The following is a 288,358-nucleotide window of genomic DNA, read 5'->3' on the forward strand; positions in this document are numbered from 1 at the left end:
AGGCATCTGCCTGCTGTGGTGTGGGTTTCCTCTACAGGATACAGATGGATCTCTGCACCTTTGTGTTTGTGCATGGGCTGCAGGGGCACAGCTGCCTCATCACTGGCTGCAGCACAGACTGGAGAGGAATCTCATCTCCAGCACCTCCTTGCCCTCCTTCTCCACTGACCTTGGTGCCTGCAGAGTTGTTCCTCTCACATGTTCTGACTCCCCACCTATCTAGCTACAATTCTATCTGCACAATAACTTTTTTTCCCCTCTTAAATATGCTAACACAGGGGTGTTTCCATTTCTAATTGGCCCAGCCTTGGTCAGCAGCATGTCTGTCTTGGAGCCGGCTGGCATTGGCTCTGCCGAACATAGAGAAAGCTTCTGACGGCTTCTCACAGAAGCCACCCTTGCTGCTCCCCTTCTACCAAAACTTGGCCACACAAACTAAATGCAAAAACATAGCAGGCAAGTACAGAAATTGAGACAGAACTATTAAAAAAATTAAAATAAATATTTATATTTGGCATGTAAAATTGAGTTATTTGTATCTCCATGGTAACTAATTGCTACCCTCTATTTGATTGATGACAGGTTTAGTGTCATAGATATTTTTTAGTTTACTTGTAACTAATTTTCCGAAACATAAGTATTGCATTCAGACCTCTAATCACTTATTATGAATTTGTAGAGATATAATTTGAAAACAAGCCTTTAAGAGTTTTCCCCTCATTTTAAATGCAGTTAATATAGCAGATCTGAAAAACTGTTTTTTCTGCATTTGTACTGTTGATTGCAGTAATAATAAAACTAATTGCCTGTAATCCAGTATTACGCCTTGCTTGATTTGGACAAAGATGTAGATATTTCATAATTAGATCACATGAAGCATTATATGAATAATTCATAAGAAAATATGATTAATGAGATCATTTTGTAGACTTAGTTTAAACAAATATTCCAACTGAGTTATGGGCACACTCTGTGAGATTCACATTATCTGACTTTACCTGTCTAACAAATATTAATCTAGGTCTAAGTTAGTGTCTTAAGAGAGTCTCCATCACTAATGAAGAGTAGTCAACAATACATGAAGCAAGGGAAAATACTGGTCCAGTCTCTTATTCAGTTTAAGATAGCATTAATTAGCACATGAAAACATCTACATGGTAAAAGCATTCAGTCAATAACTGGCACCAGCATTAAACAACATTCTCCAGAGCCTTGGAATTGTTCATCAAGAACCTGAAAAGTATTACTTGACTGGTCTATAAAATCATAAGATATTTTAGATTCATCTGTTCTGTATTTAATAAGTGCTTACTATCACAATTAAAATTAAGTAAAGAATCATCCATTATATACTCAATTTGAATTTGGTAACTGATATTAGTGATCATAATGTAGGGTCAAAAGAAGGAGCTATTTTAAAAGGAGCTTTTACTTTTAAGATAAGATGCTTTAAATTAGATATGTAATATAAGATACTTTGCTATAAAACTTGTAAAACTCAAGTGTTTAAGCACCTTTTAATATGAAGTTTTCCTGTTTGTGTCTAAAGAAATAATGTGTTTGCTTGCTTCTGAGTTCTAAATGAAAATAATTGGAGGTGTGGGGTTTTTTTAAATTTTATTTTCTAAATAATGTAGATGACACTAACATTATTTTAAAGGCAACTAATTTTAAATTTTTTGATCCCTTGATTACATATTGAATTAGTTTCTAAGGATGTTAGAAAAATGACAGAAGATATGTGACTATGCTAAGTCTGTGGAAGCCTAATAAACATAAATTTAGGCACAGATAAGGTAGGGATAACTTCTTATATACACAAAGGAGACAGCTGCAGTATTTTGGCTGGAAATTTTGCTTTTAAAATGTATGTCTATAATTTCTTTTCTCTATGGCTGTAAAAATCAAATCCCTCTTTCTCCCCCACAATACATTTTTAATTCCTTTACTCTTTATTGAATAATTTCTTTTTATATTTTGCTTCATTTAAAAAACCAAATCAATTAATGCATTTGATAAAAAAGGGGGCTTTTTTTTCAAATCTTGATGAAAACACCTAGGGGGGATGATTTGCACTTCTTAGAGGAAGAGAATACAAGGTTTTCTGCTTTTGTTGTTAGCTATAGATAATCATAAAATCATTCAGTTTAGAAATTTTTCTGGTTTATTTTGCATGGACATTCAGCTGTATAGAAAGTCTGAGCAAAAGTAGGTCTGTAATATTCAAATGCAGGGAAAGTGAAGAAAATCTGTTATTACCATTACTGAGCAGGAGGGCGAGGGAAGAAGCCTGTAACCTCTTTATAAGCAGCCCTAGAGCTGTAATGGATGAGAGCTTTGAGATGGAATTTGGCTTGGAAATAATTCTCATTTAAAAGTACCTTGCTTTCAGACAAAATTGGTTTTGACTTTACCAAGGTATAAGCTTTTGAATAATGAATAATGACTACAGTAATAAGGTTTTAAGCCTTTCTTTCACTTTCTCTCTTCCTTCCCTCAGTACATAAAATTTTCCTTCCATGCGACCATTGAAAGTGCAAAAAATTTTTACAGCAAACAGTGAAATATATATTGCTTCAGATTGGCAGTATCTCCTAGATATTAAATTGCCAAAAACAGTTTTGATATTTCTGGTGGTTTGGTTTATTGTTTGTTATAACACTCACAATTTACACTCTTTTCACCTCTTTACTGTCATCAAGGAATAACTCTCCTTTATCCAAAATGCCTCTTTAGTTCCAAAACCTGTCAATTCTGTATCACATGCGTCTAATTTGCAGGAGTGTGAACATTCACAAAATTGAAGCTCATACTGGTATTAAATGATCTCAACTGCAAGACCTCTTTTCTCCAGAGACTTATTTCTTTCACATAATCCTAGATTGGCTTCCAATTATCCTTCTAAATCAATATAGCTGTTGCAGCAAACTCTGGTAGCCTTGGTTAACTCTCAGTCATTAAGAGTAAAGCACTCCTATTAAGTGATTTCATAACTGATAACATTCTTGCTATACAACAGGGAGATAGGTTAGATTCAAATTACAGTTTCAGAGGGCTGAAAAAAGTGGCCTTTCCTGTTCATTCTTTATTCTGTCAGGACTCCTCTGTGTGAATCAGTTAGGACAAGATAGCATTTACAAAGTTTCCCTTGCATGAGAAACTTTAAAAGTGTGAATGTCTTTCCAATTTGAGGACCCAAGATTACCTCATATTGACTGGGCTTGTCATTTTCCTCTTAATCAGATTTACCATTTGTCAAGAACTTTGAGAACTTTTACTTTCATTGATTACTTCATTTAAAGTCCTCTAGCATAACTTTTTGGGAATGCAGTATTGTAGCTGCTGCAGCCACTAAATTATACATCTTTTACACATTTTGCAGAGTATTTGCTCTTTTTCCTCTAAGTGTGCATTTTCCTTTAAATAAATACAAATTTAGTTGATTTTAATTAATTAGCACACTATGCATAAAGATTCAAGTGAAGACTTTCAAATAGAGACTAAATTAGATGGACAAAATCACAAGAGAGAAGTTATAATCAGAATTTCTGTCAATATATAGGAATTTTTAAATTAAATACAAAATATAAGGTCAAACTGACTTTATTTTTTTTGAAAACTAATCAAATTTTAAATAAATGTATATATTTATTTATTAATTTTTATAGGTTTTAAACAAATTTTATTTATTCAGATTATTTTTTTCAAATAATCAAATGTCAATAAAGTCTGAGGCTGAACTCTAGAGTCTTCCAGACAAGTAGATGACTATGGATGATTTAAATTTTTTCCAAGTTTCCCTTCTGTGGTGATTGTTCAAGATGTGTTCATTGAACTGCAAGGCAATTAGTGTAGGCAATAACTTGCTAGAGAGCTTTTCTCTAAAAGGCATATGTACAGATGGTTAAGAAAAAAACTGTAGCTGGACATCCCTCACACCATTGATTTATGACATTAGACTAAAGATTTGGTTCCCTCAGTTCACTACAAAATACTGAGGAAGAGAAAAGCAGTCCCACATCTACCCCTTTCTTTGTCTCAGTCATCAGGGTAAACTGGTCCTGCTTCTCTAGGAAGCATAGTCCACAAGGAATTTCCAGTCCACAAAGAATTCAGGGAGCAGCACAGAAAAACTAAGAAATATTTGCCTACTTTTGCTCAGAAGCATCAAGATTCACACAAGTCTTGGTTACTTTTTTAAACTAGATTTGCTTGACATTAGAGTCTAGTGAATATTCTCCAGGCTAACAGAATTTTCATTGCAACTTCCCTCTCTGCTTCCTTGGTAACATGTGCTTTTTGTTATTCTTTTTAAATACAACAATCTCTTAAGAACGAGATTTTCAAAAGCATGCAGTGGCTTAATTCAATTTGTTGGTTAAAAGAGACAGCTAAATATGCCTGAAGGATCTGATTGAATGTTTGCTTCTTTTAACTTATTCCTACTCTGTATTGTATGCTGTCATTCCAAAACCTTATCCTTGGGGTGAAATTGTAGACATAACTGATACAAAAAATAATAGTTAGATTTTTACATTTAATAGTTAGATTTTTACATTGAAAATTCCCAGAATGGCTTCTATTCTGACATTAATAATGATTATTGACTTAAATAATTTAGTGGGAAAAGGCAATACCGTTTTTAAGACTCTCATAGTTAAAAGAAACAAACTTACTGTTAAAATTAATGGGCCTATTTTGGCTCAGAAAACAAAACTTGTTTAAGTTTTAATGGTGTCGAGAACTCTAATGAGTCATTACCTCCACAATATGTCCTACTTAAATACCACGTCTTTCATAATCATCAAAGATATGAATTTGACTAGCTCAGAGGCTTCTGAAAGAACTCTGTAACTATTTTTATAAATTTTCCTCTCTGCTAAGAGTGTATTCCATAAAGTACAGACAGGAAGACTGAAAATAATTGATAGATTTGTGCTGCTAATGCATTAACTAACAGCTGAGTACAGCAGAAAGTCATTTTGGAGAAGGACTCAAATTTCAAGGGTTTTTTTTTTTAAGTTTTCTTTACTTAGTATAGCACCTTGTACTAAAAAGTTATTCCTTTGTCTCAGTGCAGTACCAACTGGTGTGCTTAAAATAGCTCTGTCTAAATCTATCTTTCATTCCACTTGAACACAAACCACATATAATACACATATATATATGTATACATAAAGTATACACCTTCTAGTCACTCATTTTAGCAGACATAAAATGAATTAAAGTGTGTTAGGGTGTTGTCAGTACATTTATTGACAAGGACTTTTTTTTTTTAATTATTATTTCTATTGTAATATCTCCCTCCCCTTGTTCTCAGTTACTTCTATTTTGTAAGAAATGCCATACTTACAAGACACTTATCATACTTCAAGCCATCTGTCTGGGGTGATATGCTTTCACTTCATGATGATGAATTTCATGTTACATTAAAGTATTCATTAAAAAATAAAATAAATTATAAAAAATAAATGGAAGGAGGATAATCAACATTTCCTACTTTTTATGCGATTATCCTTGAGAGTAGCACTTTCTTTCTAAATGACAATACAAATATTTCAGACAAAGAGGGGTAGCTGAGTCTAGAAGAATTCACAAATGTCTCTTCCATATGCAAGTATCTGTTTCTGGATATAAGCACCAAGGATGGTATCCAGGTGCCATGATGTGACCCTGGCCCAATGCCAGGCACCCACAAGAATCATTCGCTCACCCTCCCCTGCCACAGCTGGGCAGCGAAGAGAAAAGAAATTTAACAAAGGTTTTATTAGTGAGATAAAGACCAGAAGAAACTCTTCAAGGGCAAAACAGGCTCAAATTTAAGGTTGCAAAGTGAATGTATTACTAACAGAATCAGAGGAGGATAATGAGAAGCAAAATAAAACACCTTTCCCCCGCAGACCTTCCTTCCTTCCCACTTACAGCACAGGGAGACAGGGTGTGAGGGTTTTGGTCATCAGCAAGACATTCTTCTGCTTCTCTAGGAGGGGAGTCCTTCCTCTGTGAGACTGTGGGGTCCCTCCCACAGGAGACAGTTCTCCATGATCTTCTTCGGTGTGGGTCTACTCACAAGTGGTAGCCATACCACACCTGCTGCAAATGTGAGTCCCTCCCACGGGCACACAGTCCTCCCAAAACTGCTGCAGTGTGGGTCACTCTTCCACAGGCTGCAGTCTTCCAAGAGCAGGCTGCTCCAGCCTGGGATAGCACCCCTCTCTCCACTGGGTCTCCCACTGGACCACAGCCTCCTCCAGGCATCCACCTGCTTCAGCCTGGGCACCTCCCCAGAAGCTGGGGGTGGATCTCTGCATCCCCCATGGATCCCCACGGGCTGCAGGGGCACAGCTATTTCACATCCTGCAGAGGAATCTCAGCTCCAGCACCTGGAGCACCTCCTCACCCAGCTTCTTCACTGACCTTGATATCACTATGTTGTTTCCCTCACATGTTCTCACCTCCTCCTCTTCTCTGACCAGAAAAAAAAGTGTGTCTTTTGTTACAATTTTTTTCTTAAATATGTCATCATCTCATTAGCCCATTTTTGGCCAGCAGCATGTCCATCTTCAGAGCCATCAGGGATTGGCACTGCTGGACATGGTGGAAGCTTCCAGCAGCTTTTCACAGGAGCCACTTCTGTGCCTCCCCTGTAACCAAAAAACAGGCCATGCAAAACCAATACATCAGGACAAGCAAAAGTTTTAAATCTCTTGTGGACAGCAGAGTATAGGTGGGTTTTGCCCCTCACAAAAAGTTGTGAAGTCTGCCTCTTGCTGTGCACAGAGTTATTTTGTTTTGTGCAATTGTATCAGCTGGATTTTCCATAAAATCTTCTGTAATAAAGAAGGAAAAGTGGCACAAAATTTTCTGAAAGCAATACAAAAAAGGAGGCATATAGAGAAGTAAAATTATGATGCCTAAAAGAGGGAAAAACCTTAAAGGATAAGTGGGAGCTATCCTTGGAAGTATAAAGTTGTGGCATGATCAAAAGATCACTGTAGGTAATGGAAAGATTTCTATTGACTTCATTGGCCTTTGAATGCAGTAAAGTTTAGAGGAAAACAACAAAGTTTTCTCTTTTTTCCCATCAGCTCCTTAGCTGAGCTGGTTTCAGTCATAGTGAACAAAAAATATAGAGTCAGGAATGGAATTAGAAATAATTGACTTCACTTGAAAAAAATGGGTAAAAGTAATTAATTTATTTTAAAACCAAAAAGCATAATTTTAAAAGGAATTTAAATAATTTAAATATTCTGTATATTATCCCAAATATCCAGATATTAATAATTCACTATAGATTTTCTGGGAGAAAAAATAGAAAAATATTTGCATATTTTTTGCATTTTTTCTGTAAGACTTTGTAAAGATTTTTATAACATACCTTTTTAAAAATAATTTTCTTTTCTTTTAAGATGTATTGGCTCTTTCTTCCTTCTCAAACTTTTTTGTAAGATACAAAGTATACTTATTGAATTTAATGTCATAAGGAAAATAAATATTTTAGGTTCATTTTCCTGACAGAGTTTCAGCCTGGGATGACTCCTCCCATTTATTTCTCAGACCACTTTTTCAATTAATTTACAGAAACATTCTGGACGAGGCCTTTTAAAGATAACTTATAGCCATAATACCGTTGTGCTCTTTACAAATATTTAAAGTTTTAAAGAAAGTTCTTGTTCAAAGAATTTTTTAATAGAAATACTTGTTCCAGAACCCACAGTTGCCGTTTAACACTTACATGGTCCTTCCTCTTGGCTTTGCTATTATGAAAGTGTTTGAACAAGGCCCTAGATTTGGTCAGTTTTTAAGGTTCATCATTGTTGCCATTACCAATAGCTAGACAAGAATAATCTTGAGATAATTATTTTCATAATCTTCCATTTTAGATATTAGCATAAGTTTAGTTTATTTGTTTATAATTACTTTCTTACAAGCAAGAGGATACTTACACATCTGCACCTCTACTGTGTATGACTATGGTTGTCAAGTGTGAGTTTTTCCTGATTTTTTTTTTATGGATATTATGTATTGTATAGTCAATATTTTTAGACTACAAAATGAAGCAATTCTATCTTTGCTCTTTTAAAAAAATCTTTTTTTAAGATTTTTCATATCATAGAGATATGAAAAAAATCTGAGATTAAACAAATTATTCAACCTGCTAGTCATGAAAAATGAACAATCACCATATTTGGGATCAGCCCAGCCAAAATGAGTCTATTGTTTAGGCTTAGCAACATTTAGTCCATCACTATGCAATTCTGCTAAACTATCCATTCACTCTAGCCTGAATGACGGAATGGGGTAATATGTCCTACCTACAAATGACTTTGTGTTTTTTTAATAGGACTGGACTTCTCTTTTATTTGTCCTGCTTTAATTTAATTTATATTCCAACGCCTTTAAAATTCCTCCAAGTGCTCCAATTTTGAAGCCATATATACAGTTGCAGAAAGAATAAATGCAAATTTTTCAGTCTGTAAACTTTCCAGAGCTTCAAGTTTGAAATATGTGCTTTTTTGTGCACTATTTTTTTCATACCTAAACACAACATAACAAACCATCTTCTCCTCTCCCTCCTTTTATCTTCCATTCCATGGAAATATGACTCACTCATCAAGTTGCTTTTAGCTGGTAAATTTCTTGTGCTGTCTTCAGTACTCCATTAGATCATTGAATATTTAAATAAGACAGCTGGTTGAGGTTTCTTTGTGTTTGTTTTGCAAGATATTTTGTATTAGAATTATGTAGTCAGAGGGGAGACAACAAAAACTGATTGGACAAAATTAAAATCTTAGTCCTGAATTTATACCGTGATAGTCAGCAGATAACTCAAAGGAAAGAAAAATCTTTTAGATGTCTCAATCATGAGGAAAACAGTTTCATTCAGATATTATATTTCTTCTAAAGCAGAGAATACAAGGGAAAGTAAAATAAAAATGTGTAGCAAGAATCACTTGGGGTTTCTGAAGCATGAAGCATCAAACATGGCAGCTGTCAGTCCATGTCAGGTCCAGGCAATTGAGCTGCAGTTAGTTGTCTGACAAGAGTCAGTCAGGAGACAAAGAACCAGCCTGTTAGCCTGACTGGTGGTTTATTCTTTGTATATAAAATCCATCACTTTTTGACTTGCTGGTGGTTTTCCTTTTCTTTGTGCCACTTGATGGCAGTTGTGCTTCTAAGGGAATTTGGTTTATTTGTTTGTATTACCTCCCCCTTGCAGACGTAATACATACTTTCTGACTCTTGTATTTGATTTTTTTCCTTACCCTAGTCCTCCTTGCTCCTTGTCTTCATTGATACCTTCTTATTCCTTATTCCAGGAACAGGGACAGTCACTCCAACAGTGCTGCCTTGCCCTTCAGTTCAGCAAGCTTTTGTTTCTAGAATCTTACAACAATATACTTGTTAAGTATAGTTAATAATAAGTAGTGTTGAACTGACCAAATAATTTGATTTAATAACTTGCTTTACTTTCTACACTTCTTGTATATTTTTGGGGGAGGGCAGTTTGTTTGGGTTTGTTTTGGGGTTTTTTTTGTTTGTTTTGTTGGGTTTTTTGGGGGGAAGTTGTTCTTTTATTTGTTATGTTGTTCATGTTGTTGGGTTTTTGGTGGTTTTATTTTTCCTTTAGGATTTTATTTATTTTCCTCTAGGAGTTTTTTGGAGTCTGCTTTTGATGCTCTGAATTATTAAAGATCCCATGTCAACAGTTTTCCTAATATTATTTTCTTGTTCCTTGAAAGGTTTTCTCACAGTTCTTTTTCATCACTCTCAGGCAAAACTACCCACTTTTGGCATAGTAGAGATGGGCGTTGGCTCCTCGGTACGAAGTTGGCCAAGTATTGTGGAATCAGGAGTCTGCAGTGGGTTTATGGACAGAAAGCGGTTTATGTTTCTCCTGAATCCTAAGGTCAGTAGTATCAATGTTCAAAGTAGAGAAAAACTGTCTCTGACAGTCTTAAGCATCCTTAGTTTGCAGGAAGCAGTTTTGGTGCTCACACCAGTTTTCTCCTACTTGTTCTTGGGGCATAAAATGTATTTCCTGATAAAGAGTTGCATACTAAAACACACAAAATCTGTTCTTTGTTATAGCAAGCTGCTCTTTATTATGCAGTTGCTTAGGTTTATCACACTGTACAAAGTTTTTCTGACCTTAAGGTCGAATAGGCTGGGTAGCAGTCACTTGGCTACTAAACCATTACTAGGTAAAACTGTTTCAATCAATGTAAGTCCACATAAATTCCAAGATCTTGCAGCTTCAGACTGGTATAAGAGGCCTATAGCCTTTTAACCATAATGGCAAAAAAGCTCTTGGACTGGATTAAGATCAAGAGATTTAGTATGTTTGTCATTTCCTCCTCTTATATTTCTATTCACTTATTGGCAACAGAATCTAACAACTATTTGTCTTTTGTCCTTTCTTCTACATATCTAAAATTTTCATAAAGTAGGAAAAACATAATAAAAATACAAGGGAAAGTAAATGAGTTTGAAGAATTGAAGAAGTTAAATCATACTACTAAATTTTATTCAGATGTTTTTCTTACTGTACACAACAAGAATGAAAAAATGAATGGTGAGTTAAGAGAAGTTACTTATGGTAAGCAAAAATATTTTAATATAAAATTAAATAATGTATTTACAGCAAGTGTGCTTTAAATGCATTAATTTAAATACATTATTTTTAAAAATTTAGTTTAATTGGCTTCATATATAACTTGTAGTATCTGCATGCACAAACAAATTCTAAAGCACATGGATATGATATAAACAGCTCAAAGATGGAAAATTTTGCTCTGTGAAGTAGAACATGAACTTGTTTAATTCAGACAGGATGTGATAACATGATAATCAATCATATCCAGGCAAAGACCAAGTACCTTCTTAACATTTAGCCTTCAGTGCTTATACATAAATGTCACTGCATAATAGATATTTTCTGCTACAATTCTGAATTCTAGTCAGATATTAATAACATTATTATGATTAAATATTTAATAGCAAATCTAGAGTGATCATTGTAGGGGAAGATAGAGCTAATAGAACAAATGGAACTAAACAAAGCTTGTTGTGGACTGTTTAAAACCTGAAATGGTAGTCTCAAATGAATTATCATTGTAAGTGACAGGTTTCCTTTTAAGGGTAAGCCTTTGATGGTTGAGGGAAAATATATATTTCTAAGTGAGTTTATTTGTGGGCTGGAATGGTGAAATTAATGTTATTCATTCCAACATAAAAATAACTATCATAAAAATAAATGTAGAGTTGTTCCACAGATTGCAATACATAATAAATACAACATTCTCATGTTTTCAACTTCTCTATTATTTATCTCATAAATGTATTATGTGATTACAGGATGTACATGTTAAACAAAATTTGAGTATGGTCTAAGGAAATCTGTTTTGATTTATATGATGAGGAGCAGAGGAGGACTTTGGGCTTGTCTAGTTAGCACAGGCTGAGGGGTGATCTCAGTGCTCTCTGCAGCTTCCTGAGGAGGGGAAGTGAAGAGGGAGGTGCTGAGCTCTTCTCCCAGGGATCCAGGGAGAGGACACATAGAAATGACTCAAAGTTGCACCAGAGGAGGTTTAGGCTGCATGTTAAGAAGCATTTCTTTACAGAGAGGGTGCTCATGCCCTGGAACAGGCTTCCTAAATATCTGGTCATGTCCCAAACCTGTCAGTGTTTAAGAGGCATTTGAGTAAGGCTTCATCTTTTGGTCAGCCCTGAATGGGTCAGGCAACTAGACTGGATGATCACTCCATTCTGTTCTATTTTCTGTGTACAAAGAAAGAATCCATTTTTATCCATATTATTTTTTTTTCATTCCTCCCATGTATTTGTGTTTCATTTCCCAAATGGAATAAATTAGCTATTTTAAAAAAATTTGTAAGATATTCTTAATATTGATTATTTCTCTGGCATTGAATAAGAGTTACAAATGCCTGAATAAGAAAGTAGCATTTTCAAAGTTGAAACAAATTCATATTCACTGTTCAGTCAAGTCCTTGAAATACTTCTGTGTCCATAATCTACTTGATCTAAATGGAGAATTCTATCTGTAAATTATTGCCGTGCTATTTCTAGTATTTATTTATTCATTTAACTTTTTAATCTTAGTCTTTATCTGAAAGAGCAGTTCTAACTTGTGAGAGCATCATGCTTAAAACATTCCTACCCTTCACTTTCTGATAGACCAGAATCTTGCGTGGAATTTGCCTGGATTTTCCAGGAAAAAGGAAACAAGCATGTTTCTTCCTTAATATTTTCTTGTTCCCATTGGTTTCTTTGCTTTTATTTCACTGCATTTTTTCCCTCTTAGCTAAAATATCTAGTAGGAACAAAAGCAGTGTCAAGATTCTGGCATACTGGAAGAAATGTGCCTGCTTAATCAAATATAATTGATTCAGTAATAAATCTTCCAGGGAGATTGGCACTCTCACTCTAAGGGCTTCAGAAGACAATCCTCTAGAAACACAGAAAGATTCGACAACAGTTAAGACTAAGAAACGGAAAGAAAGCAGTTTCTATGCTCATCTTTTGAAAAGACCACCTTAAAATACTCTAATATTTAACAATACATTTAATTTTGGTCCTCTCAAAAACATCACTTAATTAATTACTTGACCACCTTTGGTTTTTTTTCTCCTAGCAAAGGACATTTTACAGAAGGTTTTATTTCCCTCTGTAAAGCAGTAATCTCATGCAATCAGTTTTTATAGTCCTATTTTTTAGCTAAAATGATCTGGGTAAAGATTAATTCCTTTTATTGCATTGTGTTAGCACCATTTAGTCTCAGAAACGATGTATTTATATCTGTTTAGTAGGATAGCCTTTCTGCAATACATCAATGGCAGACACTGCTGCTGCTGAGAATGTAAGCTCTGCAAATACAGCATTGGCGGTGCGAGTGACAGAGCTACACACAGCACAAAAGCCCCTGTGGTTTGCAGTGCCACAGCTAATTTCCTTTCCCATTTTAATTCACTTTCACAGTAGCTTCCCTTTTTATCCTTTTTACTGCTTTCACTAATTTGTCCCAAAAGCTAATTTACATGCTACTTTTAGACATTTTTCTAATAAAAGACTGCTTTGCTAATGAAGATACAGAATCTTAAATGATATTTCTTTAAATGTTGTCCTATCAGGTGACTTATATAACTGAATTTTTTTATTCCTGTTAGTTTTGTGAATGAAAATTTTTACAGTTATAAAAAAAAGACTTGAATATGCATTTTCAAAACCAAATAAACACATGACATATTTACTTTTATGATATATAACTGACAACTTCAGTGGTAAATGTTGAATTCTGAATACGTTAGCAAATTTCTTGTCTTACACAATTTTTCTTTTACTTTCTTCCTTTAGAGGAATAATGAAATAAATTCAGCTGGACTGATATTTGATTGTTTGTATTAAACCCCACACTATGGCATTTAACTCTGCTTAATTTTGTCCCTTGTAGGCACAACTGTGAGGTCTACCTATGGCCACTACAGAGTTAGAGTCTTTATTGTCTAATTCTGTATTGTTCTTGGCCAAGATAATCAGCTATTTATCATTATTCTTTATTCATGAAATAGGTTAAGATAGATCTGGCGGTCAGACATGAATTTAGCAGAAAAGCAAAACTGAAATCTCCATGTGCTACCCAGCTCCGGAGGAAAAAAATGGAAACTGGCCTCCAGTGGTAAGGCAAAGAAAGCCAAAGAACAATAAGCTGCAAAAACCTACCCTGCTAACATTTCATCTGTCCACAGTAAAAGCCTGAGGAGGGTTTTAATTTCTAATATTGCAATGTTATATAAATACCTGATGTACTACAATTACATATTGGTGACATATTAAAGTAAAACTATTAAATTAGTACCTTAAATAAATTAAGGGCATATCATATTTATTTTTTTTCCTATGGCTTTGAGAAAGAATTTTATTATCTTTTTTTAGCTCATTTTAAAATTTGTCACCTTAAGGCAACCTAGTAATTCACTTGTCTTCTCTTTTCACAAGCTCCTTCATGAAGTAATTTACCTTATTCTAAAAGATGTTTCTGATCAGTGAGATGAGGATGGTCTTTAGTGTCTGTGGAGTCAATGTAGTTGAGGTGAGATCTTTAATTTTTAGATACCTAATGTTAAGTGAAATGAATCTCAGCTTCAAATATCGCATTCAATGTTTTTTCACTATTTTACAATGTTTTTTTCACTTCCAATATTTTTTCAGTGTTTCTAATGTAATATAACTAGCTCAAGCCAAATACATATTAAAACCCATACGAATCTATTCCACCATCTGTAACTCTATGAATGAGTTCAAGTAATATCCAGTGTGATTTTGAAATTGTAAAAAAAAGTCTTCTGATAATGATATATTTTTTTTTATATATAAGTAATTTTAAGTATTATGTGGTATTTATTTTCCTGGCTATATTCATGACCAGCAGCTTTATCTGCTAACAATATCCTGTTATCTTCTCCTAACATATCAGAAACCAGTAAAAGAAGTTTTATGATGTACCATACACAAAACTTCAAATTTATTTGCTTTGAAACTTTGTCACATTACTTAATTGAACAGATCTACTTTCTATATATTATTAATGATTATTAAGGTTAAATATTGATTTTTATATGTTTCATATTTTAAATACTATATTGGTCTCAGAACTGCAAAATAGGTATCCAAAAAGCTGTCAAATTTAAATACATAATCAATTGCAATTTGCTGTATTGTTCTCAATTCAAGGTTTTTGTGTCAAGAACAGCAGCAAATCTTTATACTGATGTAAACAATAAATGAGCTGCAGACACTTCATAAAACTGAAGAATTCAACATATCATGCTAAGAACTGATCTGAAGTTTTAAAAAATTCTTTAGAGGCTGTGGATCATGCTGACAGTTAGACATCAGTCATGAAGTACAGTAATAGAAAAGGTTTTGGAATAGCTCCAGTTCTAAAGACCCAGGGATGACTGCATATAAGATGATAAATAATCACTAGAAAAGCTTGTCTTGAAAAATAAGTATTTCAATCCTAAAGAGGGGGTACAAGAAAAAAGGCCTGTTCCCATCATGGATTATCATGAAACTGGTAGATTTATTCAAAAACCAGTTGAAGACAGAGAAATCATTCTAAAGGCATATAAATTTTAATTACATATAAGCTATATAATCTTTACTTATATATAACCATATATTATTTTTAAAAAACCAAAACTTGTAGGGTGGTCAGGCTTTGGAATAGGTTACCCAGGGAGATTGTGGATTCACCACCCCTGGAGGTGTTTAAGAGGCATCTGGGTCTGGTGCTGGTGATATGTTTTACTGGTTTAGGAGTTACAGTGGTAGTGCTCAGCTTGATGGTAGGATTGATGATCTTAAAGGTCTCTTTCAACCTTGAGGATTCTATGATATTAACCCCAAATTGCTACAAAATTATTAGAAGATATTGTGTGCGCTGGCCTAGAACCCAAAAATTATATCAAGTTATGAAGCTAACTGCGTTAACTGCCAACAAATAGACAAGTAATAAAATTACAGTCTGGGAAAAGAGAAAAAATGCCTTTCATCAGATACCAGCTATTAGAACCCAATGTTGTTACCTTCTTTGCAGAAAACTTTCAGGTCCAAAAAATTACTGGGGAAAATATAATAAATAAAATCCATGTTTCTTATCTTTGGTTTCTTATCTTCTGTGAAACCTGGGCATTTACAAATAGAAAGAGACAACCTAATATGTCTTTGATTTGAACGAAACTATAATCAGTAAGTAAAAATGATTCCTAGATTGGGTCTAAAAGATATCTGAGTTATTAGTTAAGATGAAATATGAAACCCTTCAGAGGGTTTTTACTGGTGAAGCCATATGGTAATGGTGAAAGAAAACAGACCAAAAACATTTCTTAGATACAATTTCCATTTGTTGCTGGCCTGACTGAAGGGCAAAATGAAGCACTATACCTACAAGGACTGATAGCAAAGTTTTAAGATTACCTGCACTGAAAATTATCCATCACAGGAAGAGGAGTGCTAGAGTCACCAATGACATCTACAGTTACAAAGACAAACATAGCAGATTATAATTTCACTGGGAGAACCTGAATTCAATTGCAGTATTTTTTTAGATCTATTTTTGTGGCTAAACTGTGAAAATGTAACTCTTAGCCCATAACCTAAACCCTAGAAAAAATAGGAGTATGTTCTCATGAAAATGACCCAATATGAATTCCAAATCTTGGTACTATGTAGAAGTCAGATATGTCAGCTAGAATTATTGTAGAAGTAACTGATATGTGGAAACTAGAACTTGTGTTTTATATTTACAGAGCTACATTCCATAACTCTTTAATTTCTACTCTCTAATACCTCACTCTAGTTTTAAAGTGACTCAGGTACTAATACCTGAATATCTAGCTAATAGTTATTGTTTATTTATTTATATTTCACTACTCTACTGGACTATTTAAATTTTCAGTAAAAGAACTTTAAATATTTGTGAGACTTTCCATTAAAATTTAGATATATATTAAATAAAAATAAGGAAATTCAGCTATGCATAAACAAAGAACAAAAAACAATCATTATTATATTATATTATATTATATTATATTATATTATATTATATTATATTTTACCTTTTGTTTATATCCAAAGCGGAGTTTGGAAATAATAAGAATATGGGGAAAAGTAAAAGCAGGTGGTAACAAACAAGTTATTGTATTGTATATGCTTTTTCTTCTATTCTTAGAAAACATCATTGGAACCTCTACTGATCAACCTGCAAGTGCATAAAACAGAAATGTGGAAACCTCAGAACCCCACTGAATTATTTCCTTGGCAAATAGCACTATTATTTCTTGAAAATCGCATACATCTAAATTCTTAATTATTGCAAAATAATCGTAGAACTCTAGAATAAAACAGGTTGCAATGGATGTTTATATGTAATCTTGTCCATCTACAGCTCAAAGATGGGCTGGTATCGATCAGGCTGCTCACAGCTCTGTTCAGCTGAGTTGTGAGGATCTTCAAGGGTCGAGGTTCCACATCTACAGTAGCCTCTTATGCTGTCTCATGAGCCTCGCAGTAAAACAAATCCAGATGCAACTGGAATTTTCCATATGGCAACTTGTGTGTCCATTGCCTCTTGTCCTACCACTGTGCACCTGCAAGATGGATCTTTCTCCCTAACTTTACTATAGCTTTTCAACTAATCTTTATTAAATATTATAATTCTTGCAGCTAGCTTGCATGCTTCTTTAATGGAGCCAGTAGTCATGCAGTGCAGCACTCCAACCATTTGTGCTATCTCGTGAAAACTCTCTAACCCCACAGATATCATAACTCTGCACAATTTATGAATTTTTAATTCCTTTTCTCTTTTCCACACTGATGCATCTCTGCTGCAATACTTGAAATGAACCCCCGGTCATTCTGTTTTCACATGAGGAGTGTGAGGATCACTTCTTCACTCTGTTTCTGTACCTTCTTTTCTCTTTATCCACTTTCCTTCATCTAGTACCGTTAAAAGCTTTGCTGTTTGAACAAGAGAATTTGTTATCAGAGATGATATCTCCTCACTTTGTCAAATGAACTGTTGTCCAGCCATTCCCTTTTCTTCGGGAGGGTTCCCTGGGTGCAACACAACGTTTATAACCTTGAAAGAAGTGTCTTCTCTTTCATCAGCAATGTAGGAAAGCGTCGCCTATGTTCCTATTCCTTTCAGCATTACCTCACCCCTAGAGTCCTGTTCATTTGCTGCTGTGGCAGAGGACAGTCCTACAGTTTTCAGACTTATGGTCATATTTCTCCACTGCTTTCTTGGCATGGAGTTCTTTCATCATCTTCCAAGTATCATGTCTCCAGTAGGCACAATTTGAATTCCAAATTCTAATAGAATTTTGAGTTATGTGAGTCTTGATTTCAAGCAAGGCTATTTCTATACTGTTGATTGAAAAAAAAAAATAGAAAGGACAAAGACGTTCAATAAGAAAAAGATAATAAGCAACCTAATCCTAAATAATCAGACCAAATTGTTAAACAATGTTACAGCTACAATTGAAAGGAGTTACATTGTATGAAGGCATTTTACTTCTCATTTAAAAATGAGTCTCTTGTCTGGTTTTTGTTTGGTTTGGGGTTTTTTTATTGCTTATTTTTCAATGAGACCTCAGGAGCTTCTTAACTCATAACACATATGTGCTTTTGTTTATTTGCTGTTGAAAATCTGGTTATGCCCTTGAGTGCATACATATTATTATCAAGAAAAATGTCATCTGGAGGTCCCTTTTGAGACAGTCCTTAAAGTCAAATTATTAATTGCCTTATAAAGGTATTGACAATGATACCTTAAAAAAAAAGTCCCTGTACATACTACCTAGTGAGGCTGTGACCCTTCCATTGTGTCTTCACTGTGAGTCACAGCACCCTCTCAGACCACTGATTACCAGAAACCTCCTCTCTAGAGATAAATGCATAAACATGAATTGAAACAGACACAGCTGTAAAAGGAAAGGGCCCTAAGGAAATGTGTCCATTGTATTCAACACTTCACATGCCTGTTAGGTGCATACTCTTTCCATGGTGAATAATATGGGCATTATTAATGTTTCAATGTTCTTTCTTGATTTAGAGTTGAGAGCAAACAAATTATTATTATGTAAAGAAAATAAAGAGAATTTGAATGTTTGGTTTATACACTCCAAGCTATCGTACATTCTAGGATTTAAGCAATCTGTAACCTGAAGGACTGTAGACAAACTGAAATGAACAAATAAAACAAATATACTGAGGCTTAACACTCAGAGTATATTTGCCTTGTTAGATATGACATGATGCTTTGATATTCAAAATTGTTTTATTTAAAGAGTGACAGTGTGTAACAGTTCAGGTCAAGATCTTTCCTTCACTAGTTTTTAAAATACTAGAAAAAAAGAAAAAATCCTCATTCTTATATTTTATAGGAACTGATGCATTTCTGATCTGTAAATGAAATAATTAATAAAAGGCTGTACATAATATGAAAAGTCCTACAGAGAAGTTTTCAACATATTTCAATTTTCTGCTGGACTTTTTCAGGGATTGGATGATCTCTCAAAGTCCCTTGTGTCCTTTTTTTTGTCTTAATTGCACTTTATTTCCGTGCCCCACAGTCTGGAAAATCTATATGAATTTACACCTTGAATCAAAGATTTGGAAATAGTTTCAACTTAAAATATTAATGAATATATTTATGTACTGGTTTACAAGAACTGCTCTTTTCAAAAAGAAAAGTACAGGCTCTTGTTCTGTTCATAAAAGGTCTGATTTGATAAGGAAGACTGCACTCTTTTCTGAAACCTGGAAACTTTCAAAAATATTTAACCTTGAGCATCCAATACTTAAGTTACTTAATATTCACCCATAGATAATGTTATCTTCACTTGAAAAATGCTGATTATTAGCAATATTTTCCCTCTACCAATTTTAGAAAGATTATAGCAAAAAAAAAAAGCAAACCATAAGAAATTTAAATTCAACTCATAGCCATAATTTAATGAGTAGTCCAGAACAAGATGACAAGATGTTTCACTGTGACCTAATTACAACAAAATGCTTATGCAGTACTACTGGACAAACACTTATGCTTGAGTTTTATTCATCACTATACAGGTCTCTACACATTTACTATCTCATAAGAAACTAATTGAGAAAGAGTGCAAAAAACTACCCAAGTATGACTGCAACCCCAGACACCTTGTCAGACACTACTTTCAGTTAGGCTTTCTCTTTGGGTGACAGCTGCTCTCTAAACTAGATTGACCCAGGCTCATAGTAAAATGTTGTTGCGCTACTCTAGAATGTCTAATCTCTCTTGTTTATTTGTTACTTAAGCCCTGAACTTCAAGAAGGATCTGACACAACTGACCACAGAAACATGAAAATAACTTCTGTAACTATACATTAATATTATGCCTTTCAATACTTGGAGAGGGCCTTCGAGAAACCTGGAAAGGGACTTTTTACAAGGCTAGAAAGTGATAGGAAAAGGGGTAATGGCTTCAAACTGAAAGAGGGCAAGGGTAGAGGAACTATTGGGCAGAAATCCTTTTCTGTGAGGGTCATGAGGCAGGGGAAAAGGTTTTCCTGAGAAGCTATAGACTCCCCTGCCATGGAAATATTCAGGGCCAGGTTGGACGCTTCTTTGACCAAGCTGGCCTAGTGGAAGGGGTCCCTGCCTATGGCAAGGGGATGTGGACTAGATGACCCTTAAAGTCTGTTATTCTATGATTCTCTGTGAGTTATCTCAGAGCTGGTTGGCTATGTTTGGGCAGGGTATATAATGGTGAATTCTCACCCCACTCTTGTTTGAAAGACATTGTTAATAACGGATACAAAGGAGCAACAATCAAATCACAAAGGTGCTCTAGATTGGCTCTGAAGTTGGAAAGAACTCACTGAGAAGGTGAAAGAAAATGTAATGTTAGGAAATTATGAAGTTCATAAATGAAGGGAAGGGAAGAGAAGGGAAGGGAAGGGAAGGGAAGGGAAGGGAAGGGAAGGGAAGGGAAGGGAAGGGAAGGGAAAGCATAATAAAACCTTGATATTTTTAAGAATGTTGAGTTATCTTTGGTTTTGAGAGTGTTAGAAAAATACAGGTAAAAACCCACCATTTTTACACAGAGTAGATGACCTTTGAGTTTCTTTCTAGTCTTATTTGAATATCCGTAGAATTTATGACTTGTGCAAAGAAACAGTACAGCCTCAATTAGTAGTCATATGGAGGATGTTACTTTCAGACAATGAGGTTTTGCAAGTTAAAATCAGTGACTCCAGTCACTGGAAATGGCCACATACTTTTTCTGAGGGTTTTGTCCTGAGAGTAGAATATATACTTCATCATTCCAAACAAGCAGGCAGATATTTAATTTTTTAAATAATTTTGCATAATGCTTTTTAGGCTTAAAATTCCCTGGTTTTTTGGCACTTCTGCATAACTCTATTAACTAGAGATAGAGCTGTTTAAAGGATATAAATAATTTGATCACATTTCATCCAGGAATACTATATCTGAAAGCTGGTTTTTCAGTTACAGCAAGAAAAAGGATATAGTGTTCAAATCTGTTCTCTGAGGTGGAGGCTTCCACATCAAGTTAGAACTATTAACATTATTGCTTGCTGTTTTACAAAAATATGTTCTTACACTTCTGTATGACTGGCTCTACAAAATAAATTTCAGAAAAGCACAATGAGGTTTATAGACTTTTAATCCTGTTTGTAGTGCACAGTTTGCAAAGCTTTCCCAAGAGATCCCAAACTTTACTGGTTAATAGTGCACAGTGTACTTACTCTGAGCTGATTACATTCTGGTTTATAGTTACCAATTAGAGAAACCAATTACAGTTCCAAACTGTGTCAACAGTGTTTGACCTAATTTGATGCCAGTTAATCAGTTACATAAACAAATTCTCTTTATAGGACAAATTGAATTTGAGTTAAAGAATATACAGTATAAACTCTATATCATATTTTAGATATAAAAAATGTAATCAAGTACATTATTTAGAATGAATTTATTGAAATGTACAGGAGACCCTTGGAAAGAAAGCATTCTTGGAGAAGCAAATAGCTCATCACAGTAGCTACTTTCTTGTAATCTGCTGAGAATCTTTACCATTGAGATTTTTTGTAAAAAAAAGTTTATTTCCCCTTCCGCTCTTTCAGTTTTTATTCTTATAGATTTAATATTAGTATTCCAAAAGCTGACTGTAGCCTTAGAACAAGGAGGTGTATGGGCACCCATCTGACAAATATGTGAGGTATTAGACAAATTCTTAATTTTTTTTATTTTAGGACCATGATGTTGTGGTTGACCTAATTACGCTTTGAAATTCATGGTAGCTGAGGAATTTCACAAATACCTGAAGTTTTGAGAAGCACGGAAAAGGTAAAAAGTCCGCATACATTTGTTTCTCTTGGATAGCAAATATTAGATATCAACTCACAGAAAACTGAAATCAGAGAAGGCAAAAAAAGGTGCATAGGTTTTGTACATGGGTTTTTTTTTCTCTTGGTTACCAAATATTAGATATCAACTCACAGAAAACTGAAATCAGAGAAGGCAAAAAATATGGCATAGGTTTGGTACATGGGTTTTTAGTGTAACTGCTACATATATTTCCTGAATTCTAGATGTTCAGTCTTTGCTGATGAATATATTTTATACTTCAATGCTCTCTTTTTATCTCTTACCCAATGTTTTTTTTTTCCAAATGTTATGCCTTTCTAAAAGAATGAAGGATATTGTTGTGATATATGCATGCACACAGACACACACACACACACATTTAAAAGCAAACAAATAAACAAATAAACAAACCTCAGTCTCTTTTCTAAGGCCTGAGATAAAACTCATTGCATTTCATGGAAAACTCCTATGAGACTTAAAGGATTTCATTCCAGTGTCAAGTGGGATCTTAGCTGCCTGCTTAGAACAAGTACTCTCTGAGCCATTTAATAATGTTTCATCATCCTGCTCACTTACTCAGCATAAAGTTAGTAATCATATTCTTCATGTGGTGACAAAACTATCTTTTTGAAGTGATTCAAGAGGATGAGATGCCATGACATTTAAACAAGGAGTTTCCTGTATTATAGTACCAATGCCATTCCCTTCTGTTGACAACAAAAGTATTTCCACTTGTTTCAAGGACTTTGCAATGAACTCTGCCTTTCTTTATTCTTTTCAAGTTCCACTAACTGTGATATATTACTTTTTATTGCCATCAGTGAGAATCATGAGTTCATTTGTCATAAGCATAACATCAGTAAACAAAGGCAAGTTAGTAAAGGATGGTTCTGATTTGGTTTTCTTTCAGCCAACTCAGGAGAAAACAATGATATATTTTCATGAAAATTTAAGGTTTACATGCGTACTGACATTTCAATTGATAGCCTGGCTGAATGCAACAAAATATGGCATGTGGAGGATCTTCTTACTCATCTAGAACTTTATGCTGGTTTTGACGATGATAGAATTAATGGTAACTGTTATGGAGCTGTGTTTTGGATGCACGCTGGAAATAGTGCTAGTAACACAGGGTTGTTCTCATTATTGCTGAGCAGTGTTCACATAAATCTGTCTTTTCTGCCTCCCACTTCACCCTACCTGTGCAGGGACTGGGGTGCACGAGTTCAGATGAGACACATCCAGACTGCTGATCTCAACTGGTAAAAGGAACTTCCCAGAATGCATCACATCATGCTCAGCATATAACACTGGATGAAGCAGGAGTGATGGTTCTTGTCTTCCTAAGCACTGCTAGCATGATGGACCCTCACTTTTGTTGAAATGGCTAAACACCTGCCTGCCCACAGGAAGTGGTGAATGAATTCCTTGTTTTTCTTGGCTTTCATGTGTGGATTTTGCCTTGCTATTAAACTTCATCTCAGTGCACAAGTTTCCTCATGTTTAACCTTCCAATTCTCTCCTCCATCCCACTGTTGGGGAATGATTGAGCAATTGGGTGGGGCTTAGTTGCTGGCTGAGGTTAAATTGCAACAAATTGAAAAGGATGCTGCAAGGAAAACCAGTGTAACAAGGTGATCTCTACTACAGAATTAGGCTAATCTCTGAGTGCAAACAAGTTGTTTAGACAAATAGCATTAGATCAGAGTCAAAATAAAGTGAATAAGCCAAAAATCTATACAAATGGAAAATGGAAAAAGATAGGTGGAATTCAGGTCAGAGATTTTAATAGTTGTTGCCAATGCTACCCTTTACTTTCATAGTAAGTTTCTAGAACAATGTTTCTTACTACTCTCTTTCCCAACTGTCCTGCTTTTATCTTCTCTCTGACCACCATAACTGGACAGTTCACAAAAGCCCTTGAGAGACTTTGAGTCATTGCAGCCGTGATTAAGCTTGGCTTCAGGGATTTCAAATATGTACAAAATACCAAAATACCTTCTGCTATGTTTGTATTCCTACATTATATGTGTAGAATTTACTTAATGTAAATGCATCTTATGACAAAGCTACTACATATGGTATGTAGATACCCTCCTGAAACAACATGTGTCGGGTTCGGCTGTCTGTCTCTGCCCCGACACGGGTAGGGTGGTTCTTGGGTGGCACGCGTTTCAAAGGATGAGTCTGGACTCTTCAGCTTTTCGATCTTCAGATTGTTTATTGTTTCTAATCTACAAAATTTTCTGTCTGCCCAACAGAGGTCTGACCTGCAAGGCAGCCAAGGGCACTCTGACCACCCACGGGGCAGTCATGTCTTTTTATACTAAGATCTACGTACATAATATTTACCTTTATTTTCCAATACTTTTCACCCATGTTGGCAAGTGCACCTTCACCATAAACCAATCCCCAAGTGCCAAAATCACCACAGAAGATGGAAGACAAGAAGAAGAAAGAAGAAGGACGAGACACGCCTTGATCCCTCCATCTTGTCTCCATAACCCCCCTGTACCAAAAACCTTAAAGTTTATATTTCACCCTATAAATGTGTCCCTTTTACACCCTTCACTCTAAAGTGATTCTCATGTCCTCAGACTGCTGTCACTTCTGTGGATGGATCAAAATCAAGCCACCAAACACTCCTGGCAACATTCCAGGATTTCCGAGACCCCCAAGGGTTCTCTCGGTAACTCTGGACATCCGGAGTGATGTGCTGAGTTCCCACAAACATGAAACTCTAAAGGACTGTGACTCAATCATAGATTTTTACCCTAAGACTACAGGTAATCCCCTCTGAAGGTAAAAGGAAATTCTGCTTCCTGTGTTGCCTCATGGTTCAAGAAAGATGTGTGAACTCCAACATTCTAATCATTCTAAACTTAACTACAAATTTTGTTTCAGCATAGAAAGAGAGGCTTTCATCTGAATAAATGTTTCCTATCATTTTGAGAATCACTGATGTGGCTTGAGGCAAACCTTGTACATCTTAAAATAATAAGATATATAAACTATCAGTGTTTCATCTGTTGCAGTTGAAAAATATCAATATAAGAAACAAATCTTCTAGATAATATACCAAATGTTCATAATCTTCTCTCATAATAATGTTTATTTCATTATAATATCTTATTAAGTGCATTAAATTATTACATAGGTGAAAAAAAGACATGCCTTCAGCAGTTTTCCTGGAGATAGCACAGCTGAGTTTTCCCAAGATGCAATTATCTCCTCTTAGCTTCTTCCTACTTTACAGATAAAGTATACACTACATTCTATTTTTCTGGGTCATTAATAATTCAAGGAATTTTACATTGCATTTTATATAATATAACTTTTGTTAACAAAAGCTGTGAAAGAGCAAATATTTTATGTGTGGATACCATTTAATCCTTTGGTGGACATAATCTTGAATTCTGGAGTTAGGTACTGCATGGTGTCTACAAGATTGAGCCAACTCCAGCAATCAAGGCTGTGTCCATCAAAGGGGGAAAATATGGACACAATTGGAAAAAAAAAACAGATTAAACAGTTTCTCTTTTTTTCCATTTCATATACTTGAAGCATTTTAAATACATAACCAAACTGTTTTCCTAAATATGTTCATAGAAAAACAAATAATTGTTTTCCACTTAAAATTATGTAAAGTCATTTTCCTTAAAAAGATTATTTATAGTTGAATGGAAAAGGGGTACTCCTTACTGTGTTACTGTTATATCCCCATTTCTCAATATAATAACATTTCCTATTACAACATTTATTCTCTCCAGTTTCAGATCTTTCATACCAAGGAATAGAGATGCACAGCTTTAGGAATATTTTCATATTGAAGCAGAAATTAAGGTTCTACTATTTATCACTTCCCATCTCTCCCTTTTTCTAATATGCACTCTGGTCACTAGTAACTGTTCTTTTAAACCTGGAAAAATATTTGTATATATCTATACAAGTAATATATAAATATATATTAATCTATATAAAGAAATTTATACTAATTTAGGTTTCTTACAAGAAAATCACCTTATCATCTGACCTAAAATCACCATTATTCTAATAAGTATTTAACATTGGTGATTTTTGAAATTATTAAAAATCATCTATTCTATTCCACTTAAATTTTTAAAAGAGCTTTTACATATGTATAACAGAGCTTGATCCCTGAAACTGAAATCATAGTAATTTTGACATATTCAGTCTGGACATAATCAAAATACATACCTGAAAAATAATACCAATAATAATAATATAAATCTGCTAATTTCCTTAAATATTGTCTACCATTGTACTTTTTTATTGTTCTATAATTCTCATTACTGATAGTTGGAAGAATGTTGTTACAAACTGAAGACTGTATTTATCTAACTCAATTTATTTATCTATTTATTTATCTTGTGCTGACTACAGGATTGTAATAAATGGGGGTTTTGGTTGCCAAAAACCATGTCCAATGGTGATATTTACATATGTAATGATATCTCTCTTAATGGGATAGCACATCCATTTTTTTTATGCTCAATCTATCCACACTACAGAGGTTGGATCCTATTTTCACATTTAAGTTACTGAAACTCAATAAAGGCAGGGTGAGTGAAATCACTGAAAAAAATCACACAACATATAAACAATGAAAAGTTTTGCTGTAGTCCCCTAAGTATTATTATCCTGAGCAACAGCAACATTCACTTTGCCAGTATTGATCAAATTAGCTCAACTCTGAAGGATCCCTCAAGCTAAACAGGGGATTTCAGTATGTGGATTGAAGCAACAATAAAAACAAAATATACAGTAAAGCCAAACCCTCAATTGCAACATTTTATAGTTATTTGGAAAGAGGCCAGTAAGGATTCATGGTAAGAATTAGAGTCATCTTGATTTATTTGGCTTAGTTTTCTATAAGTGTCTCTAGACAGTAAAACTCAGTTTTGAGAGTATAAGGCAGTTAAGAGCAACAGCTTGTAAATGTTAAAGATTTTATACTGCTTTCTCTCTGCTAGGGAGAATGCTGAGCCTGGTTTCTATGCCAACCTATGATTGAATTGCATATTGTACACCAGATGATTTATTAACAGATATTTTTCTTAGAGATGTGTCTCGTAAATTTGTGCCTCAATATATTTTAGAACAAGGATTTATCTAGTACATCTGCAACTTTAAATTTTAGAATTAAATTATAAATTTTCAATGATCTTAAATTTCAAAGGAGTTCAACCAAATACAAATTTGCATACATGGCAAATGTATGTAATTTATTTATATATTCATTTAACTAACTTAGGAATGTAGTTGATACACACAACATTTCATGAAGCAGCTATCCCTGGAAGCCATTTTCAGACATATGAACACAAGAAAACCATCAAGCATAGTCAGCATGAATTCACTAAGGGAGAGTCATGCTTGACTGATTTGATAAAATTCTGTAAGGAAATGACTGCTTTGATAGATGACATGTCACAGAAACAGCACTAGATAACTTTCCCAACCTGAAAGTTTTCACATAATCATATAATCATATGATCATATAATTTTAGAATATGTTAGATTGAAGTGGTCATGTGGAGAACATCTGGTCCATCCACCTGCTCAGAAAGGGGCCAGCATAGATCAGGTTGCTTGCAGCTCTGACCAGCTGAGTTATAAGCATCTTCAAGGACGAAGGTTCCACAATTTCTTCAGCAGCCTGTCATGATGTTAGACCACCCTAATGGAAAAAACATTTCCAGATCTAATTGAAATTTCCTATATGGCATCCATATGTGTCTCCATTGCCCCTTGTCTGATCACTGTGCAACTTCAGGAGGACTCTGCACCTGCAAGTCTTTCCCCCCTCCGCTTTATCACTGAGCAGCTGAAGCACAATTGTATCTCCTCTTTAGACCCAGCGCTCAGCCTCTCCTCATACATCATGTATTCCAGCTCCTGAGCATCTTGACAATCCTTGGTTGGATTTGCCCCAGTACATAAATATTCTTATTGTATTGGGGAGCCCAAAACTACTCTCTGAAGTGCTGAATGGAGGGGAGAAATCACCACCCTGAACCTGATGGCATTACTCCAACTGGTTCATCTTGTGATGCTCAGCAGAGTTTCTCCTCTACAAAGCTACACCAGAGAGTCATGTTTAACTTGTCCACCGGGATTCCAGGTCCTTTTCTGCAAAGAACAAAACAGGTAAGGAAGAATCATCTTGGCTTCATACATTCTTGTACACACATTCTTCATACATTCTTCATACATTCTTGGCTTCATCTTGGCTAAACACAACTATTTGAGTTCTGCAACCTATCCAATTTTTCAACTCACTAAGTTTCTTTAAAAAAATAGATTTTTATTTTGATTTTAGGGATGGGGTAAAATCTCATAATGATTTTTGCACCATTAACAAAAGTACTATTAATTTCAGTAGGATGATCTGTATTATTACATACTATTTATTATGAGCAGCAAAGAGAAATTAGAAACTTACAGTAGCATTGGAGCTACCCAGAATTATGAAGATATTCACAAAGATGTGTCAGTAAGACTCAGAGGAAGAGGGCAATAGTTGCATTCACATCTTGGTGATTGTCCACCATAGTGCCCTTCACAGGAATTTAAACATCTGAATTATCTCAGGCTCATCTTTCTTCAGCAGGAAGTTGTTGAGAATCATAACAACATAAGCATTTTTTCCAACAGTGAAGAGCTGAATTATATATATTAAACTTATATACTTCATCTGTGCTAGGGCTACAGCAAGAAGTGAAAATATTCCCTGCTGTCTTTACACATTTTCAAGGTCTGGATTATGCTGTCATCTGAATAATTTTGCCCTACTTGAGTAATAGAAACCATTGTACCAGCCATTAGAATAAGTCCTCAGAACACCTTATGAAGTTTTTTTCTTTGTCTGGATCTTAATTGTCATTATTGCAGAGAAAGAGAAGGGAATGGATCCCCTGACACTTGAATAGTGTCAGATGGCAATACATAGAACACCAGTCTCAGCATACACTGTGGATAAACCCATTACTCAAGCTCAGGATTGCAAAGTGGTTTTGTATGCCCATCCCTGTACTGAGTGCTCTTAAGTGATGGCAAAGGATGTAGAAATTTGCCATGTACAAAAAGAATAAATGAGCCCTAAATACAGCCTTTACTCCCTTTGATGACTGTGTAGCTCTCTTTGATGCTGATAACAATCACCTGCATACATGAAAACCATCTCCATATCTAGGAAGATTTTAGCCAGGCTTTGTGAATAAGCATTGTGAATGCAAAAGAGAACTAGAAAACTGAACCTGAGAGCACACTAACACAGAATTGGCAACAGCTGTATTTGTAAAATGGACTTCTGATTCTACATTTGGTTCCTCCTTTGCCTCTCCCTTCCCTTCCCTTCCCTTCCCTTCCCTTCCCTTCCCTTCCCTTCCCTTCCCTTCCCTTCCCTTCCCTTCCCTTCCCTTCCCTTCCCTTCCCTTCCCTTCCCTTCCCTTCCCTTCCCTTCCCTTCCCTTCCCTTCCCTTCCCTTCCCTTCCCTTCCCCTCCCTAGTATGATGTTCTGTTGTGTTAATAAATGTGGATACAGGTTGAAAATTACAATGGAAACATTTCTTTTCAAGCAAAAGAAGTCAGCAATCGCAGTTCATTAAATATTGATGTAGGTGGTATTTTCAGACCTTGTATGTCACTTTGTGGCTACTGTCAGAGAAAAAATAAAAGTTACCGTAGGAAGAAGTCTCCATTATCATAAGTTTTCACCTAAATGTTTGTTTTTCTGACAATGAAGAAGATTTACAGCAAAGCTAGGAGGACTTTAGGTTAGATATACAGCTTTAATTCCGTTACTATATTGACATATACAGATTTTTTAAAGTGAATTTATATATGAAAGCAGGGAACTGTTCATACATTTTTAAAATATGTTCCTGATTTATTTGACAACTTACTGAATGTACTTTATGAAAGTTTTACATTTAGAAGCTTATAAAATATGCATAATTTTTATTCTACGAAAGAAACTGAAACAAATAATATGGCATAAGGAAAATTTAGTGTGCTTTGCACACATCTGGCATTGTATAAGCAGTGATATTATGCAAGCTCAGAATAGCTCACCTTTTCCTTTTATTATCACTATTAAGTGGCTCTGCTTAGGACACAGACTGCAGTCACCTGCCTGTCTGTCCAATCCTACTTCCAAAATGTTGACAAGAAAAGGGGAGCTAAAGGAATTGATAATGTATGAGAATCAGTGTTTAAATTGTTGTAAAACTGTTCGGACTCTGGATTTTAGTATGGAGTTGGTTTGAAACCTTTACACACATAGACTTGTCTTGACAAGATATAAAATTATTGTCTCTTCCACTTCATAATATTCGAATAACAGTATGATTGGGAAAAGTGAGAACTTCACCCAAGTGTTGGTGAATGGAGTTAAATTCAGTTAGTGGTCAGTCACAAATATATTCCCCAGGACCCAGCCAGCCACATTAAATATCTTTATCAACTTCCTGAGTGAGGAGGTAGAAGGCATCCACAGTCATTTTGCACATAACATCAAGCTGGCTGAAAGTGTCAACCTGAGGAGGGCAGGAAGGCTCTGCAGAGGTTTCTGGACAGGCTGGATTAATGGGCTGAGATCAATTGCGTGGGGTTCCACAAGGCCAAGTGCCAGGTCCTGCACTTGGGTCCTAACAACCCCATGCAGACTGGGGGCAGAGTGGTTAGAAAGTGGCCCAGCAGAAAAGGACCTGGGGGTGCTGGCTGACAGCCAGCTGAACACGAGCAGCTGAACATGAGGCAGAATGTGCCCAGGTAGCCAAGAAGGCCATTGGCAGCTGGCTTGTACCAGCAATTGTGCAACCAGAAGACAAGGGCAGGGATCATCCCCCCGTATTTGGTGAGGTCATATCTCAAATGCTTTGTACTGGTTTTGGGCCCCTCACTGCAAGAAAGACATTGAAATGGATTGTATTGAAAGAAAGAACAGCAACAAAGTAAGAAATCTCCAGAGATCAGGTCTTATGAAGAGCAGCTGAGGCCTCTGGGGTTATTCAGCCTGGAGAAAAGCAGGCTCAGGGGAGATTGTATCACTCTCTGCCACTGCCTAAAAAGATGAAGTAGTGAACTGAATATCAGCCTATTCTCCCAGGTAAAAAGTGACAGGATTAGAGGAAATGTCCTCAATCTGTACCAGGATAGGTTTTGATCAGATATTAGGAAAAGTTTTTTTTCATTGAAAGGTTGATTAAGCTTTCTAGTTGGACACCAAGGAAGGTGGTCACCTTTCCTAGAAGTATTCAAGATACAACAGCACGGTGTGCTTAGAGCTATGGTTTACTTGACAAGGGGATGCTCAGTGAAAGCTTACATTCTATGATCTTACTTTTCCAATCTTTCCAAAGATTCAATAATTGTATATGATTCAATGATTCTGCATGAAATATGGCTGATTTGTTTTTGAAAACTGCGTCAAAATCCCTGAAATCTAAGCGGCTTTATGGCAACAACAGAAGACAGTTTATTCAAAGCAAACTTAAATCACATTATCACAAGAAACACTAAAATTTGAAGAAACAATTATTGGATTATTCAAAAATTCACTTCCAGTTAAGAGATCCCTTAATTGATTTTAATAAGAACACCCATATAATTCCTATTGAAAAAGAAAGAACCAACTCAAATCTATTTTGTTACAATAAAACAAATCCTGGCAAAAGTCCCTTTTGAAACTTACAAAGACTGTGCTGCAGAATGCAATATTTTAATAGAGATATTCATTCTCATTGGCTCAAGCAATCATTTCTCCATGGTGAAGCATAAGACCCAGCATGTTTTTATGATTCAGTCCCAGTAACACTGTATCCCTGTTAGCATGATTAATCAGCCCAAACAGAATACAGCTTGGGTTTAACTCTCCTGCTGCTTGCTGCTGAGCTGAATCAGTCAGCACCAGTTAAGGAAGTCTGCACTTCCCTCTGTTGCACAGTATGGGCATGACCTGTGACTCTCTGCTGTGATAATATAATATTATTTCCAAGCCACTATCTAATTATCTTTCACACATGCCATTTATTTGTTCACAGTGGAGGGCATTTCCCTGTAAGGAATGATCAGGAACTTCGCTCTGTTGTAGTTTTTTCAGCAACAGATACCTGTTGGTTAAGGAATAAAAAACCCCACATATTATCTTGTGGATTTATCTCTTAATATTTTGATTTCCATTAAACCAGGGAAAGAGAAAGTTCAAAATTCTTAACATATAATTTTGGAAACTATTGAATGGAAGGTTGCTGTTTCCTGCTTAAGTGTAATGTGTTTGTTATTGCTCCAGATCACCAGCTGAGATCTCAGTGCTTTTGATGATAATTGTTTTCTTTCTTCTGACTTTTCAGACAAGCAACAGGAGTAAATAGGCAGAGTTTTGGTTTTTTTTGGCACTGCCTAACTTCTGAGAGCAATTGCTTTTAAATGCAATAGTTAGAGATATTACTCTAGGCCTGACCCAATAAAGGGCTTTGTCTTGTTGGCTTTGTTTTCTTATTAATAGGGTAAATCAAAAAGGAATAAACATGGGAACAATTCAGGAAAATGAAACTTACAATTTGCACTCTACCCAATGATTAAGAGTGATGCCCCCATTTTAATCAACAGAAACAATTAAATACCTCTGGATGGTTATCCATTTAATCCTAAAATAGGCAAACAAGATAAAGTATGTATCAGTCACTGCAGGTACTGGAGCTGCTTATGACAGACTTCTACATCACCTGACTAAACAGAAAAGCGTTGTTCAACTGTGATGTCTGGGAGCAATGTGAGATGCCCAATACATAGAATCTTAGAATCATAAAATGGTTTGGGTTAGAAAGGATCCTGAAGATCATTTAGTTCAAAATCCCATGCCACAGGCAGGGATATGTTCTAATAGATCAGGCTGCTCAAAGCCCCATCCAACCTGGCCTTGAACAATTCCAGGGATGGGATATCCACAACTCCTCTGGGCAACCTGTTCTAGTGCCTCATGGCCCTCACAGTTAAGACTTTATTCCTAACAGCTAATTCAAATTTGCCCTTTGTCAGATTAAAGCCATTAACCCTTACAGGTCCTTGTGAAAAGTCCCTCTCCAGCTCTCGTAGCCCCCTTGAGGTACTGGAAGGTGCTATAAGGTCTCCCCAGAGCCTTCTCTTCTCCAGGCTGAACAACCCAACTCTCTCAACCTGTCTTCACAGAAGGGGTCGTTCAGACCTCTGATCATCTTTGTGGCCCTCCTCTCAACTTGCTCCAACAGGTTTACATTTTTCTTGTGTTGAGGATCCCAAAGCTGAAATAAAGGGACGGAATCACCACCTTTGATCTTCTGGCACACTGCTTTTGAAGCGGCTCTGAATAAGGTTGTCATTCTAGGCTACAAGTGCACATCGCCAGGTCATGTTGACCTTCTTGTTAACCAAGACCCCCAAATTTTTCTCTTCAGAACTGCTTTCAGTCCATTCTCTGCCCAGTTTGTGTTTGTGCTTGGATTGTGCAAACCCACGTGCAGGATCTTGCACTTGGCCTTTTCAAACTCACCTCTCAAGCCTGTCCAGGTCCCTCTGGATACCAACCCTTCTGTCCAGTGTGTCAACCTCACCATACAGCTGTCAATAAACCACTGAAATTTAAAATTAAACTAGTGCTGAAGGTGCACTCAATCCCACTATCCAGATTTCTAACAAAGATGTTCAACAGTGCTGATCCCAATGCTCCGTCCTGAGGAGCACCACTCCTGCACAACAACCCCACTCAGCTTTTGCCTAAGATGAGTCTATTTTAAACATGACCATATTTCATGTCTGATCTCTCCATCTTTATCTTGACCCATGAGCTTTTTTCATCTTATTTTCTCCCTCTGTCTTGTTGGGGGGTGGGACTGAGAGAGCAGTTGGGTAGATTTTGGCACTTAGGCAAGGTACCCATCACATTTATGCATAAGGACATATGTTAGCATTATTAATTATGTGAATTTCAGCACGTCTCATGGACACAGATAGCTTCATGTACATTTTGTGCTGTTAATCATTTGCAGAGAGAATACACTACCAGTGTAAGAATTATGCTATCTGATGTAATCTACAAATTACTGTTGTCAAGGGATGACACAGAAAAATAGCAAGAGTATTATGTATTTAATTATTTGGGGGTTTCATCTTCATCTTTATTTACATTGTTTACTGAATTTGTGCAAGCACAGATGGATTAAAAGCAAATGGCAAAATGACAAAAAAAAAAGTAAAAAAATAATTATGTAAATAACATGCTTACAATTTTTAAGCTTCAGGCAGTTTGTTTAGTGCAGTTTTGTAAAACTGAGCTCTCAGAAGTAAAGACGTGGGAAACCCTGCTCTGACTGACAGAGCAAGTCTGTCAGGAAAGCCCAGGAGATCAAAAGTGGTGTCTGAGGTTTTAGTAGTACAACACTCATAAAATTCTAATCATACTCAAGACAAAAAACAAAGACTGACTCTGTTTCTCTTCCTGAGGATACTATAGATGTTTTGTTAAGATCTAGAGGTATCAGTAAGAACAGGAAACCTATCACCAAATACATAAGGAGCTGTTGAGACAATTCCAGACAACCCCTTGATCCTGAAGAATATAAGAATGTAAGAAGAGAAAAAAAAATTACAAACCCACAGATTTTCTTTTTTTAGATCAGACTTTAAACAAAATAATATATTTTTATATCAAATATTTGGAATTCATCTGCTAAAGAAACTTTTATGTTTAATCATGAAAATTCAAGCAAATGAAATTTTCTTATGAGCCGAAAGAGTTATTTTCTATGCCAAAAATTTATGTAACTGTAGAAATATTCCCTTCCTTACAAAAGCATGCAAAAATTGGAATCAAACTATGTGGCTGTGCTCAGTGTGATATATTGTGAAAAATATCCATGTTGAGCACAATATGCTGAAAATGTGACTTCTTTTTAACTACAGATCACAATGGAATTCCCTTAAATATTAGTCCTCTGCTGCTGCACAAAATTCATGATCAGCTCAGCTGTAGTTTGGTTCTGATTAGCCATCACCAAGAAGTTATCACCTGAGTTTTCTCAGTCATAGACCCGTGAAAAAGAAAGAACTGAAACATCATTTTGTGATGAGCTGGGAAACTGCTGAAATCTAGGAAATTAAATTCTCATTTTAAAAGGCAGAAAAAAACCAAAAATACACATGGAGTAGCTTTCAATCTTTTCCTGGTCGGAACTGTATAAAGAACTAAAACAAAGTAAATGCTAAAAAGGATAAGAAACTGTTAATATGTAGAGCTGACATTTTCAACTTGGCAGCAAAACAGGAGTTCTACTTCGTCCATTCAAGTACTTTTGATAGGCCTATGTTATAACAGCTAAACACAGAGCTAAATAGACTCTTACATAAAACCTTAAAGTCTCTGTCAAATTTATGAATTCTTCCTTTCAGACCTCCCTCCTTTTACTGGATTTAAGAAGACAAAGCTCTAGGCCACTACATGTTATATTTATTCTCCTGCTAGGAGATTGCTCTACCAGACTACATCAGAAGACATTCTGTGTAGTAAAAGTCAATACTCAGGAGAAATCTCAAAAATGAATATCTTGATTCAGCATCAAATATATTAATAACATAGAGCATTTGGATCAGATTTTTCTTAAGGCTTGGGAGATGACCACCAGTCTGGGTGGTCATCTCCCAAGCCTTTAGAAAAACTCATCCCCTGTGCAGTAGTGTATTTAAAGAAAGAATACTTTGCATCAACTGTGACCATACAAGAAACCCAACAGGTTCTTAGCTTGTTGAACCAGGTGGATCAGAACCAAAGTATGTGCTCTTTTAAGAGTTGTCTTTTTTTGTTTCAGGACAACTATATCAACAGCATCCTCTGTACATAATATGCAGTATATTGTAATTGTGAAATTAATGTTTATTCAGCTTGTGATTTCAGGCTATCTGGGGTTATGTTCCATGGAACTGAGGGAAGTAGTTCCCCTCAAAGGGACTAGAGCCACAACAAAAAATTGCAGAGGCAGTGGGATGTCCCCAGATGTACTGCACAGGTTAATCTTAGGAGGAATGATGTGATTTTGTTTAGACAGTTGTTTCATTACAATAAATATTATCAGGATATTTTTGATATGCAGAACAAAGGGGAAAGGTATGCCTGAATTTCTTCTAAACTTTATAGCCATAGGCTTTCCTAATTAAGTTGCTTAAACAAACTTCTTTTTTTGTGTATTTATGTGTTTTTCAGTGGCTCATAGTTGTTTAACTTTGCTCCCAAATGGTACAACAGTGCCTTTCTGTAAATTAAGAATTCCCTGAGTGCAGCCGCAGTGGAGATGTAGTCTTCTTTCTACAGGAAAGACTTTCTGATGATGAATTGTAAAACTTACTGAATTGGATCAGTGGGCTTGTCTAGTCTTTTCCTATTTGAATTTCTATTATTGAATATCAGAGCTTATTTAGAAGTTATATATAAATTTTAATATAATTTTCATTGATTATACTCTATAGTACAGACCATTCTACTTCACAGTCTCTCTCTGAACCCTCTCCAAACATAAAGTGACTCTGAGACGGGAAAACAGACTGTTTAATTTACATTAGATATAGTCTTCTTCTGATTTAATATAAATTCTCTGTGTTTCATGCAGGGAATTAAAGGAGTGAAAGCAGTATGTGATGTATAATACATGATTTTTTTGGTATTTCTTCCATAAAGCATTTTTAAGTACTCTGTAAATCACCTTGCTTTAGAATTTCCCAGATATCACAGAGGCAAAAATATTTTGATTAGAGTATATTAGGAAATGTGTCTTCACAAACATTTTTCAAGCGGAGTACAAGTTGTAAGGCTGCATTTACATAGTAAGGACATCACAAGTCGTGACATAATATAATTTAAAATGTCAGCCAAAGGTCTGCTGCTGATAACAATTTTATTTAAAATACAAAATGATTATATCTTCTGCCCCCATTTTAAACCCCTCTGTTCCACATCCTCATCTCCTCATCAAATGTGTAAATGACTTGCTCTCCCAATATTTATTTGAAGATTTTTTAAAAGCCTGTTGATCCTTTTTTGCTCATCTACTTCTAACTTCATAAAATCACTATTTTCTGTTTGTCATTTGTGCTGATTTTGGTTGGGGTAGAGTTAATTTTCTTCATAGTAGCTGGTATAGCGTTGGGTTTGGATTGTGCTGAACAAAGTGTGAACAGGGTTGATAATATAGAGATGTTTTTGTTATTGCTGAACAGGATTTACACAGACACAAGACCTTTTTTTCTTTTCTTACAGCCACACTGTCAAGGAGGCTGTGAGTGCATAGGAAATTGGGAGGAGACTGAGCCAGGACAGGTGACTCAAACAGACCAAAAATGTACTCGAGACTCTATGACATCATGCTCAGTAAATAAAGTGGGGAGAAGAGGAGGAAGTAGGGGGATGTTTGGAGTGGTGACATTTGTCTTCCCCAGTCACTGTTACATGCAATGGGCACTCCTGAGATGGCTGAACATCTGCCTGCCCATTGGAAGCAGTGAATTAATTCTTCGCTTTTCTTTGCTTGTGTGCACCACTTTTGCTTTTCCAATTAAAATGTCTTTGTCTCAATGTGCATGTTCTCTTATCCTTGCAATACTCTCTATGATCCTGCTGGTGGGGGAGTGAGTGAGTGGCTGTGTGGTGCTCAGTTGCCAGCTGGGATGAAGCCATGTCAGCCTATTCATAGCAAGTAAAATTGCCAGGGTTATTCACTTCAGGAACTTTCTGTCCACAGACAGGTCCATGAGGTCTCACAGCACATAATTTACAAATTATACCATTACACAGGTATTTATATTCACTGAGGATAACGCTTTCAAAAGCTTTCTGGAGTGCTCATGAAAGGCACAATTTACATCCAAACACTTATGTGTCATTAGTATTTTCTGACAAATAATCCCATTCGCGCCAGAGGACGTGGGAGGGAAGGATTCAGTTTAGCTGACAAATTCCCAGAACCAGCAGTCTAAAATGTAAGGAAAAATGAAAGTTGGCAAAACAGATTGGGATGTTACCAACTTGTTTCATGGCTAAAGCACTGCTTGCTGATTGTCTGCAGAACAGTATACACACCCCATGTATAGCACATTCTGGACTAACATTATTCAGTCAAGGGTAAAAAAAAAAAAAAAATCTGTTCTGTCCTTAAGACATGGTCAGATATTAGGTGTGGGACCAAAAATCTGAGTCAACCACTATTACCACGCCAAACTTCTTGGAAATTCAAAAGCAACACTGTTGTAAAAGACAGAAGATATTTAGCTCAAACCTGCAAGCAAAAGAGAAGGGAAGGGAAGATAAGTTTGAGCTCATTATGATGAAAAAGTGATACTGGAACTATGATTGCTTTTAAATGTTGCCTTTTCAAAGAACAGGAAACAACAGTATAAGAATTAGAGAAATTGGAAATTCGAACAAAATATTGTAGTCCATGTATATAAAGTTTAAGACAATTTAAGACAATTAAAATTATTTCTGTCCTAAGTAAATTTATAAAAGAGTAGACTTTGCACCAATTTAAAATAAGGACCTTAATGATCTTATGGAGAATGCAATATCTAACAACAAATGCAGTGATGAAGTAGAAAAGACTTTTAGCTAATTAAATTCACAATACTAGAAGAAAATACATATAGATAATTTTATACCAAGATAGGTGTTTTTGAGTGACCAATAGATGTGGTTTTCCTTTAAAAAAAAATCAAAAAGCCCCATAAAATTCTAGAATTTTATAAGGAATTAAGATTTTTTTATATTTATTATCATCATTCTCCAGAGATTGTAAGTTGCTGAAATATAATGCAGTTGAACCAAAGGCTTTTACCCCATTTTGAATCAAGACATCATCATTTAGAATGAAGGAATGAAGATATGAAAAATCTATTTTCTGTATATAACCTACAGATCAAAGTCTGAAAAAAGAGTATCTTTTACACAAGATTAAAACACTGCTCTTGAAAAAAAATAAATTAAAAACAAATACTGAAAAAAACACACCCAAATTCTTCCAAAATGTTAAAAACCACCAACTCAAAAATCACACCCCCAAACCCTTCCAAACACCTCTCAGTATCATTGTCTGTACCTACTTCTGTTCATTTAGAAGCTCAAAGCCTAAAGGTTTTGCTTTCCAAATGTCCTGCCCAAAGCTTTTCTCAAGGTATGGTTAAAGCCATAATGGAGTTGAATTAAGCTTCCTATTTTAACAGAAAAGTATGTTGTTGTTCTACTGAAATTGCAATAAAAGTAAAAACCAGAACTACTATATATTTTTTATTTTCTGTGCTAAAGGTAGATCCTTATAAGTAAATAAAATAACTCTTGAAACTTTAGATACTTATGCGCTATATATGTATGTATATTTATAGATAGACAATCATATTTCCATGTGATATAACAAACCGGAGAAGATTTCAGTAAAAAAAACCTGTGAAAAATGGACATATATCAAACTTCTCTTGAGAGGTGAATTCCAACACATTATTTAAATATTCATTGCCTAGTTGTGTGTAGTTAAAATAGCTTTCAAACTGTAACTTCCACTACGGAATTTGCTCTTTAATGCCACCAAAGGTCCATCTTTTCTGTTTACCTGTTTAAAGTGAACATCAATCTAATTCAGGTCAGCAAATGATAGTTATAGCAGAATGTTTCATGTTTATGTGAATGTATTTGTTTCTAGAGTAGGATCTACTGGATACCACGATATGCTTCTATTCACTGTCTCTCTATACTCATTTTTCAGCTGAGAAATTGAACTGTACTAATTAGGCTGCATAGGTTTCTCTTTGTCTCTTTGTTCCGTTTAGCCCTTGTAGGGAAGTTAGAAGCTCTTTTACTTGTTCTTAAAACTTTAGAGGCAACATTATGAATTACATCAAAACATGTACAAAAGTCATGTTGCCTGAAAGTTATTGAAAGATTTTCTTAATAAACTGAACATATACTACATTACAAAAATAAGAAAGATTTTCTTAATAAACTGAACATATACTACATTACAATTTCAAGAATTACTCCACTTTAAATCACTGCTTTTTGTATCTAATAAAAGAATAATCCTATTTTACAGCTCTCACTAAAACCAAACAACTCCTCAAGAAAAATAAAAAAGATCAAACTGCACTCATTTAGAAAGTGAAATTTTGAAATAATGAGTTAAATAATCTTTGAAAAACAACAATCATCTTAATAAAAAGTTTATCAACAGTTTATAACTTAGCTGTAAAAGGTCTAATGAACAGAGAAAATAGCATAGCATTTAAAATCTATACAGGAGAATGTTGTTCCAAACAAATAACTCATCGATATATTACCAGTGCCAATAAATATATTACCATTTGAATAGGAAGCACAACTGATTGAATGGCTTTCAGTGCAAAGTGTAGCAGAAGAAGAATGTTTACATACATATCTTTTTGGCCCGTTTAGTGATTATTTTTAGCTTGAGGACAAAATTAGTTAAAAAGCTAAATATGACAGTTTTAAGAGTTCATGTAATAAATTAATGGATTCTCTTCAGAACAAAGAAAAACAATTTACATGCCCCAGGAATTATTTCTAACCCATTTTCAAGGACCTGTGATAAGTAATGAACATCGCACTAGTTCTTAAAAAAAAAAAAAAATTTGAATATTTCTTTAAAGTATTAAGGAAATAACTGTCAGGTCATTTCCAGCTTTCCCACACTAATAGGCAGCTGTTCTATATATTTTCTAAATATAGGAAGTGTATGCTGGTATGAGAGAGAGACAACCCTCTACTTGTTCTGACAGGTAAATTGGACTATGTGACTGAAGGGAGAACACAATTCCCATTGCTCGCTCATGTTTCAATAATATGGATGCATAATAACTCATATCTCATATCTTCTACTAAAGTAAAAATGTAAAAAATCTGGAGAAGAGTGATAAGACATAGATTTAATGAAGGGATTGACTGAATGAATTTTCTCCAAAGAAAAAACCAGGTCATTATTGGTGGGAATCTGAGATACTCATGGAGCCGATCATACCAGAAAATTGATAGAAAGTGATTGTTTAACACTTATTTCTGTAGTAGTAGTGTAAATATCACAAGAAATAATAACAAGAAGAAAATAATTTCAAAACATGCGCATGAAAATGACGTTTCATGCAATATGCAGTTGATTGCTGTGGAATGCTGTGAACACTAAACACTGGCATAAATTCAGAAGAGGACAGAAAAAATTCATAGTTATTGAACTAGTTCAGAAAATTCTTGAGGTGTAGATTGCCAAACAGTAAGGGAATACAGTGGGATACTGTTTTTAGTATTGTTCTTCTCTGTAAATTTTCTCTGAGCTTTCACTATTAACTACTATTTAAGTCAAGATACTCATTAGATCTTTGGTACATTTTATACTTCCTTTCCCTTGGACTAATTGTAATCAATTTGGATTTACTTCTTAGTTTGGATAAAGTTCAGATAATTTCCATGATCAGTGAATAATAACTTTGTCTTTTTAATAGTTATTAATTTTCTCTACATGTGGGCACAAAATTAATATGAAATTCATTCTGTGAATGTATGATCCCACTGATAAATTGCCTTCAACTATCTTCCTGCATTTAATGTTATAAATATTATAAATTAACAGAAAAAGGTCCAGATGCTATACTGTTTTCATGCTGTTGATGTCCTACTAAAGTATATCATATATTTGCTGTCAGTCCTTTGACCAATTTCTCATGCTAGAAAATTTTGTTCCTTTTACATTTATAAATTAAGGCCATTAACATTTGCTTTTATGTGTACATGTTCTAAAGGAATTTATGCTTAAATTCCAGATACACTGAGAAATATTTTTAAATTCGATCATGCCAGGCATGGACCAAGACTTAAGACTGTGGAATAAGAGACAGAAGGAAATACATGAAAACACAAAACCTAGCACTTGATCTCAAATACAAGAAAATAAAATTTTGGAGATAAAAGGAAAATTAAATAAAATGCATTTTTTTTTTCAAAGATAGATCACAACTGGGCAACTCATATGTTATTAGATAATTACTTTTGCACAAAGAAGAAGTATTAAAGGTTTTAGGACTTCTATGAATTCTTGTAGGTTGCCTCCATCTAGCAACTAAGCACCCACACAGAGCATGCCCTCAGTCACTCACTTTACCTCTTCCCTCAGTGGGAAGGGGGAGAAACAGAAAGCTCAAAAGTGAAAAAAAAGCACTCCTGATTTGAGATTATATAGTTTAGTAAGTGAAGGATATAGTTTAATAAGTGAAGGAAATGGGAGGTGGGGGGAAGTTGTGCAAAGGCAATCACTAAACACCTCCTGCATGAAAATCAATGCCCAGCCTGGCTGAGTAATGGCTAACTTGGAAGAAAGCCTCAACTCTCTCTCACTTGTTGCTCAGCAAGTTCAGGTTAGCTCTGTTGGGTCAGCTATCCTGTGTGTGTTGCCTCTCAGCTTCTCACCTGCTCACCCTAGGGGGCAGGCAGAGAGAGCCACAGAAAGCCATGACCAGGTGCTAGCACTGCACAACATTAGATGAAACATGGGAGCATTACCCACATTCTGTCAAAAGTCCAAATCACAGTATCCTAAAAGTTTATATGAAAAACAGTTAACTTCATACCAGCCAAACTCCAGCCAGGCCCAGTACAGCCATGGTTCATAAAAAAACATAATTTAAACCAGAAATGTGTAGGAACTAAGATTGAAGAAATACTTTTCTCTGAGGGAGGGGAAATGAATTACACTGAAGGTGTCGGTGTCATCTTGAAAGGCGATGAGTGATAGGCAGGCTTTCAGGTGTAAGTATGGTGACTCATGGCTGAGTAGGCTAGTAATGATCTGGAAACACTAATGAAGATGTGGGAAACACCTTTGAAACAGAGAATATTCCCTCAGAGAGGAGAAAGCAAAGCAAAGCAAAGCAGAGCAAGGCAAAGGGATCCAGATTATATTGCTGATTCAGGGTAATAAAAATAGATGTAATGTGAGCTCTGTCACATTAAGCAACTAAAATACCTCAGTCATTTTAATCAAGCAAACTGGATTTCTGTCCATAAATGTAACAGCAAGATAAACACAAGGAAGGATAGAATCCCTTTGTCTGATTTTCTGTCCTTAGGTTATCTGCGCTAAGAAGTTATCACCAGAACATGCATAAAAACTAATGATAGTCATAATAGTCTGTCCATAATATATATATACTCACCTATAAAGCTCTGGGACAATCTTTCAGGACAATGGTTATGAAACACAAAGAAAACCAACTCATTTTAAGAAGGATTCTATGAATTACAATGAAAACTACATAAAAACAACTAAAAAAAATAGTTTCAACTGGGGAATACAATTAGAATGCTTCTTCCAGAGCCCTATTCTCAGCTATTAAAAATAAATATATTTTTGATAATGTTAACTAATATGTGTAAATTGCTGTGTGAATCAAAAGAATTACTTACAGTGCCTACTTCAACAATTTCCCCTGAAAACAGCTTTTTTAATGAAAAGAAGACTAAATAGCTAAATAATTATTTTCGCACACATCTGCACTCCTTTTTGCTTATGCAAATTGAAACAGTGATTATTCCTTCCTGTCTAGCCTCTCACTGAACTAACATCACTAAAACTTTTAATTCATAATACAATTTAATTATCTATTTTTTCTCTGAAAACAACAACCACAGTGTTCACATTACCTAATGTACCAACAAATTTATTGGATTTTTTTTTTTTAGGCAGCAAGTACATATTCTTTCAATGGCATATGCAATACTATAGCCAAATAGGAGGACCTTCATATTGTAAACCAGTAGCTCTTTTAGGTTAGTTTGTTTTTCATAATTTCTACCTAAGTTTGTGTTCCTTAGTTCAGAGAGATCACTTTGTTTATTTGCTGATGTAATAATATCATAACTGCTAGATGTGATGAAATAGATCGGATACATTTTATGGAATTTGCAATGAAGAAGTCATTAAGATGTATTTCTGCTAAAAAAAAACCAACCAAAACCAACCAGTGAGTATTAACATAGAAGAAAGAGTGGGTCTTCCTTTTGATTAAACCTCTTTCTCATTTCAATACAAAATATCCCAATTTATTTAAAATTAGTTCTGTCAGAATTGTTGTTACTATTTGTGACTGACAAAAATTCATCTGTTGAGATTAAATAAATGCTTAAAGGTGGAATTTTCCCTCAACCTGGTTCAGTACCTTATATGGTTCTTTAATGTCTCTCAAAGCTGCAGAGATCTTAAGACTGAAATAAACCTTCTTCTGTTTTGCTACAAAGCCCAGTAACACCATAATGGAGATTGTGTTTGACAAATTATGAGGTATTTTCTCTGAATTCAATATATTCCAACATATTTGTTTATTATGCTATTAGATGTAACCCTTGCAATCACACATGCATTTAAAAATTTTTCAATTTTTCAATGAAAAAAAAGTATGTGAACCTGTGCCTGAATGTATTTTGTACAATATGATGCAAAAAATAAAGAGAAATTTTCCATACCTGACACTAGATCAAGCTTCTTTCTAGGTGAATGACTTCAAGCTTTAATGAAAAATGAGATGAACAATACCTGATGATGAGCAAAGATGAGCAATCTTTCAGTATTGGTGTTTTCAGTTCCAGAGGGCTTTTTTTATGATAAAGGCTGTCCTCAAGATAAAAACCTATTTTTAGTTGTTCAAGCTGAAATTTCACGTGCAGCCATTGCAAACAACCAGGCAACATCCAGAGTGAAATACAATTCTCAAATAGTACTTAGTAATATATAAAATTAATCTTCCACATAGATCTCCTATTACCATAATTTCATTATTTACTCTACAAATAACTCTGCTTTAAATTTGTACAATTGATCTGCACGTGCTCCTGAGAGTCATGAAGAAAAAATATACATTTTAGGAAACCAGTGATCAATATGGGGCTAACAATGAGAAAGGTAATCAATATTTTCTTTGAATTTTTCAATTTTGTACTTACAGAATGTTTATGATAAATAATATATACAAATATTAAATATTACTGAAAAAGAAAATGTGCAATTCAGCATAAGTGACTGAGCTCTTTGGTTACTGTGAACTAACTCAGTAGTTTGAATGTAGTCAGATGACAATTTTCTTGAACAGGGAATCTGTAAGTTAAGAGCATTTTATTTTATTGTCCTTTTAAGAAAAAAGAGAAGAAACTTGTTTCCACGAGAAAAAGAATCTGATAAACAGAATAACATTACAGTAACAAGACTTCTGATTTACACTGATGTGTTCACAAAACCAAAATAAATTATAAATTATTCAGTAATTTCTTGGAATGAATTGGTGAAAAAAAAAATGATACAGACAGTAGAGAGCAACAGACTCTCCATTTGATTCTGACAAGAGGGAAGATTTCCACTGAGTCAGAGGTGACGTATATGACTATAAATGTAGAATAAAAGAATTCACTCAGGAAGGGAAAGAAGACCTATAGTAGCTGTAGATTTGGACAACACATTTATCAGTAGACTAAAAGTAACAAAGAAACTATATGAAACATTTTGGGAATAAAAAAATATAGAAAACAGTAATTTAAATGACATCTTTTGAAATAATGTTGTTACTAATTGTGCAATTGTTGCTTAGAGAAGCTGAAGAGAAGGCAGAGAAGTGCAGGAAAAGGACAACAGATAATTCATGTGCTCTCAATTGACCTGAGACTTGACATAGAGAGATATAAAATGTGAGAATGATTTCATATTATTAGAGTTTACTATATAAGACTTCCTATAATGTGTAGAAGTTAGAAGGACAAGACTCAAGGAGTTACAATGAATGGAATGTAAGGCAGTAAAGGGAAAATATTCTTCAAGTACAGTTTTATGAGTGGAAGACATAACATGCTTAACAGGTACTAAAAGCTAAAAATGGCCCATAGGAAGTTTACAATGTTATTTAGCATCAGTATTCACTGTAAAATAAATGGCCACAGAACAGAAAAAGCTTGTTATTATCCAAGTAGAAAAATTGTTTGTCTGAAATGTTTACATGTGGTTAACCTAGAATGAGAAAAATAATTTCTAAAAATTGTTAGGTACATTTCTTCATTAAAGTAACTCTAATAAAGATCATTCTTGTGTAATGAGAAACCTGTCTAAAGCAAATTAGAGCCACTTGACTTTTAAGTTTAGGGATCCATAGAAACCAGCTGGGTTATGTAAAGCATGAAAATACTGTCCAGCTTCAAATGAAGGTAAAATGGGGCCAAAGGAAACGCAGAGCAGGCATTTGAATTTCCTATACATGTCAAATTAAGAAACACACATTCCTCAAGAGACAATTTTTAAAATCCAAGTTAAATAATTATAGAATTTAGAAATTTCAAGAAAAAAGGATATTTAAGTAAGTTTATTTACCTACCTTATTTACTAAGATAATTTACTTATTTACGACACATACAATTTAATATAATATTCATATATCTAACAAAGGGAATCTCAGACTATATAAAATTATGGAAGGCATAATGAAGATCTCATTAAAATATTCCCAAAAAGGAACATTTTACAAAGATCCATATTCTATATTCTATAAAAAATCCATATTTAGTGAGTACCTTTGGGAGTTCTTTTGGACCTCTTACTATTTAATGTTCTGTTTAATAGCTTGATGCAGTACAGAGTACCCATATTCAAAGTTGGTGATGATCCTCTGGAAAATGAATAGGGGAAGAGGAAGGGAGAATATGACAGCCGCAAGTACTCTTATTACTAAAATAATTTTGTCAAGCAAGTAAAATTTCTAAACAAATATCAAAACTCCTGCTAAGGATTGGTGCACAGCCTGAAGTTGCTGTTGATAGCAAAAATGCCCCATAGGGAAAAGACTGGATAAGCATCAGCATCACACAAGGTCTTGTGCCTATACAGAAGTGTAGGTTGAATACCAATTACCAATTAACATTGTTCTTAAGAAAAAAGTTAAGAAAAAAGACAAAAAAAAGGCTAAGGAATAGTTCTTTCAGACTTTCAAAGGAATGTTCTACTCTGCCCCAAAAAGATCTTCAGTGGAGTACTTACCTATTCAGTACAACACGTCAACAAAGATACAGGTCAGCTGAAAAAATATAAAGTAGTTCAACAAATGTGATTAGAAATCAAGAAGAAAGGTCTGCTAAACAGAGAGACTTGTCACTTAACTTTGAAAAAAGAAGGCTGAAGAAAGAAAATAATGTAGTCTTTAAATATGGTAACATTTGCCAGAAAAGAAGGCCACAATTTTTTGGCTGTGCTTTTTGAAACCAGGATAAGAAACAAAGACTTCAGGAAAGGAGAGTTTGGACAGAATTATGTAGTGCATTGTTTAAAAAAGCTTTAGTACCTATCTTCTACATTTTTAAAGAAAGTGTATATATTGTTCTCACTAAGAATATGGAACTGAGTGAGTTTCTGCTGTGTTTCCTCTCCAACTGCCTATAATAATATAATGATATGCAATCACAAATGTAGAAGCAGAGGGAAAAGAAATGCCTACTTAAAAAACAGTAAATATTTTGTGCCAGTAAAAATTTTATCAAATCAATTTCGGAAAGTGTGGACCCTTTTCAGTTCACAGGGGCTTACTTCAGAGTAAGGCTGCTTGGGCTAGAAGCCTAAGGAGAGCATGAACCAATCTTCCTGTTAACTTGGATTAAGTATTAATGCACAAGTTAATAAAGATATTACTCTTTACTCACTTTTAGACTGCTAATCCATGCATCTTTATCCTTTACCATATAATATTTACCAAAAAAAAAGGTCTGTAAAGAAAAGTTTCCATTCTTTTCAATTCTAAATAAGATTTTTTTAACAGTGATATTCTATCTATTATAAAAAATATTAACACAGTAAAAATTCCTTTGAAATAAAATTTTAGTGAATTCACTTTATAGTATCCAATCAGAGTAGGACATTAACCTTGAATTAAATTACAACTTTAAAATTTGTGAAACTTTACATTTTAAGAAATATTTAGTGTGGGGTTTTTTTTGCTTAAATTTGTTCTTTATAGAATCCAGTGTTATGGGATAATAATTATCCAAAGCCAGAAAACTATGAAAAGACATTTGTCTTTCATGAAAAAAAGAAAAACATCCTCATGATATGTTCAAAAATTGAATACAATTAAATGAAGTGTGCTTTTTCCTGTGCTGTAAAGCAGCAGCACATGATTAGGGATTCATAATTTACTTTGCTTCTAAATGAATGCAGCACTCACTTTGTTCTACTAGTTAAATAAAATTGCATTAGACCTGAAAACTATAGGACAAGACATTAATTAACTTATTTAATCATTCAAATGTTATTCAAGATACTCCTTTTTTGCTTAATTTTTTTCCAATGGTAAGTATGAAGACTTTCTCACTTATAGGAAATATTTGCAGAACCTACTTTATTCTTTTTTTCAAATTTACACCCAAACACCTGAGGCCCTTCCAGACTGTAGGGGGATACAGTATGGGTAAGTTAAGGTAGTATAGAATGTAATTTTATCCCCTAAAGAGTTGCAGCTGAGCCAATTGCTAAAGTTTAGGAGCAGGCCTGATGTTAACAGGCCACACCTGCAGCAAATAAGAAAAGTGTTATAAAAGAGTGGATTGGTGGGAACTGGAGTCAGATGACTAGTGCAAGGACCAGGAAGAGTTGGTGCTTAGAAGAGCAGTCTGTGAGAAACGTTGAGGAGGTATGAAGCTCTGGCAATATAGAATCCTTGTACTGTAATGATAATAGAACTCTTGATATATAAGAGAACACCAGACCATCCTCTATTTCTAACTCCCTTTTAATTTCTTGCAAAAGCAAGACAAAGGAAAGCAAAAGGAATGAAGGTATTCCAAGAGCCAGAGCAAGAAGGTAGTATGGTTTTAAAGTAACATACCTGAAATTAAAGTCAACATTATGGCTGTATCTCTGAAATAGAATTCTGAGAAGAGATACTTGTGAAAATAGCTAATCAAAAAGGCTGTGCATGAAAAACATACCTACACCAAAAGCACTTACTAGCTTCAGCAATGACATTTTTCTTAATTGAATTATGCAGATCACTTTTCAAAATTAAATTAAATTGTGGTGTACTTTAAAATGATATTTCCAAATTTATGGAGAATGTGGTTTTGTTTTCTGTATTTTCTAATTCTCAAGGACTTCTTTAATTTTGCAAGCAAAATACTATCCTCCTACACAGTACAGCTACACATACTTACATCTTAGAAATGAAAAGAAGCTGTGCTTCTTTGATGATCATTTAAATTTAGCCTGTCCTGAGACTCAGCTTTATTCAGCAACAGAATGCTAGAGGATAAATTTATCCTCTGACAAAATTTCACAAATACACCAAATAAGACACAAAATTATAGTAGCTATAAATGATATTAATTGCTTTGAGTATTATGTTGTCACAATTTGAGTATTATGTTGTCACATACTATTTAATATTATAAAAACATGAGCATATGCATGACTATGTATATAGGCATACCTACATATATATGCCCACATAACTTTTATGTCTGTTTTGGTACTGTGTCTGCCTCTTCCTGAATGCCTGATCTTATTATCCCCCATTAATTCTTAATTATTGTTATTCTATGATTTGGTTTAGTTTATTTTTAGTCTATCTTTTTTTCTTCAAGCAGCTCACTGAAGAACTACTGCAGTTCCAGAATAATTGTGTACCTTGTAAAGAAAAATAATCCTTGTTTTTGAAAAAAAACTCTCATCAATACTATAGAATGCTTTCTTGTGTGCACTGCTCCTTGAAATGGTCCTATCATGAAATCATAACTTCTGTCGTGATATATTTTCTTAATGAAATTGCTTTTGTTTTCTTTTGTGCTGTATGCTTTATCATATGTCTTAGCATGAAAAATATGACTTCTTTGCTGATGTAAAATCTCATACACTGAGTATGGAGTCTGAAAAATTTTTTTCACAGTTTTCAGCAATTCATCTCATGTTTTCTATTTTATCAGGAGATGTGGTATGTTTCAGTGTTTCCCTGATCCAGGTTAGAATGTCAGAGGAAATAATGTATTGTAGATGCTAAATCTAGATGGAGGGAGTATGACTCTTTTTTCTAGTATTGCAGTAATCTGGACCGATGCTGAAGCCAGCTATTGGAAACTTAGCATATACAGCTTCTCCTTAGAGGATGTCATGTATTTTCATGCAAGAACATAAGCAAAATTCATTTTACATCTGCTTTTTTCGTAGGGAATATCAGCACAGGGATAAGAATTAAGATAATTATTTTAAGTGAAACAAATAATTTCTGTTTATCTGATCTGAAACAGTTTCATGTCAAATACATGATGATAGTAAATTTGCTCACAAATGACTCAGCAACCAAGATGCAGGTACATTTTCTTTAGCATGCAGCACCTCAATTAAGATCAGTGTGGCATGCTTAGTTTTAATTTAAAAGGTTTCAGAGCTTCTACACATTTCAAATTGCATCTATCTCATGGATAGATGTTCCCTATCAAAATCTGAAGAAAGTGAAATTTCAGGAATGTCCTATGCAAGCCTTTTAATCTGTTATACACATAATTGGTGTTTCAGCATCCAACAGGAGAAGGATTCCTTTTGTGAGGGAATAAAAGATGCTTTATTTTTCGTCAAAACCTCTTTATTTCCTGTAAAAATGTTAAATCCTGGGAAAGTTTGGTTAATTTCAGAGCACTCAGCAAAGCCTAAGTGCTTTTACTTCTGGTATGTGTTACAGAAAAGGAAAATTTAATATTTAATTAAACATAAAACAGATCTCAATAAAAATTTTGTTTATGCATCCAGTATACCTAGGAAGATTAAAACCATGTGGTTTTATTCATCAGTTATCTGATGAAGAGTCTAAGTTAAGAAGACTATGATAGGAGTTAAACAGAGTATTACTCCAACCCAGGCGAAGAAGCAACTGGGGATCATTTTAACTGCATCTATTTCCCCATTGCAGCCTCTCAAGAGAAAACTGTAGAGATGCTGAAGACCCCTGCATGAAGGCCAGCATGAAGCAACACAGGGCAATTTCATATTCCCATTCTGAGTGACTCTCGTCCTAAGCATTCATGACATGTAATTTCTTTTCCCAATGCTACATGTAAACAAAGGAAAAAGGAAATCCTTCATAAAAATGCCATTTTACATTTTTGTCAGCACACTTTAAAATATAATTCTTCTCACTATGAGTCACAAGATTCTATGAGTCAGTAATTAATATATGAACTTTCTGGTCTTATTATATAATTTTATATTAAGCTGTATTATGATATGTATAAGGTAATACCAGAAATAGGATTTTCTTTGCTGTTCCTAAAATTACTTAAATTCAAGGTTAAACCCCCAGAGATTAGCAAATCCGAAAATAACATACATATACTCTTCAGTGTTTTCTCAGGTTTTTATTCCAATAGTGTAGTGGTAGCAATTGTTACACTGTGTATGTTTTCCTTCCTTTTTTTACACTGTACTTTTCATAAATGGAAAAAAAAAATATTGCCACTCAAAAATCTAGAGGCTTGGAGATCACATTTATAAAGGGACAGGATAGAGTGATTTTCCTGGATCTTGCTGCTTTTATTTTAAAATATCACTGCTGTTTTTAAGTTACAGTTGCACAATTGAACTACATTGTAGGCTCCCTGGTCAAACAAATTGAAAGGAGGACATGTTACCATAGAAACAGCATCAGGACAAACCTGTGATATTGTTAAAAGAAAGCAATGGTTGGCAAAATGAGCAGTGCTTGAATCACAAAACCAGATGAAATGTTGAAGAATCCCTTCACTTGAGAAAGGGCAAGTGTTTAAGGATCAGTCAGTGAGCTGCTCATCAGAGATTCACAATGTGGCAAATAAAGTCCCTTCAGTGTGACTGTGGTCACAAGGGTTTTCAGGATGAAGAAGAGACGAGAATGTTGACTCCATGATCAGAAGGCTTGATTTATTGTTTTATGATATATGTTACATTAAGACTATACTAAAAAGCAATAGAAAGGAAAAGGTTTCTTGAGAAGCTAGCTAAGCTAAGAATAGAAAAGAATGAATAACTAGGATCTGTGTCTCAGACAGAGCAAGAGCCAGCTCTGCCATGAGTGGTCAAGAAATCTAAACACCCACAGGAGACCAATCACCTGTTGCATTCCACAGCAGCAGATAACCATTGTTTACTTTGGTTGCTGAACTGCAGCTTGTCACAAGGAAAAATCCTAAGAAAGGATTTTTCATGAAAGATGTCTGCGACACTTCAGAGTCTCTCACAAAGCTTCCAAGCACAGGCCAAAATTTATTTGTAAAGTACAAAATTTATTTGTATAGAAGTCTAGACTGAAAAGGAAAAAAAATAACATTTTTCAAGGTATTGAGTCTGAATAGTAGAGCCAGTTAATCAATGAGGAAAAGAAAACTCACACAATCCCCTGAGTTGTGACTGAAAAATATTTAAAAATGGGGCATAAAAAGAGAAAAAAGGAACAGTGAGACTGATGAAATGTAACAGAAGAATAAAACTGAATATATTTAAAGGAAATAAAGAAGAAAATGAAGCAAGAATGCTGGCCAAATATTTAATAGCATTCCTGCTGCAGAAGATTTTGAGTAGAAATGGAATTGTCTTCTCCATAGAGTATGACCTAAGAAGAGCAAATGAGTAGTAAGGTAAAATGAAGCCTAGCACAGGCTAGTTCAGATGTACTACCCTAAGCCTATCTTTCAATAAAAAAATTTCCATCATGTCATAAGCTGTACAGACAATAAGGTTCAGTATGTGCCGAGTGCAGTCGTGGTCGCAGTTTTGGCAGTATCATATGTCACTCTTTTGGCCTTGATGTATCCAGAGTCCACAGAGGTTACAGATGTTCCTTGGGTGAGCTGTTGTGATTACTCTTGACGTGAAAAATTGTTCTAGGTTTTATATTGGAAGGGGTTACTATTACTTACAAAGGAAGTAACAAACTGCGCAGTGAGGATAAAGGTTTGGATTGATTATATGACTGCACTGTTAACATCTCTTTGTATTTTCCCTAATTTTTGCTTTAAAATACATAGCTGAATTGCTAACATCATTTTAATATCAATAACATGGGTATTTAGTTGCTAGAAGATGTGCGAAAGATCTGTTTGGATCACGTAATTTAAATTCCCCCGAAAATTGAAAAGCGACTTATTTTGTCAATGAATAGTGAAGCTTCCAGGATACCTTTAAATATTTCTGATTATTTTAAAATATTTTCTAAAAGCCCTATTTCAGAAATCAAAAGAAGTTTTTTCCTACTGCATCTGATAACTAACAAATGTGACAAGAAACATAGTCTGGCACACCTACTAAGACCAAAGGATAGCAATGTCGTTTCATCAGACTTCATTCTTAAAATTAGTCAACCAGCTATCTTCAATAAGCATTAAAATGGTATAATGTTTTTAAAAGTTAAGTTTTGTTTCTCAGTGATGAGATTTCAAGAATCATTAGTCCTGTACATTCAGGTTCTCATTTTATCCTGGACAAGGCATCTGTCATGAGTTTAAGATGTGGTACAACAATAAGTCTGATTTTTTTTTCTATTTTTAATGCCAGTAACTTTGCTTTTACAATAGATTATGTAGTATTTTGTTTGTTTGATTTCAGAAATGTCTAGCTTTACTGACTCTTTTTGGCATATAAAAATTTTAGGGAAAATAAAAAATCATAAGTTACATGATGCATATTCCATAACACTGGGGTAAGATGGTGTTCTGAGAACTTTGTGAGAGGAGAAACAGAGGCTGCTCCTTTCTGTTACTGAGCTAGGTGATAGCTGCATTGGCTCTAAATTGGTGAGGAATGGCCTAGATGATGGAGAGAGCAAAGAAAGCTTGCTGAAGGAAGCTGCTTCAGCCTCCACGCCAGTCTGAAAAAGGAGGTTTTGAGGAAACACATTTTCTGACTTGTGAATATGCCTCAAAAAAACCTTCCAACTTAAAGCTCCCATTTTCAAATAGAAGGTTCCATGCTGCTAGAACAGACAAAATAGGTATATGCAAGAATTCTGCATTGTTTTATTATGCTGTTAATTTTTACCTAGTTAATTATTTTTTCTCCTTACCTTGTTAACAGTTTTCTACTAAATCTAAAAGGCAGGAGATTAGATGAGTTAGTTACATCATGATGCTAATAACACCAAGGTTTTTGAGTTCAATCCCCATACAGGCCATTTATTTAACAGTTGCATTTTCTGATCCTTGTTGGGTCCCTTCCAACTCAGAAGATTTTGTAATGTATGTAATGAAGCTGGGGAAAAGAAGCAAAGAAGATATATGGAGAAATATTAATTTGGATAAATGTTCTATATTTCAGTGCACTAAAGTCATATGTATGACCTTTTAGAGTTATGCTTTCATGTTATGAAAAGAAATCTCATGCAGCACCCACCACAGACAGGTATATGCATATTAGAGCCTTTACCCCTTGTGTTCCTGGAAATCTCTGAAGAGGACAAAAACACTTGGAAAACAGCTGACCATCTCACTCCTGGGCATGAACATAGTGAAAAGGGACAATACTGAAAAAAACCCAAAAACAAACAAACCACCCCCTCAAACAAAACAACAGAAAAAAAAAACAGACCTCAAAAACCCTCTTGTGTTGGGGTAGTAACTCACTTAAAAATTTTCGGTGATTTTACTTCTGTTTGATCTACTGACGTACTGTCAGTAGTTAGAAGTGCTGCTTAATTATCTATAACAAGGAGAGAAAAAAAACAAACCATAAGGACAATGGTAAAGAACTGTAGTGAAAAAACTTCAGCCTAAGTGAGCTGAATACTTTCAAATTATGTGAGTGGTGTGTGAAAAAACATCAGGAAGGAGAAACTTGACCCAAAATACAGACTTTACATTGTTTTAAGCATTCCTAACTTCTTCAAAGCAGAGATCACTTTTGCATTTTTTTTTACCACTCTGGAAAGAACAGAAATCAAAGGTGACAGACAAGAGACACCTAAGCTCAAAGTATATTCAGCAAAACTACATTAACTTTGTAATCAGCCATGGGAAACCTGTCAATGGGGTGATTTGGATAATTGATTATAATTCTATGGTGACTGTGCTGTAACCTAGGCATGTCAAGGTAGTGGATGTGAATTTGTTTCCACATGATTCTGCTGAAGACTAGCAGCAAATTTCCTTACTACATGAGTATCACTAAATTAATTCTCTTTTCCTTCAGATAGGATATGGAACTGAAGAGTATATCCTGTCCCCTAAATTTGACTATGAAAACTGATTTACAGATATGTTAGTAGGAGAGAAATTTTTTTCTGAGAACTACTCCTTTCTTTAGGATGGAAACACAGGTCCATAATCTGAAACTCCACAGAACTGATTTGCTCCATAGTTTTGGAATAACCTCTGAGAGACAAAATCACTGGTTTCACATATCTGGTGTATTAACTACATCCTGCCTGGGTACCAGTCCCTGAGAAAGAGATATAGTCTATTCAGTACTGAGATTATATGTATACATCTATACATAAATATATATATATATATGTCTTTTAAGCCTAAGGAAAACTGCTCCTTTTTAATTCTTGTTACTTTAAAGTTTGTTAAACTATGTTCTTTACAATAACTCTGAGCATATAGATATATCTTGAAATTTAGACTAGGCGGAGAGAGATTATCCCAAAGAGAATCTGGTAGAGACATACACACATACATTTATTAGAGTTCTTAAGTGTTTTCATTTGCATAGTCAATAATTACTTTTTTTTTTGTCAACAAAAAAATTTGGAGGTAAAAGCTGGTCTTAGCCATCATTCTGGGTTCACAGATGTCCTACAATCCAGACAAGGAAAAGCTCAAAGCTTTGAGTTCAGGATGAAATCATACCATATTCAAGGTGTAATCATTGCAGCATTTCTTAATCTGCTATGACTTTTTATAAGATTGAATTAATAAAACATATTCAGTGTTGAATATTCAATGATGAAATGTTTCTTGATGTTAGATGTCATAATAGTTCAGATAATAACGGTAGGGATTTCATGTAAATGTACTATGCATTAACAAAATTCTAGCAAAATAACATCAATGATGGGTAGATCCTTAGGCTTTTTACATTGAGTAAACACCTGTTCTTTTGTAGTCCAATTCATTTCAAGGGGATAAAATACAGAATGCAACTCTATTCAGCTTAAATAAAATTACCATTATGAAAGTTTACACAAGTCTGAATCAATGTCTACAGAGGCTGATGAGAATGAGCATCAAAAAGTTTCAATTACTGAAACTTTTGGGGCTTGCTATTATCTCACTATTTTCTGACTGAAAAGCAGAAATTGTTGTGGTAAAAATTAAATTGTTTACATTTATTGACATGCTAATAAAGTAAGAATAAATTTTTAGCTATAGAATCTATTTTATATATATGCAATTATTTACCAGATTAATAATTTTTGCGTGCAGACATGTTATTTTATGAAAGTGTTTCGACTACCAGGCCCAGCTATTTCAAATTCTTTAGGCTGCAAACTTTTAAAGTTTTGTAGTAAAAGAATTTTGGGATCCAAAAAATTCATGCCCATTTTAACGTAACAGTTATAGCATTCACGTGACAATAGTGAAATGATAGTAGAAAAAATTTTTGCAAATCTGTGCTATTTTCCTCTATATTCAGTCACTTGCACAAGCTGAAGCTATAGTTTTTATCTTTTGAGATGGGAAACAAATATGAAAGAAGAAAAGCACAGAACATCTATACCAACAGAAAATTCTCTTCACTATAATTTCTAGTTCAAAAGAAGCATTCCTTTAAATTCTGCCTTTGCTGAGGTCTCTAATCAGCTATATTTTAAAAGCTGCTGAAATAAAGGATGCATCATCCAATAAAGCATCTTGAATCATTAAAGAAGAATGTAATGTAATAATTTATTTTTAATACCTAATCCTAAATGAAAGCATCTGTTTCCACTTCAGTTAAAATTAAATGTTTAGAATTAATTTGTTAAAAGTAGGTAGAACTTTAAGTGTCTCATCATCAAGAATTTGATTGGTATTTTTTTAGCACTGATAATAAAAGATACACTTATGATTCTGTGGAGTCCTCATTTAATATTGAAGTCTCTCATTTAAAAACCTTCATTTAGTATACAATTTGAAAATGTTTCTAAGAGTTTCCATGTTGGATTATCTATTTGTAATTTTAATCATTATTTAATAACTCAATTCATAATACTAGTTTTATTCCCTGACTATCTTTATCTTCTGCTCAGGCAGACACTAAAGTTGTGTTGCCTATGCACCAAGTTCTTGTCTGTGTAATAGAAGGTTTATTTTAATCAAGTAATATTTTCATGTATTAGCACTAACAATATTAACTAATTATCATCTTAGTATACATAGTCAGTATTAATTAGAAAAACTTGTTAGGCAACTTCACCAGTCTGAAAACTTCATGTTATTTACTAAGTTTGAAATTATGAAAATAAAGCTTAAATTATAGGAAAATGAGGAAAAAAAGGTTACCGCATGCTTTCACAGAACAGCCCAAATGAGGCATTGAGATAAAAAAGGATGTCTGTTGTAGGGCCAGTACATTGTATGGTTACTCTCATAAGTGTGGCTTCCATGAAAATTACAACCGGGTTTTAAGATTACAGGATGAGGCAGAAACAATAGTCATAAATGTTCCTTTAATGGTGGTACAACATACTTCTCTAGATAGCAGTGCAGCACAAAATTTCTGAGTGATCACCTCTGCCCACCTATGAGATAATCTGGCAACTTCATTCTGAATAAGAGGGGAAATTGCACAGATCAACAAGGTTAGATACAGTCTTACATACCAAAACCTGAAGTAACTCCATCAATGTCATTAACTTACAGTCAATTTTTTGCCTATTCTATATCGACAAAATGAGAGATGCTTTTCCAAGTATGTCTCAATACAGTCTTAATGTATTTTTTCCTACATTCTTGCTTACTTTTTTACTTTAACATTTCCGAATTTCTCGGGAGACTTTGAAACCGATGTTGCATAGCAATATTAAAAAAGAATAAAACACAAATGCTTTTATAGATATGTGTATATATATATCTCAAGTTCTGTATATATATAAAATATCTTACTGATTACGTAATATTTTAATATATTTTTAGCAAGTTAATAATAGTTAAACTCTTTGCTTAAACCTATTCTGTTCAATCTACAGAAATACTTTTAGTATAGTGTTTCAAGTTGAAATATGTTAAAAGATATTTTTATATCTACCATGGTCTTATTAATTTACATGTTATAAAGCTTTATACAACACTAAGAAATTTAATATTTTAACCAAATGGTGTAGAAATGAACTGTAATACAGTGCTTGTAAGGAGTAAGCAGCTTTCAATCATTTTGGGACAGTCCAATGTTCAATACGCTGCTCTAATAGCCAGTTTGGGCTTTGAAATACTTTGATAATTTCAGAAATTCCTTTCACAGTGTGGCACCAGGAAGAGTTCTGTTAGTGGAACTAAAAAAAGTGATAAGGTGTCTATGAAAAAGATGGAAGGAATCTAAATCTTAAAGATTTTGAAAATGAAGACAGAGGGAGGGCAAGAATCAGGAGTGATCATTTAATTATTAACCAAAGATGTTTCCCTGTCTAGTACTCTATTTGTATACATGCTCCGAGAACTGAGGTGGCCAGCTCCCTCATCACCTTAGGATGGAACCCATCCAGTCCCATAGTCTTGTGAGCATCGGAGTGGCTCAGGAGATCACCAACTATCCTCTTGTGCTTTACAGGGGTTTATTCTGCCCCCCATACCAGCTCAGGAGGTCACTGTCCTGAGGATAACCTGCCTTACTGTTGAATAATGAGACAAAGAAGGTATCAGGTACCTCCCTTTTCCTTATCTTTGGTGACTGTTTTTCCCACCACGTTCAAAAAAGAATGGAAGTTTTCCTTGGCCCCATTTTGTTGTTAATGCATTTATAAAAGTCCTGTTTATTATTCTTTACAGAAGTGGCCAGATTAAGTATTAAGTTTCAATTGAGCGTTCACCTTTCTAATTCTCTTTCTATGTGACCTAAAAACATCCTTAACATTTAACATTTCCTGCATTGTGTGCTCACTTTTCCAAAGGAGATAAACTCTCTTTTTTTTTTTTTTTCCCGTAAGAGTCTGATACACTTGATTTTTTGTTGGTTGGTTGGTTGAGGTTTTTTTTTTCTTTAAGAAACTAAAGCCTTTGCTACTGCATTTAGACCTGCAATTGTTGCTATGTTTCTGCCTGGTGGAAAGGAAATGGTTGTTAGGTCTGCGCTGCATTTTGATCTAAGCAAATAGTAGGTAGGGGTTTACTCAAAGACTTTATCTTCTGTGTCAATGCTTTGTGCATGGATAGCTCTCAATGTTTACTACGTACATTCTGTGTTGACATTTATGCTTCAAGCAAACTCCAGCAATAATACTTATTCTTTTGATTATATCATGGGCTCTGGGAGTGTTGGATTATCTAAAGTAAAACTGTGGGTTTTGGTGTTGCTTGAATACTTAGGTAGTTTGCTTCTGCTTTATAGCTGTGTAAATGACTTTTCATTGGCCCAGATTTCTTAAATGTTGCAATTGCTTAAAATTCAGCTCCACTAACATTTGCCTTTGAGAAAACAACATTTGCAATCAACTCATATATATAATATCCACAGGAATACCATTCAAAAGGGTGCATAAACACAGTCAAATAAACTGCTAATTTTATTCTAGAAAGTGTTCGCCTAACATTTTGTGTGTTTTCAAAGCCTCATTTCTTTTCACAAAACCCATATTTATCTTTCCACAAATGTACAAAAATATCAGTGATCCTCCATGACTTACCTACACTGACTTCTGTAACTCCACTTTCTCTCACCCTTTCCACAACATTCCCAAAGCCCTATTTTTGCACATAGCATTATTCATTTTTTATTTTCTTTGTTCTCCTTCATGGCCACTGAAAATGTGGAGGAGTTAGTACATTTTTAGTTTCTCATGTAGTGAAATTTAGTCTTTAATGTTTTAAAGGATTTGATTTGCCCAATAGGCACTCGACAAATCAATGAAATTATTTTAAATACATTAATTTACCAGGGAACTAAAAAGACTTTAATCTTCCTCTTACCACTGTTTTCTGAGTTTCAGATTCAGTTTGATTTTTTGCCTTCACAGATGATATGGGAATGGGATCATTTATCTGGGATTTTGGGGTTCTGCCTACCTCTGTTGGGACAGGAACTCCAGCTGTCTGCCTGCTGCTCAGAAAGCCCAGAAGAACCAGCAGTACACAAGCACAGCTCCTGTGGAGTGGCTCTGAGCTAGCAAGAATACACTCTGCACACGCTGACCATCTGCTCTGCTCTGTGAGCGCAGTTGCAGTGGACACCAAGGGTAGGCAGCAGGTGTTACAGCTTTCTCCAGGACAGGGCTTGGCCTCAGTGCTGTGCAAAGCTCTTGGACTTACTGCAGGTGAGTCCATGCAAACTAGCAGTGTCTTCAGATAATTTTTGGCTGTCCAAGAAGCCAAGTTGTGCCTTTTAGCCATAGGTTGCTAATTTTGTCAATGTGCCAGTCATACTTTCTTTTTATAACCTGTTCATCTTCAGAGCATTGTAAAAAGCTATTAAACCACTGCCTTTACACAGGGAGAAAGCAGAATTCTGAAATTAAAAATGAGTAGGATTTACAAAAAGTTCAGGAAAAACAAAAATTCTGCTCCTCCAATATGACCAACTGCTTATTTCTGCAAGACTCCTGAATTTAAGTACATCTCTTAAAGTTGCTTATTCTCTGTCTCTGGAAATATATAGGTTTGTCTCACACTTTGCGGGACTGAGATCTTATTGGATGTTCATAAAAAGAAGTTATACAGAAAGTAATAATGTTTATGGCTATATTTCCTCAGCTGGAATTTTCACAGATACCCAGTCTTGCATTTGTCACCAAAAATTTTTTTTGTAAATAACAGAGAAATACAGAGGAAAATAGTGAACATTTTATCAAGATATATATAAAATATATTGGTAGTGTAATAAAATGCAGAAATAAGGACATTTGTCAAGTATTTGGCTGCAGTGCTGTTTTATGGTTAATGACATTAAAATTCTCCCTTCTCTGAAGGAATGCTTTCATTCGAGATTTCTATTCATGTAGACTTGACTATGTAGAGGGACACTGTTCCTCATGTTAAAATATGTTTCTCTTGGCAAAAAAAAAAAAAAGAAGTTAATAAAGAAAGCAAGCAAACACAGTCTTTATCATGGTTCTCTACATCAGGAATTTCCTAAATTCTTTGGATCTAATGAACTGACCCTAATATGCTACACTACTTTTATATATTTTATCTAAGTTAGTGTATTAAAAAAAAAAAAGATATCGAAGAATGAAATGGAATCCAGGAATCCTTCCTTCAACACAAGTGTTCCCAACACTATGCCACAGCCTAATTCTTCTTGTGTTTATATTCCTAAGTATTGATATTTCAATTATTTAAACAAATGTTTAAATATAGATAGGATGTGTTGAAAATGTCAAACTCAACAAGTTCAAAGATTGCAATATACTCAATCCAGGATGGGGACTCTTGTTTTGTTTTGAGGTTTTTTGTCTTTTTCCTTTTTTTTTCCCTCCTGAGTATAAGAAATATATATGATTTCTTAAAGATACCTTAAGCCAATGTTTTAATTACTAGATAAAAAAAGCCTTTCCTCATCTTTCAGTGTCAAGAGAATGAGAGTAGACATAGACATCTAACTGCAGGAGACAGTTCTGGACTAGGAGCTCTGAGAAGTCTTCCAGTCTTGAAGCATATTTGAGCAGTCTTGGACTACTCTGGGAAATGGTAGCTATATTTTTGTCTCTTTTTTCTAACATTTTTGTTTTATATGTGTATTTAAGACCAGTATAAGAGTCAACATAACAAATTCTGGATTACCTGCATAATTGATGAAGGGAACTCCAGCCAGCTTTGGTTGGAAACCTGAAACAACTCTGCAGTGAAATTTCCTGGTTTCCCAGACATGTCATAAAACTGAAGCAAAAGATACTTCTTAGCTAATTTCAGTAGAATAATATATTCTTTACAAGGAGAATATGGCCTTGGATTGCAAAGCAACACTTATTGTGTATTTAAGTATGTATGCATGTATGTATATTTTAACAGTGCCAGGGGACCCAGTTTACATCTCTCCCTGACACTTTGAAAAATGCACACTACTATATATTACATGTGTGACATTGCACATAATATATACATAGGACATAATGTATTATGCACTTTTTCAACTTTTGTTCAAGAAAGATGACTTCCATAACTCCGAAAATTGGAAAAATTACTGTGTCCCCTTAAAAATATATTTTCATCACAGTTTCATCTGCTACACTGATTTTCTGAGGAAGAGCCTCCCTTTAGCTAATATAACCATTGCATTGATGTAATAATGGAGTTTTGGGTTGCTCCTCTGGAAAATTGCAATGCTCTATTTATTATATTCCATAAGATCAAACACTTTTTAATGACCCTGCTATGTAACTTGCTATTTGGATCTAATCGGGAAGATAGCTGTTCCCTTGTTTCACCATTTATTTAAGTCTTAATAGAAAACTACCTTGTGAACATTGAGATTTTGGAACTAACATGAAACTAAGGTAACTGCCTGAGGAATGGTTCTAATTATATAATTATTAGCATAATTTAAGTGAAAAAAATACAGGGTGGAATGAATAGAATAATTTTAGTTGCATCACTTCAGATCTCACTGGCTACGTAATAGGAACGTAACTTGACTAATTGATCAGGATTCATTATATCAGGTACATAGATAAGTCAGGTTTTTTTACCTTTTAATTTTGTACCTCTCTATATAATATCAAAGAACCTTGTCAGTTTTACCCAAAAGGAGATATGTTACAGAATGCAAGTGCTAATAGCTTTCCAAAAAATACATAACGTTTACTTATTTGCTAAAACACTGAAGATTTAGTGGTAATATATTTTATAGAGATGCAAATAGAAAAAGCTGAATAATCAGCCCAGTTTCATTCAGTTAGAATGCTTAATTATTCAACAAAGAAAATACTAACAAATTTAATTTTAGAAGCATAGGTAATTGCACTATGATATCCAAATACTTGAGAGATTATTGATAGCTTCCCATTCCAAGAGCAAAGCACAAAACTACTAATTATTTGAGTCCAGATTCACTATGAGGACACTACAGACAATGTTTTATAAAAACAATTTTAAAATTTACTATCTTGTCTAAACAAAGATGTGTACAATTTTAAAATGAAGTTTTTCCAAAGTTTCACATATTTGGGCTTACACTGGAAGGATTATCATAGTAAGCAAGAGGAAAATCCATAGAATATCTAAAATATAAGTGGTAGCTCACTCATGAATGCAAGACATAATATTTTGAGATCTCCCTATATACGTCTGTTCCCTGCAAAAAAAACCTTGAATACAAACAAATAGAGACACCTCAAGACATGGGCTTTAGACTCACCAAGCCAACAGTGCTGTCCTTAAAGTAGCAACAAAAGTTAGATTCAGAGAAAACAGAACTGTGGAGCCTTCTAGAAATTCTCATCTCTTTCCTCACTGTGATGAGCTTAGATGCCATAGAATAACTAAAATTTTACTATTTAACAACTGATTCGTTTGCTTAACATTCAGTCACCAAATCTCTACCATCTCTCCTATTTTTGACCTTAAGTGAGGTGCTTAAACATTGGTTGTTAACCCAAAATTATTAGATGGTGGGCAGAAGGATGCACCATTCAGCTCACATCAAGTTGTCTAATCTTTAGATGGAAGAGTAAGTCAGCTGATTCTTGTAGTCTCTTTCTAAGGCCACTACAATTTAAAAAAAAAAAATGTTAGTTTTGTAGCAAAACTCAATCATACCAATGAAATGAAAAGCCTGAGAGGAAACCAATGTGATTGGAGTAAAAGAAGAAAATCTTGGCAGAAGGGTCACTTGAAAAACATGAGTTTTGTAATCATATAAACTTTATTTAAAAAAAAAATTGATAATTATGGAGAAGGTGAAAAATTGAACAAATAGACAGGAATAACTGAAATAATCTTCCCTATTAAACTAAATTATATAGTAGAAAAAAGCAGAATAACTACATTCCTGAGATAAAAAAACACTAGTTACATGAAATTATGTTGTAGATGTTAACCCAGGAAAAAGACAGGAGTATTTAAATTGCTAAGTAGATAATTGAATTTGAAAGGTATGAATACAAAGCAGAAGAAAAGAAGGTACTTTGCTTGACAGTATTGTGACAGTGACAGGCTGAATAATGAAACAAACAGTAGACTTTACCTAAAAAAATATTATCACAAATTCTCAAAGTCTAATATTTATCATATTAGTATATAAGCAGCTGCAATCTCATTTAATGGAAAAAGAATACATGGGAAATAAACACATTCATGGTTGATGGACTTTTGGCTCTAGTAAACTACATAGGAAGGAAATTCTATTTCAGTTAAAGGAGATGGCACTTGGTTAATTGTGCAATTTTTTTTAAAGGAATTATTAGTTTTCAATGTTTGTTATTTTTTCTGCAATTATTAATAAGGATATTAATAGGATAGAATTATTATTAAGGATCTTGCTGCCACAGAAGCAGAAGTTTTAACTGCTCCCCTTGCTGATCTGACCACATTAAAACATGAAGGACTAGAACTTATTACATTAATGCTGTTCTGAAATATTAGATAATATTTTTCCTTAATCTCATTTTCATGTTCCTATATGAGGCATTGAATCCCCTAAGATTCAGTGGGAGGGGAGGGGAGAAACGAGGAGGGGAGGGGAGGGGAGAAACAAGGAGAGGAGAGGAGAAACTGTCATGAAACTTTCAGGTCTTTGGCTCAGTCTATGTGGTGTTCATGGCAAAGGGTCTGGAGGCTGTCTGGCTTGGGTTGTCTCAGAAACTCTGGGATGAGTTTCCCAAGCAAGTAGATTTGGGGTATGAGTATGACAGTTCCTGTGATTTATTTGAAAGTCTGATAAATATGTGCACATATGAAATGTTTTGGTGTTAATGAGGCAAACGTGTTTGATGAAGAAGAGGTAAAATAAAGGAAAATTGGAAGTTCTCTTCGAACATATATGCATTTCAATACTGAAAGTTGCCAAATGCTGCTAGTAAGTTATGACAAGCATGAGGGAGTAGAATGACTGTAATGATGTGAAATCCAGACAAGAAAAATGTGTTGTTTTCTTTCAAGGCTTGAATTTCAAGCAAATGTGTAGCTGTAGCATAAAAGTTAATATTATGTAACTGCATTTTTAAGGTATCCAGTGATGTTTTGAGGAATGCTAATTTCTATGATTTCTTAAATTAAACATAATTTGGGGTTTTTTTGTTGGGGTTTTTTTTCATAACAGGCGACTTCAAATAACACGAAATTACAATTTACTTCTTTCAAGTTTTCTTGTTTGTTTTTCTCATATGAATGACAATTTTAGAAATAGAATTATTTTTGCATGTTGGCAAATTTTTTGCAATCTAGGCAAAATATTTCTATAAAGAAATATATATTATGTATGATTCTTATATTAATGTTGGTATATCAGTATATTTAAAATAATATATATCTCCAAACCCTTTCAGGTTTTGTGCATGCATTATAAACTTCAATTCATTTGAATTGAAGATTACTAAGTATTCAATAAATGCAATCAAGTTTCTCTAAATCTCCTATTCTCATGTAACTGATCATAACTGAGTTTGAACTGAATCTTGCTGTGAGATTTTTTGCTCATTTTTATTCATTCAAAGTTCAAGATGAACTCATGGCCTGCTAAGCTAAGTCAACAGTAGTGGCTACATATTTAATAGATATTTCACACATTTCATACTAAATTATTTTATTTTGTTTTAACATGAAAAGTCAAACCTTAGCATTGACCATGTTCAGTAATTAATTTGGGGTGACTCAGTTTTTTCAGTAACTCTCTTGTAGACATAGTATTCTGAATACTATCTGTTGTCAAAAAAAGAAAAAGAAATATAAACACATAACCAACTACAGAAATGAACTGCACTAAAAAAAAGTTGGGGTTTTATGACTCCAGAAAGCATGAAATACTGCCCCGGTTTCAGCTAGGATATAGTTAATTTCTCTCAGTAGCTGTTAAAATGCTGGGTTTCTTGATTTTTACTGCAAGCAGTGTTGACAACACACTGATATATTATGGGGTTTTTGCCAAGTCAAGTTTATCATAAGTCAAGGACCTCTCATTCTCTGCCAATTAGGAGGCAGGCAAAAAACGAAACTGAGAGGGAGAATAGCTGAGTCAGATGACACAAACTGACCAAAGGGATGTTCCACACCACAGAACATCATACCCAGTACACACACTGGGGGAGTTACCCAGAAGGGAGACTGATCTAGGTTCAGGAAGGGGTATCTGTCATCATTCAGTGAATGGTAGGTAATTGTACTGTGCATTACTTGGTTTTTTCCCCTTTTAATTATCATTATTGTTATTATTTGCCATTATTATTGTATTTTATTTTCTTTTCAGTTATTAAACTGTTCTTGTCTCAGTGCACAACTTTTGCTCTGCTTCTCCTCCCTATTCCATTGGGGATGGGGAGGGGAAGAGAGAGGATTGAGAGAGCATCTGTGTGATGTTTTCTCTCCAGCTGGGCTTAAAACCTTGACAAATACTCACTTAATCAGAAAGTTGTCAAAGTTTTCTATCTATGATTTTATTTTACCTGTCATGGTGCACACTAAAACATTATGATCTTGGAAGGCTGGGAAAATGCTCGAATTCTGTAGTAGCTGCTTCCCCCATGAATAGGTATAATTATAGTTTAAATCACGCACAATAATTAAGTAATGTTGCAAAAAAAGAAGAGAATTCTGATTACTATAGCTTATATTGTTTTCTACAGTGTATCTAATCATTAGAAGTTCCAGTTCTATCAGTAATAATACTCTCCATAACTGGAACACACACCTGTTATATTCTGGAAAGCAATTGGAATGAAAGAAAACAGCCTGTCTATTTCTTTGCCCTGATCTCTAATTCCCCTCAGCACTGTTCCACCTAAATCACTGAAAATACACAAAGGAAAACTGCTTTAAGCCTCCTCTGGAACGTTTCTATTTAATGCAAGTTCAGAGTTTGTTCAAGTTCAGCGTACCTGTAATTTTTTCTTTTAAAAACTCTCCCTTCTGCCCGTCCGCCCTCCCTTCCTTCCGCCCCTTCCTTCCGCCCCTTCCTTCCGCCCCTTCCTTCCGCCCCTTCCTTCCCGCCCCTTCCTTCTGCCTGCCACTTCCTTCTACCTGCCACTTCCATCACTTCCTTCCTTCTTTCTGCCACTTCCTTCCGCTCGACACTTCCTTCTGCCACTTCTGCCACTTCTGCCACTTCTGCCACTTCTGCCACTTCTGCCACTTCTGCCACTTCTGCCACTTCTGCCACTTCTGCCACTTCTGCCACTTCTGCCACTTCTGCCACTTCTGCCACTTCTGCCACTTCTGCCACTTCTGCCACTTCTGCCACTTCTGCCACTTCTGCCACTTCTGCCACTTCTGCCACTTCTGCCACTTCCTTTTTCTCTACCTTACAGATAAAACACAGAATTACTGCAAGACCTACATCACTTTACTTATGTGCCATAACTTATATGCATTTATGACCAAAGTAAGTTTGAGAAATAAATTCTGGATATTGTCTAGTCAAATTTTAAATGTGACACAATATTTCATGTTTAAATTAGATTTTCAGAATTAGTCTCTGGACATGTCTTATGAGAAATTCTGATATTTTCCAGTAGAAGACTACTCCTGTCTTCAAGGATGTGTTCTGCCTCTGGCAGGCAGATGTGTAAATCCAAATTTGGTCTTCCACTGTGGGCATTCAATAGGCCTTATCAAGACAGAATGTGTGGCAGGCACTTTTGTCAGTGTCAGATACCTGGCTTGGCTTTTTAAAGTTTTAAAGTTAATATGTAATTCATATAGTCACAAACTATTTGTACCCTGTCTTGCACTTAATCACATCCAGAAAAAATAATATTTTCTCTCTGAATTTAATAGGAGACCCTGGAAATAAGTAGGAAATCTGTAATAAAAAGCAATGACATTTTGCTTACAGCTTTATTCATACCACCTTCAAGCTTGCTGCACCATTTATGACCTCATGGACTTGAGTATACTCACTGAAAATAAAATTACAATTTCTCAGAACTAATCTGAGCCCACAGTGTTGGTTAGCAGGTCCTCCATCTCACTATAAAAAAAAAGAAAAAAAAAGGTATTTTTTCAACATCAAACAGTTCTTTGAGAGTAATGTATTTTTGTAAATGTGTCATAATAAACATAATAGGCCATTAGCACAGGCTTTCACAGACCTTAGTGGTTAGCCATGAAGAAACTTTTTAACAGCAACATTTCAAGATGTGCCAAATGTCTCTAGAGTGCTCTGTAATAGTGATTTCAGATATAAGAACTTGTTTTGCATACCCCTGGCTTTTTAAATGTGCATGGTATTTGTGTGTAGACATAGATCTCTCTAATAAAGTTCTGTACATTTGTCGAGCATGAATGGTAGATAGTTTGCACAATATTTATTTTAAATTCCTGCATATTTCTACCCACTAATGTGTCTATTTATCTACCTATTTATGAAATGCATATATTGCTTTGTATATTTGAGGAGGATTACCCAAGAAACTCTTATTTCCAAAGAAACAATAAATGTTTTTGTGCAATGCATATTTATAAAAACCTCTGTCTTACTTGCTGAAAATGAAAACAGGTGTTGGGGTAGGCACAGATGGTACCATATCCTTTAATATTAAATCTAGAATGCTTTTGTAATTTTTTTTTTCTGACAGTAAAGACAATACTGTGATAATCCTAAAACCTGTGGGTACTTTTCATGTAAAGATTTTTTTACTTCCTCCTTAAAAACCCCAGCCTGGTTTATTGTTATCCCATAGAAGTTATTGTGTCTTAACCTATCATTTTCCACTGATATTTATTTAGTCCATAATAGATTTTGTCTTTTAATAGTTATTCTCCCACTGATCTCCTCTCTCCATATCTGTCTTGCACTGCTGTGTTGATAGCCTAAGAATGGTAGTTTGCCAGTTTAGTAATATTAATTTGAGATTATAGGCTCTTCATGCTCAGTCATGTCATAGAGCCAAAATGTGGTTATATTAAGTATATTGTGGTAGGTTTACAACAACACAGTCTGAACTGACTATTGATTATGTCTTTCAAGTTCTTGTATTTTCTTCTTCTGTAAGTATTTCAATTGCCTTTCTTGTATGTTGTTTTGCAGACAGCTGTCAACATATGCTACAGGTTGCATGTAGGATTTGTAGCCAGCCCTAGGGACAGAACACCTATGTCACCCCACTACAGTATGTTCAAATAAAAGATTTGCACTTGTTCCAGTCAACGAAGATATCTCATGAATAACTGCACAATTTGTCAAATATAATAAATAATTTGAAAGAGTTTATTCTTTAGCTCTATTAATTAAAAAACATTAATGGCAAGTATTTTTTTTTAACAGTCTTATTTACATTTTAATTACTGTCTCTTCATATAATTACTGATATTTGGGCTTTAAGGACTTTATTTCCTTTGGAATATTTTACAAATCATAAATTAGTATCTTACTGGATAAACATGATTTCAAGAGCAAGTGTTTTCCTTTTACCTAGAGTTGTGTAAACAAAATATATCCACATTGAACCAACAGCTCTATTTTCCAGCAGAGAATTGTTTCCTGTCTCAACAGGTACAAATGTGGGATGTGTTGGTATTACTGTCAATGGATCTATGCATGTATAAATTGACTCTGAGGTAATATTAGTCTAAGGCTATCAAATGTTATGTTTCAACTCCTTAGCTCTGGGCAAGATCTTCATATGAGCAAAGATACCTCTCTTCTCCCTCTCTCTGTGAAATAACTCATACGAATTCACACTGAGTCATTTGTGCTGCTTAGGAATTCCCTCTTAGCTCCTCTGTGCTCCATTCATGGCTAACTTCACAGATAATAGCTTTATACAGATAATGCTTCTAAAAAAATCTTGACTTGCAACAGCGGGACACATGAAAATTATCAGTATGTATGTGTTCTCTGGTATCAGACAATTCCTTAAATTGAGAGCATATTGTTTTCTCATTACCTGTACTGAAATTTCAATATTTACCCATCAGTGTGATCAACCTTTTTCTTCAGTGATAAAAAAGGAAAACACTATCATAATGTAGCCCTGTAATACAGTATTGTCATTGCTAGTAAAATGCTTCATACTGAATTTGCAAAGCTTCTGAGTTTCATCAGATTTCCTCTGTCTGAACTTTTCTTGACCTGCCTGCACCATGATTTAAATTTTCTCTGTTTGATCAGGTGTCTATGGCTTGTTTTTTCTTCTTTCACAGAATCAGGAAATGATTAAGGTTGGAAGTAACCACAGTGGGCCACCTGGTCCAACCTCCCTGCTCAAGCAGGGTCATCCTAGAGCACAAGGCACAGGATTGTGTCCAGACAAAACCTCTCTGGGCAGACTATTGCAGTACTCAGTCACGCAGTAAAGAGGTTCTTCCTCATATTCAGATGGGCCTTCCTTTGCATCAGTTCACCTTTATGTTACATAATCATAGTTTATACAGATAGCAGAAATAAGCAGTTATCCTCTGCGAAGACGTTTATAACTCTAATTACTCATTATGACTGATGTGTAGACAAAAGCATGCTGGGTGTGATAGGAGGGGTCTTCAAACAATCAAAGACAGTGTGCAGCATAGAGCAGTAGCTGCATGAGAAAATTAAAGAAAGGATGAGAATAAAACCAGGATAAGGCACAGAGACTAAGAATTATGCAGGGTTTATTTTTAATTATACTATGAGTATTACAGAGAGTTTTTCTCTATAGAAGCATTCTGACTGTGCTATTTTCCTTTCTTAGATTTTCTGTAAAAAATAGGTCTATGCTAGCAATGATTCTTGAACTAGATTGTTAAAATATCTGTTTTTCTAAAAACAATTGCTTTTGTGTATACATACACATATATATGCATACATAGAGTGCACGTGCTATATATATACATATATATGTGCATCTGCACGTAAGGCAAGCTTATTTTCTGTCTGCATAAGAGATTTTGGTTATAACACAAATTCACTGAGGAAATGTACATAAAATCATATTTTTTTAGTATGGTGATTTTGATCAGATTTTTTTTTGATGCACACATGACAGTGCACATCACTTCCATTACATTTCTATATTATATCCAGGGAATATGCTTGAAAAGAAAGTTCTGTTTTTTAATGCTGCTGCAGTAAAATGTCAGTTTCACAGCAATTTGATATAGTACTTAAATTTTGTGCAGGATCCTCCATCTGTTTCATATTTCCATATGTTGATTGACATTTACATACATCTGTCCCATGCATAGGTTAGCAAATTTTCTCTATCTGTGTCATGGGATATAGGTAGCTCTGTGATACATTTGTTTAGGATATTCTTTCTCAAATGCCTAAATTTTCATAGATTAAATAGCCTTTCTGGCATGAAATATCATGGCTGGAGTAAATTGGTCAGTACACAATGACCAACCTTCATGACTTTCTGGTTCTTGTACATTGTGCCCTTGTCTACTTAGCAAATGTGGTTTGCCACATCCTTTTTCTCACTGCAGGGGACATTAATTTTTACATATTCCTTAAAATACTTGACTTGAAATATAATAGTATTAGTTTTGCCCTTTTCACAGAGATACCACATTGTCCATTTATTTGTTAGCACATTCAAACTCTTTGCTCTACTGACATTTCCACTACTTGACTCTATAGCTTACGGCTAAAGTCTCAGAAAAGGCTTTTTACCAACAGTACCTTAGCAGAGAACTGAATCTACAGGGTTCATATATCTCAATATACCAACAGTCTTTCCCTTTTTCACTAAAATTCCTGTTATTTAAAGCTGTTTTCTGAATATGAATGACTGTCAAGAAAAACTTAATTTTTTTTTTGTAATGTTTTCCTACCAACAGTATGGCATTTGGGAAGTGTTGAGAGTGGGGCAGTGGTGTTTCCCATTTCTTTTTTCTTTCTTTTTTTCTTCCTGCATTTATAAAAGGACTATCCTTATCCCTTTATATTATTACAGAGATATTGGATCTTAGTGGAATATTGCAACCACACTGACAGAAATGGGATCAAATTTGTTAGCAGGTTATCTTACTCTCTTCTCTAATAATCATTTCTTTATCAAGATTTATTTGACAGTTCCTTTAAGTGTAGTGTAAGACTACACTTAAAAATTTAATTAACTAAAAGTATCTTCTGGCTTACATTTGGCTGCACTTAAATGGAAAATCCTGTTCAACAAAATGTGTTAGTGATTATATACTCACGGTCTGTTTGTGCAGTAAAGAAATGAATCAATCTACTTTATTTAGCTAAATCACAGATCATAATGTAATAGGTCACATTTTCATCATTGACACACAGAGAAAAAATTGGCCCTGAAGTAATTTACTTACAAGTAGCATTCTATTTGTAAGGTAAGACTGACTTTGCAAAGACCTGTTTGCAATAGTGGGGTAAGTGGTCAGAATTGTCTGGTGTTTCTTTAAAAAGCTGAAAAACTGGAGAGAGTGATTTAGAAAAACAGGAGCCTGTCCCCTTGTTTATCTTACACCTGGCTCAAGCAGGGTCTGACAACCGAGTGATGTCTGGAGAAAAGAGGCTGTCTCTCCTCTTGATGTTGTTCAAGTGAGGCCCAGAACAACAGTGCATGTCTGTACCAGCCAACAGCCCCTCTCGCCCTGAAAAGGAAGATTTATTATAAATCTGCTTTATTAAGGAGAAAAGAGTATGTACAAAGACCCACTGATGAAGGTCAGAGAGCCTTTACTGCCACCTCAGGACATGAAGGAGCACCTAAGTGTTTATCCTACCTCTTTTGTCAACTATAAATTCTGTCAGGACCTCATTAAGCCCCATTAACATATTAACTTACATATCCCTTGGGATTCAAATGAATGGGATTTATTTTATGCTAAATTCCAATAGCCTTAACACAACAGTAAGCTATTAATATAAGAAAGAACAACTAGAGGTACGCATCTTGCAAACATCATGTGAGTAGCATCCCCTAATATTAACACGTAATTAATCTCAACATTGATTTTTATTGTTAAAAGAAAATGTTTCCAATCACTGCCATATGCGATATGATTACCAGATAACATCCTTGATAAATGGCATAGGAAAATAAATTCAAATATCATACCCTTTCAGAATGTATATTGTACACATACATATCATGTGTATACATATATTTTCTATGTAAGCTTTTTTTTTTTCTTTCATTTGTACAAAACACCTTGACTGGAGTCTGAATCTAAAAAAGAACATTAAGAAATGGTACTGAAACCTATACAAGGGAATAATTCATCAGCCATATTCTTATTCCAGGAATCTGTAACACAGAGCAGTAATTTCAAACAGGGATGGTAAATCTGACATGCAATCAATTCTTTTTCCTTTTTTTTTCAGATACTGTTACGCATATTCTTATCTATATTTAAAGCATAGTGATGGCCCATAGGCACCTGTTCAGTTGATTTCTGGAACAGAAGCAGAACAAATGTAATAAAAATGGAAATTAAGATTGAAAACTGTGCTAATAACATACTTTTTAAACTCCTATAACACAGTCAGCTAAAATATAGAACAATTTTCCAATTACTGCTTTCTGAAAAAGAAATTACTCCTGCAGTGGTCATGGCTGAGCTTTGAGCAAAAATGTTAAGGTAATAATAACGCATTGGACTGGTGAACTCTGCTCCTCTTGATTTATAACACAACATCCACTACAGTTAAATGAATGTACATGTTGCCTTAGCTCCATTTCTGTCTTCTGCTTTGTTAGCCAAGTGCCAGGTTGATTTTTTTTTTTTTTTAATTCTTCAGGGTTTTATAAAAGCTTCAATCTGTTTCATAATTGTTTCAGGTGCTTTCTTCATCCTCAATCTCAGTAATGGCAAATTTGATCCAGTTATTTGACATTACTCAAATATAAAGTTCTAGAATACAAAAGCCTCAAAATAACACCTCAGGATCCAAGAAGCTATTATTTGGGACAACTGAAATAGGTATTTCTCAGTAGTCTATTTGTTTTCTGTGTATTCTAGAACAAGTTTAACCTCATTTCACTCAGGGCATATACCACGTCATACAGTGTTTTGTTTACTTCAAGGTGAGTATTTTCAAGAAGGCTATTATTGTGGAATAGCTAATACATTATAATTAGTTATTGCAGGATAACCTACTCATGTCCATAACCTCACTTAGCTGTTCAACAAATCTAAGTCACATCTATCTACTTATCATTCTAATGTGAGTAAAGTTCTACAGCCTTTGGGACATATTTGAGTACTCTTGTATAATACTTCATTCTTTGAACAAACCCATTGGATTCACTTTAAAGACTCTCAAAGACTTCAATGAGCTGTGAAATTAAGCTCTACCCTTGTACTCTTTTCAATCTGAATTTCATCATGGACATTTGTACAGCTGTTTTGTTGTATGAATGTTTGTGGAAGAGCTTTTAATTCACCTGAATCTCTGATATTCACAGATGAATGACCATATTCATAATCCCACCATATAAGCATGAAATTACTAGCAGACTTTGACAAGGCAAAGTTGAATGAAGGTTGTGCAGGATAGAGAGTTCTTATGATTAAATTCAGCCTCGAGGTTGCCTACAATCCAATTTTTCTACTGTTTTTTATGTTTGTTTATTTTAGTTTATTTTGCTTTTATCCAAAGATAAAAGCAAAAGAGAATCCGTATGCACTACATCAGCAGAATGCCATGGTTTTGTCCTTACAAATACCCAATATTAATTCTGAAATATTCCTGAAATCCATACAAATCTGTTAGTTTACAGTAGTCTATAATTTTCCCCTTTGGGTTGGGAAAAAAGGTCAAGATTTGAACAGATTTAACCCAAAGACTAAAAAAGCAAGAAAGAACTAAGGAACAGATTTGGCTGTTTAGGAAATGCCTTATTTTAGGACAGCATTATGATTTTCAGGGAACACAGTTCTGACTTTTTGGTGATTCTCCACAACATGGATGTGTTTAAAGGCCACAGACTGGCACTGCAGCACTGTGATGTTTACTGCACCAGCTGAGTGTCCTGCTGGATCCTAGTCTGAAGATATGTAGAGAAGACCAGGAATACCTACTTTCAAGAAATACCGGAGTCAAACCCAGTAACTCTAGCAATAGAAACATTCATGAGAGGGAAGAGAAAAGATGAGTATGCTAATGACAAACAGAAAGAAAGGGAATAAGCAAGCTTGTGCAATAGCACAGCCACTCCTTCCTTCAGCACCCGTTACTTACAACTACTCTTTGCAATGTCTGCTTGTATTTTGTAGTCTGGAAGAATGGTGAGGTACTGGATTACAGAAAGATAATTGTACCATGTGAATAAATGGCAGCACATAAGAGGTGACCCAGTGTGATAAGACAATAAATCCTCTCAGTCTGTCTTAATGCATATTAGAAATCCTTCAAGCTATTACAGCTAATGAGAAAATAATTGTGGCTCACAACTGGTCCATAAGGAAGATGAACAGGGAGAAAAAGAAAGGGACCTCCTATAATAAATACATACTTTGATCAGCACAGAAAGGAAGTGCTAGTTGAATGACTTGTCTGTACTGGTTTGAACTGAAGTAGAGTTATTTTTCTTCTCAGCAGCTAGTATGGGGCTATGTTTTGAATTTGTGCTGAATATAAAGGGATTATAATACAGAGATGTTTTTTGTCATTGAAGAGCAGAACCTACATAGAGTAAAGGCCTTATCTGCTTTTTGTACTGCCATACTGGTGGGGAGGCTGGGATGGCATGGGTGGTTGGGAGGAGACACAGCCAGGACAGCCCAATTGACCAAAGGGATATTCCAGACCATAGGACATCATGCTCAGTATATAATTTGGGGAGAAGAAGGAGGAAATGGGGGATCTTTGGAGTGTTTGTTTTCCCAAGTCACCATTGCATGTGATGGGTCCCTACCCATCTGCCTGCCAATGGGAAGGGGTGATTTAATTCCTTGCTCTGCTTGTGTGCACAGCTTTAGCTTTCCCTATTAAACTGTCTTGCACTCAATCCACAAGTTTACTAGCTTTTGCCTTTCCCATTATCTTCCCAATCCTACTGGTAGGTGACACAGCTGTGTGGTACTTGGTTACTGGCTAGAGTTAAACCACAACATCGTTCCAATAAAATTCAGTACTTCCTGATGATAAACAAAAGAAAATCTAAGATACAAGCACTTTCATTTGAAAGTCATCCTAAAGGTGGTTTCAGTAGGCAGAAATAGCAAGTTTTGACTCTTTCAGATATATCTCACTCATTATAATTTTTACCATATTTGCCTGAACAGAGAGTAGGTTAAAGTATAAAGATTGATGAAAAAGGTACATAAGTTTGTTTCAGAGAATTTTTGCCTCATTAGAGCCAAAGTCCCCCAGCCACACACTGCAAAGCTTTTCAGAACAAGGTCAGAAGGGATGATATTAATCCTGACAGAAGTGGATGATTCTTACAGCAGTGTTTAGAAGAGCATTTTATTATGGGAAATTGATGATCTTCTAGCACCTTCACAGTCTATAAAAAAGTTTGAGTATGAGCAGAATATATTTTCTTACACTATTTTGTGTATTGTTGTACCTTTTTTTTGTCATTTTCAGATTCAGTGCTCTGTAATACAATTTTTTCCATCATCTGATATACCACAGGTATTCTTAAACTCATTATAATGGTACTAAAACACTAGGTAACAAGTGTCCCTTTTTTTAAAGAAAGTTAGCATATTTGAAAACATTAGAGTCAACATAGTTTATTTGTATATTAAGCTTTTTCATATCATTTATTGACAAACTATGAATGAGAGTATTTAGTCTAGTATGAAATAGAACATTGGAGATCTTTGTCCTGGACATTCAATTTAGTAATTTTATAGTGATGTTGGTGATTAATATTTTTTCCCATTGCAGTATTAAAACATATATTTTAACACTTGAAAAATTAATTTATTATAAGTTGAAGAAGTATGGCCTGAAATTATATCTGTTGCACACACACACACACACACCAGTGCTTGCAATCTGAGATCCCAGATTGGCACTACATTAAATCATATTGAATTATTTGTGGCCTTTCATTCCTAAGTACAGATTTGAAGGGATGATCTTTGAATATCTATATTGATATGCATAACAAATATATCTGAATATTATAAAAACTTTGAAGGCATTTTTTACAAACATTAAATTTAATTAGATGATCTCAGAACACTGAGAGATAATATATGCATGTCATTTGTACTGAAATATTGGCTAGCTTTTCATAGCAGCATGTGTTGCTACAGTAGGTATTAGCAAGACTACCAGCCTGACACCTGCACTAAGCAACAGACTCACTCTAATATAATTTAATAAGATGTCTTTTGTTATTAAACCAAGAATTGTATGTTGCCAGCTGAGGTGGAAAATAGGTCCCAGAGGTTTTTCTCCCTTATTCCATCTGTGGTTATTTTTAGGGGATTTTAATATTTAAAAGTCTATTACTAATTTCAGCATTGCCCATAGAAACCTGCTTTGTAGTTCTATTGCCAAATTATCCCTTGAAGGCAAGTGCTGTAAATAATTTCTCAGTTCTGTTCCTAGACACTTGCCAAGGTCATTATCTGGCTTTCCCACAGTCCCTGCATTCTGAATTTGATTGTGAGTGGTAACTAAGAAACAGTTATGAGATGCAATCACAATCTGTGACAGTCTTATCAAAAGCTGAAGATGGTCCCCAAGCACTCTGATGAAGCCAGTGCCTCAGCTGCTCTTGGTTCTTTAATACTTCATTTATCTTTCAAATTGGTCAATGAACAGAGCACCAAGAGCAAACATAAAACAGGCACTATGAAGCAGGCATGACAGCCAGAGAGAAAGGAGGCTCCAGGAAATGAGTTGTATGGAGCTGATTATAGAATTCCAACAATTAGTTTCTAACCAGCAATATTTTTTTTTCTTGTGTTATACTTTGTTTAATCTCTCACAGTGTCAAAAATCTGACATATCTTTTAAAAATGTAGATATTTCCTGACAAGTTTCTAGAGTTGAGCTGATGAGTCCCTCTACAGACAGATTGGAACAGCCTCATACTCATAAAGCTGGATCCACATGGAGGATTTCAACTACCCTGAAATCTGTTGGATGGACAACATAAAAGGGTATAAAAAATCCATGAGATTCTTGGAATTTCTCGATGAGAACCCCCTTCTCTAAGAGATACAGGAGCCAACAAGATATGCTGAACCTTGTTTATACCAAAAAGGAGGCCTGGTGGGGAATGGGAAGCTCAAGGGCAGCCTTGGCAGCAGTGACCATGAAATGATGGAGCTCAAGATCCTTAGATTGGTAAAGAGAGCATATAGCAAACTTCTTACACTGGATTCCAGGAGAGCAGATGTTGGCCTCTTCAGGTGGAGGTGCTTAGTGGAGTATCATGGGACCCAAGAACGCTGGTTAATATTCAAGTTTCTTTCAGGCTCCAGGTTGGTGCATCCCAATGATGCAACCAAAAGGAGAAAGAGACTTGTATGAATGTGCAAGGAGTTTCTGGCTAAATTGAAATGGAAGAAGATTACAGACTGTAAGAAAAGGGACAGACAATTTGAGAGGAATATAGGAACATTGTCAGAGTATGCAGGGGTGCAATGAGGAAGGCTGGGGTCAGTTTGGAATCAAATGTGGTAAGGGATGTCAAGAGCAAGTAGAAATTCTTCAAGTATATCAGCAGGAAAGGATAGGCTGGGGAAAATATGGTTCCACTACTGGATGAGGAGGATACCTTGTTGATGAATACAGCAAAAGCACAGTTACTGACAGCCTTCTTCGATTCATTCTTTCATTCCTAAGGCCATTTAGGAATCTCAGCCCCTAGAGGCAAGAGAGAAAGTCTGGAGAAAGGAATATTTTCCCTTGGTCAAAGCAGATCAGAGTTCATTTAGACAGATTCATGAGCTTCAATGTGAAACACTTAGGAGTGCTGAGGGAGACAGCAGATGTTATTGCTAAGATACTCTGTGTCGTCTTTGAAAGGTTTTGGAGAATGGGAGAGGTGCCTGAGGACTGGAAGAAAGCTAATGTTATTCCATTCTTAAAGAACTCCAAAGAACTACTAGAACTACAAATCAGGTTTCTATGGGCAATGCTGAAATTAGTAATAGACTTTTAAATATTAAAATCCCCTAAAAATAACCACAGATGGAATAAGGGAGAAAAACCTCTGGGACCTATTTTCCACCTCAGCTGGCAGAAGAAGTATAACCCAGGAAATAGCAGGGCAGTCAGCTTCATCTCATCCCTGGAAGGTGGTAGAACAATGGATGAGATCTCTAAGCCTGTAGAGGAAAAAAAAATGATCAGATAGTTCACATGAATTCACTAAGGAGAAGTTATGCTTCACTGCTCTGATAGACTTCAGTGATGGAATGGCTGGCAGGGTAGATGACTGGAGAGCAGTGACTGTTGTCTACCTTGAATTGAGCAAGGCTTTTGATGCTGTTTCCCATAACATCCTGAGAGGTAAACTCAGGGATTATGTTAGATGTGTGAGCAGTGGTGTTGGTTGAGAACTGAGTGGCAGAGCTCAGAGGGTTGTGATCAGGGGCACAAAGTCTAGTTGGATGTCTGTTGGCAATGATGTTTTCCAGGGGTCAGTACTGGGTTTGATCTTGTTCAATTAATTTATCAATGTTCTGGATGAAGGGGAAGAGTGTACTTTCTGCAACAATGAGGAGTATATCTTATATACCAGAAGGCTGTGGTGCCATTCAGCAATATCTGGACAAACTGAAGACTAGGGCAGAAAGGAGGAGCATAATGAAGTTAAGCAAAGACAAATGTAAAGACCTAGGAAGTCATGACCCCATGAGCCAGTACAGCTTAGAACTTGACCTGCTGGAAAACAGCTTGGGGGAGGATGATGTGGGAATCCTGGTGGGCTACAAGTTAACCACCAATGTGCTCTTGTTGCAAAAAAAAAGGGCAGTGGTCTCCTGGGCTGCCATAGGAAGAGTGTAGCAAACAGGTCTGAGGGAGGTGGTGAGGTGAGGTGAGGCTTCTGAAATCCTGAGTTCATTTTTGGGCTCCCCAGTTCATGAAAGAAAAAGTAGGTCCAGCAGAGGGCTAGAAAGATCATTAGGAAGCTGGAGCACCTCACTTAAAAGGAAAGCTAGGCTTGTTTGCCCAGGGAAGAGATGACTGAGAGGGGATCTTATCATTATTGCAAACTATACAATTTTAAAAGTGGGTGTCAAGGGAATGTTTACAGTGGTGCTCAGAGACAGGACAAGGGGCAGTAGGCCCAAACTGAAACACAGGAGGTTCCATCTGAATATGGAAAATCTTTAATGGTTACTGATCAACAGAACAGTCTCCTCAGAGACAGTGTGGAGTCTCCTTCCCTCAGGATGTTCCAAACCCACGTGGATGTGATCCTGTTCAACCTGCTGCAGGTGAACTTGTTTTAGCAGAGGGATTGGCCTAGATGAATTCCAGGCATCCTTTCCAACCCCAACCATTCTGTGAATCTGTGAGGCATGAGTTTCAGGATCAAAGCAATTGTGGTGTAAAGCTTTCCTTGTTTTATATACCTTTATGGTGAAAAAGCACACCAAATCTGTAGTATCAAAGGCATCTCATCTGTGAAAGTCGCAGATTTTCCTGATGTAAATGTAGAACAAAACCATGTTATATGGTTGTGCTGTCAGACACCTAGTTATACTCTGAAAAGGAACAAAAAGTGTGAATGTGCACTTCAGATCCTTATAACAAGGAAATACAACTGCAGTTATTCAAGTTCACATATTCAGTATATGGCAGAATCTTTAGCAGATCCCAGCTTTCAGCACCACATCCTGATATCCTTCAACTCCTCTGACTTTCAGTAATACTGTTTTTTAACTCTGGGTACTTAGCCTCTACAGATTGACAAGGTGAAAATTAAAATTCTTTGCAAGCTCCTGATATTAAAGGTGAAACATGGTCCCAGCAGAAAGAAAAGAACGTTTACCTCATTTCAAATGTTCACTTCAAGAAGAGACAAAAGAGAAAAAATAAAAGGAGAAAAAAGTCAAGAAGAAAAAAAAAGAGAGGGAGGGAGTGGCGGAAGGAAGTGGCAGAAAGAAGGAAGGAAAGAAATAGAAAAAACAGTAAAGGTCAGGCTTCTGACTTAAAACTTCAAAGCTGACAAGAAATTCATGACTTTTTTTATTTCTTTTAGTGAATAAATTATGTATGCAGTATTTTAGTCATAGGCTACTTTACATTCAAAAGCTACATCTCTAAAATTAAATTAGAGTCAAACCATGTTCCTAGGAGCTGGAACTGGTTTGTGCATATTGTTAAATTTTTAAGGTAGAATCTCACATAGTTTTTTGTCTCAAGTACTAGTCAGAAGGCTTCTAAACAACTTCTGGTCACAACTTTAGGTGTACCAAAGAAGAGGGAGCTTGTCAGTTACTGAATAAGCATTTTGCATACAGATATATTTTTTTTAAAAAGATGACAGAGTGTAATTGCATTCCTAGAGAATAACCTTAACATCTTTAAATTTGTTTTGATAGATAAAAAACCACAGTATTATTTGAAAAACAAATGCAATTTCATTATATAAAATAAATAACTATTATATAGAGTAAAATTATATTCAATCCTAATTAATGGGGTTTTTTTGAGAATTTCATTTTTAAAAAAGATAATTAAACCACCAAACCAATACCAGAATCACATCAGCATTAGTTTTCATTTTCATTCACCCATGACTCAGATTGGGACTGCAAAGTAATTACTTCTGTTTCAAGAACCATTTTCATTTAACAGGTGTGGATTATTCATTTCATAATTTAACCAGCCATTTAACCAAAAATAATTTATGCAAGGAAAGAAAATTTTTTTGTACCTCTGTGCTTCTTGCTGCATTACTTTGACCCTATTTAGAATTATTTCTGTAAAAGTATATCCAAGCAATTTCACAATACAGTAGGATAATTAGTTCTTTGTGAATTTAAAGTATCACATTTTCCACATTATATTTCTTACATATTATAAAGCTATAAATTTTAAAGATATATAGCATATTTATCCTTAGAATATCCATATAGAAAACCTACATTCTACATAGTTCAGAGTTTGGGCTAATTTGTTTATTTCTATTCTTTTCATTTCTTTTCTTCTCTTTTTTTAAAAATTGAAAATACTTTTATTGAAAATACTTTTATTTATTATAACTGAAAAGTGCAATTTTAAACCACTTGAATTAATAAATTGACAAAATATTTCTCTCTGTAAATAAGCAACAAATAAAAAAAGAACTGAAAAAATGCAAAAAATTTGAGTTATATTTAATTTTAAAAAATGAGTCAGAAATGGTCACACATAAAAAAGAGAATCTTGTACTGAATCCTGTTTCAGTAGAACACTAAACTCTATCTTACCTAGCATTGCCCTATGAATCTTCCTTCTTTACCAATTCAGACGCTCCCCCATGACACACACATGCAAAAAAAAAAAAAAAAGCCAGAGGCCAAAAAAACAGAAAGTAAACAATCAACAAACAAATCACACACACCTTTGATAATTATTTCTACAGTTGCAGATAAAGAAAGCTGTGTGGTTGATTTCATGTTGTATGCTGTGTATGCTGTATTTTAATTTGATTTGTCACTAAGGGTTTCATTGCCCTTGTACTCCTTCTAGTTAGTAAGCACTGACAAAATCATATTACAAAAGGTAGTAAACAGTAATGGGAATTTTTTATTATCAGTTAGAAATCTTGTGATTCAGACTAAGTCTAGTGTTTAAAGATTTTCCAGAGTGGTTGTGACAGCTAGAATTGAAAATTAAAAAAAAATAAATTCCTAATTTAGAGCAGCTACTGCCTACAATTTATACCAGCTCCAAGTCCATAACTTTGATGTAAGTTGTACTGACATGAACTCTTTTGCAGTCACATACTCAATAATCTTGCCTTCAGTGTACAAAAACCCCCACCTCTCTTGGCTGACAGACAGGAGCAGCCTTTCTCCAAACAGGCTTAGCTGGCATAGTTAAACAGTGTGACACACCCAATTTTCATAGAACCACAGAATCCTTCAGTTTGGAAAAGACCTCAAAGATCATTGAGTGCAGATATTAACCCAGCACCTCCATGTTAACCTCTATACCATGTCCCCAAGTACCACATAAACATGCCTTTTGAATGCTTGTAAGGATGGTGACTCCACCATTTCCCTTGATATTGCAATCAAATGCCAGACCTTCATTGGTTTCAGTGAAAAATTTATTCCTAATACCCAAGCTAAACTTCCTCTGGTGCAATTTGACACTATTTTTTCTTGCTGTAACACTTGTTACTTGGGAGAAAAGACTGACTGCTTCTTGTTGCAACCTCCTTTCAAGCAGCTGTAGGTAGTGATAAAGTCCCCCCAAGCCTCCTTGTCTCCAGGCTAAAAAACCCCAGCCTCCTCCATCGCTCCTTATAGGACTCCTTATGCTCCAGACCCTTCACCAACCTTGTTGTCCTTCTCTGTACACGCCCCAGCACCTCAGTGCCTCTGTTTTGGAGTGAGAGACCCAAAACTGAACATAGTATTCAAAGTGTGACCTCAACACTGCTGGCTACAGGGGAACAATCACTGCCCTCACCCTCCTAGCCACACTATTTCTGACATGAGCTACTGGCCTTGGCCACCTGGGCACACACCTGGCTCATGTTCATGTTCAGACTGGTGTTGACCAACACTTCCAGATCTTTTTATCCTGGGAAGCTTTCCAGCCACAGATAAACACAAAATATGAGTTTGACATGTTCCATCTCTTACTTGTTTCAACTTTCAATTGGAAATAACAGAGAGCAGAGGTCGTAAAGAGCCCTCTGTGATCCAATACTTCTTCAAAACTTTGGGATTCAAACTTGCGTATGTACATTGCTTTAATTGCATAGAAACTCAATGGCTCATTTTCATATTTTTCAGAAAATTCAAGAGAGACCCTTTATATAGCAACTTTCAGGCAATAATTCACATTAGGCTATTCTCTCAGTGAGCTTAAAACAATGTCTCTAGCTAAGGAGGAGCTCAAAAAAATTTGGATGTAAGTAATTATAGGATTGTTTCACATACTCCTTTAATTTCCCACAGGATATCAGGACATAAGCTGAATATCATGCAACAAAGGCTTGCCTATAGACTAGAGGAAACATTTATCTGTCATTTCACATTCACTCAATAAAGCATATCATACGCCACAGTAGATTTTTAGAAAACTACAGAAACAACCCTGTATGTGTGAGAGGACATTGTCACATTTTAACTGAATCATTCTATTTCACAGAAAAATTTTACCTGTTTATATTTTTCTCATCAGTGGCATGTGACATAATACATTCCATTCCTCACAGAAATTATTGAAATTATGTCCCCTCAAGAAATGAGCTTTTATTTGCTCCTTCTTTGTAGGGAAAAGAGAAGAAGGTTAGTTTTTCTTCAGTTTCAATTTTGCGGGGGGGGTTGGGAGGGAGGAGGTGCTTTTGAATAATTATCCTTGTTGCCTCCTTGAATACTATTACCATTTCTGATCATTGTAATTATTCCCTAAAAATTGTTATGTTTCTTTCAGTGATTTTTTTTGTTGAAATAAAAAAAAAATATATAATTGACAGATTTTGTCTGCTTCTTCATGACCAGGGCTCTGACCATTTTGTTAGTTTGCAGTTTGAGTCTTTAACATTGTTTAGTAAACATTCAGGCTTCTGAGTGGTTGTACCAAGATGAAAAAATAGTGCTTCTTCAGTTTTACTAACTTCAATATATCACTGAAATACCTCTTTCCTAAGCTGTGCTGGTGCTTGCACTGTCCCACAGTAGTTAGCCAATAATGACTCAAACTCATTAATATAGAACAAGATTAATGGTCTGTTTTCACTGAGGATTTACTTCATGAGGAGTTCCTTCTGACATGCTGCACATTTAAACAACAATTCTTCCTTGCTCCTAGATCTGTGCTAGGGAATTCCATGTCCCATTTTAATTTCTGTATCCAAATCTTGACTGAATGGTAACTTCGCTCAATGCTCTAAATTCAAAGCTGCTGAAGGAATAGCCTGCTTTTGCTACTCTTTAATAGCATAAAATTATTGCCTTCAAAAACTCTCACCTAGTATTAGTATAACCAAAAAACTGCTTCAATGCATGTATCAAATTTTGCCCTGAAGCAAGAAATAACTATGATTTGGGAATTCACAAAAGCACTGTAGAAGAATATGACACTTAATATCATGTGCCAGAGAAATTTATGGCTAATTTTGAGATCAACATGACTGGATATCACTCTAGGAACAAGAAAAACCTTCATTCGTTCTATGAAAATGGGTAAAATCAGGAATGTATACACTTCCATTTTACGAGAAGCAGCCCAGCTTGCCCTGAACAGCTCAACTGATGCAAATGCCTCTATGAAGTGTGCTATGACCTTGATGTCAAAAACAGTAAATTCAATGCAAATCTGGATAAGCAGTCTTACCTGTCATTCAGCAACAAAAATTATTATAAAAAGCATGACCTACATCATAGATCATTATCTGCACACTTAATAGGCACAAAGAATTAATATGATGGTACTAAAAATTTACATAGTAAATAAATATTCTATCAGGCTAAAGAGTTATGAGGATTTCAGCACTAGCCCTGAGAAGTTTTACCAGAAAGATATCTGATAGGTATTAAATGTAACTAACAAGATCTCTCTCTGCAGAATAATGGCTACTCGGTCAGGGATCTTTTTCTTCGTACATTTTTCATGAGTAATAAGGCTGAGCTTTCATTTCCTAGAAATGCAAATAGTCTGTGAAATTTCTGGGAATTTCAAGGGAAGTCCACCTACATTCATTCTTAGACACTCTATATTCATCTATTATCTACTTTCTGATGCATGATACAGAAAGAGTTCTCTTTTACAGCAAGAAGTTTTTCACAGTTAGGTCTGAGTAAACCACTCCCTCTGGTAGTCTGGGATAATGTGATTACCTAAAAACAGTACAGTACATCATCACCCCACTTCTTCAATAGAAGAATAAAATACAATAATACAGTGACAATTTAGACAAGCATGAAGATTCAAGTAGGTCACCATGATTTCCCTAGGAATATTAGTGAATTAAGGTCATGATCTAACAGAAGTAATATTTGCTTTCTAAAGGGAAGAAATGAGAAGTTTATCTTTATATTATTTATATTTATATTTATATTTATATTTATATTTATATTTATATTTATATTTATATTTATATTTATATTTATATTTATATTATTTCTGGGGAAGTTAATTTAATTGATTACTAATCAAATAATAGTGAGATAAGATAATTGGTTTTTTATTACCTTTCCCCCCACCACCTCCTTACTTCCTCAATTCATCTTTGCTCCCAAATTATCTAACTTCCCCTCTCCACCAGTACTGCAGAGAGATGGGGAATGGGGCTTGCAGTCAGCTCCTTCCCCTTCATGGGGAGGACTCCTCACAGTCTGCCCCTGCTCCAGTGTGGGCTTCCCAAGGGTTCACATCCTCTCTCACATGTATACATCCTCCACTGTGAGACCCTCCTTGGGCTGCAGGTGGATCTCTGCTCTACCACAGACTGCATGGGGCTGCAGGAGAATCTCTGCTCTAGCACTTGGAGTACCTGCCCCTCCTTCTTCATCAGCCTCACTGTTTTCAGGACTGCCTTTTTCACATAGTTTTAGTCCTCTCTGTTCAGCTGCGGCTGCCCAGGGTTTTTGTTCCTCCTAAATATGTTATCCCAGAGGCAGTACCACCATCACAGATTGGCTCGGCATTGGCCAGTGGTGGGTCCATTCTGGAGCTGGTTGCCTTTGAATCTGTCAGACATGGGGGAAGCTTCTGGCAGCTTCTCACAGAGGGCACCCTGTACCCAGCCTGTTACCAAAACCTGGCCACACAAACACAATTCATTACTCAGCTATGGAATGTTGAAGCCAAGATATACAGAACGCATTGTTTCCTCCTATGAGATGGATGAGTGAAAGCCTATCTACACACACAGGTAATTAATCCCTTCATTTCAACTTTTTTTTTTCATGGCTTACATGGAAATTGCCAAATTTGCATCTGTATTTGCCATACTGGATGTTTAAGAAAAATATAAAATTCAAACTGAAAACAAAACCAAATCTGTTTGCTGCTCTCAGTGGCATGCCCTCTCAATTTTATGTTCTACACAAATAACAAACATTTCCTTTTCAGAGGTAAGCCTGAGTAATGGCTACATGCTTTTCTACAGTAAGCTCAAAGCAGGCACCTAATATTTTTCTGCCATTATTAAATGGCTTCTGATTTATACCTGTCTGCCTCTCCATATTCTTTTCCCAGGTTTTCAACTGTCATGTTCTGATAGAAATCATGTTACCTCCTGAGTGTACAGTTCCAGCTATATTCATACTAATTACAGTAGGAGCTGGCTCCACTACTGCATTGGCATTTCATCCTTGTTGTACTTTTATTGGTTAATCACATCTGTAAGACTGTCCTGACATGGACCATTGCCCAATTCATTTTAGCTTTTTATGATTAATTTGTAAAACCATAGAATCACAGAATGTCTTGGGTTGGAAGGGACTTCCTTTCCTAAAAATCTAAAATTAATTATTTTCTATTTGGTGTTTTTTTACTTCTGCATTTAGCTATAAGTTCATTACCATAGTTCACACTTTCCCAGGTTTATTACAGACATGTGGAAGATGTCACATACTTTTAATGGACCTAAGAAATCGACTTTGTTTGGGTTACTTGTTATGTTTTTAGCCTATTTTTTTATTTCCAGCATTGTGAGATTTTTCATACAGCTGTACTCCTGGGCCATGTGAGCAGCATTTGTATCAGTCTTAGAACTTAACAGCTTTGATTTACATTAATCCATAACCAGCAGCTTCCATGCCTACGAGTGTCCTTTTTGCTTGTACAAGTCTGCAGTATGCCTGCATCCACTTGTGCTCAGTCAGATCATTGACCTGAGCATAAATGACCGCATGGAAAGAGAAATACATAATGACAATACAACTCTGTTCTTTTAAATAAACATTTCTCATCAGTAAATGAGACTTTTCATAATTAAAAAAACAAAAAGTATTGTGTCCTGATTAGAAAATTTGTCTTTTCCTTTGTATAAAAGAATTAAGTAGATTTGCAATATACTCATATTTGATATAATCAAATATGATTTTGTAGTTTGCTTTCTTTTTAGATTTCAATAGTAGAATTTAAGGAGTAGTAAACACAACTCAAAGCACAAGTTTAACTCAGTCCAGGGTAGGTCCTGAAATTGGAAATGTGGTCTTTATCTTGTTCTTAATGTAAACAAATGTTTAGGGGTTTTTTTTCTAAAATATTTTTTAAATGAAGTCAGTTTCTTAAATTGATACAGAATTTTCTGTCTTTAGTTCTTTGCACAATAAGCTATAAAGACTGAGAAAAGGATGGCCTCTGGAAAATGAGTAAGAAAACCTGTTTGAGCAGGTTGTATCTACAGATCCTTGGCATTACATTATATGAACCACTGTTGCTTCCCTTCCTCCTCCAGAAGTAATTTGAATGCCCAGCAAGTTCCCACAGTAGCCAGAAGGATGCAATTAAAAATCTTGTGATCTGGATGTGGCTCAAGGGCCAGCTTGGCCTTCTTTTAGGCAACATGAAAGAGCAGAGCAGTTGTGAAACTCTACTGGCTTCACAAGGCTTCCTGGTGAGACTTTTCCAAGCTCCATAGGGTGTCTTGATTACTGCTTGATCACACAGTCCACATTTCCAACTAAAACAGCATCCAAGGGTCACACAGAGAAAACATTTAAAGGAAAGTAGTTATAACCTTGATCCATAAACTGGTTGCTCTAAGATAGAATTTCCTTAATATACTTTATGAGATGTGACAGACAGAAAATTCAGCTATGAAAGCTTTTCTTTCCATTGAAAATGCTGTGCACATGCTAATAATTTAATTTTTAAGTTAAAGGTGCATACTTCCTGTGATATTTTTGCTAGGTTTAGCAGAAATCTACAGAAATTAGCAAAGATATGAAATTTTAAAAAGGTAATAGGTATGTTTTATTTATGGATACATTAGGATAATGATATGATAAATAATAAAGAAAATAAAAAGAGACGTTCGCTCTTTGTTCTTTTTCAGTAACACAGAAGAGCAATGAAGAGAAAAATCCAGTTCTCAAATCATAGGTATTTTTCTTAAAGCTATCTAAATAATTTGTGTGATGCATTTATCTGCCTTTCTCTCTCTACCTCTGGCTGTATCACTATCTCAGCCTCTACCATATTTCCACATATTTATATACTAAGACAGAAAAATAAAAATTAAAATATCACTATCCTTGTGATCATCACACAGAATGATAATTTACAATTTAGATTTAAACAAAGACAAAAAATTTACTTTTACTTTTTACCCTAAAAAATTATCAGGCAATTATTTGGTATTAAATAAAACTTGCATTTTTTGAACACTCACATTTTAAACCTTTCTAAGTCTGCTTAATTGGTGATTCGTGAGTGAAAATCTGGCTGAAGGGTAGAGGCCAAAATGTTGTAATGAACAGGTCTACATCTGGCTGGAGCCAGCCAGCAGTAGTGTTCAAGGTTCGATTTTAGAGACAGTTTTGGTCAATATTTCTATCAGCAATCTGGATGCAGGAGCTGAACAAACCATTAGAAAGTTTGCGTCAAACTGAGAGGTGCTCTATAGATGGGATCACTGAGCAATGATTTATGGGATAACATATAGCAAGTCTAACTGCCAGATTCTGGATCTGGGATGGAATAATTCTGGATACAAGTAGAAGTGGGGGAGGAGCAGCTGGAGAGCAACCCTGCAGAAGGGGATCTGGAAGTGCTGGTCAACAGGAGGCTCAGCAGGAGCCAGCAGGGAGCCTGGGCAACCAAGAGGGCAAACCCCCACCTTGGTGCATCACATACAGCATCACCAGCCCCTCCGAAGATGTGATTACTTCGCTGCATTCAGCATTCCTGCTGCCTCAGCTTGAGGGCTGTGTGCAGCTCTGGCCCCCACAATTTAAGCAGCAGGTGAATGTCCTCAAATGCATCCACAGGGGGGCAACAAAGATGGTGAAGAGGCTGACATGTCCTAGGAGGACTGAAGACCCTCGGTTTGTATGGTTTGGAAGAAATGAGGCTGAGGCATGACCTCATTGCTCTCCACAGCTGCCTGGGAAACCAAAATGGAGAGGGATGTGCTGAGATCTTCAGCCTGGAATCCAGTGACAGGATGCATGGGAGTGGCTCAAAGCTGCATGAGGGGAGCTTTAAACTGGACTTTTGGAAGCATTTCTTCACAAAAAAGATGGTCAAACCCTGAAAAAAATCTTCCTAGAGAGCTGGTCGGTGGCCCAGCAGGGGAATAAAAAATTAGTCCAAGGGCTAATGTAGGATAACATATACACAGAAAAGCATATACAAAAATACAGAAAAATAACCCTTATATCCTTAGCAAATGGACATTTTAAGCCCATTTGCTTAAAATGTTCCATTTAAACCCATTTGCATAAAATGTTCCATATTTGGAACCCTGACTTTAAACTTTCATTAATAGGAGGTTTAGCTGTTTTGAGATGTGACTGAAGTCTATGAGCGTTTCTTCCTCAAATGACATGATGTGCAAATAAAGGAGGAAGATATTTAATTTAGAGGAAAGCTGCACAATTTCAAGAATGGCTTTTCCCAGAGCAATTTAGAGGTTTGGAAATCAAGTTTTTCTCCTGGTTGCACTTTGTCAACCAATTTTCATCTGATGCCATAAAGAGAAATAAGAAGTTTTAAAAAAATATTGTGTCTTCTTAAATCTACATTAGCTCTTCTTTGGGTAATAGACCTCAGGGATACAAATAAGGAGTTCACATATCGTTAATTAAGAAGTTTCAACCAGCAGAAAATGTAAATATATCTCAGCTAAAAATCACCTTAAAATATCACTTGACAATATTTAAATCAATTTTCTCATTTTTGTTATTATTTTTTCCCCTGGCATTTCCATTTATGAACTCCAGAACTGAGATTCCTACCTGGATATTTCACAACAGTGAGTGAAACACTTTGTTGTAAAATGAATAGGACTTCCATCAATCACAAGTCAGTGCATTATCTTATCTTCACAGAGACTTGCTGTGCAACTCCCAAGCAGCCAGGAGAAACATACCCAAGTGTGCTTCTTATGCACTCACACACACTCCCCTGATCACCAGCTAGACAAAAGCTATATCAATAGCACAAACCTTTATTTTTTCCTTATATTGAAAGGTAATTATGAAGTCAGGTTGAGAGATGACTGATAATAAATTTATTTCTGACTGTTTGGGCTGTATAGAATTCCAGATCACTGTATTATTTCAAAAGAGTAATTTATAGAAAATTTTCTCAAGTTATCTAAAAGAATTTCAAAACAGTGGACAGCTTAATTTTGACAATTATTTTTACTATATTTTCAGATACTAGTGACATTATAAAGCAATGATGAACAGTAACATTAGTATATTCCTCTATCAAAATATATTCATAGTAGGCTGTTGTAATCCAAAACACTATTTTATGCCATTTCTAGCTGTGCCAAAAAAATATTACTCTCTATTTAAGACCCAAAATGGCCAGATCCAGAGTTATGGGGCAGTTGGGAAGTGGCAGTCTCTTCAAAAGTTTGGGACACCCAACACAATTTCCTCTTTTCCCTGGCAGTGTTTGCTGGAGGTGGAGGCTCCACTTCAGTTGGTTGGTTTTTTCTGGCTTCTTCAATTGGAAGAACTACATTTTGCATTCAAAAACTGTTCTGGAATGAACTTTTCAAAACCTATCAACTTTGGGTTTTAGTGGCTTGGGGGTTTTTTGTTTCATTACTTACTCATTTTTATTGGTCACGTGTATGTTGAGACAAGTGATATGGATTCACATTTCATGGAAAGTAGGCAAAATGAAAAGACTGATAAAAAAAAAAAAAACCAAAAGAAAAAAACCAACAATCCTCTAGAACCATTAAAGGTGGAAAAGACTTCTAATAATACTGAGTCCAGCCATTAGCCTACCACGGGAGGTTTAGATTGGATTCTAGGAAAAATTTCTTCACTGAAAGAGTGATCAAACATTGGAACAGTCTGCCCAAGGAAGTGTTGGAATCACTGTCCCTGGGAGAGTTCAAAAAATGTGTGGATATGGCACTTAGGGACATAATTTGGTGGTGGCCTTGGTAGTGTTAGCAGTGTTAGGCTACAGGTTGGGCTCAGTGATCTGAGAGGTCTTTTCCACTGGAAAAAAAAAAAGAAAAAAATACACGTGATATCTTCAGAGAAAATTAAATCTGTTTTGAGGGCAAAATATCTGTAGAAAAAAAAAGGAGCAGTGCCTTTGGAGAAATCAAGTTCTTTATCATGATTTCAGTTTTCTAAAGATGATACACTGCTGCAAAGGCTGTTTCAAAAATATTGTGGTACTGGCTATAAAGATCACTTTCTACTGGCAGCTCATAAACTGGGCACAGAAGAGGCAGTGCATAGGTACTAGAGATTTGAGATGCAAACAGTATTTGGAAGATGAAAAGCATGAGCTGCTTGTCAAATGGCAGCAGACTAAGTGTGTATACCAATAGAAATTGAAGCTCTCTGCAATGGCTGTATCAAAATTAATATTCACTGAAAGAGACAGGATTTGTGGTCTAAAATGTTATCTAATTCTGTATGCAAAGACTGTATCAAATTGTATTTGCACAGGCAGGAAGATCAAGAATGCTGTCATCCTTAATTCTGAATTCCCTAACTTTCGAACTTTGACATTCTTCTAACATAATTTTTCAATATAGTGTGTAATGTATAATGCATATATGCAGAAAAGGCAATTCTGGCAGTAACGTGTTCTCATTTTATCTGTTGCTAGCTATTTCTTTTCTCAGAAAACTCATCAAACCCAAAAGCTTTTCATCATTCACATCAGAAAGGAATTGACTTTCTTCTATCAGTCTTAATTCTTTCTTTTTGTTACTATTAAAACAGTTATCTGTGCCAGCTAATTTGACTTTGACTTGCATTTATATACTACATTCTTATATTTGATTGTCTGAAAGGAAAAGGAAATCAAGTACATAAAAAGATTCAATCAATCTCTGTCTATTCTGCTCTCACAGGTATGGTAAAAGGGGATGCTTTCAAAAGATCTTTTTCTCTTACAAAGATGATTGGGACCAAACTGCACTGAAATAATAAAAATCCCCTGACTACTAGGAGCAACAATCAGAATTGGCAGTCAATTTGTATTCCACCAGAACATTTTAGCATGCCATCTTATTTCAGCAAGCAGATGGTGTAGCATTTAGTTCTCAGCTGTTGGGAACGTTGATGGACTCATCATCTTTGGCACAGTTCACGTTGTACTTTTTAAATAATAACACTTTTTAGTAATAGACAGAAATTACACAATTCAACTTTGCATCCAATACTCAGCAAAGGACTATGCATTATGTGAAGTTAGTGTTTTATTAACTTCCACTAGTAACTTCAGTTTTCTCATAGTCTGAGAGATTTCATGTCAAAAAGCATTAGTCACTTCATGTGTTGGATTTACCTGAACTTTGTCTGAGAATAAATGTCTGAGATAACTTGTTTTTTTCTTTTTAGTATATAAAATATGTAGATTGTCCAGGCACTTTGACAAATTTGCCTTGTTTCAGGGAATCATGAAGATTTATATAAAATATCAGTAATAAAATATTGAAGCTGCCAAAAAAGTGCTCTTCTGTATCTTTTATGTGATCTTAGAACTTAAAAGTAAGTTACAAAAAAACAAGTTACAAAAGAACTGTTTTGGTTTTGATAACACAACTGCTGAAACACTGAGTCTCAATGTTTCCTTTCTCAGCTAGGTATTTCCTTGAAATCTCAGACTCTTATATTTTATTTAAGAAAAAACCAAGCTATTATAGCAGTCAAAAACAGGATTAACTCACTTGCACTTGGAAAGCCTTCTCAATGATAAAGTAGATTCTATTTTCCCCAAAATACATAGTGTCTGAAAAAAACAAAGTAGTATAGAATAGGTTCCAATCACTTACTCAGAAAGAGTCATAGCTAAAGTCTGTTTTAAAAATGATTTGCTGATTTTACATACAAGATTTTTGGCCAAGACAAACCACTGTTTAAACAGTAAAACATAAAATATAAAATTGCACTAGACAAAAGAAGAATAAAGTAAGATTATGTTACTCCTTCATAATGTTTTATAATCCAAGAATTCAAAAAGAGATGATGTAGCACACCACAAATATCCAAATAGTTCTAAACAAAGGATCATTTCTGAAAGGAGTAACTATCAATTCACTGGAAGTGAAACTCTGAAAGTTCTTATTCAATCAGTACAATTTCTGTTGTTCATATTTTCTCATCATATAGCAATTTATATAGGTAAATTTTTAAATTATGTTCACCTAACTATATTAAAAATCTGTTCTCATTATACACAAAATTAAATTGTCTTTACAGAACAGAATAGTCTGAATATTAACCCTTCAATGTGCAACTTCTAGAACTGTATTAAGATAAACTCTGAAGCACTTAAATTAGTCATATTTCCTAAATTGGGAAATTGCAGAAATGACTGTGTTGTTTGGAAAAAACCAACAGCAAAACAAAATAACCCTGAACAGCTACATCACTTTTTCAGGAGAGGATTCAACTATTAATTAACACAGTGAAATTACCCACAGATAAACAAAATTTTTTTCAGACCAGACTGACTTTTTTTTTAAGACAATTGGCAGGTTACAACTAAATAGACTATAAAAGAGAAAATCTGTGAGCAGAAGCAGAGGAGAAAGATGATGAGAAAGGCAGAAAGAGGAGAAAAAAGTCTTTCAGTGCCAAGATGACACAAAACTTTACACCAAATTAAAAATAGGAGAAAAAAATATTCTCTCTGACTGGGTACACTGCTAGATAGGCCTCCAAGCATGTTTGGAAAACAAGAACTCTTGCTGGATTCACTATGCAGTTTAAACTCATACTGATTCAGGAAAAGTGCATGTACTCTTCAGAAACTAATTCAGAAACTGAATTACAGCCTTAGGTTTAGTCAACCAACAATTCAGAAATACAAATCATTAAATAAAATTTAATATGATGGTATGGGTTATGCTTTCAGCATTTGAACTTCAAATAAATTTCCATGGTAAATTTCCAATTACCCCAAACAATTCCTTAGAACTATCACTAAAAAATATCCCAAACATTTGTACCTAGTCCTTTTGAGGATTTCATTGCAAATCTTCAGAGAATGCATTGGACTCTGAGATAGCAAAACAATGTATTCAGGTTTTAAGAATGCCCAATAAAATGATATTATGAGGTGAGATAAACAACACTGAAAGAAATTCAATGTCAGTCTTTCATTGTTCTGTTTATCTTAACAAGATTAATGTATCAATCTCTATAGGAAGATCAATCTCTAAAGGAAGATCTCCAAAAGGAGAGTAATACATTTTTAAAGTTTTTTTCCCTCATGCTTTTCCAGTCCCAAACAGACGTTGTTTTTGAAGGGGTTTTGTGGTTTTTGTTTTTTTTTTTTTTGTTTGTGTGTTTGTTTGTTTTGAGTTTTAGTGTGGGCTTTTTTGGGTTTTTTTGGGCTTTTTTTGCTAAGGGTTCTCCAGTGGGATTCAGTGAGCAGCTCAATTTCTGTATGTTCTTACCTTAGAGATTATGAACAATATACAATTCAATCTGACTAAAGATGCTTCAAAGTAAGTGCTATTAATGATCATGTTTCACACCATTAAATATTTTTAAATACGGAGTTAACTTTGTGTGGCAATACAAAGAAATTAAGATGCTTTGGTTGGTAATGTAATATGCAGAAGTTCTTCATGACCACTTTATATGGCCATCCTGTCAATATATTTTCAATCTATTCTCTTATAATTACTGCATGTCTGAAAATATGACCTCATTAAGTCTTCTTGAATAATTTGTTAATTGTGTATATTGTTTATATTAATGTGCTTTTCTTCTGTATGAATTGAATGGACAAATGGTCCAAAAAATAATTCATGTACAAATTCCACTTATATACTACAGTTTGCATTCCAGCTGGTGTAATTGAAACATAGTGCTTTTTCCTCACTCAATCTTTGTTTTCACTTTTTTTTTGCCTGAATTAATATTCCAGTTTCCCTCCAAGAACTTCTTTCCTAAGAATTATCTCTCATGGATCTTAATGTTACTTTTTTTTCACGATGAAGCATACAACATAAGGAACAAAGAGACATTGCACAGTTGTATCAAAATCTTTACATTCTTCAAATTTTTCAAAGCACTTTCTTATTGATGTATTTGGGACATACTATTTCTTTGTATTAGAGTTGGAAGAGCAGGAAAAATTAGAATCCAAGTATGATTGAAGTAGTTCTATGTACATTTGTACTGATTCATAGCTCTGTATTTTATACCTTGGCAGAAAAAAAAATCAGATTAAAATTAATTACTATACATTATATTTCCTAGTACTTATCACATATTTCTGTTCTTGCATATTATTATACACTCTTCCTATAGTCACATTATAGAAAATATGTCTCAAGATGTTTATATATTTCCTTTGTCACTGAAAATTAATCAAATATATGTGTCTACACTAAAAAAGAAACAAATCCTAGAGGACTTCAGGAGGAGAGAGTTGGGCTAAATTATGATCACTTCACATGGACTTCAGGAGAGAAGGGACCTCCTTGGAAGAATCCCAAGGAATACAACCCTGGAGAGAATAGGGTCTGAGTGACTGGATCACCTCCTTCAATCTCAAAATTAGGCTGCCTCGAAGAGCATGACATCAAGGCAAGGTGGCAAAAGCTCCCAATGTGTACACAATGAGTTCCTGACTAAACTCACACATCAAAAGGAAGTATTCTGGAAGTAGGGTCAGGTGACCAGGGGCAGGGGCAATAAATGAACACTTTCTGAGGACAGTAACAGAGTTCAGAAAGCCAAAGTTTGCATGAAACTATCAAGGGATATTAAAGGCACAAGAAGGGGGCATGAGGAGGTACATCATCTGCCAAAAAAATTGGGAAAACCTAGGCCTCATGCTGAATATTATCACACATTTTCAAATTAAACCTGAAGCCCTCAAGTCACTGTTTCAGGCAACAAATGTAGCATGACTCCATTGTAAATTGACAGGCTTCTTTCTTCTAATGCATAATAATAATAATTATTGCTTTTAGTGATTACTTTCTAATATGTTATCTAATGCTTTCTAGTATACTTTTTCTTTTGGCTGCACCTACAGTGGATTCTCATGTAGAAAATAGTTCATAGCATGTCTCACAAAAGTAGCTGTATTATTAGACCTTTGACTATTTTCCTTATTTTCATATGGGATATGAATATTAATTAATTTCTTTAAAATGTATTCTCACTGGAAAGCATGTAATACATTATTATGTATTATGTTTACTGACAGTATTGTATTCTTATATTTTACTCAGTATGGATATTGCAAATGTCTCAGTCAGTTCAGGAAATCAAAAAATATCTAAAATTTTGGAAATTTTGTCCATCAAGGGATGATTAAAGAACTCTACGTTTTCTGAAAAATTCTTTCTTATAGACTTTTTTATAACTATTTTTTTTAAATTTCCTTGACCTTCCCTAAAAATAGTGCTTGAGCCTTCACAGACCAGGATGAGGTTATCTTTTAATTTCTATTTTTTGTAAAGTTGTCACGCCACAGGTCAAATAATGTATCAACACTGTGCAGACAGAAACTCTCTTGTTATTAATTAAAGGAGCTCATCAGCTTACTTACCCAGAGACAGCAAGTATGCAGCAGTAACTAATGATCATGTAACTATTCACAATGAACCCTAAGTCCCTTTTAAAGTCAGGGCTTTCACAATAAACTGTCAACAATTACTTTTTTAAAATACATTAGCAAGTGTACTGAATAACTCTGAACCAACCAAATTTTTGAGTCATCCTACCTACAGTAAAGACAATCACATTTCATGGGAGACCTGTGACATTGGTTGCTCTCTTTTGTCACTGGTGATGTAATTATATACAGATACATTCAGTTCCTCATTAGATAACAGAGCTTTAGTCATGCAGCTGCATTGCTGGCTTGGACTACATCTAGATTATTTATCTCTATATTTTATCTTTTTAAATCTATATTCTTTTGACAAATTCATATTTAGGACGAAGCAGAATGGTTTTATTTGCACCACACTTTTCAAATTTAAAAGCATGATGCTGTCATTTCTACATCTGTAGGTATATGAATGTACAAAGGTAGTATATATGCAATGGCACTTGAAAGAAGAATCTCCAAGTATATTGAAAAATTTCTATGCAGTAGTGAGTGGGATAAATGCTACAATTTTGTCATTCAGAGCACATTATATTCACTACATACTGAAGAATAGAATTGAATTTTCTTAAATGCAAAATACTTGTAAATTTATCTTCAGAAAAATATATGTGCATATATCACAGAAAACACATTAAAAAAAACCCAGATATTATGTATAAGTAGGCTAGAATTATTCTTATGTGTGTATGTATATATATGTATATGTATATATACACACACTTAGAAAATCTCTTTTGATAATTTCCTCAAGTTATTGTCCAATTTGCATTTAGTTCAAGGAAGAACTTGAATGAAAAGCATCAGAACAAAGCAGATAGTTTATATTCTCAGAAAATATGGCTTCTTCAGTTGGAAAAAGATTCCTTCCCCTAGTTCTCGCAGCATTGTGAGTGCTGTACTCCTGCTACAAAAGTTTCCACTGCCACCTAAAGTATCCAAAGAAAAGTCTCTAATTTTATAAGATTGCTTATTAAAAAGCAATACCAATTAACAAAATATTCCCCACTAGATGAAAATCAATAATTTATAACATATTGCATAATACTGCATAATGATGTATGAAAAATACAGCTGCATATACATGGTCAATGCTGCATGTGAAAACTTCATTTAAAACAGGAGCGGTGTAAGGTCGTTTTATCATTCCAGCTGTGATTAAGAAAGAATTGTAGACATGCATAAACATTCATTATTGTGATAAATGTGGACTAAGATATTTTACCCATTCTTGCCACAATTTTCCAATCAGTAACAAAACTCTCTTCCATCTTACTTGTAACTTGATCAAAAACTCCATAAATAAAACAAGCCATGTTATAATTTTGCCTACAATACTTCAAAAATATTATTCAGAATATTATTGAGAAATACCTCAATATCACAGGACTAGATATTCTGTCAACTTCTCTTGCCGTTTATAAGACCATAATACAATGCAAAAGGGAAGAGTCCTCTGGAGATTCTGTTCCACAAGCCAGCCTTGTGGACAAAATAAGGGCCAGAATCCTCAGGCCTTTTATAGTTGGGCCTTGAATACCTCTATGGATCGGGACTTCACAAATCTCTCTGGCAAATATTATAAATGCTTAATTACTTTCACCATTGTGCTGATTTCAGATGCGTCAGAGTTCAGGGTTCCATCCAATCTGACCTTGGACACTCTAGGAATGGGGCACCCACAACTTCTCAGGAAACCTGTTCCAGTGCCTTACCAACCTCACAGTGAAGAATTTCTCCTTAACATCTAATCTAAATCTCTCCACTTTTAGCTTAAAATTGTTCCCCCTTGTCCTGTTGCTATCTGCCTGCATGTAAAATCACTATCCCTCTTCTTTATAAACTTCCTTTTAGTATTGAAAGGTTGAAATGGGGTGTTTTGCAGCCCTCTCTTCTCCAGGCTGAACAACCTCAACTCTCAGCCTGTTTTCATAGGTGAGGAGCTCAAGCCTTCTGATCAGCTTTGTGGCCTTCCTCTAGACTGGCTCTAATAGGTCCCACTTCTTTATTTTATTGGTGACCCCACAGCTGGACACCGTATGCCAGGCTTGATCTCACAAGAGCAGAGCAGAGGGACAGAATCATCTCCCTCACCCTTCTGCCCATGCTGCTTTGGATCCACCCAGGATATTGGTTTTCTGGGCTGTAAGTGCACATTGGCAGCTTATGTCCAGCTTTTCATCTACCAGAACGCCCAAGTCCTTGGGGATTTTTATCAATGAATTCTTCTCACAATCTTTACTTGTGTCTGAGACTGCCCTAACGCAGGATAGGGTTGTGGAGCTTCCTGAGGTTCGTATGCCAAAATAAAGTTCCCACTACTCCAGCTCTCTGGAAAAGCTGAAATTATAAGCCAAACAGCTTTGAAACAAGTGAAAGACACTGGCTGATGAAAGCAGATACAGTCATTAATGCAGTCCAGCTCTTTGTGGAAAATATTTTAATAGTACGTTATGTGATAAAAATTCATTATGCTTATATTGAGAATCCATCTACATCTTCAGTACTGTTTGGATCTGGGGCAGGGATATGAAGTAGCCTCTGCTCTGGCATCCATTTTCCCACATGCTAAGCGCCTATCTTGTAAGTAGCTGGAACTGAACAAAGCCCTTCATGTGTACAAAGTGCTAAACAAGTGAAAAACAGAAGAAATTATGAGGATGTACTTAAAACTTTCAAAACAAGGGAAGAAAACAGGTAGGGAAAATATAATTTATTTGTAGATCATCTGGAAGTTACAAGTGAATGTCTTTGTGGTTTTTCTTGGGGGTTTCTTTTGTTTGGGATTTTTGGGTTTTTTGGGTTTTGGGGGAGGGGGCAGATGAAATTTGATTGGTTATTTGGTTGGGGTTTTTTAAGGTACAAATTGTTTATTCCTATATTTTCTGTGTATGACACCCATGAGGTTTTTCTTACATTCTCACTGGAACTACTCAGATTACCCAATTCAAGCTTGTAAATATACCAAGAGGTAAGACAGAACACTCTTCTAGCTTTTAGATGGAGGGTATCTCATTTAACAGTAAGTAGAGGTTGAAAGTGATTGCATTTTTGGACTTTTGTCTCCAGTTTTATGAATCATAATTTAGATACTAAGATGCTTTAGTTTTCATACTCACATATTCTTCTGGATTGACATGTCAAGTGCTGACAGTATGACATTTTTGATGTTCATCTATCTTATTTCAGTGATCTGCAATGTGTGTGGAAATCATAAATCTTTGCTTTGCTCATTTACAAATTTTTCAGGCAGTGTTGCTCAGCCCAGCCTTAGTTTGAGTTTCATCACAAACCCCGTATCTTGAAGCACATATAATGAGGCAAAAATGCCATATTTTTCTGCACATTTGATGTAATGCATACTGAATAGTAATTATGAGAATTAGGAGTATAATTCAACTAGTAAATATTGCCATAGTTATAATTGGGTTGTATAATTTGACTAATACAGATATTCCAGTCTATCAAATATGTTTTGTGTTTGGTTTTATTAAAAAAACCAAAAACAAACAGATAGGCAGGAGATAGGAGGGGGTGAAGGAAGAAAGTGATAGGCTTTTTATATGGTCTAAAGTAAAATTGGTGAAATATTATCATGTTTTATTGGCATAAAATAAATAACGTTACATGATAGTCAGGAAAAAATACTAAATAAAAAGGTCAAAATAAAAATAAAATGTTTTCAGTACTGCCTAACTGAAGTGTTTGAATTCATTAGAGTCAAAATTAAGTTTAGCATTTATCTATTCTTCTTTTATGGTTTCTATCTTAAGATAAATAGTTTTGAAATCACAGAAATGTAGGATATGAAAAAAGAAATCACATTCAATTCTAATCATACTCAGCTAGGGTTTCCCCAAAGTTATGCTGGGGAAAGAAAACCAGCTGAACAATGCCAAGATTTGGAGGCTGTGCAAACTCTGTTCTCATGATGGCTGCAGCCATCTTGTAATTCTCGTAGATAGAGGAGACTATGGTCAGCATAGCTCCCTGGTTTCTCAGTACTCAGTAGCTTGTATTTAGTTGTTTTTCCACTATTTTTAGCTGAGGAGATTGTTCCTCTTTTTCCTTTCATGGGTCCTTATGAAGTAAATAGAGGGTTGGAGAGTGAACCATCTCAAGCATTGCAATGATCATCCATCCTGCATTAGCATTAGCTCTCTCTTTGGTTTCTTTGCTAGCTCTAAGCAAGACTTGTGCTGGCCCTAAGGAAACTCTGTTATGAGAGATGTTAGCCAAGATAATGCTGTAACTCTTGGATCTAGAAATGAGTCCTTGACATGAAGGACTTGAATGTTACTAATTTCTCTTATTTAAGGACTGCTACTCCAGGCACTTTCATTTTGGGGGGTACTGGTAGTCATTGTTCATTGGTATCAAAGCTGTAAGGAATTTGGTTCTCTCAAAACAGTAACAAGAAGGTTGCAAGTGCTCAAGTTTTTCCAGATAATTCAGGGAGTACCATTTTATGTTGAATTATGCCAGTGATCCATGAAAAACTCAGTTTGTTGAAATGATACTGTGTTTTCAACAGTTTTCATATATAAACATTAATTCTTATAAATAGATATGTGTGTCTGTGCCCATGCCTGTGTGCCATTGCTTGCCCAGAAAAACAAATGTTTGATAAAGTCATAAAATATCCTGAGCTGGAAGGGACCCACAAAGATCATCAAAGCCCAGATCCTGGCCTTGCACAGGACAGCCCCAAAAATCACAACATGTTCCTAAGAGCATTTTTCCAAAAACTTCTTGACCTCTGTCAGGTTTGGTGCTGTGACTACTTCCCTGAGAGCCTGTTCCAGTGCCCAACTGCCCTCTGGATTTTTTTTCCCTAATATCCAACCTAAACCTCCTCTGACAAAATTCAGGCCATTCCCTCAGGTCCTGTCACTGGGCACCAGAGAGGAGATCAGTGCCTGCCCCTCCTCTTCCCCTAAAAAGGAAATTGTAACTGCAATGAGGTCTCCCCTTAGTCTCCTCCTGGATGAACAAACCAAGTGACCTTGTTTTAACATTTCATCTAAATGAGAATGCAAAGACTAACATATCCTCTTAAGTAAACAATATTTCTTTTAGTCTAAAAACCAGTACAAGTTGGTCTCAATCACTGCATTTGGTCTGCTAGAATGAATGTGACCTCTTCTGTTGTTACAACAATAAGGTTCTTTTCTCTAGACTAATCCTTTGGGATTTACCAGTGTAATCTCTTGTCCTCTGGCATTCTTTCCATGCCAAAGAGCAATTGTTATGTGAGGAATTTTTTTAACCTCTTTTTTTTCCTGTGAGAATGAACTATTCAGTCCTGTTAGTTCATCAAGAAAAAAATTAGAATGTAGGAAATGGACCAGCTCCAAGGTCAATATCTGAATTAATAGGGAACATAGGATGTTTCAGGGAAGGCATAAAAACAAGTTGTATAAATAATGACAATGATTTATAATTTGAAAGAAAATGAAGAAAAGAAAAAAGAAAAAAAGGAAGAACAAATCCAAGAAAGGGAACGAAAACAGCATTTCATTGTTGTTGTGGAAATGTGCTGCTTCAACAGTGACAAACTCTAGTGTGGGGACCTGAGATCAGTCCTGCAAGTCTCTCATGCCAAAGGAGCAAAGTGGAGTAGCAGGCCAAAATCAACACAAGCTTGGAAACCCTTCTGATGTTAATTTTAAGAAGCGTTGCCAAGGAATCTCTTGCATCACTGGCAATATTGTCAAATGGTCTGACTTCAGTCAGAACTGATCTGCATAATAAATAATTGTTTCCTGACAGACTAATTATACCTCCCTAAATAACAAAGATTTCCAAATTTCACTTACAGATGCTTATGCATTAATTTAAAAATTAAAATGAAATTTTAGCAAAATTTTTGGGAACAGCGGGCACATTCAATACCATTGAGTGTCTATCCATTTTGTCTACAGATCCCCCTTGTGACAGACTTGTAAACAATTCAAACTGTATTTATGAGATATTTCAAAGGCAAGTGAGTCCCTATAATCTTACTGAAAATTTGTGACATCTTGGAGGAGTCTCAGATTTGTGCATTCACTGAGGAAGAAACCAGAGGAAATGAAATTCAAGCATATTTTTTTCTCGCTGTGTCAAAAGGACAGCTTCTTTTCCTGGCCAGACAAATGCACATAACTCTCGCCAAACTGTATCATCTGTTGTCTTTTCTTTGGTGGAGAGAATTTCTGGTGACAGCAGAGAGCAGAAGGGAGAATTAGTGTTACCCTTGCTATGAGGAAAGGGTGACAGGTAGCAAACCAGGCAAAACTGAAAGTCATCTGCCTCTTCTTGCTGTGTTGCTAATGAAACAAATTAATTCACTGAAATCTTATGAGCACAGAAACAGTTCAGAAATATTTATAGGATTCATGTCTATTTGCATTAATCTCATTTTCATGTTAGAACAATATAATTTCAGTTTCTGTGCTCTTTAAAAGTACTAACATTTATTATTTAAAATTCCCTCTTACAATTATTACACACAATATAATATTAAGAGATATATATACAATATATATTAAGAGATATTTTGAAATTAAAATTAAACTATAGTCTTCTTTCCCCTTCCTGTAGACTTGTGGTTCATAAAGAGTTGTTGGAGTAATTGGAAGGAGAGAAACTTCTGGTCTGTGAATGAATGAAATAGGAATTTTCAAACTGATAAAAAAAAGAGTCCCTCCAAAAGAAAATCAAACAAAAAAATCTCCATATCCTCCATTGTCCACTGTGTTGAGATCTTTTACCTAGGGAACTCTGCTGCAACACACTAAGCTTAAATTCAAAGAAAGAATTTAATAATTCATATCAGATCACTGTGCTTACTTTCAGTCCTTTCTCCAATAAATAAAAACCTTCTCTGTTGTCTGCACCATTCATAGCTAGTGAAAGATCTCTCTAATTCTTACATCCTGGCTGTTTTATGCAGAAAGACCTTTGTTTAGCTTCAATCACAAATGACTGTCGAAACTAATATGTATATTACTGTGAAATGTTATAATTTCAACACCACGAACATTTTATTACTTAAAATCAGTAAAAATGTGGCCAATCACTATTTGAGATTTCTAGATCAAATATGGATTGCACACATTCATATATTGTTGCTGATTTATATCAGGTAATTGTCAAAATCACTCCCACAGTAGGTAATTAACCTTTTGTGAATTTCTTGTAAACTGTTTTGCTGAAATTGCAATGGTGACAAATGGCTGATGTTCTTTTCACTCTATTCCCTCAAGAAATTGAAATGAACTTTTGTTTTGCAGTGAAAATCTCATTTTGCTTCATAGATCCTTGTTACCCAGCACGTTGGGTTCTCAAGAGAATGTTTTGATACAGAAATGTAACATTTCATATGAAAAAAAAGCACCACTTTTCCAGACTTCAAAGAAGCCTGAGCGTAGTTGCGGAGGAAATTCTTTTCAGTATTATTGCTTCATAAAATATATTGATTTCAGAGCTCCAATCTGTTCCAAAGAGAATACTTTGGGGGATCTTGTTCAGCTCCTGTCCTCCCCAATGGCACTGGCAGAATGTGTTACATTTATTCACAGCATTCAATGAGGGAAAGAAAGAAAAGGGAAATACACAGCTATTAACATTTAGTACAACTGCAGTTCGCTCACTAAGAAAGCAAAAACAATGAACAGGGAGTGGAGAACCAGCAAACATAATGTGATTTATAAATAGAATCTAAACAGATGTAACATAATCAAAATCAAAGCTGAAATTGCTGGGGAAAACTCCCTCAAAATATCAAGATCATTCCTGCTGGAAAAAATATATGTTGAGGGATCAAATTAGGATATAGTAAAGCAGGATTCATGCTACCAAGATGAGAGTAAAATATAGCATAATCTCAACTTAACCTGCTTCATAGTCTTTTTTGTTTCTTTATTTGAGGAATATCCTCAGTGTCTAAAATAGAGAAGCCTACATCAAAGCTTTTCCTTTGTGTTTATGCTCAACAGACACCTGCCAGGTATTCATCTGACCTGTTTTAGACATATATGTCATGGTAAGATGAATGAAGCTTTCAAAGTACTTCAATTTTCAGAAAAATATCCTAGCAGAAGCAGCTCTGATGTAAGTATGCATATTCAATGAGATGAATTTCCTAGCCCAAGCAACATTTCATGTTCTGCTCTTCCTCACTTCCATATTACTCTAACCAGCAACCAGACCCTGGTAAAAGTGATCTTAATACACAGGAATACAAAGGAATACATGCTTTAAAGAACTATTTCAGTACAGTATCTTACCACTTTACAACTCTGAGGACAGGTACTTGACATTACCACTACTGGTATTTTCCTTTTTCTTCCAAACACTTAGGACATTATAAATTTTGAAATGACACCTTTGGTCAGTCCTTCTAAGGTGATAAGACAGGGAAAATTTTTGGTTGTTCAGGTAATGTCTTAATACTGCAGCAAACTTGCAGCTGAATAAACTTTCCATGACTGTTACATCTTTCTTCTGATGGTTAGGGAGGGGAGGAACAAAGATTTTGTTCTTTTTTCCCCTTTTTCATCTCCTTATAAGTATAGTTAAACAGAGACTGTTGGAGACATATGAACTGAACAGATCTGTTGGCTCACTGCCTATAGGAAATACTAAACTTTTCTGTTTAAGCTTAATGGGAGTGAACTTTAGGTAACAATTCTCAAGTGTTCAAAATATCTCATTGTAAACTCAGTCAAATCTGCAAAAACTTCTTAACTTTCATGCAGAAAATGAAACTCTATCTTCAAAGGATCTTCCTTTCTGATTCAGTCTGATCATAACAGCACTACTGCTGCTCTAAAAATCTACCTTTAGAATTTTCACCATGAAGAGATATATTTTTCCAAGCAGCATTTTAAAACTCTGTTTCCTTATATCTATCCAGAATTCAAAACTCAGTGATCTTTGTGGGCTGCATCTCATGGGAATTCTGGAAGGTGTTAGTAACCAAGAGTGACTGAACATCAAGTTTACAGTGTCTTCTCTGGAAAAGATTTTAGTCATGAGGAAAGAATTGCATAAGGACATGATGACAACAAGGTCATACATTCAGTAAGAACAACTCATTCAATCAATCATAGTATCAAACTGCTAAAGGAAAAATGGTCAAATATGTATCTCATTAAAAGAAAACTTGATTAGTACTGGACCCAAGATTTAGTGAAAATAATGAACCTCTTAATTGCAGAGGCATTTGGTTCTGAAAAAATATATTAAAATGTACTTGAAAATGAGGTTCAAGCACAAGCTATTTATATGACTATAAATAGCTTGTGTTTTCTGCCCAATATCCTCTTCTTATGCAACAATATTTCTTTTACGAAAATTTATTTAGTCATCACATAAAACTGCAACTAATTCTATTATCATATTGTATAACAAGCATCAACTATTCTTTCAAATAATTTAAATAGTGTAGAAGATCAAGAGATAAAAAGGACAGTACACATCTTTCTATGCAGAGCCTGTCTCAACATGGGAGCAGGAGAGTGAAGTTCATTCCAGCATTGATTGCTATGAGCATCATGGGTACACTTTGAAAGAAAAGGAAGAATAGTATTGAATATGAAACTAATGAACAATCTGTCCTCCCTGCAACAGATGAAAATGCCATCCTTTGAGGTATCACTTCATTATTTTTTTATGATTTTTGTGCTCTGAAAACAACTGATTGTACAAAAGAAAAGAAAAGGGAAATCAAAAGAAAGACTTCTGTATCTAGAAAGACAAAAGCAAAAAGAGTCATACTGACAAGGACTGCAAAACATACATTCTTGCATCTGTAAAAATGATACCATCTCTTTTTTGGCCTGTATTTTTTTCCTATAACTATACCACAAGGAAGGGATTTTCTGGTCCTTTCTACAATCTGACAGTGATGACACTATTGAGACTATAAATATCAGTCTGTTTCTGGGCCATAGGGAAGTTTAATAAGCTGTCTGACAGAAAAGCATTAAATAAACCCATGCTTTGTTCTGAACACATGCAATATATGTAAGTACCATAAAAAGACTCCAAAAACATTTGCTTCCAAAACAACTGTATTCCTTAATGCAATAGAAAAATTTGCCTATTTCAATTTACAGTTTTGTTTGGTTTTTTGTTTAGCTGTTGTTTGCTTTCTATTATGTTAGGAAATCTAATTTTTAAAAAGTTAACCATCTGTGGAAATATTTAATGAAGTACAGTGTTTCATCATGCTTACAGATTGCTTTGCTTCATATCATATTCATATATTTTGAAAATACGTTTTCTCCCTGAGAGCTTATGATCAAATATCAAGCAAGATATAAATTGTAATGACAGGCAGCTAGATGGTATAGCTCACTAGGAAAACCTCCTACATGAAACTCATGGGCAATTATGTACTTTTAATCTTAAGACTTTGCACTTCTTTAATTTCGGTGTTTCAGTACATGAAATCTGTAGTTTAGAAGAAGGCTGATTGTTCTCTGTTCAATCTTATAAGAAAATAGAAAAGCTTGAGAGAACTCTGCAGGAAAAAAAATGCATTGAACACTCATACCTGCAACTTTATCTGCAACTTTATTTTTGTTTCAATATTTGAATTAAAAAACACTTTCAAAACTGCAAGAGTCACTTCTATATCATCTTTCGTATTGTTTCTTGTTCTGCTTGTTGTCCATTAAAGAAGTAGTAACAAAGTATTATAAATATGCTGTTTGATGACTATCGTATTACCTGACAAGGTACTGCATCAGCCTAAACTTTCAGAATGCAATTGCTTAACAGACCCACCAGCAATAGAATGAAACAAAGACAGAAAAGTGACAGATAATTCAAAAATCTTATCTGGATGACCAAGTAACTGACACTGGCATATCAAAGAAATTACAACACTAATACCGATGTTCTGGTCTTTAGGTTCCTATGGGTGGCAGATATATTGCATGGAGGATTTTATTGAAATGCATGTTAAATAACCATATTATCCACAAGTAATGCTGCTCAGTCAAACTCCTGATGTCAGCTCAAATGACTACCATAAAACTCTTGACCTCAATCACTTACTGGGGTAAGTGATTGAGATTTTATATGAAAATAAGATATTAATATTTCAGGAATTTTTTAATAAATATATCAGTATTTTTTTTTTACCTCTCAGACTTTAAAAGCAATATTTTGAAACTATGGTTTAAAGATGGGACAAGAAAAATTTAGCCCTTTAGTAGACAATTACTAAAATCATGTAAACATAATGTTCCAATTCATTATGACATGAGAGTCTAAAATTTAATTTTTTTCAAAGTTGTATTATTATTATTGGCAAGGACAATGTGATAGTCATCAGTAACTAGAAACTATTCTACTCAAAATTACATTTGCAAAGGAACAAAATAAGGAAATAAAAGGAAAAATGTTTCAATTTGGATTGCAAAATCATTGTAATTGAAATCCAGCCTGGATATTTATGTCAAAGATGGATTTACTGTGAATCTAACCTCTATCATTCAGATCTTCTGAAGAACAGTTTCCCAGGTGTTTGATTGGATTTTGCTCTATCCATGCCCTGTGGGCAATGAAACACAGACTTTAAGCTGTCCTCAAATAATGGCTTAGAATACATTTACACTGAGCAATTGTATCGCACTTAAAATTCTGTCACATCACTGATACTGCTTTGGTTGACTTTATCCTGAAGGGAATTTTATGTACAAAATCAATGTTTTCATCTGAGTGAAGATATGACCAAACGCCTTGAAAGTGCAAAGACATTTGTCTACAAAAGTCAATATTTTCAAGAAAAAAAACAAACAAAAAACAGCCCTAAACTTTAGTATATAAAGAATAAACTTCTCTTTCAGTATATTAAGAATAAACTTCTCTTTCTGAAATGAATACAAAAAAAATACTGAAGGTAGTAAATTAGTAAATGCTAAAGAAATGGTGAAAGTGTATTAGAGTAGTGTATTTGTATTGTTTTTTAAATAGTGAAATTATATTTTATAGTTCTGACACTGAAAACTAGGTGGTATAAGAGAAGCTATACACTGATGAACTTAAGCTTTTTCCTTTGAGTAAATTTTTGTAGGACTGGAATCCAAGTCCAAAGAGAATGAAATATAGTTTAGCTCTAACTAGTATTCCAAATAACAAAAAAAGCCCTCATGTCAAATATATTGGAGACTTAGGCTCAGGTATTCTTGGAATTAATTAATTGGTACAGATATTACAGTTACGGAGATCCATGTTGTCTCCCACTTCCTCAGAAATTTCAATTTGGAAAACAAATATATGAAGGCAACTAATATCATCATAATACTAGTGAGGAAATTCATCCTTTTGTTGCAGAGTAGCTCCTGTTACAAATTTGCTGTAAATTCACCCTGATGAATTTAGAAATAGAATTCATGAATGATTTTAAAACAGTCACCACAATAAAAAAAATAAAAAATTTAAAAATCAGTAAAAGATGAGAGAAAAATCCAAGAAAATATGTAGAATGATTGCAGTTCAGACTAAATGAGAACTTTGGTAAAAGATAACTGAGCCATGTAAATGTTTCAGAGAGTACATCTGTAGTTAAAATGTCACTATAAAGAAGATTTTGTTAGTGTGTTAACCTTCTCAGTGAGCTGTAAATAACTTGGCTTAGAGAGAAACAGCAATTTTGCTTGGCTATATACAATGTTATAGTTAATTTATATTTATCTCAAAATAATCTATCTCCAAAATAACAGTGATCAGAACACAGCAACTTCTGCAGGTCAGACCTTGTCCTGCAAGCAGCTGGATAGCAGCAACTGCTCTCTGCATACACATCTCATATTTGTAAACATATAACCATCCTGTTCAGAAATAGACTGTACTTATTGAGATGTAAATTCAAGAACAGGGGTGATGGACAAGACCTGGATTTTTGCTGAACTTGTAAAATAAGATAAAAAATGGTTCTGTAGTGTATGATATGTAGGGACTGTAATTTATATCACTATATTTATTTTCATTGTATTAATGCATGAATCCATGATGTTGTTAATGGATATAATTTAAAAATTTCTCCAGGTTTATAGATATTCAAATATATGAATACAATTAACAAAATTGTCTCAGATGCAAAGCAACATATTAGATGAGAGAATCAATTTTGCAAATATTAATATTGGGATTTAATCCCAGTTCATTGAAGATTTATAAACTGAGACTTAACCTCCAGGTTTAAAATACTTTAAAGCCTGAGTAAACAAGATGTGTCCTTTATTAAAACAGCAACAAAACTAACTCAGAGTTATGGCCTCAGCATATAAAGAGAACCATCAGAGAAAAGTTATGGGTTTTTTTTAATACTAATTGTCAAATGCTAAATGTATGACATGTTTTGGTAATATGATCTGAAAAGAACAGGGAAGTGAAAACCTCACAAAAATAATGATGGGTTAACTATTACTCCAAATTCTTTCCTTCAAAGAAAGCCATATCATGTTTTCCATGTATTCTCTCAGTCTGCCAATATAGGAAAATGTCAGAAGTTTAAATTCTGTAATGCATTTTCATTATCTTTATGACCTTCCCTATTTATGGAATTGTAGGAGAAGTACAAGATAACAACTTGGTAACAGTAATATTTAAATTGTCAGGAGAATAGATTAGGCTCATAGTATTTTCTGTTCTCATTACAGACATTGTCATACAAATGTAGAATTCAAATTTTAATGCCTCATATATTTTAGCAATCACAATTGTAAAATGTTCTTTTGTGACCTTCTCAGTGTTTGTTTTCTGATTTATTAGCACCTTTTATAGTTCTCTGCCCAGAGCTCTCATAATATGTAAGGGGAATGTCAAAATGTTCAGCCTATATACATTTAGCACTTTTTGAAAGTTTATATGTTATAAAGAATTTATAGCAGAAGGCAACTTCTAAGTGGACAACATCAAACAATAAGTGAATAAAGTAAGAAATTTTTTATCAGAAATGGCCACTTATATACACTTTTGTTTACAAAGACCAGAAAAGCAATTAGAAATTAACTCCAAGAAGTAAAACAGCCTGATAAAACCTTTTGAATTTTTTCCTTTTTACACTGTTTTAGTATTTTTCAAAATCTCATTTTAAAATAATGATAATAATTTAACTGGATTACCACATTACTCACTAATGCACATATAGCCTAGCTATTGAAATCTACTAATGACTTCAAGTACTAGAAACATATTTATCTTTCCATGTCAAACTACATAGAATTTGCAAATGAAATTAAACAAGAATTCATAGTGATTGCTGCCTCATGATTATGTCTTGAAAGTAAATAGCAAATGGATACTACAGCACCAAGAATAATTTAGGTGGAAAAAAATTTGCATTTGATTCTTTGAATATTTCACAATTTTAAGACATTTAGATTAAAATAATTTTCACAGCACAGCTTCATGCAAGTAATATGGAAACAAGATATCTTATTAATACATTTTTTAAACAAAATAATGCAGGGAAAATGATGTAAGTTAGTAAAAGTTACTGATGAATCTATCTATGTTGGAGGAGAAATGGATGAGCTTAAGACACAGCAGTCATAAATTTTAAAATCTCAAAAGCTATTCAGCTTGAATAGTACTTGTGAGTGAAAGTACTAGTAAGTGAAAGTACTTATAAATTCTTTTCTGTGTGAGGATGACATCATCATAACTGCTCTTTTGGTGGATAATTTTCTTCTGTGTTTGACCATATTCTGTCTGCATGTTAGACTTATGTCTTGGTTTGGAAAGGCAGGAGTCTGCTAAGGAAGGCAGGAGCCTCCCTTGAAATGGACCCTAACCCTAACCCTAAACCCTCCCCACCCCTCCAAATTGCTATAAATTTTAACTTAAGAGGCTCTCAGGCAAAAATATGGAAGCAGGAAATAACAGTTCTTTAATAGGGAAAAGAAAAAAAATAAAGGATAAAATAAACAATGCAGTACACTAGAACAACAACGACAGAGTCAGAACCCAACCTGACACCCTGTGGGTGAGGGTGTTGGTGGCAGTCTAATTGGAAATGTGGCTGCAATCTTCTTGAAGTATCAGGTCTGGTTCTGTTGGAGGAAGGGGGATCTGTAGAGAAGGATGTATTCTTCTTCTGAAGATCCAGTGGAAGAAGAGATAGCTGCTGTTCCTCAGGGGAATCCCGTGGAGAAAGCTGTGCTGGTGTCTCAAAAACTTCTGGATTATATCTGGGTAGCAATGCTTGGCTCCTCCCTCTGGGCGGAGCATCTCACAATGGGATATTATAGTTATTCTCAGTCATGCAGTGACATTCAATAGTCTGTTATCAGCAGATGTCCCCTCCCAAGGGAGGTGTGAATGTGGTCACTCAAAGGCAAACTGCCCACTTGACAAAGGTAATCTGCCATACAGATGGTAATTGAAAACATCTTGCATTGCAATCTTCAACCACTTAATGGTCAAAATGGTTAGTTTTTTATTGAATTTCTTATGATAGATGGTATCCAGCCAACTTGTTACCACTGTTTTCCTGCTTTTCTGCTGCAAACCAGACAAATATGCCTAAATATATACTGTATAAAACTTTTATTTTTTAATGTAAACCTATTATACCTTCATTGATAAGAAATAAGTTAAGCAACATGGTTGGGTTAGTAAGTTAAGCAACATGGTCGGGTTAGCTAAAAACATCAAAAATTACAGGTATGTTAAACTAATCCTCAAAGCAATTACTAGAAAGACAAGAAATTAAAGAAAAATTTTGAAAGTAATTTAAATGTTTTGTGAAAGCAAATAATAAAACAAATAAATCTTTTTACGAGGACTTAATTTTATTAGATAACTTCAAAGAGGTATAAAAAAAAAGTGAATATTGACAAAACAGCAGCAATGCCCACACTTTTACTGCTGCCTAAATCATAGAATGATGGCTTGAAGGAACTCTTACGATCATCCTATTCCTCAGCCATGAGCTGAGACACCTTCCACTCAACCAGGCTGCTTCGTGTCATGTCCCATCCAGCCTAGTCTTGAACACTTCCAGGGATGTGGCATCCATAGCTCCTCTCAGCAATCTCTTAGGGTGCCTCACCAACCTCAGAATAAAGAATTTCTTCCTAAAATCTAATTTAACCTGCCCTCTTTCAGCTCATAGCCGTTCCCTCTTTTTCTGTCACTACATAACCCAGTAAGAAGTCCCTCCCCATCTTTCTAGCAGGCTCCCTTCAGGTACTGAAAGGCCACAAAAGGGTGTGTCTGAAGTCTTCTAGGCTGAGCAACCTCATCTGTCTCAGCCTGTCTTCATAGGAGAGGTTCTCTGGCCTTCTGATCATCTTCATGACCTCCTCTGGACTCACTCTAGCAGGTCAGTGTCTTTCTCATGTTGAGGACCCTACAGCCAGATGTAGCACTCCAGGTGGGTGTTACAATCTCATTCAAATCCAGAAGAGAAAAGAAAATCAAGGCTCTGCGTATAAAATGGAAAGAACTTTCAAAGTTCAAAATATAACCAAAAAAAGGTGATTAAAATCAAATAAGGTTAGATGTTGGTGCCAAAGAAATTTGATATATTTTATTTAATAGTAAAAGAGGCAAAGAGGAAGAAAGAGGAAGAAAGAGAATGAAAGAAAGGAAGAAATAGAAAAAGAAGTGTGCATGAGGGGCGGGGGGACAGGGAGACAGTGACAGGCATTAGGTGGAAGCAAATCACTATTCCAGGGGTCACAACAACATTCCATTACTCCCCTCCATCTGGTTTTCTGGTGTGAGTGTCCCCCATCAGGGCCAACACCCTGTGCCACACTGAAGAATAGAGAATCCAGTGGATTAATATATGTTTTGGGTCAAGTTGGAATGCTCGTGTGCCTCCCTTGCATGGGTTCAGTTGGACACTGTCCCTTGCAACACTTGGATTTGTTGCATCATTTTTGGTGTAGGGTCAAGGACCCCTTTGGGGGGCCCTTTGATAGGCCATGACACCCCTCAGCAGTGGATAAGCTTTTCTTGGGGTGAAGAGCCCCTCAGCTGGGTTCATCTGCACAAAGGGAGGATGGGCAGTCACTGCCTCTCCCCAGGGGCCTTCCAACACACACCCGGGGTCTGTGCCAGCCTGGCAGCTGATGGTCCTGAAGCTGTGGTCTCCCCACTGAAGATGCTAAGCTTGTGTTTTGTAAATGTCCCGACCTGAGTTGTTACTTTATTTTACCTTCATCAGTGAGCAGTGTGGGGTCTCAGTCAGGGCATGGTGGTCTCCTGTGCAGATTTTGTAGTACAGTTCTGCTATAACAGACAAAAGTCTTTCATGAAAACGTGTAAGTCATAAACCATAATATTTAAGTCTCTGGCTAGAGTGGAATAAAGGGGCAGAATCAGAGGTCTCAACAGAGTGGAATAAAGAGGCAGAATCATTTCCCTTGATCACCTGCCCACACTGCTTTTTGTGCAGCCCAGGACACAGTTGGCTCTCTGGACTGTAAAGTGTGCATTGCTGAGTCATGCTGAGCTTCTTATCAACCAACTCACCCAAGATCTCCTCAGGGCAGCCCTCATTCCTGTCTCTGTCCAGCCTGTGTTTATGTATTTGTATCATGTGAATCCCAGCTATACAAACTGACTCAAGGACCTAAGCTGAATTTTGTTACACAGGATGTATACAACAGAAGTGCTTGGCTGGAGCCACAGATATTTTTATCCCTCATATTCCTCTCTTCCTTAGTTCTGCTGTTAACATTAGAAGAGCACTCAAACTATTTTTTCTTCCTCTAACTCCGGTTCCCCTGTTAGTTATGATTTGGATTGGTTTGGATTTGTTTTTAAATTTTATCAACACCATTTGAAGTTAAAGGCGAGACTGGAAATAACTGTTTTGGTCAAAAAAGTAAGAGGACTTAAGAGAGCTTTCTAGTTCATTTTGTGCTGTAGAGGTGTGTTTATTGGTGCCACAGCATGAAAGGTATTTTATATTAGGACCAAGGGAGAGACTTTAAAGAATCATGTCAAATTAACACTAGTGGGACAGAAGCTGGAAGAACAGAAAGATCTTAATCAAAACATCTTGAAAAAATTTGTTCAAAAAATAGATGAATGATGGAAACTTTGGACAATTCAGAAGTGACAGATTAAAACATTTCAGCTTTATTCCTGTCTTTAATACACAAGCAGATGAATTTGGTTCAAATATATAAAAAAAAAATCTATAAATGTGTTTGGAATTTGTTATACTATCAAACCAAGTGATGGAGTACGAGTAAAGATTTTGATAGCCAAACTTAAAATTAATAACATTTTTCTATAGTCTCTCACTAGAATATACTATCTCCCAGCAACTAAAATAAAATAAAATATTCAGCCCAGATTTTTCAGTAAACCTCTGAACTTTTTCATTTTTTAAATACAGTATCTAACTAATAATTCATACAAGTATAAAAGAAATCAGTTTTGAAATTTTATCACTTCACTGTTATATGATCTATGTAAATTACAACTTACAAATTAGGCATTCTCTAAATTTTGGAGACACCTCTTTTGTTTGCCAGATTTTTAGCTAAAGTGCACCATTCTACAGAAACTCCTGGAGCCTGAACCTCTTTATTTTGTAAGTATTAGGTTTTCCAGTATGAAAAATAGTACTTTTTCAGACAGCTTCATTAAATGCAATGGCACAATCACTCTACATTGCAAGATAAGTTCATCAGCTGTATCTGCTCCCAGAGAGTACCAGTATGCAGACAGACTCAATCCCTTATTTAAGAATGGCAGTTTGTATTCAGATCACATATTAATGAACTTCCAGCTCAGCATCTCTCCAGTTTTAGTAGAGTGTCTATCTGGAATAATAAATACTGATCTGAAAAAAGAACTCTGTGCTTGAGTTTTAGTACATGGACATTTCCCCATGTGTCTTATTTTCCCTTTCAGGAACATAATACATTGTTTCCTCAGTGTGTTTGTCAGAAAATCTTGGACACTAATTAAACACTTTCACATCTACTTTATGCACAATTGTCTGTACAAGTATCTTGACTATCATATTTTTTTCATTGCACTATTTATCTTTGGTGCAATAAACCATATGCACTTATAAGAAACAATCACTTTTTGCCATTTAATGATTGCTTTAGTCAAGCCTTGATTGACAGCCAGAAGTTTTATTCATTATAGGATTAACCTAAGTGAAACTCTTGCAATGTAGAAATGTGTTGCCTTTATCTTATCATAAGCATTATGTGCATTCCTCCCAGTTAATTCTTAGCTGTTGCACAGACAGGAATGCCAGATCCCTCTTTTCAAAAGGAAACATACAGGAACATCCCTCTACATTGGGGCACTCATTAATGAAACAGCTAAGTGATCACATTAACACAGATCACACCAGTATTAAATTTCTTTCAAGATGGGACGTAGCCTGTAAAATCTCTTTAAAAGTACCATGTGGGTCTCAAATGAAAACATAGTTAAATCTGTCTCTGTGTGCATGGGGGGTGGGGGTATTATTCAACTTCTCTTCTAGCTAACACCTGCATTGGGTATTTTGTAAGACCTGTAAGCTCTAATAAAAGTATGATGTTGCTGCATAAACACGGGGGACGTGCCAGAAGAGTGATAGATGAAGTGAGCATTAAGAAATGCAATACATGACCCACAGGGCACCCAAACTCTTTTGTAAGAGCAGAAGGAGGCCAGAAATATGATTACATTTAGGTAAATGGTTTCCACTTTACTAATAGCAGTGACAATTTCTCTGCTCACTATAACAGGACCACCCACTCTACATAGACATAGGTTCATGTTTATGTGTCTGAACACAGAACTGAACCTCACTCTGATATTTTTAACATTTTTCTTGTTGATAGTCTGTTTCTTAGATTTAGCAACTACTTCTTTGATTCAGACATTTTGCAATGCTTTTGAATTCAGTACCAAATTAGCTTTTTATGGAATAAGCCATAAGAAGCCATTTATACTGAAATTATTTTAAGTTTTTCAAGTCTTATTCATACTCTGTAATAAATCTTTGAGGGCTGCCTGACTCGTATTTCAGTCAGACACTATAATCATTACTTGTTGTTAAAGACTTGAAAACCTTCTGAAATCGACTGATACAGTCATACGCCTTCAACATCTTTTCAATCAGTCTCTTCTGGCCTTTTAATAATTATTATAAATCATCTCATTTTATATTTAAAATTAAGAAATTACCTTTTCCTTTCAAAATGGACTCTATAGACTCAATTTCATTATTTAGAAACTGCTTCATGCAGGTTGGAAAATGCAAGATCAACGGATTAAATTTTTCAATAATTAAAACAGAATTAGGCAAGAAAATATTTTGAGTTCTTAAAATGGTTTAGCATTTACTCTCACATAAAACTTCAGCATTCTTTAAAAGGATTTGTATTGTTTATTTGTAATCCTTTAATAGTGATTTTTACTTCAAAAATACATTCAAAATCCATTTTATTGTGTTTCTAAGCTAGAACAATATGAATAAGAATGAAGCATATAAGACAGTGTTATGGTTATTATGATACAAAGGTAATATTCTGTATTTTTGTTTAAAGCAAATGCATGCACTTTTGGAAAGAAATTAAGTCCATTATTTTGGAATATTTGAACAGATTGATTATTTTCAACTTGGAAGTAAAATAGTTCCCCTTTCCTTATGTCTATTTGACATCCTGCCCCTCACCCAGGAAAGGTATCACCAAGAGAGTTTAATTAAGGGAGACAGGACCAGTGCAGCACAGGCACAGCTCTGCACAAGGACTGGCTGGCTCCAGCTTACATCAACAGCCCCTTCTGTCCCCCATTCCCACACCAAGGAGCTTCTCCTATTCCTCATGGGTCTGGCCCAGCCTTTTATTAGCATCCTTCCCTTCTCCCCTGGGGCTCCCGTGGCAGTGGGAAGGGGCTGGTCCAGTGTCCAGTGCCTTGTGTGGCTGCCAGGGCTCTCCCACCCCTGTGCATGGGGATCAGGCTTTGGCCACCATTGCCTGACAGATATTTTTTCTGTCCTTGTTATAAAAAAATTAGCAGAGGATAATTTAATCAGGCCATCACCTTTTGGAATTATTTCTGTACTTTGCTACAAGACAAGCCTTGTTAAATAAAGGAACTTGAATTATTTAGTAAGACAAGAGAGCCATGGAAGAAATTCTTAATTGCACAGAAGAACCTTGATTTGTTACTTGCAGGCAAAAAAGTAGACTAATATGATTTATTATACAACTAGTGCCAAACTAGGAAGTGTCTTTCCTAAATTCTGAGCAGAAACATTCTCATTCCTTTTTTTCCTCTGTCTTCTTAGATTTCTTAATCTTCTGACTGTCTTTCTGCTTTCTTCCATTTCTTCTCTTTTCTGCTTCTGTCTGCTTATCTGCTATTTTGAAAGGAGCTGATGCATACTATTTTAAATGTGTCTGGATTTTTCCCAGAGTCTCATGCCATTTAAACCAATAGGCAAAAGTTGTTTATTGCTTTAATGTTGTTTTCTAATATTAAGTGACTTTTGATCACAAAAGTGGCTCAGTACGCTTCTTCTCTTCAGTGGAATTTTAATTTAGAGTTAGCAGCCATGCAGGGAAATGACTTTCTAAGTGACCTGACTTGGGGTACTTACAAGGCTTGAGAAACTACTGGCAGTGACAAACATGGTGTGATAAACTGACTGAAATTACAGATAGCACTATTAGGAATAGATTGTGAAGGCAGGAAGAGGGGACCTTTTAAGGGAGAAAGGCTCCAAATTCATAGAAAACTAGAGAGGAGGAAGCAGAGCCATGCAAGGCCAACATTGCTTGGCAACCTTGACAGTAATAAAATATAAGACTGAAATACCCCAGGTGTACCAGAAATACCAAAATTGGAGGCAAAGGTAGCAAAACTACGACCTTTGAGAAAAAAGCCTTTGGACTAGGACATTTATCTAGTAGGAGATAGTTGCAAGAAACAAGGGTTCTAGGATGGTGAAAGTAGGGTTGAAAATGGAAAAAAGTCATAATTGAGGTATGAGAATCCTGAGTCAAAGTTCTCACCTGAGCAGGAAAACAGAATTTTGACAAAATAAGAACAGGATAATATCAGCACCTCACAACACACCCTTGGAATATTCTCATTAGTTTTCCAGCTCCACTGGAATTGTCCTCTATGGTGACTTCATAATATGAGCATTTAAAAATACTTAAAATTGTAACAGAACACATTGTAGAGACATTACCTCTAAATAGTATATGCTGAAGCTTAAATTTCATTTTAGAAAAGGGGAAAAAAATATGTCAGGTTTTGATAATAGTGGCATTTCTGCAGTCTATACTGTGACAAGCCTTTAACCTTGACAAAGATCCATTGAGATTAGCCTCTAGAAAAGCTGGTATCATATGCAGCATCTTTAGCCTCAGGTTAATGGGATAAATAATTGAGGCAAGTACTCTGTGTAATGAGGTGAATTTTAACATTTTAATATTATAATCAGATCTAACCAATTGTCAAGTCTCTCTACAGGCTTCATCTGTCCTGGGACTTGCTATTTTTAGCACAAAGCGTAGTCAGGAATGCAAATTAATGTAGTAAGATGACAGGAACAGGGCAGAGGTAGAACATTGCATATATCTCATGTAGCTACAGAAAATGAACACCTGTAATCTGTGTCTACTCTTTCCACACCTGTGTCTGCCATAGTGAATTGTAAAAGCAGCATCTGTTCAAACCTACTGCCTAAGAGCTCCTAATTAACTCACCTCTATAATTCAGTCTTTACTCTGTTTACTACCTACTACCATGAAGTTTAAACTTATGCTGAACAAAACAACAACAAACATCAAATATCAAATCATATTGTAGCTGTTGTCCTGATCACTGGCAAAAGAGAAGCCCTTTTTATCTGTTCATGATGGCATGCAACATGGCCATAATTTGCTATGTGTGAAAATAAGGAATTTGATTCTGTGGAAAGCTTCTAAAATATTTATAAAATTCAAACCCCAAAGTTTCAATATGCATGTTATTATTCTTTTTTTTTTGCTATACCAATATTTCAGAGCAAACTCTGATAAATAAACTACATTGTTCTGATTCATTGTAGCTACTGATCCCCCAGTGTAGTCTCAGGGGAACAGGTTGCTAAAGTTTTGACAGCACACAAAAACAAACCATAATTTCTGCCTGTTATGCAGAAGAGACCTGTGGCATAGGGTTAGCAAAAAAAACACAATAAAAACACAAGTATTTCCAGCAGAAGGAATTTATCAAGAATTGTAGATAGTCTCAAAGCCTTGCAATTACTGTGTGTTAATTATGCTTTTATTTTTCATAGGATAATAAAGCACTTGCAGATCTGACAGAAAGTAAAAGCCGCTTCGTGCTCTTTCTATCATTAGGGAATCAGAATGGGGCATGACGTAATTTGTATAGATACAAATTAAAGCATCTTATGCATTGTTCTGCAGTAGAAGCATCATAGATCCAGAGAGAGAATGGATATAAGTAAGTATGTTTTATTTTTTGGTTAATGTATTCATCTACAAACAAGAAGATCTGAATTGTAATCCCTACCTTTAAGATGCTTCCTTTTTGGTTGTTTATTTTTTCCCCTTGTGTTTTGGGTTTTTTTTTTTTCCCTTGGTCTTGCTTTGGTTTTAATTTGTTTGTTTTACATGCTGACAACTACATAAGATACTATTATCAGTCTTAGAAAAAAGGGACTAGTTATGGTACACACTATGGCTAACTCAAAACATGAACTAGTAGACTTTTTTATTAACATTCTTCCTTCATTTTTTCTTCAGTCTCTCTCTGTCTTGAAATTCTCACAGAAATTACCTACTGCTAACTTATATTGTTATACTCTGCTAAGACAGACTGAACAATATCTGATCTGAATCGTTTAAGAGATTCAGTCTGCCTGAAAGTAGACCAGAAGTACAACTCTTGGGAAGAAAATATATGCCAAGGTGGCCAGTGGGGCAAAGAGCATCTCATCTTGTATCATCATCTAAGCATGACCAGCAGGAACAAGAAAGTCATCATTCCCTTATTCTTGACACTGGTGAGGCTGCACCCCAAGTCCTGTGTTCATTTTTGGTTCCTCACAAGAAGGACATTGAGGTTCTGAAGTAAGTCCAGAGAAGGGCAACAAAACTAGTCAAAGGCTGGGGCCACAAAGTTGATCAGAGGGAGGGAGCACCTCTCCTGTGAGGAAAGCCGGACAGAATTGAGATTGTTCAGCCTAGAAAGAGGAAGGCTTCAGGGTGACTGTTATGGATTGAGTGAAGGTTCAGACAAGCCCTGCCTTAGGTTCAGCTTTTTGGCAGCAGCTTTATTCAGGTGACCTGCACCTAAACCACTTTATCTCACAAGTTCTTAAGAATGGCCAATAAGGTCTGTTATGAGTTATTTATTGAACAGGCAAGAGATTAATAGACGAATGACCTTAAACAGAGTTACTTACTATACAGATTAAAACAAAGAACTACTAGTAGATTTACATAAGACAGTGAACGACACAAAGGTACCGATATTATAGCTAGCAAAGCAATAGTATAGATTAGGAGTCAATGTAACTTACCACCAAACTGATGATGGAGTACTCAGATTCCTTTCACTCAACTCCCAAGAGAGTAATCACAATGCAGAGTCTTGACTTCAGGGAAAAGCCCCCATACATTTCCAGGGAATGTGAAGAAGACTTCTGCTTGTGAAAATTTTGTGTATCTTTTATAGTTTGTAAAGTGAAGTGTTTGTCAGTCAGAAATTCAAGCTCATCTTCCTTCAATCTTGCTCTCAAGGCAAGATGTTTATTTGTCAGCTGGGAATGCCACCTCCATGGTACCAGAAATACTTCACTAAAAGACAGGTGTCTGGCATGAGATATTTCACCAGTTAGCAAATTCATGGGAGGGGAAAGATACCCTGAGCTATTGCACCAGCAGATAGACAGAACAGATAGCCCCTCCTGCAGTGATGAACATCCTGCAACAGTGACCTAATTACAGCTTTCCAGTGCCTGAAGGGAACTTAGAGGAAAGATGGAGCAAGATGACTACTTACAAGAGCATGAAGTTACAGGATAAGGTGGAATGGGTTGAAATTAGAGAGAGTAGTTTTAGACTAGATATTAAGAAAAAATTCTTTATCGTGAGGGTGGTAAGGCCCTGGAACAGGTTTCCCAGCGAAGCTGTGCATGCCTCATTGCTGGAGGTGTTCAAGGGCAGGTTGGATGAAGATCTGACTCATGTATGTGTGATTTTATTTCTTCTTGAAAAACTTTCTCATTAAATTGTATTCTGAAGCTGTCTGTTGAAAGGTTTCATATTTTATACTTGCCTGAGAGAAAAAAAATGATCAAAAAACCTTTGGAACATAGTGAAGAAAGAAATGTTTATAATTTTTACCATTTCAAATGATAGAATTAATTTATTTTGGAAAGAAATCAGAGATATATTACAAATAGGAGAAATCCATTCACCTTAGAATACCACTGGAATCTAATGTTTGCTACACTGAAGGAGGTAATAAAAATTTTACATTTGCATTTAGTTGAATTTGGAGACTAGACAAAGCAACTTTTTCACTATCTGTAACTGATTAAGGAAGTGTTATTAAAATGTGCTGAAACTGTTCATTGAAGATTATGTATAAGTTTCAAATCTCTGATTTAAGGTATTCTGTTTAGGCTCTAAATGTAAATCTAGTCAGAAAGAGAACTGAATTTTATTCTACCTTGTTGACTCCTATTTGATTACTCAGATGTAAGCAGTACTTGAAAGTCCAATTCAATAATTAGATTTAGAATTCACAAGGATGTTACAACTTTAATAATATGGACCAATCTTCAAAGTAGTTGAATTGAGTTATCTATTTTTCTGCTATAGACAATACAAAAACATACAGACTCCCTGAGAACAATTAATGCAGTATCTGTGAGTTAGAGGCAGCCTGTAGTCCAGCTGCCTACAAATAGGCACTGGTTCACTGAGATGCTTTTATATACCTGGACAGAGTACTCTAGACACTGTGCAAGGAGGTGCCCAGAGGCTGTGGCACAGCCAGAGACTCACTGACACCTCACACACAGCAGTACCTGGGGTGGCTCGAAGTGTCTGCATAAGGGCGCCTGAGACAAGCTCATGCTTTAGGACAGGAGAGCCCATTGGCAGTGACTAGAAGTGATAGAAGTGAATGATTTAAAGCTTATTTTTAAGTGGCTAAAGTTTGGGGCAATTAGCTTTATGATGAGGAATCTTGGCATGCTAAATAAGCATTCAGGAGCAATGTGATGGAATAATTTGTATTACACATTTTTATTACGTAAAGAAAGAACACCTGCCAGTATTTTCATTAGAAATTAATTCTATTTCATTAGAAATAAAATTAGAAATTATTATTTTCATTAGAAATTATTTTATGTCATCATAAAATGTGTCTCTGAATGAAAAGGGAGATGGGAGGGAGTTTGAATTTAAGTCTTATTCTCTTTAAGAAGGGAAATTTAATGTAAATAAATGATTTGCTGAATGGATATCTCTATGAAGAATAGTAGTGATTTTGCTATCACAGTCCTATCAAAAAGAAACTGAAATAATATTTCTGTCATTATCTCATTTTATAATTTAAAAATAAAAAAAAACATGTAGTGAAATATTCCATGTTCTGTTCATAATCCATATTTTGGTTTCTATGTTTCTGTTAGGGTCAGGTAAATTAACAATTCCAATTTTTTATTGTGCTTTATTTCCCACATGAAAACACTGAGTTTAAAATTCCCAGTTTTACTTAATTTCCTGCTGAATTCTTTTGGCATACTACAGATAAAAAAGCATTAGTCAATCCAAATGTAGTCTTAATAACACTCTCATGCATTGACTTTAAGTCTCACAATGCTCAGAAGACTTGCAACTCAACCTCTTATCTCTTCTTCCCCTCTCTGCCTTGTCACAAGCTAAAACAAAAGCCATAATGCAAAAGGTTAAAAAAGAAATCAAATAACAAGTGAAGTCATAAATGTGACAAAACCAGACAAGACTACCTTTTGCTAGTTTTCTGAAATGCCTTTGTGGAAAATTGCTGAAGGCCATTGGGAAATGACAGTAAAAATAAGGTTGCGGTACCCCCTAAAGGAAGTTAAAAGCAGCTTTTTTTTTCTTCTTTTTTCTAAAAATCACTTTTCCTTTTCATTGACAGGAAAAGTCAGTTCACTCATCTCCTCATGACATATAAAAGGAAAAAAATGGTCAAATTTTTATACTAATAGTCAAAGAGAAAAGAAAATCATTAACCAATAATTTAGAATTTCCTGATGATTGTTTTAATGGGAGGATAATGCAGCTGAAGGTCTGGATATCTCTGCATTTTAAGAACATGCATAAAGATTCAGTCAGTGGTGAAATAAATATAAATATTAAACAACAGCTGGAATTCCTTTAGTATGATTCTTATTTAGTATCATTCTTATAGAATTATTATATGCAAAATTTAAGAGCAAGATCACTGAAATAATTTTGGAAGATAAGTAAATTGGATGGCAGGCTACTGAACTGTTTTTATCTTGCAAATTCACCTTGTGAGACAAGAAATATAATTCCATTTTATTCTTTTCTTTCATAAGTACTCAAAAAGTGCCATAAAAGAACTTTCATGGCTGGAGTGGGAGGGAACTACCGAAGAAGCTGGGTATGCTGTGGTACACCCACTCATATCAAATGTCTTTTCATCCCCACATCACATCATGTTTACTTTGTCTAGTTCTCATTGCTTCCAAATTACTCACCATTCAAAGTCTGAACTGGAAGTACATGAGGTAAAAAAAGGCAAGCCAGGAAGAAGAGAAATTGAGTGAGAAGAGTTTTAATAAAGGCAAGTAATAAAAATGCTTAAATTTTTAGTTGCTGTGGGAAAGAATCTGTAGCAATTAATTCTCTCACCAGTCGTGGTCTACCCTAGATATGTGTCTACTGGACATGTCTCTTTAAAACAATATTTTAACATCTGTCTGTGTGTTGCACCACAGCCAGACTAGCAGGTACCAAAAGACATAAGTGGATTTCACAAATAGATATATATTGTTTCAGAAAAGTTTATATTCAGATTCCTAAAAACTTCAAACAAACACTAAGTTCAAGTGCCTGTTCTGACTCATTGGCAATTTGGTCTATTATAACTACAAAGGATGTAAGTAAAATTGAGTCCTTTATGTGAATAAAAAAGTTTGTTTTCTTTAGCAACAAAGTTTAATGAAATAGAAGGAGTGAAGTAAATTAAATTGATGCTTGCATATAATTATATAATACATTGAAAAAAGTCACTGCTGTATGTAGATATCAGTGACTCAAACCACTGAGTGTATCAAATGAAGTTCAGTTATAAATCAAACTACTAGACCAATCACAACAAGGTGCTAGCATGTGTATGTTGAGATACTTAATTAGCTGTTAAAGGAGATTTTTGGCATTGAAAACTAAATGAGAAGCTGATTTATGAATTAATACTCCCCCAAATACACACTGAATTAATGCATGGACAACAAGAAACAGAGGTGTTTATTACACAGCAGAAAACTATTTCACTGGATTATTATTACTATTACTATTAATTAAGATTTTCTAATAACTTCCCTCTTCTTATTTTTAAAATTAAGAAATATTTTTTAATTTTTGCAGCCCAAGGATTACTGTATCAAAAAAATAAATTGATTTTGTGAGTAAGTATTTCAGTTTGCTGGGTTTTTTGAGAGGTTTGTGCTACTACTTAAAGAAGCTACACATATTAGTAACTTAAAGACTGTGGATTATGGCATTTGTACATGGCCCTTCCTTATATTAATTTTCTGTCTTGTGTGAGCTCTAAGGTAAAAAAGGAGAAAAAAGATCTGTTAAGAAATCCAACAGATATAATGTATTCCATGAAAGGGCAAACTGTTACTCTGCTTGTTCAAAACTTCTTAGTTGTTCTTTCAGAAAACAAGCAAAAAAAATGCCTAAAAGCACTCTCTGAAGTAAAATAAATAAAAAATAAATTAGCTTTTGTCCTTACTGGGTTCAGCAGGTTCTTATGAAAATAGTGCACTTTTCATGTCAAAGTACATTTAACTGAACTTCTGTAAAGTTCTAAATTTCTGGTGAAATAAGGAGGAAGTGGGGTGGGGTAAGCCTTGTCCTCTTCACTTGTGCATAACAGTCTAGAAAAGTACCAAATAGTAGGCAAATTAGTAAAAGCAGAACTTAAAAGAAATCTTTAATGAAATTCAGTCTTGATTAAATAATAAACATGATTTCCATACCTCTGTGTCTCTAAAAGCACATGCTAACCAACCAGCTGAAAATACTAAATGACAAACCAAAACCAACAAGTGCTGTTCAAGTTCAAGTTGTTACTACATGGGGATCTCCCACTTCTTGTTATTCATCCAATTTGTGTGAGCAAGGTGGTTCAGCCTGCTCTCTCAGTGAAGGTCAGAGGTGGAGATCCAGGTGGCAGCAAAGACACAAGAGCAATTGATGTGTTAAAAAACCACAAAGCACCTGAGAATGGTCACACTGGAATTAGGACTACTTCCCCAAAAAGGAAGGGATCTGTAGCCTGAGCGTAGTGTAGGACAAAAAGAAGTAGCCTCAACTTACATCAAGAGAGGTTTAGATTGGACAGTGCAAAAAACTTTTCTACCAAAAGGATTGCCAAACATTGGAACAGGCTGCCCAGGGAAGTGTTTGAGTCACCATACCTGGAGGCATATAAAAATATGTAGAAGTGGTGTTTGTGGACATAGTTTAGGGGTGGACTTGGCAGAGTTGGGTCAATGGTTGGACTTGATATTAAAGGTCTTTTCCAACCTAAACAATTCAGTGATTCTGTAAACTACTACTAATATCCAGCTCTTTGGCAAGGCTGTGCAATATTTTATGATCCAGATTATTTTGGAATGATTTTGGAATGTCCACCTAAGGTCAAGAATAATTTTTGGCTGTTGCAATTGTTCACCAAAAGTATAAATTCACTGTTAGAACCTAAGAGGTGAATTCAGAATCTTACTGCTGACCTGCTAATAGTAAAAACCAGAAGCTGATTGTGCCATTCAAAGTTGTTTTAAAAATTACTTTGTACAACAAAGTCTTAAGACAGATATTGCCTTCTCTGTTACTGTAATCAGAGACCAAATCATTCTGTATTAAATTAACTGAGTTCCATAATATGTTTTTCTGTCAGATTTCGCAGATATTGATCCCATGTCTAGATAAGTGATGGATTTTCTTTCTTGTTAATCTGGTGATATGCTGCAGGGTAATGACAGTCTCAGCCGTAGCATGTTCTCAGCAAGTTAAGGGAATAGGTAATGCAATCTGATTTCTACACAGCCAAATAGCACCAAAGCAGTTATGTTGATGTCTCGTACATCTTCTCACCTTCTTTGTACTTTTGTATCTATTTTTTTTCTCTTTGTTTATAACATTTTTGCAATTCTGACATGAAGAGTTAGTATCATGAAGAGCTGCACAAACCACACTTATTTTTGCTTTTCTTGGAATCCAGGGGGAAAAGGGAAGACTGCATCTTTGTGCCTTTTTTTTTCTTTTCTATTTTACATTGTCTATTTGTTCTTCTTCCTCTTGAATTCAGAATTGTCTTTTTGAAAACAGAGGGAGAAAAGACTACATTTTTTCTTGTTGCCTTAGGACTTTTCAGTAATTTTGATTTATGTGATCTTCAATGAAGTGTTGGGCTGTTGGCAAACTACAAACCATCTTTTGTGACAGCTATTAGGCAGAAGAACTCCTATATCATTATGTCCATATAATGAAAAGTGGAACAAAAGACAACTTCAATATACCTTTTATTTTACTGAAAAAGTTATACTTAATTTTCTAATTTCTTCCACAAAGATCAAATTTCCAAATAAGGTATTTGATTTAAAATTTGACTGCACAAGACGGTTACTAAGTGGCCATCTCAAGAGTTTGCTATAGCAATTGAAAAGTTTTAGATTTGGAAGTTTTTGCAGCCAATAGTTTTCCCAAGGAGCAAAATCCACAAAATCTGCAGCAATCATGATTAGCAAAATACACTATAGATTTATTTGGTTGGGATTTTATTTCCACTAGTTTATATGTTAATAAATTTCTAATTTGCCTACTGCTGCTAGCTATAACTTAAATCCTTCTATCAGTCTTATCAAAGTAGTGAAAATAAATAGACAAAACAGACAGTTTTCAAATGTCCACAGGAAAGGCAAAGGTATCAGCCTTTTGGGCAAGTATGAGAGATATAATTCAATGTGATCAAAATTACGTCCCCACATCTCTTATTATTTGACAAGGGAGCAGAATACCTTCCACAAGACCACATCTTACCTTCTCTTTCATCCTATGTCTTTGGCTGTCTACCTCTAATGTATGAAAAAAATGCAATTATACTCATATTACATGTAAGTTTTAAGAGAAAATTAAGATTACAACTATTATGGAATAGGATGTCTATTTTAGTGCATTAGCAGTGGAAGTACAAATAGTGTGCTAGTGATATAGCTTTAATATTTTTGTACTTAATTGCCTTTAAAGCAACTGAGCAATGGCACAATGTTTAATGGTGGGAAGAAAATAAAATTTCTGAATTGCTAAAAGGAACTATGTTAAAAGACAGAATCTCATATTTGTGGACTATAAAATTTTAATTTGCCTTTCCACTTGACTAGGGAGGCAACTGCTTTGGTAACCACAGGTGTAGACCATGATAAATAACTCATTAGAAGAATGTCTGACTTCACTAAGAAATGCAATTGGTATAGATTAAATTTAGTGTAAAGAGCTACTTTTAAAAAGAAGAGACATATTCACTTTGAAATTACAATTGGAATTTCTATCCACAGAATTCAATATTGAATCCAAAACCAAATAAAAGTTCAACCTAAGTAAACAAGATCAGCTAATTAATCTAATAACACTGTAAAACCCACATAGCATAATAAAATGTTAATTTAAAATGGAACGGCAGTCCTTAAGGCACAGCAAAAAGAATGGAAACCTTGTTAAAACTGACTTTTAATCAAATTTGCCATTGGCTGTATGTGTGAACTTTATTGCCTTATCTGCTTTTGAGCATTGATGCATTAGGTACTGTAAATGCCCCTGTATTACATGAAGTTACAATTCAAAATGCTTGAATTGTGCCCTGACTGCCTTCACTGCTGGTAGTCTATGATAAAAAGAACATGCCATTATATCAGTAATATCTTTGCCTCAGTGAGTTACAATAAAATATTTCACTGATTATCTAATTTCATTAATGTTTACCTAATAGTTATTAAAATAGCTTTTTTCCCATTTTTCATTGCTCTAGGAACCAGAACTTTTACTCATTACTATTGATTTAATAAATCAAGAAGTGCAGTTTGTGAAATTAGAAAATGGGAAAAAAATAAAGTTATGGAGTCAAATTTCAGAGGTTTTTCTTTCAAAATATGAGGTATTTTGGTACTTTGATATTTCATTTTCTATATTTATTTCTAATGATTTAACTTTTTTCCTTTTTTTTTTTTTTGTAAAGAGCAGCTCCATGTCACTTGTGAGAGGGGTACAGGTTACAGATTTGAGGACAGCCATCTCTTCTTTCCATCTTCATTTTCCACTATTTAAAAAACTGTTTTGGCATTTCTTTAGCAATTGGACATTATATAATCTTCTCCCAGTCTTCTTCTCTGAAGGCTTATTTTAAAATTGTTCTTGTCAGTGAGCTGATTGATCCAAGAGCAACACATCAACACCAGCGAAACTTATGTTTTGCTTTAAAAAAAAGCTCAAATTTTTTACACACAGAGAGAAAAATCCAATAAAATATTTAATTTTGACTTGTTTAAACACAAAACTCTGAAAATACCCTGCATGTTCTATTTGAAATAATAATTTTTGTGTAAGTAAAAATAGTGAATAGAATAATACTGAAATGTAGTTGTTTTCTATAGCCCAAAACAGATGTTGGCTATGATGTCCTTCATATGGTCATTGAGTTTATTTGAGATATTGACATTCTGATAAGCTAAACAGAGTACATGAGTTATGTCTTAAGGGGTATGCTAGCAACTTAATGTTAAATTATCTGCATGTCATTGAAGAGACATAGATTATGTGTCACAAGTCTCTAATGACAGAGACAATAACCAAATGGGGACAAATATCAGTCCCTGGACACAGAGATGTTGCATTGCAAGAAGAGCAGAGAACCAACATCCAGGTCTCAACAAAACCTCTGTCCTCGTCCTGCAGGAATGCAGACTGTCATTTGTTTAATGCTGCCCAGAACAATCTTAAAAGGGATCTGGTTTAGAAGAACTTTTTCTTGAATATGTGCATAGTCTGAGTTAGGTTTCCTTCCCACTCATTTTCTGCCATGCAGCTATAGCAAGGGAGATGAGGCATTTTTTCCTACCCTGATTGTGCACCTGTGGTTTGAATCACAGCCACCCACGAAATTACATGGTGGGATGGTGAATACTGAATTCTGCCAGGAGGCTGAGCAGGACAGTGAGGTGCTTCATCCCCCACGTGCAGTTTAAGGGTATCTCAGCCACATTATCCATGTCAGCTGGATAAACTCCTTGTGGAAGGCTTTCATCTGAGTGCTGCACTAATTTTGCTTTATTTATCTCTATACTGACAATCAAATGAGTCTCTAGAAGCTGTTTATATAAAATACTCATATCCACAGAAATAACAAATAGCAGGGAATCGGAAGTTGTGTTTGTTTATATAAAAAGGTCTTAATCATATTTTGAAACATTGTGTGATAACAGCACTGTTTTATCATTTTTCCCTTAACAGCAGAGAAAAACTAGAAGAATAGTCAGCACACAAATTTCCTTTTTAGTTAATTTTCTTAATTATCTTAAAAGATTTAAATATTAGAAATTTTCAGAGATATTTTTGTGGTTGTTTATTGAGGGTACTTAATATTTTTCACATTTGTGGGTATAAATTGTCCTAAACCAAGACACTGTGTAATTGTAGAACCAACATTAAGATATTTGTGGAACAGATTAAGAATAGGTGACAGAAGAATTAAGCTATATGCTTCTGAAATAAAACCTTTCTTTTAAGAATAAATTCTTTTGACTGTATGTTGCCTATGGCTTGTTCAGCTGCCAACAAAGTTTGTTCTTGCAGCTATGTAGATGACTATACTCAAAAAACTGATTTAAACTCAATAATAAAATGTTGTAAAATGGCAGAGAGATTTTACAGTCTAAATTTAAGCACCTGCCTTTATTACTAGGTTCATTTTCTGGATGCATCATCTTTTCCTTTTTTTTCTTCCTATTCACTTAATGAGGAACATTAACTTCTAACTTTAGGTTCTCAGAACTGCTTTTAAGTTAGGTGCTAAAAGCAGCCAGTAGGTGAACAACTCATGCACTGAATTCTGCAAACCTGCTCTTAACCTTTGCTTCTATACACAGTCACACAATTTGCTTTTTCTTTTGCTCCTTCTACTATGGGATTGCCATCCATGGTAGGAAGGATTCACAACTATGGCTGTGCTTAAAACACAGAAAAATATTCAGTTATGCTCTCTGGAAAATACTCTGGTGCATTTTTAGGATTCCTTATTCCATCTTTTGCACAATCTTTGCTTTTTTAAACTGAAAAATACACCTGGTGGTGTATTACTCGAATGGTAGTTTATTTATCTTGGATACTATTATGCAAATGTTAAAAAGATTGGACTGAAAGATTCTGGGAAAGCCTTTGTCTACAAATATGTTTGTCCCTATTTGACCAAGGGTTTTGGCAGGTGACTGGAAATTTAGGAATGAATTACAAATTTGTACTTTTTCATGAGGTTTTTTTGATTCACCTTTCCAAAATCTAAGACAGCAAAAAGTATTTCAGTGCTTACTGGTGTTTTGTTCACTTAGAGGATTTCTGCACACTAGGATAAAAAAGAAACTAAGTTGGTCATTTAAAGGCTATATTTGTGCATTACCAGTTTTCGTATCTTACACTAAATACTGAAGTAAATATATATAGGAGTTTAAGAATGGCAGTAAAGAACAGATACATTTTCAAATGAAATTGAGTTTTTAAACAAATACCACAATTAAGTCTAATGAATGTTGTAAGAAGAGGTAATTGAAGGATTCTAAATCTGAAATTGGAGGAATCCAAGCAGTTCTATTGTCAGCTTTAGCAGTAAAGAGCTTATTCATTTGCCAATAAGAACAGACATCTTAGTCAATATTAAATCTTGTGAATTGACCCAACCTGTTAAATGAAAAAGTACCTTAAACGTGAGAAGTGACTTGAATAAGGTCAATGACAGTTCTCATTATCTACTAGAAGAAGGATATCTAACACTGTGAAATTGAGACAAAGATTTCTTTTCCTGGTCATTACTTGATTCCATTTTTGTGTCATTCATGTTTTATTGTAGTGGTGATAAAAATAATGATGCCCAAATATATTATTTATTTTAAATGTAACATCAGGAAATTATCATTCTATATTATGAAAATTGATGAGAAGTATTAGGAGGAAAAAAGGCATTAGAAAGTAAAGGTTTACTTGAAACAGAAAAGCAGCACTATTACAGACCTAAAATTCTTGTTTTGTAATCAAATCACTTTGGCTTTATATCTCAGGCCAAATTTAGAATACCTGAAACAATGTAAGCTTTGAATAAATAAACAGAGATTTAAAATAATAATATCTATTATTATTGTTATATTAAAGTAGAAACAAAATAAAAGGCATTACAACTTTTTTTTTAATTGAACCTTTTTAAAGGTTTAAATGTTTTTAAAACCTTTATCTTTTCATTTCTATTGTTTGCATGTTAACTGCTGGAAATGGATTCCTTAGAATTAGTACTTACAGATTGATTCCTAATAATTTATTGGAAATAAGTTTCCAAAACCATAATCACAATGAACAACAAGGTTAAATATATAATAGAGTTTAGAGTGGAATTAAAAGAAATGCTACAAGATTTTACAAAAGGAAATCTTTTTGAGGACACTGTTTTGTATGCATAGACCAAGTATATTTGGAATATACAGATTAATATCTTGTCTCTGCTGTTTGCCAAAGATAGAATATGTGTATCCATATTAAATCCTCCTCTGCAGAACTTAAATGCGTAGAACTCTAGTTCGCACATAGAATTTTATTAACGGTTTCTCTGATTTAACTGGTGGAGACGCTGAAAAACAAAAGCAAAAATATGTGAATATGCAAATATGGAGAAATAGTAACCAATAGTTAAATCTCTTCATCCTTTTAATATATGAACCATAAGTGATTTTAATATTAAAATATTGGGATGCGGGAGAGTTATGTTTATTAAATAAGTTCCAAGTTGAGAGTAGTTTAATGTATCAATATGATATTGGTTTTGTGGTGTGGGACTGGTCAGCTGTGTCAGATATTGATGCCATTGTGGGTTTTTTTAGAAGCTTATGTTAAATTTATCAGTCCGGTTTCCCAAGATAATCCTGCAGATTTTTTTTTAGTAAAATATCCAATAACAATAAAACTTTAAATGTTCTCCATAACGAAAAATCTAGCTAAAACTGGTTCATGGAGTCCATCATTTAACTGTAAAACGGTAGTGCATTTAATACGCGAAACAGAATGCTAATTCTAGCACATGGTCTTTACGTAACTTTGAAGGAAGTGCAGTTTGGTTGACTGGTTTTTAAATGTAAATATGTCATATTATTTGCAGACTGTGAACAATAACTTTTGTCACCTTTATTATGCCAATGTCACACTTCTGGCCAAGGCAGCTGAGGAAATGATTTGCACCTAAAACTCACATGAAGGACCTGTGAATTAATAAATTACATGTGAATTAGTTGATTTCAAAGAAGAAATGGGAAGATGTTGGAAGAAGAGTCCTTTCACTCTTTTTTTTTTTTTAATCAGGTTGTAAGAACAAGACTGTAGCATCTACCAGAAAATTGTCTCCAGCAAATACAATAAAAAAAATTGGCAATCACATCATCCATACATAGAAAAAGATTTTTTTCTGTGAAGTTGACAGAAGTTCTGAAGGAGCGAAATCATATTAACATGTAAAGAGAGGAGAAATCACAATGATTTTTTTTTTTTGTACGTTATATATCTGGATCAAAAAATTCTTTAAAAATTCATGTCAAAGGGAGTCACAGACCCTCACTGGGGGCCTAAGGAAAAACTGTCTCTGTAACAGACACTGAGGCTACCTGAAATGGGAATGTCTGTATGCATCCTGTTGAATGTGCTTGTCTCTTTGACTTTGCCCTCAAACCAGCCTTCACTTCAAAACCAAACTCAAAACCATCAAAAACAAAGCACTTCAAAAGAAAGCTCAAAACCATCAAGAGTTTTGAGTTAAATTCTGAAACACATTCTCAAAGCCTTGGGAAATGATCTTCGGCCTGCAGGAAAACTTTTCTAGGGATTCTTCTTACAACTTAATAATACAGAAAATAGTCCTTACCAATGCAGGTGTACCCACTGAATGCTTTCTCGCTGCACTGCCAGTCATGGCTGCTGACCCAAGGGGAAGCTGTATATTTGTGTGTGTGTGAAGTCTGTGACTGATTGCAGAACAAGAATGGTTGTGTCTATATTGGCAAGAACTGTCCATCTGTAAAGCAAAACGGGTAATGGTGGTGTTGAGGGCTTAACATCCAAGTGATTCAGGAAGCTCTTTGTGAGAATTCACTCTGTGGACTGTTCTTGCACCATGGACTCAGGGGCTGTTTGCAGCTAATTGTGCCACTGGAATCCATCTGCCAGGTTATCCTCATTTGAAACTATTTTTAGCTCAGGATTGCGCTACATTCTCAATGCACGTCACAGCACATCACAAATCAAATAGGATTTGATTAGATCCACTGCTTCATACATGTTCTGAAAAAGTGCTTAGGTCACTTAAAGAATCGTCATCAAAGGTATTGGCAAAAAGCAAGTTTTATATGAATTTGTGAAAGTATGACTTTAACAGAGATAAATGGCAAGGTTCTCTCTATTACTTACTACATAGAGGAAGCATACATAAGAAAATTGGATTAGAATCATTTTAGAATGATTTACAAGAAGACAAGGAATGCAAAAGGGTAAAAGTGCAAAGGATATGATTACAAAATATAAGGGCACAAAAGGGTTTATCAGCACTTAATCATTGACTAATTTAATATTTATTAGGTGATCAGTAGGTTTACTTGATTTACAAAAATGACTTAATTATAGATTCACAATAATGTAATTCATACCTTAATCAATGGACAGATGCAGACAAAGAGGTGTATATATCTGTATCTATGGCTGTAAAGGTACCTGTTAAAATTCCATTCAGGTTAAGTTAAATACATCAAATCCCTTAGCATTTCTCAAGAGGCATGGACTGCACCTTGAGGAATGGTGAGGTGGGGAATATCAATCTAGGCCTCATCATCAGTGATGATATTTTCAATATCACAAACTTTATCAATAGTATTGTTCCACTCACGCTAAAATTAATTTTTTCAAAATGTCATTTAGAAACAGCACCATTTCACTTGGGCTATACAATTCAGGTGAATGATTTACCAGGGCTAAGAAGGATAACTCCTCATTCTTTGTTCCTCATCTGGGTCAGGCACTTGAGGTTTCTGGTACGGCCAGAACCATTCCCACCTTTATCATGCAAGAGCTTAGTCAAGGGACACTTCAGTGACAAACTGGTGCCATCAAGGAGTGCTTTACTTAGTGGCCCAGCTGATTCAGCTCAGGGCTTATCAGGAGCTCCTGAGATAACAGAGCAGGATGGAAGAAGAGTGGGGAGAGCAAGGATGCACCACCACAAAACACAACATGGTGGAATTCTCATCCCATCCCTCATGATCTCTCTGTGTCTCTCTGTGTGTGGTGGTGGGTATATGAGATTCAACATATGGTCATATAATTCAGAGATATTTATCATATATATGCTTGAGCAATTATTGCTTCCAAACACATCATCAAAAAAGTCGACCTTGTAGCATAATGGATTAAAATTCCTTTGCAGTTTGTATTTTTTCCATTTCTTTTCCATTTTAGCAATGCACTTTGAACTTTCTTCAAAGTAGCTCAATATGGGCTGTGTGTTCATTACTAAAGAGGTATTGTAAATATGATACTGAAATTCTGCTTTTTTTCAGTTATTAACTGATTTTTTTTATATCAGAGAGGCTACTCAAGGAGTAATAAATAATTCTCAGAGCACATAGTGTTCTAATACTTTACATAATTACTTTTCTAATTGTATATTAGCAATTCAAACACAGATATAAATGTTCTGTCAAATCTACCCAGGTAATGAGATTCTATTTTAAAAATTATAATCAGTTTAAATCCTATTTATGCAGATCATTTCAACAACCTAAGCTGGGTTTGATTAATTAGTTGTCCCAAACACAGAGCAATGAAGGCATCATGAATTAGCATTGAATTCTGATTTAAACTAGGTGATTTGCTCCACTGTGCCAGTTAACTCTTGTAAAGGTATTAATGGGCTTGCCTGGAGTTGTTAGTTTGCAAGCAAGCTCATAAGGAAATAAAGATATCCAAGGTTTTTCTCCCTATGGTGAGAGGCAAATACTGAGGATTATGTCCATCTTCAGATATATGACAGAAGATATTCTTTGTTTCTTAAACAGTTTGAAAATCCCAGAGCAAAATATAAAAATCTGAATGGATTGTATCATTTATTAAAACTACCAAAATATATTTAGAATATATAAATTCCAATCACAATTTAATTAAAATCTGACTTTGTTTTGTTTTTTAAGTATCTCTGTAATGGAAGCACTAAGAGAAAACATTAATGTAAAACCCTATGGAAGTGCACAGATGTCTATTCAGGTAATTGCAAAGTAATAAGCTCAACATTAAATATCATATCAAAGAACAAAGTAACATGTTACTGAATCGGTTATTTCTGTACAAAATTACACTGGTTTACAGTTTGTTTCTATGGGTTTATGGCATTTTTTTATGTGACAGATCTGTTCAATTAAGAACTTCTCTACTCAGCCCTGGTGAAGCCACACGTCAAATCTTCTGCTCAGTTTTGGCCCCTCACTTCAACAAAGACATTGAGGTACTGGAGCATGTCCAGAGAAGGGCAAGGGAGCTGGTGAAGGGCCTAGAGATTGTCATATTAGGAGCAGCTGTGGGAGCTGGTGTTATTTAGCCTAGAGAAAAGAAGGGCCAGGGGAGACCTTGTGGCTCTCTAAAGCTACCTTGAAGGAGGTTGTAGCCAGGTGGGGGTCAGCCTCTTCTCCCAGAGAGCAAGTGACAGGACAAGAGAACACAGCCTTAAGATGTGCCAGAGGAGGTTCAGGTTGGATAACAGAAAGAATTAATGAAAGAGGTTGTTAAGCATGGGAACAGGCTGCCCCCAGGCTGTCACCATCCTTGGAGGTCTTCAAGAAACATCTAGGTGCAGCATTTAGTGCTACAGTCTAGTTGTCAAGGCAGTGACACATCAAAGGTTGGACTCACTAATCTTGGAAATCTTTGCCAACAGAATTATTCCATGATTCTTGGCAAGACACTGTACTTAGGTTAAAGGAGGTAAGTCGGCCAACCTATGAATGCTGATGTTTTATGGTACTCTATAATGTCAAGAGTGTAACATGATTCTGGTGCACTTTACCACGACATTATAATTTATATATGCCTCTCAATGAGGAGAAAAGGTAGAATCAGATGTGGCCTTCAGACTAGGAGGGAAAATCTAAATAAAATGCAGTGTTTGAACAGTAAAAAGAGAATTCAAAGGTGAAATTAGTTTTCATTGTTAGATTCATAACTGAAGAAAAAAAATTACTGACAAAAATGGAGGATTTTTCCTAATTTCATTGTAGCCAAGAAGGTTGTCTTTTAGACAGACACAAGCTATTCCTTCCTTTTAGTTCTAAACTGTATGACTGATGAGTATAGAGGCAAGATGTCATACATTGAATTAAGAAGTTGAACATCAAGGTGTTGCTATCATGAACTCCTGAGTCCCATTAAAGATAATTAGGATTAGCAGGGCAGGTGATTGCAGAGTCTGGGTTTGCTCTAAGAGGTGCTCTTGTACTTAAGGGAACTGCAGAACATCTTCAAAGGAGCTGTATACAGGCTTGACATTTGCCAATATACACACTAACAGAACCTCTTATAATCATGCTCCCGATGATTATTAACCTCACATAAATGCCTGGTAGTAGAAGCTGTGATATTAAAAACAAGGCAGTGGTTGAAACATGCTATCAATGTATATGCTCAACATCCTAAGGGGAAAAAAAAAATTCAGTGACTTTATTCAATCTGAAGCTCAGACACTGGATTTTTTAGACAAAAGCAAACCAAGGATTTTTAATAAGACAGAGTCCCTAGGTTGTTAAATTTCTCACCTAAAGCTTACTTCCTTCAAGTAATCCTGTGGAAGGCACTAAGTGAAATGATAGGGATTGCCTGATTTGATTCAAAAGGTGCACTGTGCTGAGCTTCCTGGTAACAGCTAGAAAGCAAACATTTGCAAAGGCAATTAAATTAGTGTTGAAATGACAAACACTCAATAAAAAATACTAGAACCATTATTGCTACTAGAAGAAGCACTGCTGAAGCAATTACATTGTAATACAGTGCATATTGTAAACATAAAGTAAATAAATTTTAATATATTCCCGTTATTTTACTCTGGCTGGGATGATTTCCCACAAATACTAGCAAAGCAACACCATCGATCTGCTTGAAATCCCTCTTGAAATCCATTCTTTCACCAGAAAAAAGAAACTGCAGAATAGCTACTGTCCTGAAGGCGAATGCAGTGACCCACAAGCAGAGCCCTGTTATTGCCTTCTGACTTTCTGATTCTCTGAACTCATATGTCCTTATCACCTTGCTCAAATTAATGCAGAATTCACAATACCTTTGCAAAAGGTAGGCTTTTCTTCAGCTTCTCTGCAACATCAGCCACAATATGTTTAAGTGGTTAGTTTCTGAATTGAACATTAATCAGGTAACACTGAAAGAAATGTGAAAGGTGACTGAAAAATAAGCTTATTTTTGACTGACTCAAAATTTGCTATTCAAAGGTTTGCTTCCTTCAGTGGAAATATTTTATCTATCTGCAAATTTGAAAAATAAAGAAAAAAAAGATTGAAAATCACTGGTCTAGCAAAATAGTATTCTATTTGATAACTGATTCAAAGTCTGCAAAACTGAGAGGGAGCATGTGAGCAGACTTTGTGCAAAATATCTTCATACCATATGCATCAGACTTCTTATACACTGGATGCTCAACTACACTGGGCCATAGCAGAGAAATGTTATAACATTTTCAAACTGGAAGTCCATGTTCTCAGTATCTTAAATCTGTCCCTTAATACTGTGTGGATAGGCACTAAATGAATAATAGGAATAATTATCAATACTTCTACTATAAATAGAAATTAGCAGTCTTTATTCACCTGGAGACTGTGACATGAGCAAAACATAAAAGCAGTCTAAAATATTGCTTTTTCTATGTTCTACATGGAAGTCTCATGAAAGGTTGAATACCGAAGCAAAAATATCAAACAAACAAGACATTATATTTTTTAAAGTCATCTCTGCTACCCCTTAAAATCAGAGAACCTTGGTTGCATTATAACATTTCTGGAACACTGACAAAGAAATGCAGTGCAAGGATTTTTTTGTTGTTGTTGTTCTATAATGCCCACAAAATAGGTAGTAATTATGAATTATTACCTGAATTATTTTGAATTTTGGAGTGGATGTATAAGAATTGACCACAATTTTCCATATTTTTAAGTGGATAACTGATAAGTGCATCTTAACCCAGTATATTCTGGAAAATAATTCTGAGTTAAAGATTAATGTCATGATTTTCTTTACTTTTCTTGCACTAACACAATTACCATTTTCAGAAAGTATTTTGTTACCTGGTTCAGTTTTTCTGAGAAGTTGCTTCTAAAAATTGCCTCATTTGTTTGGTCAGAAGAGTGTTGGTTCTACCACTAGCAAGAATACAAGACCAGGACAGGACAGATTTCTGGTTTGAACTGCGACAGAACTAGAACCTTAATAGCATTAGTCAGGATGAATCCTTTTATATAAGTAGTCATATGTACTTCAGAGCTGCTTTGTTGTGTAAAATCACTGGTGAGTTATAGGTTTTTTTTATTTAGTTAGTTATCCTTTTTAAGGTACAGTGTACTTACAGACCTAGCAGCCATTTTTTGTGATTTCATTGCATTTGGTAACTTAGTCAGCTCTTCTTTCCCCAGTTGTATATGTAGGGTTACACTTAGACATGTTTTACCTACCTTTCTTCATATCAAAGAAGGCAGAAAGGAAGCTCCAGTCATTCTTTGGCCATGGCCATTGAGAAAAAGTAATTGTGGTCATTTTAAGCCACTTGAACTGCTTTCCACCCTTGAGACACTCAGGACCAGTCGAAGATTGTGCATGCTGAGAGTATAGCACCATATTCACTGAAAGGTTAGTTTCTGTAATCTTTAGTAAACAGTTGCCAGATCTGCCTAAAACAATCACAAATTATTGCAGCTTTGCTGCACACTAGCTGAATCTGCCATATGGCAGTGCTGTGGAAATGATCCAGACATACTAAGGAGTTATTTCTTTTTTTAGCTTCCTCCTTACCCTAATAAAACATGTTTGTTTGTTATTTTCACTGGTTTTGTTGTTATATAAATATGGTGGGAAAACCTAATGTGCTTTATAAATTATGTCAGCTCTGAAAAGAAGATTCTATTAAAAACTGAAGACGCATGAAAATTTAACATTACACTCCTTTGGGATTTCTAACTCTAATCTCTTATGAGTCTGAGATATCTCCAGCACTAGATTGTGTCATAGTTGTTGTTAAACTTATTCCAGTGGATTGTCTTTTATTTTGTTTTGTGAATTTAAATTCACTGTCATTCCTCTGCCTCAGTATCTTAGAATAATGTTTTAAATGTAAAAAAAACCTCAAAAAGGTGAAAAATTTCCTACCTTTACTACTTAGCTCTCTTCAGCATGACATTACGCCTAGTAAGCCCCTATGCATTTATTCTGTTCAGTCAGATAGTCAGATAAGTTTTTCACAAATGCCAGTTATGCCTCTAATTGCTGGGCCACACACAGGAACGTTTTAGGAAGTTGTCTGGAAACTGCCGTTTGGAATCAATGCAGGGCTCAGTCACAGACACCACACATCTTTTCCTAGTTTTTTTCTGCTGCTTTTATTCAAAGCAATTGCCATCAAATGTTATTTTTCAGATTCAGTATCCAATTTTTATTTTTTTAATTTTATATACTCTAATAGATATAGATTTTAAATAAAAGTTCTCCGTTATAGTATGGAATGCTTCATTCAAATAGTTCAGATATTTTATGCAGTGTGTCACCCATTTTCTTTTACAGATTCTACAACTGTGATTGTTTATGTCAGTTGCTGCTGTAAACTGAAAATTCATACAAATAAGAATCAATAACTGGATATTTAACTAAAATAAAACTATATTAGTACATAACTATTTTGAGAATGGAAAGGATAAATTCATCATACCTTCATTTGATCTACTTTGTTAGAATTCTTGTTGTCCTTGTTAAAGTGAAACGAGACAAAAAAATTCAGTTAATCTCTTTCAGGAAGTAAATATACTTCAGATTACTGTTTTAAACCATGCTTATTCAAGAAATCTACTTCAAAAAATATAAAAAGTGTTCATTTAAAGCATTTCTAAAAATTAGGAATCAAATTCCATTGCCCATATTATTCATCAAAAGATGTTATCCACAAGGTAAATAGAAAAATACCTGACTTTTTACACATGTCACATCTGCTATTTGTTAGATTTTGGAATTATTTTTTGGTTGATCAGGAGTCTTCAAATTTCCAGTAAATTTACACAATTGAAATGCAGTCTATTTCATTTCTTTTTATTTATTTCTTTCATAACCATCTTGGTCACATTTTAGCATTTTACTTATATGTACTTTCTGTTTTAAACTTACAGTAACTAAAGGTGTTCAGTTAAAGGATCACATAGCACAGATGCACAGATGTCACCTTTTGTGGGTTTTTGAGTTTTGGTTTTTGGTTTGTTTTTTTTTTTGGTAGTAGTGGAGCTACAGGGGTGAGAAGCTTCCAGATGATTCCCCCTTACCTGACAGAGCCAATGCCAGCTGGATCCAATATGGATCCATCACTGGCTAAGGCTGAGCCCATCAGCGGCTGTGATAGCACCCCTGGGATAATGCATTTAAGAAAATAGGAAAATATGTGGAGCAAATGAAGCTGAAGGAGGTTTCAGAAGATGTGGGAGAGACCACCCTGCAGGCACCGAGGCCATTGAAGAAGGAGCAGGCAGAGATGCTTCAGGCACTGGAGATTCTCCTGTAGCCTATGGGAAGACCATGGTGAAGCAGTCTGTCTTCCACAGCCTGTGGAGGACCACAGCAGACCCACTATCCGCCAGCATTATAATCCTGACCAATCTATTGGGGTAATTCTGATCTCTGTGATACAAGAAAAACAGTAAAGTAAGACAATCTAGCAGAGAATTCTTCAGTTGAAACCAATCTGTCCAGCCCTTTAGAAAGTGACTGTGACAATATGTGCTGAAACACAATCCTATGCTCCATTTTTTCCATTTGTAATTTATTTTGCACTAGTAAAAATGCCTAAATTTTTGTGGTTTTGTTTTTTTTGTTTTTTTTTTTTTGATTATGTGTTTAGTGACAGTACCAACTTGGTCCATTCAAATTTAGTTGATATTTCAATAACCTTTTAGGACAGACCCACTTTTCTTTTTTCCTCTACTGTGGCCATTTATATAAGACATTCAATTCACAAAATAAGACTTGAAATGCTATCCTTTGAAGGGAGTAATAAAAGAATATTATGAGTTAAATTTCAAGGATAAATTTGGTGACATTTCCAAGATAAAAAGTTTGTTGCTCAATATGATTCATTTTTTCATAGGTAGTCTGACCCAAAACTCACTGAAGTCAATAAAAAGCTTCTTAAAAACTCACTGGATTTTTGTTCAAGACATGACGCTGTTTCACCTGCAGAGCATTATTCAAAGGAAGTCATTATTCATAATAATTTTTTCTCTTAAAAGAAGAAATAAAGACAGGCACCTTATCCAAACTCAAAAGCAATTCAAGATGAGAACTAAAAATAGAATCCAATCTTAGTGATAATAGAAATAGTAGAAGCATTAGGGACAATACTGAATAATGGTAGAGAACTGCATAATAAAGAACGAATGGATAATTGTGTGTATTGCTCCTGAAGATATATTCAGATGAAAGAATAATTTATATTGTATTTTTATATGAAAGGCTCAGATTTTGCCATGCTTTTTATTGGAATTCTGCTCCATGTTGTGAAATAAGTGCATGAAGTCTAATCTGCCTTTACAACAACAATTTTATTTTCTACATTTTATTCAAGGAAAAGCAATACGAAATAATCTTTGTATGTGGTTGAGTCCTGTATTCATTAAGACTGTGTAAATAACATTTTTCTTGTCACATCATTCTTTAACGCAACTTACAGAAAACTACACTGCAAATTTATTAGTTTTTCTTTTTCTACAAAAAAATATCTTGTAGATGTGCATGAATATGCATCATCTGTACTGATTCTTCACACCTTTACTTCTCAAATCTTGTATTTCCATTCAGTTGAATTCTCCTTGCTGTAGATATAGGATTGTGAATTCTTATAAGCCCAACATTTTGAGAAAATGAATGTATCAAATTTCAGTACTTAAAAAACGACTCATTAAGTTTTTCATAGACTTGGACATATTTTCAGTTGTAGATTTGCTTGTTCATATCAAAACAGTGTTTCTGTCTGGTGGGAGTTTTGTGGATACATGACAACTGACCACAATTTTCCACAGCTTTAAATGGCTAACTGATGAGTGCACCTTAACCCAGTATATTCTGGAGAATAATTATACAAATTATACATTATACTATTTGCAGATAGTTTCTCAGGGTTCAATTTTCTCCAGCACATGGTCCTCAGGACATTGAGTATCACTCTTAGCTCAATTGGCCAGCAAACTGAAAAACTTTTTTGATCTATTTACCCATTGATTCATAAAGGAAGTAGGTGTGACTGTGGTCACAGGGGTTTTCAGGTGAGGGAAGAGACAAGAATGTTGACTCCATGATCAGAAGGCTTGATTTATTATTTTATGATTATATATATATTATATATATACATTATAACTATACTAAAAAGAAATAGAAGGGAAAGGTTTCTTCAGATGCTAACTAAGCTAAGAATAGAAAAGAATGATAACAAAGGCAGCTCTCTCGGACTCTGTCTGAGATAACTTGGTCCTTGATTGGCCATTAATTATAAACATCCAAGATGGGCCAATCACAGGTGGACCTGTTGCATTCGACAGCAGCAGATCAGCATTGTTTACATTGTCTCTGAGGCCTCTTAGCTTCTCAGAAGGAAAAATCCTAAAGAAAGGATTTTTAGTGAAAAGATGTCTGTGACAGTAGGCAAGAATCCCTACAATGAAGATAAATTGGTATTATGACCCTCACCACACCTTTAAAGCCAAAACAAGTTGAACATACTATTGTCATTGAAGGTGTGGTTTTATTACCAGCAACTGCAGGATGCATGAAGTTAATTCTGTTCTGTTACAAATAAGAAAAGTTATAAATAGCTGAGATTTTATCAGATTTTCTATATTTCTGTAGGTAATTTGGGGATTCTGCTTCCTTGGGTCCTTTTGCCATTTCTTGATTAAATTAGTGCAAGTTTTCCTAAATGATAATCAAAACTAATATTTTTATTAACTCAAGGGGTTCATTTCCTTTATTTTGCACTATCAATCCTCATTTCAAATCCTTCTTACTTCTGAGGAACTTTGAGAAATTTCCTAATGAAGTTCATATGCTGTTTTATATATGATCCAGATAATTAACTTTGTTACAAGGTCAGCTACTCACCATTACAACACCTACAATCCTATCACAGTTTTTGAGGTGCTCTGTGTTTGTGAGCATGTGTGCACAGAAGATTTGGATTTAGAATATTTGAGAGACGCACATGCATATTATAAGAAAATATTCATTGTATTTTGTACAAAATTTATATTTTTTTCATGTTCTCATAAATTTCAATACAGATAGGTACAGTTTACTGTAATGAAATTACTTTTCCATGTGGCCTCCTCTTTTTTAGAAGACATAGACATTTTGAGTTTTCACTTTTACCACTCCATTTTAGCAAAGCAGGAGAAAATTTAGCAGTATTTCAAGGTGAGGAATGTGAGGATTGTTTTAACTGAATGAAAACAGGAACACTGTTTTTGCAGAGTGTAATTTGCAAGTTGACAAAATGATTTCTTTGTCCTTGTAGACAGATTTGGGAAGCTTTCATGATTCCCCACCAACAGAGCTCTACTTTTTGGGAGGTGAAAAGACAAGCAGGGCAATATATAAGAATGAACCTTATACTGGACAGCACAATACATGCCCTAGGCTTCCTTTCCAGCTAATCTTTATATATCTCCATATTTGAACCAGAGAATTTCCCCAGTGCAATTGTTTCAAACCGCTGCTTTAGAGAGCTGTTGAGTGAGAGACTCCAAAAGAAAAGAATGCAATTTATTGTGGATACTTCTTTTACTGATTAGAGGTTTTTTATAGCCTTAATTTTCTAATTATGGAGTAGGACTACATGCTTAATTTATAAAATCAGTAATTACTATGTACTATGGTTTGTGAAAATTCATTAATTAATAATCACACTATTCATCTTCTACTGAAGAAAAAAGGAATTGGTAGTGTGGATGGGGAACATTGTGGGAGATACAGTGTACAAGGAGCCAGTGGTCATTACTCTATTTGGACTCACATTTAGGGCTTGAGAAGCTAGGATGCAAATAAGGTAGTCTGTAAATTAGATTTGGGAAAGGTAGGCAATATGTGGCAATTGACCCGAGAGGGCACATGCCTGTGCTGTGCTGCAGAATGAGTGCAGCCAGTCCACCTCAGCACAGCCCCTTGGGCAGCTCCTACTCGCTCATGCAAATATGTCACTTGTGTGGCCTTGCCTTGGTCTGACAGTGCAGCAACAAATCCTTGTGAACAGCTTTCTTTGGAATAGCTTCCTTATGAGGAAATTGGATAGTAGCTCAAAGGACCAAAAGTAGCTCAAAGGACCAAATGCTCCCCATGTTAGGATCTGCTCTCATCTTCACTGTGCACCAGGAAAAAACCCAAATGGGCCCTGTTCAACATCACACCAACAGGTGCCCATAAGGAAAGAAGGTTTACTAACTAACTATATTCCTTCTTTTATTCTGTCTTTTTATAGCACTTACCGTATTAAGCCATTTTTGTCAGGTTTTTCTTACTGAGATGCATAAAAGAGCCCTGCACCAGCTCAGTCTCACCTCACCCCCCATCCCCAGTACAGAAAAGTGTCTTTGCAAACTGTAGGAAGAAAACAGAAGACATAGCTGTGTACTTTATGCTTTTGAACACTGGGAGCATAGAAAATGTACGTACCTGTAATGGCTACAAGAGAGAAACAAAGTTGTATATGATGAATTTCTGCCTCTCAAAGTACAGCTCTCTACAATGTTCACTAAACTTATCCATTCTCCAGATGTAACTCCATAACAAAGTCTACAGAAAATGCTGGGTCTTGCTACTTTTCCAGTTCAGATGAAACTGGCCACATTTGCAATTTACATTTAAGGAAAATCAATCTTATTGACAGTAATTTTAGAAATTTATATTTAAATACATCAGAAAGATTAAACTACCAAATATAGTCAACCATTTCTAGCCAGGAAATTTCTGTTGTTAGAAGAAACAAATTTCATACTCTCTAAAATGGAATTATGTTTTGCAGGGAAGTGTGGTCTTAGCTCTCACTAGAGAAATAGTGGTAAATAAAATGAAATAAGTAGTGGTGAGATTAGTTTTGTCCTTTTGTTTGTAAGCTAAAAGATAAATCAGGCAACTTTTAAAAGACCGTCTATACTGGAGACAGAAGCAGAATTCAAAGCAGCACTGACAAGACCCCAAAATACCAATGACATCTGAAAAATCACAGAATCTCTTTTACACTATATAATTTTATAACTCAAATAAATCTGAGGACATTGATCATCTTATCAATGAGTTATTTCAATGAAATAATAGCACTGACCTTTTTATCATTATGTTCTATTGACATAGAATGCTATGAAAGTAATTTCGTGCATGTATGAATAGGTGCTGAGTTTATGGAAAAATATTTAATGTAAAGGTTATAAGATTAAACAACATATAGGCAATGTAAATATAAAAGTAAATATTGAGAATGGAATAAAATTTTAATTTTAATATGCTTTTTAAAAAAATCTAAATGTAGAATATTTTCTGTTGTTCAGAACTGTGGTTTGCTATATGGACTTTTTGCTATGTTATCAGTTATTTCATTTTTATGTTATTTGCTCGATGGAAGTTGAGTAGAAAAGTGTAGCAGTTCTCTAAACATAAACATTGCTGACTGTTCTCTCTTGAAATGGCTTCTGTTGCTCTGTAATCACTCATGAAGTTAAATCAGAAATTGTAGATCTGCAAAGCTAGACTTTTTTCTTCTGCATTTCCAGGCACATTGCTCAAGCTGCTCACCTCTTCTCAAACAATCATAACTGATGCATTTTCTACACACATCTACACACACATAGAAATTTATATGTTGATACAGAGGAAGGAAGAAGGGAGGTGTTCAAGAGAAAATTCTAAACTTTCCTCTGATATCAGAGCTCCTTTTCTGCACCTAAATGGAAAAATCTGCTCAGATTTTCAATTCTGGAAATAATTTTTTATATTTCTTCTGAATATATGTGTGTTGTAACATGTGTTAGAAAAGCAATCTGTTTAGTAAAATGTAGAGAAATTACATAAAATTCTTTAATGCAATTTGCAAAGGAAAGAGGAATGGGAGAGTGGATCTATATGGTTATAACTGCAGACGTGTCACTGTCCTGTAGCAAGCAGAGCAGGAGGTATGTGAAGACTCTCTGGGGTTCAATACTATATCTACTCCACTTATGAATACATAGTTTAATAACACATCATGTGATAAGGAAAAAAAAATACAGACCAGTACTTTATATTCATCAACTAGATGTTGGTGTGTCTGTTAATAGGACTGTTTATTGACCTTAGTGACAGTGCTGATTAAAGTAAAAACTTTAACTGACAAGTGCAGGTTTAAACTCAGATTTCTATGAGTTTCTTATAGAAATTAATGATGTCTATGGTATGGGATTTTTCTCTATTAATGATGTCCATGGTATGGGATTTTTTTTTCCAAAAGTATTTAAAAATTAAAAAAAAGGTATGAAACTGGAATATACAATAGTTACACACCTGTTATACACTTGCCTGTTAGATATCAGTCAAAACTGGTGTATTAGCATAATGTATGCTCACTGACATAGCAGATTTTAATTAGTGATTAAGGAAATTGTGTCTCCACTAATATGCATTTCCTTTGTGGATATTTTCACTCTTCGCAATGGTGTCAAGCTATAATTCTAAAAAAATGTTCACTTTAAAACTTCTACCTCAGAATCTTGTTGGAAAGAATCTGTTAGAAGATAAGCAAAACAATAGAACATATATTTTAGTTTGTTGGTTGGTGGGGTGGGGGGGATTTCCTGATAAAAGTGTATTGTTTTTATAGGCTGGGGAATTATTATATGCAAAAATTCAATTTATTGTAATGAAATTAGTTCCTTAATTTGATGCAATCAGTGAATATCTTTAAAGTCAGCTTCAAGACTGATTTTGCAGATTGTTTATGACAATACAACCACAGAATCTATGACTCCTCTTGCTCAAGGTCAGGTAAGTATATTTAGATTTAGACATTATTTCATCTTCCCCAACACTGGACACTTCCCCATCATTGAACAGATAATATTCAGGTGGGGTGCAGGGCCATCTTGTCTAAACTACTTTTCACAACAAAGGATGTAGCAGATGATCCTTGAGGTCCCTTCCAATTTAATCTTCCAGGTATTATATTCTTTAGTGTCTTTCTTATTTGACATAAATAACAACTTTATGATTGGAAGAAAAACCATAGCAGTCTATGTATTAATTTTGATTTACAATTGTACCTAATGTTGGTATTGCAAATCTGCATATCCTTGGATAATATGGTAATATTACCATTCAATTCTTCTCTTTTTTAAACTGAAATTTAATTGGTTTCGGTTCCCTCTGCAAGGTGTCTGATAACATGTTATGACCTTTTCATTATGAAATTTTCAACATTTCCACAGGACTGTAAGTGTCATTTCTGGCAACTACTTCAGATAAATTGATATTTGACCTTCTGTTCAGTGTTCAAAATATGCTTAGAAGTAACAATGGGGCCATCGTTGAACACACTGATAATAAGGGTGATCAACAATGAGGTGAACTTAAGCAGAATTGATGAAGGTGAGTTCAATAAAAGCCACAAAAAAATGTGATGATACATGGCAGCCATGCAATGTATTCCATAAAAACACTTTTAATTTAATCAAGTGGTTCCAGACAAATTCTCTGATCGCTAGCCCTAAAGTCTTCTTGGCACACAGTTCTGTGTTATTTTAATAGATATCTTGAAAACTAGATTTTATGTATTTCAGAGGACAATCCTTTCCACTGGAAGTGAATTTTATGTACATTTCTTAATTTGAAGTGTTCCTGAAGGTTCCATGATGGGAACTCATGACCTATTCTAATGATGCGGTGTCCTTGAATATAGAGGCTTTTCTCCAGCTGATACAATTTGCCTAAAGTGAAGATCAGTCAGGGCTTAAAACAGCTACAATTAATCCTGTTGAGTTCTAGAGCTATCAGAAGGGGGCGGCGGGAGGGTGCTGGGAGGGAGGGTTTCAGGGGCGCGGTTTTCCGACCAGAATGGGTTGTTGGGAGAGCGTAAAGGATTGTGGAAAGAAGAAGGAGCCGGCAGGGCCATGTGGTATCTACCATCATGGTCTGGGGAAGTCACCTGAAGCGGATCGGGGGTACAAAAGCGGGCACGAGAATTCCGGGACAGGGTATCACAGCTTGGGGAAATAGGGGAAAGGGTAGGGTCCTGGGGAATTTGACCAGAACTGTCCAGGTTGGAGACAGGGAGCTTCTGAGGGAAGCTAGGGAGTGTAGCTTTCTTCAGAATGCCCTGTGCCGGGGCTGGGGGTGAGGAAAGAGGGTTAGGAGAGGGAAAACATAACTTGGAGGGGGGTAAATCGTGTTTCTGGGAAGCAGAGGTGTTGAAACTGTTCCCGGATGGCTGTTCCTGCCTTTTTAATTTGGGTTTTACACCATTTCTTATCTGCATAGCTAGAAAAGCAAACTTTGACAAAGATTTGTCACCTGACTTCCCTGCTCTCAATAACTCATTGCCAATTTTGTCCCAGAAAGCCAAATCGTGAATATTTTCAGTTGATACATCGGGGAAATGAAGGAACAGCCATCTAACAAATTGTTTAACATCTGTTTTTGAAAATCGGATTTCTTCACTCTTAAGAAAGTTCAAAAAATTGTAATAGACACCTTTGTGAGATACAGAAAGCTTTGCACCCATTGTAGCTGTGATTTTAAATTTTGTATCTCAAATTTCACCAACCCAGGTGGGGGGGGAGGGGGAGAAGAAAAACCTGAAGCTGGCAGCCTGCCAAAAATAGAGAAAAATAAACTTTGGCTCTCTGCAGCGAGCCTGAAGACAAAGGCAGGGAAACACCCCCCCTCCCGAAGAGGGGAGAAACGGAAAAATGTAAATTTACCAATCCAGCTGTGGGACAGGAAAACAGGAGGTGCTGGTATGGTGACTTCTACCTGAAACTGACTCTTGAGGGAATAGTTTCTTGCACAGAGGAGAAACTCATTAAAACGGAGTGTGTTCTTCTGAGGTAGCTTGCCGGCCAAAGGCTTTGCGAACAGTCTGAAAGAATGTCCGAGCCCCGTCCGTGAGGTCCGGGGATGGTCTCAGAGTCCGACGTTGGTCGCCAAAATGTCTCGGTCTCTCTGCAAGCCTCTCAGGAGCCCTGGGCCAGTCCCGAGTCGGCAGAAACCGGGGAGGGCAGCCCCGACACGGCCGACAGCGGGGAGACACTCTGTGTGTGCCCCGAGGGTGCTGAGGGCACCTGGGCTGGCAGCAGGGAGACACTCTCTGTGTGTGCCCCGAGGGTGCTGAGGGCACCTGGGCTGGGGGCAGACACTCTCTGTGTGTGCCCTGAGGGTACTGAGGCACCTGAGCTGGCGGGGAGACACTCTCTGTGTGTGCCCCGAGGGTGCTGAGGGCACCTGGGCTGGCAGGGAGACACTCTCTGTGTGTGCCCCGAGGGTACTGAGGGCACCTGGGCTGGTCGCCTGTGCAGCACAAGAGACACCAGAGACATCGGTAGAAGAGAAAGGGCCGACTCTTAGCAGGGGTTAATCCAAGGTTTTATTAGGATCCCAAAGGAGCTCCTGCACCTCAGGGGCCTCCTGCCGAGAGCCCCGGGAGATGTGCCAAGGTTACATTTAAAGGGAGGTGGAAACCAAAAGTAGAGAACATTTTACCAACCAATAAGTAACTCTAAGGGATGGGTACTGGGGGATAGACATTTAGGACAGCGTATGGGGCAAGGCTTGGGGGGCTGACCCCTGGCCTCTGGCTAATCACTCGACGACTTGGACTGAAACTTCTGGATGGAGGGATGGGATGCTGAGTGATTGACAGAGAGCCAGGGTGGGGGTTTGGGGATGATCTCATCCCGGAAAAGGGATAACACAGGTAAAGGGAGGGGGGTACAGTCTGGGATAAACCATTTGGGAAAAATATGGGAATACAAAACAAAACTACTTCAAAGTATTACAAAATATAAAAACGCACTACTACAATTGCACAACTGTGCACCACACTCTTCCAACAGTCATGAGGCTGATTGCCTATTCACACAGATAGCTTGTGCTACATAACACAGTTTCTCAGGAAAATTTCTCTCTTCCATATCAAAATGACATTTTAACTTCTGGGGGTTTTAATACCCTTTTTACTACTTTATTTTCTGCTCTGCGTATTGATTTTTCTAACCTTTTGACAGGAGCTTTACTTGCCTTGCCTTTCTGCATAATTCTTTTAAATTACATTCAGACCACAAGAAAGATTCTAATCTCCATTATACAAAAATACAGTAAATCCATTGAAGTTAACGGAAATGTATGAGTTTCGAAGTCTGATTCTGATCAAAAATAGACCTATTGGCTTCTAGTAGTCTAGCTTTTAAGCCAGGGAAAAGCACAATGGGCCTAGCTCATTTCCAGTGGAACTACAATAATGTCTGCTGACTTTGAATGGAAGAAATCCAACATTTTCTTTAAAACTTCTACTTAAACCCATTTTCCTTCTTCTGAAAAATGGATCTTAAAAGTTTAAATATTTGAAGATATGATGATAATTACTGTCATAAGTCTGCCAGTAACTTTTAAGGACCTTCCCTAACTGTGAGTCATGTGCACATAGTTTTGTATCCCAAGATTTGGTTCCCTGTCATGTAGTTCAAGTGACCTGCTGAATGTATCATTTTGCCCTTTTCCCTAGCATGTTGTCTTCCTATTGGATAAAAGGTCATACAAGTCATTGATGTGAAGATCCATCCTGAAACTCAGGTAGCAGCCACTTAGGATAAGCACTTGCATTCAAAACCTGGAAAATACTCCAAATATTAAATGCTCAGAGAGTGCCCATGATTTGCCCTTTGTGAAACCATATTGACTGTCTCTGCTCACATCTCTGTGTGTGTTTTAGCACATCTTCCAGCAGGATCTATTCCATCTTCTCAGAAGACACAGAGGTGAGGCTGGCTGGGCAGTATTAGACAGGGCCCTCCTTATTATTCTTTTCAAAAATGATTGTGACACTCCCTTTCACCACTCACTGGGGACTTTGTCTATTTGTCATGATTTTTCAAACATGATAGACCAATGAAATTATTGTAGCCCATACTTACAGTATCCTGCTTCTTTCTAAAAATAGGAAAGATGTTGAAGGCTGTATTTCAACACTAATGTACACACTTGGCAATTCCACAGCAAAGAAAGAGTAATCCCTTAAATTTTTATATAAAATTTTACTATCTCATATAATTACTGATTTATGCAAATATAATTCTTAATCTTAAAACCACTTATAAGTTATTAACTTCTAGAATTCCACTTTCAGCATGACTGCACTTCTCTGGGCTTAATAACACTGAAATGACTGAAACTTTAGGATTAAGTTTCAGGGATCTTTAGTTCAAAGAACAAATGAACAAATTGTTTCATTCATCATCAATGGTGCATTTGAATCAACCTTAAAACCCCCACTATTTCAAGTCAAGGTTTATTTGGTATTGCAGTCATTATTTTTTATCTTTTTATTACATTTTAATCTGGAATATGCATGTCAAGGAATTTTCCTGTGAAAAAGATCCTTCCTCATCTTATAACTGGTATTCATCATAAGCTTTTGCAGCAGATATATTATTCTGTACATGAGCATAAATGGCCTTTTCCTTAGGTCTTGCAAGTACCCTGTATTTCATTTAGGAGAACACTCTCAGGGAAAATAAACAAAAATAAAGAATCAAAACCTAACCAAACAAATTAAATCCATGAATCCTTGTATTATTTTAAAACTACACTCTATGATAGTTTAAGCCTCTCTGCTGAAGTAAATACATTTTAGTATTTAACAATTTTTAATACTGTATAAATTTTTTTTTTCCTCTTCAGATACGCAGTTGCATTACAGAGGATGTTTTTGCTCAGGCCTATAGTGGTTGGATGAGGAACTCAAAAAGGGAACTTATCACATTCTTAACTGATATTTTAACTGGATATTTGTGGCTTATGAGACACAGCATTCCATCATTCCCTCAGATTGACTATAAGATTGAAAATCTCCACCATATCAAACCTTATTTTTCCTCAGTTATACACTTAGACATTTTTATTTAAATTTCAGAATATAAATTTCAGTACAATTTCCAGTGATTCATTAGTAAGTCAATATTAAACTTTTGGTACCAAAAATGTTGATGTCTTTCCACATAGGTATCTCATCTAAGACCATAAAACACCCTCTAGGAAGTGTAGTAGGAAGCAGGCAATTTTCATTTTTCACTTGTTGCTTTTCTTTTTTCAAAATTTTTCACAAAGTTCCTGAAAGCTTCTGGTCAAATGTCTTGAGAAATTATATGAGCCAGTGATAAAAACCCCTCCATCTCACTGCAGAACTTCACCAGAATATTTCATATGTGAACAGACAGCTAAAAGAAGTTGGTTAAATTTCCGATGAAGAGAGGTTGATACTTAGTAATGCATTTTAGATTGACGGTGCAATTTGCATAAAGATGGTTCCTAGTAAACCTTTCAACAAAGGTACTGCTCTACCAAATGATTTTGAGATCTCTGACAAAATTGAACCAACAAATAAAACAACCAACCCATGCAAACAGCATAAATGCAGTTTCAATTTATTATGTTTCCATGATTAACCAATAACTCCAGTAAATTATCTAAGAAATATTTTGCTGATGGTTTGTTATGGACAGAGTTGGTGATACTGATCAGACTTGAGGGGTTTTTTTGTTTGTTTGTTTGAAATATAGAGAAACTTTTAAAAAATCCTTTTCAGAGCTTTTCTTACTAGATAGCTGTATACCACAGAATAATCATTTGTTATGTCCAGTATTTGGACTTTGTGTTTCCCAAAATCTAATTTAGTTTCCAAACCTAAAACTTTTCACTGAATTGGAACAGTGAAACAATTGCTTCAAGCTAAATTAGATTTGTTAACTCTTCTCAACAGAACAAGAATACAAATGATGTCTTAGAAATGCGTGCAGAGTCCAGCAGACACTATAACATAATTTAAAAAGAAAATGTTACCAAATTCATTACCATTTGTTTACATATAAAATGATAAAATAATTTGAATGCTTAAATTACCCCATTGTTTTGGGGTTTTTTTTGGTTTTTTGTTTTTTCTTAATATTAAGATATTCAGGTTTGGGAAAAAAAACCCACAACCAACATTGCATTTGGTAACCTTTCTATTGATTTTTTCCAGCTTCTAGCAGTACTGCTTCTTTTCAAATGTTCACCCTATTATTTCAACATCTGTGTGATAACTGATTTAACAGACAGAGCACCAGCTTCTAAAGTGCCCTGAATTCATAGATTATACAATTTAGCTTTGTACTTTTGGGGGAAAACTCACTTAAACCTTGTTCAGGGATGGACTCAGCTGCCAGAGGAGGAGAAGCCAGTGGGACTGATATAAGCTGTTAATGATTCACTTGACTTATTGTGTGCAAAGTGTCTTGTCTACATAGAGGTTTGTTTCATACTGTCTGAAATTTTGATCTGAGTTAATGAACCCAATTTGGAAGCAGGTTTTCTGGAATGGAGAAATGAGAAACATTAAAACAAAATGATGTGGGTTGAAATTCCAGGCTGTAAGACTGTTCTGTATCTGGCATTATTTTCTCTGTTGACTCTGAGTACACAAATAAATCTATGAGTGTGCTTGTGTATCTCAGCTACACTAGTATCATCTAGACAACTCTTTCTATTCCCGTTATTTATAATCAAGTGCCATGCTCTGCAATAGCCCAAGGCAAGCTCACGTAGTTGAGCTCAAAACATGATTATTCAGCAGATGGGCCTCGTGTTCTGTGTGGCTCATGCTGTTGTCTTAGATTTTAATGAATCACAGAGCTTGAAGAGAGTCCAGGCTCATCTGGAGAGCAGTATAATGCACAAGAATCACTAGGGACAAATAAAGGGAAGGGGACATTTAGCAGTGATCTGGCACCACAGCATGGAAGAGAGGTTGAGCTGAATTATGCCAATATTAGGAAAGATAAAGTTAAGAGCAGATACAACCTTGCCTGAGGCTTGAATGGCATTTTTGGCAGAGATATAATCACTGAACTGTATCCTATAAAAGTCACACAGCAGTTCTGGCAAATTGTTACATACAGGGGAAGAAAACTCACAGCACCTTTCAAGAATAGACATGTTTCATGAGTTAATTTAAGTTATCTGCATCAGAGTGGAGTCTCTCAGATTTGAGCAAGTGTGTGAATTTAAAAATCTGCTTTTCTACTCTGATTTGTCAAAATGAAAGAGATATCATTTGATGGAAACAAACTGTCCGTAGATGGATACAAAATAATCATCCTTATGAAATATAAATCAATATGCTATATATATCTATATCTATATATATATATATATATATATATGTGCGTGTGTATAGGATGACCAACATATGTGTATGTTTTGAAATAAGGTCATAGTAAAGGACAGTTCTGTGGAAATCATGCATTTTTTTTCTCTCAACTACCTGTCCAGCTGCTGGGAGCTGTAATCTTTTCAGACTAGTGCAGGATTCCTGCGTTTTCTTAAAGCTCTTCCAGGTAGGTAGAATGCCTGAAGGTCTTGGACACCACAATTTCTCTAATTTGCCAAGCTATATATTAAGCTGTGTAATAGGAAGGCCTGCAAGGGTCCCATAAATTCTGTTTCTCAAAGTCTAGGGGACTTTTTTATTTTTTAAATCAAAATTTTTAAAATCTTTTTGATGGAAATATGGTTAGTTCAGGAGTCTGAAAACATCCATGGCTAAGCAGACCACCCTAGTTAACAGGTGTTCCAGGTATCCTTTTTTTCACTACAAGAAGAATCAGAAATGCTTCAGTCATGAGTATGAGACACTCTCAATGTACCTTAGAGTCTAAAAAAACCCTGAAGCAGACAAAAACTCTTTAGGTTATTAATATAGGGATTCAATAGAATCAGAAATGCTTCAGTTATGAGTATGAAATACTCTCAATGTACCTCAGAGTCTAAAAAACCCTGAAGCAGACAAAAACTCTTTAGGTTATTAATATAAGGATTCAATAGCAATAAACATTGAGCATGTCAAAAGAGAATAGTCCAACTTATTGAAAGTGAAGTGGAAAACAATAGCTCTTATAAAAAACACAAGGCAAATATTCAATCTATAAAAATTATGCAAATCAAACCTTATGGCTGGTAAATCAGAATAATTGGTCTTTACACTTCCCTGAAATGGTGGCATTATTTTCCATTGCAGCTTAACAGGCCAATTATAAAAAGTCTCTTTGCTAAAAAATCTCCCTGAAATATTCTTTCAGTTCTAATTTTTATTGATTTCCATACAAGAAGATAATCATATTTTAGCACATATTTTTAATGTACAATTCATATCTGTGTCTTATGCTCACAATAATCACTCTGTTATTTTTTATTATCCCCATGCTGACTGTATGAATCTCTTTTTTAGCTGTAAAGGTGGCAATGAAGATTTTCACTCTCTTAAACTCTAAAGCACTCATTAGGAGCACAAGATTTTTTAATTTAAAATTTTGCCACTAGTTACTGAAATATATTTCAGAAAGAGGTAAGGCTAGAGACTACAAAAAAAAACAAACAAACAAAAAAACCCCCAGGATTTATTTATTTAATGTTAAATAGTAAATATACAGCTCTAAGGAAAATCAGGGTATAGAACAAGCTTCTAGAAAGTTTATAGATACTCAAGATAGACTAACATCTGTGCAAAGGACATTAAACTCGTCTGCTTGATCTAATCTTGTTTAGTCTATTTCTCATACAACAATTATAAAATGTTAAAGACAGTTGATCAGTTCCTCCAGTATTTGCTAATGTAACACAAGTTTATTTCTTACTTTTATAGAAAAGAAGATCTGGAAAAGACCAAAAGTATCTATACCTGATAACAGACATTGAACCTAACTGCCCAGGTTAGTTTTGGGGACTGCCTCCCTGGCCAGCTCCCCCACCCCCACAGAAAACCAAACCAAAACACAAAGCCAAACAAATAAAAAAACCAACCAACCAAAAAAAAAAAAAAAACCAAACCCAAAAAACCTCAAAAAAACCAACAATCAAAATCAATCAAAAACCAATCAAAGAAATGAATCAAAAAAAAACCAACTAAACAAACAAAAAAATCAAAACTAATAAAACCCTCGCAAAAGAAACCAACCAAACAAAAAATCCAAAAATCTAAAACTAAACCAACAGCAATACCTCCAACAACTCAAACAAAAGAGATAGAAAAGAAAATGTTCTGCAATGCCCTGCTGGAAACACATGTACTGTGGTCCCCACAGAAGACTGTTTTTTCCTGGGGATTCTCCTCATGTTTTGTGAATTTTATTAGTCTCCCTTCTGGCTGCTCTTGCTCATTATGTTCATGGCATTGACTGAAAAATACTTTAAGAGGGTGCAGAGGTTGCATATTCTCACTGGATACTAAGCTCTCTGTGTAAATTTTATATGAACAATTCTTATTGGTTATTTATTCTTATTGGCTGTTTAAATTGTTAGCAATTGCTACTGTTACCTACCAAGCTCTATGTGAGCCCAGGGGTATTGAGGGCACGAGCACTTTAGGTACAGGAGTACAACACTGCAACAGGAGACAAAGAGGGGGTGTAGATTTACAAAACAGAAGTGAAAGGCATGCTGCAGTACTACAAGTGGTGGGCTATGGAGCTGCACACAGAAGGAGAGGAACCCTTGCCTTACAAAGGTTAACACCATCTTCTTTACAGAGATGTCTTACAGGTGTAGTCATTAATATTTCCAAAGTACTCTTTAGTCCTCAGCAATCTTGCCTTAAAGATTAGGAATTGTAGATAAAGAAAACTGATGTTACTTGAGCTCTACTGAAATAAAATTTAAAGGTCTATCTAGACATAAAATTCTATCCTGTAAGTGGGTTAAACAATTCCTTTAAAAGGTTCTCTGAAATGTGTAGACATGGAATCACAAAATATTCCCAGATGGGAAACCCACAAGGATCATCAAGCCCAGCTCTTAAAGGAATGGGCCACATGGGGATTCAGCCCCAGCCTTGATGTTATTACCACCATGATCTAACTATCAACCTAATCTCAGGGTTAAGATTTTTTTTATTTTTTCTTTACATCTAGGAATTTCTTCATTGTGTTTGTTTATTTTTTACTCATAATTATTTCAACATACATGATTCCTGCATCTTCATACTTTCTTTGCATCTTCACACTTTCTTTGCATCTTCACCTTTTTACCCTTGTGTTTCTGAGAAATACAGACAGATTAAATCTGGGGGGACTTTTGGAAGCCAAGGCAATGACAGCTTCAAATTTGGTTCCAGCTACAGAGACAGATGAGGTTGTTCAGTGCCTCATACTGCTGAGTTTTCAGTACTTCCAAGGGTGAAGATTCCATATCCCATCTGGACAGGCCATTCCAGTATTTGTCTGGCATCATCATGAAGACTAATTTCTTTATTTTCAAATGGAATTTCCCTTAGTGCAATTTTTCTTTGCCTCCTTTGTCTTTTGCTGTGCACTTCTGAAGAAAAAAAAATAAACCTGTGTTTTCTATGAGTGTTCATTATGTAGTAAAAGGAAACAGGTCCCCTTAGCTCATACTTCTTCAGGCTGACTAAACCCAGTTCTCTCAGATTTCCTGATATGCCATGTGCTCCAACCCCCCTGGCTGAAGCTGTGAATGCCCTGCTTCTTATAAGGATTCATTGTGAGAGACTGTAAAGCCCTGTCAAAATCCCTATGCACTTTTCCAGATCTTTATATGAAATGGTGTCTTCAAGGCTAGCTGGTTCCTGGTTTTTCTAATTCTGTCTGACACACTGTAGAGCTGGCTTTTACCCAGAGATGTAACAGTGCCTTATGATTTCCCAGGAAGCCCATGGAAAATTTCACTGTAATGTTTCTATATACCTTGAAATCCTATATGCTATGGTTTACCTATCTCCCAGATCTTCTTTTTATGTCTTTTTTTCTTGTTTATTTGTTTGTTTGAATCTAGCTAGGGGTTAACTAGGTATACATTTCTATTTACATCTGTGTCCCAGGTAGCCTAGGTTACCAAAAATATACATTCTGTATTTTTTCTACATTAACCAGTCTGTTTTACTGTCCATTAAAGACTCAGAGCTGAAGCAGAACTGGGGTGTTTTGCCTTGGTTCATGGGAAGGAGGAGGTGTGACATCCCTTTAAAAATAGGGAACACACACTCAGCAAGCTCTTTTTCTCACTCTGGGCTCCTGAGGGGGTTGCTTTGGGAAGCTCTCTAAGTCACAACCTGAGAAGCTGAGGTGGCACAAGGCAGAAGCTCTTCTGTTCTCCCCAGGCCTTGAAGAATTTTGCAATGCCTTCACTGTTGCTGCCACCTGTCATTTGTTGGGGGTGTGAGGAGGAACCCACTTCACCAGTCCCAGCTGCTGCTCGCAGCCTCTGCACCACACTGGGAACTTGGACTCTATCTCTGTAAGTTCCAGCTGCTGAGAGGGGGTCGGTGCTACAACATCTGGGAAGTTTCTGTTAGAGGCCTGGCAGCATTGACTCATTTTGGACAAAAATTTGTTCTTCCATGGTTTTGTTTTGTCCCTGTTATGTATTGGTTGTTGTTTGGGTGAGGAGGGAGTTCTGGAACCTCAGAGGCTCAGTTGCTGTGCTGTTTTCCTTGTTCTCTCTGTTGGCCACATGGTCCAGAGTATGGGGCTTCTCTGACGTCTTGTATTTTGTCTTCTGGGCCACACAGGCTGCTATGTTGGCCACGATCTCGGGAGGAGGGAGGGGGCTTCCATGCCATCTTGTTTTTAGTGTTCCTGAGGGACCATGCATCTCAGCACCATTGTTTCTAGTAGTTTTTCCTGTTATCTTGGTTGTTGGTATTTTCTTTTTAGTAAACTGGTATTTTTTTCACTTATATCTTCTTGCATCTGTCTCTCCTTATTAATGAAAGAGGAGTGTTTATTGATAAAAAGGAGGTAAACAATTTTGGAGTCTCTACCCTGTATAACTGTTTTAAACTAAGACAGTCTGCTATTTATCTGATGCTTTTCTTCAACTCTACTATGATGAGAGTTTTGTGCATAAGCAGGTTTTTGCCATATGAGAACAAAATGCACATGTTGTAGGAACAGGCATAAAGACACAATGATGAATAAGAGTTCTTTATCTCAGTCTTTTCCTGGGTTGCATCTTTCTCTAAGCTTGATGTAACATTTTATCAAATCTCTCTGCTTAACTAGAGCTAAATGCTTGAGCAATGATATAGGACCTGTTTTAACACCTAAAATTTCAGACAAATCTTTGATTAGTGAAGCTGTAAATAGCAATTTGATCTAAACCAATGTCTTGCACTGCCATATCCTTCAGCTGTTCCACTGGTTATACCCAGCTTGCCTGATGATCCAATTCTGTTAGCTACCTTAAACTTTGCAGTGAACATATCTGAAATATCTTGCTTACTATAAAAGACTCTCCTGTGTGAACAGTTAGTGCATTAAAACCTTTACTTTTTTTCTAATGTCATTGCCTGCATTCAAGGCCAAGGTCCAGTGACCTTGCAGGCTTGGTATTTGTCTGGTCTGACTCTTTTCATTTGCATTGCTGAGAAACATGGGGTTTCACAGCCCCATGTGTTTTCTAGTCACACATTCCCAATGTCCCCTGGCTAACACCAGGGCTAAGCATCTCTTTCAAATGGTGTGAAAGTTTGCTCCAGGCAAGTAAGCTTTTTATCCACAGGATATGACCTGTAGTGTTTCCTTTTCCATTTACATCAGAGTTATACGAATCCTTCTGATCAATCACAGAGCTTTCAGTGAATCCAAAAGAGTGAAATTGAGTTACTTGGGTTTTACCTTTTATTTTTTGCTAACACTATTAATAGACTGTAGAACAACCTTATCCCATGGGGCTCCAATCCTACAGGGTCCTTCCTCTCACTCTCTCTATAATGCTGTAAGTTTGCATGCTTGTCAAATTTTGTGAGTATCATATTCAACAGCAGAGGAATTTAGGAGTAAAGCACCAATAGGAACCATAGTAAGGGCCTCTTATACCTATAACAATTTAATTCTAAGACAGATGGAGAGACTTGAAAAAGCACATTGTGCTGCATTTTTTTCTATTGATTTTTTCCCTCAATTACATGAATATCACAGCTAATTCTGTTTAAAATTCTATATTTACAACCTGGATTTTTTGTTTGTTTGTTTTAGGTGGTTTTTTGTTTTATTTCTTTGTAAAATCCCTTGTAAACTTCATTATTATAACTGTTAAAAGATTGCTGTTAAAATTTTTGTACAAATCTCCCTACCAGTATGCTGATTTATATGTTGAAACTACATTCTTTGACTGATTATGTTCTTTTACTTTAAGTGCAGTAGTTCTCTGACAGAAAGTATATAAAATAATACAAGAAAGAGTGTCAATTATAAATAAGCAATGATAAAGCCTGCATAAATTAATGGCATTAAATCCAAAACACTCTCTTTTGGTGAAGCTTGGGTATCCCCCCAAAGTTATCTCTTTTCTGGACTGGGAAATTGATCTACTAAGGAAAATATCCTTTGCTTCAGTAGAGTTTCATGCTGTGATGGATGAGCTTTGGCTACTAGACAAACTCCTACCCAGAAACTCACTCACTTCCCCTCCTTCATGAGAATGAAGGAAAAAAAATGGGAAAAAAAAAGGAATGAGAAATTTGTGGGTCAAGATAAATACAAGAACTTGCTTGTCATATCTGCTGTGGATAAAACAGACATGAACTTGGGAAAATTAGCTGTTTTTTTCCATATAATTACTTAAGTGAGTACAAAGTTGGCAAAAAACCATAAAAGGCTGGGCATGTGTAGTGAGCCAACAAGGTTTTAATTAGGAGTTCTCATCTATCTGCTAGCTGTAGAAGAAACAGGCACCTCAGGAAGGTAACACAATGCACTAGATTAGATGTAGTCTGTCAATTCCCTGAAAGCACAGAGAATATATAAAAAACGCAAATGTTCGTCATTGACTCTAAATAAGTGTTTATTGAAATATCTGGTAGCTAACATTTTCTTAATAACACAGTGGCCAGAACACACAGAAAAGAAATTAAATATATAAAGCTTTTTAGCCAGTTTCCATTACTCCCTGCCTTTAACCCTTGTTTTTCGTAACCTTCTTGTGCAGATTAGTCATAAGCCTTGTCCTTATGAAAGTGAAGTTATTGATTAAGCAGAAAAATGAGACAGCTAAGGAGATGATCCAAGTTTGGCAATTTGCATGCTTTCATGGGCAAAAAAAAAATATATATTTGAATACATTCACATTACTGGAATAAATATTTCTACAAGGATAAAAGCTGGACTCCATTAACAAGAGTAGCTTTCATAAAAAAACAGGAGTACCTTTCATACAAAGAGAGGCTGAGCAAGATGGAAGTTTTCAGCTTAGAGAGGGAGAGTACTAAAGGGAAATCCCATCCATGCATATAAATATGTAATGGAGTGTAGAAAAGAAATGGCACTGATGGTTTTTTCAGTGGTGCTCAGTGACAGAACAAGAGGCAATAGCCACAAATTGACGTTCAGGAGACCCCTCTGAACACAGGAAAAAAAAATTACCTCTTGCTATTAACATACTTTTCATGTCTTCCCCTCTATGTATCAACCACAGTTGTATTATCTCGCTGTGAAGTTCAACTTCACTCTCAGAGATCATGAGATCATGCAACTTAATTTTCTTCTTGAGCTCTATAAGGAACTCCCTGTTAAGCCAAGCTGATTGTCTACCCTGATTGTTTGACTTAAGACACTGTGGAATTGCCTGCTCCCATGGTTCTAACAAGTATTTCCTAAAGACTGGCCAGTACTTACGAACTCCTAAGCCCTCAAAACCAAACTCCCAGGGGTACTCTAACCAATCCTCCCTTAGTAGATTAAAGTTTACTCTCCTGAAATCCAGTGTAGCAAGTCTGTTGCCCTTTTTCTCTTTATTGAAAAAAATTTAAACTCACTCATTTGATCATTTCATGATCTCCATGGCCATGACAGCCACCTACTATCACATTCCCATGGAGTTCTTCTCTATTTACAAATAAGATGTCCTAAAAATCTTATTTCCTGGTTGGCTTTCTGGGTACTTTTGACAGGAAATTATCTTACAAAAACTTAAAGAATTTCCAATACTGGCTTTTTAAAGAAGCATGATATTCCTGATTCTGTCTGGAAAGTTTAAATTTTCCTGAAGAACCAGTGTCACTGACCCAGGGATTTCTCCTAATTTCCTATAGAAAAATTCATCAGTGCTTACAATTTGGCTGGACAGTCTGTAGTGGACACCCCCTAAAATTCTCTTTTGCTTCCCATTACCCTAATGTACACCCAGAGGCTCTCAAACACATTATCACTAGCTAGTCTGCACAATCAAACCTCTTCACTAAGTACAGTGCAAGACCTCCACCTCACCTGTCCTGTCTATCCCTCCTGTCAGATGATAGACCCCCCCATCCCAGCACTACAGTCATGGGACTCATTCCACCAAGTCTTCCTCATACCAATGATATCACCTCTAGAAGCTGACCAATTCTTTCAGTTCATTCTGTCCATAGATTTTAGTATAAAGCCCAGATTCTAGTTTAAGTGGCTAGGACACCTTGAGATCATCCAGTTCAACTTCACTGCTTAAATAAGGTCATCTAGAGAATCTGTGTCCAGTTGGATTTTGAGCACCTCCAGAGATGGAAACTCCTAAACCTGTCTGGGCAACTGGTGGCGTGGCCACACTTAAAGATAGATTGAACAAAAATTGAGCAGTGCTTAATGGGTTGGAATTTAAAAAGTCCAAATGCTGGGTTCTGCATCTAGAATGGAGTTACATCAGGAAAAAGAATAAGTGAGGAGAAGAATGGCTGGACCATGGTTAACTTTTGCAGCAGCCAGGAGGGGCATGGCCAGAATGCTGGGCTTATTTGATATCATCTCATGACATGCACAAAGGGGATGAAGGGGTGTTGAGTTTTTTCTGGTTTGCCAAAGTGTTTGGGTAGCGCAGAGTCCTGTGTGGTGAGCAGTCATGGGAATCACTCACAAACAATTTTAAGCATTGTTTGTATTTTTCAGTTTCTTATTTTGTTGCTGTTTCTAGTAAATAGTTTTTTATCTCAGTTGATGATATTTACCTCTTTGTGCCTCCCATTCTCCTCTCCATCCTGCTGCTGGGGGAGAGGATGGGGAGAAGTGAGTGTGCAGCGTAGCATTGGGGTGTTTCAGTGGGAACACTAAGTTGGGGAACACTATGCCTTAACTACAACACCTGTTCTCATTCAGATGCTCATATGAGAGCTGAGTCTTCTCTCTGATGCTGAATGTAGGGCCTAAACAAACTATTTTTAGTATAGGCTTCTTCAGAGGGAAAATGCTCCACTACTTCCAGTTCAAATAAGTTGCATAAAAATTTAGAAGAAACAGCAAGGTGTCTGCAATTATATTATGTATCAGCAAAACTTAATTTCGTTGAGGGCCTCAGATGTTCAAGTACTGTAACCAAATCAGCCAGCATATAATTTTTTCCCTCAGTAATATACAAAGGTATCATAAAACCCCAAGAGATTGATTATGTGTGTAGATCTTTGTGAATAAAAAGTATGGGACACCAAGTTAATTTTTCTGTATTGAGTTAATATACATATCAGCATACTTGGCTAGTGCAAGATCAAGGTAGAGTGAAGATGAGAATGGGAAAGCCTGGGCTTGAATTCATTTGTACCACTGCTAACTGTTGCTTAAAATCTGTGGAAGGTCTTATCAAAACCTCCTCATGATCATAAATGCAAGAGAGAAAGAGCAAAGGTTTGAATGCTTTGAATTTTGGCAAAAAACAGGATTACGTAAGAAGACATGCAGTGTTTATAAGTCTCATGAGAAAAAAAAAATTCCCAAATCCCTGTATAGTCCTTGCATTTTTTTGGACATGGAATTTCTAACAACTGTCTGTAAGATGTCTTATTCCACTGGGAAAAATTTCACTTGAAATGTCTATTGAAATCCTAAAAAAGTAAGCCAGTGATACAAAACTTAATGCATATTTGCATTTCTTACTTATTTTCATCTTACCCAGAGGACAGATTTAATGTAGGTAGACAATACAAACAGAGGTATTCAAACAAGTCTTTATCGTAAAGATGCATAGGGTTTCTCAGATATCTCCCCTGGTAAATTCTCTTTCTTGGATCTAATTGAAATTCAACAAACATAAGTTATTATTTTATTTTGAAGAAAATAACTGCTGAAGGGAAAAAAAAATCAATAGAGATTTCTAGGCAACAAGAAAATGTGCAATTGTTATACTATTTGATTTTAAATTAAAGCTTTCATCTTTAAAGGATTTGTTGAACTGTAGAAAACACATATGGATTACAGGGAACTAATTTATGGAAAATGCAATGTCTGAAGCCTCTTCATTATTTTTACACACTTGCCAGCAGTTTCTATTAGCGGTATTGCTCCTATTTTAGGGTACGCAGCAATGGCCAGAAGGCTCTGCAGAACATTATCATAAATGAAAATGCTATGTCTCAGAACTATAAGAAAATGCATCAAACCAAACATATTTTCTTTGAGAAATCTGTATTTAGTCATCTGCAATTGTCTCTATGTAACTATTGCAACTTTTGTACTGACATCCTTCTATTTTATGGTATTAAAACTTTGATTTCAAGATCTATTCTCTTACAACACAGTAAAAGATTATAAGGATGACTACAGATTGAACTATTGCAGCCTCCATAGGCCTAAAACTTTTTGTGAGAGGATCTAAAATAAGGACTTTTAACAGTTGAAGTTAGTACTTCTTGTTACTGGGAAATACAGTGGGAAAATCCTCTCTGGTCAGTGAAGTAGGAAAATTAGGTTAGAATACTCAGACAAGCAGATAAGTGATCTTTAATACAGAACAAAGCATATTTTGTTAAGTGTGGAAGAAAGATACTTTAGGCACTCTCTGAAATTCCACTGTTGGTGTGCAGCCAAGTTGTGATTTTTTTTTTGTGAGCTTTAGCCTATACATCAGTACAAAGAATACAGAAAGCGGTATGATATGAATGTTAGTTCTAATTTAATAGTTACTTCAGCCTGATTTAAAAAAAAAATAGGCCTATGTGAATAAAATTAGAAATTAATTTTAAAAATGTTGACTTAATACTTTTTCTGCTCATATCAATAGAAAAATTATTGTTGGTTTCAAGGGGACAAGAATTTTTGCCTTTTAATTTACATATCATTTGCAAAAAGCATAGATAGACAACATTACTAGGGGTTTTTTTATAGTTCCTGAAAGTCTGAAAACTGTTGAAAAGAACAGTTGTCTGATGAATTGATATTAAAATATCACGTTAAGATGAGAATATGAAATACATATTGTCACCCTGGTTTTTTAAGATTTTCTACGCCTTCTGATGTTGACATTCTTGTAGTGAACTTTCTCACACACTTTCTGTAAATAACTCATTGTTTTGCATTCCTTTATGGAGGAGGAGAGAGTTGATGGACTGTTGGTTCAACCAGTGGCATTGGAGAGGTGCCACTGTCACCCTCCAATCCACTGTCACTTTTGGAAAACTATAAATGTTGGAGTCAGAAAATAAACGGCCCTTTTTTCTCTTTCACCTTGAGAACGGTGTGAGCGTGTGTTCTTTTGTGTCCTATAGCGACAACATATTTTTTAAAGTGCATATATGTGTCTCTGTTAAGGTAGTCTATAAGGGCAGATTTTATGCTCACGTCTCAAAGTTTCATGGAAACATTGCATATATGTTCTTAAGGTTATATGCTAATTGCAGGTTTTATTACCAGAGGTCAGAAATTTTATACTTTCTTCATCAGACTGACTATTATTTTTAAAGTAGTCTTGGAAAAACTCTTTGTCAGAGATTACATTAAAAGTATAGTTTTAAAATAAGGAAAATCTTTCTTTTAAATTAAATTTAAAAATACACTGATTTAATGAAATGGACTTCCATATCAATATTCTTTTTATACCACAAAAAGAAAGGGCTTTTTGTTCTTTGTATTTTCAGGAGATGAAACTCAGGCCTATAATTTAATCACACTATGACTTTTCCAGATGTTTAAGTGAAATTCCCCCACAGAAGTTGGAGTCATTCAAGCAACAATTGCAAAGCATGTGATCCAGGTAACAAATTACAGGCTCAAATGTTAAATCATGAATCTCATGGCAAAAGCAAAACCACAGTGAGCTCTTTGCCATCAAGCCATGTACTGGTACAAATTAGAATCAAAAATTCTGCACAGCAAATAAATCTCCAAATAATCAGTTCTCTTTTTCCATGAAAATAAGTAAGTAGATGAAGAACTGGAATTCTGGGGTGATAATTTTTATTAGGATTTGAAAATAAGTATTATAGTGGAAGTGTAATAAAATCTTATCTATAAATACAAAAACACAATTTGTTTAATATATTGATACTGCTAAGATTCCTTATTCTTCGGTTTGGCTTTTTTTTCTTCTTTCTTCTCAATTTTTCATATACAGACTCTCTTTTAAAGTTGCATAAGACAAGAGGCTTAGATTGACAGAAGTTTACAATGGCAATGGAGCCATATTTTGCACAGAGGAAAATCTGACTGAAGACTTCTACCGTGAGAGATTTTGGAGAAAACTATAATCCTCTCCTTAAGCCTGAAGCCTTTTCTCCTTCACAGTTCTGACATGAAAATTCAACCTGAAGTCTCTAAATCAGGAGAACTAGGAAAAAAGAAATAGAAAACCTGTAATATCTTTCTTACTTACAAGAGCAATACCAACAGCTGATAGATAAGAATGTCTTCACTACCTTGTGTATTTCTGCCTCCTGAAAAAAAAAAGTAACATAATTTTGGTTATTAGGAAAAAGTATAAAATTATGGACACTTCTTGAAAATTCCACATAATTGTGCAAAAGCAGCCCACCAGACTAACCACTGTTTATTTTTTCACAGCAGATTTTGCATCTGCTCAGACATATTTTTTTAAAAGAAATAAGGGAGGTAAATATCTGTGCAATTAACCCCCTTTTTACACAATAGACACAACATGCACGTTTGGTTTACACTGGGGCATTGTCATAAGAAAGCCACTGTTATGTTGGTTTCTTCCAACTGTTTTTTACTGGTGGCTGATACCAGTTGCCTCTGGGTATAAGATATTGTCCTCTGGTTGTCATGAAAAATTCTGTGCACATACAGTTCTGTACATTGCAACAGGATTGCAATGTACAGTTACTCTTGAATCATTTTGTTCCAAGTGGACATGGATTGGTTGAAGCTGCAGGGAGCCACTACAGTGCCATTATGTTCTTCCTATTAAATGTTATTGTTTGATAGAATCCCACACCAGTGGTTTATTCATTCCTAGCAACTAGAATTCTGTCAGGAGCAAATGAGATTCTGTCTTTGCATATCTAGTAATAAATTACTGTACTTCATATTGAGGATGGATAGGGTAATAAAAGAAAATAAGAAAAAGTAAAGCATATATCTCAGCAAAGCACAAAACCATAGAAATAAAGTAAACAGGTGTAAAATGTTGTCAACAACAATAAGACACCACCAAGGGCAAATAGTGCTATTTTTATTAGTGCACTTTTTTTTTTTTTAAAGTGACATAGAACATATATATTTCTCCTTTGACAGTGATATTCAGGAATGGCCCCCTCCAGTCTGATAGGAAAAAAGTTGAATGGTAGAGGGTGTCAGGTTTGCAATATATGCATGGAAAGTATTTTGGGGATACCTACTCTATTTGGAAATTATGGAGATGCAGTTAATGTTTTTCACTCTGTTTCTGATACTTTTAAGTTTCAGAGGTAGTGATGGATACAACTCTGTATGGAATGCCAGACTTTAGAATAAGAACTGAAGCATGGTAGTAGCCTTTCTTCAGCAGATTGCAGTCTCTTAGGTCAGATGCTCACTGCAGGTGTCTGAGAAAAGGGTGACAGCAGCAACCATACACCTTGCTTTTTCCATCTCAGAAACTTCAACCACCACATTGTAGTAAGAAGAGCAGTTCCAAAACCTGGACCAAACAGAAAGTCACGGAACTTTGTTACCAAATGATTTGCTTTAAGACTGAATTAAATTTATATCATATATTCATCTTTGTTTGCTTTTTTAAAAAGTAGATTAACTATTTAAAATTACATGAGATTCCTATTTATTTCCAAATTAAAACCTATTCTTCATAAACACAAAACACTGTTTCACTTAAGAGTTTAATTTTTAAACAAAGATTACATGATTAATCCAAGAGTATTTTCACAAGTGTTCTTTAAGGGTTTTGTTCCGGTTTGATCTTAAAAGCCATATAACCTTTTAAAATTACTTTGAACTGAGTTATAAATAATAAAATTATTTAAAATGTGACAAGAGAAGAAGCAGTTGCTTCTAAATTCACATTTGCAGTTACCTTGGGACCTTCAGATAGTATCTAGTCAATCTCTCTATAAAGAAAACATTGTGTCATTCTTGGCAGGTGTTTGCCTGATGCATTAGAAACATGTTTTGGGATGGAGCTTGCAAAAAAACCTGACCAGCTTTTTCAATGTTTATCCCTTCACATTTTCAGAATATGCCAATATTTTAAAATGTTCCCTACTTTAACATTATCCTACCATCTTCGATACCTATTGCTTTAATTATTAGAACTGTTGGTGTCACTGGGAATATTTTCTATGTATTTAGAAAAACAACCCGTTCAGGTGGTGAAATGTACTAATAAGAACTACTCTGATTTTCCATTCAGGCATTTTATCATTCATGGAGCATATGATTTTATGCTCCAAAGTAAAGATGCATATTTTAAATAGCAATAAAACAAAATATTGTGAATAAGCAATATGAGTATGAGTTTTCCTCCTCATGAGTTCTGTATGTGCTCACTTTCACTGATATTAGTGGCAAGAACAGATCCACATTCAGCAGAAGTAAGGGGCAATACCCACATTGCCTCCTCTGTAGCTGGATGTGCTCATCACAAATAGCAATTTGGCCTGTTGTCTTCTGAATAAGAAAATGTGTCTTTTCCACCATTCTTAATCTTTTAAAAGTGTGCCTTCATGTTGAAAATAGAATTCCTGTTATCAAACAAACATGTTGGCAAAGTGAACATTCTGTTCAGCCTTTGTTACAAAAATAAAAAAAAAAATCTACAGATTTTTTAAAAATAAATAAATAAATAAGTAAATCTTTAAACTCTTGGACCATTTGAATGATAACTGAGTGTTCAGGTCTCACTGTGTAACTACCTTCCATGCATAAAGGTAGCAGAGTCTGGGCATTTGATCTCACAGGATATTTACTTTAGGGAATGCTGATTCATACCCTTAGATTTCTTGATTAATTGCTAATGTATATAAACAGTGATGTTAGATGTAAACATCTGTACACTTATGAAATGTGTGTATATATGATAGTATTTCAGCATCTAGAAAACTATGCCAATCACTGCAAGATACACAAAATATTTTATCTGTCAACTCTGGGACATGACATTTATGCAATAAAAGCAGTGTAATTTGGCATTAAAGTGCATGCAGACATCAAACCATTCCAGTAAAAGATCTGTGGGAAAAAATTCCCTCAGAAATGTGCCTTACAGGACCATCTGAACCTGCATAGTGGGAAGAAGCCCTGTAAATGTAACTCCCTTGGCATGTGGTTTGTGCATAAACTTACTTTTGAGGAAACATCTTACAAAGCTACATGGTAAAAATAGTTTCAACAATGTTAGGTCTATGAGTCATCTATATGAATGTTTTCTCATACCCCTGAGACAATGAGGAAAAATGGAGGAAAAGCAGAAGGAATGGACAGAATTGAAGAAATGGCCAATGTGATACCCATTCACAAAAAGGGTGCAAAGGAGGATCCTGGTAATTATAGACCAGTCAGCCTGACCTCAGTACCTGGCAAGATAATGGAGCAGTTTATATTAAGTGCCATCACACAGAATTTACAGCATGGCCAGGGTGTCAGACCCAGTCAGCATGGTTTAGGAGGGGTAGGTCATGTTTGACCAACCTGGTCACCTTTTATGACCAGGTAACCCGCCTAGTGGATGCAGGGAAGGCTGTGGATGTTGTTTATTTGGATTTCAGCAAGGCCTTTGACACTGTCTCCCACAGCACACTCCTGGACAAGCTGGCAGCCCATGGCTTGGACAGGGCACTCTTTGCTGGGTTAGGAACTGGCTGGATGGCCGGGCCCAGAGAGTGGTGGGGATGGTGCTGCATCCAGCTGGCGGCCAGGCACCAGTGGTGTCCCTCAGGGCTCTGTGCTGGGGCCAGTTCTGTTTAATATTTCTATTGATGACATGGAAGAGGGTTTAGAGTCTTTCATTAGCAAATTTGCAGATGACACTAAGCTGGGAGCATGTGTTCATCTGTTAGAGGGACGGAGGGCTTTGCAGAGGGACTTGGAACGGTCGGATGGATGGGTAGAATCCAATGGGATGAAGTCTAATAAGTGCAAGTGCCGAGTCCTGCGCTTTGGCCACAATAACACCCTGCAGCGTCATAGGCAGGGGATGGTGTGGCTGGACAGTGCTCAGGAGGAAAGGGACCTGGGTGTGCTGGTTGACAGTCGGCTGAACATGAGTCAGCAGTGTGCCCTGGGGGCCAAGAAGGCCAATGGCATCCTGGCCTGGATCAGGAATAGTGTGGCCAGCAGGAGCAGGGAGGTCATTCTTCCCCTGTACTCGGCACTGGTGAGGCCACACCTTGAGTGCTGTGTCCAGTTCTGGGCCCCTCAGTTTAGGAGGGACATTGAGATGCTTGAGCGTGTCCAAAGGAGAGCAGCGAGGCTGGTGAGGGGCTGGGAACACAAGCCGTATGAAGAACGACTGAGGGAGCTGGGGTTGTTCAGCCTGGAGAAAAGGAGACTCAGGGGTGACCTTATCACTCTCTTCAACTTCCTGAAGGGTGACTGTGGTGAGCTGGGGGTCGGTCTCTTTCTCCAGGCAACAATAAACAGAACAAGAGGACACAGTCTCAAGCTGCGCCAAGGGAGATACAGGCTGGAATTAAGGAGGAAGTTTTTCACAGAAAGAGTGGTCAAATACTGGAATCATCTACCCAGGGAGGTGGTGGAGTCACCATCCCTTGATGTGTTTAAAAAAAGACTGGATGTGGCACTTGGTGCCATGATCTAGTTGAGGTGTTAGAACATGGGTTGGACTCAATGATCTTGAGGGTCTCTTCCAACCTAGAAATTCTGTGATTCTGTGAAATAAGATATATGAGGGATTGCTCATTAGACTTTATTGAAAATGAAAATAGTGATAGCAACTGGTTTGATAGAATAAAAGTGACCTGACTTTACACTGTCTTAAATATGTGCTTTTGTGCCACAGAATGAATCTCAAGCCAAGCAGTGACAGGAATTTATCCTTGTATATTAGTCCTGCAACCTTGAACTTTAAAGTAGACTGGAAAAAGCCATTTGGAATACTGCATAAATTACACAATTTTAGTAGAAACTGCATACTGTGAAACTGATGCTTATTTAAAAGTTACCTGATTGTCCTCTTCAGAGAATAATTTCAAGATTAATTCTATTCATCTGCTTCAGTAATTCAGCAATGTCTCATCTTCCCATTGTCTGGTCTGTATTACTTATGATTCCTCTGTATAATAAAAAGAAACAATTTGTTGCTAGAAGCTTTGTAAAAGAAGGATATCTGCATCTCTTATTCAGCAAATAAAAAATATTGAGAAAAATAATTGCAGGATCTTGAGAGGTAGTAGTTCTTTAATAGCAGTATTTTAACTTCACTAGAGACCAAGTGAATGTCAAAAATTTCCCTTTACTGTCAAATTCAGTTTTCTCATCACTTCTTAAGATCCTTGGAAAATGTCAAGTAAATCCAACACAATTAGAGGTATCCTTGACTGAAAGGCTATTTTCCCTGAAGAAGTTATTAAAAGAATATTTTAGAGGCAGTTTGCTCAGTACCTGTGAAGAATTAATACTTCCCATGTTCTTAAACCAAAGGGAAAAAAAGGAAAGAAATAAGAAAAAGAAAGAATTGCTTTTGGCAATGAAAACCTAGAGGCTGACACCAGCAGAATACAACATGATGTGGATGCAAGAGTGCAAGCATGCATATTTAGGTAAATTATTGCAGCTAGCACATTAAACCCTTAATGGCATAGACATGTGCAATTCTACTGCTTAAATACACTTTTGAAAGGGGGAAAAAAAGAGAGAAAGTATTTTTAAATTCAATCTGCTTTTAAAAAAGGTGTTGATACAAAATTTGTGCTTATCTTTTATAATTATTGTGATGGAATGGCATATGTTAGATATATTCCTTCATGGTTTCCCTGAAGAATGTTGTGATTTAGATGGAGATGTAGGTTGTGATTGTGCCCTTGTCCATGGCAGGGGGGTTGGAACTAGATGATCTCTAGGGTCCCCTCCAAGCCACCCTATTCTATGATTCTATGTTATAACTTGACAGAGCAGCATGAAACTGTCCTATCCTGAGATTTAGGTATCTCAATCTTTCCAATTAATGGGAATCCTCTAAAGTGCATTGGGCAGGTTATTCAATATGCAAAATAATATCAAATTATGGGTCATCATAATATTGTCAAGAAAAAAAAACAATTTAAGATCTGCTATTTCCATGGAAAATAGAGAAAATCCAAATCAAAAGAAACAGAAACAAAGCATGAAACCCCAGCTAAAATACCTGTGCCCCCTCCCCCACCCTGCAATCCCCATCTAAAGCACTATTAAGGTATTTTGTAGGCCAAAAGTAGCTTGATAACATATCAAATGGGTTTCATTAACTACTTGGGCAAAGAAATGTTAAGTAAGATAGTTTAAATAGCAATACATTTTTTTAAATCTATAATTGAACATTGCTTCAACTCTGTGTAAGCATACATATGTACAACTTTACTTTTGTAAATATTCCTTTTAACTCAGGTGTACTATACACAAATTAAGTAAAAGGAGTAAGAGCTTATTTGATCTATATTTAATATGTAGAAGTAGAGGTAAATTCTAACGATCTTATGTTACTAATGTAAGTCACATGTTAATAGTGAGAAGACTTTTATGACTGTTCCTACTTAAAGTGCATTACCTACTTAAAGTGCTTTACATATAAAGTGGTAACAAATAATACCTCATTAGCTTCAATAAGAACCATAAGTTGAATTATTAACTTATAATACATAAATGCACTACATAGCTTTTTAAGTGTGTTATAAAATACTTCTTTGGTACATTTTCTTCATCTTGTCTGTTCTTATTTCAAATCCAAATTTATTTGGTAAAACAAAAAATCAAAGAGCCAGGCAAAAAGAATTGTGGAGATTTTTTTCAGATAAATTGGTATATCTTAATGTACACAATTATGGAATAAATTAACTGCTAGCACTGTGCTAGTGCTGCAGATTTATATTATATATGCCATATAAAAAGATGCCTAATATTTCTTTTTCTCTTAACCTATGTCTCATTCTTTTTTCACAATAATCCTTGTCTAAACTGTGTCTCAGAAGAAAAGAAGAATCAACTTTATTTTAGCTCATAAACCTTGCATTCCCTAAAACATTTAATCATCTCTGAGAACAATTCTGCAATCAAGTTATTTGACAGAAGTCAAGTAGCACTGTCAGCTCCTCAACAGAGAAAAATTATGGTCAGCCTCACGACCCATTAAAGTTTTCACTGAAATTTATGCTAACAGGTTCAAGCCCCTGAAATCAAATGAAGGTACGTGTATGTAAGCAGATGTGCACTCACATACTTTGTTTCCCTGGTGGCTCAGACTGTTAATCTTTAGCAGCAATGGAAACCTCAAAGGAGTCCACAGTCTCATGAGTTCAAGACCATCTCTACATGTATGATAGATCATTCTTTCAGGAGATATCAAACCAGTTGCATTTTAGTTAACATACTTAAGCCCGACACAATACATTTTTGTGAATGAATTTCACTTAGTTGGGAGCATCTGAAATATATCTCCTTTCTTCAAAATGGCTAGACTTCTAATTATCTCTCGTCTCCTCTCATCTCCTCTCGTCTCGTCTTGTATCCTCGTCTTGTCTCCTCATCTCTTCTCTTCTCTTCTCTTCTCTTCTCTTCTCTTCTCTTCTCTTCTCTTCTCTTCTCTTCTCTTCTCTTCTCTTCTCTCTCTTCTCTTCTCGTCTCTCTTCATCCATGTTATTCTAGTATTTTACATTTAAGAACTTCTTTTCTAACAGATTGAATCACGGTAACAAACGAGCCAGGTTGATACTTCCACACTTAAGTTCCCTGTCATTTAATTGTGGTTATTTCCCACAGCAGTGGATAAGTTAGGCCTAATATTTTTTTTCTTTCTTATTGTTTGTTTGTTGTTTGTGTGTGTTTGTTTCCTTCATTCAATGAAGGACTGCAGGGGTTCTTTTGTGCTTGCAATTGATATAATTTTTAAACCTGTTCCTTTCCAAAAATGAAAACCCTTTTAAGAAATAATGGAACTGTTTTTTTAAGTAACAGGAAAAATTCTGCTGCCTGGAATTATTTATGAATGATGGGCTCATTGCTGGCTTGGACAAAAAGCTTCCACATAGCACAAGCCTTAATACTGTAGTGATTGCAGAGAAGTCTCAGTGACTTCAGAATAGATATTTGGAGCTTTCAGATGAGAAGTTGCCCAGCACTAGTTCCAGCATGACATGTTTTTACCTCTAAGTTTTGTGTTTTATTTGTGAGTTTCATTTTACAGCATATAATAATAATTGAATTGGATGATACAGTGTAATGATAAATTCCCAGTCTATGCATTAATGTAGAACTCTATATTCTTATGCATCTGCAGAATTCTGCAGTATGGATGAACTACTCTCATTCTTTGTAGAAAGCATCTGAAAAACTAGACAAACAAGCATGCAATCAAACAAAATCCTCTAAGACTTTTTCACTGGAAAAAAAAGTGTATAGACAAAATATCATACAGAACAACTGGAATTTCATTAGGAAGAATTAATATTTAACCTCTATTATGTGAGTTTCAGATGCACCCATATAACTATGAGTTAAATGGGACATTAAGCTGATAGAAATCAGATCAATTTTATAATTGAATAATTATTTCAAAAGTCTAAGAAAATACTGCTGCCACTTGTGATATCCAAAACTGGTAAATATACCATGAACTGACAGTATTTGTAACATTTCCAAAATTCTTATGCATATTACAATATATTTTTTTAAATTTTGTTCATGTGGAGAATTTTGCAAAGGAAAGGAGAGTGAAATTAGTTTTTATTAACAGATTGTGTGTTTATTCCCTTACTTAGCCTAAAATAAAATATTGTGATTGTAATTTAATTTTAATGAATTATTGACATTCTATTAAAGTTGTGAGCTGGAAATGCTAACAGATTTTAAATGAAGCTGAACAAGAGCATTAGTTTATATTCAAATTAAGTTCAAGCCTTCCCTTTCCCTCCCCCCCTTGGCATGGACTTCCACTCAACAGAAGTAAGACAATCTCTTTAGTTCTTTTGTTCAGCTGAAACTTGTATCTATTTAACATAAATCTGTTACAGATTCTATGTTTAATCTTATATGTTAAAATCTATTTCTCTATATATTTCCTGATTTCCTATTTGATACTGAAAAACCTGAACATGAAACTAATCTTGAATATCTGATCCCTATCCTTACAGGAAACCAAAGAACTAAACACAGTGTATTTTCATGGAAGCCAATTCTGCATTTTGAATCAAAGTTTTTGATCCAGAGCCCTTTAAAACATTGATGTCAAGCAGTCCATTGGAAAAGAATTCATTTAAACCCAGGCAATAATATCAAGGTAATTATAAATAAGGATTAAAAAAAATCCAAACTAAGGAAAGGGTATTCCTAAACATCCATGGAAAATATAGAATACTGCAAATGTTGCCTGTCTTTTTTATTTCAGCTGATCTTGAAGTGGAGACAATTCTGCAGCAGCAATGCGTTTCTACCTGGTGCAATGGATTATGTCATGCCATCAAAACCAACACAATTTCTCTCCAAATGTCTACAAAGTATCTATTTCAACTGATTTCATTTCTAATTTTATGTGTTTATTATTGTACATAGTAGCAGTTAGATGTTTTATGCAGCACTTCATATTTAGGCTCAAACTTCGAAGTGGATAATCTAAATCCATTAGTGGTACAGCGATCTGATAATAATTTATAAGTTATAATGAAATTGGTGTAAAATTATTACTGTAACAGTTCTGTTACTTTTTATAGGGGTATTGAAGGTTCACAACTAAAACTGTATGCATATTCCTTTAATGATCACAGGCTAGGAGAAGTAATCCTTCATTCATAAAATATGCATTGGTCCTTGACCATTTCTCTAATGGTATCTCGTTATCTATTTGAGAGTATTATGAGCTTAAAATTCAAATTATATAAAATTAAAATAGAAGACAAGACTATTAGAGAAAGTGACCTAATTTAAGTGAAATTGAACCCAGTATTATTTGTGGAAGGGACTAAAAGCAGTGGAATAGATACTAGAGACCTTGCTATCTTTTTAGGTCAGTTCTAGATGAAACCTCTGACATTCAGTACTCTGAAGGGAATGACTCCAACTTGAAAAGAAATCCACTCCATTGAGGGTTGGGAGTAGGGGAGAGGACAGTGGCAGGATGTGTTTGTTTGTTTAACTTTAAAATACAGTTATTTCACTAAATATCCATAAAATGTGTAGGTCACAGTCCTTTTCACTGATTCCTGGTCAGATAACAAAAAGCTGACAAAATCAACCTGATCTGTTTAAAGGACTTGTGTTGGCCTTGCTCAATCAGCACTCCTTTTCTGCATCCCTAGCTATAATAATTTTACAGTTATTTAATGTGTGGTTTGAATAAATACATAAAAAAATCCAATGTATCCTTTTTGGTACTGGGTCATCCCTACTTAGTTGTTAAGGAAGAGGACTTCAGTTTATTTTTTAAATAGACAACTGGAGCTTATTTGACCCTTCTATGTTCTGCTCAACAGAGGGAAAAAATGGAGATTGTGATATATAAACATGTAATTTGGTGTAATTTCATGCTTGTGAAAGATCATATGTCTACATAGGAAAAAAAAGATAACAAATCTTCCCAAAATATCCAATGTGAAAAAAACCCTTGTGACTAATTGGGATTAATTGAATTCTAACCTGTATTAAATTTAACAAGATGTATATTGCTGACCATCCTGAAATAAACAAAAACAACTAAAAATCTACCATGTGTACAGTTAAAATACCTCAAGTCATGATAAAACCCCCAAAATTTCTATCTCATTTGGTAGCCATGGAAATAATATGTATTTTGGTAGATGGATCACACTATGTTCTGGTGCTGTGCTTTCTGTTGAGGAGTGATATTTCTTTTCTTTTTATGGTTTGTTAGTTGATTTTTTTTTTTATTGCTATTGCATATTAAGCCTAGTAATGACAGCTAGGGCATCTCCAAAGAGTGCTTCTTTTTTACTTATGAAGTGTGTCTTTTTACTCATGAAGAGTGTTGTTAACAAGGTCAGAAATAGCAATCTAACAGGGACATTAAATCTTTTTTTATATATTTCAGAAGAAAGAAATGCTAAAAGGAAAATTTTTTTACCATGGCAATGAAGTCGGTTCACAAGGACTGTTTCAGAGTATGACTGCCACCTTGAGCTTTTCATTAAAAGAATAAAAGAATATTTAGACAAAGCAATGCTACTTCCTCAAATAAACCTCAAAGATACTTGCCAGTTTACCTGTTTACCAGTTCTTTGTCTCCTGAGGTTCTTAACACAGTGCAGTAACCATCAAGCCAACACACGAGTGCTGTAACAAGGGGGCTATAAAGCAAAAGGCTAAAAGAAGGACCAGCACCTCAAATTCCTGTAAAGGACAGAATTGGCATCTACATATTGCTAAACAAATATGAACACTAACACAACAATAACACAACATAACATTTGGCTGCATTTCATAGGTCTTCTAAAAGTTAATGGTTTTCCTTTGAGACAGCATTAGTCTTTGTACGTGTTAGCTACCTTACACTGCTCCTAAATTTGTCAAATGCATTTGCTGCTTCAAAACCCATGTAACAGTCTTCTGGAAAGTCTTCTGACCTGGCAGAACTAAAAAATTAAAATTAATATAAAAAAAAAAAACCAAAACCTTCAACCAATAAATCATTGACTATATTATATACAAAAACCCATACTATTTGTTCACTGTGATGCAAAATGCTCTCCATTTCAATCATCTTTATCTCTCTTCCTAATGAAAAGGTGCAGTGATGATGGTGGCAGTGAATAATGAAGCACAGTGTATCTGTTGAAATTATTGGGGCACTGTTTGGCTTTCTTTTTGTAGTATAGGTGGTGGCATCTGCTTGTTGAGGAGATTATGTGTTTATCAGATCATTGTATTATATACTTCAAAGAAGAGGCCTCATTTCCTGTTGACTGTATCCACTGAGGCTATTTTCTTTTGTCAGGGTGAAAATCAATGTGCTCATTCAATACCTAAAATCAATTTCTTCCATTTAGATTACACTGCTTTTATGTGCTTCATTGCATGTAAACAGGTTTCTCACTCCTATGCTTATCCTATAATTTATGTAAAATTAGGAAGACAAATACCGAAGATTTGGGAGTTTTCTCTATTTTTTTTTTAAGCTGCTGCATGTTTTTAAAAAAGATAAAACTGATGGAAATAGATTATGCTTCCTTCTGAGGATCACCATTTTAAAATATTGCTTGGGTACAATTCAAGATTAAATGTTTATAATGCACAGAGGAGGAAAGGATTAGTCCCCAACAAAATACTTCCAAATTCCCTACTTTACCTTTACACTATATTTGTTTAAATTGTATTGGAAAAAAAACTATTTGGAAATGTTATCTTAGTAAATCTTGACTACATTCCCATTAAATATTTTTTAAAATGTGAGATTGGTATACTTCTATAGGTGTGAAAATATTTCATTCAGCTTAATTTATCAGTTAAGAAAAATTACTAAATATATGTAGAAAAAAAGTGAAATATTTGTGTAATAATATAAGTGTGACAGTGTTCACAGGGGTTCTTGGATGAGGGAAGAGACGAGAATGTTTAGTCCATGTTTCAGAAGGCTTGATTTATTATTTTATGATATATATATATATATATTGCATTGTAACTATACTAAAAGAAATAGAAGGAAAAATTTCATCTCAGAAGGCTAGCTAAGCTAAGAATAGAAAGGAATGAAAAACAAAGGTCCGTGGCTCGGACAGAGAGAGAGAGCCAGCTCTGCCATGAGTGGTCACTAATTCCAAACATCCACACGAGGCCAATCACAGATCCACCTGTTGCATTCCACAGCAGCAGGTAACCATTGTTTACATTTTGTTTCTGAGGCCTCTTAGATTCTCAGAAGGTAAAAAATCCTAAGAAAGGATTTTCACAAAAAGATGTCAACGACAAGTAAGCATATTTAATAGATATCAAATCTATTGACAGAGCTAAAAGACTTGTTTATTAGCTGTGTAAAAGAATCACTATTATGCCATAAGGTTAAAAGAGATTCTGTTTCATTTTCCTCTCATTAATTGTGTAACCAAAAGAAATAATAATAGAAATAATGATGAAGCAATGATAATACAAGCAATATAAAGCTAGTTGTTGATGGTGTTACAAGAATAATTTTATTTTCTTTCCAAAAGAGTAAAATTGTTTTATATTGGCTGTATATCTCCTGATTTATTTCAGAACTTGTACAGACAAGGGACAAAGCCATATATCCACATGTAAATTATAACGACCTAAAACAGTGATTTCTGCAAATGTAGGGGACTATATTTTGAAGATGGAAACTGGAATTAAATACGGAATGAACTGGATCACATGGATTTTAATAAATGGGGATGTATTGCTACAGGAAAGCCTGAACCCAAATTCAATACAGTGCAATCATTCAAAGTGAAACATTTTACATCCTTACATAGGCAAACAGAGGTAGGAGAAGGAATCTTGGATTCCGTAATAAAGTAAAAGATAGTTTCTTTCACAGATTGTAGCAAAGATTTCAGATTTATGGGTCTACCTTAGAAAGTCCTTTGATGTAACATATAAAAAAGTGATAAAAATAAAACAAATAGAGGCAGCTAACAGATATATCACTATGTGAGCATCGAAAAGAGCTGGAGATTCTGGTGAAGGCAGCACAGGACTGAACAGTAACAGGGCTGATGTGTCATTGTGCACAGTCCTCACCGACTGCTGCAAATACACTGCTGCATGGCATAGCTGAGTAGGAGAGAGGACAGGGCCACCCAGAACTGATGCTGCCTGAAGCATCTCACAGAGCTGGGGCTAGTGGAGGTGCTGTCCCTGACTCTGGGAGCTGGGTCTGTCAACAGGAGAAGGAAGCTGTGAAAAGGGCAGATGGCACAACACTGAGGGATACGTAAACCACGTTTATAGGATCCTCTCTGAGATCATGCAAACAAGAGTGCTCAAACCTCCAGGGAGGGCAGGGAAAGACTGTGTTCTCTGGCTTGCAAGTGGACACCTCTGTGGCAGCAGAGGCAGGGAGATGATAGGAGGAAACATCAGTGTGGGAGTGGGTGACTCCCTGCTGTGGAAAGGCCTCCATCTACTGACCTGACCTACTGTTAGGTAGGCTTGCTGCTGGCAGGGGATTCACATCTTGCATGCTGCTTCTCTGGACATCAGACTATTGCCCTTGCTACTTTATCTCATGGACACTGTGATGGGTTAACCTTGACTGACTGTCAAACACCCACCAAGCTGTTCCCTCAGTTCTTCTCTCTAGGACAGGGGAAGAAAATAAGACATAAAGGACAGGGAAGTTACTCACAGACATGACATATTCAAATTTGGGAAAATAAATTTAATTCATTGTCAATTAAAAATAGAGCAGTGTATGAGAAATTAAACCAAAATTAAAGCCAGCTTTCCCCCACCTCTCTATATTCCTAGGCTCAATTTTGCTCCTTCATTCCCGACCCTTATATCTTAATCCCCATGAGCAACACAGAGTATCAAGGAATAAGAGCAACTGCCAGTTCACATCTGCTGCTTCTTCCTCCACACACACTCCCCCTCTTTCCATGAACTGCCCCAGTGTGGGCCCTTTCCACTGGGTACAGTCTTTCTGGAACAGACTGATCAGTGTGGGTGTCCTACAGGGTCACAGCTCCTGCCAAATCCTGCTCGTGTAAGTATTCCTTTTCAAAGGCTGCAGCCTCTGTCAGAAGCAAGCTCTGTCGTTGGGTCTTTATGGACTGCAGTTTCTGTCAAAGTGTAAGGACTTAAAGAGCACATCAAACTCTCACAAACACTGCCAAAGAAGAAAATAGCTATAAGATAATCCACCACAACAGGAGTTTAAGCATATATGGCAAATGGGAATGTGTTAATACTAAATCTAAATGGAGGTGAAGGTTTGGAATTAGCACACCAGACAAGATTCCACTGTGCAGACTTCGAAACCTGCGATTGATAAGTGCAGCTGGCAAGACCGGGAAGATTCCAGGCCTGGTGAGGCAGATCTGAGTGACCTTGCTGGACATGAAATTCTTGTAGCAAACTGAGAAAGGAAGCAGCTGCTTATGTGCATGCCCTCCTCAATTACAGGAACAGCACCTATGCCTGGGACTTGGACAGTATAAAAGTAACACTTCCAGTTGAACACTCCGGGACCCCCACCAGTAATCAGACCAGAGTGAAGAAGGACCAGCAGGACATGGCAGGAGTTCATGCACTGGTCATATCTTTTGCTTAATGTCTCTCTCACTTTTACTCTCTATTCCTCCTTGATCCTTTTCCCCATTTATCTCTCCCTCTCTCTCTCTTCCTCACATTTACTGTTAAATAAAATCAATACCTTTAATTATGATCTTGTTTGCACCTTAAATCCGGCAGAGGCATCCCTTAATAACTGGATTATAACACAAGGCATATCTACCTCCTCTGGCATGGAATCCTGCATGGGCTGCAGCATTTGCCTGCTCTGATGTGATCCTCAGGGCTGCAGGGAGACAACTTCCCTCACCTTCTTCATGCTGCAAGAGAATCTGCTCTGACACATTGGGGATCACCTCCTCCTCCTCCAACCTTGGTGTCTGCAAGAATGCTTTTCTGACATTTTTTCACTCCTCTCTCACAGCTGCTGTGTAGGTGTGGCATTTTTAAGTTTTTTGGGGTTTTTTTTACAGCTTCATAAATATGTTGTCACAGAGGCAACCACCAATTTCACATTTTAGAGCTGGTTGAGACAGGCTTTGTCCAACAGAGGGGCAGCCCCTCATCTCTTCTCATAGAGGCCACCACTGCTACCAAAAGATTAAGTTTTCCTATGCTTTGAATGAACAATCAATTTCAAATCTCATTGTTCTTTCTCTTTCAAGTAGTCAGAAGTTTCAGCCACCCTCAGAAATATTTTAAGCTATATATAAATAATGGATCAAGACAGTCAGTTGTAGGGGGATACAGTATGGGTAAATGAAGGTGGTATAGAATGTAATCTTATCCCCTAAAGAGTTGCAGCTGAGCCAATTACTAAAGATTAGGAGCAGGCCTGATGTTAACAGGGCACACCGGTAGCCAATCAGAAGAGTGTTATAAAAGAGTGGATTGGTTGGCTGAGGGGACCTGGAGTCAGTTGGCTGCTGTGAGGACAAGGGAGAGTCAGTGTCTGGAGGAGCTGCCTACAAGAAAACATCAAGGAGGTATGAAACTCTAGCAATATAGAACCCTTGCAATATAATGACAATAGAACTTTTGCACTATAATGACAACAGTCAGTAAAACATGACATCCATTCAGTGGACTAACGCAGCTCCCAGCTGTGAGGGCTGCTCCATGGGAAGGGTCTTGTGGTGTAACAGAGGAGAAGAAGAGCAAGTTGAGTGCAGAACTGCAGTGCTGGTCTGAGGGCTTGGTCAACTTGTTCTCCCTGCTCTTCATAGTCTCACAGGAGGGTTTGGGTTGGAGGGGATCTTAAAGGTCATTTCATCCTACCCCAGGCCATGGACAGGGGCACCCTCCAATAGACCAGATGGCTTGTGTTCAACCTAGGCTTGAATAGTTCCAGGGATGAGACAGCCACAGCTTCTGTGGGCAACCTGTCAGTGACTCACCACCCTCTGATCAGGCAATGCTCCCTCTTGCTTCATCATAAAGTCATCAAATGTGACTTTAGGGCTCTCTAGGTCTATTCCCCATGCACTCCCCAGGATGAGCTGCTTTTGGGGTTACCGGGCAACATCGGTCACCTGACAGGTCATGCCAGAGTGGAGTGCAATCCCCACACTGCACGCATCCGTTCCACTCAGGTGAGGCCCACAGTGAGCTGCAGCTACATGCTCCCACTCTGGTGAGACAAACCCTGCCCCATGGCCACAAGGCAAAGCCCTGCCATGAGGCAAGTTTTCAAGGAAAGCTGTGGTATTGGCAACAGCTGAGCAGAATTCCCTTATTCCAATCTCCAAGTTGCTGAGAAGGAATTTATGCTTCATGGTGGTCAGCTGGTGATAAAAAATATAGGTTTATTTTTTTTAATGCTTACATGTAGAATTGGTGGATTCCTCTCCCCACTGTAGTGATGTTATTGTTTAGTGCACTTTTCACTGCCAAAAAAGGTATAAATCAATTTCCTTTTTTTTCTCTCTCTTTTAAAAAAGGAAGTATTTTACAGTCAGTAAACTTTATATGATTTTACCCCTCAAAATTACAAGGGAATTATAAAAACAGGTCTGGCCAAATAAGAGAAAAAATTGGTTTTTATTTCAAAGAAAACAGAACCCTACAAATCAGCCAGCTTTATCCTTGTGGTGGAATTCACTTGCGCAGTGTAAACTGGGTGTCATGGTTGACATGGCAACTGGTGTCCATCTTGGCCACAGCAACCATACAGCTTTTGAGTTTCAAATCTGTTGCTAGGCCTGTATGTGTCCTGATCCTGAGATGGACCAGGCACAGATGAGCACATTTGGAAAATCAGCATCTTTTATTAACATGCTCTCAGCAGACCTACCCAGTGGTGCTCCCTCAGGGGTCCACAAAGGCTCTGGGCCAGCAGCCATCCCTGGGGACCTGTCTGGTGCTGGCAGTGGGGGCACTAATCCTCCAGCCATCCCACCATGCAGAGCCCAGGGCTCCCTCCTGTCATGGACATATTTTATGAAAAATCCTTTTGTTAGGATCTTTTCTCCTGAGAAGCTTCAGCTTCTCCATGTTTTGTGGCTTTGGAATGTGATTTGGAGAATTGTTTACCCAGCATGGGAAATCGTTTTTACTTGATGACCAATGACAGCCACCTGTGTCGAGGCTGTGAGCAGTCACAAGATTTTGTTATCATTTGTTTCCCTTCCTTGCTAGCCTTCTGATTAAATCCTTTCTTCTATTCTTTTAGTGTAGTTTTAACATATAATTTTATTTTAATAACATATATATCATAAAATAATAAATCAGCCTTCTGAAACATAGAGTCAAGATTCTTGTCTCTTCCTGTGTCAGGATTGCCTGCAAATTCAACATTTGGTGAGCCCTGAGTGAGGAACATTGCCACACCCTCCTGAAGTGGAAGGGCCATTTTGTGCAGAAAGCCCACCACTTGCTGAGGACGTGGGTTTCCAGCTGGGGAGATGAGGGGCTGTGTGGGCAACAGGGGCTGTGCAGGGCAGCAAGATGGCTCTCTGCCCCTGCTGCCGTCACCTGTTTGCTGGAGGCAGAAGAAACTGCTGCCTTTGCCTCCTTGGCAGCTCCTCTTCCTCAGGACCTCCAGCCAGGGTAGCAGCTGCTGGCTTGGTGTCTGTGGGACCTGCTGGGGCAGGAGATGTGCTGTGCAGGTCACTGACTGGCTCTTCTGCTGCCTCTGTAGCCACTCTGGACATCTGGGTGCCTCCATGAGACCAATATGGGGGTCCTCATATTTCACCACACCCAAGGGAGTATCCCAGATGTAGCTGAGCTCATCTCCCCCTTGGGCCAGATCTTGGATGTTGTAGTCCTACCACTGGGACAGCTTTTTGTCATGTTCATCTTCCCCTTTGAAAAGCTTATTGTCATTGCTATTATTCCCTTGGGAGAGTTCTTGGTCTCTCTTGCCTTCCCTGTGGGACCATTCTTGGTCACGGTCAAATGGTCAACTTCCCCCTGAAAAAGCTCTTTCTCAGGGTTGTCTTATTTAAAACAGCTCTGGTTTTATTAAAAAAAAAGTTAAAAAAAATCCCAAATGGTACACACTGTTACCCATCAAAAAAATTTGCACTGTTGAAAGACTCAATTTAAACCTATCACTTAATCCATAATATAGGGTCTTACTAGAGCTGCAACTCCTCCAACTGTATCCTGTTTCTACAGCCCACACTTAACTTGACCAGCACAGAATGTTACAAGAATAATTTTAAGGCATTTTTTCCGTGTCTGGGGCTTTTTTTTTGGAATTATTTTAAAATAATTTCACATAGCTTCTATGATTGTTCACTTATTTTGAGAAAACTTGAATCTCATTGTCACTTTTGAGGAGGAATAGGCTTGAAACCAGTCAGAAGAATATTTTGTTCTAACCTCTGTTTCACGAGGGCTGTTGAAGTGTTAAATACCCTTGACAATAAACAAGAAAGAAAAATTTGTCTCTCTGTCAGCAACGTACTCAAAATATTAGAAAAAGTTAAGGTAGCCACATTGAGTTTCAGATCAAACCATAGTTACAGGAATTTAACAGATTTTAAGTAAGGATAATTATGACTGGCTTTTAAATTTGTAAGCCCTTATCAACATAGTTCTTATCAAGCTATGTTCATTAATCCTGAATATGCCTCTTTGCTCTTTTTAGTTTTTCTCCTCCATCTTGACTTTCTTTTCTACCCTTAATAATTCATGGAGTCTCTCATAGTTTCATATTGCCTCTCAATGGGTTTCCTTCAGACTTCAAGGTACAGTTTTGAATATTTTCCAAAGTTCTTCCAATTTGTTTTAGTGCATCATACTTTGCTCATAGGCTTTTTTAATTCACTTGAAGTTAATTTCCTGAAATCAGATATACTAGTATTTTTGTATTATATAGTCCTGCTTATTATTATGCTGTATGAAAATAGCTGATGGTAAACATTATCAGAATTCTTTTTAAACTGCTACCCTTTTATTTCTGTTGCACAGAAAAGGCATTTTATGTACTCTTAGTTATAGGTTTTAACAGATGTCACTTGGTGTTATTCAAACAATTTCTTCTTTTGAGTAGAAAAGTATCTATATAGTCCAAAATATCTCCCTGCTATTTGTCTGTATCAGGTCTGCAAACCTAAAAGCTTCTTTTATATTAATTTTCTTTTGGTGAAGTCCCTTATACAATATGTAATCAGCTTTTGTAATGATATTTCCTTTCATTTCCTTTAATTTCCATTTTGGTTTCAAAACTGAAGCAGAAGCTATTAAAACAACTGAAATGAGAAAATATTTAAATTTGTTAGTGTCAAAGATATGAAAAACAATGGTACAAATTGTTGTTAGAGAATGGACCATGTAATTTTTATTGTTTGTACGTAGAGGAGACAAAATATTCTGTCGGTACAATTCAAGTGTTTCTGTCTAAGCCCCTTTGCATAATTAATTTGTGAGGAAAGTGCAGTCCTTTCTCCCAAAAAATGCTGGCTTGTAAAATGCATGATAATTTACCTAAGACATCTGATAAAAAAATTGGAATTTTCGTATCTTGGCTGGTTTTAATGCTATTTGGAACAGTTTTCTAGTTCTCTGTTGATGATGAAATTACTCACAAGACACTATTTAGCACCACCTTCCTTCATCAGCCAAATTTACTTATAATTAAGGGTAGAGTCCTGAAGCATGGAAGTTTCTAGCTATCCATTTTTAGAGGCACTTGGAAGAGATTGATGGAGCTTGATTAAAAATAGGCAGACAAAATAGCTGGTATACAATGTCTTAATTTCCTCCATCCAGCTGGCATTTCACTTTTGACCTAGAGTGATATGCCTTTTCTCCCTACAGAGTTGTTCAGCTACAATCCACAGATTCCCTAGTGATGAAAAAGCGATTAAGAGTATGTTTCACATACCCTTTCCAGCAGTGACTTCCCACTGCTTGCTTTCATCTTATGAGTTTTCTACAGGGATGAAAAGTGCTCCTGTAGGTCATTTCAAGACCAACATGTTCTAGATGTGCACAGGCTACAGCAGTGGCCCCGACAGCTGCAAGGGTCAGGTCTAGATTCGTCAGGGCAGGTGCTGCTGAGACTGAGCAGTCAGTCAAATATCCTGCTTTTTGATGCAGTGGTAATCTTTATCAGAGAGATTCCTATATAATCCTCAACTTTAGCTATGGCAGCTAATCCCTTGTTAGGCTTAAGTAAAATAACTATAACGAGAGAAAGTGAGGAAAGAAGGAAAGGGGGGAAAGAAGGAAGAAAGAAGAGGAAAACAGTGGAAAGGAAAATATAAAGAGGAAGACAAAGAGAAAAAAGCTTACTTTTTTAACAATGCAGTTAGCTCTATTGATTCACTGAGGATTATAACATGATGCAACACACAAACAAAATGAGCGAGAATGGAAAGGAAGTGTGGGAGGACAGTAGCATGGGACTGTCCTCTCCATTGGCCAGGAAACACTGGAAAAAACCACTTTCTTTATGGCTTCTCTTTTTTCAACAGATGAAGAGGTAGATTACATGAAGAGGTAGAATGCTAGAGACATAGTTTTCCAGAGATTCTCACAAGTTCATAGAGGATTAGAAATCCCCAATTTTGAAATTATTTTTTGACTTAACAAAGGTATATTTACAACATAAATGCTTTTCCCACCATGCTTATACATTGCAGAAACTGGGATTTCCAATTCAGACATGCAGAACACTCTACATCTCATAAAAGAACAAACATCCTTTATTTTAGATTGTATAACAATACCTAAAGAAGATAAAAAGTGGCTGGTTGTTAATGTTTCTTCACCATTTGAAAATACTCCACATGCATCGCTCAAAATCTTTTCAAAAGAAATAGTCATTTTGGAATAACAATTCACTCTATCCTTAGAGGAAGTGAAAAATGACAGTAGAAAAATTTTTCCTTTCAGACCTATTTTCCTCTCCACTCACTATAAAAAGTGTATTTTTTAAACATTGTCCCCACCTGTCTAAGACTGGGCTTGGTTATGGGTTTTTTGTTGTTTTTTGTTTGTTGTTGTTATTGTTGTTGTTTTGTTTTTTTGTTTTTGAAATAATAAGTCTGGGTTCTGGTCTTCACAATGCCATTTGTATTGCCATTTGTATTGCAAACTGGTGATTTTCCAGCGTGTCTTCAGTGCTAGGCAAACACATTCAATCATTTATACAGCATGGAAGCACAATGAACCTCATATTCACAGATTTCTGACTGACAAAGAAAAACCTATTAGATGGATATAAAGGGATTGCACAAGCCACCATCATCATAAGACATCGCCATTTCTATTTGTTTGATCTCTGATGATCTGTCAGAGATTTGAAATGGAGGTCACTTCTATTTATGTCCCCTGTCCAACATTTCCAGAAAGAACTTCATTTCTAATTTCATTTTGATGACTCATGATTTTTTTTTCTCCTGTATACAAGTGTGCATAACCTTGATGGGAAATAGCTATTATTTGGTTTTGTTCCAGACATGCTGTTGATCTGATATGCTGCCTTGTAAATCAATTGGAAAAAAAAAAAAAAGAAATTATTTAAATTAGGGAATATGTTTAAGTATCCGAACTACTCAAATAAATAAACTGAAAATGTAAATGATCAGGTGCCTATTTACACCTGCTTATATTTTTCGTCATTTACATAAGCTTGAAAATAAAATATTTTCATTGTCAACTACTTTTTCAATTGAAAATCATTAACATATTTTCATCGGATAAGTACATAAAATATATAAATATCATTAGTTTTCATTCTGCATGGGTAAAATGGTTGTTCTAAAGATGCAAAAGAAATTTAAATAGTAAAAGTTTGCTTTCTAAAGATGGCCTCTTCTGTCTCCTTCCCCTGACCACAGAATGGATAACACTTGTTGCCAAAATACTCCACAATTTTCCCATAAAGATAGAAACAAAGCATCAGACCCACACTGTTTTAGGAAACAGGATAACTAGGTAAAATGACTACCTATGGGCATGTTTATAGTGTTCTAGTTGGGTAGGATATTACAATAACTGTCCATTATACTCTTAACAGCCATAACCTCATGGAGTGCTATCACCAAATGGCTCTCAGCTCCCGTAATAGCACTGGGCAGGGTCCTACGGCTCAGCTCAATTAAAGCCACTCTGACAGGGCAAGACCATTTTGGCAGACAGCACTATTGCTCTTTCATATAAAAGAGCCCTGGGAACACAATAAGCAATCTCTGCACCATAATGAATGAACTGGAGCTAATGTTCAGTGATGCAGTACAGATTTACTAAGCTAATGCAAGTTGACTGTGCTGTGGCATACCATACACAGCTTTCTAGAAATGGTTACACATTTTAATACTATGCTGTCTAGGTGTCAGTTTTGCTGCTTCAGTACTGTAGTGCTTGGGAAATAATATATGCAGAGACAAAATGCTAGCTATAGATTACATGTAAAATGGGGTTTGAAGTAATAAAATATCCAGCAGAATGAGGCAACAGTATTTATCTTGTTTTCTGGTTAGTATATGAACAGATCCTTTTTGTATTCATTCCCTATATCTAAAAAAAAAAAAGGAAAGATGCCTATGTCTATATCCATATCTGTACTTATATAATCTGTTCTTAACCCTTATATAATTTCCTATTTTACTGTATGTTTATTATTTATAACATGTCTATAAATAAACCATTTATTTATTTGTTCTTTGCTTGTGATTCATGTGTGTCTTCTTGAAAACGCAACTGGATTTTCATAACAATAATTTTTCACTCCAAGGCCAAAATAGTCAACCCACAGTCACAGTCAATGGCCTTTTTACATAGGAGTGGATTGAGCTAACACTAATTCAACAAAGGTAGATATAATGTATATAATCCTGCCTCTTTTTATCTTTCCTTAGTTAAAATATAGGTCTGAATAAAAGTGTTGTAATCGAAATTCAGTGGTTTTGGCTGTGACCCTTTAAGAACAAAGCTGTCAAAGAGACCTCTAAGAGAAAAAAGAGAGTCTTGTGATAGAACTCTGGTTTATTTCTTGCAAAATTCACATTTATTGTATGTAGAAACAGTTCTATGTGTTTGACTATCATGTTCTTTCATCAGCACACTCACACTTATTCCTTTTGACTGCAAGTGAAATTCTGGAAATATGTGACAACATACACACATGAAAATTTGGTTTCTATTTGCTATTTCAAATTTATCTGGAGTAATTTCTATTAGTTTGCTCTGTAAATTTGATAAAGGTGGCCATATACTTTATATGATCACATGGGGGTACTAGGGAATAAATAAGTAATCTCAAAACCACATGAGAATCAGTAGCAATCAGGATCAATTGCACTTCAGATAAATTATTTGCTACATATGAATCAGTCATCTACTAATTCTGACATCTAAATATGTCACCCAGTGTTTTTTAATGGATTTGAGTAATAACCTAAGTGAATTTTCCAGCTCCCATTACTGTTTCTGAGAGACTTAGTCCTAAGCACAAAAGAATAACCCTAATTACTTATTCACTGCACATCAGAAAGGCTGTATTGTTATCCAGAGTCCAATAAATCAATACAAACAAACCCATGAGACTGAGCAGACTTTAGAAAATGTTATGATGAAGTGCTATCTCTTGTGGACACAGGCATCTTTAATATGATACCAGGAGAATACAGCAGAAGAGCCAAGATGATCAGAAAGGAGGCAAGGTTTACTCACAGCATTGCTCTGCCTCATTGTCCATCCAGTGGAAATTCAAACCCAGCTGCTGACTGGACGTAAAGATGCTTTTGTACTGACATCTCTTATAGTTTCACTGTGGTTTTTGGAGTGAGGTAACAAAGATAGGACTGTCAACAGCAACACAAGGAATGGCCAGTGCCATGAAGTGGCCTTTTTTCCAGGCAATGGAGCAGACATTAGACATTCTGCCTGCCTGATGTTTTGGCTGAAAATCAGCCAAATGCATCCTAATGTTTTCACAGGTAGTTCCATGAAGAAGGCCTCAAAATCATCATAACTTCCATTCCCAGGTGGAATCCAAGTATAATTTTCCTCTTTTGCAAACACTGAAATCCAAATTGTCATTTGACATGACAGATAATAGTTTTCAACATGACACTAATAAGCAGGTGGTAATAGCATGATGTGTTTCTAAATACATGTACATATGTGCCACTACATAATGACAATTCAGAATGTGCTTTATTCTGTGTAAACTAGGTTTTTATGTACATTTTTGACATCTACTGAGCACTATTCTAAAATATCCTGAAATTTTCTAAATCAAAATTCTTTTATTTTCTTATGTAATTATAAATTTCCACTTGTTTTCCTTATATCACTAAGAGATCTGTGGGCTACTTTTAAGACAGAAGGAAAGGTAGTTTACAGTAGCCATATCTAGCCTCTTTACAATGGCACTCCAAGGTTCCCTCACCTAAAGAGATTTGACTATGTTGCCTAAATCAATGTACACTTTAACATGATAAATTACTGTAATACTGGGCATGCAAGTGAGAAATCGACAATACACAGTTTTCCTGTTCCAGTGTTTTAAATTTGTTTTAAAAACCATGCTGATAGAGGACATAAGAAAAAGCAAAAAAAAAACCCAAAAACCACAAAACTATTCTAAAATAGAATATATAAAGCAACAGCAAGAGTAGGGGAGTTTTAATATCTCCTGGAAGAAAATGGTTGTAATGTTAATTGTGGGAGACTTCCTTTAGTGCTTAAACTTTACTCTTTACTTTAAAATCAGCTGTAAAACCCCCTGAGTATTCATTGACCTAGCACCCATCCTTTCCTGCTTCTAACTTCTCTTCTTGAGGTTACTCTGTTAAATATTTGTGAACATTATGAGTACCTCTAAAATGCCATTGAATATTTTTGCAATGTTTAAACTGTTTCCTAAATCTAAACCAAAAATATTTTTTCATATCTAAGAAAGAGGAAAAGCCTTTCATTTCAATGAAGTAAGTTACAAAATTATCATGAACTCATAGAATTATAGAATGGTTTGGGTTGTCTAACCTAACCCTTCTCTCTTTCAGTTCAAAACTGTTCACTCTTGTCCAGTCTTTACAGTCCTTTCCAAAAGGTACCTCTTTGTCTTATAAGCCCCCTTTATATAATGAGAGGCTGAATTAAATCTTCCCTGAAACCCTCTCTTTTCCCGGCTAAATGGCCCCAACTCTCTCAGCCTGTGTTCAGTGGAGAGGAGCCATGCCTTTCTTGAGCTGTGAATGCCAGACCTGGGCACAGCACTCCAGAGAGGGTCTCTCTAGTGCAGGGTCTCTTTGGAGCACAGTACAAGGAGGAATCACCTGCCTTGACCTGCTTGCTGGACAAGCTTTTGATGCAATACAGGATTTGGTTGGTTTTGGGATGCAAACATATCATGCTGTCTCATGTCCAGTTTTTCAACCACCATTATCTCCAAGTCCCCCTCCTCAGTGCTGCTCTTTATTCATTCAGTTCCAGTCTGTATTGACCTTGGAGACTGATTTTCCTGAACCAGGCACAGGATCTTGTACTTGTCCTCATTGAACTTCATGAGGTTCACAAGGGCCCACCTCTCAAGCCTATCAATACCAATTATCACCTGGAAAAAGAAGAAATAGGATGAGTTTTGAAATACATATTAAAGCTTTCTGGACAATTTAAATATTTGGAATCTATAAATTTGATCAAGTTATCTTTTTCAAGGTGCATTTCATACATAACTTGTATAGAGCAAGGGTTACACAAAGTGTTTCCTGACAGATTCTGTAGCTCAAAGGCAAGACCTAATGTGTAATCCGGTGATCAGATATAACCTTTTCATAAGATATAAAGAAAATTATAAAACCTTTAGTATCATCTTTAGCAGAACAATGGTAAATTAGGGAGATAAGGTAATCTAAATCTTTCTGATATAATATTAAGACAGCTAAGCATATATATTGTGTCACTTTGGATATAATTGTGTCACATTTACTTGGGTTTTTTTGGTCAGTGTCTTTTTTGTTTGTTTGTATTTGTAGTATTAGTATTAATATTTCAACCTCTGCATTTTTAATTGTTCTTGTTATGACCAAATGTTTCTAGTTGCATTTTAATTTTAATTTATGGTATCAATCAGTTTGGATTTAAGATAAACAGAAAAAACCACAACACTGCTTAGCTTGCTCTCAAACTGGTAAACTCTGAGAACCCTTAACAAATGTGTTACTTTCCAGCATGTTTTCCACCATGTTGAGAGTCTTGGAGGGACTCACTGTCTCATAAACAGTACACAGAAAATCAGCTGATAGCAAAAGGTCAGGGGAGGAGGTGGTTTCTTTCAACAATCTTTGTAATGCTGGTAAATTTATGACAAATAACATGATTTTATATGGATTTTAGTTGGCACCTTTTACTTTAAATATGTTATGTTTATTTGAATTTATCTTGTCAAATATCCGGAAAAGCCACTAGCAGTGAGTACTTCTGGAGAAGCTGTTGATTCAATTTACTGGAAATGCACTGACAAGGCCTGGCCTTGGTTTTGTAATCTGCAGATGAAGTCTATAATCTATTGAATGGAAAATTATTCCCCTCAGCATCTACAACTAGGGAAATAGTGTCACTATTAGAAACAATAATGCTTTACTTTTCCTTGCACTTGTCTGAATCAAAAGTTGAAATCTTGCAGAACCACCTGTCAAAAACATAAAGCTGATGTAGAGCTCAGCTGATGTAGAGCTTAAGAATTACAAGAACCAGAATTCAGATTTAGTTCCTAATCCACTTCATAATGTCAGAATAACAAAACTGTAATATGCTCAATATTTAAAGCAAACTTGAGATCTACATTTAGATATCTGTATTTCAGTGTAAGCAGTAAAACATATGTACATGTGAAGCCCATATCTAAACACCCATTGCAACAAATGCAAATCAATCAATATAGTTAGTAAAATTTGGCCTACTTTTCCTAAATAGACTCCTGTCCATTCAGCTAAATCATCTTCTATATTTCATTGTGATTAAGAGAACTAAAAAATTCCTTTTTCTTGAAACCTAGAAACAAACCAGAAAATATCATTTTTGTTATCAAAACTCACAGTTCTGACTGCATTAATAGGTCTTGGTGGCCTGTACCTCAAGGCGAGGTACTATCTTGTCAAGATTGGGTGGAATAATATTTTATACTTCAGCAAGGAAATAGAAGGCTATGCTAAGTTGTCTAGTACTGGATTGAATGAAAACCTTAGTCTTTAATTGTCAAACAGTTTCATTAACAAAGATATAAACATCTCCAGACATGTATGTGATCCTAAAAGATAGGACTGGAAGGAATAAACTATAAGGAATAAATAAATTTCTGTAAATGACAATATCACCCTATTCAGCTGTGAAATCTGGATCTAGAGTTAGTTGCCTAAACACATATTTTCAATGTTATTTTAGGGCCTGTGGGCCTATAGCTGATACCCAGGCAGGGCTCTAGGACCCCTAGTTTTGTTGTGTCTTGGATCTGCCAGAACTGTGGAGATGACTAGGATACCCTATGCTTTTTCAAATGGCTCAAGGAGATTATTTTTTTACCAATAAATCAAACCTTACATAATTGTCTATGTAAATCTACAGGTTTCTGAGAAACTAATTTTAAATCAGGTGAACCTGGTTTATATTCACAGAGCATGAATATCCCTTGGAACAGATTAGGAAATTACCTAAAGAAGGTTTTAGGGAAAAAATCAGTACTGTATATTGATATCAATCAAAAGAAGTCATCATTCTGTCACTGTGTTTCAAGAGAAGGATTTTTTTAACTTCATGTTCTTCTGCAAACACACTGCACTGTGGGTTTGCAGTCACAGATGCTCAATAGAAATTTTCCTCAAATTCTGTCTATTTTGTGGCATCAGAATTAATGTGTTTGTCATCAGAATGTTCCAGAGCAGAAGGGAAACACAGGCTTTTCTTGCCTCTCAAGCAGCTCCCATAAACCACACTGCATCTACCTATTATTCAGCAACTGTTGCCATCTATCACCAAGGCCAGCTGTCTGCTCTGATTCTATGGGGTTGGGAAACTGCTGTAGATTTTTGTTGTTATCTTTTGCCTGAAAAATACAACAATCAAGAACTCAATTATGCTTGGGTGACTATAAAATATAAATTAAAATTATTATTACATCCAAACACATCTTTAAATTTTATGAAAAGAAGCTTTTAATTATAAAGATAGACTGAAATTAATTGTACAATAAGTGCAATATCTTCCAAATATCAGCTAATTATAATTTCATTCTAATTTTTTTTGTTGTTATTTTGGATGACTAAAGTATGTTTATGACTTGTCTCAAAAATCCCAGTTAGACATTTTATTAGAAACTAGCTTCATAATATCTTTCAACTACTCTGAAATTTACTTTTTTGACTTTTAAGCAATTAAAAAAAGTTCCTGTTTGAAAATTTCATCTTATTTTCTGTGTTGAAAGGTTAAGTACTGTGGGTTTTGTTCTAGATCTTTCTTTTTCCATTCAAATCCAAAAGGAATAAGCTGTTTGCTTTTCTAATACTCTTTAAAGAGAGAACAAGGACAAGCCTTCACCATGTATTTCATGCAGCAAGACTCTTAGCCCAGTGCTGCTCCAGTAGTTCAGCATGCTTCTGGCTGTGTCCCCTAGGATAGCAGAACTGTGGATGAACCAGAAAACCTTCACCATGCATTAGGAAAATAAAAGCACTTGTATGTCTTTATCAACATCAAATAAGGGCACATTTGCCATCACAGCCAAGATTTTAATGCCCTGAAGAGAGCGTTGTTCCTAAAAATAAATGTAACTTTATATCAACAAAATTCAAGTTTCTCAACTTGAATGTTTAGCCCAGGGCTTGAAGAGGATAAAAGTGTCATGTGACCACATTGCTCTGTGTTTTGGAAACAAAATCTAAGCATGGTTTTAGATATGTGCATTGTTGACCTTTCTCAAAATTCTGACCGTTAATTTCCTACTTCAAGGTGTAAAGCAGAAAATACTTCACATTGTAGAATTTTTAAATCTCTGATTTTTAAATTTTTAAATCTCTGATCTGTATTTAAAAGGCAATTAAATTTCATGCCAGCTGTATAAAATAATACATAATTCTTTACAATTTTCATTAACTGAAAATTCCATAAACTACCCTAACAAAGTTACTGCTAGAGAGATGATGCACATGAGACCTGTGGCTGATCCAAACGAGGTGCCAGATTGATCAGGAGCCCCTTCTGAAAGGGAGCAGATGCTGGATTATGCAGTCAGAAAATCCTTTTATCCTCCTGAGAGTTTTATGAAGTACAATTATTTAGCTCAGCTAATTTTCTTCACCTCTATTAAAAAGAGTCATCTGAAGAATAAACGTAGTCTCAAAATTTGGATGATTTTTTACTTTTGGCTGTTGTATAGATTATACCAAAAGTTTAAATAAAGGACTTTGACACAACTGCTATATTTTAGACTACAAAAGTTGGGCGACATGAATCCAACTGGACGTGATGGACTGCTGTACTCCAAGCTAGCTGTTCTCAAAATTTGAATTCTGATTCATTCATCGTATATAAGTGAAATTATATGTACAAGGTCTGGGTGTATCCTTATTCTCTGTTTGCTCTGAGACACCCTAAAGCCTTATGGCACCAGTATGTCTGAGTTTGGGATAGACTGACTAATAATTTGACTGTAAATTTTCACTGGCTCAGAAAACTGGCTTGGAGATCTTCTAAATATATATAATTAGACCCTTGTATGTACAACACAATCTCCTTAAAATATTTTTTTTTTCAGTTTTCAATTTAAACCAAAATGGTACAACCCATTGTGCATGAAACAAAGAAAATCTTTGGAAACAAGCGTAAATTCATTGAAAAAGTAATCCTATTATTGCAGAATCTGTCTTTCTGTAAAATCTCCTCCTACAAAAAATCAAAGAACAACCTCAAACTTCTCCCAAATAAAAAAAATTACAAGTCTACTAGTAAGATTTTATTTTCCTTGCTTAGTCTTATATTCAATATTTTTTCATTAAAATTGAAAAAATTACTGATACCCATTCAAAGTTACAACTAAGGTTTTTGTTTTTTTAAGACTCCAAAATAAGGCATCCAAGTGTTGGAGAACAGATACGCAGCTGGAAGTAGTCGTAACATTTACACTAATATAAAATTTACTGGGTTAAGTATCTTATCTAAATCCTGAAAAATTCTACATAGTCTAGAAAGTTTTACAAAGCCAAAGCAAGCACAACATGGATTTGATAAACAAGTGTTACAAATATAAATGTTGTTCTTTTATTGTATTAGCAAAGTTACATGAATAAATGTGAATTCAATTACATTTTTTAATTGTGCATCTATTCAGATGTATTTTTGCTGATACAATCTGAATCCAGAATAGTGTAATCTATGATTTCTTCAACTCTCAAACTTCGTATCATTAAGCTTGCTCAGCACTTTGATGCAAGTCCTCTAGGGAAAACTCATGAGCTGCAGAGGATGCTATTAATGGCTTTGTGAGCTGTGATCTTCCCACTGAGAAAAAAGGCTGACAAACTGCTAATTATTCTATGGAGATATGAAGAGGATTCTCTTTCAAAGAATATGGGTGACTCTGGACCTGGGTTTTGACAGATTATTAAACTTTTTGGTCTATCAAATTCTGAATGGTTGGTTGTAAGGTTTTTCTTGTTAAATTTTTATAGGGTTTCAGTGTATAAAAATTCTCCTAAATCATTACAGTACACACTGCTAAATAATTACATCACAGTGGGACTATATGAATGGAACTGGATGTGCTCCTGTTATTCCCATTCAAAAATACTAGGCTGTTTCAAATCATGTATGAAAATGGAATTGCCCCATTTTATTGTAAACATAGAAATGAAAAAATAAATAAAAAAGATAAAATAGGCAAGGATCTAAAACTCAGAAAATTTTTCCCCATTAGCAACTCTTCTCACTTTGTATCTTAGATTCCACACAGTATGATTATTATTTGCTGTTGTTTGTATTTAAACTTCCTTCATAATCTTTGGGGTTTGTTTCTGTTTTCAGAAATTTTTTTCTTTTACTCCTTACTTGGTATTTAGATTTTGTGCTGTATACTTGCTGATGTCTGCTTTATCATAATGTTATTTATCCTAATGTCCAATTTCATCTTCTACTTTTTATCGATATATTGTAGGATAATGCTCTAACTCATGACTCATTGTTCAAGATGGGTTTGGAAGGGGCCCTGAGCAAGTTGACCTAGTGGGTGACACCCCTGCCCTCAGCTGTGTGTGTGTGTGTTTGTGTGTGTTCAGCGAGATGATCTTTAAGTTCCTGTGGCACTCAACCCTTAGGAAGAAAGGACGGCCCAAGATTGATACAAGCCAAAGAAGTCACAGTTCACAAAAACTTACAGTTTTATTAGGAAATTATGCTCTTGACATGGAAATTAGTATTAATTAGTCCCCTATCCTCTGGTATAAACACACAAGAGTGAATTTTGAGAAAGGGATAGGGGGGAAAGAGAAGAGAGAGATTAGAGAGAGAATAAAGAGTAGAAAAAAGAATTAAGGAATTTCACCAGTCCTGACTCCAATGCCAATCCACTGATGTGGTGTCCAGGGTCTTGGGGGCACGCACCTGGATTTTGTGGGGGTATCTATTTATAAACAAATTTTCTTCGCCCTGGAGATAAGTATCTCACTTTCTATCTTTTTGGAAAACCCTCTCTTCTAGTGTTCTCCAAGTCTTTTTCAACCCAAAGATCCCGCCAACTTTCAAAGATTCTATGATTCCATGACATTATGCTATAATGGAAAAACTATTTTCTCACATGTGTAGACAAAGCACTTTTTGTAAAGATGCAAAACCTTTTCCCTCATAGCAATTTTAGAAGTATCAGGGTATCTTTTTCTTAGCTGTAATATTCATATGCATATGAATCTATGCATATTTGATATTGAAGTCTATTAATCTACCAAAGTACTTACATATTATTCACCATGGAAAGAATATCAGAATATAAAATTCTGGTGAAATAAAGCTGTTTGGGATGGAAGTTAATGACTATAGATAACAATTATAAGGAGTTATACACACACACACACACACACATTTTATATATATATGTCATATATTTATATAACATATGTGTGTGTAAAGACAGAAACAAATGAATAATAAGACAGAAATAAAGGAAGAATACTCGTCTCAGAGCCAATTGTTCCATGCTCTTCCTACTGCAGTACAATGAAAATAAATCTTGATTAGGGTTGTAGCTCACAGCCACAGGGCCACTCTGCAGACAGAGTGAAAAATGAATACATATCTACATGTCCAATCTAATGGTGAATTTATGAACTTGCAGCATAACCACACCTATTCATAGGTCTAGAAAATCTTTGTGTTACTACTCAAAGGGAAGCAGCTCTTTCACATAGAGTATTAAAAAGAGATGATATTTCAATATGCATTGAAAAATAAGCAACAACGAAAAAACATAAGCCTTTTGATAATTTGCAACTTACTTCTTGATTTGTGTAAGTCAATGTTTTACTTAAACAAGTAAAACAATCCTAAGAAATAAAAGCACCTGAGACACCACTTCTAACTTTGATGTCATTCATTTCAGATAGTCTGTCAAATCCTCAGCAAAATAATTTCTTTGTAGAAATGCCGAAAGTACATTGGCCTCAGGTACGAGAGAGAGAAAGAAATAAAGATAAAATTAATTCAAGCATATATAAATTAAGAGACGTGTTTATGTTTCTGAGGCTGTAAAGCTATGTAAATGACACACCTTGTCAACTTATTCCTGTTTGTCATTCAGGGTAAAATAAATCTGTTTCTTTTTTCTTCCATCATTCATCTTTTTTGACAGGTAACATTGCAAGCAAGTGTGTCAGTCAAGGAGGGTGGTATATGTGTCTTGTGACTTCACTGAAGCTCTAAATAACATGTTGTTTGCAAGTAAAAAAGATAATTGCCAACATTAGTATTTGGATATGCATAACATTAAATATAGGTCAGGGATATAGACAGGGATGTAGGAACAGCATGAAAAGAATCAATTGTGTTACACTCATAAGCAAGCTTCTAAGTACTTTAGCTGGAGTAAATTAAAATCTTGTTGCTTAATTAAAGTAATAAAACACTGTATTTTGTTGTTTGTTTGCTGTCACCAGATCTCAGATTTTTATATTTATCAGAAGATAAATTAAAAAAAAACCCCCAAAGTTTCTGAAGTATCTTGATAAAAAGGGTGTTATAAGCATAGGAATCAGGACTGTGGGCATTGCTGCAAACTGCACAAGCATACTTACAACCTTTACTATATATATGCTGAGAAATAACAAAGACAGAATGCAGGTTACATAGATGTTGACCTGATTTTATATGGTTTTAGTATATATTTGTATGCACATATAAGAATTAGAACAAATATTTCTGTAATTCTGTCCTTATTCCTCTAAGTAGATTCAGGGACCTGCAATAATCTAGGAAATAACTAATATCATCAAATTATCAAGAAATAGCTAGTATAAATTATTTTCATAGCATGCTGTTATGAAATTATGTTTATATGTAATCTGACATATGACCATGTCTACTATGTTAGTTTTGTAACTGATTTAAGACTGTAGTTTCAAATTAAGTATTTATGCAACAATGGCAATGTTCTTTGTGGTTTGGGTTTTGGTGGAATTTTTTTGGTTTGTTTTATTTTCCATTCAGTACCTTTTCAGTTTATAGCAAACTGTCAGCATCTGCAGTAAAGGAGATGGATGTCATCTGGAGAAATTGAAAAATTGTAGGAATGAGAGTACTCCTGTAGGGGAAACATGCATTGTGCAAAAAATACTGATACAAGAGAGTCTAACTAAAATAATTTAGAGAGAGAACTGCTACATACAAAAAAATGCTACTATCTAGTTTAATTATCAAGGAAGTTTGTTTTCTAGCATGTTCCTTGCATTGTTTCTGTCCAGTAGTCCAGCTTTAAAGAAAGAAATATGCAATTTTGTAAATACAACTTTTGAAATACCTTCTCCTCTTCCTCAGACAATAGTCAGGCTGGTTGAATTTATTGTATTCATATTATATTGCATTTCTTTAAAAATATAGTATCTATAGAAATCTTTTCAGATGTTTTTGTGTTATTTGCATAAAATCTGAGCTCCTTACCAACACTATAATAAAGTTCATAGTTTGTTGCTGTTTGTCATGTATGCACCATCTTATTTTTCAAATATCTATAACACTCCACTATTTTCTCAAGACCCTTTTCACTCTATTGTTTATTGACAATGTTTTTGTGCTTTCTGAAAAAGCCTGAATACTAATGTAAGTAGCAAACAAGTTTTATAAGGGAAAGAGAAAGTTTGTGGCAACCAATGAACTCCCATACATATTATTCCTAGGGAGGATTTAAAATTCCAGAAATCACACAGTTTGATAATTCAACAATATTCACAGATGCAGTTACACCTTTAAACATTATTTATTTTAAATATGGTGTGAAAGGTATCTGAGAGTTCCCATAAGATTAAGAACCTCTTGTTTATTAAAAAAATACTCTAAGTAGCTGATGTAATTGAAAATAGTACTTGCAATGGCAACTGCATTAAAAATATTAGGATTTTGTTCTGTTCTTGAAGATTTTTTATATCTATCATTAAGCTATTTTGAATCAAAAACTAGAAACAGAAAAATTCTGTGATCTCAGAGTCTTCTTTGACATGATGCAAATTGCCAGTGATTCATTACACAGCTGGAGTACTCCTTCAAGGAGGAACTATGCATATCCAGAACTCTAAGTACTAGGAAAGTATTAGAGATATTTTAAAATTATAAAATGCAAATTATATTGATTTGCTGCAAAAAACCCCCAAAACACAAAAAAAAAACCAACCAAAAAAAACAAAAAACAAAAAACAACCACCAAAAAACAAACAAACAAAAAAAAAAAAAAAACCAAAACAAAAACAAACCAAAAAAAAACCCAAAAAAACCAAACAATCCAACAACCAAATCCGAACCCCCACAAACCATCATTAGTCAAAGACCAGAAATGAATAGGTTAAGTAATTTGAGAAGTTCTGAAATTTCACAGCTCAGTGGTTGTTGGTCCCCTTTTTGTGGCAAAATGTGATAAAACAGGCAGCTTTAGATTTTTTAGATTCAGTGCATGCCTTCCACTTTGATTGCCACTTAGAAACAAATGCAAACTCTGTAACTTGATGACTAGCTCTCAGAATCTTGAGTCAGAATAGGCAATAATTAATGAAAGTTGGAGGTTTTCAGAATGTTCAAACATTTTCTTCATATGATAAATGTAGATTAATTGAAACATTTGATTTGTAAGGAAGAGGTTAAAAATATGCAGCCATATGACCCTTTCAGATGTAATTATAGATCTCAGGTTTTCTCACAGGTCTCTCCACTAAAGCGTCACTTTAAAATCATTCAACCAGGGCCCAATTGTGAAAATCTAATCAGGATGTATGGACTAAATTCACCAATACTCACTCTCTACTTCACAAAATCATGTACGGATTGAATGAGAATGAAACAAACCTGTTCTGAGAACTGCAACATTTTTCAATACTGTCCTAATTAGCTATACACTCCCCTGTATAACTTTTAAGTATCAATCTTATTTATATCATAAGGAACGTAATCTTGCTGGAGACCATGTTCCTTACTAAGATCAAAATTCTTTATATTTGCATGTCTATGTTTGCAGTATTGCAATTATCTGCTTAAGGCCAAAATTAAATATTTATTTCAAATTAGTGTTTAAAAGAAATTCTATAAAAACTCACTTATGAGATCCTTACAAAGTTAAGTTATATTCTTCATAAGTAATATTTAGTGAGAATTGCCTTTATTTGACCAAACAGTGTTCCTGAATATCACTGGGATTGCAACCAGCACATACCACTTCACCCACTTCACTTCTACTGTTCCTTCTTCCTCACATTCTTCCTCAATGTCAGCATTTGGTTCCTCTCAAAGGATTTAGATCTTTGTGAACTCCTCCAGTGTGAGTGCTTTCCTTGGGGAAGAGTACTTCAGGGACAAGCTAGTTCAGTGTGTGATCCTCTGTGGTCCATATTTCCTGCCCACTCCTGCATGTGATGCTTTCTATAGGTTGCAGCTTTTGCCAGGACACTGCTCCAGTGTGGGCTCTCTATGAGCTGCAGCTTTTTTCAGGGCACAGCTACTTACTCTGCTGTGGTGTCTTCCAGGGGCTACAGCTGAAAATTCCCTGTGTCATGGTCCTCCATGGGCTGCAGGTAGATTGCTTTACTGTGTTCTTCTCCATGGGCTGTAGGGGAATCTCTGTTCAGGTGTGTGGGGAAAGAAGTCCTCTCCTTCTTCTCTGATCTCAGTGTCTGCAGGAATGTTTCCCTGACATTTTCTCACTCATCTCTCCCAGCTGCTGCATACTGGTTTTTTACTATTTCCAAAATATGCTATCACCAGCACCACTGATGGTTTCAGCTTTGGGCAACAGTGAGGATTGGTTGGAACTGGTTTGGTCCGACATGGAGGCAGTCCCTGATCTCCTCTCACAGAGGCCAACCCTACACAGGCCTCTCGTTACATAAACCAAATACAATATTTTTAAGGGTTATAAAAAAAAGAAAAAATTAAAGGTGCTCACCAATAGCATTAGAATTTTTGCTAAGCAGAGGCTTAAGAATAGTTTATTTTTATTTTTTACTATTTCATCTTTCTTTCCATAAGAATATATGTCTTTCCCTTAATTAGTCACTAGCAAATAAGCTGTTCTGTGACACACCATGGCAGTCACTAAAAGTGTGGTTCCTATTATCATAATTTCAAGTTAATTGCATATGGTAGGAACACAGTATATTCTAACTCCTTTGTGGTCTCCCATAAATGGTAGTCTTTGCATTAACCAGGTATTTTCTCATGCCATATAGCTAATTATGGCCAGGATGAATTTTTGTTGGTAGAAAAAAAATGAAAATTCATATGTACTTAGTAAAGTGCTCTGTGACTCACAATAGATTTTAATGTAATAAAATTTTCCAGTCATATATCATTTTACCTCTAAAACAAGATTGAAAATAAATGAATTTGGCAGCTTAATAAAGATTATCTTCAAGAAACAGAAAATAATGCTATCATGCATGTAAAAATCTGTGTTTGAACAACTACCTAAAGACAGAGAAATGCAGTACTGACAGTTAAATGCATACACAAAGAGAAGTTAGTCATCATAAATAATAACCAAAAGAATTAATACAAAATTATTGTTTTGATAACAAGATATATCTTCTAAATATTTAGAGCTTTGATAACAAGAGATATCTTCTAAATATTATTTCAGTTTGTGTGACAAAGCTTGCTTCAAGATTACGATTGTTGAAACATTAATATTTTAAAATATATCTTGTAATTAATGGTCTCAGGATTCATAAGTTAAAAGGTTGGAGAAAAGAACACAAAAGTAGAAAATGTTGAAAACAGAATAGATGAGTCTGTTCTATTTGCTGCATAGTCTGCTTATTTCATGTCAAGCTTATTACTTTGCAATTACCTGAATAGATATCTGTGCCCTTCCATAGGGTTTTACATTAATTTTTTTCTCTCAGCGCTTCCTTTACAGAGAGAGGGAGATGGGGAGCCCAGTTTTCCCCTGAGGCACATATGCAGATGGTGAGGGTCTCTCCCAGCAAGGGCTTGTGCTGAAAAGTCACAGTCCAGTGGTTGCTCCCATGAGCAGCAGCCCACCAAGGGTAAGGAGAAACAACAGGAAAGGTTCAGCAATAGCAGCAAATCCTCTGGGCAGGAGAAAGTCCAGCACCAAAACACACAACCCTCTGCCTTCCAAGCTAGGCAAAGACTGAATCACCCTTAGATAAGAAACTGCCAAAAACCAAAGCACTCCCGCCAGAACCATTCCAACAGTTCACCAAGGCATCAGCTACATCTTTTGACTCTTAATCAAGGCCCATTTGCTATTTCCATGACAGCAAATGGGAAGAAAATTCCCTTAAGAAACTTAACCCCCAACACCAAGTACTCTACATGGAGAGTCTTTTCCCTACAGACACTGAGATGGTGATTCTTCTGACACGGACAAGCAGGGACCTTTTAAAAAGAAGTAGAGAGGAGCCAGGAAAATATAAAAAGTTGGAGGAGCCAGAAACCTGGAACTCATATCCTTGTTTTCAAGAGCATGTAGATGCTTCATTAGAATGTATTTCTTTTAGGAAAAGAAAGTGAAATTTGTAATAATTCATGCATTTTCACTGACTGTTTTTTGTCTGTTCTTGTAACAATCTATCTAGGAACCATTTCTTTCCTATGAGAAAAAATGCAATTTAGTCTTCTCTGAGGCCAAAAGTCAAATCAGGAAGAAAAACTGGGCATTATTAACAACAAAAAAAGTGGGGGTGGGGAGGAGAACACAAAAAATATACAATGATGCATATGCCCTCTTATATATACAATATAAATGCATATTCTCTCATGCATGCATTTAAATTCCTAAGATAATTTATTTGCTTCGATATAGAGTCAGGGCCCACAACATATTATTTTTTTTTCATCCTTTTTCCAGTTTAGTTCAATATACCTTAATAATACTGGAAAGGAACACATGGTGCAAAAAAGGCTGAACATAAAGAAATTGATCTATTAGTGAGTGAATACTATAGGAACAATCGATCTTAACCATCTTTATTCTGCAGAAAAATAGATTGTTTCAAAGCTTAATGCTTCTTACTGAAGAGTTAACAAGTACAGTTCATTCCAGGCTTGGAGAATTATTAATTTCCTCCATGGAAATTTCTGATTCATAGGCAATTAGCAGAGAATAAATAGTTTTATGCTCATAACTTTGTATATGAAAAAAGAAAGCATGCCCTATATATTAAGTCAATAATTTATTGTTAGCATAATTGATATCTAAAAGCCTAATCCAAGAATCATAATTAGTCAAATTGTTATTATTTCAGATATTGAAAAAATACATTATGAATTTTTAGCAGTAAAAACAACATAATAGAAGTAGATAAACATATACTTCTGCCTTTCATCTCTCTTGCTGATGTTCTATAAGTCTATGGAAGGTATAATTTCTCAAGCCCTCTACCATTTTAACGTGCCTGTATTTGTACAACATTGCTAGAATTGTAAAACCATGATGGTTCATACAAAGTTAAACAAAAGTAAATCAAGTAGTCATAAAAATAGAAAAAATCACTGTTACAACTAACCCACAGTCCTGTGATCTTGCAAACTCATTACATACATTATCTCCTCCTACTAGAAAAACACCACCATATGACAGTGCTATGTGAATAACAGTGGGTCTAACAGAACAGGTCACTGTTAATGACTTTTACCCTGGGCTCTAAACCTGAAGAAACCTGGATATCTATTGTACTTTCACATCCTCTCATGATCCTTGACCAAAATCTAACTAACATTTTTCAAATATTTTTCTTGACATATGCTTAAGACCCATGCTCCTATTTCAGCTTTTTGGAGTCCTTAGAGACCAGCAGAAGCTCAGTCTGAGCTGCAGTGGGGCAGCAGCTGGAGTACATCAGCAGCCCACTGCTAGTCTTTCAGATGGTGAGCAGCTAGAGCAGTTCCCAATAATGCCTGATGCAAAAGGGAGCCTTTAATGTAGCAACATTGCCACCCTTTTAATGTAGTAATGACACGTGCTTCAAAATTTATTTCTCCATGGTTTCAAAATACCAAGAAAAAGAGTAGGATAGCTGTCTGGCTCAGGTCACAGCTTACTGAGGAACATCCAGCTCTGTGTTGCATCTAACCTGTGCATCTTCCTGCCTACAGCTTTATGTCACAATATTTCCCTTCTGTCCACACAGATACTGTGTTCACAGTGACATTCACAAGGATGAATTAGAGTTATGGAGACAAAGAAGTTCACTGAGGAGAAGATTTATGTTGTTTGTTTTTTGGTTTTTTTTTGCTAATTTCTTTTTGATGTATTAGTTTTCGGTTCCCTCTATTCTTGTTCAAGAAGAATATATGCTTTCATGAGTGCTAATCCTACTGCAGAATCAGAAGGTGAAATATTCTTTCACTAGACATAGATGATATACATTGAATTTGGACTATGATACATTGTTCCCAAGGGCAGTGTGATACTTCACAACAACAAGTGTAAGTTGATTACAGTAAAACAAACAGGATCAATTTCCTTGTATCCATGTACATTGCATTTAATGATATGTATGGCTTCTGGAAAACAAGAGTTGAAAGCCTTTTACTTGGCAATGTACTCAATTGGTATTGCTGACTTGACAGTGAGCTGTTAATTTTGTTAACAAAGCATATTCTTCAGTGCTAAATGTTGCCTTAATCCAAATGGTCTCTATGTCTGCACCTCCATAATGAAATTACTCAAGACAATTGCTGCTTGCCAAGAGATCAATCTGAATAATACAAATCTTGTCAAAGAGCTGAAGGAGGCCATCATGAAATTCAGGCAACTTTCCCCCTCAATTTCAATCATATAATCATATAAGGTAAAATTGCTTGATGTATAGAAACATAGCACCTACTTGGTATTACATTTATGTTTTCAGATGCAACCAAACTTGTTCTTCTAAAAAGTAAGAACAGAATTTTTAAACAAATCTTTTGATGACATTTTGCTACCATTATCTGTCTTTTACTATAAAGACTGAAGCGAGATATATTAAAAAAATGCTAAAGTCAGTATAACTACACATCTCCATTCACAAATGAATTAAGCACTTCTAAGCACTTCCCACCCAACCCAAACCGATTCTTTATTTTTTTTCCCTGTCTCCTTCAGTTTTTGCTTCAATAAAAAGTGTGAATATGACAAAAATTGCTAGAGCAGTTCCCTTCAACTGTAGTACCTTCTCTCTCAGATTACATTCTGAACTGAATTCAGCCCAGAAGAATTTGATGAAGGTGCTTACCAGATCAAACCCCCTACATCAAGTACAGTATGCGTGTAGCTGTATGTCAAAATTGTCACAAAACATCAGAGAGGGTAATCCAATTCTACTTGTCTGAGTACAGATAGATTATCAAATCTAGAAACCTTGATTCTCCACAGAGAGCAATAGAGACTTCAAGGATTTGTTTCATCTAACCAAATGTAAGTATTTAACGTGAAATGAATCATGTTTGAAGAACTCTTGGTTTGTTCACTGACTGTTGGGAGAAAAGGGTTAAATGTAGAAGAGGAAGAAGGAATAGTTTTGTTTAAAGTGACCTTGCAGCTAAGAATGCTAAAACTGTCAGTGTGGGAAAACTACATTTATTATGCCTAATGTTGTTCATCCTCTACCTGTTTTGAGAAGTAGAAATCCTGTGGAGAGATAGTGCACTCTCACATGGATGTGTGAATCCTTTCATCATTGTGAGACCAGCAGTGAGCCCCACCTCTGCCACGATCCACATGAACAGAGCAAAATGGAACCCGTGTCCCTGTGAGCCTCTGCTGGTGTTGTTAGCAAGGTAATGAAATAAATCTACTCTCTACATTTTGGCTGTGCTTTGATGGGTGTCCTTGGTTACCCATAAGTGTCAATTCACGCACCAACTGCTAAAGGGTATCAAGAGTGATGGGGTCAGAGGTAGATGCCAGCACGGACACGGCCGAATTCCAGTGCTAGATGTCCAGATCGGGGCACCTGCTCCTGGAGGAATCTCTTCCCCCTGGGGACCCTGACCATAATATATTTAGACATTGGTAGGGCTAAGGTCCATCCTATCACTGGGTTGTAAAGAGGGCAAAGACATAAAAACCAACTGACTCCTAAAATGAGCTTAAAAGGCTGATTTAAATAGAAACTGTCTTTGAAGTTACAACAAATTTAAAAAGTTGTGCACCCTTTTTTTTTTTCTCTCTGATAATGTTCAAAGATTTGCATTCTCACTGAAACTTTTGACCTTTCTTGGGTTTTGTTTAATGAAATGGATTTTCTATAGTTTCCCACGGGTTCAACAAGAGCAAGGTATTGTTCAGCACCTACCTGATTTTTAGAGACAAAAAAAGTCTTGGCTAAATGTTATCTGTCATAAATTGACAAATTAAAATACACACTGACATGAATTATACTATTTGGTAAATGTAAGAGTCTTCGAGTGTTTGAGCTTTTGAGAAGCAGATTTCTACTGTGGCAAATTCATTGAGAGTTATTAGCAATGTATAAATTATACTCAGTTCCAGGAAGTCTATGCTTCATGTTTTAATCAAAAATGAGATATTTTTACTGTAAAACATTAAATCCATGTTCTAAATACATATTCTAAGGAAAAAATATTGGTAGAAAAGTGGCAGTCCAATCATAATCTCTAAAGCTATAAATGCACTGGAATTGGAGTATTTCAATGTTATAAGGAATCATTCAAAATTTGTATTAGAAAATTGCAGATTTGTTCTCTGAAACGAATTTGTTCTCTTGTAAAATAGAAGAGCATCAGGGGTCTGAAGCCTCTTTTTCCTGGCCTATAATGTTTCCAAATATAGAGATGTACAAATTAGCAAGGTAGATCAAAATTCTGTTCAGCTCTTTGCAAAATATTGACTAGTAATCATGGTTCCTTATTAGTTTATTTCCTTCACTAATTCTGATGTAGCTGACCTGCAACAACACAGTTCTCAGTTCCTTTAGTACTGATCAATCTGTTTGTACACTCTAAATTCACTGTTCAAGCACTTAAAGCTTTCTTAGATGCCCACCCTGCCTTTCTGCTCCTCAACCTCCTCACCTTACAAGCTTGAGAATTGCTGACTCTTTGAACCAAGCACATCACTGACACAGCATCAGATGAAAGGCTGGAAATGCAGTCCCGAATTTTCTTTTTAACATATGCTGAGTGTGTTTGCTTCCATGTTATGGAGTGGCTTTGCCAAGTCTTTAATTTTCCTGTTTGCAAACAGAAATCAGATCTAAAAATGTATGTAAAGAGTGTATTTTGGCTCAGCTAGCCATCTAAAGGTTAAATGGCTGGTCAGAGTTCAAAATGTAGCCTCCCTATATAGTTACTCAAGAGAAAGAGGCAACTCCCGAAAGGTAATCCATCCTTAGTTGTGTGTCTGAGATAAGGGCATGAATTTTCTGTGGCAGAGTCTATTTCTCTATTGACTAAAAGGGGAGGGAGAAGAGGTCTAGACAAATAGTTTGACTAGATGTCCATTTTTCAGGCAGCTAGTTAGGTGAGATGAGTTTCATCCAGGAATACAGTGTGATTTCATACATCCATGACTCTGTGATGTCAATTGACCAGTGTTCTCTATCAGTTGGGCATGCAAAAATAAAAATATCCTTTAATCATGCAGAAATCCAAAATATCCCAGTTTCACAACACATTAATGCCCACACAGGCATTTACAGCCATTCAGAAAGAAATTCTCAGCCTCCAGGCCCTTAAAACACCTCTGGTGCAACTCCTTTGCCCAGAACTACAAACACATCTTCAAATATAATACAGAAGGAGTTTCATATAAACTCTTTCTGTCTCCTCAGCTCACTACTGACCTGCATTAATTACAAAAAAAACCCAAAAACCATTAATCTCTTAAAATATCAGCAGTCTAAGTACAGATTTTTAATTACAATATGGAAAGAGGGACTAGAAAAAAAAAACCAGAAAATAAGAACAGGATGGGAAACTTCAAATAAATGCTTATCAGTGAGAAATAAATAATTTTTAAATATTATGCAAGTTCCCTTACAGCTTTAATATAGTTGTATAGCTTGTGGGGTTTTTTTGTGAAATGTGCTGTTAAAAAATATCTATAGGTAGAAAGAGTGTGAGTAGTGTCAAAAAGAATCTAATATCTGAATTTGGGTGTATATGGCGTATGAGGGGATGCTGAGATACTACTGACATTTTAGAACTTGGGGATTTATTCTAGTGAGAGCTTAAGAGATCAATGCCAGCTGCCACAGGAAATGAAAACCGATCACATACCCAAAACGTTGCCATTCTTATTTATTCACCTAGTGTGATATGAAGGGATGCTTCACTAAATCCAAAAGATCTTTGTTGGTGAGGATAAATTACTCAAATTTTGTACGATTTACTCTTAATTCTCTGTCCTGACATGACATAGAGAAGTTGTGGACCTACATTATTTTGCAGATCATGGAATGGACCCTGGGAGATCTCTAGGCTACTCCTCTGCCAACAAAAGGGCCACCTCTGGGGTCAGAGAGGCTGTTCACTGGTCACTGGTCTTGGTCCACTTGAGGAATAAAATCTTCTGAAGGATGGATGCCTCTCGGGACAACACAGAAGAGGACTTCTGTTGAGGTCTTCTTTTTTCATTATAAAGAGGTCTTTTTTTCATCATAACATTCCATTAAATAAGGATAAGAATTTGAGAAAAGTTTAAAACTGAAGGAATTTTAAGTAGTTAATTTCATCCTTAACAATTTCAGTTAAACTTACTGGTGATAAGTCTGGGAAAAGAACAGAACCAATACCAGGATTTAGGATATTTGAGTTCAAGTTACAGAGGAAAACAAAAATCTGAAATAAAGGAAACAAAAAGCAATCTGTCTTCCATAGATAATGACATGTAAATATTTCCAGCTTCTTTTGGAAGTGGGTATCTGATAGGTGTCCACTTGGTATCCAGTCCTGTTGGCTTAAAGAGTATCCCAGAATAATTATTAATGTGGAATAAAAAAGAAAATGCTGCTAGTGTGAGTTTCAATTTAAACATTGATTTTAATTTTAAAAACTAGTGAAGTGTTGAAACTTTTTAGAATATTACTTGGAGAGGTTTATCCTTAAAATTTCTTCCTTTATTAATGAATATTTTCTATGTTTTTAGAGAAATTCAAGCAGCTATTTAACCTATGTAAATATGGATTATTTTCTCAACAATCAAATATTTATTTATATGCAGATTGGATACCAGCTTTTGTGTCTATATTTAAATACTGAGTTAAGATATTAATTTATCTCAATTAGTATAATTTTCCTTACATGATTAGTTAGAAAAAAACATATCAGTATTTTCTTTTTCATTGCTATGCAGTGCATATGCCATTGAAGTTATATTAAAAAATTAATTATCAGCCTCTTTCTTCAGAGGCAAGGAAAATGCAGAAAACAAAATCTTGCTTTTTTCTTTCCTCTGCAAGCCAAGGAACATTTTCATGATTGGGCTTCTCTTTATACGATTTCATATAGACACTATGAGTCATTCTGAGTAGGCTGCTCTTCTGCAGCATTTAGTTAAGAGGCATCTTGAGACCCCAGAAATCATGTAAAACTTTTGCAATCTGGTTCTTTAATATTGTTTGTAACACATGGAATAGCATTTATTTCCTCAATAAATTTAATAAATATTTCCACTGTATATTATAAATAACACATTTCTGACTTTGGTTACTTTTTTCTTCATACACCCTATTGAAGGCAGCTTATAAAAGTCCTATAATTCATATTTTGAGAAATTTTTTATCCCCAGTCTTTTTACAGATTACTTAATTGTTCTCATCAACATTTTCTTTCTGTTTCTCTGAACTTTGTATAAAAATTCAATGATTCCACAGCAAGTGTAAATTGAAACAGAATAACCTGAATAATGTCTTTCACATTTCTATATGTTTTTACTGAGTTGCTTCTAGAATATTTATGAGAACCAGATAGATATGATATTATATAACCTAATTTTCTGTAAAAAAAGCCCAACTCCTTTTAATGAGCTTGTCAGTCTCCTGACAAGCTCCTGATTAAGTTTGTTTAGATTTTTGTCATCATCAAGGGATGAATAATAAAATTCATAAATATTGTGCCATTTTAGCAGTACTAATGTGTCAACAAGTATAAAAGATGAAGAATTTTAAAGTATCACTAAAGTAATAAAAGTTTAGTAAAGATAATTGAATTAAGCTCACAATAATGACAAATGTTGAATTCTAGACATGATGTTCTAATTTGTTTTGCTCTCAAAAGAGAATGCAAAGATATTTTCTTCTTCACCATAGTCTAACAATTATTACTCCACTGATTTATTTTTCTATTATGTAATGTCTATCCTATCAGAAATAATTGCTTATGATATGAGGAATAGATGAAGGCAAATAACCTCAGGATGACCTTCACACAGAATTTCCCAGAAGTTAAAGACAATTTATCCTAAAATGTGTAAATTATTTTCCATATGAGAGAGACTATCGAAAATAAATTATCATTCTTACCTTGATTACTTTCTAGTGAGTTATAGTTATTTTTAGTAGTAAATCTAGTAACAGATTTCACTCATTAAAATCATCAGTGTTCCCTCAAAATTTTCTGAGATTTCTATTTGAAATTAAAAGGGGTACATTTTTATATATTCTCTCACTAGTACTGCAAAAATCATTGCATACCTTCATACTAGTAATATTTAAAATTTATCTTATTACTTTATTAGTTGAGATCTTTTAAACTATATTTTCTCATACTTAAAAAAGAATTTAAAAAACTAGATTAATTGTAAAAGATAGCAATCTAATAAAATTCTCAATTAAAATTATCAATATGCATTAATTGGTTTATTAAAATTGCACCATGGCAGTAGAAATTCAGTTTTAAAAATCTTCAACTTTCTTATTAAGACTAAATGAAAAAAGAGAAATAATACATATTTAATTATGTCTTGAGCCTGCTAAAACTTATGCGTGTTTCTAACTTAGAGGCAACAGTTGCATTCTTTTCATTATCACCAATGTTAGCAAAACATTAAACAGTTGTATAAGCTTTGGCAGGGTGAAAGTTTACAACCTGGCTTCCTTGGGATAGTGAGTCCCAGTTTTTCCTTCTGAAATGGTGAAAAAAAATTGCTTAAAGGTTTGTAAATATTAGGAGTACGCATTCTTTTTCTTTTTCTTCTTTTTTTTTCTTTTTCCATAAACTGGATGAGATTTAGCAACGAAATGAAGAAAGAAGTTAACGACCTTGGGAAATATGATGAGCAGAGGGCAAAGAGAAAGGTGATTGAGTAAAGATCGTAACAGGCGCAATACTCTCACAGGCACAATAACATAACACTTGGATCTTATATTCCTTGTGCAGTAGCCATCAGACTATGAGTGAATTTCCTTTTCCTGTAATAGCTCCTTCCAATCTGTAGGAAGCAATTATTAATGATTCTGGAAATAAGTGTTTCTGTTGGGAGAAGTTCTGTGCATGCATAGGAGAAATCTGATAGGAACTACTATTGAAGGAGTTATTTAACTTGAAAGAAAGGCAGCCTTGGGTTCCCTTTACAGTCAAAGGAAGGATGTACTTATTTTTCATTATTTGTGTTAAAGAGCCCAGGATACCTTCTCTCCTGATATAAGTGCTTCTGTGCAGTATCTAACACTAGGTAGAATATGTGCAACAGAAGAAGGGAAAAAAGAGATTATCATAGCATTGTTGAAGGAAAACAACTCTGAAGGACACTTAATGAACACAACTGGTTCCTAATCTGCCACAGATTCTGATTTTGAAACTTTTTTTCTGTTCAAGGTAATAACTTGGTCTGGCATATGTTTGACTGAATGGGAACCAAATTGCATACTAAAATGTGACAACATTGTAAGAAAATCTCCCTGAACTTGGGGTGGTATTAATTGCTGCCTAGGTGTATGGCTTTATCTTTGCTTTGATCAGCTCCTAATGCTCATGAGTACTGCTCACTTTTGTACATGGCTGTCATTCTGAGAGGATTTTAGCCTTTAGAAGCTATTGAAAGTGTAAGCAGAACCATGTAATTGCTCCATGGTCTGTTTTAGAAAGAGACTCTATAGAACATGAGATAATTTGGGCAGAAAGAAGACCGGTGGCTCTCAAAAGCTTTCCTTCTCTTTTTCCCAGCTACTTTCCATTAAATGTAAGGTTAGAAAATACATTTACTATAATTTAATAGGTACAATCTACCTATAAAGAGTCAATTAGATCTCAGGACATTTCTATTAGATCAGTGTTACACCTAGGTATTAGGATGACTCTGAAAAGATCTCTAGCAAATAACTAGTGAAAAATCACTGCAAACTAATGTCTAAAATATGCTGCAAAAAGTCTTACTTGCGAACTATTCCCCTATGATTCTTTAAAATGGTAAAGCATATGATTTCCTTTTAAATCTTGTAGTCCTAATGTTTAAATAAAATAACAAAAAATAATATAATAATTATTTTAAATTAATGAAAAATAAATTCCCTTAACGAAAGGCATGTATGCACAAAAAGACATGGGTACATAAAGCACGAGTTACTCTTTAGCTTTCAGAACGGCAAGGAAATGCCTGAAATTATAACTGAGCTTCATACTGTAGTCTCAAAATCCAAGAGAATAGTGAAAAATAATTCATTTTATATACCACTAATTTAAGGACAGCTACATCCTGGCAGGCATTACCACACAGCTTGGCAAAATATAGGGAAAAGGTCTTCTAAGACAGTATGGAAAACAGTCAGCAGAAGAGTGGTAGCTGTGATGTGTCCTTGGCTTCCCTGGGCAACCAACACTTTCTGGTCTGGTCTGTGTTAGTCCCTGGCACTTTTCTCCTGCAGTTGCCCTCAGCAGCTCAGTTCTTCAATCTTTGGCACAGAGACCAGTAGAAAGTTTTAGCAATAATTTGCTGTGTCCTGACACCCACAACAGTGCTATCTGCCTAAAGGTGGCCCGAGAGACATGGATTTCTGAGTTCCTATGTTTGATAAATATGGGGTGCCTATGTGAAATAAGAAGTTTAGGCAAGTGGAGGCAATATAATTCTGCAGTGATATTAAAACCAAAACCAGACATCATTATCTCTGCCTCAGAAAGTGTTTCACATCCTTTGTGTGTTTGCACACGACAAGAGTTTGTCCTACATCTTGAATAGTTGCAAAGCTCTGAGTCTCATCATGGCAGAAGTACCACAAAGAGAAAAATGCCTAATTTGTAAAATTTATGTTAGCCAAATGAAAAATAATGGGATTGGTCTCATCTCAATAACCCCCATCTATTGCCTTCAATATTATCAAGGCTTTCTTTCTTCCAGGGTCTCTTTATTCTCACATTATTTTAAAAGCATTGTGGATATGTGGGGAATTTGTTTGCATTTCAGTAGGGAAGCTGATTTTGTGCACCACAAAGACTTAAACATTGACTTATCATTTTTAAGGCCCAACCTAGCAATTAAGTTCTATAATTTGAAAGCAGAAACCATAGGTTTCTTCTCTTATGGTAGCAATTAGGGAGGCATCAGTCTGTTGTTTCACAAATACCCTTCTAGCATAGGTTGAAAGATGGAAAGTCTAAATCTGCCTTGAAAAAAAAGGCTGTCAAATTTGAAACCATTGATTCCTTCCTCCTAATTTTCTATGGAGTTTTTTTAATTAAAAACATTTTAATAAATGTCGTTTTTTAAAATTAAATTTCCTTTACTAGAAAGTTTTTTATCTTTATGCTAAAATATGTTCTGGAATAAATGGTTTTATTTTGTGAATGTCACCATTGGAAAATGTTTTAATTTATCTACATAAAGTATAAAGAAAAAATAATCTTAATTATCATACAAAATTTAGTCTTTTGGTACTAAGACATCTGTATTTTTCCCAAATTATTCAAAGATCTTAGTCCAAAAAAAGGTCCTTGAAATAGTGTGGTGGTTTGACAGGAAATATGTTTTCTGGGATGCTGTGGTCAGGCCAATGGGTGCTCAGATTTTAATATTGGCACCTAATGTGGCCATTGGGACATTGTATCCACCTCTGAGTACATGGGGTTAATAAAGCCTTTACATGATAAAATCATATTTCTAGATAGCCCAATTTTTGTGTTTCCTTTATTGTCAACAGATTTGATCTCATACTAACACTCATATTTAAATTATTTACTTTGAAAAGTAGTATGCTAAAGGAATATATCTGCAACATCATCAAGAAAACATGTAATTGTTAAGAAAACCTGCTGATCTTATATTAACTGCTGCTTCCTTCAAAACATTAGTTTTGACAAGTAGGAAGAGGTGTATTTCTTATTCAACAGAAATATTGAGTTCAGCACAGGAAAAGTCTTTAATGTACTGCTCACAAATGGAGTATTATGCAAAAACGTTTCTCCCCGACTTCACATTTAGTCTTCTGGAGGTTTCTTGTTTTGCCTTTCTTTTTTAGTTTTTCCTCTCAAAAATATGGTGGATTTCAACACACTGATAATCAAACAGTCGTCAAAAGGCCCTGCAATAATGTTGAGATGGTGATTTTTATGTGGAATAAGAGAACCATGCATATGCTTCATGCACGTAACAACATACAACAGCAGCAGCAGTTTAGGAATAAAATATTACCATAAGCTACTAGTGAGAATACAGTCTCAGCTACAGGGAAGTGATTCTCAGGTGGCACAGGGTACATCAGATGTACCTGTGTGTGTGCAGGTGCATTCATGTGTGTGTGAGTTATAATAGAAACCTTTGGACAGAAATCACTGTGCAGCCGTAAAAAATCCCATCCTGATGAGTATTCCCTGGTTATGTATGGTTGGACAGTGTGATGCTGGTGTTGTTGTTGTCCCGTCTAAACTCCACCTCAGCAAATAGTGATGTAACCCCTAAAAGACTCAGAGGTTGTCAAACACAACCCTTTTCATCCTGCTATACAACACCAAGCATTTAACAACATTTCTAGTGCTTTCTCACAGTACAATGAACACACGATTTTGCTTATAAGATGCTATTTAGATGCTTAAAAGAAGTAAGATGACTACAGTATTACACAGCAAACTATAACAGCTGAATCTGATCAAAACAGTAATTGGACCAGACTGATTTAATTACTGGTCTTGTGGCTGGAGTTATAGATACACTAATTAAAACTCTATCTTCCTGCTTATAACCTGCATTTCCTCCTTGAACCAGAGGTCACTCTTAATGTTTTGAAGAGCAGCCAGATTGGAACATCTGGGCAATTACACTTGTAAAAAAGGAGTCAAACATCCTATCAGCTCACAAGATAAATGCATCAATAAGCCTTTCCAAAAGCCACCTAGAAAACATTGACAAGATTTGAGTTAAAATCTGATCAGACTTAATATAGCAAGTGAAAAATAGATAATTATCACAGAATTGGAAACAAATCAGAAAAGATTTTGCTCAAGTGAAGCTGCTAGCATTTGATCTGAGGATCTCAGCTAGAGCACAGCCCATAAGATCATCTGCAATTTTTTTGTTGTAGGTACTTCAAGGGATTTGAAAAGCATAAAAGCAGCATCATGGATATGTTCCTTAAAAAGGAAAATTGAATTAATTAAGTGGGATGGAAGACTACCTCTTGACATAGAAAACCTGTATTCTGAAACACAATTTCAAAATATTTTCCATTGTAATTTTTACTCCTCTTTTTTAGTCTACTAAAAATAGATGAAAATTAGAGTGGACAGCTTGGATTTCTTCTGAAATGTATTATTGTAGCAGACACGAAGACTGATGGAACTGAATGCAGTTAGATAGCATCACAGGTGAAAGAAGGATAATCATACCAAAACAGAGTACATTCTCAAGACTTTTCAAATCCTTCTGAAGTATCTCCAGTATAACTTTTACTATGTATACCTTGTTTTCTAGAACTGAACCCTGTATTTAAGATAAAATAAAAAGTGGACTGGAAATATTATTTAGGGTTATGTAACTATTTTCTTGTCTTTTTTCTGACATTCAAGAACTGATTTATAAGTTTGTAAGTTATTGGATTTTTTTGAGTTGTTTGTAAGTTTGTAAGTTATTTGGTTTTTTTTTTTTTTGGGAAAAGAAGAGGAAAAGCCAAATAAATCTCTTTCCAGTGTGTTAAAATAAGCTACTTCTATATAAAATAATTCTATTTCTTTGAGACTAATGCAAATATGATGCACCAAAATACACCAAAAATTTTAGTTGTCTTCTGAGTCATGAACAGCTTAGGCTGCTTAAATATGAAGCAAATGAAGATTAAAAACTAAATATTCCTTTGGTGATCAGTCATACAAAGAGCACTAAATATAACTATTGAAATGAAGAATCCATTCTTAACCCTAAATAATAGCAAATATATCACCAGATTAAAAACACCAGATAAATATAGCAAATATATCACCAGATAAAACAACAAAAAGCATGCTCCGAAATTATTTTGTCAATCTAAATCCTGAGAATCATTGCCTGCATTCTTACATTTTAAATATCTCTAATAACAAGTATGGAGCTTTGTTTATTTACGTACTGTAGGTCAGCTCTGTCAAAGACATTAAAATCTGATCATAATTTGTTAACTAGTATGAAATAAATCAGAATAAATAAAACAAATCATAGGAGAAAGGTATGAAATTCCTGTTCTGAAAATATTGATGACAATTTTTAATTTTTTTTCCCAAAAATCAAGAACATCTAATAGCATATCTGTTCAGATGTAATTTAAAAAGTAGTTTTCACAAAAGTATAGTCTTATGTAAAGTGTTTCAGCTTTCCTCTGAATAGTTTCACAATGAATGCAGAGAACAAAAATGGTCAATATCCATGACAGGTATTCGTATCTTTTAGTTATGAAAATATTCTAATGATTTTTTACTTATATATATTCTGGTTTTGTACAGAAGACAACTTGTTTTGCAAATTCGCATGCAGCATTACTTTACAAATACTAACTAATATGAAAAAATAGATATTTTTAATCATTCACAACTGGAAACAATAAAATAAGATTTAACCGTGGCTTTTAGGATTAATCCATTCATGTAGAATTCTGACAATGCAATCTAGCTTCCAAAATTTTTAATACAATATTCAAAAGTGTGAGAATTTTTTTTCCTTTTTTATTTTAATCCTAATGTAGTGATCACTTTATGTTCACACAGCAAAGCTCATACATAAAAAATTATAATGGAAGAATTAATACAGTCTTCACTGATATACAAACAAGCTCTACTAAAAACAACACAAATGATCATGGCTGTACAGCTGTCAAACTACCAGCTACGTCCCTTTACATTCTAGTCTTCAATAAATATATGATAGGTCATTCTTCTTCCACCACTAGTATGTTTTATATCACAGAGTATCTACCAACTGTCTTGCACATTGGCAGCTATTGCCAAGTACCTAACTTGCCTCTCTGTAAGGATGCAGAGTTTTACTTGAGCATAAGGAACAGATGATATGTTTTGCATCATCATGGCTTGTCAGAAGTTACTATATTTGTCTTGCCCCATAGCAGAAAGTAGTTCACATATTTTTATCTATTATTAAAAGGCATCTGACATACCCAGAGGTGTCTGAAAGGACAATCAAACTCATTCAGAGGACATTGATGGCTGAAATGGCAGAACAACAAACACTTAACTTAAATGAAAGAACATATTAGGCTGGAATCATCCCACCAGTATACTTTCTTCTTTTCTCAGGAAAGAGAGTTCATTGAGAAACAGACCCTAGCACAGAAAATTCACTCTGCTGAACCAAAGAATTGGAACTTTCCAGAGGATGAAAACAAAAATTTAAGTGTGAGCCAGCTGTATAGCTAAGCAAACAAAATTGAATCCTCAAAAGTCATGCAACCTCTCAGAGGAATGTTTGTATCTGACATTATAACATTACCAACTCTAATGAAGATATTCACCTGAATCACAGAGATGGAAGCTGCCCCTTTCCAGTTCTGCTGTTCCTGATGTGCCTAAACACACATTTTTGTCATTGTTAAACATATGAAATTATCTTCTGCATTGCCTTCAGTGTCTCTGAATAAGACCCTGAGCATAAACACAGCTATTGGCGCAATCCAGCGCAACAGTGCACATCTGTAATTTCAGAACTATGCCAAGTTAAAAAACAAACCATACAACAGCTTCTGTTCTTGAATTAAAAGAGCTGAGCAAAACCAAAAAAAAATATTTTCATCTATATTAAACCTGTTCTTATAAATTTACATCTGGCTATAGCATTTGAAAAGCTTAATTTGAAAGCCCTTCAGTGAATTCCCTTGAGTAATTATGTTTCTGACCTGCTCTGTAGAGTTCTCACCTTACAACACAAAACTGGAATTATGCTGTCACTTACTGGTTTTACACCAGAGGAGTCGATTTTTCATTTGATAATGTAATCTGACAGTCTGACAGAAACATTGGAAATGGCATGAGGAGTACTCATCTCTTGAGAGAATCAGAACTGGTGGAAAAACAGATACTTTGAATACTTGTCTAAATGGGAAACTCATTGCCAAAGTAACATACTGCAGGCTTGTGTCATTCATAGTCACTGGAGTTTGTTTTACTGACCTCTCATGATGCCACATCAGGCCCAGGAAGTTGCCTATAGATCACCTTATGCTTTATGTATAGCTGCACCATGAATAAGGCATATTTTCAGCTGTGACCAAAGAGTTTCCCCTCCTTTTTCCAAAAGAAAAATGAATTCATTTATGCACTCCTAAGACTGTCCTCCAGCCAGCAATGGAGGCTTCTACTCAGACTTAATCTCATTTACACCACTTCTACCATAAGGGCAGATCACCAACTATAAAGAGTTTTATTTACACTCAAGTACATTCAAGTACATCAACTCTTTGGAAAGTGACTATGAAAAGCCCAGTGTAATTAAGTCAGTATATGCTCCCCAGCAGTCTTGGACTGAAAAAAAAAATTAAAAAAAGGAAACCACAGAAAGAAATGAGGGAACATGGGTTCCAAAGTGTGTAATTACCATCTTTTGACTTTTCCTGTATCTTTGGAAAGTTTTCCTTAAAAATAATGGTTTTCAGTGTTACCAAGTTTCTACTAGGTTAGATCAAAGAATATAAATGCCCAAACTCTATATGTATTAAAGCTAAGGGCAGATATCATAGAGGTAGATTCACTGCCTTAAATCTGGTAAAGTGATACTTGGATTTTTGATATCATTTCAGTCCATGCTGAATCTCATTCTAGTTTTCAGGCTGAACCATCTTTGATTATTTTATAAGGATCTTGGCCCAGCTGTAGCATGCAAGCACACAAAATTCAGTTGTATGTTTCTTTCTCAGGTATTCTGATATGTAATTCAACTACATATAGAGTACGTGTAGTCAGAAAGATGTAAGCATTTTTAAAAGGAATAAGCAGTACAACAAAAAAATAAGCAAGAAAAGTTCATATTAATATCAAATTTGTATTTTACTTTGGAGATAATTCCTTAACTGGAATTTCAGATAAAAGTAATTTAAACATTTTAATGACCTAACTATCATACATAGAAAGAATAAATAAAAACGTAAAAGATTAAAAATAAGAGTAAAGAATACAGAGTTCAAGCCTAAGATAATGATTTCAATGAGAGAAACACTATAAAACTGAAGAAAAGTCAGAGAAATTTTGATATAATATTCAAGAATGGACAAAATCTATTTACTCCAATAGAAGAGAAATCAGAAACTAAACACTTTTAAAGATGTTATTTATTAAAAAAAAAAAAAAAAGAAATCCCTAATCCTTTTCTTTATATGAATATTTATATTTACCTTCATTCCAGCAGACCCTTTTTATCTCAATTCAGAAAGAAAGTAAATTTTGTGGAATGACTTTCACGGGAATTTTTGTCAAAATATTTTATGAAACCAAAAGTTTTTTGAAAGGGGGGTTAAACATTATTGCGAAGTTAGTCTAATTTCACTTATTAAAAGAATTTTTTTTTTTGAAAGGATGAAATTTACTGATAAAAACACAGACTTTTCTTGGGAAAGAATAGAATAATGACTAAGCATGTTGTCTCAATCATGAATTCAGAAATTTCTGGCTAAAATTTGTACTGAGTTTCTTACTCAGAAGCATTGAATACATTACCATTAGTCATTCATGAAGGAAAAGGATGTTAAATTGATAACCTGTAGTAGCCATTCTTCAACTTTTATGGGAAAAGAGACTACAACAAGTCAATTGCCATGGAGTACCTATAGTGGGACATGCTGTCCTATTTTCCCAGTCTGAATGCATTCACTGTCACAAGCACTGGCTTTGTTGTAAACAGGCTATGACTTTCGATGGAATTTAAAGCCATAAAGTGATCATTTTGTATTCAGGAAAGTGCAGAGTTACAAAAAATCTTCTATTTGAAGGAGGATTTATATATAAAAGGTTCTTTTATTGGATATATATAGATTCAGAGCATATAAAAAGAAGGTGTTCTGGAAGTTGGGTAAAAGCAAGTAGATTAAAAAAATCAAATTTAGTATAAAATCCCTGTAAATTCTCAATTGCAGAGTACAGTAGCAGCATATAAATGGTGCAAGCAGCATGTGAAATTTAGGTAATATTTAAGTCAGTGTTTTTCAGCTGTAGAATGTTTCATAGCTTTTCTGAAACACTGTTTTTACCTTTTATTATATTGTCACGTCTTCAACAGTAAAAAATATTATAGTCATCTCTTTTCTTACATACTGGGAGAGCTATATTTGATGGTATTTGATGAAAAAAAAAATCACCCTGTTTTCTTGAATCCCAAAGTTCCTTATGAGCTGGCCTATTTAGTGTTGTTTGATATGCTGCAAAACTCACCAAATAGAAAAAATAAAACCAAAGTGTTTCATAAAGGAATAAGAACACAGCATTTAGAAACAGGAAGTTGAAAACAGATGACCATTTGGGCTCTGAATAAATAACATTCATAGTATAAACTGCTTAATGCTCACAGAATTTAAAAAAAAAATTAGAATAATTGTGATCTAATGTAAAGGTGCTTTTGTTGTTTGTGAAAGGAATAGCCTCTAGATAGCACTGTTACAGAAAATTAAGTGGTGGGTCATAGAAAAATGAACATAGGTTGGAGGAGGACAATCTTTCATGTAGAGTAAGATCAGATCAAAGGAAACACAATATTCTAAACACTTTACTAAATATTTAAGCATCTATAAGATACCACAAAAAAGAAGTATTTCAACTAAAAGAGAAAGGTACATTAATATATTTCTAACAAACAATGAATATTAAACTAATGCAAAATAATTGTAGAGTAATATGGGAATAAACACAGAAATCGTCACCAGGAAGTTAAAGTTTTAAATTTGAAGGAACTTCTACTAAGTGCTGGGTAGTTACAAATTTTAGTTTGTAAGTACATATGCAGAATCATATATGATCTTAAGCCAAAACTGAGTGCTTCTGTTCCTCTGCAAAGATTGTTAATGTATATATTAACAAAACCCATAATTTTTAGCAGTTTTATAATTAGGCATTTTAATTTTTATTCTACATTGCCTAGAGGGATTTTACTGATAAGTCATATAAAAGAATTCTCCCTTGTCTTTTTCCCTTTCTAAGAAGCCTATGAAGTAAAAAAGTTGAATTGATAAAGTCTGATTTACTTCAAGGTGATGTGTCTTTGTCAGGAGCGTATTAAACCTCTCTAACACTGAAAGGATGCTAAAGCACTGTTGAGTCATGTCTATCAATTCATAAATTTTTTATAGCGGAATTAAAACTGTCTGAATAAATGAAAATCATTTAATGGGAAATCAAAATAGCATCAAGATATCTTAAGAAAACACATTTAACAAAAAAAAAATTGCTGTATAATTAAATAGCGAATGCTTTTAAAAACACATTACATTTATCCTGCCTAAAGTTAACAAAATACAAAAACAATTTCAAAAAATGTATATGGATTAGTTATTGTATCATTAAGCAAAGATATATTCTATTTCACAGTTTGTAAACCTGATTTTAGTTTGTGTAAAAGACCAAGAAACAGAAAACAGAGAAAAAAAAATTACATTAGACAGAATTATGCGAACTAATCCTCTCTCTGTGTATATACATAAATGAGAGAGAAAAATTGAGAAAAATATATTTGTTTTACAAGACATTGATTGTTCTATATAAGGCATTTCAAGGAGAGAACAGTTATCTCCTAAGGATAATGTGTTTGCTCTTTCTTTGCAGCTTTCCAGGTCTACAGGCACTCATCACTGACATTTCTGAGACTAGCAGCATATGTTTGTCATATTAAAAAGTCAGTTTGACTCTCACAAGTAAATATTTGTAGAATCTGGAATTTTCAGCAAAATATTTCCAAGACCAAATCCAGAAAACTAGAAACAGCATGACTATACAATATCATCCTTTTCTATGAAGAGGCAGGAAGTATTCATACTGGATCTGGGCACAGGTGTTAGGGGGAAAAAAAGGTGATGAAATAATCAACTACTTGTGACATCTCAAACTCCATTGCTGAGATTTTTTTATTTCCTCATAATTTTTCATGATGCTTTGTTTAACTGCCCTGGAATTATTCTTGACTGAATACTTAGTATTATGTCACTAGACAAAATGTTGCTTTTCTGTTTCATACTTAATAAAATAGAAATATTAACAGGGATAATGACTAAAGGTGATAAATCAACTCAGGGGAAATACCTGTTATCAGAGTCAAGCACAAAAGTAAGTGGACATTACAAATATTAAATTCATTAACACTACAAGAGCTGTTTGTAAAATCCAAGGTTGAGTCCTTCATCCAGTCATTCTTGGATTGAATAACAAACTCAAAGTTGAATTAAATAATTGTTAGCTTTAAAATGTCCTTTTTTGTTTTTCCAATGATACTATGTAAAATTCAAATATTTCAAAAGAGTGGTATAATTATACAAAAAGAAAATCAAGCCACCACTGAGCTGGATTTCATGGTATGGTATTTAAGTAATGGAAAAATAAGTGATATTGACAAGATTTAACTTCTGGACAAGCCTGATTCATAATTTAGGAAATCTAGTAGCCAAGCAACAGGCTAATATATTTTTTTTCTATTTTTCAGGTTTTCAATATTTTTACCTGATTACACTGATGTATTCTTAACAAAGTAATCAGTTATTGACTGCTTGCACAACATGTGAATGAAATTTAAAGTTATCAGTAGAGTAGTTTCCAATTTGCTTTTAAAGACCACACTCTTATGTCTGTTACTTAGAGCAAAGATTTATTTTGCTAAGGAATTGTCCATCCATGCCTTGGGAAAAAAAAAAAAAAAGAAAGGAAAAGACAAAGCTACATGTTCCATTTGAGAGGTATGTCATTGGTTACTAGCTTCACTTGATGCTTTCGTGAAGGATTTTTTTTTCTTTGTTTTTCTTTAGTTTACTTCAGGTTTATTTACAGATTTGCTCCTAACATTTTCTGTTCTGTATACTTTTTAACTTAATGTAGGGTTTTTTTCTCTTATGCAATACTTGCACATAGTTTTCAGGGTTCCCAAGAAAGCAGTGGTAGCAAAAACCAGCTGAGTGGTTTTCCTGGTTAAGATACAAATATATGATCTGCCATGGTGTGATAAATCTAAGGTAGATCTGCAAGGGTAGGTAGTGGTGAGCTGGCTTTGTCTGGGATAAAATGAATTTTCCTGAAAGAAGAAAATGGGTCTATGTTTTTGGATAGTGTAGGAAACAGTGTTGATAACCAAGGGATGCTTTAGCTATTACTGACCAGTGTTTACATGGAGCTAAGGCCAGTTCTGCTTCTCATCCCAGTCCACCAGCATAGCCTGGGGATGCTCAATGAGTTTGGGGGGACACAGCTGAGACAGGTGGCTCCAACTGTTCACAGGGATATCCCACACCATATGGCCTCATGCTCAGCACGTAAAGCTGAGAGAAGAAGGAGGAAGGAGGTGAGACTTAGAGTGATGGTGTCTGTCTTCATAGAGTCACCATTATGTGTGATTTTTTTTAATTTTAACCAGTCCCAGTAGGGGAGGGTGAATGAGCAGCTCTATGAGGCTTAGTTTTTGACTGCAGTCAAATCACAGCAGGTGGTTATCAATATCCAGTGATTTGAGTCTCTGACTTTTTGTACCTGGACTTGATTTCTACCCTTTTATCCAACTTTGGTAAAAGGCAAATGGTAATTGTACTACTATCTTCTTAAGAAAAAAAGAGATAGGAAGGTATCCAAGAAAGAAGTGTAGGCATTGTGGTGTTCACATCTTCCATCAATATTCTAGTTTGACACAGAATTGTAAAATATCTCATCCCTTACTTACTGAAGGAAATAAAGCTTCACAGTATTGAGCATAAACAAGCTCGTTAAAGTGAAAGAGGAAAGCCTGTTTCTAAAATTCTGCTTTAAACATTCACTTAAATAACCTAGATTTCCCTTGTTTCTGGTCTTCATCAAAGAATAGGGCTTCATTATAGTGTAATGGACCAGGTGTGCACATCTAGTTCATTAAATATGAAAGATAGTTTGAGACTATTTTCCTTGTTAATCATCTTCTGAGAAGTCGTAGAGGATTTTAGTATCAGTCTAAATTTGTTAGGGTATGAATTTGAGCTGTAATAGTTTAGGCCCTCATAAATAGAATTCAAGAGAAATTATTTCCTGATGCTCCAGCATCATATGTGAGCTTTTCAACTGCTGCTGAAGTAAAATTTATTTCAGGACGCACTAGAACAGACTGGGATCTTTCACGCTGTCACTTAAGAAATCCGACATGGCAGGCTGTAATTAATAGATGAAGGCAATGAAGAAATCACTTCTGAGCATCTCCCTGCTGGACTGATTCACCTTTACTAAGCAGTAATATGATCAAGGGTGAAAAGTTCTGGTACAAGACAGAACACACATAAATGTTTCCCAAGCCATGAGAAACAAATGATTAACGTAGTTGAGTCCCAGGTATGACTGCAAGAACGGCAGGATAGCCTGTGACACGGGGCAGGGAAAGGGGGGAAGGCCTCAGTGGTACAAACAAAGTACTGTTCCAGCCTGATCCTCTGCAAAGAGCTGGCCTTCAGTGGAAGCTTAATGCAATAAAATTTGGATTTTCAAGACCATAAAGACCATGCTATGGTTTTAGTAACCATAGTAACAATATCCAAAAGCACATAAAACCTGAACAATTTCATTATAGCATTTCTTTGCAAATTAACTGGATTCACATTAACCTGTTCGCAGTCTGATTGAACATAATAGTATTCTGGTTGGGATGCAAGTTTCGTGACAGGTGAACTTTGAATAGGCAGCTTCCTAGTGGGAGATTCAGAAAAAGATAAAAAGAGTTATTTTTATGTGCAAATAGACTTTGGGCTATGAAGCAGAGAAAACAGAACAGGCAAAATAAGTCCAGTTCACTTATTCAATGCCTTTATTGGCCAGTGGGTTATATGGCTTTTACCTTTGAAAATACCTTCTGAAATCATTCTAGTGCTTCAATAGTTACGGATTTCTGACAACAGATGGTTTTCCTGAGACCTGTGCCCCAAATATTCATTTTGCATTTACAGAGCGAAACACATTCATCAGACTGACAGCCTCATAGAAACTCTGTACTTGTCTTTAGTTTGATTTTTATTTTGTTCGTTTGTTTATGTTTGGGTTCTTTGCTTGGGTTTGTTTTTGTGTTTGGTTTTTAGTTTCAGGAGGCTTTTTTGTTTTCTTTGTTAGAGTGTCTTTGGTTGGTTTTGCTTTAGTGGTTCTATCCATTTTTTTATTCATTATTAATTTCTTAGTACAATGATGAAACAAGCATCATTGGATAATTTAAAAAATATAGTAGAAAGCTCTAGCTGAATTTGCAACATTTTCCATAAATATACTTAGACACATGGGAAGGTAATCTGATCTTGGAGTTTAAAGCATGAGACAGATGAGACAAATGTAAGTAAGATATACATCTCAAAGGAAGGAAGCACCTAGATGAGTAGGCATAGTGTTCTTCTAATCCTATGACGGACAATAAATATGCATTCTTATGTGAGATCCTGCTGACTGCCAATGACTTTAGCACACAACTCTGGCAGAAAAACAAGTTGCCTGTTTTTCAGTATCTTGCTTCAAGAATAATTTTTACTTGTTTTATTTTCTTTCTTTCTTTCTTGAATGTAAAATATTTAATATTTTAGTTTGCTCTGTATTTATATATATCTACATGTCTATATATAAATATATATATACATAGTTATAAAACATTTCTATATATTATTGTATACATAATATATACTATATATGTGAATATACAATATTGTGTATTGATTTTTAAAAGATCATTACTATAATGACAAAAATACTTAAAATCTCAAAACAAAACAGCATTTAATAGAAATTTCAGTGATAGAGCACAAAAATAGAGAAAAGTATTTACAAAGGAAATGAATAAAATAAATTTTTCTACCAGTCGTAAGTTTGGAATTAACTCTTAATATAGTGTTAATGCTGAAAGATCTTTTTAAGGTCCTCCTAAAAAGGAAGTGTCCTCTAGCATGGAAACAGAACAATTTACAATTACAGGCTACTTAATACTGTTACAAAAATCAGTAAACCTCACTTCTTGATAGTTAGCCAGGAAAGGAAGTACAACTATCCCCATTCTATGCATATCTTTATTATTATTCACAAAAGTTAAAAAAAAAAATAAATAAACGGAGGGAGGAGAAAAAAAAAACAACACTGTACGAAAAATACATCCTGTTAACTTCTCTCCCATAACTGTCACATTTATGTAAACCATAACCAGCAATAGATTTTTACCCATTTGGCCAATGCAGGAATACTTACTTACATGACATTTTTGAATTGCAGGTTTACAGAAGGCAATGGGAGTTTCAGTCTATTTCCAGGAAGGCATGGTTGTTAAGGCCACAAAAACATTGGTAAAAAGGGACCCCTGAAGGTCACTGGGTTGAGCCTTTTTCCTGAAGTGGGACAGTTTGACCAGATATCTTGCAGTGTGCTAGAGAGGTAAGGTGCAGTCAGAAAAAGGTATGAGTGATTTCATTAGTGTGTATGAATGTGTAAATTTTAGACCCACATAGTGTATACAAATTGCCAGCAGATTGCTGGTAGGAATTATGCGTTTACTATCCAAATCTTGCTGTTTTGTTTTACAATCTTCTTTCAAAATTTAAAAAAATTCTTATTTTTGAAAATGTGTTTTTTTTAATAAAAAAGCAAAACTAAACTATTTATGATGGTCATCTCCTATAACTGAAATATAAGTGAATTATTTACACTGATGATTGCTACTGGCAAACAAATATTTGTAAGCAGTTTTTAAAAATAACTTTAACATTTACCAACACTGAAAATCTATCAGCATTTCAAAGTTCCTAAATTAAGAGAATGAATTAAAAAATAATTTTAATGGAAAATTATTACATAAAATGTCATAGAGACAAACATGAAAAAAGAACTAATGACATGCATCATTATCTTTGTGAACTGCATTCAAGTTTAGCTCAAAGTTTTAGCTTTTATTCATCACCTATTGTTTTAAGTTGCATATCAGGAGAGCCTAAGACTCTATTCTTGTCCATTTTCTCTCTTTCATCATGTGCATTTGTTTGCATAATATAGAAGAGCAGCAGGGCAGAGTAATTACGGCAATCAGTCTCTGAACGCATTAATCTGCTCTAAACTGCAGGGAGTAAATGATGCAGAAAGAAATCCAGCAGAGAAATATTTCTTTTGTTTGTGGCAAATCTCATACAAGGTTTAAATCATGCAAGGGCAACTTGTAATTTATTTCATGGTTGCCTAGGCATCAGCAATTAAAATACCTGGTAAAAAATGTTTGATTTGAAGAGGCCTATAAAGTCTCTAGTTTATGTGAGCTAATGAACATGCTATTGTAAACAATAACAAATACTCTTCTTTGTTTACTCACATGGAGAATAATTCTTGTTAATAACTGTACTGTTTCAATAGAAGATAGCTAAAAGTTTCCAGTAGCAAATAAGATTTTTCTTTCTTCCCTCCTTTCACTGCTCTAATTCTTGTTCCTATTTTGAGTCTTGCTATAATTTCTTCTAGGTACTCCCCATAAAAAATTTCATGTCACCCAGAGCAAGTCTATGTGAAAAAAAAATAACCAGAACCCACCCACATAGAGATGAAATAATGAACCAGTGTCAGATCAAATTGATGGAATTTCACTGAGTTTTCTGTGAAAAATAATGTGTGAAGAGATGTTTTTTTTGAGTTTTTTCTCTTAATTTTATTTATTTGAATTGATTTTCATTGAGCCTGCCAAAACGAGACTGTAGAAGCAGGAAAAATGTTTTATTTCAGAGTTAAAGATAAAAATTTCCATGAAATTTTCAATTTCATACTAAACCAAATGTCTTTGCAATCTCCCTAGCTCTCTCATTCGATAACAAAGGAACAGAAAAATTCTGTGCAAAGTTTAACTCTCTGTATTAAAATATCTTCCCTGTCTTTTGATTTTCAGTGCAAATGTAATCCTATTACTTTAAGTGATTTTGTTTTCTTAATTTTTCAGGAAAAAAGACAACATATTGTCTTTAGCTGTTCAAGTCATAACCCAACAAAGCATTGGGTACAGGATTTTGTTGAGTCAGTGCTGATATTCTCAGCATGGACTGAGAAATGACATATTTTGTGTCTACCTTTGGAGAAGGTAACACTCCCTGCTTCCATCATTGTGGCAAATAGCCATGTTTCTAAAGAAGAAGTAAGCCACTGAGTGAAAAAATTAGTAGAGTAAAAGAAAATTTATATTAATAATTAAATGTTCATTTATATTAATATTTATTGACCTTTGAATATGTCTTGTATTTTCTTTCTATTTCTAAAAACTGAAACTACTCACACTGAGCTAGTTATTCATTCAACCCACGTACAGATATATATGACTTCTATTAAATGATTTATAATAAGTAGCTTAAAGAAGGTTGAGTGCAGCGTGTTCCCTCCAAATAAATCTGAATTTTCATGCTTACTTTATTTTAATTCATGTTTTAGTAGGGATTTTTCTCTGAGTGTTAAGGACTTATGTAAAGTATTGCCATGTTTATCATTGTTTCAGAACAATCAAATGATATCACCCTTCCTCCCAAAGTAAATTGTAACCAACAGAGTGTAGGCAACATGCTGTGTGGCAGATGAAAAGTTGGACATGAGCCTGCAATGCACACTTGCAGCCCAAAAAGCCAGCTATGTCCCAAGCTGCATAAAAAGGAGTGTGACCAGCAGGTTGAGGGGCAATAATTCTGCTCCTCCATTCCACTTTGGTGAGACCCACCTGGAGTACTGCATTCAGCTTTGGAGGCCCCCACATAAGAAGGACATGAGTGAGCCCAGAGAAGGGCCATGGTGATCAAAGGAGCAGGCAGGCAGAGTGGGTTTTGTCCAACCTGGAGAAGGCTCCAGCGAGGATTTATAGCAGCCTAGTACCTGAGGAGGGGCCACAAGAAAGCTGGAGAGGAACTTTTTACAGGAGTGTGTAGCGATAGGACGAGCATTAAAAGCTTTACCATGAAAGAAGGCAGGTTTAGATAAGATATTTGTCCTGCTTTTGCCCAGGAGAAAGTAATTTTTTTGCAGTAGATGAAGGGGTGTGGCTGTGGCATGTCTAAGGTTATTTGAAATCATGCTTTGTCTTTGCTGGGGTGGGGGGAAAAGGACTCTCTCTGGCTTCCAAGAAGAGTTTTGCTTTCCAATGGGGCAAACATAGCAGATGGAGCAGTGGAGTGGGGTGCTGCTGGCCAGGGTCACCCCACATGGTGTCAGGCTCAGTGAGCATTTTGTATGCAAAATCAGTCTCACTTTGTACACTCTTGTTAATATTGCTGCTGTTCATTTTCTTATCTCATTGCTGTTTCCATTAAATTGCTCGTGTTTCAATCTGTAATTTTCATCCTTATATCTCCAATTCTCTCCACCTCTGGAGGAGGAAGACACATGGAAGAAATATGTGATCAGTGTCTGGTTTGGGAGAGTGTCAGGGCAGGCACTGGATTGGGGAACACCATTCCTGAACCATGACAACTGTAATTGGCACTGTGTTGTGGCACCAAGGGTTGAGTCTCCTTGATGCCACAGGGTTGAGATAACAACAGATCTGCCCAGAGAGGGTTGAAACAAATTTGATCTAAGCATTTGTTATTAGATACAGAGCCACTAGTTACCATGTTTCTTGGTCTGTTCATGTGAGTATGGTATCTAACACCCTATATGCTTCCACATATATACTATGTGCCCTTCATGTGCTCTTTTTCAGGGCTCTCTTTTCAGAGAGAGGGATTAGGGCTGCTTTGTGGATGTACTGGGGGATATAATTTTATGGCACTATAACATGAAGGGCAAGTAGGGTCATTTGGAATGTGGGTTCAGTATTGGTCTCCTGCCCTGGCCTTGTGTTCTGGGAATTACTGAATTCCTCTGGGAATTCAGTAATAATTGTACCCAGCCTATGCAGGAAACAGGGGAGGATGATTTTCCTCAACCTTCCACCTCCTCTTCTTCCTTCAGACCTGTTACAACAGCATTTGAGATTTTGAATTCCCTTTGGTTGTTAAGGAAAGCATGTTCTTGTCTCTAAGTTTGCCAGATCTCCTCAGTGCCATCTACATCATGTTTAGAATCAAGAAAGAGATTTCTAGGGAGACTATTCAGAGATCTTCACAAAGGATGAATAGTTATTAGTGGCATGGAATGTGAGAACATGGGCCAATTTTTGGCAGACTTCTTTCCCACGATGGTTTGGAAGTTCACCCCTGAACAACTTCAGGACTCTGTTGAAGTGATAAAATATGTGAAGAAAAAATGCTGTGGCAGTTCCAGAGCAGTGTGAAGATGAGCAACGTGCTGAGACCTGGCTACTTTTTACCAGACGCTGCTCCTTACTAGGCAGGACACTCAGGGGGAGAGAAAGGAATAAAGAAGAAGAAATCCTTTGAAGAGCAACTGAGAGTGTTGGGGCTGTTCAGCCTGGCAAAAAGGAGGCTCAGGGATGACCTTCTCACTCTACAGCTACCTGAAAGGTAGTTGTAACCAGGTGGGGCTTGGCCTCTTATTCCAGGCAACCAGAAACCAAACAAGAGGACATAGTCTCAAGTTGTGCAATGGAAAAGTTTAGATTAGATATTAGGAAGAAATTCTTCACAGAAAGGTGATTAAAAATTGGAATTGACTGCTCAGGAAGGTGGTGGAGTCATTGTTCCTGAAGATGTTTGTGAAGACTGGCACTTAGTCCTGTGGTCCAGTTGACATGTTGGTGTTCAAAGGTTGGACTCGATCATCTGGAAACCTTAAACAGAAGTGGAATCTGAATCAAACTGCTTAATAATGTTTAAATGTTAGCCTATACCAGTGTATGGCCCTAAAATCAGGAACCTTACATCATTTTATCCTGAAAGGATAGGCTGTTAACTGAACAAAAATAATTTTGTTCAGAATCTCAAGCACAAACATTTCAAGAGTGCATTAAACCATCTGTTTGCCATCTCTGAGGAGGTATTAAATAAGATTCTATGTTTCCCACACAGAGCAGCTGCTGGCAACAACCAAACATACCACAGTGTTTTACATTTTTTGGAGGGCTTGAGAAATAGAATCACAAGCTTAAAACATACTTGCTAAAATATTGAGATGAACATGTTGTGAAAACTGACCTTTTACAATTTACCTTAGAGGAACATAAATATTCTCAGTAGTTATACAGGGACACGGAATGATTATAAAAAGCTATAGTTAGTTTTCTTATAGAATAAAAAAAAATAATAATAAAAATTAAGACTATGGACTCATGTTTTACTTCTGTAACACTTAGTTGTACTCCTGCAGTTTTTGCAGATTTCTACTAAGTATTAAAGATCAGTGTTCAGATTTTTGATTGTACAGAAATGAGCAAAGTTTAAAAGTGGGCTATATGATAGGACAAGTAGCACTCTGATGCTTATGTCTCATTTCATGAAAAATATTTTCACAGGAAGCTGCATATATCTTGTAGCAATGTCTTGGTATTCTCATCACTTTTGGATCCTTACTTTCAACTAGGAGGACAGATTGGATGGATTTATCTCTTTGTTTTTCCTGCCCTAGTTTCATCTGGGACAGAGTTAATTTTCTTCCTAGTAGCTGGTGCAATGTTGGATTTAGGATGAGAATAATGTTGATAACATACTGATGTTACAGTTGTTGCTGAGTGAGTGATGCTTACCTGAAGTCAAGGACTTTTAAATGTCTCATGTTCTGCTAGTGCAGAGCTGCACAAGAAGCCAGGAAAGGCCCAAGCCAGGACAGCTGACCCAAACTGGCCAAAAGGATATTCCATATCCTAGAATACCATGCTCAGTGTATTAACTGAGCGGAGGGTTTGGAAGGGGCTGATTGCTGCTGAGGGACAGGCTGGGCATCAGTCAGAGGGTGGTGAGCAATTGATTTGGGCATAACTTGTCTGTCTTGGCTTTTATTCCTCTCCCTTTTTGTTGTCTTGCATTATAGTGTAATTATTGTTTATTATTGTTTAATACTGATATTGCTATGGTTATTGTTTTTTATTGTTACAGTTGTTATTATTTTACAGTTTTACTTTATTTCAGTTATTAAACTGCTCTTATCTCAACCCGTGGGTTTTGCCCTTTTTTGATTCTCCTCCCAGTCCTGTGGCAGGGTGGTAAGTGAACAAGCAGCTATGTGGAATTTCATTGCTGGTTGGGGTCAAACCACAATAACCCCTGAATAAAAAGCAAGTTGGACTTGTGTAAAGTTACAAAAAGCAATTACAACTCAAAAGGAAATGTCAGAATCAATTAACAATTGAAGAAAGTGAACAGAGCTCTGAGTTATAAGAAGAAAAGGATCTGGGTGAAGTGGCCTTTGCAATCTTTGAGAAAAAAAGAAAAATGAAAGCTGAGTTCTAATGATTTTAAATGTGCTGGCAACACAGTGACCTTTCTACTGGACTTTACAGGTGTAAGTTTTAAGGTATTGCACTTACAGCTTTTCACTGTATAGGAGATTCCTATTCACATTTTGAAAAATGTGAATGTAATGTCTCACAGGCAAATTAAATATAACTTGCAACAAAATGGCCATGGGAAATTGAACTAGCTAGGGAAGAATTACAATTTCCATCCTATTTCCCAAAAGGCAGACAGGAAAAAGTATTTCAGCTGCAAATCAAAGAACAAAGGTTTCTACTACCTTGTGCTTTCAGTCATAAGAAACTGCCCACAACATTATATTCTTCAAATTCAGAAACACTAGAGCTTTTATTCTGTTGTTCTTCATTGGCTTTTCCCCATAAGTAAAAATGCACTAAATCACAATGTCTTCTGATTTTCTAACACCTTTTAGAAGCAAAAATTATAATGTTTACAGTAACTGATACAACATCATAAATGCAAAATGTAAAATAAAAGAACCAAATAAACAAGGCAGGGGCATTTTCAGTTTAGAATCGTGATTTCCTTGCATAGCTGGGAGAACACATGGAGTATTTTAATCCATAGTTGTGCTTAGTGAAACTAGCTTCTGTGGCTGAAAGCAGTTTTATCTATGCCTAATGGACAGAAATCAGGTTTAGAGAGAAATAGCCTAAGAAAATATTTCACAGGGATGGGAAAAAATGCTAAGCCCTTCAGACTAGGTTTCTTCAGTGTATTTCATTATTCCCACCATTTAAATATTTTGGGAGCAAAAGTAGAAGTCTAGGCAGTGCTATGTCTTTGTTTCTTTCTTTAACCAGCAAAAGTGATTGCAGGAAAAAAAAGTCACCCTAATACAGATTCAGATATAATCTCTGACATTAAAAGCTGCCAATAATAACAGGGGTCCTAAATATGGATTCCTGTTTAGATTTTTTGCTCTTTTCTTGGATACAAAATCAAATGCCACAGCAGCTTACTAATTAACACTAGCTATTTGCATCTACTGATCTGTACTGCAGTGTTCATGTTTGTATTTGCTGCAGAGTTTGGTAGGAACCTACATTTTAAAGAGATTAATCTCTGCATTTATGACCCTATTTCAGGACTGAAGAGTGCCGGAAAAGAGTATTCAAATCAGTGGTTGTGTCAGACTAATTGACATTTGTGGTAACTGCCTCTGCTACACTTTCAACTTTAGGTCCAAAAATTTACTGGTAATTCACCTGTTTTCTATGAGGAAAATACTGCAGTTCTGTAAAACACCTTGATCTAATAGGTTTTCATTTCCATACTCATCTATCTTTACAAATCAGGCTCATATTTCAGCTTTGCTGGGTGCAAATGGCTGAGAGAGGATTTTAAAAATGGGTGGGATTAATGGATTTGAGGAATATAGGCTTTATTCTCAAACTACTTTCAGATCTGGATAAGTGATAGAGTTATTTTGGTAGTCTGGGCACCAGGCTGCAGTGATCAGCAGAATAGAGATGGTTTGTTCTCCTGCTGTACAGGAGGAAAAGCCAGGCTGGCTGCTGCCAAGGAAAGACATTTATGTGTGTGGACTGATAGAAAAACAGCCACAGCAAATTTTGTTTTCCAAGGATCCTTTTCTGGTAATTGCTTTTGTTATTTATACTGCTGAGAAACTTGAAACAGCTCTACAAGTCTTGGGTTCTCCCTGCTAAACCAGAACCTGAAAATGATGTGGATACAGTAAATTCAGAATGTTGCTTTATTTCTGCTACAGGATTCATCACATTCTTCTGAATGTCACAGGTCATTTTTATGACATACATTTATTTTACATTTACATGGTGCATAGTTGTTAAATTAACAATATTTCACTTCCTTATGACCATCACAATAACCAGTTTTATGTAAATTCACATAACATTTGAAAATAAAGAAAAACCCAATGTTCTAGCCTTCAGTCCAACTCACTGGATTGCTTAAACTTAAAGATAAAATTTATTAGATTTAGTGAACAAATCCCATTTTTGGCAAGTAATCACAAAGGCTCAGTGCCAGTTCGTTATTTCTATCATTCAATCATAAAACCTGATATATGCTATTAATATGCTATTCACAGATACTGAATGCCAGAAATAATCCTGGTGTTAAATCAGACTTCTTGCATTATTCATGATGTTCTCTGTAATATTATTTTTGCAACTCAGAGAGAAACAAGCAGTATTGCTACTTTGGGAAATAAGTCACATGAAACTGTATTTGTCTTTCATGGCCATCTGAAGAAATGGAAAGCTTTGATTTAATTAAAGTCAGATATCTATGTTGCTGCAACATTGAGGCTAAATTTCATGTCAAGAAATCAATTAAAATGGCCAAAAATGCAAGCCAAAGCCTTCTATTTAAGATCTTCCCTTAAGGCTTCTGATCCTTAAAGCAAGGTTAACAAATCTATGGCATGAAGCAAATGTATTTGGAAGAATATGTTTTTAAAATGGCAGATTTTAAGCAATTAAAATGTCGCCTGGCTCAGTGGCAGTCGCTTGGGTAGTGTGATTAAAAATCTGTGGTTGACAACAAAGAAGGAAGCAACAGGGTTGGCAGGAAATCTAATCTTTGACTCTTCAGTCTAAATGATCTTGTAACACCAGTGATTTCTACCTAAAACTAATTCTACCTAAACTTTTTATACCCCTCGGCCAGCAGAATCATACTGTGTCTGTTGCTATGTCCCATAACTTGAATTTTACCTTCACAAAAGATCATATTTCCAAAACATAAGTGGGAAAAATCATTAGCTTTCTCAGTGAGACTGCTAATACAGTGTTTAATACCTGTGTTGTTACCATTAGTAATATTTTTTAAAACAACAATTTTTACCATTACAGTTTTTTTTTATCACCTCACTGTTAGAGCTGCAAAAATCAATTTTTATATATATGACTCTATGTACGTGCCTCAGAAGGCTGTGTTTTGGAATCTAATTATTTTAACTCAAAACATCAAGGAGGTTTCATATTGGAAAGTCTTATTATTTGTTTGTCTTTTCCTCTAAAAAGTCTGCATTCATTAATCAGGGAAAAAATTTAATAACTGAAAAGTGCTGGTGCAGAAAAGTGAAAAAAGGCTTTCTTGAACGGAGTTTTCGTGCTCTGAAAAAGTTTCCTATTTAATTTTTTTCCTTCCCTCCATCCTGTTTTTAAATCATTGCAAGGATAAGGTTATTTGTGGTCTTATCAAATGCCTCCTGCAATACTGACTGTGATGTATTTCCTAACCTTTACTCTGGCTTTTACTGGGTGATCCCAACCACTGTGTCAAGGGAATGGCTCTTCTGCAGAAGAAATTAAATTCTGTCATACTCAGTTGTCTGGTTCCACATTGTGACAAACTAATCAAAATGCTTATGCATTTTTAATAGAAGCTATGAAAGAGTGAAATTCATGGAATCAAAGGAAATGAAAAATAAAAAAAAAACACTGATATGTTGTTTTTTCCCATTATAGCTGTTGACTTGTTCTAGCATATTCTTAACACAACCTCTGCCATCGTAGGTTGTAATGTGTTTCTCTATTCTTTTTTGTGACACTCATTGTGCAATGTCATCAGATAAAAGCATTTCTGGGTATTTGAAAAGCTGAGCAATAGGCCAATGTGAAAAAATAGGATAAAGATGGTCAGATGCTTATTGTGTAAGTTTTGTGTGAATGCAGCAAGATAATTTGACAGTGCCTCATCTAGCTCCAAATGAACTACAACAGATGTGCAAAGTAATCATCAGCATTGAAATAAAGAAAAAAGGAAAAGGTAAAATAGTATTATATCATAAGTGTATTGCATAAACACTCCTGAGCTGCATTTTTCACTGTAACTTAACTTTTATTATTTATAACATCTCCAAAACCAGGAAAAGTCTGAACCAGAATATCACAAAATTTAGGCTTGCATGAAAAACATTGAAAGAAAAACAAAATGGGGAGCTGATAACTTAATTTAGAAGATTCTCTACCTGTCTTTCAAAGGTAAGGCATCTCACAAAAGCTCTTTTAGTAACAGTACATTTAGCAACAAAGTGTTCCTGAATACCAATTTCCTTTCAGACAGAATAAAGTCAGAGTAATCTGAAAACTAGTGCAAAGTCTTTTATTTCTTTGTGATTTGTGTTTTGCAAGATGTATGTTTCCTTTTACACAGAAGTTTAGCAACAATTAAATTCAAAGGGGCAGATGTGAGTTACAACTATTGCCAGTTGCTGTTCATGCTGAAAATCACTTTATTCCATGCCTGATGGGAGTGTGGCTGTGTTTGCTAGTGCCTGTACTGTTTGCCACAGCAGGGCACAAGTGTCTGCTGAAGCTGACCCAACCACATTTTTACCCTTTGGAGACTTCAGTGTCTGCTCAGAGTCAGACAAGTGTGCCAACAGTGTGCTCCAGCTATATTGTGCTTGCTGGTGCTTTCCAAAAGAATACTTCTACTTGCTTCTACACACATCCAGCAGACAATTGGTAGTGGCCATGTCACTGCTACACTGACTCCCACAGACACATTTGCAAAAACTTATTAGGAAGAGGCATATTTTGGGACCATCTACATTTTCTGCAAGAAAATAAAGCTGAATACAGAAGCCTTAATATTGACACAAGGAATGCCTTCATTTACTCTCAGACAAGTTTGAAGAGAAACAAAAGCAACTAGAAGGCTACCATGAAGAAGTAATGCTCTGTGTGTGGAGTACAGGGAAGTTAGCCAGATGCTACTGAGATAATTGCCAATTGAGGTTCAAGTTTCCAGGTATGTATTTGGACAACTAAGTAAAACTCTGCTGAGTGAAATAATTGTTCCTCCATGTGTTGGCCTATATTTGGTGCACATTGTACTGAAAACTCCAATAAGAGTGAGAAAAACTGACTCATTTAGATGAGAGTTTGGAATGCCCTTCCTGCCACTGTCAGCCCTCCTTTTACTCCCCTGACCTTGGGGATGACTGAGGCCTAAACCTGGATTTGTCAATGTCAGCCTCTGGGCTCTGGCAGGAGATATTTTAAGGCTGCTACCAACACATACAGTGGTGGTTTTCTACAAAGATCCTATGTAATCTTTTGTAATGAAGAAAGATTTTAAAATATGTCCTATGCACTTGATGCAGTAAAAGAAACCAAACAAACTTACATGCAGCTTTTTAAAATTCAAGTGGCCCCAGTGAAGCTGAAGACAGCCTGGAATATCTCCTGTCTGATGGCTGCATACTGCTAAAAAAAGAAAACAATAAATTCATGAATAGAAATGTGAAAGCAGCTCAAGATTTTGCAAAACTCAGAAGATACAATATATATTTTCATTTTGAAAGGCTGGAAGATGAGTTCTCTGAAATGAAGGTATTTTTCTTCTTTTCTCAAATATTACCTTTTACAGGAGGATGTTGCAAGAGGTAAATTTCAACATTAAAAGGTGTCGTGATGTCCTGGAGGAGTGTGTGAAATCTTAGGGCTGCAGGAAATTCTGCAAATGGCTGCAAGCAAGTCAGCAGGATGCACAGGGGCAACAGGCACCACAATTAGGGCATGCAGCTCACCCACTGCCATCACTGAGTACTTTTTTCAACCCAACATTGAATTCCCAGCCACTTGCACCAACAGGCAAACAACAGGAAATATCTTAAATTAAAATACATGTGAAGTCAGGATAGCAACAACATGACATGGATAAAGGTAAACATCAGCTCTGTTAAAGAGAGCTGAATGCAGCGGTCTTTGGGGACATGGGATTATTCTTTCCAGCCCCTCTGGAGCTAGAGTTGCCCATTGCTCAAGCCAAGGGGTTCTCTCACCCTCCAGTCCCATACAAACCTGGATGCATACGCTCACTAACTACAGACAAGGCTGCATGCACAAACCAGCACAGCAGTTCCTTAGAAAGGGCTGGAGACCAACATCCATGCAAAATGGCTGTGGCAGGGACTGATGGATCCATGCTGGGCTGGAACAGGGCCCTGTGGCCTGTCCAGGGTGGGAGGGAGCCTCTGTGGGGGCTTAGCAGGGACAGTCAGGACTAGTGGTGCTCTCAGGACCATGACAAATACAAGTGAAAAAACATATTCCTCTCAAGTCTTGCATATGAGTTTGAAGGATATTTGTCTCTTTACCAGAAAGGTAGATAATATCACTAATAATGACTTCTCCCAGCTGAATAGAATAACCAAAAATGATCAAAAAAAGACATACAATACACTAAGCCATCTCTTAAAATGTACATGCTTAATGTACATTTTAATTGTACATCTCATAAAATGCACATGCTTCCATCACAACTTAGTGATCTTTTATGCTTAAGAGACATTGTTCAAATAATATCCATATGAAGAGAACATCTATATTCCAGCACACACTGTAAGAAAATGAGTATTCTTGAGTCTGCTACAAAAATTGTGACTCAAATAGCACTCATTTGACATTAAATTTGCCATTAGATCCACATTAATAAAGACATTTTCTGTATCAATGAAACTCATCCAACACTACAGATTTCTGCCTGCTCATTACAGTAATTTATTCATAAAGTGTTCAGTTGTTCCTGGGAGATTCTGATGGAGACCTATACTCAGGACAGACATTTCTAGGAGCATTTCTGAACTGGTTTCTGGCTTGTCTCTGGCTTTTTCCCTTGGCGTCTCTGTTAAGCCTCTTCAAGCAGTCAAAATATGAAAACATAACCCTAGTCAATTTTCCAAAATGATTCAATGATTAGTAGGAATAAAAATTTTTAACTTTTCACATTGGTGTCTTTTCAGATCAGCATTTCTCTGTCTATCATACATTTTGTGACACAGGCCGAAGGGAAATTATGTAGAATAAATAAAAAACCTGAAATTAAAATAAGCAAATGACACTGTTTATTGGTAATGTGAAAAGATTTTTAAAACTGTTCACACTTTCTGTCTGAAAATACCAGAAAGAAGATAATTTGAGCAGCTATTTTCAAATAATCACTTACAGGAAAATAATCTTTAGAATTTAGGGTAAAGTTTATATAAGGTAACCATGACCAGCACGACAATAGGTATGACTATGAAAGCAAAACAGAAAAGTGACATGGCAATAACTTAGACCATCTTACAGGAATATTTCCAGGTCATCTGCTTCTGTGTCTCCCATTCCCACTTCCCACACCTAACTGGTCCCATGGCCACTATCTCCCAGCAGCTCACCTGAAAAGTTCCCATCCCTGCTCAGCGATGTGCATCTACCAGGGATGACAGCAGGTCTCCTTACTCAGGTTTTCCAGAAGACTGGTTTTAGCACCCTGCTGACCAGGAATCATGCTAGTGTTATTCTTTTTCTTTGCATACTATTGCTAGGGATACATTAAGAAGCGAATTACAGACCCATGTGTTAATTGGCTGCACTCTCAGAGTAAGGTGCTTAAACATTAAGAATGAAAAGGCTAAGTGTCACAATACATTAAAATAATTTTTGGTACCTGAGCAAAGTGTGACTCACACTCTAATGTAAGCGTCATAGTCGTTTGAAACAGCGTTAAATTAACTCTCACTCTTTTTATCTCTCATACTATCTCTTTTACTTCTTTTTTAGTCTTGATAACTTCTATAAGAGATTTCTGTTCTTCTTCTTAACATTGTATTGGAATTGTAATTATGGAATGCTATTTAGACAATTTTTCTGTTATTCTGCTTCCTGGACACCAAGCAACAATTTGATCTATTCAGTTCTTTCTATACAATGAAATAATTCAAAGAAAAGAAATGTGTCAGATTCTTCATGAGCTCAAATTCTCATTAAATACTTTAAATTTACACCTAAAACCTAAGAATAACATTTTGAGCTTTTTAAAATACATAATAAATCTCTTTTGAATCTGTCAATATTAACAATGAATTCTTAGGATGCATACAAAAAATAAAATAAATAATACAAAAATAAAATAAATGAAATAATACAAAAAATAAATTGATCTTATTTTGTAATGGGGTGCAGTAATTTTAAATAGTCTACAAAAGAAACCTTAGGAGGAAAAAATCTTCCTGAACAAATATTCAGAAGAGCTAACTTGGCATTCCTAGATGCAAAACTAATAGCCTTACTCTTACAGAAACTTCTACAATTAAGGAATTAATCAGCAATATATTAGACTTGATTAAAGCAAGTCACTTCTAAAGTCAGTGAAGTCTTTCAGACTATTCTAACTTAATTCATCCTGACGTTAGGCTACTTCAGGTTGGTTTTTTTCCTTCTAGGACTATATCAGAGTAGTAGACATTAAATCACTCTTTGCTGTTATGCCTTTCATTTCCTACCAGCATCCTTTCTTCGCCTTCTTTATCTTTCTTCCTGTTAATTTATGCAGAATTCCTGTGGTATAGATTAAAAATAAAGATTTAAAATTGCCAATTAGTCTGATCAGCATCCTTGACATTTAAATATATATGTAAAGTTATTTTGCTTCACCTGCAGCTGATATTTGTGTACTTGATAGAAAATTAACTTTGTGTGTCTGATGTCTAACCTGAAGAAGTCTGCTATTGATGTTTTAGCTGAGTGCTTAAATTAAGTGGAATGGACAATTGCCTACCAGTTAACTTTTGCTGGTGGTGATTTTATCTCTGACACATCCAAGTAAGTAAAATTTGGAAAAACTCCTTCTTTCCATTCTAGTTAATTTTCCAAAAATTGCTTTCTCAGATGAGCATGAGCAGGTTGTAAAATTGCATTACCTATAAAACTATTGTTCTTGTTATTATTATTATTATTACTATTATTAAAGCTTCTCTAAACATAAGAATCCAGTCTTGTCATTGCTTAACTTTTGCTGAAAAGCACTTTGAGAATATGCAGAGGAAGGTAAAAAGTTGATGGATTACAGTATTAGGTTAGTAATCAAGACAGATGATCAGTGTGAAAAGAGAGGCCTTTGATAAACAGGCAGAAAAAATAATGGGACAAAAAACACTGCATGTCCTGTCTGTAAAAACATGAAAAATGGGTTAGAGGAGGAAAGAGATGCTTTAATTCCAGAGCACAGTTTAAAAATCCTAGCAGCATTGCTAGAAAAACAAAGGATTAAATTAAAAGAAGAAACTTTGGGGGTTTTTTAACCCAAAATTTACAACATTATTGAATGCCACAACTTCAGAAGAGAAGCATCAGCAATCAGCCAAAGAGAAACGCAAAGTGAACTCCAGAGAGTATATCTTTTGTGAATCTTTTGAGATCCTTTTAACTATGGGATAACTTAGAGAATCTCTTCAGAAGGTTTGTCTTCTGGTTTTTGTTTTTGTGAATGCTACGGCTGTTAAGCATTTGGGAGTTAATACCTGCATTAGGTTGGCCTGGCTAAGATTTGGTAGCAGGGGTTGCTTTTGTGAGAAGCTGTCAGAAGCTTCCTCCATGTCTGGCAGAGCCAGTGCTTGGCAGTTCCAAAGATTCCAAGGGCTGCTCCCTGTGGAAGAGTGGCCATAGCAGCTCCAAAGACTCCAAGGGCTGCTCCCTGTGGAAGAGTCATTAATGTTTGAGGGAGGCTGTTGCCCATGGGATGGGCTCACATTGCAGCAGTTCGCAGAGAGCTGTAGCTCATGAGATGGACTAAGGTTGGAGCACTCCATGGAGAATGGTCTCCTGTGGGAGGGAGCCCTTGGTGCAGCAGGGGAACAATTCCTTTAACTGGGCAGCAGGAGAAATAACGTGTGATGAACTGACCATGCCCTACCTCCCTGTACCTATGAGGGAGGAGGTAGAGCTTGAGAAGGGGGGAGGGGCAGGGGGAAGGTGTTCTAAGAGCTTATTTTCCTTCTCATTATCCTGTTCTGATCTTTTTAGCAATAAATTCATTTTAATAGCTCTAATTCTAGCCTGTTTTGCCTGTGACAGTATCTGGTGGGTGATCTCCCCCTGTCCTTATCTCAACTTGTGAACTCTTTGTTATATTTTCTCTCCCCTGTCCAGCTGTGGAGAGAATGAATAGATAGAATGGCTTTGGTGGGTTCCTGGCATCCAGCCTGCATCAGCCCACTACAATAATTTTATTCAGCATAGTGGGGCTGCCATGTCATCATTTATTCCAAATGGTAGGCACCTGTTTTATTTATGGACTTGTACAACAGACCTTTTGCATTCTAAAAAGAGTCCATTGTTAAGCAGTGCACAATTCATTGAAGATCTTCAATCAATATTTCTCCAAATAGCTATAAAGCATATGCATAATTTTCAGTCTTTTATGGATGTGAATTATTTTACTGTATTTATATACAAAATACTCAAAATAGCAAAGATGTATCCTCAACAATCATATTTGAAATATGTTCTTGGATGCCTGCCACTGCTGCCAATTTTAAGAAAATGTGTATATTGATTAGTTCCCATGATAATAGCATCTATAAATTGATTTAAACAGCAATGAGTGACAGACTGCCTTTTTCTTAAATTGGCTCCAATGGTTATGTGAACAGATCCTGTTGCTAGAAAGGGAAGGCAGATGTTATTTTTTAACTAAAACAAGCAAAGCTTCACTTCACTTTTCAGCGCCTGTTAAATTCCCAAGTTTTCAGCAGAGCTAAAATAAGGCTTATCAAATCTGTATTATTTTAATTTATTAATCTATGACTTTCTAAACTCCTGTGTCTTTGAAGAAGTATAATTAAATGATCCCTTTTTAATTCAAAGTATCATATATGTTTTTATTATAAAAAAGAGAGAATTATTAAATTTTCTTACTTTTTAAACAAAAAATTTATAAATAGAAATAATTTCAGAATAATAAATGGGCTATTTAATTTTTTTACAATATTTAGGTATTAATGTTAAACAATTACATTTTTCCCCTAAACAATTGTAGTCCAGCAATATTTAAGCATTTCTAAAAGACAATGGATCTATTTCCATCTCTCTCTATATATTTTACTTCTGGTAAATATTACATTGTTATAAAAATGCAGAACATATATCCCTAACTTTTTTAATCATATAATATAGAGTACCCCCTTTTTCTCTGATCCAACTCTAGGATTTCATCATCAAAAGTTTGCTTCTTAAATTCATTTTCACTATGATGAAAGCTGTAGTCTTTGCAGTATAGGGTATAAAATATAAGAAACTTTGTAGATTCTGAGGCAAACCAGTATCTCCTTACTAGCTGTAGGTCTCTCTGTTCCATATAGTCTGCTTTCTCTTATAGTAAATTAGCATCAGAGCAACAATGATGACATGCTTGACTTTTTGTTACACGAGGTAGTTCAGTCACTATTTCAGACTGTGTAAAACACCAGTATTGTCCTCCCAGGCATATTAAATAACATCACACATATATCCCATGAAATATTGAAATGAATATAGATTTTTAAAGTTCTCATTGAAGTTAGATTTTTTTAAATTTCTTAAAGCCAAGGACACATCCACTAGATAAAGCTGTCATAAAGATGTTATTTCTAATGGCTGATACATAAATTACTGTTGAACACCATATTTGTCTCTAAAGTACCTCTTGAAATACACTGTAGAAATCTGTAAATCCAAACTAATGAAAAGAGGAGCGCAGAAAATACAACTATTGTTTAAAAATTCACATCTTAAGTAATAGTTTTCTGCTAGAACATTAACTCGGACCTGCTCTCTGGGCAGTAGTGAAGAATTAGGTGATATAAAAGAAAAGGAACATTCTTCTAAAATTTGAGGATGAAAGAAAAGACATGGATGAAGTACAGAGACAATAGGCACCCTCTCACCTATTCAGCCCCCCCTGCTATTCCTGTGACACTATACAGGCACCAACTCAAATCTTGGCTTTTAACAGGAACAAAAAAAAATTAATGGTTTTCTCAAATGTAGACAATCCACACAACCACTTATAGTTAAACTTCAGATGCTTAGAGCACAGTGTATTCTTCAAGCAGGCAACCAGAACTGGTCTCTGATGCTCTGATTTGGAAAAACTGAGATCTGTTTCTTTCTTGAGAATATTCATTGTATTCACATTGAAATCCATTTTTTAGCCTGTCTGAATCATTACAATAATTTTTAAAACTGCAAGTGTGTCTGTTTTTTCCCCATATATTCATTTAAGGTGGACTTTGGAGGGTCCAGAAAATGCTGGTAAGGAAAACCAGCTTGTAACAGAAAAGTAATTTTTTCTGACAGAGACATTTACAGTCTAACACATTTAACTACATATACATATCTGTCACATATTGGATACAGTAATTTAGGCCACCTAGACAGATAGGATAACAATGCATAGAGATAGGAATTCTCTCTATCTAGGATGTAGGGCCAGTGTTTTAATCTACTGAGCTGAATAGCACAGATATCATTCCAGCAGACTTATCAGCATGTGCTGGCTGGTTTTTTTCCCCTTACCATCTGCAGCATATGCAATCACATTGCAAGGAAACCAAAAATCTCCCACTGAGGTAATTTTTTGTTGTTCCTACTGCTTGCTTAGAAGTACAAAACCTATCTCCAGGTAGCAAAATAAAAAGTATCTACTTCTGTAGTAAGTTGCCTTTTATTTTGGGCAACTGTCACCAAATCAGAGCTGGTTTAAACACTAATTATTAATCAGATCAATGAAGACTCCAACACTGTAAATATGAAAATTGCTGAACAGAAACAGATGCATGCTACATTACAGACAAAATGGAGTAATGTTTTCTTCCTGGAAAGAGATTGTACATGGTTTGAATTTTTATTTTATTTTTTTACTTTGTTGCTTTCCTGATGAATATTGGCATATTTTTGTAGAAAGTAATGTCATAATTCAGCATAAATAGCAAGCTCTACACCCAGAACAAATTTAATAAATGAATAAAACTAATGCCTTGAGCATAAAGGTTAGTCTGACTCTAGGATGTGGCATTTGCCTTCACAAGTGTAGAAATTTGCAAGAGTAGTCTAGAGTTTTTTGAATTCTTACTATGGCAATAATAGAAGGAACCCAAAAGGAACTATGAAGTTTCTTACTCATTAGTTATTACCCCAGGCCAATCCTCCATTTATCTGCTTAGCATTTATGTATTTCTTGTGTGTATATTCAGACTGTCTTTAGTCAGGAACATTTGCAGGTGCTGAAAGTCAGCTGTAATGGTTACTTTTGTTTACAGAAGACCTGTCAGTGAATGCAGTTACCTTGACAGCTAGCACCCTTTCAGAGAGTCTTCTCAGCTTCTAGACCTTGCCAGTACGTGGAGGATGCTGTTCAACCCTTAGCCTGACCAGTGTGTTTTACCTCCTAGCTAGAATTTTTATTCCTTTGATATGCTGTTCTCTGAGAGAACTTATTCCCTTCTCATCTTCTAGCACATCCTCTGCAGTGGTAGCACTGGCCTAAGGTGGAAAAGTGCCTGAAACAGGGTTATTCAGTCTCTTACTGTGCTTGCTTCTCAGAGGAGTAACTGGAATACAGAAGCCTCTTACACATTCTTGCAAACACAATCTTTATAATTATTTTTCTGTATCACTTAGCAGCTCTACTTGCACTTAGAGACAAGTAGGGACATAAATATAAAATGGTTCTAATAGTAATAACATCGCCTGCAGCTGCCAGGAACAGTTTGTACCAAGGAAACTCTGGGCATATGTTGATGTGACAGCCATTGGCAGGGCTTGGTTGCATATGCTGCACTGTCAAAACACCTTTTTAACTATCTCAGAGAGACTATGCTATTTTTCTCTTCATTTGGAGATAAAATGCAGAAAACAATTTAGTTTCTAGAAACTTTATTTTTGAGGAACCACAATGAATTATGCTATTTTTTCCCCCTAAGTTTTAGTATCCTATTCCCATGTCTATGACATCTGACTTTGCTTCTTTCAGGGTAATATACATAATGTCATAATAGTATAGTGATATTTTCATAACTGTAGATTGATAGCCTGCATATCTAAAGTAATTATGATTGGGTTGTTCTAGAAATTTGAATGCTGTTTATTCCTTAGAGGAGAACAGAACATATAATGCTTTCTTTTATATGAGAAAGAGGCAGACAAATCATATGCATACATGCACTTGAGTTTTTGTATTTGTGTGTGTATGTATATGTACAAGCATTGAATATCTTTAACCATCACCTTTCCTAATAGTAGCAAAACTTAAATAAACTTGATTTCCCCAGAAAGACATTTTCCTATTCATCCTTCAAGCAAAACAAAAGAAGCAACCCAAAACATAAAATGCAGACCCAGTCTTAAAAAGACTTTCTTTTTCCAATACTCTTGGAAAAAGGATGAGTTTAGCAACCTATCCAAATGAAAAAGGAATGGGTCCAAATCCATTAGAGTCAGAGAGATTCTTTCCATTAACTAAAATAGGTTTGAGATGAGACTCATGGCACATATTTTTTAGTGATTTGTACTGAAAATATGAAAGGAATGACAACAACATATTAAAATTACAACCTGAAAGCATGCTTTCGTGCTATATTAAAAATAGATGCTAGATCATCTTTAAAAAGAGAGCTTATCAAGGTTGTTGAATAACCAGAATAATAGCTGTCCAGATGCCATAATGAGATTTATGTAAAATATTGTGTGGGCAGAAATTATAATTGCTTTTTTTGTTGTTGTTGTTGTTGTTGTTGTTGTTGTTGTTGTTGTCACAGAAAATTTCATTTTTCAATTTCTAACCTTGTGAAGTTCTGTTAAGAGGCAGAGATTACCGTTTAACTCCAGTTTATCACTACCTATATGGCAAATGCATATATTAAAAATGTACACATATCTGGTAGTAAAATTTCCAAGTCTTAGCCTAAAATCAGATGATACAAAATATTTATGTGATATTTAATATGCAATTTGAGGCTTATGACCACAAAATGCTTTTCAGTTTTGAACTGAGAGAGGGGAGGGAAGAGGAGGGGAGAGAGAATGCAATACAAGGTAAGCCATTTCTTGTGAAAAAGCTTAGATAAGCAACAGAGAAATTTGAATGCAAAGCAATGGATTTGCATGAGGATAAATTAAAAGGTCTAAGTCACTATTTACAAAGAAATTGAACTTACAACTCAAAAGTTCTAAAACCATTTACTTTTTTAATGTGTACTTTCTTTTTCTTCATTTCTGATGTTAAAATCTTGTCTAGTGTAACATCACCTCTGCAGCACAGGAAGCCCACAAGGAACAAGCATTTCTGATAGGAATCCATAGACAAATCAGAATAAAAGGTGGGAAGGTTAAAACTTTTTGAGGCAGGGAATACAGAGAAGGAAACAAAGAAAAAGAAAATGAGGAGATGACAGAGAGAAAAAAAGGATGGGAGGACAGGAAAGCAGAAGGAAGAGGGAGGGAGGGAGAGAGGGAAGGAAAAGTGTTCTGAAGGCCTTCTCTGAGTGGAGTTATATAGAGGACAGTTAAAATAAAAGTATTCATCAGTGTCTTTTCCTTAGTGATGGAAAGTTTCCTGATGCAATCCCAACATTTGCAGTGAGTCGACCATTGGGTCACATGGGGATGGGGAATAGGGTGAAGGGAGATAAAGATATTATTACAGATAATTGAAGGGTTTTGTTATCATTAGATTTATGAATTTAGATGAACTGTACTATTCAGAAGTGCTAAAGCCACAATGCCATTATAATCACAATCAGAATATTTGTTGTTGAAACCTTCATTAACATGAACATATATAACTATGATGTTATTATGTTGCAATATGCATAAACATATATTACTATGATGTTATATATATTGCAAACACAATTTTAACAATTCAAAACTTAAAAAAAACCCAGTGACATTTAATATCAGTATTTCTGTTAATATTTTGATTATTGTATTGTATAATCCTCCCCAGTCCAAATTATTGAAGTCCAGTCAGGAAAGTTGAATATTAGATTCCTCATTTCCATTTCTCTACTGTGTGTTTTATTCTATTAATAATGTTACTGTATCTGGGTGCAGAAAAGCTTTATCTAAAGTACAAATTATATATATAGAATATAGAGAAAACAAATATTATTCTAAGAAATCTAAGAAAATTAACAATGAAGTGTAATTGATGAAAGTATTTGCAAATTAAATTAGGTTCCTCAGAAGGACTACTCAAAATTGAGGTGTTAGACCTCTATTTTCTCTGGACTTAAAATATTTTTTGTCAACCCTTACCACGCAGTGTACATTTGTTACTGACAAATATGTATGCTCAGGGCAAATGCAGAAAAGATTGATTTTTGGGGTTTTTTGTGACAAAATTTTGATTTATGGAGCAAAAGGCTACATGCAGTAGTTTATTAAAAGTATGTCTAGTTCACTTTTGTCTTAATTTAATGAAGAAGGAGATTCTAGGACACGGTGATGTTTGCAGTTCTCATAAATGTGCTTCAAAAATTAACCAGTGGGTGACCCCTAAATTGAATCCAATAAAAAGTATTTGAAATTACATTTTAAGAGTGCTCAGCAACAAATTCTTTTTAATTGTTTATACTGACCTTGTTTTTCCAATTAAAAAAAATCCTCTTTTAATGTTTAATGTTTCCCTGAATAGAAAAGATTTAATTAGGCTTCATTTGCACAATCAGGAATCATGAACAGATTATAATTTGCATGGCAGAACTGTGGAGCATCATTAAGGTTACATTTGGTATGGTCATTATAAGAAATTGTATTGAATAAATATCTGCACCCTAATGTCAAACATTATAATGAATATATAAATCCTATTCTGAAGACATAATTGTGGTTTCTTTCCCCTGGATGATACTCTGCACTGTAGAAAGGCTGCAAAGATGGAAGTAGGTCCATGCATATGATTGATATTTTAATCTGTTACAATACAGAAATTTTGAGGAAATTTTCATGGCCTATTATACTAAATTGCTAAAAGTCTTCTCAATCAGTCACTTTTGATGGGTTCCAGGCTTAAGGAAAAGAAAATAGTTTATTCTGAATATGAAATACATTTCTCCTTTTGTAGCTGTCACTATTCTTGTATAACTATGTTTACCACTGTCAGACAAAAATCTCTTGAGCAACATGAGAATATTTTTGATAAACACTATACATAGAAAATGCTCTCTTTCTATTTTTACTACATGCATTTAAAATAGTCATCCTAATTATTTGTTAATTGGAAGCAGAGTTCATAGGAAAGCAATTTTTTTACTGTAATTGTTTTTTCATCAGCTTTTTAACTTCTTTAGGACAGAGGGAAGGGAAAAATATGTAAGACTGTCAAATATTTTTTCAAACACAAATATGCCAAAGATAACTGGTTAGAGACTTAGCGTGAAAAAGTGCTCACCTTTTTTCATCTTCAGAACTGAATAGCAGAAGAGGTTTTCATGGTAGACAGAATAAAATATCAGTCTAGGAATCATGAAAGAGTACTAAAAAAACGTGCTGATGGAGGAAGTCAGCTACAAAAAGGTATCTTACCTCTTCACATCCTCATGTTTACTTTGTAGAAAAAAAATTAAAAATTAAAATCCTAATTTCTCATGGATAAAGTTTCTCTCTGGCGATCCATTGTGTAAATATAAATGATAGGGACCTCTATTCATACTTTCTGGATCTGTAACCCAAAGAGTCACTTTATTCACTACTGGCAACTTACACTTAGCAAGTAGAGAAAGAGATGATAATGAGATTTTGAGGAGTTGGTCTACAGAATCTTTGGCCCTTCATCTGTCAGTCCTAAGAATTGGAAGTTACAGGAGAGCAAAATTGCTTGAGTAATGAGGCCTGGCTTTCCATCACTAGTGCAAGCATTTGAGCTCCACTTGGAAAATACCTGAATATATAAATTCAACAACTCTAAGTTTTGACCAGCAAAACACTGCCTATTCAATATGTGAGTATGCATTCAGCAGAAGCTGAAAAATAAATGACAAATCTTGGTTGCACTTGCACCATGCTGATTTAATGTAAAGTGTGATAGCTTCAGATATGTTATTTTCAATAATATGAATTCAATTCCATAGAAAAACATTGTATTTATTCTTAGCAGAATAGCAGACGCAGCTGTATTGAGTTAGTTTGAATGGATATGTGTTGTCTGGAAATATGCACTGGGTGAGCAAGTACTTCTGACTGAAAAATCTGGAGCTGAGAAATAAATATATTGATGTAAATGAAAATGTATTGATTCAGAAAAAAAAATACTGGCTTCTATAAATATATGTTTGGAAAGAAAACCTATTTTTATAGAAAAAAATCTATTATTTGGATACTGTGATTGATTTAAGAAGCAATTGACAATATATCCAATTCAGCAAAATGGCCTTTATTTCAGTGTCTATTGCATGTATTTTCCTGAAATTATACTGTGTTAAAAAATCAAACAAACTCAAATCCAATTCAAGTGTTTCCAGTCTCAAAGGCTTTGTAACAAACCCATGTAGTTGAACCCTGTCAGTCTTTATTAAATTCTGAGGATTTATTTTAGATTCTTTAATTTTTAGTTGTCTTTATTTACATTTCTGAGGCATCAATTTCAATAATGGATGAGCTGTCCATTATTAACAGCTCTGATTTCTTATTATTGCCCATCATTCACAGCTATGTCTTTGCTTGAATTAGCTCCATAAGCAATTTTTAATGACTTCTTCTTCCAAACTTGTGTTCAGAGAAGACTTCAATTCTATCTTTTCCTGAGGAATGGAGTAGCTTTCTTGTGGATTGTCCTTTTCCATACTTCACTAGAAATGGAATAAATTTCCTCTTCCTTGGAAATTAGCAGAACTGATATAGAAGCATTGCTGTCTTCCATTACAAATGTGTTTATTTTTATGGAAACAGACTTCTATTTGCCTGTTTCCTAGTGGGAGCTTTATCTTTTACTATTGAATTAACTACTAGGAAAATATTATAATCATAAAAAATAATATCCCACTCCTTCCTAAGCCAATGATATTTGTGATTCCGTGAGTTTTTTATGAGTTCTAATGAAAAAAAATAACATCACAAGATATTTTATGTCAAGTATAATTTCTCATAAATATGTTTAATTTTTTTTTAAATATGTGATACCTTTTTAAATTTGTTTTTCAAATTCTGTCACATTTAGTATCTGTTTCATGCCTCATTGCAAAACCAGTCTTTACATTCTCCAATTTCCTAGACAGATAGCTTTTAAGTCCAAAAACATACTGCTTCCTATCTTACCTCCTGATTCCTGAGTACTCAGTTGTTGATACCTTATTTCATCCCCATATCTACTTTCTTTTCTTTCTGCTGTTTCTTTGCCTTTCTGCACAAACATTTCATAAGCACTGTTACAGCCAGAGAGGCAACCCCCCTACCCTTCCTTGCATTGTATTGACTCAGTTCTTAGACTAGAATCCTGACAAAAATAAGTTGGAGCACTCATTTGCACTGTATTTCAGTTCTCTGTACTTACACATTCCTGGCAGTAAGTAAAACTTTGAAATCTAATAGAGTGTAGTATCCGTAAAGTGAGTTTTGGTAATGTATTTTATATAATTAACTTACAGAAAAGGTGGATTTTATATACTTACCTAAGGAACAACAGAAGCAGTTTACAAGCATCCAAAACACTCCACAATAGGCTGCAAACCTGAATATTAGACCCAGAAAGTAACATCAGCAGTATTTACTTAGATCATGTCCTAGTGAAACTAAGACTATCAAAGGCTATTCCTGTTTCTGGCAGATGAGAGAGTCTTCAATTTACTGACCACAAACTGTTGTTCAAGGTCAAAAATGCAAACTGAGCTTGAAAAATTAATGTACAAATTAAAATTAAAATATTTCAGAAGGTATTTCTAAAATTAAAATGTGTTCCATTAGGGAATTTTGAAGAATGTTAAGTCAGAAACTACATTGCATTCCTGTTGCAGATTTACTTGGACTGTTCTCAAGCACAAATCTCAAGAACGGACTAGAGTGGAAATCACAGAGTTGAAAACAGGTGGAAGTAGAGTGGTCAGAACTGTAATTCCCTGCACTGGTTTCTATATGTTGGATTACAGGGAAGGAGGGGAAGGGAAGCAGTATTTTGATGGCATGATAACTTGACCGAGGTTTTTTTGGTACCTAAAAACCCAGCAGGAAAAAATGGGAAGTCAAAATAATAGCACATGAAGTTGAAATAAAATTCACCTGACAAATATCATCTGCACATCTATCTATTAAAAGTACAAATGACATGCTGAGCTTGTTTTGATAGCTCAATGAAAAAACAGTTTTTATGAACATACAGAGGAAAACAAGTGATTGAAGACCAGGGACCACTTACGTTTATGCGTGTAACTAAATATAATTGAAATAAAGATGAAAGTTACATTAAAATAATTATAACAACAATGAAAAAATATTATTAAATACATAATTACATGCACACCAGTACACATATCAAACAGCTGGTCAAAACATCAGCTAGTGCAGATTGTTTGTACAGTTAGCTGTAAATATTTAAACAAGAAAAGATATGATATTGGCAAGAGAGTGAGAGGTGAAGAGGGGAAATTATTTTCCCTCACCATCAAACAGAGCTATAGTATAAATAGTTTCAGACACTTCTGAAACCTTTGAAATAGCTGTGTTGTTCTTCTTCTAAAGAAAGCAAGAAAATGCCTTGGTGATGTTACTCAGTTCAGATGACAGAACCAAGTTCTTCTGATTGTGATAAGAGACTTCAAAGTATGTCTGTAGAGGCTTCTTTTGTTCCCTTTCTCCCAAAGACTACTTATATGAAGTAGAGCAGTTCTGATGGGAACGACTGAAATTTCATTACTTCTTCCTCAAAAAAGAAATAGGTCTCACTACAAGCAAGATGGCTAAATTCAGGTATTACTTCTGACTGAGGCAGGTATTCAGTTCTGGGTTTGACCTCAATTTATTTAGCACAGGGCTACTGGTTCTGAAACTGAGATCATTTCACCAATTAAAATTATGTTCAATCTACTATGCTCCCACAAAAAAAAAAAGCATTTTGGAGAAGCTACTATTTTCTATCAGTATGCATGTAACAAAATAGTCTCCAAAAAATTCTGATGAAAACAATAAAAAATCCTGTAACAATATCCTCTGGCTAATTAATACAAAATCAATTTTGTGAGTGTGCCTTCAATTATTATCCTTCCTAACAGGTCACATAGTTTTCCCTTATTACAATTTTATTTCTGTGGGTTCTTGAAAACACAATAGCATGGAGTTTAAATCTTTTGCTGTGTTTTTTAGAGGGCTTACCCTGTGTAGGATACAGTGTTTGGAAAACTGAACAGATTTTACTCAAAAGAAGTGAGAGAAGTTTTGAAGAAAGAAAACTCAGCTCAAGCTCTACTCTTTGAATCATATGTGCTGCATTTGGATTCAAATCTCTGATCCTAAGTTTTCCATCTGTAAAGTTTTGTCTTGATCCACAAAGAAAACTTAAAAAAATTAGCAAAATAAGAACAACTCCTTGCAATGACCAATAGATTTTGTTTGATTTCAAAAGGGAGATGCATATTTTATGCGAGGAAAGAATGTGGACCGTACATGTAAATAGAACATCTTGGTTTTTTATTTGTATTTTAAAAGCATTATCTTAGAAAAATTCATTCTGCATTATTCAAGACATAACAGGGAACTTTATATCACTCATAAGTTTTTAAGTTGGTGTTTTTTGGGTAGGTTGTGGGGTTTTTTTGGTGCTACATAGAACAAAATATCAATAAGGACGTATGTTTTACTGGAATAATGGGATTTTTAGGTTCACAAAGAAAATCCCCTGTTATATTTTTGGTGAGCATGCAAGACAGTTATTTTTTAATAGGAGGAATGAGGGTCTATATGGGTACATAAGGGTAATAATAGTAATAATTAATGGATGCAAATAAAATAATAGCAACAGGAGCACAAAAGGAACAGTGATACAACAGCAGCTGAGAATTAAAGTAATAAGTCACAGCACTCCAGTTTCCTGAGCTCTGGAGAGAAACATGAAGGTTTGCCACAGTCCCATAATTAACCCTCATGTCATACCTGATGAAGTTTCAAAATTTCACTCCTGGGAGAAATAAGCCAATGGCAGTGGTGTTGAACATCCTCTAAGGACCCTAAATAATATTCAAAAGACCAAGTGACAGAGCCTGTTCTGAGGGTCTGTTAGCATGGAAATTTGTGTCATTACATAGATATTCTTTACCCTTATTGCTTTTGAGATTGTGTTTTACTAAGAAGTCTTGCCCATTCTGAGTCACAGATAATGTGTGGCACATTTTCTTCACTGTAATAAACAAGTGGTCCAGCATCTAGTGAGCAATCTGTGGAATGCAAATAAGAAACTATTTCCTTTGGGGGAAATTTTCATTTGTTTTGTGGGAATTTTGCAACTCTAAAGGGTAACTGTAAATAAATCAGCAAATCTAAAGAGATTAAAATTCACTATTCTAAATCTATATTTCAGGAAATCAGTGACTTGTGGTAAGAGAAAGTGTCATAAAAACCAGAAATGGTGCGGTCTTTTTTATGAAAAGACCAGACTTCTGATCAAAAGACCATGCCTCCCAGTATTTGTCTGTATTCTTAAGTGACATTGCTTTGATTGCATCAGTTCTTGCACTTTCCACAATGCACATTGCTGGTGAAGCACATTCTTACACACAAAGGGCTTATAGTAAGCTGAACTGCAATATCTTCATACAGTTAAAACTACATCCCCATAAGAATGCTGTACTGTAGAAAGCTTGTCTTAAAGTAATATCATTTCAGGTTGCCAAAGTAGCTTCTACATAAAAAAACTCATAACAGTCAAACCTAAAACAAAAAAAAATCAAATGCAAATGTCTGTAAAAATGAACACAGGGGAAGAAAATTGGGTAGGCAATGCAGTGAATTAAAAAAACAAAAAACAAAAAACAAAAAACAAACCAAAACAAAACCACTGAAAATAAGTTCAATCCGTGGTTTTCTTAAAAGCAGGATGATAGTTCACTGCTTGATTTATATTATTTTAATAGCCAAGCTTCATTCCATTGTATTTTGGACTGGGTAGGTAATGATCCATATTTTTACTTCATTTTTTTCTTTCCACATTCCTTCCTCCCTAGGTGCACTACTCCCAGTTACAAAACTGAAAACTGAATGACAGATGGGAGATAGATAGAGATAGAGATGATAGAGATGATAGAGATGATAGAGATAGATCCCCGTAGATGCATATATATATATATATACACACATATATGTATAAACTAATATTTTCTATACTCTAATCTACTGTTTAGTCTGTTCAATGAGCAGGCTGAAAGGTTCATAATGCAGTTGCCCTGGAAGCTTGTTCCTGCTGCATTCTTTGCCTGGAAGACACCTGTGCAGCAATTATATGGCCAGCAGTACATTAGCAGCATTGCCTGCTGGATTGCAGGTGTTGGAATCTGTAGGGAGAAGGTCATTACATTACCATTTCTCTCCATCTGGCCCTAAGAAAGCTAAGTGTATATGGGCCATTGAGATTGCTCACTTCAGAGGATATCTCCCTGTCCATTTATCACCAAACAGCACATGCCGCACAGCCTAAATTTCTAAGATGCTAGCTTAGAAATTAATAATGGCTAATGCTTAGCCATTATTAATTTCTAGTTGAGAAGCTACTTTTACAGGTACTGTTCCAAGTGGATTTACTCCTTAGTCTGCGCACACACTAACAAAAAATACCTCAAAATTCCTGTGTGCGGACTCCCTTTGTTTGCCTGATTTTAATGTAACTTGGAAAAAAACTTGTCCTCTGCAGCAAGATGGTTTGGACCTGGATTTTTACACTGCCTGCTGATGTCAGCAGAAAGCTTGGTAGCAAATATTTCAGTGTAGAGACACTGACACTGACATACCAAATGTGAAAGAGTCAGGGTATTTTTTTTCCTTTGTTGAATTCACTTGTGATTACACATCAATCAAAAGGGTAAAACCAGAGGAGGTGCATCTCACCCTCACCAAACCACTTTAGTGTAACATTATTTCCATAAATTCATTGAAAAGTAAACATTAAGAAGGAAGGAAAACTTTTTCAGCTTTTCACAGCTTTCTTACTGGAAATATGCTGGCAATTTGCCACTGGCTAGTCCAGCAATGACTCTGAAAGCTTTTTATTATTCTTACAAGTACCTCTCATTTTCTATGCAAATCCAAATATACAGCTAAGTAGAGAGGTAGAGCTATGCCTTGTGTGTATCGAATGGATAAAATTTACCATGAGAAGTTGAATGGCCCAAATTTAAAAATAAGAAATGGGATTTAATGAAATATCTTGGTTGAAAATAAGATTAATATATTGATCCTTTATATAGAAAGAAGTTGGAGCAACTTGTAAAGACATAGAGGGGTTTATATTTAGAATTGATGTGTTTATGGATATTGCTGCATGGTGTATTTGGCTACAGCAGACAGAAACAAACCACATGATCCAGAGCATCCTCTGCAGTCCTATCTTCTTACCAAGTCAATAAAGAAAGGAGAATCTTTTCACTGGGATGCTTCTCTCTAAGGGAAATGTTTGGCCTGCAAGTTGCAGTTTTTGTTCTCACTGGCTTCAAAGAACCACAGAATGATGTGGGCCCATTTTCAGACAGCTTTTGCAAACTTCTGAAGATGAAGACTGCAGCTATAAGCAATCTTCAGCATCACAGTAAAAGAGTTTTTCCTTATGTTCAAACATAGCCTCAGTATTTCCTCTTCAGCTTATAACCTCTCAAGACTACTGCCAGGGTGCTAGTGATAAAAAATAAGTAACAGAAATTAAACAGGGGAACTTTTATGCAGACTACTTATACTTCATAAAACTACTCTACTACTAAAACATTTGTCCATCTTCTTTTCTATATCTCTATGGAAGTGATTCTACGAGTATATGCATAAAATTAGAACTTATTTCCTTGGATATCATTATTAAAATAAAAATTTAATTATGGAAATAAGACCCTCTTGTCCCCTGAAGAGGGGAAATGATGATGTAAGTGCTGATCTCTTCTCCTTGGGATTCAATGAGAGGACACATAGGAATGGCTCAAAAACGCACCAGGGGAGGCTCAGACTGGACGTTAGGAATCATTTTATTAGTGAGAGCATGGTCAAAAGCTGGATCAGGCTGCCTAGAGAGCTGGCCAATGCCCCAAACCTGTCAGTGTTTGAGAGGCATTTGGACAATGCCCCTCAGAACATGCTTTAACTTTTGATCAGCCATGGATTGGTCAGGCAATTTGACTGGATGATCATTGTAGGCCCCCCAGCTGAAATACTCTGTTCTATTATATTCTTTTCTACTATGTTCTATAAAAAAGCCTTAGCCTTTCTTTTTTAATCTTTTATAATTCTTCTTTTTTCTTCTTTATTTACCTTATATTTTGTTTCTGTGGTGGTTTTTGTTGTCATTTGAGTTTTGTTGGTTTTTTTTTGTTTTATCCTGGTTTGGTTTTGGATGGGTTTTTTTGTTTGGTTGTGTTTTTATTTGTTTTTTTTAATTTTTTTTATTTTGTAATTTAGTGTTGTTTTAGTGATAGAATAGTATTAAGTCACTCTGCAGGACAATTTCAGTTTTTCAAAATCAGTTGTGCTAAATAAAATGTAAGATCATTGTCACTAGATGTAGCAATGGATTATTGTCTCCTTTATTGTCTGAGGTAATTGCCGCATTTAGTTTTTAAAGTAAGCTCAATAAATTCAGGTAACTTTTATTTTCAACAGTTTTCTGATATGTTTTTGGGACATACTTAAGATCACATGTTATTCTCATCATGGCTAGTTTATGTGAATGATGCAACTTGTGGCATTGGTTTTGTTTTTTAATATTTAAAAATAAAATTTTTTTAGAAATTTATGTTAACAGGTTTGGAAAGAATTGTAGAGGACAAATGCTTAATTCCAGGAGGGACCACTTTACAAGAAATTAGAAGTTTGAAAAATGGATGAGAAACACAGAAGTGAGGGAAACGGAGTTCAGCACTCTATCTGCCCAGGTTCTTATCTTCTCTCAACAAAATAAGATCTTCAGGGGGATCTTAAAGAACAAATCCTAAAAATGTAATGGAACTGAAACATGAATAGAGGGGTTATGCTTTTATTATGCTGTGGACAAGTCTTTTCTTGCTGTACTTTTCCCTTGTCTGTGTATTAGCTTTGTGCTGCCCTGCCTCTACTGCTGGAAACTCTGGCTACATCTTGGCAAGATGCAGGTAGGCAAGAGACAGGGTATGACTCACGCAAAGAAAAAAGAAATACAATGAAGAAGTAAGAGAATAAAATGGAAATAGAAGAAATCTGATGTGATGGGAATCATTGTAAGGTCAGATTGGTATTTGTGTGGCATGATATAGTGCAGTCAATTCAAAAGCCACTATGGGAAGTAGTGGAACAGTGACAAGTAAACAAATATTAATAAAATTTCCTTTACACAGAAAAGCAAACTGGAGTCGAAAGACATAGGCTTAGATTTTATAGGGTTTAGCACTACAGAAGACATGTTATTGAACATGAACAAAGCTGCCACTTTTTCTAGTGTGTGTTCATATTTTTTCTCTTATTTTGTGGTTGAATTTAAAAGACATGAAAAGAGAATATTTAGCTAAACCATTTGCCTGACTGATGAGGTTCAATTATTGAAAGCTTGGATTCGGTTTTGATAGTACTGTGCTGTCAGCATTTTGACACATGAACTGATTAAATTTACAGTGCCTAGTTCTTTCAATATTTTCAATTTCATAGTATTCAATGGATTAAAAACTGCATATTACATAACAGGAAATTAAATAATTTATTAATAATATTTTGCATTGTTTAAAATTATTACTTAAACATTTGTTATTTTTAGTATCTTTTTTGTATTGCTTTTTATAATAATCTAAATGTTGAAGTATTGAAAGAACTTACAATTTAAAGTTTTATTTCTCAAAAAATTCAGACATGATAAAGAACATTTCTGTTTTAAACTGGCAGCTGCATTTAAGACTATTACCTTGAAAGTGCTCAAGTTGTATTATAAAAAGATATGTATGAGATTATAATTTAATGTAACAAAGACCTCTCATTTTTTGAAAATTACAAATTCCTATGAAAATACACTATAGCTTTTCTATTTGTAACTGTAGTGATTGCAGAAAATCTCAGTAAATATGGACTATATGGGAATTTTTAAATTGCTGGAATGAGGAAAAAATGGATTTTTCAAAAGAAGAACAGAAGACTAGTTTTCTCTAAAAGATAATTTTTTTTAGAAACAAATTTGAGCATCAATAAAGACTATCTAAAGTAGAATCAATTGCCATATCTTGCTAAGGTTTTGAACATGTTTCATGCAGGTTGCAACTAAGAGAGAAAAAGGGTGGGAGGTAAAGCATTTTCATAAATTAAAAACAGTATAGAAGTAGAAAACAGTAATAAATAATCAATTTGGATAATGTAAAAACAAACAAGCACATTTTTTGTGTTTCAAGAAAACTGCTGCTTTGGAGATTTTTGTTTAATTAACTGTTTTCCAGAGATAGGTCATGAATCAATTTTGACCAAGTAAATCCCTTCATACAGAACTTTCAGGTCTAGGGAGGGGAAAAATTTCCATTTCAGAATTTGATAAAACAGTATTTTTATAAGTATATAATATATTTATGGGTGTCTTGTAAGCTTCTAATGTTCAGGTAAAATGCTACAGGAATGAAAAAAATTATCTGTGTGTTATGCCTCTATTTTCCTTTTATAACTTTTGAGTTGAATTGCAGTGTATGAACTCTGTGTAGATGGAATCTCTGTATGAAAAGACTTCAAATTTAGTATATTTTTATGAAGTTGCAGGTTCTTCTTGTTCAGATGGAAGAAGCAATTCAGGCATGAGAAACCTCAGAGCTGAATTTACACTTCAGTTCCTACTCCAGCCTCATTTTCTTGCCTGAGCAACCAGGGCAGACAGATAGAAGGGCAGGAGAGTGGCAGAGTCAGAGTGGGGAGAGGAAGAACCAAGGGGAACTGGATTTGTCTCTTATCAGGGATGTCTTTAGAGGACTTAAACCAGAGAAAGGAATATATTTTTCTCATCTTGAACAAAATTAGAGGGTCTGTGCTTATTTTAACATATAAGACATGATTGTTCTTAGTATATTAAAATATGGTCTGTGATACATCAGTATTTTTAATGACTTCACTTCTAAAACTAAACCCCCCCAAAATTCCTTAGCCTCAATATGTAAACCCAAATACCTATTTCTTTCAATTCCTTCCATTTTTTCTAAGTTCAGTAAACAATTCTCTAAATGAAACATAACATTGGAAAAGTGATCAATTTACAATTGATAAAGGAATAAAGAGAATCTGTTTGTCTAAGGCATAATAGAATGCAGCTCCACCAGAGAATGTCTCCTTCAGAATCTCTAATACTTGTCTTTCTACTTCATCTCCCAGCTCTGCCACTAGGCTGAGCAGATCATAGTCCTAATTTCTCCTCATACATCTGTTTTCTCTGCTGCCCTCTGCCACTATGCAGGTAAAGAATCACATTAAAATTATACTTGCAAATTGTATTGAAAAAAAAAGATGGCCATTCATCTGAAAATTTCCTGGGATAATTTTATCCTACTATTCTAGCCTCCTCAGTCCTTCATGGTCCTTTGTCACAGGAAATGGCATAGTATTGTATGTGTATGACAGCCATGATATTAAACTCACCTAATGCTTGCTAATATAGAGAAATATGAAGCCACTTCATTTTTTTCTTCTCAATGAATATTGACATCAAATATGGCACCAAGATTTCAAACTGGAAAATTTAAGGAACAAATGACTTCTATTTCATTAAAAGTTTCCATTTAAGTTCTGTAGAATTGCAAACTGTCAGACATGCTAATTTTGTGCCTGTAGTTTGTGCCTGTAGTTTGTTTGTGCCTGTAGTTTTGTGCCTGCAATATGACTTGCTGAGTTTTAAGTTTGATGATAAGACATAAATCTGGGCACTCAGGCTGTGCCCATGGCATCTCAAATCCACCTTTAAGATAGGTCAAACTCTGGAAAAAAACACATGTCCTCATAAAGAGCAGAAGAGATGTGACCTTTGGATACAGCTCTGGCCCAAGTTCCTTGGATGTTTCCAAGCAGCCATGGCTTTCTCACTACATGCACTTTAAATTAATAATTTCTAATCCCAGAATATACAGCTGTAATGGGGCATCTCTGATATCATTGCCATGTTCTGAATTTTGTGGTCATCTTTACATCAGTTAATGTTAGTTAACTAGTTAACTAGTTAACTAGTTAATTAGTTACTTAGGGATGTGCAAATATTAATATTTAAAGTTCTTTTGGATAGAAAGCTGCCCACAAGAGGAATCAACCAACTTTGACATTTTCCATGGACAAGAATTTCAAAGACTCAAATTCCATCTGCAAAAACCAGGGATAAAAAAAGAATTTCAATAAAGAAAACTAGCAACCAGGTCAGTGCCGGTGTTGGATTTGGTGCAAGATCTTTCTCAGAAAGATCTGCTATAGCCTCACCTTTGCCAGGTTTGGCTGCACAAAGGTGCTTCTCAGGCTCAAAATAAGAATTGTTTTAGTGTGCAATCCAGGCTTTTCTAAAGTCAGATCCACTGGGAGCAAACAATAAAAAACTACCTTACAATTCAAGGAATGAGCTTGTGAAGCTTTTTAGCATAAACAATATTTTTATTTCTGTTTATATATAATATTTATGTATAAATAATATATATATATCATAAATAAAAATTATATTACATAATTTTAATGAAACCTCAGAAGAATTTAACCAACTAAGTATATAAGACTAGAGTTCCCTAATTTTTTATCAGGCCATGAGAAACATGACATTGTTAGTGCTTTGACCATGTGTGCTGCTAGGCAGGTAAAACTAAATGATCATTTGATCTCTACACATGCTCCCTGTCTCATGTAGTGCATAACATGAAGTGTATTAAATGAGATAACTTATTTTTTCTCATAAATCCAACCTGCACTTACTGAAGATGTGCACCATATCCCTGGAAGCTGTGAAGTGTGAAGCCAAAGTAGAGAAATGGACAGAAGAAAAGGAATGGATAGCTTAATGGACTAAATATTTGTCTTTAACACATATTTATTCTGACATTTGATAGAAGGTTCCTTTTTAGGGTAAGTAATTTAAATACAGATAACTGCAGAAGACAATCAGCTAGATTTTGCTTTCAAAACACTGATTAGAATTAAGTAAAAAATAGAGTATATTTCACAAGAGACTTCAAGACTTTCTTTTTTTTTCATGCAGACTAGGAATGAAACTTAAGTATACCAATTTACTCAAAGAAATGTTAATGAATTGAGCTGAAGCAAAATGTTTGGTTTTCTCATTTTTTTTTCCTAAATATGTTGAGGCTGAAAATAATTATACATAGGTTGCTATAAGAGAAAACTTTCAGGGACTTTCAAAATAATAGCTGAAGCCTGGGGCAGTTGTCACATCCAACTGTTTGGTAAAAGAGCAAATGAAGTCTAGAAAAAAAGCTAAAAAAGAATAAAATTATTTGCACAATAGCTTGATTTCATCTACTAAAATAATTAAAAATTTAAAAAAGAAAACTGAAGGGGGAATTAGATGTGGTTGTTTAAATAGTAATATATTTGTCAACTCGCTTGGGATCATGGGAGAGATTGAAAAGCATATTATTCTGTTTTCTATTGCAGTTGTCTGATTTGAAAAATAAAGGAATAATCTCCCGTATTCATGTTGCAAAGACAAAAATTTGATGTCCATTTTGGATGATTAAGGCTGTTTTTTAATCGATTTCTAACTTTTTATTGCACAGTACAGTGTCTGGATGGCATGATATGATTTATGATGACATGATTTGAAATACTTATGAATATATTTGATCATGAGGATATGTATTTTTAATATAACTGCTTTTAAATCTTTTCAAATCTTGTTTATTTTCCCAATTTCTGTCTGTTCTACAAGTTTCATTAAATTACCCTCATTCATGTTGAATTTTTTTGTGTATGCACAGGTTTTAAATGGGGAGTTATATATACCAGCTTATACTGAGAACTAAAGTTATTGTGTATTATGCATAGCTTTGACTCCAAAACTTTGCAAGCATGCATGTCTTTTATTAAAGCATTATAATATGTGAGTGTACTATTCTATTACAGCACAGCAGACACTTTGTTAATGTGTTGCATTTATTTAAGTACAAATCTTTTCTGTTAATGTTTAATAACATATAACTTATTAATGAAATTTGAGACATGATTAAACAAAAGACCTAAACCTTAGCCTTTCTTACATTAAAAATTCACAAAATTCAATTAGACTTTATTTCTGAAGAATATTGTACAGAAGTTTGCTGCCTAAACTAATTTATTTTCTTTCTGTCTTTTTTTTTTCTTCAGCTGTAAATTATATAAATTGTAGACATGTCTGCCTAATCTAGTGCTCTTCTATGATGGAGTGACTGCATCAGTGAACAGACCCAGCTGTGATCTACCTGGATATCTGTAAGGGATTTGATATGGTGCCCCACAATGTTCTTGCTGCTAAATTTAGGAGATAGGAGTTTGATGGATGAACTGTTAGATGGATAAGGAAATGTCTGGATGGCCATATCCAAAGAATTATAGTCAGAAGAATTATAGTTCTGTGTCCAAGTGAAAATCAGTAATGAGTGCTTACCCAAGGTAAGGTCTGTACTAGGACCAAGATTATTGATTATTTTCATCAATGGCATAGACAGTAGAACTGAGCTCACCCTCAGCAAGTTTTCATATTGCACCATGCTGAGAAGATTTGTTAGAGAGAATGGATGACATCCAGAGGGAGCTTGAAAAGCTTAAGGGGTGGGGCCAAGTGCAAGGTTATGAGCCTGCGCTGGATGCAAATCCCAGTACTGAGACAGACTAAGGAATGGATGAATTTAGAGTGGCCCAACAGTGAATGACTTGGAGATATTTGTTGGTGCAAAATTAGACAGGAGTTGTCAGTCTGTGTTTGCAGTTCAGAAAGCAAATTGCATCCTGGGCTTCATCAAAGGAAGGATGGTCAGCAAGTCCAGGGAGGAGATTCCCCTGTCATGACATTCCACCTGGACTATTGCATCCAGGGCATGAAAGACATGGATCTTTTCATACAGGTCCAGAGGAGGGTCATGAAAATAATCAGACAACTGAAACACTTATCCTATGAAGAAAGGCTGACAGAGTTGGAGTTGCTCAGTCTGGAAGAAGAGAAAATCCTGAGAAGACCCTCTTTCAGCCTTTCAATACTCAAAGGGCCTTATAAAACAGGATGGGACCCATTTACTAGGGCCTGTAGTACCAGGGCAAGGGCAGTTGCTTTGAACTGAAATTGGTTAGGTTTAGACTGGGAAAAAAAAAAATTTCATGATGAGGGTGGTGAGGCAAAGGAGTAGGTTGAAGGTGTGGATGCCATCCTTGCGATTGTTCAAAGTCAGGACGGCTGGGGCTTTGAGCAATATGACCTTGTGAAAGACATCCTGGCCCATTGGACTAGACTAGCTTTCCACTCAATTCTATGATTCTATATCCTACTAGTTATTCCAGAGTGACTGGTTGAATACCAGACAAGGAAAGCTTGAAATTTAACTGAACATTTCCTTTTTCTCTGCAGTTTTTATTCTTGGTGTTATGAAACTCCACACTGGGGTTGTGTCAGTCATTTTAGTTCACTTTTCTTTCTGCTTTTTTCTGTAAAAAATACTTCTTTCATTTATTAATGAATGAAAAATTTTTTTTTTCATTTCAGGAAGGAAAAAATACCTCAGTAACATTTATAATTGTTTCGCCAGTCTAGGTGCTAAAATTCCAAACCTTAACTCCTTTAATTGTTTTTCTATTTATTCGTTCAATCTTTGGTAGAATTATGAAGTGATATTTGTCAGGAACCTGTAGCACAGATAGATATATATTTTCACTTTTCTGAGGGTGCACTATTACTTCATAATTTCTCTTGTGATTACTCAGAAAATCTCCCTGATTACTTATAAATACCACTGAATCCATTGAATACTTGAAATTGTTTGTCTCCTTAGTGAATTAGGACATTTAACCAATGACTATAAATGAAGTTCTAAGGCATTAAGTACCTCACCCTCCAAACAGCATCTCTGACCTGCACATAACTTAAATATGAACTATGATAATAAACAAGTACATTTATTTGAAGTCAGACCCAGGGGAATTTACATAAAATTTTCAAGACCATCATTCAGTTCATATGTAATTGGTATCTATTTGGCATCTGGATTAGCTTATCTTTGCAGGTCTCTTCCAGCCCAAACTATTCTAAGATTTTATGATTCTATTAATGAAGAGATTAATGACAGTACATTTAAGGGCTACTTTAGACTTTAAATTTGTATGGGCAAGAAATTGGCCTTACCTCAGTTTGTAAGCTTTCATATACTCAGTAAAGATGAAATTCCATCTAAAATATGCGTGTTTCAGAGCTGCTTATGCACTGGAGCATGTAGACTTTTCTACCTCAGTCATCTGTAAAAATTTCTCAGAGCAAGGCTGTTAAAATTAAACAGGTGAATCTTTCCCCTGTGCAAATGAATCTCAGACTCCAGGAAATTTAAAACAGGAAAAAAAAAAAAAAAACAGAAACCCACCCCACAATAACTGTTAGAGGTATGAAAACTGTCTTTTACAAATAGTTTACATCCATATTCAGAAATTGAGAGTTTCCATTTAGAAAGGTATGGTAAAATCTCTGCTAGGAATTTGTGTTGGAGAATTCTCTTTGAGAAAAGGAGAGGGAAAGATAAGTCTGCACAAAAACATTCTAAAAAATCGCACAAGTGCACAAGTCATCAATAGTTTATTTTTAGTATCATTCAGGATGAAATAATTCATACTAGTATATGTACTAGTACATCTTTTTGGTGCAGGGAACAGCATCAAACAGTAGATGTACTAGTACATCTTTTTGATGCAGGAAACAGCTGTCATAGATCAGAGGTGGACATTCTTAAACCAAAGAAAAGTATGAATTTTCTTTTTTTTTTCCTTTTTTATTATTTTCTATTATTTTTTTCTAAAGTTAATTATGAAGAAATTATATTGAAAAAATGATGGTTTATTAGTACCTAAATAAATGGCTGGAAAAAAATCTCATTTAAAATAATATTTCTCACAAACTATTCTTAAATTGTCCTTCTGTTAGTGTATATACAAGGGATAGGCTAGTTGTCTCTTCCACTGTGTCTGGACATGCCATTGATGGATTTCTATTAACACATTTTTTTCCATTTATCTTCCATGACCCCTAAGCCCCTTTTCTCCTACATACTGCAAAAGTAATCAAGCGAATGATGCATAGATACCTTTGTTTTAAAGAGAACTCCTTTCAACCTTTGTGGTAAGAAAGACATATAAATTGTTCAGAGATATAACTTCTGGCTTTCTTTCAATATTTGGCTTAAAAAAAATAAAAACAAAAAAAAAAAGAAAAAGAGCTTTAAGAAAGATTTTTCTAATTATGTGTTTCTAGGTACACTCCCAGATGACAAATATTGCTTTTAAATCATAAAAATGTTGTATTTTCCTTTAGAAAACAAAGGTAAGAGAAATATATATTTGAACAAAAAGCTAAAATACAAGTAGTGCAGCTCCTTGAAAATTTTCCAGAAAGACATAGCTTATAGCTAAGGATTCTATCCCTGGGCTTGGTAATTGGTATCTCCATGCTGATCTGAGATGATATATGAAACTGAATGGAACAGAAAAAGAAACTGTAACTTTGCTGAAAGTAGCTAGATGTATTACTAAAGTGAAGCATTTTCTGAAAAGTTAGAGCAAAGAGACAGTAATTACCTTGTAAGGTTCCTAAGTTGTCTGTTCCAACCTTCAGCAACAGCTTCCACTGAAAAGTAATTTGAGTGTCTGCAGAAAAAAAAAAAGAAAAGGAATACTGATAAATTATTCTCCATGTATAGGCATTTATTTATATACAGCCTAGTCATTTTTAGGCTACTGTATTTACTGTAGTAAGCTTGAATGAGAACTCTCATACTGCATCACAGGATATAGGTCTTATATATGTGGTAGATAATTGATGATACTAGATATGGTTGCAAAAGTTTCTTTTAAAAATAAAACATACAGGAGATAAATTAAAAATAACTTTTTAAATGTTCAGAATTTATTTTTAAACTCAGTGAATTTCTCTATGTAAATACCCGAGAGTTTATCTTTCTTTATGAAAACTGACTTGAAGTGTGATCTTGAACTACTAAGAATTTATCTTTGCACAAAGCACAACTCATAGATAGGATTATCTGACACACTGAAAGTTCATACTCTAGTTTTCTTCATGTCCATATTTTTCTTCTAGACCTTTTTTCCACACTGATGAAGCTGAACACACAGAAATATGCAGAAATCTGTAATTGCATAATGTTATTACTCGCACACAGTGAGTATTTTATTATATTACAATTCAACGTTTTTAATTATGTTGTGAAATAAATATCATTCTACTATGTTATTAAGCAAATTACCAAAATCTGCCCACTCGCTAAATAAATCAGGCAGTATAATTGAACATAAATAGCTCCTGGTACCAACCTAATCTGTTGAGATAGCATAAATGTTTTCATTCCTCTCGCTAAGTAGAGAGCTCTGGCAAGTCAGGAAAGGCTTCAGAGCTTTTTTTCTTTTCTTTGGAAACTGATACCATGTCTTTCAATTATCTGAAACAGGAAAAGATCATAGGAATTGGCATTCAATAAAAAAAATCCAATCAATTTTTAGAAAATCCTCATAAGGTACAAGTGGCATTCAATAAAATTTAACCCCTAATTAATTTGTATATGCACTGAATTTAAAAGTGCTATTTAAGTTTAAACAAATGTATCAGAAAAAGTTCATGTTTCATGAAAATTAAACACAAAGTTGTCTCGAAGAACCTCTTAAGTGAATTTTTTTTTGAAGTATGTATCTACAAAATCAGAATTTTGCTGTATTTCTAGACAAAGATAAGGTTTGCAAGAGAGACAGAGATCACACTAAAGTTATTATTCTTCTGGGAAGACATTCACAGGAAAATTGAATGGAAAAGTTTTCATGATGCTGAGACTCAAGTGTAAAGACTTAAAATCTAAATTTCCCAACATTATGACAGCTTCTGACACTTACAGAAATAATATAGAAAAAAAGATTTTGCCCAACTCTGATTTCGCATATTTTATTGGAAGTTTGGTGTGATTTCTCTTATCTCTGTTTACAAAGTGATATTGATCATAATCAGGCATAGGGAGGGAGCTCTGGAAAAACCTCTAGCACACATGGAAAAAAATAGTAATTTTTAAAAGCTTGTATTCAACCTTACTCAGTTATTTTTGTTTCTTCCTTCATCTGTGTCCTTATACAATTAGGGTGATATCTGACTATAAACACAGCTGCCCTAATGCAATGCATTGAGAAAGAGTCCTAGATGCATGAGATTTAATTTTTCATTTACTTCTACTTCTCTGAATTTAAAATAGTGCTTAAAATACTGGTGCAATTTGAAACAGTGAACTTTTCCCTAACTAGATATGGCTGAGATTTTTTCAAACATTGAAATAACATTTCTGTGCAGAATGTCAATATTTCATTAATTTTCCAGGTTTACTGTACTAATCTGACATGTTTGTTTAATTAAGAATTTTTATTGTTACATTTCATGTTTCTATCAAAATAGAAGAGTTCTAGACAGGGTGTCAGAAAATGTGATGGAACATGTTATAGTATAAGAAAAAGGCAGTCTAAGACAGGAGGACTTGGGTGTTTTTGTTCTAGCATGGGACAGAGTCTCTCATCCTTTCCTAGTAAATTCATATTAGGACACTTAAGGGAATCCTGTGTGTCATTTCATCTGCTCTCTGTAGAATGAATGGCAAGGTCATAGACTTATTGTGTGCTTACTGGTTCTACTTAGTATAAAATGATAATGAGAAAAAGAAAAGGAAAAGGAAAGAAAAAGAAAAGAAAAGAAAAGAAAAGAAAAGAAAAGAAAAGAAAAGAAAAGAAAAGAAAAGAAAAGAAAAGAAAAGAAAAGAAAAGAAAAGAAAAGAAAAGAAAAGAAAAGAAAAGAAAAGAAAAGAAAAGAAGAAAGGGAAAAGGAGAGGGAAAAGTCTATTTTAAATATGTTACATGTAAGTGTATATATAGATATATCATATATATCTATATATATCATATAGATATATCATATATAGATATATCATCATATATAGATATATCATTTTGGGGAAGATCAAAATGGATTGTATCTAAAGTTTCACTTGCCTTTGTTATTTAGTCTACTGTGCATGACTAATAATCTGTAAAAGATACTGAACTGCAGAGGCCAGAAGCTGCTAGTCTAACCATTATTTTTGTTTCTCCCTAAAGTCCATTGTGCTGGCAGACAGAAAATTAAGGTCAGAACAGCTCCGTTAAATAGTTTATTATTGTGTGTTATAATTATGGTTTTCCCATCTGCAGAATAAGGCAGTAAGAGACAAAAGCTGGTGCAACTTAAATTTTGAAAGCTTTGCATAAAGATATTTATTTGTTGCAGACAAGATATTTGTAAGATACATGCAGTGATTGATGCAAAGAAGATAAATTTCAGTTAAGAAGTCAAGAGGGAAAAACTGACAAGAGTTGGTTTTCACATTATGCATCAAATGTCATTTTCTCACTAAGAACTACTGTTTTGTCTTTTTGCTTGTCTTGATATTCGCTTAGTAACAAATGCATTTCTTTTTTGTAATATTAAACTAATAGAGAAACACCCAGGCATTTTAAATACACAAAAAATATTTGTCCTCTTTTACAATGTATTACAAGTTCTCTCTAGATGCTGTTACCTATTTTCAACATCTTAGTATAGCTGCAGTCCTGCCATAATACTGCTGTAAGCCAATAGAAGTCTTTGCTCTGTTAAACCTGTCACTTCTGGCAGCTGTACTCTTTCTTCTGTCATATTTCTCTTCCTCAACTATCTGCTTGATGCAAAAGGAAAAAATGCCCCATCATTCAGTATGATAAAAACATGGACATAATGAAGTGAATACAATGAAGAGACACAGAGTAAAGGACTGGACTATCTGACATATGAGGAGAGGCTGAGAGAGCTGGGAGATTTCAACTCAGAGAAGTGAAAGCTCAGGGGGATATTATTCATGTGCATAAACCTTGATGGGGAAACTAAAGATTTCACCTACCTTCTAGAAGAGCTACCTGCTCTAGCTGCCCCTGCTCTGAGCAGGAGGTTGGACAAAACATTCTCCAGATGGGCCTTCCAGTCTCAAACATTTTGGTGATTGTTTACATAAATTAATAATAAAAAGTTTATTGACATTACATATGATCACAATAAAAGACCTAGCAATTTTAAAACTAGTACAGAGGAAACTTTATGCTAATATTTGCAAAAAAGGCAAATTTTTCTAAAGTGCTAATGTACTTATGCTAAAATTTTAAAGATGTAGGGGATTTTCTTAGGCAACATAAATTGACCTTCATTTTGAAATACATCCCTTCAGTACTGGACCATCTAAGTGCATAGTCCTAAATTGTAGGAAATTTAGGTATTTATTATAAGGAAAGGAAATGGAGACTGAGTATTTCTCCCTCTTCAGAAAAATACCAATAAGGATTCTAAAAAAGAGAAAGAGTATAAAATCTCTACTCTTATATTGTTTCTTTCAACATGTACCTTGAAGAATATCTTTTTCACAAACATGGAGTAGACATCTTCCCTTGTTGGTGTCTAGGACACTTCCCCATACATCTACTCTTACTAAAATAAAATTATTTTTCCATATGAAATTGCTATCTTGTGGTTTTTAAACAAACAGACAAAATCTGCCTTCGTTTCTCTTAAACCCTTTGATTCTACCTATTCAAGTACTTTCCTTCAAGGATTATTGTTGTCTTAATTTGGTGAAAATACCTCTCCTGCATGAGCAATGATTCCTGCTGTTCCAGCTTCCATTTATCTGTGAACAATACCTGTTTCTCAAACTTTTCAATGTATCAAATGGCTCTGCAAGCCCAGCCACTACCGTCACCCAAGATCTCTAGAGAGTCTGAAATGACATGACACCAAGTAGCTAAGTAGAGGTAATGTGCTTTTTCATGTTTGTGTATAAATCAGCAAGGCTAAATGGCAGTCAATTGCCACACAGAGCAATAGGCATTGAGGTAAGTGCTAATTTTAGTCATGACTGAATCCTTGAATCCAGCTAGAAAAATCTGTCAACACACCAATGTCTTGCATAGTATAGTTGCCAAAAGTGGCTTCTTCCTAACATGAAGTTTTGTTAGCAATTTGTAAGTGATTAATGATATCTAAAATTTCAAATTTCACTTTGAACAACAAATGGAATTTCTGATGCAGCATGTCTGTGGCCTTAATTTGATGGGTCAATGTGGAGCATTTCTGCTCCTCTCCCAGAGCTGTTTTCTCTTTGCCTTTCAATCTGAAATTACATTATGAAAAAGTTCTTCTACTATGAAGACAGGAGACCAATTTTAGTTTAAAATCACCTTGATGAGGCTTCTATGTTGCCATCAGTTTTGATTTAATCTCTAAAATAAATGTTTTTAGAAAATTTTTTTACAAGGAAAAGTATTTAAAATCTATCTCACCCAGGCTAATATCATGCTGAGTAATTCAATTACATTTCTATGCAATTATACCAGTGTTCTGTTTTAAAAACCTTCTCCTAGGTCCACAAAAATATTCACATTTCAAAAACTTACTTGACTTTCTAAAGTTCTCCAGAAAAGTTATGAAGTTACTATCTTTGTCTTGGAACTTAGGTACATCTTTGTCCACACTTACAATTTAGCATTTATTAAAGAGAAGAAAATCACCTTTTAACATTTGTTATGATTGATGATGTTAATATATGAGAAAAGCCAATCACAATAAAAGCTGAGGTAATTGCTTTAAAAGAAAAAAGCACTTAAAATGAGGGAATAAATGGGATAAGTTTGCTTTAAGAGTGATAAATGTCAGAGCCAAGGCCCATGAGAACCACAGCTACTGAGTGAGCTTTAGATAGAGGTCCCATATTGAGACCCACAGAATATGCAAACTTCACTAAAAACCACAGAAACAACAACAAAAATAACAAAAAAAAAATTTTCAGTAAGGATGAGAAAATATAGTCTTGCTCATAATATGTTACATATTGGTATTTGCTTCTTTTGAGTTGTGAAAATAAATAAACCATTGACACACCATGGTGTTTAATAAAATTTGCACACAGGAAATAAAATTTGGTTGTGCAGCCAAGCAAACATGCCCTAGCAAATCTTGCTAACAGCCAAAATGGTTCTCAGTTATGTTTAAGTAGAGCAGGTCTGAGGAGAAACAAAATGATTGCTTAAGTAAGCAGGGGATGCTGCTTACAGGGAAAGAACACTGACATATTTCATGTATTACTGCAAGCCAAGTATTTTTCAGGAAAGACTTGAGTCTTACTCTTAGTCATAATACCTTTTCTGCATGAAAAGCAGGTTAATTCATCTTCTGTATTGTAGTCTTCTAAATTTTAAAGGTCATAAAATGATAGCTTTAATCTGGATTTCGTGTGATAAATGTAGCATTACTATCTGAGAAGTAGCCGGAGCTCAAAAAGTTGTATACTTTACTAGTTTTTTTTTTTCACATTCCAGTCATGGTTCCCATATTTCAACATAATAGAACAATTATAATTCCTATAAAATAGATATAATTCCTAATGAGATAATTTATTTTAAGGAGTTATAATATGCATACTTTTAATAATTATTTCATATTCAACATAAAACTCAAAGCCCTTTAAAATCACATTTAATGTTCCAATACATGTAGTTTATCTTCATCATACATTATGTATGTATGTATTAATTTTTCGTCATATTAATTTTCAGACTTATATCCTTGCAATAAAAGATTAATTATATTGTTTGAAGCATTTTAAATATGTCTAAGACTTATTTTCCCCTTTCCTGTTTTCTTATACTTTTTGCTTGCATTGTGTATTGTGCTCTTGAAAAGGGTTTGCAGCATGTTAAGTGAAGGGGTAAGCTCTATATCAGCTTAAGCAGCTTAAGTTAAATGTGATTTTTCTGTATGAAATATCTGTAAGATATGGATATCCAAGCTTTCCAGATGAAAATGTTCTTGCAAAGAGTACTCTGAATCACATCTCTGCACACTATTTTGCACACCATTCAGCAAACCTACCAAAATCTGAAGTTTCATTTTCCATGGTAGTGGAATCTCTTCCCTAGAGTGTCAGTTTTCCAGTTATTTAAGCACTGGTCTCTCTGTGGCATCAGATGCAACTGACCAATGAGAAATAGTTGATGTTCATTTTAAGGTTGTATATTTCCATTTTTCCTGCAATCAAGATGCTATTCCAACTGTTTTTAAACTGGAAATCTGTATGTCAAATGGGCAAAGAAAATCACAGGGTTCAGAGAGACCAAAAAAATTGAAAATCAATATAAATCCTAAATTTGGAAGAAGAAAATAAATATCCCATACATAACTCAGATAATGTTTTTTCCCTTTGTACTTACCATCCTCTTATTTTATGGCAATGCCCTACACAAGGGTACATAACACCTCCAGCCATCATGAAATTGTCAACAACAAACTGTGTCAAACCAATCTAATATCCTCCCGTGACACAGGAACAGCCTTGTGGCAAGAGACAAAAAAGATGTCATGTCTGGACTGCGGTGCATTTTTTGATGCTGTCTCATATGACATTCTCTAACTGAAGTTCAGAAAACATCATCTGGTGGAAAGCAGTTGTACATGTAAAAATGTTTCCAAAAAGATAATAGCGCCCCTGTTTCACTGGCACAAAGAATCCATGACTAAACTGAGAACCTGTATCAGCAGCTAGACAGCATCATCAGGGTTGACCTGATAATGCAGGTAATAGCTTATTTATTAAATTTTCAGGTGTACAAAACTGAAGAAAATTGCCAGGGTTTTGGAGGAATAAGAAATTTAGAGGACTCCTAATGAACTGGGAAAAAGGTTGGAAAAATGGGGTGCTGCTTATAAGTGTAGGAAAAAATTGCACCCCAATTTAAAAATATATATGTTGAGTAATATAAGTGCATTTTAGATCTACAAATCAAAATTTGAAGAATATATGCAAAGTATCAGTTTGTTTTTTTAAATTGGGAAAAAAAAGAAGAGAGAAAGGTAAATAGCCTGCCTATCTTATCCATTTCAGCTGAGTGAAGTGATCAGCCTCATTAGGCAGGTGATTGGATGAGATTCCATAAGGATAACCTAAAAGCCCATTCAAAATTACACTGATATTCTGTCCATGCACCTCTACATACTGTACGATGTAATATTGATAGGGCCATAAATAAGTGTTATGGTTATATATTACTATAAAATAATAGAGAAAGCCTTCACCTATCTATTTTGAAATTATCTAACATCTGTTTTTAAAAGATTATGGCTTAAAAAATAGAAAAGATCAATTGTGGTAGTTATATTTCTTTCACCAGTCTTCAATTTAAATCCATACACTGGGGCAAAACCAGGTCTAATAAGCAAGTTGTGTTACTAGACCAGTCATCATATCTATGGTTCTAAGTCAATCATAGTTACTGATCTTTTGCAATTTTTTTTTTTTCATTTCAGGCTAACTTAAGTCATCATGGATAAGCCTTCAAAGCAAAGGCACTCTTTGCCTTATGTCCTCTTCAGTACCATTTTCTGGACAGTGCTGTGCTCTCCTGCTCCCAAAGGTCATCTACCTTCTGCCTCTGCACATGCAGTAGCTGCAACCACTATGAAGAGATCTAACCACAGGTTATCACTAGGAGCATAAGTATGATATAACATCAATTACTTTATAAAATGCATATAAACAGTCTCTGACATCTGACCTTGTGAGAATGGTCTTAGCCCCCACTCATAAAAATAGATTCAAGCTGCTTAAACAAAGGCTTCAGGGACCTTTGGAAGGACACGTATGAACACGGAGTGCAGTGCTGTTAAACAAAATGTGATAAAACAAATTTGATTGCAGCCAAATATGGATAAAGTTCTAGGCAGCATTAATTCCCCAGGTTGTAGGTTTTCCATGTACTAAGGATGAGAGGAAAGGAGATTGAATAAAGAAACTAAGGAAAAGGGAAATTTCATGCAGGGAAAAAGAAGTTGTCTTTTTCAGTTTTTGATGTGTCTTTGAAAAGACATTCTGGGAAAAGGACTATGCTCTTTAGGCATCACTGTCAAAAGTTAGTTAAATTAAGCAATATGAAAGAAAAAAGTCCTGATAAGAACAGACCTAGCTTAAAAACTTGATTTATATGTATGTAAATAAATGATTATTTAATCTATGGAAAATTCAAAATAAAAATAGCTTCTTTCTCTGGTAGCTAATATAATTTAGGTAATTGACTCCCTCTGCATGCATAATAATGGACCAGTTTTGGAGCATCAACTAAATGGATTTATGAATAGAAAAAAGGATGCTGTTATGCTTTTTTCTTCATCTTAAAAAAAACCAACAAAAAGGAAAACAATATTTCTCAGAAGTAGAAGAAAGACAAAAATAAAACAGTAGGAAATTAAAACCTTAACATGCTTGTCATTGCTAACATCCAGTGTCAGCCTTATAAATCTGCAAACAGTAGACCTGAGACATAAATATTCTAGTTCCTGGTAAAGCAAAACACAAAATACCATTATCAATGGATGTACTTGTGCATTTTTTAACATGCTATGATTTATATGTTTTCTAGAGTCCTCACTCAAGACAGCATTTCTTCAATGGGATGCAAAATTACTGAGATATAAGCTCAAAAAATTAAACCCTTGTCATTACTCAAAAAGTGCAGAAATGAGACTAATTTGTCAAAATGCTTCAAGACAACTATGCCAAAACTAATATAGTCTTTTAAGAACTCTGTTAATGCACTCATGGACTTGTGCATGAAATATCAATCCTCTGATTAAAAATCCACACCCTATGATTCAGCATAGTCAATTTGGTATAGAAACTTGCTGTCACAGAAAAAATTTATTCAAGGGAGACAAAACAACTAGGTGAAATAGGGTTAGTCAAATAAACTAAAACTGGTTAAATAATAGTTTTCTGACTTGTTTAAGTCTGATAAAGCAACATTTCCCTCTTATTCTACTAAAGCTTTATGTGAGCTATAATATAAAGAGATATAATTGTGAGTATTGCAAATTCCAGGGTTGTGTATTTTATTTATGTATTTATTTGACTTTCTAAAAGAGAATGACCAAATGTTTGGTCCTTCCTTGTACTGTGAGCTTGCAGCTCAGAAAGCTGATTTTATCCTGAATCAAGAGGCATGGGCAGCAAGCCAAGGAGGTTGTCTCTCTCCACTGCCTGTGAGACCCCAGCAGGAGCACTGTGTTCACCCCTGGGGCCCCACAGTGAGAAGGACAGGGACCTGCTGGAGTGAGTGCAGAGGAGGGCCATGAAGATGATCAGAGGGCCGGAACACCTCCTCTGTGAAGTCAGGCTGAGAGAGTCAGGGTTATGCAGACAGAGAAGAAAGGCTAGGAAGAATTTACAGCACCTTCCAGTACCTGAAGGGGTCTACAAGAAAGCTGGAGAGGGACTTTTTACGAGGACTTTTCTCTAACATTTTATCTCTCTAGGAATTTGATGATTGCTTATTTGTTCATTTTGCTCAGAAATTACTGCAGTGCTGCAACACTTGGCATTGCTTCCCACCTTCATGTTAAGAAATCACAAGGATCGCTTAATCCTTGAGACTAAGAAACAGTAATATACTGCTTTCAGGAACTCAAACCCATAATTTCTTTTGTTTTATTGTCTTCACTATAGCAGAATAGATACATTCAGCTACATATAGCTAACATGTATGTTATAACAACAACATAACTTGTTGACTAGTTAGATTAATGACAAAGTTTGGAAAAGTGTCACTTGCTGTTTTTTCTATGGCTAGGACCAGTCTAAATTTAAATATTTTAATTATTTATCTAAAAGTGTTAGTTAATCTAATAAAATTAAAGTTGGGAGAAATTCGACAGAAAAATAATAAAAATAGAAAACAGAAATTAACACTGGAACCATTCACTACTTTTAAATTTATTTTACGTCAGCGTGATTGAAGTATTTTGTATTTTTTGAAAGAAGATCTTCACACATATTGAAGTGAGAAGAAGGGAAGTATCATCTTCTCTAATTTCTCTTTGATTCACCTTAGATACCAGCTGCAATTGGAAATATGATTATGTGAAACAGTTATTTGACAATCTGGGCTCAAAAATCCTTCCCTGTAACGAGGCACATACCACAAATTGCCTGAATTTAAATAAAACATTAGAAGGATGGGTCAGCACAGCAGTCACTTCCGAACCTTAAGTGCTCTTGATTTGAATCATTCTTTCATGAAAGCTTATTTCCCCTCTCTGTTTCTTGGGGTATGACGTCACTAATTCACATATCTTTGCTTGTCCTCACTGTTCTCATATCTCCATGTAGCCCATCAGTTCTTGGCAGCTATGTTATGATGTTCATGATCCCAGATTGTCATCAGCACTAAACCCAGAATTCAATCAAGAAGCAAATTTACAGTCTGGATCAGGCTAAGCAGATTAGGCGCCCACTCTATAAAAACATTATGAAAGGTTGCCACAGACAAACAACACCAAATGCAGTTCCTGCCAGCGAATTGTCATTCAAATTCTGTGGTTCTCAAACAGTAAAAGCTGACTAAACAGCATGTCTCTATTTATATTTTGTAATGGGAATTTTAGGAATGCTTCCAATGTGCATTATATGGGCTAAAGTACATTTTGGCTTTGTCTTCATAATCTAGGGTCAAACTGTGCAATGTATTTAGAATGCAGTATTAGTTTGAAAATGAATTCAGGGGAGACAGCTGAAGAATGTAAAATCTTTTATGAGAAGCTTTGATACATGAATTTGGCATAATTTCAACCAAAGTATACAGTACATGCTGGCTTTGTGGTAAAGGCATGATAGTGTGATGGAGACAAGGGCTGGGAAGAAGTTGTTGCCATTAGTAAGGGATACAGTGGTGTAAGCAAAATTGGAGGTGGGGGTCACATGCCAGGAACAGTTTTTTGAGGCAAATTCTGCCATGGACATCCTAGAATCATTTACCACCTGTGAAGCTATGGCGGCTCTTCACTCACTTCAGGGTGGGGCCAAAGCTTTTGAGTTCATGTACTAGAATGAGATAGTGTTGCACAGCTAGACGTGGATTGGGTGTTTGATATAACACTGATTTATTGTGTGTTTTACAAAAGGTAGAATTTGTGGTGATTGAAATCTCTGAAACAGGGTTGTCATTTACTGTCTTGCTGGTGTTGGTGGCAGTCTCCATTACACATTGACATGAAAGAATGTTAACTAGGTGACAAGACCTGCTGAACTGCTGCTCTGGTGAGTTCTTTTAACCAGCTGGGCCATTTCAACTGTTACTGCTCCAGCTTATGCAGGATCTGTTTTGCTGTCTGGCTTAAAATACTTGCAACCACATCCCAAATACTTCATACCCTAATTAATATATCTTAGATACTACCACAGACCATCCTATGTGTCCATTCCTGACTATTTACATGTATTTAATCTGTGCTCAGTTTACTCAGTTCTGCAGCAGTAACAACTTTCAGAAGTCCCTGGGACAGACAGATTTTTCCCTCAGCATTCAAAGAACATCTATTAATGAGTCTATTCAGAGCAGGGAATCTTCAGGGCTGACTGAAAATCATCCCACCTTGAGGACTCTTGTAATAGTCAAACACTTTTCTCTAGCGGTTAGTACTTCAGTAAAGCACATATCTCAAGTCACTTTATTGTCTCAAAGATGCTTTTAGCCTAAATGTATTAGTTATGTAAACAAGGACACCCCTCATCCCTTGCTACCCTATGATTGCAATAATGTAGAACACTTGAATTCTGTGCTGCTATTAGAAATATGACTTAAAGTATATAGAGATTTTGTTTAAAAGGGCATGAGAAATGAGAGATCAGGCTGCCCATAGCCTGCTCCATGCAATATTTCCCTTGAACATCACCCCCTACAACTTCCTACTTCACCAGCCAGTCACTGTCCTTCATGTTATCTCACTCTAGCTGACCAGTGCTCTAACCCACCTGAGCTCTCATGTCTCATCTAAAACTCCTTGTTATTTACACCCCATGAACTATTACCTAAAAGACTAGGACAACATTACTAAGAATAATCTGGTGTTGCTCTGCTGTGATCCACACCAGCGCTGGTGCCTAAGGCACTGTTTGCAAATTCACCAGAATATAAAATCTATTTTGTGAGCTGGGAAAACATTCCTTCAGCTGCCTACCAAGATTTTAAGTAGATTAGTTCGGAGTCATAGTTTTCTATAACCTATAGAAAAGCTAGTCAAGACTTGTCTAAAAATATCGTCATTTTCCTGAAGGTAACTAACATTGTCAAATTAAATGTCAATTAATTAAATCAATAGACTCACTATAGCTAGTCTGAACAATCTCCAAATTTTTGTCCCATTTCTCATGTGTGTAGTTTACCCTAGAATACCTTTAATAGTACAGCTTGAACTTATGCAAATCTCTGAAGCTGGCTTTTAAACTGCCTCAACTTTAAGTCATCTGATTTTAAACTATCTGATCTTTGGGAATAGAATACAGTTCCTTGTTTAATAAAAATGTTATAGATATTTGTTGATATAATTCGACTTAAGCCATCACATGTCTCATGAGCATCTACTTTTGATCTTAATCAGACTCCCTTTTAACTTACTAGAGAGAAATGTTGCCCTAAAGAATTCAGATTTAGACAATTACCACGAGAAAAAATGAACTAATTTCAAAGTGTCATTTTACTCCTTGGCTAAAAAAATGAAGTTACTAATTAGCTCTGAGGTAAACACATACAATACAGACATGTAAAGGTGACTCAAATATTTCACCTTTGCTGGTGAGAATATATGTAGACTGAAAAGAGCTTACCTTTAGAACCCAATTAATGCAGATTAAGGTGGGTATTCCTGTACTATCATCTGAAAAGATGCAAACACTTGAAAGTTGCTATTCAGTAGCACTTAGAAGAAAAAAACAACAAAACAAGCCCTAGAAAAACTAATTTTTCAAAATTAAATTACTTTTTAAGCAATTTTCATACCTAAAGGGCCTACTTTTATTAACTTTATGATATAATATGCTCACAGAAACATTATTATCTGTAAAAAATTCTCTGTAATGAAGAAGACATTTCATTCTGTGATTTTTACAGTAAAAATAATAATAAAAAAGAAACCACAAAACTCAGCAGATATTGTGAGGATATATGAATCATTCTGTTTTAAGTAATGAGGATACTATTTCCTAAGTGTGATAAACTTATTTTGTAGGCAACAAATAAAAGGCTACATATTAGTGAGAATTATTCTTAGACCAAATTTCATTTTACAACTCTGGACCATTTTACCCAGAGGGTTATTTGAAGGAAAAAGGAGGGAAAGAATTGTATTATGTGCAAAGAATATTATTTTCTTTCCCCTCACCCTACTGAATAAATCAGGTTAATATGAAAATCTGTCATCAACTCTTCTGACAAAAAAAAGAAAAGTTGTTTGAAAAAATTTTAACCTTCAAGGTGAAAATTAGGTAAAACAGATTTAGAAAAAGATTTAGAAAGATGGAAAATAGAACCAATTCATCATAAAACTTGGTATTTAATTCATAAGAAATGGGAAACACTGTTACACATAAAAGTCTTGTGGACAACCTCAGACACAGTACTCAAAAACTGTTTAGATTTTAGGTTCTTGAAAGGTTTTTTACCAGTGTTACGAGACTAAACAGAATCAAATTGTTCAGATTTTTATGTTTATCCTTATGCCTGCTTAAGTGCAGTTTCAGAGAAAATTATCTGGAAACTGATGTGGTAATAAGAACAGAAATTTCTTCACTTTCCCCTCTGACCACTTTCTATCAGCCAGGTTAGGAATGGATAAAATACTTGAAAGGAATACCATAGCCAGAAGAGCAGAGCTGAGTGCAAGAAGCCAGAAGGATGGAGAGTGACGTGATAAAAAAGATGTGTGGGAGACTCTGCTGTTCTTCAGTGTCCATCTGGGGCCTTGGATGCTTCAGTCTCCTATTTGGAATTATTTAGTCACCAACGCAAAGAATCACAACAGCCACAATGTTGAGGACTAGGTCAGAAAAACAGACAAGAGAAAATTCCAAAGAGGATTGTGCCTGAGAATCTTTCTATTCTGTACCTTTACTCTCTGCACTTCTCCAGAGGTATCACAGGGTACATCTTTGTTAAAGTAGAAAGAGACCTGGAATGACTTTATCCAGATCTTTTGTGTTGTTGTCTTTGGTTTTTCTTTCCTTGAAAGCTAAGCCAGCTGAAGCTGGAGGTGCTGGTACTGCCTTTTGAATGGTGGTTTGCTGGCAGAAAACTTTCAGAGAAGGAGGAAGGCAAAGTTCGTTCTTCTCGTAGTGAGGAATGATAACACATTTCTGCTACCTGCTGGAGAGTACCCTAGTGACCAGATTTCAAACTATAGAAAGAAGATTCAGCCCTGGGCAATTTAGGGGGGGGAAAAAAATAAAAAGGAAAAAGAAAATGTAAGGAAAAAAAACAACCAAACAAGAAACCCTACAAACAACAACAACAACAACAAAAACCCAAAA

This window comes from Molothrus ater, chromosome 2 (assembly GCF_012460135.2).
Source record: "Molothrus ater isolate BHLD 08-10-18 breed brown headed cowbird chromosome 2, BPBGC_Mater_1.1, whole genome shotgun sequence".
In the NCBI taxonomy this organism is placed as follows: Eukaryota; Metazoa; Chordata; class Aves; order Passeriformes; family Icteridae; genus Molothrus; species Molothrus ater.